The sequence below is a fragment of the Paramisgurnus dabryanus genome, chromosome 8 (assembly GCF_030506205.2).
Source record: "Paramisgurnus dabryanus chromosome 8, PD_genome_1.1, whole genome shotgun sequence".
Classification (NCBI taxonomy): domain Eukaryota; kingdom Metazoa; phylum Chordata; class Actinopteri; order Cypriniformes; family Cobitidae; genus Paramisgurnus; species Paramisgurnus dabryanus.
In genome coordinates, this window is record NC_133344.1 from 45,034,724 (window position 1) to 45,323,081 (window position 288,358).

The window sequence follows — 288,358 nt, forward strand, 5'->3', positions numbered from 1 at the left end:
AGGCTATTTAAGAGAACAAGAACAATGTAACCATGTATCAAAGAGAACGATGTAATCATGTATCAAAAAAGCATGATCACTGATTAGCTTACTTTACATTATCCCATAAATATTCATATAATGGCATGCATTACTAGATATACATAATGTAAGGGTGAATTAAACCTTTTTTATTTCCCACTTCTAATTCTGTTAATGAAGCAAAATATCTCATGTTATCTATATCTCAATAGGAACTCTACTTACTTAAAGAAACAGAGCTAAACACAATAAAAATATAGTTTTTTGGCTAAAAGTAATTTATTTAGAAGTAAATAGGTATTCATCTTTTTACAGAATTTAGGAACAGTGATTGATTTTCTCTTCTTCTTTTTGTTATTTAATTAACTTTAATGACAGACTTCAAGAGGTTAGGCTTACTATAAGACTGAATGAAATAAAATGTTTAAATTCGTTTACATTCTTACTATGATACTCACTAAGACTGTTTTGACATGTTTGAGCATTTGTCCATTTATAATCCATTACTCTTTATAAGCTCTTACTGTGCATGTGCACTACAGTTGGGTATTGATGCGATACACGTCATGTTTTCAAGTTCAAGGCAGCAGAATCTCATAATCATACAGCCTATAAAGATCACTTTAAAACACAGTGTTTGGATTTGTTGTAAAAACAGTACAAATAGAAAAATGAAAGGCCAATACTGTAGGTGAAAGAAGGACATTAAATTGAGGGTGGCACCCGGTGTGGCCAGTCAGATGTCAGGGGGGTCCTATGCAACCCTGGACACCCCTCTGGCTCCGCCACTACCCTTGCCCTAAACCTGGCAGAAACTAGCACTTACCACAGGTTATGCCATTACAGCTAGCACACTATAGGCAACTGTTACAGCAGTTAAATAATGCTAGCTAGGATATCTTACTAAATGTGACGCTATAAACACATATTGATTTCGCTTTTGATTGTCAATATTGAATAGAGCGCCACCTAGCTTTAGGGGATTTAGATTTAGGGGCTGAAGGGGGGGTTCACCCATGCAGGGCACATTAAAGACCAGAACCACCATTGCAAACAGCCACTGGAAAAATTAAAAGATCACTTCAGTTTTGTCTCTTTAATCATAATTTCTACATTCCAGTGTCTGTGAAATCCAACAAATAAATGCAAACAAAAACATTAATTTTATTAGGAATTTGGCAAAAATATTGCTGGTAATTAACAGAACACATACCTGTAAATAGTAAATTTAGAAAAAAATATCTTGTTGTGATTTCTATTTTTTTCACAGCTGTATTTAAAATCAATACATTACTATCTACTAAAATTTATTTCACAAAAAAATATATAACTAAATGAACACAAATTTGTGCATGATATGCTGTGCATTTGTGGATTGCTGCTTTCATTGTGGATTTTAATATACTTTCAAAACATGCTCACAAATTCAAAATAAGTGCATTCTACCCACTTCATTTACATTTATGCATTTGGCTTTTGACGCTTTTATCCAAAGCGGCTCACAGTGCATTACAAAGTATACATTTACTTTAAGCATGTGTGTTCTATGGGTTCAAACTCTCAAACTTTTGCGCTGCTAATGCAATGCTTTAGCATTGAGCTGTACAGGAGCACTGTATATGTTTTCTCAAGACAATCAAATATCTTCCACATTGTGCTGACCAAAGGTCTCACCTTTTTCATGTTACTAACCAGTGTGTTCATAGAACTGGTAATATCTATTTGTAAACTGAATTTTCTGAGAGCTTCAACTTGTATCACCGGATCCAATGTAAAGCAGAAACACTCACACTGTTTTTAATAATAGCTGTATTTGACCCTTCACCCACCCGATCAATCATAACACAACAATATAATGGCTGTTTCTCATATGAAAGGCTGCATCCTTCGGAGATCACATTTGTAGGCTGCATACCTCATAAAGACATTATATTAACAATTGTAAAGTTGACTATTATTCTTAGATAATCGTAATTTGTTGTAATATGCGTATGACCTGCAAATATAATGCTCAGTTAACTTAAATAAACCAGGCTTGATAACATATGCAGCCTACATATGTGACCTCAGGAGGATGCACCCTTCTTTTAGATAAATGGCTAGTGTGTCCCTGTTGCTGTTCACCATTCTGTCCAAAGACCAAACCACAGAGTAATGTTAAAGCCGTATTGCTTTAAAATGCTCTGGTTGTAATTGCAATATGGCTTGAGTAGACAGTTTCAGTAGCTATTTATCTAGTAATAATGGTGTTATTTAAGCTGGTTATGCTATTTCTGCTGAGACAGAACAAAACCATTAAATGTCAAAAAAATCTTTAAATCATTAAATGTTACCTGCCATTTGTTTGCATGAAATAGCAACATTTAACTTTAAAATGATATTCAAATGTAATCATATTATAGTAAAATTATGAAAATCATCTGTCCTCAAATCACAACTCCCTATTTAGATTCAAATATATGTTAAACTATAAAAGTATTTTATAGGACAAAATTCTACGTCAATAAAAAATTAAGAACAAGGTAGGTTAAATCATTTGCCGTTACATATGTCCAATATGTCCAATAAATGAATACTTGTGAAAATGTTTAATCATTCAATCTATTAACACTTTATTTCGATAGTCCACTTTAGACATTTTACTAATTATAAGTAACTTTGCAACTACTTACCAACTACCAATCTTCAGAGAATTAGTAGACTGTCTGCTTAATATCTACTAACACTTTATTGTGATGATATCTCAATAGACATTCAACTGTCTATAAGTATCTTTGCAGGTGCATGTCAACTTATTCCACTAACCAAAACCTCTTCCCTAACCCCAACCTTTACAATCTACTAATACACTAATGACAGTTATTTGACGTGTAATTGCAAATTATTGAAAGTTAGTTGACATGTAGTTGCAAAGTTATTTATAGTTATTAGAATGTCTAAAGTGGACTATCAAAATAAAGTGTAACCAAATAGATTGATTGATTTTTACCATATCCTTCATGTACTGTGTAACTCAGCCATTAAGGCTGACCGTTATACAACCTTATAGCAGGTGGCTGTTTTTTGTTAGCAGTTTTGGGAAAACTTTAGTGAAACAGTCCAGGTCATGCTTCCCCCAAAATCAAAATGAAACAAAAGTTAATAAAGCTGTTTTGGGTCCAAAATATATATATTTTTTCCAATGGAGCATCTTCAAGTGCATTCTCGTTACCATACACTGTAAAAATAATGCTGAATTAGGTTAAAACAACTAAGTCAACATAGTATTTTGAGTTTTGACTTAATAAATAAAGTCTAACAATTTCACCTTGTTTTTATGAGTAAATGTAACATAAACATATATGTTGATTTGACAAGAATTCTGAATTTCTTTACAGTGTAATGCACATTTTACTAACTTACAGTATGTGGTGATTCCCATTACTCTAATACAGTAATTTCTTATTTTAAAGCCTGTTGTGTTTAAAAAACAACAACATCTACCTATTTAATTTAAACTATATATTATATTGTTATTATTCACTTTACAGTGAAGGGAATGATATTTATTAATGCAATGGTTATCGTGTTTTAAGCAAGCTTCTATATCCTGGCATTCGGATAGTAGGCTAGACAACTAAGGACATAAATAGCTGAAACTGTTGCATAGTGTATAAAACCCTTGTACCTTTGCATGTGCAATGTAAATGTAAATGTTTTAATTTTTACAGTTAACACAGGTGTTTCAATTATAGTTTAGAGACTTCTTCATTAGTTTGTCTCTTTATTGTCAATCATCTTCGGGTTTTATTTTTCATTATGAATACATTCATATCTGTTAGTACTTAAAGATGTCCAAAAATTACGAAATTATTAGTAAACCCAGTGTCATATTGCTCAATTAAAATATCTTCTCTTTGTCATGGGTCGAAAACAAACCAGGCCACACCATCTACAAACAGATACCAGGTACCGTTCATTCTATTTGGAGAAAATTTCTCTCATTATCTTCTCTTTGTTTTGGACATGCTCAGCAGCTCAACAGATGAAACCACAAGATACGCAGTCACAAAAGGCTCCAAATGTGGAAAAAAGACAAGAGAAACCAACAGTTTCAATTTTCTAATCAAACCAGATGTGTGCCAACATAACTAAGGACTTTATTTACCAAATCTTTTTCCCTGTATTATCCACAAAAAAAGTGATCTCTTCATATATAGATATATATTATAACATAAGCTGTCATAATATATATTATAACATTATATAATCCTTTAGTGTCTCTTTTGGGATTTATTTTCTATTTTCAGGTGCCCATGCAGTCCTTAGAAAGCACAACATTCTGAGACGACTTGAAAATGTGGACGTGTGACTCCTCAGCTGGACTTAATGCGTTCCTCAATGTCCTCGGCGAAAATCGCCGACTGCACCTCATCAACAAAAGAGTCATGGATAAAGAATGTGACATCCTCCAGTAGAGCTGACCACACCCGCTTTTTAATACCATTTTTTCATAATTTTTTTCTATTTTTATATAATAATAATGACTATAGAATTATCCTTGATTTAAATTCAAAAGTAGTTCCTCTGTCAATTTAAATAAATAATTTTGGCAATCTTCGTAATAGTGATATTGAAAATAAAGAAATGATTACATAAAAAATCCAACTCAGTCAGAAAAGAGGGCAAGAGAGGAGGAAAGTGTAAAAAAAATTCAGAGATAGTGAGATAGAAAGAAAGATATACAGATGCAAAGAAAACTATTAATTTCTTTAACAATTCAAAATGTATGTACAGGACTCATCTTTCTCAGCAGGTCCTCACGTGTGTATTTGTGTGACAGTGCAATGTGGTCCGTAGCTATAGTCCTGTGTTATACCAGTGTGTACGACTTTGCGTAGGGGTTGTTGCTCTGTTTCAGGTGTCCTCTGGAGTCTAGCAGTGATTCCTGGGAGCTGCTGAGTTTGGCGGCCTGGGCCAGGTCGCCCGGCTCACGCTGTGGCAGTGTGGAGGAAGTTCCTGGTTGCCACTGCTGTACAGCCTCTCTGCTGGGGGGGCCGGAGGAAGAGAGGGCGGACGAGGGCGTCTCAGAGGGTGTCGGGGCCAGCAGGGCTGGCCTTTTCACTATTCGGCTCTTCTGTGGGTCCATACAAGTCTGGCCTGTGGCCTCTCGACCTGAAGGGGGCGCTCCCCGATTTAGCAGGAAGTCCATGCGTAAGTATGGTGGTAGATGGACTAGTTCACCTCCTACAAGACAGGCCCAGTTGTGTAAGTGTGAGCACTATTCAAACATGGAATTTGATTTTCAATTTTCTTAATTGCACTTTTTCGGTTCAGTATTACAGTTCAAGAGGTATACATTTATTTTTAACTTTCATTATTGAGTTTGGGTCTTAATAGTTCTTAGTTAGCTCTTACTGAATACCGTCTATATAGGCAGCAACATTCTAAGGCTGCGTCCTTATGACAGGTTGCAACGTAAATCTTTGTTGACTGTTTAAAGCTTTACTGAATTTGAGTAAAAATGTCTAAGTAGTCCTAAAACAACCAAGAAGGATTTGCGTGGCAGCAATAATGCAGAAGCGTGAGACAAACAGATATTTAAAGTGGTCATGCACTGTATTTATTCAGATATGCAAAAAAGTTACCCTGTCTGTGAAAACCTAAAGCCTTTTTTATTTACTTTTTTCTACATAAAACCTTCTACATCATGGAAAAAACATTCTTTGTCTTTGTATCTTTAATATTGAGTAAGGCCATGTCAAAAATTTAAATCAATGTAAAATCAAATTTGATTCTCCAAATCTCATAATTATTAGTTCAAGACACTTTACCCCAAACTTTGTAAAAAGGTATAATAGTTAAGAATTGTTCCATCTTTTGGTACAGCCTTTATCAGGTACAGATCATGTGCCTATGATCAGGGTTTGAAATTAACACCCGACAACCTACCAAATGTTGGTAAAATCAGCTGTGGCAGCAGTGGTGTAGTCTACGTGATACGCAGGACTACGCCGTATACCCACTAGAAATTGTCAATTGTCAAGGATTTCCGTATACCCACTAAAAATAGCGTGAGGATGCGTAACAGCATGGTTTTGTGACATTTCAAACTTTTAGTCATAATTTAGATGTGAAGCACTAACCATTTTCATGCTACACTTGCTACTTTAGCGGGTTTAAATGGATATACATAAGCTATATATTTGATGACTTCCTGCCGAACTGCGCGATCCGATCGGCGTATGAAATTAAATTACTACTATAGTGGCGGTAGAGTGACTGGGGCGCAGACTGCTGTGGCGCCACAAGAACCCACAAGCGAGTGACAACAAAGTAGCGCGAGAGCGATTCCAGTTATCACATGGAGAAATCTGCTTTGAATCGCTCTCGCGGTACTTTGACATCACCAAGAGGTCTGCTTAGTGCCAAATGAAGTCGAACCTACAGTCTAGCTGCTCACGCGACACTGTAAACAAACAGTCAGTGGAGAAGTGAACGAGAGTTATCCGGAGAGTTAACAACGCACATGTGAGTAAACAACATTTAAATCATCAGTCCAGTTTAATACTTTATCTGGAGGTAAGGTTTTAAGTGCAATAAAATAAGCCCGTTTATGTCCTGATGGTTTCAGCATGCTTGTGCTTCACAGTGTTAAACTTCCCTTCTCCGTGTTCATTTATATATCTACGTTCAGGATGTATATGATCTTAAACTTCTGTGAGGAAATTCATGTCTGCGTTGATGTTCAGTTCAGACTTGCAAATTAAATATCATTTTCTTCACTTGGTTTGGGTGTCTAATATTAGGCTACATGATGATCTTGTAATAATAATTAAGTAAAAGCCTATTTTCATTTTTAGACAATGCTTGTATTATATGCAAAAAATAAGCTTTTTATATCAATGACTATGCAAATTTAATTATTAGAATTTGCTGTATTAGAGTTAATTCATGGTCATTTTAAATGTGTATTAATTAAAAACATTTACACCATTAAATTACACATGGTAATGTTATCAATAGTTATGCATGTGTTAGCCACGGATTGAAGATTGTAAACAGTTTATTTAATTTTAATTAACAGTTGAGTAAGTTTTAGATGTTGATTAACACTAAACCAGTCTAAAAATCAGTCCAGTTTCCCCAGCTGTAAACCCATTGGCTGTTAAACTCTTTTTTTTCTTATAATAAACTGACATGTTGATAACACATTCAGTTTATGTGTTTATTAGTACACTTTCAGAATGCTCTGTTACATGAAGATCCATACTGTATGCATCTGTGAGTGTGGTGGTGCGTTGCGCTGGGACGAGTGAGCATAAGGGTGAGAGGGGAAAAATCAGAGTATACTCACTACAAAAATCTAGACTACACCACTGTGTGGCAGGTAATGTTGTCAAATCACTAGCCAATTATGCAGGTTACTTTTTATAATTATGTTCAATTGTTAATTTATTTGTAAAGCTAATGTGAGCCAAATCTCAACAGTTGTAGCGCATATACTTAAATTGTGAGTCATCATGGTATATAAATACAGCATTATTGCGCAGCATCTGCTTATCTGCATTTTACTTCCTGCTTTGCTACTGTTCGGACGCTTTTACTTGCGCTCTGTGCTTTGCGCTTTTGCTTTTTCACTTTTTACATCAGTTGATTCAACTACCAGCAGTTCAGCACAGTGCTCAAACTAAACAATTGGGCACTCACACTAAAACTACAAATCGGACCACTGTATGTTCTGCCGACCCTGCCAGAACATACAGCGGAGCTTCATCGTGGTCCTTCTCAACATAAAGCTGGTGAGTCCTGTGAACCTAATGTTTTTAAACAGGTCATAGTGAGCTCAGAGAAAACCTAAGTAATTGAGGACACAAACCATGGCATAAACAGGGTGCGAGACCCAAAAGTGCTCAAGACATTAGACTGTCACAAGTGTCACAAATTGCTGCATTAGCATCATCTACCCCAGATATGTAGATATTGGTATTCTACCACCCCCTGTACGGCTTGAAAATAGATTTGAAGCACTAATGAGTTTGGGTGAAGAATCCCCAAATGTTAATGGACACAGATCACATCAGCCAGTAGCTTACAGAGCTAACAGACACTCAATATCATACAGGGACCGGCGCTTCGCTCAGACAGCAGCCGAGCCAAGCACGCTGATAGTGGGTGACTCTATTATCAGAAACTTTGAAAGCAAGGCTACCCGTACATGAAACATAAGTCTGTCAGTCGGATTGTCATACATGTGGGAAAGAATGATATTCGGAAAGAGCCGTCTGAGCTCCTTAAGGGGGATTTCAATGAACTTTTTGAAACACTTGCAAGACTGAAAGTTCAATCTTTCATCAGTGGATTTTTCCCAGCCCGATGAACAAATATGTTTTCTCGACTACTAAGTTTAAATTCATGGCTGCAAAAAACCTGCACCATGAGAGGACTGAATTACATTGACAATTTTTTATATCTTCTGGAGTCAAAGGCAACTTTTTGACACAGATGGTATCCACCCAAACAAACTAGGTGCTAGGTTGCTTAAAGACAATATATTTTTCTCCATGCATCATCCATCAGCTGAGTGTGCCAGTCCACTACTGAATAGCGAAAATGACCACAGGATTTTACACCAGCACCTGGATGGACATTCAGATGACAAGGATAAAACTCTGCAGTCACAACAACTACTGTTCACAGACACAGCTCAGGCTGAGCCCTGCCCACCCAAACACCCAGTGCTTTAAGTGGGCCGGAACGCCCCGGTACTCAGTACCGCCACTTCTAAAAATAGCTCTTGAGCGTACCACCACCTCTCCGTGCGCCCAGAACGTGCTTTTAGCGTACCGGAACGCTCATTTGCACATCTGTATAAAAATCAGAGGTTTAATTTAATCCTTTGCTGCGCTGCGGCTTTTCAGAGCGCCCTTAATGTACACTTCCTAATTCATCCCACCGAGAGCAGAGACTACATTACCCATACACCCTTGCGTTTACAAGTTAAAAGCGCATGCGTCCGTCAGTCAGTGTCAACGTGCCCTGGAGAGGTGTTTGAAACGCGCAACCAGCTGCTCGGTTAAAATGAAAATACAATGAACACTTAATATGCCCTCCTTGTTTTAGACTCTAACTAGTAAAAGAACACAGTCTGAATCAGAGGACTCGCTGACATCCCACCAAGCCAGAATGATAGCTGCAGTTCAGACGCAAGCCTTGTAGGTACGTGATAATCTCCGCTGTCGCGGCTGTCAGTTTGGTTCCCCTCGACGCAACTTCGGATTTCCTCAGGCGATGTGCAGAAAACATTCTTGAAATTGTAATATACATTTAGTTTAATTGCTAAACTACAAGTGAACGAAATTTCAATGAATTTGAACGACGTACACAGTAGTTTTACCACACGCAAAATGGAAAACAATGGGACAAAATAAATGACTTTCGAGTTTCAAATGGCCAGTATTTTGTTATTCTTGAACCCATAGACATGGTCTTGGTGTCATTTTTAAAAAAAATTAAGCTCTTTCTATCTGAACAACTAGTTTTAGCATTTAACCATGCTGAAAATGTTAATCACATATCTACCTTTTGCACATTTTATTTATGTTCAAAAGCTCTACAGTAGCTCTTTCTAATGGTATTTTTTTCAAAATCCTTTTGCACATTTTATTTATGTTCAGTGGCTATTTCTAGCTCAAGCAAATCCACAAACTTATAAAAGGATTTATTATTTTTTACAAGGTCGTCTGTTGACTGCTGAATATAAAACTATATATATATATATATATATATATATATATATATATATATATATATATATATAGAGAGAGAGAGAGAGAGAGAGAGAGAGAGAGAGAGAGAGAGAGAGAGAGAGAGAGAGAGAGAGAGAGAGTACCGGCACCTCTTTTGGGCCACTTAAAGCACTGCAAACACCCAAGGACGTTTCTGTTGATAATGACGAGAGAAGGAATGATAACACTCCCTCCCAGCCTTCAGGAACACCAGAATTACAGCTGATGTCGTCACACTCTCTCTTTCTCTTTCTAACATCACCACTTCTCTGATTTTCAGAGAAAATGGAGAAACTGGTATTTGCTGGAACAAAGCTCTCCCACTCTATTGCTGCGAGTCACCAAATCCCCCCCTCCATCTGAGAGAGCACTCCAACCTCTGCCTCAACGTCAGGGATCACACCAGCCCTCATCTGCAAACAGCACTGGTAACTGATGTGTGTTGGGTTCCCGCTACGTCAGCAGTAGCAATTATAAATATTTTAAGAACAAGCGGGCGCCCGATGTCCCTTTAGCTTTCCCTATCTCTGTCCTGACATGTGATAGAAAGACGAAGGCCTTCTCCAGCCGCACAGCAATTCTATCTAATCTACTGCCTATTATACATCATTCTGAGATTGATACAGTGCCAAAACCAGTTACTGTTAAGTTAGCTTCTGAACATCCGTTCACTAAAGAACAAATCCTTTTTAGTTAATGATCTTATCACCACTAACAACCTGGACTTTATGTTTCTAAATGAAACCTGGTTAGATGACAGCTGCAGTGCTACAGTCCTCAATGAATCAGCCCCACCCAACTTTACTTTTATAAGTGTCTGTAGAGCTGTTAGAAGAGGTGGAGAAATACCTGCTTTATTCAAAGATGACTTTCAATTCAAGCAAGTGTTACTTGGTGATTACCAGTCTTTTGAATATTTGTGTATTGCTCTAAAAGGTAAACCACGGATTCTGTTTACAATTATTTATAGACCTCCCAAATACACCTCAGCATTTGTTGATGAATTCACAGAACTTTTATCAACAATTTCCTCTGAATTTGATTATTTTGTTATTGCTGGAGATTTTAATATTCATATAGACAATGCAGAAAACAATACTGCAATTGAACTGTTAAATGTTTTAAACACTTTTGATCTGACCCAGCACGTGCAAGGTCCTACACACAATCGGGGACACACTCTTGATCTGCTCATTAACAAGGGTCTAAACATTTCATCCACTGTAATCAAGGATGAAGCGCTATCTGACCATTTCTGTGTTTACTTTAATTTATTGATCTGTCCTGCCACTGATGCTAGATCTGTATATGTCAAAAAAAGGTTCATAAATGAGAACACCAGTGAGGCATTTATGAATGCTATATCAATGTTGCCAAACATATCGGCAGACTCTGTTGATGTTCTCCTTGAAAACTTTAACATAAAAGTTAAAGATGCCATTGATGGTATAGCTCCAGTAAAGGTCAGGGTGATCACTGGCAGACGTAAAGCACCCTGGAGAAACACAACAGCAGTACAGCGCATGAAAAGAGCATGCAGAAAAGCTGAACGTATGTGGCAGAAAACAAAACTTGAAGTACAGTACAGCATCTATAAGGACAGTCTTCGTGCTTTCAATGTAGAACTAGGCACAGCTAGACAGACCTTCTTTTCAAACATTATAAACAACAACATAAACAACACTCTTTGCTACTGTAGAGAGACTAACAAACCCTCCAAATCAAGTTCCTAGTGAAATGCTCTCAGACAACAAATGCAATGCGTTTGCAACCTTTTTCTCTGAGAAGATCAGTAATATCAGAATGGCGATCAATACGGCCTCAAATTGTACTGTGGTCAGTCAGATATCATTGCAACAACCTCAGAAATTAGTCATTCTCTCAGAATTTGACATAATTTATATAAAAACCTTGGAAGAAACAGTACAACATCTTAAAGCATCAACTTGCAGCCTTGACACGCTCCCCACATCTTTTCTCAAAAGGGTACTTAACTGCTTAGAAACTGACCTCTTAAAAATAGTAAACACCTCTCTGATCACAGGCACTTTTCCAGAGTCATTAAAAACAGCAGTTGTTAACCCTCTCCTAAAAAAGAGTAACCTAGACAAAACCATACTTAGCAACTACAGACCAATCTCAAATCTTCCATTTATAAGCAAGATCATTGAAAAGGTTTTTTTCAATCAGCTGAACAAATTCTTAAACTCAAATGGCTATCTAGACAATTTTCAATCTGGTTTCCGTCAGCATCACAGCACAGAGACAGTGCTCATAAAGATAATAAATGATATTCGCTTGAACTCTGATTCAGGTAAAATATCAGTGCTGGTGCTACTAGATCTTAGTGCTGCCTTTGACATAGTAGATCACACCATATAATTGAACTCCCACAGGGTTCAATTCTTGCACCGCTTCTGTTTAATTTGTATATGCTCCCACTTGGTCAAATAATGAAAAAGAACCAAATTGCTTACCACAGCTATGCAGATGACACCCAGACATACTTAGCCCTGTCACCCAATGACTTCAGCCCCATTGACTCTCTATGTAAATGCATTGATGAAATTAACTGTTGGATGCGTCAAAACTTCCTCCAGTTAAACAAAGACAAAACTGAAGTCATTGTATTTGGAAATAAATAACAAATGAAACTATCAAGGTTAATACTTACCTTGACTCTAGGGGTCTAAAGACACAAAATAAAGTCAGAAATCTTGGTGTAATTTTAGAGTCTGACCTTAATTTCAGTAGTCACGTGAAAGCGATAAGCAAATCAGCTTACTACCATCTCAGAAATATTGCCAGAATTAGAGTATTTGTCTCAAGACAGGACTAAGAGAAACTTGTTCATGCTTTCATCACAAGCAGGGTGGATTACTGCAATGGACTCCTTACTGGGATCCCCAAAAAGACCATTAGACAGCTGCAGCTCATACAAAACACTGCTGCCATAATTCTGACCAGAACCAAGAAATCTGAGCACATCACTCCAGTCCTCAGGTCCTTACACTGGCTTCCTGTCACATTTAGAATAGATTTTAAAGTATTGTTACTCGTTTATAAATCACTTCATGGCTTAGGACCCAAATACATGACAGATATGCTAACTGAATATAAACCTAACATATTACTCAGATCATTAGGATCCGGTCAGTTAGAAATACCAAGGGTTCACTCAAAACAAGGTGCGTCAGCATTTAGTTATTATGCCACCTCTAGCTGGAATCAGCTTCCAGAAGAGATCAGATGTGCTTCAACAGTAAACACTTTTAAATCTAAATTAAAAACACATCTGTTTAACTCTGCATTTACTGAATGAGCACTGTGCTGCTTCACACTGACTGCACTTTGAAAGGGGGTTCACTTTGGAATGGTAGTTCTGTCATCGTGTTCTCATCCTCGTGTTGTTCTGGGCCTGTGTGGGGTTTTTTTTCTGGTGGGCACGGGGGAGGATATTTTGGGAGGTGGTGGTGGGCGCGCAGCGGTAGGTGGCCGTGGACTTGCATGGTAGGAATAAAAAAAATATGATGGAACTTCTTACCATCATTTAACAAAATATCTTCTTAGTCATTTATCCAAATACTTACAAAATATTTTTTTCCCTACTATGGAGGTCTATGGTCGCTTGCTGCTGTGTGTTTGCCGTCATTTCTCGGGGTATCTTCTTCTGTGTTCGTCGGAGAAGGGGGATGCGTGCGGGTTTGGAGCGGCGTGGGGATGGGTGGATGGTGACAGAGTTTTTAATTTTGAAGTGAACTATCTTTAACTCAAGTCACTTTTACTCCTGTTTTATTCTTTTTAACTGTTTTTATTAAAATCACATTTATTTTCTTTAATTGTTATTTTAAATTCTCATGTATCTTTGTTTTTATTGTGATTTTATCGTGTATCTCTTATTTTTACATTTTCTTTTTTATATATTGTTTTCTCATTTATATGTAAAGCACTTTGAATGACCTCTGTGTATGAAATGTGCTATACAAATAAACGTGCCTTGCCTATCTGTGGCTTTCTTGAACACAATCTGCCACTACACAACAAAAACAGCGGCACGTTAGATTCAAGACTTGAACATAATAATGTGGTGATCTTTAGCAGGGGTTACCCCAGCGTAAAAGGAAAGACCTCAACTCTTAAATCTAATATCTTCTCTAATTGAAATTTCATTTGACAAGTTACTTGAGGTACAGTATTTGGCTCATTAAATAAGTGAATGCTGGGATATCATGACAGTAATTCGGGGCATACTACTGTCATAGGACATTCTGTAAATGAGGGGTACTGTATTACATGTGACTTGTTCCAATAAGGGATGTGTTTAGAGTTCATTTCACATTCAGCGGCCTTTCTTGTGACCATAAAGTCGATGTCAATGCAACGTGGGATGCCCGCTGCACTGGCATTATAAAACAGTGGCTGTGCTCTAATTGAGGCTTTTGTAAGTGCACACAGTGCCCAGACACATTCACAATGAGACAGTAACCCTAAACCTGTAACCCAAGATCAGTCTGGGCCTAAAATCAGCCCTTGGAGACCCAGACAGTGGCAATTTTAGACCTATTGATGCTAAACAAACACAGCAATGTGTCTGCACATCAGATTTCCAACCTACAGCCATCAATAAGGCACTCCCTGTTGGTCTAAAGTAAAAAAAAAATGATTGCAAAAATATAACATTTTCCATCATGATGTAAACAGTTCTTTTCAGAAGTACTTTCTAGTGCAAAGAATCATGTCTGCCCAATATTGATGTCACTGCACTGGCTGCCTGTTACATTTTGAATAAAATAAAAAGTTTGAAAATCATTAAATAAATAAGGCATTAGGTGATTTTCTCAGTACAGTGTATAAGCAAGCTCCTATCAGATTATATGCCTAGTTCGTGTTTATTGTGGTCAAAGGGGTCAACCAAACTAATTTCTCTTCTGGTTTTTGGGGATGTTTCTGGGTTATTACAGATTGGCCTCTTTCTTAATACTAATGTAAATGTAACTGTTCAACTACAATCTTATAGACATTTAAAGAGCCCCTATTACACTGACAAAATAATGTTATTTTGTGTATTTGGTGTAATGCAATGTGTTCACGTAGTTTATGGTTAAAAACACAAAATGTACATTATTGTTGCTCCTCTATGCCCCGCCTTTCTGAAACACGTAGATTCCTACAAAGCCAATTGTTCTGAAAAGCCTGGTGTGCTCAGATAGGCCAGCTATCCAGTGTGTTGTAATTGGCCGTATACCTCAAGTGTGTTCAGGAAATGTGACGCTCCTTACCATATATGGAAGATCAACTCCCAACCGGAGATAATATTGTCTTTACTACCTTATCAATAAGAGCCAAATCTGATTCAGAAAATGCAGGTGACCAAGCAGATCAATCAACTTGCCAGCACGGCTTGAGCAGAACGTAACAGATTGATTAGGTAAGGATACTAAAACAAACCATGTATGCATTTGTAATGGTACTGCAGAACTGACAAACAACAAAAGCTACTCTACACTGTTCAAAACACATGTCTGAATCATGGTTTAAATAGTCAGTAGCAAATAGCTCTAAATATAAAAACACAGACTTCTTCAAGGCTGTGAGTTAGAAGTGTGAATCATTTTAGCTAGTTATAAGCACATATTTCATGCAGCTATATTTATGTATTTGCTAAATCCTGTAACTTTCAGTCCTATTACAGTATCAAACTGCGTCCATTTTCCATAACATAAAAAAATACAAATTTTTAAGATTTAAAAAAATTCAAGTATTAATACTCTTAATAAAAATCCCATGTAACATTGATTTACAAATAAATTAGCCAAGGTTTTCCCCTTATTATTTACTTAGAAATATGCATTTCTACTGAACACAGCCCCTAAAAAATAAAACGCCTTTAAACAATGTGCTTACTTTAGCTGCTTTATAAAGTGCTCGGTTTCCATTTCAAACAACAAGGTTTATAAAACAGATTCTACGTTTGTTTTTTGAGTACATGTAAGCTATGCATCAATAACCTCTTCCCATTGGTGTTAGTCTTACCGGGTCTGTGTGCTTTAGGCACGGCCATATTCATGACCCGGCTGGCGTCCTGTGGTTTTGGTGGGGAAGCAGTGAATCTGCAGATGCCTGACTCTGATGGTGTGCTGGACGTCAGGCTGTCTGTGTAGTCATTGGTGCCGGCTGTCATCTGTTCGGATGACGTGTCTGAGATGAAGCACTCTGTGATCGTAAACTTAGCGTGTCGCAGCTGCTCCTCCATCTTGGCGTGTTCATAGGCTCGGGCTAACTCTTCGTATGTTGAAGAAGCGCTTTCTGTAGACACCATACTGCTGCGAGCACGGTCTGTGAGAACATTCATACATTTTAAATTCCATTGCTTTTCTCTATAGATGTGTGTTGGTTAAAATGAGAAGAAATTGTCAACACTACTCATTTTGCCCTAAATAAATAAAACCACAGCAGAAAGATTATTCAGTAATAACTAATAATAATAATAATGAAACAGACAGGATGACCTTTCAATGACCTGGAAGCACCATGGAAGCAGTCATGGTGCATCCAGGTCATTATAAGGTCATCCTGTCTGTTGACCTTAAAGGAGGGCATTCATATTATAATTTTAACAAGTTGCATATTTTTAAATGGACTTAGTTCTGCACTAGGGATAAAAGTTAAGTTTCTAAAATTGCTTTATGCAGTAGTAAATTACAGGAAACAAACACAACCTGCTCTTTCATGATATGACCCTCTGTTACATATATAACATGTTGGCAGTTACCCGTGTCCTGAGAGGGGCTGACGCTGTAGCTGTCGCTCTCTTTGTCCACAGAGCCTGTAGCGCGGGGTGTTGGTAGCCTCCAGTCAGTAGTGAGAGTATGTGATGAAACAGGAGGATGTGGACGGTTCAAAGTCCACTGGCTGGCATAGCGGCTGCGTGTGGCTGGACCTGCTTTAGCCGTACGGCGGGCAGTGGGGTCTAAGGAAAGAGATATAAACAGCTAATAAAAAATGACTGTTACCAGAACGATGCAGAAAAGTTATTTACAGCAAGCAATAGCCTTGATTTATTTATTTTTAATTTATTTTATTTTTTGGGTGTCTTTTAAATTTTCACAGACAGCCCAAATTCTGCCTTGTTTTAGCCTAGACGTCCCGGCTGTGTTTGGATGTCTATTAGCATTCTTTAAAACACAAAATTGCTTGCTGGGTTACATGACACATCACAAGTTGGATCTCCAACAAGAGCAGAATGATTTAATGATAAAGGCCACAGCTCGGACAGCCCTAAATGTTTTGTACAGCCACCTATAATATAACCTGCCAGATATACCTAAAACAATGCTTACAACAAGAAGATGTTCCCAATTCACATACTTACTTTCCAAATTTACTTCTAATCTAGATAAGTTCAGCTCTTACTTGTACCAGGTCTAGCGTCAGACACATCTACTAGTGGTCCGGTGGCTTGGGATAGAGACTGGTAGTGCACTGTGTGGGTGACAGTTGATGACTTCTGCTTTGAAGTTTCTCCAAAGTCATTGTCGGTCAACAACACTGTGGAGCGGTCATCTGAAAAAAACCCCAGAGGTGACTGGTTAAAACCAAAGACTGTAGATATTAAAAAAGACTTTTATCTACTTAATAACAATGCTTAAAGGGATAGTTTGTCCAAAAATGAAAATTCTGTCATAATTTTCTCACTCTCATGTTGTTACAAACCTGTATAAATGTAACTTTTCTAATGTACACAAAGGAAGCTATTTTGAGGAATGTTTGTAACCAAACCAACTATGGAAGTGAATGGGGCTCATGAACGGTTCCTTTGTGTTCATCAGATAAAAGAAATATACAGGTTTGTAACAACATACAGTACTGTAAGAGTGAGTAAATGATGACAGAATTGTATTTTTTGGGTGAATTATCCCTTTAAAGGTGCATTGTGTAACATATAAAAGAAAAACAATCTCATGACAGAAATGCAATATAATCTACATTATCAGTTGTGTATAAAGACCTCACAAAAGAACTGTATTGTTTTCATTACCTTAGAATGAGCCATTTTTATCTACATACACCACGGGTCCCCTTACTTAGAAGTTGCCATTTTGCACCACCATGTTTCTATAGTAGCCTTAAACTGATCAATTGTTTTATACAGCGCATTTTGTCACTAAATTGTCTCAGGCGCTGATATGTTTGTCCTATGGCAGCTATCAAAGTTTCACTATGCGTTTCAAAATGGAGTCGTGAGCTGTGGACTAAGCCATTGTTTACAATTCACAATCTTACCACTAGATGTCACAAAAAATCTACACACTGGACATTTAAGAAGGCTGGTCTAGAATCGTAAGTTCCCCCTTTAAGTATAATAAGCTAGTGGGGTCAGATGCAAAAGTTGGTAAACGCCACCTAAGATTTTGAGATATTGACCGAATGCACGTATTGTGTGTTCATCAAAAACTTTTGCTTAAAATCCGCTTTATCCCGGTCTCAGGCCATTCAAGAATACTGGTTTGTTGGTCGAGTCCATTAAAGGGACACTTCACTCATTTGCATTAAGCTTTGTATAGTTAGAACCCCAGACATGTTTTTGAATGGTCATGCATAATTTTCTCAGTTGCCGCTGAGACAGGAGAAATACAGATTTCAGTGTTGCACTTCCTTTATTTCAATGATGTAAAAATCATCATTTTGCATCATTGAAAGAAGGAAGTCCAATATCTTTGTTGAGGGAGTGAGACTGCAAACACCCCTTTTCTCGGTCAAATAGGCACCAAATTCTAAATGTATGTTACATTTCACCTACAAATATAACACACTTTCAATAAAGATTAATGTTTCTATGGGTGAAATGCTCCTTTAAGAGTCTGAGGAAAAAGCTAATTTACAACAATACATGTCAGACTGAGCTCTTCAAATGATTCTCTGAGAGAGGGGCTCTGTAAAAAGTGTTGTAAACTTAAAGCGATGTCCCCTTCCCGAAGCGCAAAAACGTAGTTTGGAATTTGTCCATGCTCTCTCTCGCCAGGCTTGGCTGTGCAGGGGCGATTCTAGGTTTTTAATATTAGGGGGCTTTTGTATTGGGAGCTGATTTAAATGTTTTTTTTTTTTTTGTTTTTTTTTTTTATAATTTGGTTAGATTTTTATACTAACCTTGATGCAATATTCCACTGTATTTAAAATAAGTGTATAACACCTGTGTGAATTTACTTTTGTGTACTTACTGCCTTTAATATATTCTGTGCATGACTACATTTTCTTCTAACACCACATCCACAAATGTTTCCATTGAATGAACATAATATGACCAAACATGATATGGTTTTAAAGGATGTTCTCAATGATTGTTAAGAACTGGAGATAAGTATAGATAGGAAAACATCTTGTATTGCTCCCACATCACAGTATATAAATGATTTTATAATATTGAACTACATAGATGCAGAAGTCATCTATCAGTTAGCATATTCCCATTTGATGTGTCCTCTTCGCCTTGACCAGAGTATTCTGTATGAACTTGAAAAGGTGCTAAAAAGCAGACTTAAAGATGGCATGGAGCTGAAGCCTGTAGCTTAGCTGGATGGGGCTAAGCCCTCCCAAAGCCTCCCCCTTGACACCGGGCCTGAGTTGCTATAAAAATTAATGTGGAAGTTGCCACCACTAATATGGTGGCACTGTTGACCCATGATCCAGCAGCCAATGCGCTGCCTAGTTATTTCTTTAATGTCTATGCTCTGTGCCTCCATAACAAAATGGGAGGGGGGGGGGGTAGGTGTGAAATACAGGAGAGCCCAGGGAAAAATGAGAGTGTTGAGGTATGATAAGGAGCTTACCGATTGTCTCCATAGTGTCCCTTTCCTCGATGAGTAGCTGAGCTCGTGGGATATCGATGTGCATCCTCAGAGTCTGCTGCTGTTTGTTCACTGTGTCCGGCGTACGGGCGTTTTTACTGGAGACACACACACACAAACAATACAAAAGGAATTACATTCATTGCAATGCATACTGACATTTACGGCAATATTATATTAGATATTTACCTCATTAGCATCTCTGCCAAGCTCTTCGCATCTGTTTAACAGTGAGAGAAACAGGAAAGACATGGATGGAAAATATTGCTTGAAAGAAACTTCTGTATATCACCAGCATCTCAGAGAAATCAGAGTTGAATTAAAGAACATCAGTTCACTAAATCTTATTCACATTTATTCATGAATGTCACCTGAAAGTGGCACTTTGCTGCTCATTGCAAAAGTCTGTCTTTAGTTATTATTCAATTTATTGAACATTTATTTTATATTTATATCACTGTAAATAAAAAAAATTGTATTTGCAGAAGGATATACTTGTTTACTGCGATGTATTAAATATTCAGAGGCTCCACACATAGTCATGGCTCCACACATTGGATGACAGCGCTTTACGTTGACATTACACTGCATTTAAAAAAAAGTATTATTGTTGTTCTGTGACAATGTGAGGGTCTGTAATATTAAAATAAACCCACCACATGCTTGAAAACATTGCAGTTTGAGTAACTGTTTTGTGAATGAACACCCCACTGTACTGTAAAAAATACTTTGCTGCCTTAAAGTCATTTCAACTTACTATTATTTATCTTGACTAGAGATGAGTTGTTATAACTACAGGTGAGTTGTTATAACTTATAAAATTAAGTTGACTTTTCTAAACTATATTTTATAAGTTGTGACAGCTCATCTCTGTTGACATGACTTGTAAATCTGAGTTGATTTAACAAAAAATTTTAAGGCAGCAAAGTATTTTTTACAGTGTGGGAATCTGACACTTTGTAACATTACTGCTTGCACTCTGAAAGCAAATATGTAAATCTAATTTATAAAGTGTTAAATGTAGTAACTTTAGAAGCTTGAGAAGATAATTCTTTACATTTATATAGCGCTTTTCTGCAGCACTCAACGCGATTTAAATATGAATGGGGGAATTTTCTCAACCACCACAAATGTGCAGCATTCACCTGGATGATGCGACAGCAGCCATATTGCACCAGAACGCCAACCACACACCAGCTTATTAGTAGAGAGGAGACAGTGATATAGCTAGGGATGGGTATCGTTAAGGTTTTAACGGTATTACTACTCTTACCGGTACTGCTTAACGGTCCGGTGCTTTAACGGTATTCTTATCGGTACTTTGGCCAATGTTAACATTTGATCACACACCTATGTTCACATGATTAAGTTAATTATGTGTCTGCATTTCATTATTACAAATTAATTTCTGGATATCATTTCTAAATATTATACATATATTTATTAATGCACCAGCGTGAAAGCTGCAGAAAAAATACTCTAAATAGGATATTTAGGCTAAATAGATGTTTACATGCTGATTTTTCTTTATTTGGGATTTTAAAAAGAAGTAGAAAATATGTTGAATGCATAACGTTCAGCATTTCTCCCAAAAGAAATCAACAGAATTTCAACGTAAGGTAAGCAAACCAATTAGGGAGATTGTACATTTATTTTAAATGACGTGAACAATGTTGATTCAACATGATTTTAGCATGCATGCCTGACGTTGATGCGGCAACCACCAGAGATGATGGTTGAATTTTGCAGGCTGCGACCTTCTAAGGACGTATTTTATGACCGATTGCGTCACAGCAGCGCGACTTGAGGCTGTGACTTGTGTTAATATTATTCTGTTTATGTTGCGTATTTCTAAGGTTGATTAATTTTATATACTGTTGAATAGTTTAATCTACATCAACGTGTCATATTTTCTAAAATAAATGAATATTTTTCTGATTCCATATTTATTTAAATAAGTCAGAAACGTCTCCGCTGTGTCCTGCTGACAGGCGTGGTGGGCGCGTGCAACAGGTGACGCAAATTATAGGTCCTCCGAGGGTTAGACTGTCTCATTTCAGTTCTCTTCGCTGACTTCTGAGGCTGCCACCTTGAAAGACAGAGTGCTCCCCTTTTAAGGTTGTATGCTTAGAAGGTCGCAGCCCTTGAATTGGGACACAGCTTCTTTCTGCACGTAATACACTTTTGAAAGATGCTTTGACAGATTGCTTGTGTTTCCACCCTTACATGCAAACATCTTGTTGCACTTACCTGTATGACAACGAGCGTTGTCTGCATCAACTCTAGTGAAGTATAACCACACTTTTGAATGTTTTGCTCTATCCGCCATCGTCACTCTTTGTATTAAGCGGTAGTTTTCGTGCTGTTATGCGTGTGCGTGCGCCGCTCTCGTTGTTGTGGTTGTGTTTGACAGACAGCCAGCCTCCGCGGCGCGCATGAGAGATCTCGCAGATCTCACAGACAAACGTCTTAATCGAAAATTAGAAATGTTTGGTGAGATAAAATGTGCACGAAAACATTATTAAGCAAGAATACATAGTACATTTATTTTTATTTTTTTCTCCAGGACCGAAAGCAGAACCAATAGCGTCAGATCTTACTGATACTACGGTCTTTCATAATTTAGCCCCGGGGCCAGTTTAATACCGGGTTTCGGTACCCATCCCTAGATATAGCCAATTAGTATGAGGGGATAATTGTTAGGCCAATGGGCAAGTTTGGACATCCCATGATTTCAAATGACCACAGAGAGGTTTAATGTCTCTTTCGAAGGACGGTGCTTTTTTGACAGTATACTGTAGTGTCCACATCACTCTACTGGGGTGTTAGGACCCACTCAAACCATAGGGTGAGCACCCCCTGCTGGTCTCACTAACACCTCTACCAGCAGCAACCTGTTTCCCAGGAGGTCTCCTATCCAAGTACTGACCAAGCTCAACCCTACTTAGCTTTAGTGGGCAAGATGTCTTGGGCTACAGGGTGATATGGCTGCAACTTTTAGATAAGCATAAAAGTTTAAAATCTTTTATTATGGACTGCTCACTTGCAAGGAACAAGTTTTTTTTTTGTGCATTTATTTAAAAGTTGGACCAAATAATATTATGGACTGTAATTAAAATACAATTAGCCTAAATCAAAGGCCTCAAGTTGTAAATGCAATCTCGACTCTCTTTTTCTCTCAGCCTTTCAATAAGTAGATATTGCCTTTCATCAAAGATTGAGGTCAATGATCCTCAGCTTTAAGAGGTTGCAAGCACTGGTGTAAGAGAAAATGTTAGCTATTCTAAAATTTTTTTTGCCTCACTGGACATTATGTCTATACATTATGTTGTGATAATAACATGCACCTCGCAATCTCTTGAGTCTCTGCTCTCTCCTTCTCCTCCTTAGCACCAGAAGAACGATGAAGACCATGGAAATAGCCACTAGAATGCAGATGATTGTCACCATCATCTTGAGTCCCTCCGTACCATGCCTGGTTTCCTGACTGGGGTCCACTGTCGTTGGCAATGGTGCAATCGTGGCTGGAGATAAAATAATGAGTAATAGAGGAACATTTGGGAAGTTTGGTTACTACAATTTAATATCAACTCACAGTTTGTTCCTAAATTATTGTGACAAAATTGGAAATGTCTAGTAAGTCTGTCTTTTAAAATTAAATTTGATGGTAGGTGGTGATACAAGAGTAATGACTCACTGCCGTCCAAGTTAAGAGTAGCAAACAGCACTCTTTTCTCCGCTGTTCCTGCGCTGTTGCCCACTCTCATTTGGAGCTCATACCAGGTTGCCTCCTGCAGGTCGTACAGGACATAGTTCTTGGTGAGGGAATCACGTTTTACCATGGTCCATTTCGTAGTGTCCACTGGTCGATACTCGAACGTGAAGGAGTCAATTGGACAGCCGCCGTTGTTCCAGCCAATCAGGTTGAGCTCCACACGAGAAGAGTTAATACTTGAGAAAAGCTCATGGTCTTTGGCAAACTGTGGCTCTGATCATGTAATAAAATGAGAGATAAGAAAATTACTTTAAGCATATATAAAAAAACATCAGGCTCTGATCATTGATTTACAAGTATGAAACCTAATATAGTACTATAAACAAAACAAACTGGACTACACATAATTTATGGGCCAAAAACATTGGTGACATCGTCTCCTGCTCAGGGATGTATACTGTACTACTTTTTCCATATTATGCACTCTGGATTTGAGAATGTGTCTCTGCCTAATAGCTCTTGCCACCTGCCAATGACAGCAAGTAGTAAATATAGGTTTTTACAAAAATGTGACAAACTATAGATCCTGTAGCTCAGTGGTAGAGAACTGCATGTGTGATGCAAAAGATTGTGGGTTTGATCCAAATGATGTTAAATGCATGTACAGTAAATGTTAAGTCAATTGGTTACTTTAAAGGGCCAAACCCATCTGTGTCCCACACCAGCTTTGTTATAAATGAAATTTACACTGCAAATAAACTTCACTAGTTTATTTCATGGTAAAGAGATGGAACCAGTAACTAACTAGCAGCCATTCACAACAACCCCATCAGTGTGTACAGTAGCATAATTAATACATTATGAAAAGAATAGAAAAGAGACAATTGGTAATTTATTAATTCTACCTTTGCCATGGGTTTTAGCCTCAATGATTTCACTGATGCGTCCAGGACCAACGGCATTCTGAGCTGTCAGGGTAAATTTGTACCATGTACCACACTTCAGATTCTCCAGACGGTAAGATCGCTCACTTGGGCTGATGGAATAACTGCCCCATTCTTCACTGTTATCCTCAGAGTACTGCAGAATGTAACCTTAACACAGGACACCACACAGCTTTGAAATATTTGAGTTTGAACAATCTAATATGGTAACAGACAAGCACTACATTTTAATTGCTGTTAATTAATATTGTTAATATTATTTAATTTACAGCTCTATGCTTTTACTCTATTAATATAATAATTACTGTAAAAGAAATAATTTATTTCTTATATTATGATTTCTAATATAGAAATTATAATTATATTACATAATAGTTTTTCACTATGAAAGAACAAACTCTGAGCAATATCATTTTCTTCTGACCCCTGTTTACTAGCCTGCAAGGGCAAAGTAATAATCTTGCTTGGTATAGTTGTAATGTTTGCCAGTATTTGAAGTCTGAATATGAGTGTGATCATATTTAGATTAATTTAATATAAGTAAATGTAAATATGATTGCATTCTAACCTCTGATAGAGCTTCCTCCATTGTCTCCAGGGATCCAGGACAGTGTAATGGAGGTGGTTGTGGTTTTGGTCACTGTAAGTCGTGGCTGGTCCGGAGGTACTGAAACATTTTAAGAGTAAACTCAAAAATTCTTCCTAAAAGAGCTATGTGCATCATTTGCACATTATAATGTGATTATTTGATCTCAAATGTACCTTGAACTTGAAGGTTTAGCATGATCTCATCTGAACCCCAGTTGTTACTGGCAACACAACTGTAGTACCCAGAATCCTCTGCTTTCACAGTACGAATAACAAAGCTACCATTGGTGTGAATACTGCGACGCCCATCAGCAGAAACTGGAGCAGGTGTACCATTACTGTGTGGAAATCACAATCATAGCAAAATACATATTCTTTAAACACAAGATTGGAAATGCATGTCTGGTTAACAATGGGTAAACTGCTAAAGCACCTTACATTTGGGTTAACTATTTTATCAAATAACATAAAACATACTTTCCCTTCAGCCACTTGATGGTAGGTGGGGGGTCTCCCACTGCTTTGCAGGGCAGGACAATGTCCCTCATCCAGGGTGTGGTCACAGTGCCACTGAATGTCAGGATTCGAGCAGGGGCTGTAGGAACAAAACAATGCTGTTAGGAATTTAACCCTCCTGAATCATTTTGTACTGTAAACAGTACAAGGTATGTATGAAGTGCCACAGGGATCAGGGTTAGGCCCTGTGCTTTTTTGAATGTATACTGTATGCTGCCATTGGGAGACATATTAAGGTTACATGGAATTAGTTCCCTTTCGACGGGAACTCCAATGCTTCGTTGTAATGTTCAGCTATATCATCTGAGTTACTATTTGGTAAAAATGGGGTCAGATTAACTGTGTGAGAATAAAATGATGTTAAAAAAATGACAAACCTTGTAAATGCTGCTTCTTTTAAAACATTTGCGGGTTTTAATGATGCACGTGTTTTACACAAATGTGAATGTGACCTGTTGTGTGCTGAAGTGTGTTTTAGAAAGGCTTTAAGATTCTGTAAGCTGGAGGAATTTTTGAAGGATGCCATGGCCACGCTGGAGAGAGAGGTGGGTGAATGTTTTAAACAGCGAGACAAGTAGTGGGCTAAGCAACTGGAACCAGCATCCAAGAAGCTGCAATCTCCCCTACATCAACTGCCAGCCCAGCACCACCCAGGATCTCTCCTGGTATTCCTCTTGCCAACAGTCCCACCACCTCGAGTACTTCACAAACACTCAACAGAGCAACTGACTGAGAATTCTGTGCCAGAGCATCAGCAGGGCCAGACAGACTTCAACTCCGAAACACATTCAGCAGCAGGTAGGTTGATTACGCCATGCTCCAGGAGCTGAACATCTCTCCACCCACATCCCAGACCAACAACATCAGTGTAAGCAGCCACCAAGGCCTTCTGTATCGTCAGATCCTAACCAGGGATGCCCAGTCTGGTATTGGATCTCACCTCTCTTTCATATTTCATAAGATTCCTCTGGCAAGCTAGTGCCAATGTGGGAGGGCCTAGCATGGACTATTTTTTACAAAGACATTTTAATGCACACGTACGAGAGGAGACCCAAAAGATGGACAATGCCTGACAGTACCCTGAAAGGACTGTCAGGTTTCTTCCCAAAGCTAAGGGTGGGGGGACTATGTGACACTGCCACACAAGACTCACGTTTTAGCCATGCAATATATATAGTTTGTGGTTTTATATATATTTGAGGCTCATGGCTGTGCCCCGCTTCGACTGACCGACCAAGATGTGCAGCGTTCATGGTCTTGGGGCTCGCCTTTATGTGTTGCTATCTCTGGCTTCAAAAGCCCATGCTACGGTTTCTTCCACCCGGAGAGAGACAAAACCCTTTATCCAGTTCTAGGAAGATGGACATCGTAATTGTTATTGTGAAAAAGACACACTCCTTCCCCACATTTTAGAAAGAACTGACATGTGAATAATGAGAAATAAAGCTTAATTCACAGCCTCAGTTTGCCATCTTCCCAAACAGAACTGTAGTTTATAATTTCTTTATTTTGGGTTTTATCCCTGTCTGCCCTAATTTCTTATGGGCAGGAATACATATGATATAGGTTTAATTCTGGGAAAGAGTATAAACAATAAGCTCTTAAGAGGGCCATCTGTGTGCGTTGTGGTCTAAAGAGGAGTGATTATGTCCCATTGGATAAAAAACAATCTGAGGAATGTAATTATTGCTTATAAACCATCTTTAAAGAAGCCTTTACAGCAAGTAGAGCTTTAAAGAGCAAACCTAAGGGGGACATATTTTTCCAGTTCTTTGAGTTGTAAGGACAGAATTTGTCTGTTGTCTCTAATAGTCATCAGGGAATCAATATGCAAACCCTGCTAGCTATGATGCTTCAGGATGCGCCAGCTTTTCAGTTTCTCCTCGGAAATGTTGTTGAACTATTTATATGTTTCAAAACACTGTAGTAAAATTAGTTTGACTGTCTCCTGTCATGTAGTTGCTTCAGGGCATCAAACTCAGTCCCAAATGTAATCAATATGCTTTAATACGCAAACCCTGCCATCTATGAGGCTTCAGGATGTGTAAGTTTATCTGTTTCTACCGAAAAAAGTTGAAGAACTGGTAATCTGTTTCAAAACACTGTAGTTACATTAGTATGACCTTTCTGCCATGCAGTTTCTTCAGGGCATGGAACACATGCACCTCACACCCCAAGCTAACCTTTGATTGCAATAGTGCAGTTTTTCCATGAAACTGCTAAACGTGACAATGTTGTTACACATGATAGAGAGATTCAGAGTGACATTATCCACCAAACTGGACCCTGCACAAGCTTGGGTGTTAGAGTAAGATGTGTTATCTCTGCTAGAGAAAAGGGCAGAATACAGTATGTTCCCCCCTCCAAGAGAGTTAGTCCGGGATCTACAGCCGACACTTCATATTTTCCAAGAAGAATGGTGGGCTGAGGTTCTTTTTAAAACTCAGACATCTTAACTGTTCTCTGAAAAAAAATGTCAGGTTTAGAATGCGAGTACTATTTTTTAGGACTGGTTTGTCACAAAAGGTATAAGGACACTTCCACATTTTTACCTTTATCTCAGGTTCACTTTTGGCAAAGCGTGCCAGCATTGAGTACTTCCATGCGACCTAATTTACTCTGCTGCAGATGCTGCAGTGGTGGCTCAAACGCAAAGGGTTTTCCCTGAGGGGCAACCTGTTTTAGATAATCAGGGTTACGCGCAGGTGCCTTCGTTCACTGAAAATATGAAAAAAGGTCAGGTTCCTGACCAAGGGCTTGACACTAAGGACACAATGTCACAGGGTATAATTTTGACAGATGTGTCCATCACTGGCTGGGAAGCGGTTGTGGAAGGCCGTATAACCAGGGGACTGTGAAAAGTGCAACATCTTCATAGGCACATATATTGTCTAGATATGTAAGCTGTACTTTAAGCATTAAAGTACTTCCTCACAGTTCTCGGAGACCGTTATGCTCTGGTGAGAAAAGACAGTTTGACAGTGTTCTTATATATAAGTCATTAGGAGGGTCTGTGTATATTGGTACATCAGATCCTTCTCTGGGTTCTCTGGCCTGGGGTGGCAGTGGCTCAGTGGTTCATGTAGGTTGTCAACAAACCGGAAGGTTGGTGGTTCAATCCCCGGACCAAGTGTCGAGGTGTCCTTGAGCAAGTCAACTAACCCCAGCTGCTCCCGACGAGCTGGATGGCACCTTGCATGGCTGACATCGCCGTCGGTGTATGAATGTGTGCGTGAATGGGTGAATGTGAGGCAAACTTGTAAAGCGCTTTGGATGGCCATAGGTCTGTTAAAAAGCCCTATATAAATGCAGTCCATTTACCATTTAAAAATTTTCCCTGGAATAATGTGGGACAGACATCCTGTTGAGACAAGGGTTGGAACCCAGAGAAAGAATATTCCACCCAGACGTGGTGGAGCAAATTTGGGAGGTAGACCTGTTTGCATCCCGAGAGACAACCCACTGAAAGGAAACCTTTCTTGGTTCCCTAAGAATGGTCACATATGTAATCAATATGTTTTCAATGTTACGGCAACACCACTTAAAGCAGTTACAGACAAAATCAGTATTGTATTATATCAGTATTTAAAAGTAAATTTATTTCACGCAAAATACAATATTGGCCGTGTTATTCTGTCATCTTTTCTCCCTTTTTTTCCCAAAATGCAATAAACGCCACTCCTCCTTTTCTGCAGAAAGCAATAAATCCGCTTAACAAATCACAGCCCAGCATTCCATGCACTGTAAACAACAATGGCGGCACTGAATACACATGGAATACTAGTTTTCCTCATCTTGTAATTCGTAACATACAAAAATAAACGTGTGATGGTTTTCTGTGTAAATTATTAGATGGTTTTTCATGTAATAATTTACACGAGATAATAATTTGTTCTCCTGACAGCATCACTCTCATGTTAACACACTGACCTCAGGGGATCTTATGAAAAACTTTCCATTATTTTACTTGAAGCCAACGAAAATCGAGCAGGACCAAAACATTTTACAGCTGATTGCTGTGAAAAAATTTCAGCGACAACGTCCCAACTGCCTTAATCCTTTGTGGCATAGATTCAACAAGGCACTGGAAACAGCCCTCAGAGATTTTGCTCCAGATTTACATGATAGCATCAAGCAGTTGCTGCAGATTTGTCGGCTGCACATCCATGATGCCACCACATCCCACAAAGGATCTCTATTGGATTGAGATTTGGTGACTGTGGAGGCCATTTGAGTACAGTGAACTCATTGTCATTTTCAAGAAACCAGTCTGAGATGATTCGGCTTTATGACATGACGCATTAACCGGCTGGAAGTAGCCATCAGAAGATGGGTACACTGTGGTCATAAAGGGATGGACATGGTCAGCAACAATACTCAGGTAGGCTGTGGCTTTGACATTTTGCTCAATTGGTACTAATGGGCCCAAAGTGTGCCAAGAAAATATCCCCCACACCATTACACCACCACCACCAGCCTAAATCGTTGATACAAGGCAGGATGGATCCATGCATTCATGTTGTTGACGCCAAATTCTGACCCTACCATTCGAACGTCGCAGAAGAAATCGAGACTCATCAGATTAGGCAACGTTTTTCCAATCTTCTTTTGGTGAGCCTGTGCGAATTGTAGCCTCAGTTTCCTGTTCTTAGCTGTCAGGAGTAGCACCCGGTGTGGTCTTCTGCTGATGTAGCCCATCTCTCTCAAGGTTCGACATGTTGTGTGTTCAGAGATGCTCTTCTGCATACCTCAGTTGTAATAAGTGGTTCTTTGAGTTACTGTTGCCTTTTTATCAGCTCGAACCAGTCTGGCCATTCTCCTCTGGCATCAACAAGGCATTTGCGCCCACAGAACTGCCGCTCAATGGATACTTTCTCTTTTTCGGACCATTCTCTGTAAACCCTACAGATAGTTGCGCGTGAAAATCCAAGTAGATCAGCAGTTTCTGAAATACTCAGACCAGCCCGTCTGGCACCAACAACCATGTCATGTTCAAAGTCACTTAAATCACCTTTCTTCCCCATTCTGACACTCGGTTTGAACTGCAGCAGATCGTCTTGACCATGTCTACATGCCTAAATGCATGTTGCTGCCATGTGATTGGCTGATTAGAAGTTTGCGTTAACGAGCAGTTGGACAGGTGTAACTAATAAAGTGGCTGGTGAGTGTGTATAAATAAATATTATAGTTCTGGTTAAAGGAGTTTGTTGCTAGAGTGCGGCACAGGCAGCCAAATTTACAAGCAAATATCTATCTTTCTAAATTAATCTTTATGTAAATTTCAAAGTTCTGTTTTTTGCTACTCATACCTTTAGCCTGGGGCTCTACAGTGATAATTTCACTGGTGTTCCCACGACCCGCAGCAGTCACGGCCACGACCCAGATGCTATACTGCCAGTTCTGGTTCAGGTTGGTCAAACGGCGGAAGTAAACATCAGGAGCAGCTTCAAACTCACTGATCACCTACAGTAAAAACAAATTAAAAGACGATCTTATAAAAGAAGCATAAACATCAAATCAGTTAAGGAACTTGTCAAAAAGTGATTTTGTACTAGCTAAACTTGCACAATATTTACACATTAACTTCATCATTTAACACAAAATGCAAGTTTCTACTTATTTAGAGCATTATAAAATGAGTTGCATGCCATGCCAACTTAACAAACTAGTTAAAAACTGCTGCTCAAAACTGAACAAAACAATAAAACATTTTAAAACGGTTACGACTGTAACCTCTGTTCCCTGATATAGATTCCTGAGATTGAGATGCTTGGAATTTTCTAAGTGATTTTTTTGTTCTATATGTATTAAGCTGTTTTATAATAATGCATGAGAAAGTAGTTATTAGCCACTCACTGAAAAAGCTGCCAATAGCTAGAACTTTCTGTCTATAGAATATAATATTATGTCTAATGCAATAACCTTTGTAGATAGCTGACAGTTACAGCACCTAAATAACAGAAACCACCTGTTAGTGAAGGATGTCTGTATTTGTGGTTGTGCCCTAGTTAAGAATCTGCAGCAGAGAAAGCTTCGCTTCTCCTCTGCACAGTGTTTTTACGCTATGTATGAGGAAGCCTATTGCGCAATATATAATTCTTCTTCAAGCCTTCAATTTGTCTTGTGTCAATCTATCAGGTTATTGCTGAATTACATCATGAAATGACACTTCGGGGAAGAACGCCACAGCATTTGCATATCTGAATAACTGTAAACTAGCCTGTCTTGTAGATGGCAATGTAAGGTAATCCACTGAGAAGTGAACGATTTGAAAACCCAAGTGCAGTTTAATTTAAAAGAAACAGACATAAACAAGAACTAAACTTGACATGAAAAAACAAAAGCATGGCATGGCCAGTCACCAAACAGAAGGACATCCAGATACAGTACAGTGGGAACATGAGGGCTATATATAGGAACAGGCAACCAATGGGAAAATGACACATAATACAAGGGAGCCAATAAGAACACACGAAACAAGAGACAACCATGGCAAAGACAATATCAAATAAAAGACATGAACGTGAGAACAAAAACTTTAAAATAAAAGACATGAACATGACAAGATAAGAACACATGACAAAACCCTTACAGCAACAAATACTGGGAGGTATAAAAGGGAGGAGTAAATAGCGCATTACAACTTATGGAAAAATGAAGCGAGAGCTAAAGACACAAGGAGTTATGGCAATGAGAACCAGCGTCTCAGGGAACAGAGGTTACAGTCATAACCGAGACGTTCCTTTTTCGAGGTAACTTAATGCTGCATCACTAAATGACACTTTGGGGACTGAACGGCCACTTTGCCATAAGGATTTGTGTCTGTCCTGCTGTAAAAAGTTTCATGCACAGATCAGGACATAAGAACCTGATTACCAGGTAAGAATGAGAGGTCCAAACTATAGTACCTCATAAAAGTATGCAGGGTGGATTTACCTATATTGATTGAAGGCCCCAGATAGAAGGGCCTGAGAAGATGCCATACTCCTAGTAGAATGTACCATGACAAGCAGAGATGAATACAATCTGCGCACCTCATAAGTTAGCAAAATAGATTCCACAATTATTTTACTGATGGTCTGCTTGGAGGCGCAATGAGCCTTGCTAACTCCAAAACAAAAGTTGATCAGATCTTCTCCACAGCGAAGACTTTCTCACATACTCTTCTAATGCCCTTTAAGGGCATAATAAGAGTAATGTTGTTGATCTGCTGACTCATGAGGGGGAGGATGAAAGGCATGAAAAATTAAGGTCCTGGCCACATGACTAGGAACCTTAGGTATACAACCCGGTCTTGGGTATAGAATAGCTTTCATTTTGCCTGCAGCAATCTTCAGACATGAAAGAGAAGCTGATAATGCATAATGGTCACCTACCCTCCTCAGAGAGGTGATGGCCAAAAGAAATGATAATAGAGCGACGGAAGTTTGTCTGTACAAAACTAAATAGATTCAAAGGGTGCCACAATCCCTTCTAAAAATACAGTAAAGCCCCATATCTGAACTCTCACTAGCAGCTTTTGGACTATCGGGCCTGTGCGAACCAGGGCTTCAAACGGGCCTCACGGAGCCAATAGCCCCCGACCTCCTGCTGTGTAGCCAAAATCAAGACGCGTTTGCATTGTCAGGCCAATAGCGCGGCAGCGCTTCAGAAAACCCCACCCTTAATACGCCTACCTGGATCTGTCACACAACTCCGCCTGTTTTACCTTGAGGAAGTCACTTCAATCTGACAGGAGACGGGAGTTAGATCGCATCATCATACCACAAACATAATGAAAATAACTGAGGCGGCTGTTTGCACGGCGAAAGCCAAGATGAGAAGATAGAGATTTTTGCTCTATCCGTGGTGTAACTCTTGAAGTTTATATTGGCTGCACAGGAGCGATCTCACGACAAGAAAATATCAGATCAATAAGCAGTAAACTTTACAAAGTAATTACACACAATGCGTTCATCTACCTAATGTGCATTAACTATATACACAATATTTTAAAGAACATAACACATAATGATCTTATTTTTTATGTTTAAAATACAGGTATGCACATGTTATTGTAAATATGTAACGTTAAGTTTGTAATTATAGTTCTATGGCGATGTAAACATACTTACACATTATAAGAGGTGTGATATCTTTAATCATGAAAATGTAAATAGTTGAGTATCACATGAAACACAAGGTAACTGTCTAATAGCTATTTCAATAATGTGTCAATCAATAAATACTTTTGTCTAAGAACTGCCTCGGATATCTAAATAGGACTGAAAATAAATTTACTTGCATTTCAAAAATCAAAATGTTTGAGAAATCATTTGAAAATTTGCTAGGATCAACTCTACACAATATACACAAGTATTTAAAAAGCTATGTTACAGTGGTTAAGTTAATGATGATTATTTTTACCATTTTTTTGTATCTTAGAATTTCTGTGTTTCATTAGGATGTGATCCTTATTAAGCAATAATAGTAAACTGACAAGCAGCCTTAGTAATAATAGCGCAGTACTTTATTTACATATGAAGTTTACGTCAGTGCACAAACAGGTGTATTTAAAGACATCTCCCTTCCGTCGGATTTCAAAATCCATGGCTTCTGTCGTATCATCATCATCATAATCATCTTTGTTTCATCTCCTGCTCTTGCATCTGTTGCTGTGTCATCTCTCATATACAAAATAAAAACTCTGGGATAATAAACTGAAAGCTCTGCATTTTTTCTGTAAAACGGAGACAAAAGAATAAAGCAGCACATCTCTGACGTTTTGTATAAACGGTTTGTAAATACACATACAGTATGCCCACATATAAAGTTTGCTACATTTATATAAGAGTTAAATTAATCTCCAAAATACCAGAAAGCATGGCTATTACTAATATAATAAAACCATGGTTACTTTTTCTAAGGGCTGACCAAAAAAATTCAACAGATATGACAATATACAAAAAACACAATAAACACCCATGTAAGACACTTATGCAATCGTTATTTGTATCGTATTTTAAGTGATTTGTATGCAAACGTTATGTAGCAAGTTAACTCATCGACTGATACCATCGTGACTCGAGTGATCTCTTCTTTAATACATGGATGATGAAACGTTGATCCAACACACATCTTTAATTTCTCAGCACTGTTGCACTTTAAACACTTTTTTCTGTGCCCGAAACTTTATAAACTTCTCCCGAACCGGTACCGGTGTGCGACGGATCCTTAGCATGACGAGTTCGGCGTTGTAACGCGTCTTTGTTTTTAAAGATGCAGATCATTTTCTTCAGTCCGAAGTAAAAACATAGCGGGCATCTTCCGTTAAACAGTAATTACTGGTGATCCCGATTATTTTTAAAGTTTTAAATCTGCAGTTTAATCTGCAGACAGATGAATGTGCATCTTGCCAGAGATTCAGATAAACTTTGACTTTTACCACTCCCCTAGCCCTGAGAAGCCTGCTGTGGCCCAAGGTATTCGGCGGGCCAGAAAAGCCATGCCTAAAGCCCCAACGAAGCACCAGCGAAGCACAATCATGCCCCGAAAGTGACAATGCAAACGCGACAGGCCTCGGCAGGCACTGGCACGCCCGCTTGAAGCCCGATAGTGCAAACACGGCTACTGAGAAGGCGGCCTCATCCTCAATGTACCACACAGGAAACGAATGACTAATGCCTAGCGTACACCAAAGGATTTTCACAGTCCCAGACTAAAGACCGGCAGTCTTTAGGAATCTAATGCTTTGTGTACACCTAAAGACTTTGAAAAGATTTAGAAAAGACTTTATAAGATTATCAGCTCACATCTAAAGACTTGGGTTCACAGTTTTTAGTCTCAGACTAAAGATTTTACAAACACTGAATCTTGTAGTGACACTATTTACAGGACTACAACAAGATTATTTTAGCTTTTTATCATCATGCTCAGCAGTAATTTAACAAAAATGTATGCACGTGTCCATTGTGCTTTCACACCAGCTGCGTTTTCAGCGCATACTGTGCAGTTTACAGTTTTTCTCAGTCGCTTTGGTACAATTCTCAGATCAGAATTGAAATTCTCAAAAGTACTTGTTCATTTCTCACATCATTGTGTCACTTGTGCACATCAAAAAAGCAGTTTCTTATTTCTTTGAACATGTACCAAATGCTTTGGTACATCCATGCAAATGATTATGTACAATTCTCTGCTTTTTCCTACATTATCGATTGCTTATGTCATGTTGATCAAAATGTATTATAATGGGTCTCTGTTGAATAGTCTTACCCCCCCACAACATTTAGGCATCAGTTCATAGTACAAGTCTTTACATGCAAAATTATTGAACAAGTTCTCATAATACAGTTCTCATAATTGTGCCGGTCAAACATATTTTTTTTTATAAATTTCTATTAGAAGTTTTTTCTAAATCTGTCCTGACTTGGTAAATTGCTCCCAGGTGAATCTTGACTTTCTCTAACAGACAGAAACGTCCCCAGCAAGCAAAAACTGAGATGTTGAAATGACGGCTAATTATAGACCCAATATAGTCCAGCTATGAGTAACCCACTTCTACCCTAAATAACCTTGAATTTGGTTACATGCCATTTTTGCCCAAATAACTTGAAGATGTATGATATTCCAACAGGTGTTCAAGGTGTTTGCTTTCAATTCTTTTACATGATCTAAAAGTATTTGTATTGTCTATTTTTTGGCTATGGTTAGATGTCTATTAGACTTTCACTGGCAGCCCAAATTAGCCTTGTAGCCAAACATGCTTGCTGGGTCAGGAGGTATAGGAAGGACTTCAGTGTAAGACAGCACTGCGTGTACAGTTTTCCCTAAAGATATTGTTCAATGTTCACATTTCTACTTTTTTTCTTTGGGCTATGCAGTGCTTTTCCTTTCTGTATGGCAATGACATGGTTTGTCAATGAATTACAGTACAAACAGTAAAAGCGTAAATGTAAATTTTGTTTAGTCTCTTGCAATCAAACTCCCACATAACTTACACTAAGGTGTAAATTACAATTTACAATACCTGTCGTCAAAACTTTAGCGATAGTTTACATCAGGAAATCACTTCAGAGTAAACTGTTATATTGACAACGTGACTAAACAATTTGACTGTCTTATCCATGCACAATGACACATTGACTTGTCATTCTGATGGCAATGACTTGTTCATTGACACAGATATTTGAGAGATGAATTTTGAGTAAGAGACTGGCTTTTGCAGGTTATCCATGGTGTTTTGCTACTTGTCCGAATTGTTTTGAGAAATGCACTTACTGTTTTGCAAATTGTGAGTATGATTGGAGAAATGTACCAAAGCGACTGAGAAAAACTGTAATAACAGTATAAAAATCTCAAGTTCACATTACTTTATTTTATATGCATTAATGAGCAAAACCTCTTCAAGACGGTTTTTGACGGTCAGTGTAATTTATATAGCTGTGATTTGTTTAACCCACATTGTTTTCGTGCTGTTCTGGTTCGTGTTATGACAGATATAGACACAATACACAATTATAGACATAAAAAGACCTTGGCACATTATTAAATCTGTTTCTCTTACGTTTTAAGATAAAATAAAAAAAATCACCCAGTGATTGACAGCATGAAGTAGTCGATCTTGTTTCCCGTCAAACGTTTGTAGCATAAGATTTAGATTTATTGATGTACGTTATGTGTTTCATTGAACAGTATTCAGCTATATGAGGACTCATTTGCCGGGCAGAGAGTGAATGACAGCGCAGTCTTCTGATGTTTTTAAATATTTCAATGCTTTCTTTTACATTGCTCAAAGTCATGACTGTTTGAAACACACATTTATGACATTTATGGCGTCACATGTATGACCGCACGCGTGCGGTGTACGTGCTTGTGCTTTAACTTGTTAACATGGGCGCCGAAAAAAACACGCGCCGCTTACGCGTTGCTCACGCTTGCGGTGTGAAGAATGTAAGCACATACCAGAAAACATTAGCACGTTATGCCATTCAATAGAGTGGTAGAGTTAGCATGTTAACACATACAGGCAATATCACTCCACTTTTTTCCTTTTCCACTGGTATGAATGGCAGTTTACATCAAAAAGACACGGCTGCTCTGCCCACTGCTCATCAATGCGCTCCTCTTTATCCACGGTCCATTTTCGCCTACTTCGCGCTCGTTGTGTTTCCACGTCCGTCGACATGTTTCTTTGTTGTGACTGATGGCTTCCTGTTTCCGGAGAACGAGTTTATTGGTTGTTGATTGTTTTACGTCATGAGACTACGCTGGGACTTGCGATAATATCAAACATGTTTGATATGAAAGACTAAAGAAAGACTGGCATAAATCGGGTCGCTGACTGCAGATTATCACCTCACAGTTAACGATCGAGACTACGGGAGCGCGCCGAGACTCCAGTTAGATTCCTAAAGACTGCCGGTCTTTAGTCTGGGACTGTGAAAATCCTTTGGTGTACGCTAGGCATAACTGGAGTCTCGGCGCGCTCCCGTAGTCTCGATCGTTAACTGTGAGGTGATAATCTGCAGTCGGCGACCCGATTTATGCCAGTCTTTCTTTAGTCTTTCATATCAAACATGTTTGATATTATCGCAAGTCCCAGCGTAGTCTCATGACGTAAAACAATCAACAACCAATAAACTCGTTCTCCGGAAACAGGAAGCCATCAGTCACAACAAAGAAACATGTCGACGGACGTGGAAACACAACGAGCGCGAAGTAGGCGAAAATGGACCGTGGATAAAGAGGAGCGCATTGATGAGCGGTGGGCAGAGCAGCCGTGTCTTTTTGATGTAAACTGCCATTCATACCACGAAAAAAGTGGAGCGATATTGCCTGTATGTGTTAACATGCTAACTCTACCACTCTATTGAATGGCATAACGTGCTAATGTTTTCTGGTATGTGCTTACATTCTTCACACCGCAAGCGTGAGCAACGCGTAAGCGGCGCGTGTTTTTTTCGGCGCCCATGTTAACAAGTTAAAGCACAAGCACGTACACCGCACGCGTGCGGTCATACATGTGACGCCATAAATGTCATAAATGTGTGTTTCAAACAGTCATGACTTTGAGCAATGTAAAAGAAAGCAATGAAATATTTAAAAACATCAGAAGACTGCGCTGTCATTCACTCTCTGCCCAGCAAATGAGTCCTCATATAGCTTAATACTGTTCAGAGAAACAGATAACGTACATCTATAAATCTAAATCTTATGCTTAAACTGTTGACGGGAAACACGATCGACTGCTTCATGCTGTCAATCACTGAGTGATTCTTTTTATTTTATCTTAAAACGTAAGAGAAACATATTTAATAATGTGCCAAGACCTTTTTATGTCTATAATTGTGTATTGTGTCTATATCTGTCATTACACAAACCAGAACAGCACGAAAACAATGTGGGTTAAACAAATCACAGCTATATAAATTACACTGACCGTCAAAAACCGTCTTGAAGAGGTTTTGCTCATTAATGCATATAAAATAAAGTAATGTGAACTTGAGATTTTTATACTGTTATTACAGTTTTTCTCAGTCGCTTTGGTACATTTCTCCAATCATACTCACAATTTGCAAAACAGTAAGTGCATTTCTCAAAACAGTTCGGACAAGTAGCAAAACACCATGGATAACCTGCAAAAGCCACTCTCTTACTCAAAATTCATCTCTCAAATATCTGTGTCAATGAACATGTCATTGCCATCAGAATGACAAGTCAATGTGTCATTGTGCATGGATAAGACAGTCAAATTGTTTAGTCACGTTGTCAATATAACAGTTTACTCTGAAGTGATGTTCTGATGTAAACTATCGCTAAAGTTTTGACGACAAGTATTGTAAATTGTAATTTACACCTTAGTGTAAGTTATGTGGGAGTTTGATTGCAAGAGACTAAACAAAATTTACATTTACGCTTTTACTGTTTGTACTGTAATTCATTGACAAACCATGTCATTGCCATACAGAAAGGAAAAGCACTGCATAGCCCAAAGAAAAAAAGTAGAAATGTGAACATTGAACAATATCTTTAGGGAAAACTGTACATGCAGTGCTGTCTTACACTGAAGTCCTTCCTATACCTCCTGACCCAGCAAGCATGTTTGGCTAACAAGGCTAAATTTGGGCTGCCAGTGAAAGTCTAATAGACATCTAACCATAGCCAAAAAATAGACAATACAAATACTTTTAGATCATGTAAAAGAATTGAAACACCTGTTGGAATATCATACATCTTCAAGTTATTTGGGCAAAAATGGCATGTAACCAAATTCAAGGTTCCCTTTCAGTCGGTCACTACGACGTCACGTCGTGACCGACGAATTGGGAACTCGCTTAGAGAGACCAATCTGCTTCGTATACTACTAAAACGCCAATGAACTTGGCATTGAGATATTTGCATAATGCTGGCGCCGCCCCGCCAGGTGCCTTTATAAGCAGCAGGTGCAAATAGGGAAATTAGCTTTTTCGCTTCGAAAGCCGGCTTTATCTGCTACTGAGAAGCTACTTTACTCTGTTGGGATTTGATTGCTGAAGTTGGTTGAACTAGCAGTATCACAGCGGACGCTTCGCTTATTCCACGGCTCTACATCTGTTTATTGTTTTGAGTTTAGTGTGTGCGTTGCCTTCCTGTGCGCTCATCAACTAAGCATCTGAGTGAATTTCCCTAAAAGAGTGATACGAGAGAGCTTTGTGCCTTGTTAAAGGCAGCCACTCTCTCGTATATGCGGAGATCAGCGTCCTTTTCAGGATAGCTTTTCGCCGTGCGATCTTGGATGCGAGAAGTATAAGGGTTCCAGTGACGGTCACGAGCGCTGTCTTCGTGCTCAGGCATCGAGCACTCCGGGGCTGCGTTCGTGGAGAGTTTCTGTTCTCTCTGTGAGAGCATAACCCTCTTGGATTGCGGAGACGACTGTCGTTTCTACGGGAACGCTGTCCGCGCCTTTGCAGTGCTGACGCCGCCATGGTGCGGCTGTCAAGCGCTCGCAGGGCGCCCTTCGCGTCACTACGCTGAGTAGGACGGAGGATGCGTCCTCCACCTACCGGCCTTCTCATCCTCAGCCGGTTGAGGCTCCGGTGGAGACTGCAGAGTCGTGTTCTACGATGTCTGCCGAATCCATTGGACCTCCTTCTGGTCCCGTCACTTCTGCAGCATCAGAGGGGTGTCCATTTTTCCTCCGAGGCAGAGTCGTTCCGGAGATGGCGGCCGTGCCCGCGAGCGGCGGAGACGGTAGAGTTGGAAAGGTTAACCCCTCTCCGCCCGAACCGTCCCGCCCACATGATTGGTACTTCGGAGCTGCTCGGGCCTCTCGGTCCTCTCCTCCTGTGCCTTTCTTTCCCGACGGCACGAAGAGCTGACGTGATTTGCGGCCGTCCGGCCGTTCAGCTTCACCCCTCACCTCCCTCACCAACGGAGCCGCTAAGGGCGGGGACCCCTTCAGTGGAGCGGGATGCGTTCCTGGAGGGACCACCCAACCCTTCCCTCCCGTGTTTGTAGACAGTCGTCCGGTCACGGACGCTGCCCATCAGGCATGCCGGAGAGGCGGCTTCGGCCCTGCACGCAATAACGTTGCTGCAGGCTCACAAGGATTAACGAGGGAGCCCGCGACCTTCAGTCGTGCGATGTCCACCAGTGGTTCAAGATCGCCACCTTTGGCTGTGTCTGGCTGACATGACGGACGCAGACGAGAACAACTTGAATGCTCCTGTCTCACAGACCGGCCTCTTCGGCGAGCCAGGGGAGTCGTACAGCTCCGCTGCGCAGACTGAGGCGATCTCCTAGGTCATGCCCCGGCGGAAGAGAGCTGCCCTTGGTCCACCACGCCGGCTCCTCAGTCTGCCTCTCGCCGTCGGCGTCCTGCGGCGACCACCTCCGTTCCCCTCCTCGGACCCCATCTCGGCAGCGCAGGGGAACCGGTCGTCAGCAGCTCGCCCGCCCGCTTAGCCGCTTCCCGTGAAATTCGGGAGTTTAAGTGGCCAGTGAAGGGCGACCCGGATTGGCAGAGGATCACTCTTCAGGAGATGGAGCTCCTTCCCCCGATAGAGGGTCGGGTGGAAAATCCTTGGTTTGCATATGTTCCACCGGCTGTTCGGCCGGTACCCACTTAACCACACATAAGAGTGCATTCCTCTTCCCTCTCTAGGTCTCCGGAGGATCGAGAGAGCCGTGAGCGGGTACACACCAGCTCCCCTACCTCTCCTCTATCGCCAGCGGGTGACCTGAGGAGTCCGAGCTCTCCGCTGAGGAGACCGGACCACCAGCACCCTCATCGGAGTCTGCGCTCTCCGTAGAGGAGACCAGATGACCGTTACCCTCAGCGGGCTCAGGTCAGTGTCACACACACATACTGTAGATGTTTATGCTGTCACAGCAGACGCACCGGCAGTCCCACCTGTCTCGCTTCGCTGCCCCACCGCGGGTACTTCGGCAGTGTCGTTATTTCTCCTCATACGGTGCCTGGGTGCTTGGCTTCAGTTCCCAGCCCGTTTCGTTGGGTTTTACGCACGATCCGCCTCGGTTACGAATCCGGCACTCCCCAAAATTCGGGCTTTCGTTTCACTGTGGTGAAAGCGTCCGATGCACATGTACTGCGTGCAAAGTTCGATATCCTGTTGGCGAAGGATGTTCGAGCCGGTCCCTCTTACCGAGATGATGATGGTGATAGGGTTTTTCCAGCCTTTATCTCATAGTACCCAAAATACGCGGCGGGTTACGATCGATTTGATTTACGCACCGGCTCTACGAAGGTGTTCTTTTTGGATGATAACGCCGAGCCTCGTATTTCAATATTCAGATCGGTTTGCAGCCTTAGACCTGTAAGACGTGTACTTTATGTGTCCATCTCCCCTCGCTTTAGACCGTTTTTTCGCTCTGCGTCGTGGGGTGGGCATATTAATACTGAGTACACCATTCGAGCTGTCTCTCTCTCTCCGTGTCTCCGTGTGCTAGTCACGGCATTAAAATATCAGAGAGAGAGCGTTGTTCGCATTCTGCTTTTATGTACGTCGACTTATAATAGCCCGTTCTTAGCAGACGTGCGCGAACACAGAGAGTTAATGCTTCGGCATCTCGCTCGTTTAAGTCTTCAGGTCGACTGGGAAAGAGCAACTTTGCCCCGTGCAGAGGATCCTTTTTCTCAGTATGGAAATAAGACTCGATCGACTAATTGGCGTGTTTTATAAGAGCGCGCAACCTAGTCAGTTCTGACTTGCCTCGGTTTAATTCGAGGGAAGTACGCGGTCCCTCTGAAACAATTTCAGAAGCTCCTGGACATATGACAGCATGCTGCGGCTGTGACATCCGCCCGAGCTGCTTCATATGAGACCGCTTCAGCGTTGGCTTACGATCGAGTCTCGAGGAGAGCGTGGCACACCGACATACACCGTGTAAACATTACACCTGCGTGTCATCTCAATTTTTCCCCGTGGTAGACCCGGCATTTCCGATAGAAGATGTGCCCCTGAGGGGTCTCCTGGCATTCTGTATATTGCAATGCCCTCAGCACGGGATGATCAGCCACGTATGACGGGCTTGCAGTCTCAGGGGTGTGCATAGCACCCCAACTGCCGCGAGCGGTGCGCTGTATATCTGGGACTTGTACGCTCCGCTATGGAGATGCGAGGGAAGGATGTATTAGCCGACACCAATAACATTGCGACTGTTGCGTTATTTACCGTTAAGGCGGTTTTGCGCTCTCGTCACCTGTCGCATCTCGCTCGTCATCTCCTCCTTTGGAGTCAGAAGCATCTGAGGTCCCTTCGTGCCATTTACATCCCGGGTTCGCTAATGCAGCGGCAGACGCGCTTCCCGAGCTGCGCCCCCGGCGAATGGCGACTCCACCTCCAGACGGTCCAGCTAATTTGGAAGAAGTTCGGTTGTGCGTAGATGGATATGTTTGCGTCGCCGGACGATACCCACTGTCGCCTATTTTATTCACTAACCGAGGGCAGCCTCGGCGTGGATGCGTTGGCACACAGCTGGCCGCGGGGGGTGCGTAAATACGCATTCCTTCCAGTGAGCTTTATTGCGCAGACACTGTGCAAAGTCAGGCAGGACGAGGAGAGCCTTTTTATTAGTCGCCCGTACTGGACTACCAGGAATTGGTTTTCAGAGTTAATGCTCCTCGCGACAGCCCCTCCCTGACGATTTCCCCTGAGGAAAGACTTTCTTTCTCAAGGAAGGGGCACATTATGGCACCCGCGCCCCGACCTGTGGGATTCCATGTATGGTCGTTGAGCGCGCGCAAGGTTTAGGTGATTTATCGCAAGCGGTATCTAACACCATCGACGCGGTTCGAGCACCGTCCACAAGACGGGCTCACGCGCTTAATGAAACCTTTTTCGTCACCCGGTGCTCTTCGCAAACGCGAGGACCCCAGAGAATGCCCATTAACATTGTGCTTTTATATCTTTAACATAGGTTAGATGGTAGGCTGTCCCTCCGCCATTAAAGTTGATATCGCCGCTATTTCTGCTTATCACTCACTTATCAACGGCAGATCAGTTGGCCAGCATGATCTAATTATTACATTTTAAGAGGCGCTCGCAGGCTAAACCCCTCGCGCCCTCCCTCTTTCGCCTGAGACCTGTCCATGGTGCTGAAGCCTTCAGGTCTCCCTTTTGAGCCTTTGCAGTCTACGAGTCTGATGTTTTTATCAATGAAAACTCTGACCCTGATAGCATTGGCCTCCATGAAAAGAGTAGGGGATTTACATGCATTCTCTGTTGACGATTCGTGCTTTAGTTTGGTCCTGCTGTCTCACTGAGACCCAGACCAGGCTACGTGCCCAAAGTTCCCACCACTCCCTTCAGAGATAAGGTGGTGAGCTTGCAAGCGCTGCCCCCGGAGGACGCAGACCCAACCATGGCTTTTGTTGTGCCCCGTACGCGCACTGCGACTCTACGTGGATCGCACGCAAAGCCTCTGGACCTCAGACCAGCTCTTTGTTTGTTATGGTGGCCAGCAGAAAGGGAAAGCTGTCACTAAGCAGAGGATGTCTCATTGGATAGTTGATACTATCGCCCTGGCTTATAATCTTCAGGGTATTCCTTGCCCCTTTAATTTGAGAGCGCACTCCACACGGAGCGTTGCCTCATCTTGGGCTTTAGCTCGTGGTTCCTCCCTAACAGACATCTGTAGAGCTGCTGGTTGGGCGACACCTAATACGTTCACTAGATTTTACAGTGTTCGTATCGAGCCTGTATCCTCTCGTGTTCTTTCCTCACCAGGGGGAGCACGGAGAGCAGTCTCGCAGGTCGGCTTGCAGCCTCCAACTGATGCTTCATAACTGTGTCAGTATGGAAGGCCTTCAGAACAAAAATGCGTAATGGTTTGAATTGTTCTTCCTCCGCTGCCTTGGCAGCCTTTGTTGCGGAGCATTGGCTGTCAGCCTTTCACTAGCTGTATCCTCGCGAACCTACGTGTCTGGCTCGGGCTCCACATTGTGTCCCACCGGGTTCCTTTGTGAGTATTTTTCCGTGGGGTTAATCCTACCAGCCCACGTTTCCCTTAGCAGAGCACTGCTTTGCTTACACAGCCACGGCTGTCTTTATTTCTCAACTACGGTTGACTTCGCCCACCATTAGCCCTTAAGACGGGCGGTGGCTTCCGCAGCGTTCCTATCCCGCTCAGGTAGGGCGCTTCCCAGTCGCTGGCACTTCTGTGGGGTTAAAGGAACATCTAGTGCCCGGCCTTCTGCCTTAAAACCTATCTCCTCCTCCTTAAGTGGAACCGGAGGGCTTTACGCAGACACTGGAAGAGGTCAGCCCCTAGTGGCGTTTTGGTAGGGATTCCCAATTCGTCGGTCACGACGTGACGTCGTAGTGACCGACTGAAAGGGAACGTCTCGGTTACGGATGTAACCCTCGTTCCCTGAAGGAGGGAACGGAGACGTCACGTCCCGTCGCCACAGGTGCTGCCACCTGCTGTTTATCGGCCGGTCTCATTTTCCCGGCTTTCTCAGCGAAAAGAAGCTAATTTCCCTATTTGCACCTGCTGCTTATAAAGGCACCTGGCGGGGCGGCGCCAGCATTATGCAAATATCTCAATGCCAAGTTCATTGGCGTTTTAGTAGTATACGAAGCAGATTGGTCTCTCTAAGCGAGTTCCCAATTCGTCGGTCACGACGTGACGTCTCCGTTCCCTCCTTCAGGGAACGAGGGTTACATCCGTAACCGAGACGTTATTTAGGGTAGAAGTGGGTTACTCATAGCTGGACTATATTGGGTCTATAATTAGCCGTCATTTCAACATCTCAGTTTTTGTTTGCTGGGGACGTTTCTGTCTGTTAGAGAAAGTCAAGATTCACCTGGGAGCAATTTACCAAGTCAGGACAGATTTAGAAAAAACTTCTAATAGAAATTTATAAAAAAATTTGTTTGACCGGCACAATTATGAAAACTGTATTATGAGAACTTGTTCAATAATTTTGCATGTAAAGACTTGTACTATGAACTGATGCCTAAATGTTGTGGGGGGTAAGACTATTCAACAGAGACCCATTATAATACATTTTGATCAACATGACATAAGCAATCGATAATGTAGGAAAAAGCAGAGAATTGTACATAATCATTTGCATGGATGTACCAAAGCATTTGCAACTTGTTCAAAGAAATAAGAAACTGCTTTTTTGATGTGCACAAGTGACACAATGATGTGAGAAATGAACAAGTACTTTTGAGAATTTCAATTCTGATCTGAGAATTGTACCAAAGCGACTGAGAAAAACTGTAAACTGCACAGTATGCGCTGCAAACGCAGCTGGTGTGAAAGCACAATGGAAACGCGCATACATTTTTGTTAAATCACTGCTGAGCATGATGATAAAAAGCTAAAATAATCTTGTTGTAGTCTTGTAAATAGTGTCACTACAAGATTCAGTGTTTGTAAAATCTTTAGTCTGAGACTAAAAACTGTGAACCCAAGTCTTTAGATGTGAGCTGATAATCTTATAAAGTCTTTTCTAAATCTTTTCAAAGTCTTTAGGTGTCCACAAAGCATAAGGGATGACCCCCTAAAGACCCAACAGTAAGAGGGGAGCGAAAAGCAGCCAAGGTTGCAGTATATGCTCTTAAAGTAGAGGGAGCAAAACCTGAGAAAAACTGAACTGAAAACTGAAGTGACTGGGCAGTTAACTGGCTCAATATGCCTTTCACTACATATGAAGTGAAACTCTCCACTTTGATGTATACAGGTTCCTGGTGGAGTCAGTATTTGTATCTGTATTTGTATTTGTAACAATCTCAAAATTATTTGTATCTGTATTTGTATTCGGATGGAACCGGAGGTGGGCGGGTCTTAAACCAGAAGTTTGTCATATTACATGAAAATGACATTTTAAATGAATTGTTGCTTCTATTATAATTATAACTTAAATAACTGTAAATATTTATTAAAACGCAATGCACAGACATGCAAGTATCTGCACTGACAGAATAGTTCAAAAACAACGGTTTTGACAAGAATTTACGAAAGCATAATAAGCATAACAACAAACTTGCTGAGCTCGTTATTATCCATGTCCATACAGCGTTTGCGCGAACAGAACGAATTGTTTAAAAAAAACTTTCTCATTAATCTTCATCTGAATTAATAAATAATCAGATATTCATTAAAAATTTCAAATAACAATATGCTCTCATATTCTAAAAAGTAGTTTTGACTTAGTTCAAAACAAGCAACATGATTTTAAACAATATGTAATTAGAAAGATTTAATTCAAATGTTTCAGTTGTTATTTACTTACTTTATTTTTATGTTAATTGCAATTCATGTTATAGTAATCTTCAGTTTAAATTTTGCTTTTAAAATGTTACATTTTCATATTTTTATCTATTTACTTATTTATTTTATATTCACCTAGATTGACAATGAAGCTTGCTTTAAGTTGAAGTAATTAAAAGATCATCTGTGACCGAAGTCACACGGAGACACTGAGTTATTAATGAATATTTTATTATCAAAGTTCAGCATTTTATTAAGGTTTTCTGGTCTTGTGTAATTAAATAAAAAAAATAAAAGGGTAATTTTTTACAGTTGGGTTAAAAGAAGTTTGATATTAGCAGCGTTTTTAAGATTTTAAACTAATTCCAAAACAGCTTGCGTTTCTAAATAATGGACACACAGAAAATGTAATTCATGTTATTTTGTAGATTGCACTCATTCACTTCACACACACATTATTCGTGCTTTAAGGGTTTTATAATTTAGCGCAGTTCCAGTAAACACGTGATTATGTTTGGGCGAATATTTTTTCTATTATTCAGATGAATTCGTTATTCGTTTTGAAGCCATTATCCGTGCCCTTCCGAATAACGTATTCGGCTTCGGGCACATCCCTAGTCTCAACAACCTCAGTTGAGATACACTGATTGACAAATTGATCCCCTATAGAGGCCAATCCAACAACTTCCATACTCCTGGAAATATGGCACTCCTGGCCCGTATCAGAATATGTGGAGGGACCTTCCATGGTTGACCTGCTAGGAGAGCTAGGAGGTCTGAAAACCAAACTTGGACCGTAAAAGATGGGGACATCGGTTCTCTAGAACCCCAGGAGCAGAAAAATTTGGGAAGAAGGTGTAAAGGCGTTGCCTCAGCCATGCCTTTACCATAGTGTCCAACCCCATCAGTGTCAGAGAGAATCAACATGGGCAAGTGGCTTGTCCCCTGAGACACAAATAGGTCCATCAGACCGTTTTTTACACACATTTGCTCCACCACTTCAGGGTGGAGTCTGCATTCCCCAGGCCTCAGCCCCTGCCTTGACAGAATGTCTGCTCTGACATTCTGGGCTCTTGGAATATGCATTGCCCGAGAGGCATAGAGACCACAGTTTCTTGTAGACAGGAAACAGATGCATTGCGCATAACCCTGAACATACATAACGGGTTTCCCCTCAGGGAGAACCTAATGCAATCCTAGACACTGTTTTCAGGAATGCATTGTCACCAAAATGTTCATTGTTCTTTGTTTGGAGGGTTAATTTGCTCCTTTGACCAGGGACGACATCTCACTACCGGAATGTCATTTCTATGACTTTTGAGACTGTATTAACACAATACAGTCATCTATACGGATCCCCTGAGGTCTCAGAGGAGCAAGGGCTGAATCCATACATTTTGTGAATGTGAGAAACCAAGGTTTATTCCATGTCATCAGGGAATAAAGGCATTAGCGTGTAACCCTGAGCATACATAACAGGTTTACCCTCTGGGAGAACCCTTATGCTGCATTTACACCAACCGCAGTAAGGGCGTGAAGCGCGAGTGATTTCAATGTTAAGTCAATGTGAAGACGCGTTGACGCGCGTCAGGAGGTCCCGCGGCGCGGAAGAGGCGTTCGGCGCGGCGCGGAAGACGCGTTTCCGCCTCTTTCGCGCGCGAAGCTCGGGCGAAAGGCGCAAATTGAGCGTTGTGTGCGGTACGCGCGGTAAGCGCGAATTGTGCTTTTTGTGCATCTTGCGGTTCACGCGAATTTGCGGCTGAAGCCCGAGTTGAAAAATTTGAACTTTGGCGGAATTTCGCGCCGCGTTAACCAATCAGGAGCCTGCTTGCTGCTGTGGTGGCAGCCCCGCCCGGAGTCACTCACTCAAGCAGTCACTCGAAGCTATATGACACAAGTTGTTATTTCTATAGTGGAGACAGGAATAAAAAGGACCTCGCTTGGAAGAGTGTCAGTAAGGACTTTGGGCAACTTGGTAAGTTGTAATACACGCTTCACTTTTGAGTCACGTGACGTTTATCTACCCGCGCCGTTTATTTTTCCCCATAGTAAGGTTACCCAATACAAAACTGGTAACTCTCTTGATAAATGCACAAGTAACATCAGTCATCTTGCAAACAGACACTCGCACAGCAGTTGCCCCTCCCACAAGAAGCGGATTTTGCTTCGGACGCGCGGCAAATGCTTGCTTTTTCCGCGCGTCTACTCCGCTCTACACGCGCGAATGCATCCAAATTGTTCAAGCGGCAAACCACGCGCGGTAGACGCGATTTTGACGCCCAAACCACGTTTGGTGTAAACTCAGCATTAGAGTCACCACTGAGAAGGTCTTATGTGCAGTAGGCTAAAAAGAATCAGGTTGGACGCTGCTGCCATTAGACCCAATATTTTCTAAAAATATTTTTGTGTGAAAGGGGCCTAATATGATCCTGGACACTCCTGTCAGGATTGACTGGTGCAAACAGGAAACAGATGTGCCTTCATTACCACAGTGATTCTTGGGAATTTGGATAAAACAGGTTTAAATTAAAAAAAAAAAGTTAGTTAAATTCAAAATCTGAAGGTATATCATTGTAGACCAAGGTCTTGGTTGCTCAGCAATTTACCAGTGCAACCTCCCCTCTTTGTATTTTTTTCATAAAATAGGCGTTTTTCCAGTTATTACTCATACAACGTTTACTTTAAGCCTAAATAGAAAAAGTAATGATTTTTTTTATTTAATAAACATATTTTTGTATTAATAGAGACTATTAATTTAATAACTCAACAGCACTGAAGAAACATATTGTAAGCATATTCATTTAAAACAAATAAAACTCCATCTGACGGTGGTGACATTAATCTGATGGTGGTGACAGTGGCCTCATTACAACATACAATTCCAAAATGTATACTACTCAAGTCAATAGCTTCTTGCTTAAACTTTATGTAAATATTTGGTCCAAAAAATAACAATCCTGAGCACTGTGATGAACAAATATCAAATCATAACTTCCTAAAATACATAAAACCTGACAGAAAAGACAGAAAACCTGACGGTGGTGACATCTGACGGTAGTGACAAAAACCTACTCTTTCACATGAAATAGATGAGTTGTTCACATTAGCCATCTTCTCTGTTGCTAGCTACTTCAGACCTATTCTTAAAAATGATACATTTATTTCATAATCTAATCTAATATTTTTTATACAAAGATGACGGTGTTGACATGTTATGGTTGTCACAGTTGCAGTGTCCAAAAATATGAACAAGTTTGAGAGAAAATAGCAAACATACAGGAGCTTGAGTGATCTTGAAGCATGCAATAGAGCTGAAGGTTTGAAAATGGGGTCCTCAGGAATGCAGTTGACCCTGTAGTTGTCTGATTTTATTGCTTTTTATAAATATCTGACGGTGGTGACGAATATGTGGGACACATTTTGAGCAATCACAAAATAATAGTAAATATTGTTCAAAACTCACTGTTTGTAGTTTTTAATACATATTACAAGGTACTCTTTCATGTGGTAAATATATTATTCAAATCAATTATTACTTTTGGCTTTTTTAATCTTTTTTAAAGTTGAAATGATTACTCTTAACTGAGGACAGCTGATTTTGTAGGCAATCCAGCATATAATCATTAAATTAATAAAAAATAAAAATAAACCTAAGAACCTTACATATGTGCAAAGGACCCCCTGATTATAACATTGATTATTTTTCTTCATGAAAATGTTATTAGTTTCCAACAGAATTAGCACTTTTCTTAGTGGGACATGTTTTTGCCAAAGTTTCAAGAATCATTGACCACTGAATCCCAAACCACCCTGAGAAACAATGTTCTTTGTCGGGGGGGGGGGGGGGTTTGATTGCTCTTTTATGGCTTTAAGATGAAACTCCAGATGTGTCATATGGCCAGGAATGATGCCGAACATCCATTTCGTCAGTGGCGGAGCCAGAGGGCTAATTGGGGTGAATTGGCAATTGCCACCCTAGACAAAGTCCTTGCCACCCCTGTTGCCACCCCGCTGAAAACATTACACTGTTTGATTTTTACGAACATTTCTCAAATCTCCCAGCAGACGTGAATGCGCTGCATGCGTGCTGTTGCTGCTGTTGCGTGCTGTTGCTGTTACACGAGAGCGACTTAACAGCAAACTCCTCCGTATGATTTCGCGAATCGCTCTCGCTGTACTTTGACGTAATCCAGCTGTCGATTCTTGCGGCGCCGCATGAAGTCGAACAAGCCTATTGGTTAAGCTGACACGCATCTCCTTCGTGCTCCAAAACATAACGCGGCAGCACACACAGGATCAATGAAGAGCGTTTTACTGGTATGTACGGCTTTTATTGGTATTAAATTAAATAAGTACTGTTTTAACGGCGAGTAAGGGAGATGTTGCACTGTAGTGCTTAGCATTAATACTTCAATGAGCCTTACTAGTCTTGTGAAACTGACTAATACTGTCACGCCTGCGTGAAGATGCTTAAAACAATAAAAACATGTCGTTAGCAAATGTTCAGCAACAATCACAGACATTAGGTAGGCTTATTCATATTGTCACGTGTAATGCAGCATATTGAACTTAATTAAACCACCGTGGACATAGTACAGGGATGTAAACAGCACACTTTTCGGTGCCTCACGCTTTTTTCACGCCAGTTTGGGTGACTTGGGTCTGAGAGGGTTGGATTATAATTTCACAAAGTCATCTGAAGCCATTCCATAGCTTAATGTGAGGGACAGAAGTCTATTTACATCATTAAATTAATGATTAAATTAAATAATCATTAAATTAATCCCTTCTCCCTTAATATAACATGTCTAGACGTCTTTAAGCAATTTTCCTTGTGTTGTCAAATAGGCTAGACCTCAATATTCAGATCTTCGTAATGTATTACTTTAGTATTTGTATTATTAGTATCGGTGTACTTATGGTAAATAAAAACAAGCAAATTGTTCCAAATTTTAATTTCTTCATGAGGTGTGTAACCAAGTTTTCCTTTAGGGACAGCAGAATGAAGAGAAAAAACAATACCAACTTCTTTCTAAAGAAGCAAAAGTCAGGTACAGATCAGGGCCAAACAGATCCCAGTTGTTCTATTTTTGCTATGTTCTATATTTGGAAAATAAACAACTTTAATTTAATCTATATACATTTTGTGGAAAATAATTTATTTTTAGTGTAATTGAACACTTTGTATGTTGACCCCCCAAAATAATACCTTGCCACCCCTGTTTTAAAAGTCTAGCTTCGCCACTGCATTTCGTGAGACTGAGCTAGCACCAGCCAGTCATCTAAGCGGATCCCCTGAAGTCTCAGTGGAGCAAGGGCTGAATCCATACGTTTTGTGAACGTGCGAGGGGAAAGAGCTATAGGCAGTTATATTATTGAATTATAAATATTATTTCCCTCAGAGCTCTCTGTGAGAACAGACGTTGTATGTTTCGAAGAAGGGGGGCGCACTTCAAAGCCCTTATAGACAGTAGGAATCTTAGATGTAGCCTTACGATTCGCGATAATAACTGATCTGAGGTCAGCTTATACTTGTATTTATTGCTCTGTGGGAGGGGGTCTCTCAAGATGCACGCACTATTATTTTTGTTGTTGTCAGCATGAGGAACTGGTTGCTTGGGCTGAACCTTACCTGCAGCCTTCTGAGAAAAGGCATGACAGGGATTAAATGTTTTGAAACTCTTGGAATCTATCCAGGACAGAGCAAATAAAACGGTAGAAAAAAAAGAAACACAGAGAATTTGGTTTTTATCTTTCTCTTTAATGCCTGAAAGATTTCACCATAAATGTCTCTCCGTGGCTAGCAGACATAGAACGACGATCGCTTTTGTCGTAGCATGGAGAGAGAGATCGGCAGACTGTCTCGTTTAATAAATCTGTGTCCACTGGCTCTCCCTTATTTATTTCCCCCAGTAAGTCAGTCTGGTATCCCTTACGGTATACTATAGTATGCAGGTATGCATCAGCCCGACCAGCCGCCTTCGCCCACTAAACTAGAAATGCGAGTGCAAACACGGGCAGAAAAATGGTCTTTCCCATGTTTTAACACTTAATTTGGCTATTCAATATTTGATTTCTCATATCCATGTGTGAATTGTGTATCTTCGTACAGACTAACAAAGTCTGACTCCTTTGGAGCTATAACATTGCATTGAGGTCCCGGTCGGGGCAGAAGAAACCACTGTGCAGGCTTCCAAACCCCTCCCGGGTGCAAAGGAACTAAACAGTGAGGTCTGAGAAAGGGCAGAAGCCATCTGCTCTTTTATGGCTGTCAAGGTGTCTACCTTGGTTGCTCCTGAGTGTTCCACCTGTTATGAAACGAGGGCAGGGAAACACACTTCCTGAACTGCTCGCTAGCCATTTAAACTATTTTTTTACTAGTTTTGACATACAATTTGACAGACAATATTAACACAGAGCGCTCACTGAATGACAGAAAGCTGTAATGCGCTGTTTGCGCCTCCCTTTTATACCTTCCGTTATCCGTTGCACTTGTGACTTCATCCCTAGCCGCCTATAAGACAGGCTAGTTTTACAGTTATTCAGATACGCGAATGCTGTGGCGTTTTCCCCCAAAGTGTCATTTCATGACGCAGCGTTAAGTTACATTGAAAGGGAACAGTAGCTCTATACCTACAACTATTTTGTAATTGTAAAAGCTACCATAATAACGATTTATATACAACATTTACAATTAAGCATTTGGCAGACAATGTTTTTATTCAAAGAGACATACAGTGCAATGGTATTAGGGAAATGTCACTAAAAAGTTTGGCACAATAGACTTTATTCTGGTATACAATATTGATAGACGTATTTTAATTTATTACAAGGCTTTTTAAATATTACATTTTGACTGGATAATTACAACAGTTTGAAGTTATTACGTGATGGAAAGGGGGCTGGTGCTTTTACAACAGGGATGATTTGTCATCATGTGAAATTATTGTGTCACTCTTATATGTGTGATTCTGTCTGTAATCATCTATTGTCAATATTATCAATTAGTAAACAATGTTATCTTATGTTTGGTTTAGAAGGAGATGAGTATGGTACTGTACTGTTCATTTTGAAGTGTCAATAGTCTTTAGTAGTTTGTTAATGAAGGCTTACCGTGGGGTAGGGGTTAGAACAGAAGACCGTGTATTTCCGGATGATTCCATTGAGTTTGAGTGGAGGCAGCCAGGAAACGAACACCACGGAGCTGCTAGATGCAGCCGCCTTAACTCCAGCAGGAGGGCCAGGAACTGGAACATTAAGAATATTAATATTAATTTAAATACAATTAAAGGCAAACTTTAAGTTCTGTTGCTTTTGTTGATACTGGATGCCCCGTCGCAATCTGTCATTGTTCTGAGAATAAGTATTCACACTCCACACCCAATGCCATTGGTTGACCAAGAAGTCAATTTTTAAGGTGCATAACACATGACATTGTGTTGCATATTTAATTCAATGTGTGCATTTATGTATTATCTATAGTTAATTATTAAGTTATAATTGTTATTGGAGCTCTGAGAGCAATGGCGTTACAGTAACACTCATCTAGAAGCCAACATACAAAATGGCTTACATAGTTGTTGTTACAGCACTGCACCTTTTTGTTGGGAGAGAATTCTAGGATGAAGACTCCTGGCTGGGTGGAGTTACTTAACACAGTCTCACCCCATGTCGTTTATTTGACGACACTTGACCATTCGTCATATGTTGACGCGAAGGGTATACCTTTCGCGTCATTTTTTGACGAACTGGGGACTTCAATACTATTACGTCCGTTGCATTCTCTTTCCTATTTTCTTACCATTTTCGCGTCGGTTTAGGGTTAGATTACGCAAAATTAAACAGTCAACGCAAAATTAAACAGTTGTCACCTGGCGTTGGGGTTAGAGTTAGGTACGCAAAATGAAACAGTTGTCACCTGGCGTTGGGGTTAGAGTTAGGTTTGGGTAGGGATGTCATCATGGGCGTAGATTTAGGGTGGGACGCTAGGGACATGTCCCTACCAATATTCAGGGAAGACTGAATTGTCCCTAGCAATAATTTCGACCAAGCAATTAATCTGTATTTATATATAACCACTGATGTCCGTCTTATTCTTGTGTTTTGTATTTTTTACTTATTATATTTTTCTTCATGAATCATTTAAATGAGATTAGAAATCTTTTGCAATCCCATTCTGTAAAAATAGCGCTCTATGTGGTACACAAACGGTTAACAGCTTTCGTTCTCTGCAATGCCCGCCTCCGTAACTCACATCGCTAATATAATTGGATTTGCATTTCTTTAGTCCCGCCTCTCTAAATCACATTGCTAATATGATTGGATTAGCATTTCTTGAGTCCGCCTCTCTAACGCACATCACTTTATGCTGGGCTTGTATTTACTTGCTACGTGTGATAGGATGGTTTCACTTTGTACAACGCGCCAAAGTTCACTCAAGACGCGCGTGATTATTCGGGCGACAGGTAAGTGAGGAAGAAAGTATTATTATACCCACTGTAACTGTTTCATGCACAAAAAAAGTGGTGTCACAATGATTTAAGGACAGTGTTTTCACCAATACACGACAATCCCATGTTAACCTGAGGAGTTGTAAACTTGTGTCAACCTTTTATAAATGGGGTGGCAAGGTTATTTAGGGTGTCCCTAATCCATGAAAGAAAATAACCCCAACATGGTAAAAACATGAATTCATGTCATGATTGCTGAATACTTTACATTACTGCACTGTGGTCATTACTTGCACAGATGTACATAATGCAAGGTTGCATTTTATACTTAAACTATTTCTTTCACACTGATTAACTGTCTGTAAATGAAAAGAAGATTGAACTACAGAAACGTTAATAAACGTTGTTCAGGAAACAGCATGATATATATACCTACTTCAACACTGGGTTTTTTCTGGCAAAATTAAATTAAGAATTTAATATTAATTGCATATTCTTCAATGTTATAAAGTAAATATGGATTCATATATGTTACAATGTGATTTTCTTTTTTTTGACAAAGACTTAAACAGTTACTGTTTATTAGGCTCTAGTTTTTGCAATGCGACCATTTTATTTATGTCCCCACCAATGCCAGAATCAAACCTACGCCCTTGGATGTCATTATGTAAATCTAACCCTTAACCGACGCGGAAATGGTAAGAAAATAGGAAAGAGAATGCAACGGACGTAACAGTATTGAAGTCCCCAGTTTGTCAAAAAATGACGCGAAAGGTATACCCTTCGCGTCAACATATGACGAATGGTCAAGTGTTGTCAAATATTGACGACATGGGGTGAGACTGGGTTGAGTTACTCTATGGGCAATGGTTATAAATTATGAATCTTCTTACTGTAGTTGAAAGGTGGTGATAACTAGTGTAGTCAGAGGGAATCTCACCATCCTCTTTGGTACGTGTATAGATCTGCTCGCTGCGGACTCCATCTCCAGCCCGGGTAAAAGCCAGGACCTGGATGCTGTAGTTGGTGTACTTCTCCAGGTGTTCCAGATCTAATGAAGGCTTGGTGGTGGTGATGTTTCTTATCTCTCCCAGCTCTGAAACACACACACACACACACACAAAATATAGGGAATTATATAAAAAATCTAAAGATCTACTGGAAAAAATCACACAGGTAAGAAGAATTTTTAAAGAGATCCCTGTAATATATGTGTAAATAACCATTTCTCCAGTCAAGAGTGTAATTACATGTGTTGTTACAGTGGACTTACATATAAAGTATCTACATGTATGTATGCACTTGGCCACTATAAGTGAGGATTTGGGGCAGATGAACCCAAGCGCAGACAGGGATGAACAATACAAGACTTTATTAAATGAAAACAGGGAAAAACAAAACCCAAGAGGGGGCAAAACAAGGCATGATGTACACAACACTAAACTGACACTAAACTAGACAAAAAACAAATATGAACTTAAAATTAACAATAACAGACTAGACTAGAAATATACTGGACTAACAACTTATAGGAAGATGTACAATGGGCACAGACACAAGTCATGGACACAATATAACAAAACGAACGTGCGTGCACAAAACAGCAAACACAAGGACTTTAAATAGGGATCAAATAATGAGGATGACAGGTGAAAACAATAATTAGAAATGAGGATCACAAGGGAGCGGGGTAAAAGAGACAAGACAAGGAAAACACGTGGCTGGATAAAAACATTTAAGGCCACGTGTTTCCACACAAAACATGGTACTGTCAGAACCCTGCCACAAAGACCTGATATACTTCAAGACAAGATTCTGACAGGATCCTGACACAATATTCATTTTTGTGAGCACTTTATTTTACAGTCCTGTAGTTCTGTATGTACTATGTACTTACACTAGTAATTACAATAACTGTGCAATAGCTAATAATCAGCCCTGAACCTAACCCTCAACATCCCCAACCTTAAGTCCCTTTAGTTGTCTTATATTAGTCAGTGCTTTGTAGGGTTGGTACACTAAGTGCACATAATGTCAAATAAAATGCAACCAATTGTTCTTATATAAGTAAATAGTGGTTTAAAACACTTTCTTGCCTTTTTAAAATCAAAGAATCTGCACTATTTAGAGTTCACAAAACAAATAATATAATGTATGGCAGTAAGCATATTAAAACCATTGTATAAGGTTAGAATTTTCTTGCTTCTTTTGATATACACCAAATGTTCAGGGATATTCTGCATTTATGCTGGAATAAAATGGATCATCAGGTTTTACACAAACCTTTGGAGTAAATGGTACATCAAGTGTATGCTATAATTTCTGTGTGACATTGGAAAACACCAAAGACTATTGGTGTGTTGCATGGAGAGTGTAGTGTTGCCTGCCTCCATCAGGAAGATTGGCCCAGTAAATGACGCGATATCCTAGCAGCATCCCATTCAGTGCCTCTTTTGGGAGTGCAGACCAGGACAGAGAGATGGTCTCTGGGGTGGTTGCTGTCGTCACAACATTCTCAGGTGGGCGACTGGGCACTGCGAGAGATCACAGGACAGACACATGCAAATGATCCAAAGTATATATGTAATATAACGTATGGAATACGGAACTTACACAAAAATGGAAAGCTAAATAGTGATAGTAATTCATAAACTAATAACTTAAGAGGAATGTATACCTGTAGCTACAAGCAATTCACTTTCTTTCAAATGCTTTCTTTACTTTGCCTTTCTTTACAATCCATAATACTATCTTTAACCATATTGTACACTGCAAAACTTTATGTACTAGTGTAAATTTACATAAAAATACTGGCAGATAAATCACTAGGCACATACTCTAATTTTACATGACTACTTAAGTAAACCATTTGTACCTGTTATTATGATACCGTAAATGTGGTTCACATTAGTAGTCATGAAAAATGACCAAATAGAGTAGCCTACAGTTATGTCACAAAACTTAATAATAGTTAACTGTGATGTAGACATGTAAAATACTGTTAGAAATGTGACCCTGCCCAAGTTTTTAAGTTGCTTTGGTTCTTAGATATGGCTCAGGTCTTTCCTAAGTTTGTTCTATTGAAAAATATCTTATACACACTATTCAAAAAATGTAACAAGTCCTTAACATTTTGGTTTGTTCAAATCCCTGAAAGTATTAGTAACAGTAAAAATATGAGCAATACTAATGCTTGCTTTAGCAAAGAGCACTAGTAAAGCACACTAACCATCCTCTAGCGTGGTGATGGTGATCTCCTCTGAGGTGGGACCCATTCCTGCTCGGTTGGCGGCTTGCACCCGCACCTCATATTGGGTGTACTTCTTTAGGTTATCCAGTGTTATGGTTTCCATGTCTCCTGTGGTGTCCACGTTAATGGTGTTGTACTGGGGGCTGCCCCCTGTCCCAAACTCCCGATAGCACACTTGGTAGCTTCGGATTAAACCATTCTGCAGATGTTTATGGGGGGGCTGGAAATGAAATAGAATAGATGAAAATGATGTGTGAATTGTGAAACAAAGTCCATACTTCTGAGGTTGCAAAATGGGAGTTTATGCTAGTATTGGAACTACAACATCATAAACTCTTGTCATCAGATGTTGTGATATTTACTTTCTGGTTGCATACTGCATAACATTACCTCCATATTTATTCACTTATTTAAATCATTATAAATGTTCAAACATTTAAAACTACAGTGGAAGTGTCACTTTTACTTGCTATTTTTTCTTGGTTGGTCAATATTATAAAACTCTTGTTTTTATGAAGTGTAAGGAATTGGCAAAATAAACTGAACAAAACACAATCATAATCACTTTAATACACTCTCAGTAAAAATGGTCAAAAATGGCCCCTAAATGTCACTGTGACAGTACCCTTCAAAAAGGTCCTAATATTTGTATACATTTGTATACAGTACCAGTACTGTATGTACCTTTAATGGCGCTTTTCCATTGCATAGTACCCCACGGTTTAGTTTAGTTTGGGTCGGGTCAGCTTACTTTTGGGAGCTTTACCATTGGGTGCAGTACGTAGTACCCAATACTTTTTTCGTACCACCTCGGTTGGGGTTCCAAGCGACCCGAGCTGATACCAAACGTGACGCGAAAACACTGTAGGTCACTGATTGGTCTGAGAGAATTGTCATTACAGCGTCATCACATGTAGATTAGCTTTACCTGTGCTAGGCTAGCTTGCGCTGTCTCGAGCAAAAATGTTGTCATCTGTGCTCTGCTATAAGTTCCCAAACTCACAAAAAACCTCCACAGATTGAGAATCAGGGACACATAACTTGCAGTTTGTGGCGGCACATTCGCGACGAGCACGTCAGCATGATATATGCTTAACTTCAATGAGGGTCAGCTGAGCGCCGTCGACTGACGCTGCGGTGTTTGAACAGAAACTGTCATGTGAGACTGAGGTAACGTTAGTGAAAAACGCGATGTGCAAACATCTATTTGTGGTGGCCAATTTTAATTTTGCGGCGGACCGATAAAAAAATAAATGAATGGGTACAATAACGCTCTCACTTGTATGATGTCGCAGCAGTATGCAACGCAAATATAACGACACGCCTATAATCCCTCCCACTGCGAAGTGATACCAAACTCGATGGAAAAGCTAACCACGCCAAAGTGAGGTGAGCTGACCCGACCCAAACTAAACTAAACTGTGGGGTACTATGCAATGGAAAAGCACCATAAGATACTCATACAAACTCTTAAGGGCAGAAGTGTACTTTTTAAAAGGGTACCACCCAAGTGACAGCTGAGTACATTTTTGGTCATTTTTCTGACAGTGTATTCACTAGCACAATTTAGTACAATTAAAAGCAATTCTCCATGATCAAAACAAGTTAGTATTAGTGGCATAAGACCTTTTGACTCATCCCTCTATTTTTGTTCATTAAAAAAAATTTAAATCCTGGAAAGGCACTAAATTGTGCACTGAACATTAAAACTGGTCAGTGTATGGTTATATTTATTCTTAACTAGTATCGTTTTAACCAAAGCCAAAAGTTTTGGCTCCCCTCCAGATTTCTTATGTTTTTGCATATTTGGCACAATTTAATGTTTCAGATTTAAATATTAGTCAAAGACAACACAAGTCAACACAACATGCATTTTTTAAATAAAGATTTTTATTATTATGGAAAAACAAAATTCAAAACTACATGGACCTGTGTGAAAAAGTGTTTGGCCACTAAACCTAAGAACTGGTTGGGCCACCCTAAGCAGCAACAACTGCAAACAAGTGTTTGTGATAACTTGCAATGAGTCTGTTACAGCGCTGTGGAGGAATTTTGGCCCACTCGTCTTTGCAGAATTGTTGTAATTCAGCCACATTGGAGGTTTTTTTAAAGATGAATTGCCTTTTAAAGGTCAATAGGATTGAGGTCAGGACTTTGACTAGGCCACTTCAAACTCTTCATTAAGTTTTTCTTCAGCCATTCAGAGGTGGACTTGCTTGTGTGTTTTGGATCATTGTCCTGCTGCAGAACCCAAGTTTGCTTTAGCTTGAGGTCATGAACAGATGACCAGACATTTTCCTACAGGATTTTTTGGTAGACAGCAGAATTCATGTTTCCATTTATCACAGCAAGTCATCCAAGTCCTGAAGCAGGAAAACAGCCCCAGACCAACACACCAGAACCATATTTACTGTTGGTATGATGTTCTTTTTCTAAAATGCTGTGTTACTTTTACATCAGGCGCAATCGGACACACACCTTCCAACTTTTGTCTCATCATTTCAGAGATTATTTTTCCAAAAACCTTGAGGATTATCAATAAGTTTTCTGGCAAAACTGAGACAAGCCTTTATTTCTTTTTGCTCACCAGCGGTTTTCCTCTGTGAACTCATTTTTGTCAAGTCTCATTCTTATGGTGGAGTCATGAACAATGAATTAACTGAGGCAAGTGAGGCCTACAGTTCTTTGGATGTTGTTGTGGGTTTTTTTGTGACCTTTTGGATGAGTTGTCGCTGCGCTTTTGGGGTAATTTGGGGCCGTTCACTTCTGGGAAGGTTCTCTACTGTTCCATGTTTTCGCCATATGTGGACAATGGCTCTACCAAAGCTTTAGAAATGGCTTTATAACCTTTTTCAGACTAATAGATCTTTGGATCTCAGCATGATGGCTACCTTTTGAGGATCTTTTGGTCTACTTCACTTTGTCAGGCAAGTCCTATTTAAGTGATTTCTTGATTGCGAAAAGGTGTGGCAGTAATCAGGCCTTGGTGTGGCTAGAGAAATTGAACTAATGTGTGTTAAAAAACAATTTATTTATGTATTATGTATACATATACAGTGTTGGGGAAAGTTACTTTTAAAAGTAATGCATTACAATATTAAGTTACTCCCCAAAAAAGTAACTAATTGCGTTACTTAGTTACTTTCTTTGGAAAGTGATGCTTACGTTACTTTTAAGTTACTTTTGCGTTACTTTTTCGTACTTGGCTGAGGCTTGATCTCTTTCAGGCCTTGCAGATGTTTTTTATGATCGCAAAAATGGCCTGTCATCTCCGCTTCTGCCTCAAACTGTTCCCGCTCAGGCGTGTGTAATTCTACGTTAATATGTTCAGTATAATTCAGTACATTATTTTATTTTTAAATTGAATTAATTAAACTGAAAAGTAACTCGCATTACTTTTTTTTAAAAGTAACAAAAATATTAATGTTTACATTTATAAAGTAATGCGTTACTTTACTCGTTACTTCAGAAAAGTAATATTATTACGTAATGCACATTACTTGTAATGTGTTACCCCCAACACTGTACATATACATATGTATTATGTATATAAAACATAATAAAGTTATAGTTTTAAAGTATAGTTAAAGTTTTAACCAACCTGATCTCACAAATTTCTGTGGTATAGTCACGGAATATTTTACTCATTTATTTGTGTCATTGTCACGGATCTCCGCATTTTTTCTGTGTCTGTACCATAGACTTTCTTTTCCGTCTTAGTTTCACGTATTGGTTACTCAATTGTTTTTCCTATTTCTAAACCATTTTCGCTTTGGTTTGGGGTTAGATTTGGGGTTTGGGTTAGGATGTCACTTCAACTATTGGTTTCCAGATTTATAAACATCTGTCGCCTGACGTTAGGGTTAGAGTTGGGTTTGGGTTAGGATGTGATTTTATGTAACAGAAAGTCGTTCTAACCCCAAACCCAAGCAACAATGGTAAGAAAATAGGAAAAACAATTCAGTAACCAATACGTGAACTGACACAGAAAAGAAAGTCTGTGGTACGGACACAGAAAAATGCAGAGATCCGTGACAATGACACAGAAAAATTAGAAAAATATTTGGTGACTATAACATAGAAATTTGTGAGATCAGGCTGGTTTTAACAGGGGGCAAGCACTTTTTCACACAGGGCCATGTAGTTTTGGATTTTTTTCCCCTTAATAATAAAAACCCTTATTTAAAAATTGCACGCTGTGTTGACTTGTGTTATCTTTGACTAATATTTAAATTTGTTTGGTGATCTGAAACATTAAAGTGTGACAAATATGCAAAAGCATAAGAAATCTGGAGGCGGGCCAACCCTTTTTCACACCACTGTATATGCTTACCTCCCTACACAAAAGAGTACAGAACATGTCAAATCTTAAAGCAGCTTTAGTAAAGATCACACAAGGTGACACTACTACAGTGGACTCACCAGAATTGGACAGTAGACAATAAGAAAAACATTGCTGTAAAAATGTGTATGAATTCTTAAGAATGTTGTAAATAACATGAATGCATGTAATTCATCATACTTGTACCAATGGCTATTACTTGCAGTGTTTATTTTTTTCAACTAAATCATGAGTCAAAATTATTTTCCAATTTAGCTTAATTTGTACTGAATCATGAATATTTATTTCGAAAACACAATATCTACCATGAATAGTATGTAAATTGAGATGCTGCTATGAACAAAACTCCATTATACCTTCCATGTGACTTTAATGCTCTGGGATGAGATTGCTTCCAGCTGCACATCCTGAGGAGCGCCATCAGGTGCTGAAAGATCACATGCAGATTGAACAGTAAATAGAGTGAGCCACTAGGTGGAGGCACAGATAATAAAATGTCTGATGCTACCACAGTACAAAGAAATGTTTAAACTGTTCACACTTACGTGCTTCGTCTGTTGTGATGGTGAGCTCATTGCTAGGCCTGCTTTCTCCAATCTGATTTTTGGCAAACATGCGAATATTGTAAGTGGATGCAGGATGGAGTTCAATGATGGTAGCCTGGTTCAGCTGAGGTGATACGTCTTTGGTCATTTGAGATGAGGCCCATGGTGCTATGGACAGAGAAAAGACACACAGTTTCTTATTAATAAGCGTGGATGTGAATTATGTTCATTTTGCCACAGTAAAGAGTTGTTGTTAGATACACACTACTGGAAATGATAAGTATGATACTAATATTCAATACATATTTAAATAGCTTATACAAATTGTTATATGACAATAACAATATTAATATTAATCATGAGTCATGAGATGCAAAACCCTCTGACATGTGTGTCTGACAAGTTTTCTTGTAAATGAGCATTGTTTAACAGACCCTTAGGTTCGGTAATTTCACTTAAATAGCCCGTAAAACAAAAGTCATTAGTCAGTGATTGAAATGCCTTATTTTCACAAATGACACTTTAGTTAAGTAATTGGTATAACAAATTATTTCGCTGCGAAACCCTCCAACTCAAAAAAAAAAAAAAAACGCTTTGCACAAGACATGGTAAATATAAATATAAATGCACATGTAAATGTAAATATATTGGTATTTATTAGTACACCAATTTCAGAAAGCAATAAGGCATTCTATACATGCAATATTATTCAGGCCCTATTTTTTAAACAACACCATTATATTACTTTTCTAAAACAATAAACAATCCTTGTCTTTAGGAAGAGATATTTAAAAAAATATATTTGCAAATATCCAACCTGATTTGTTCTTATAGTTGATGTCATATCCTGTAATAGGGCTGTTGCCATCAAAACCCATTGTCCAGCGAAGGGCAATGGTCCGATCCTTTACCTCTCGGATCTCAACCTCAGGAGGGTCTGGACGATCTTTGGAGGAATGTTTGTAGGGTGAACGACAACATACAGTTTAACACATTTTCTCGCCAAAAAATAAAACACAAAAGAATTTACCTTGTACTATCAACTGAATGATTCCCTTATCTTCACCATAGGAGTTGATCGCAATGCAGGAGAAAAATCCAGAATCTTCTCTGACTGTATGTAAGATCTGTGAAGGCACAGAAAATAAAAAATAAAAACTTTTCAATCAGGAAGTGTAAAAGAGAAGGGAAAGTTTCTGATGACAATAATTAATTCTGATGAATTATGGATGGAAAACCATTGTCCAATGAAAAAAACACACATTTATATTTTATTAATGTCTATAGTACTTATCGTTGATGATTATTGATGTTGATTCTTGGTTGAGGAAAAGGATAATGCTAATATAAAGTTTACTGAGTATCAAATGTCCTTTCAAAGAATCACCAGCCACCATATGCTCCTAAACACTTTGGTCTACAAGTAAAAATTCCCATAATCCAAGTTATTATGTGTTGCAGAAGTCTCAGTCTCAGCACTGAAAGAATTTCCAAATCACTGCATGAGTATATTGGTAGTTTTAAAACCACTATCAAAAAGTATTTCTAAAATATAATACATGGTTGAGTACTGTATTAGCATGCTAACAACTACACCACATAGGACAGACGCTCAAACTGATTTTGCCAAGTGAGAGATGTCCTCAGGGCAACATATTGTCTGGTCGAAACTTTACTTCCAGTTATTGTTTGTTTAATGGTCTGACTAGTTGCTAAACTGAACTCTTGAACAAATGCCTAGTTGAAAATAACAAATGTTTTGATTTCCTAGGTAATCTACAGTATCCAGTACGAAAATTAACCATGGTTTTACTACAGTTAAAACCAAAAAACCATGGTTACTGTAGTAAAACCATGGTAACCACAAAATAACCATGGTTTGTATAACCATGGTTCCCTTTCAATACGGTTCACTTCGCATTGCGTCAGTTTGCTGACGCTATGGGGGAAACTCCTGTTTACTCCGTGATTGAAGCCTATTGGTTAACGTCTGTAGAAAATACAGACCAATGACGTTTGAGCCCGCGCGGGGCGTGGCACACGTCCCTATATAAGCCGGTGAAATACGTCAAGAGCTCATTACTTTTCTCCTTCAGCGCGAACCTTCTCGCTGCTCCGAAGAAGAAGCCCTTACTCGCCGTCGATCCAAGCACTGCAGCGGACTACAACACACCAGCGTGTTCCCCTGCCGCTTTCCGGTGAGCCTAAAAGAGTTATCTAAAAGAGCAGAAGCGCGTTGAGATAATGTCGCTTCGGCATTGCGGCTCCTGCCGAGCCCCTTTGCCTGTGGAGGATTTCCACAAGGAGTGCGTCATCTGTCTGGGTCCTGCCCACGCCGAGGCCGTACTCACCGAGGCGGGCTGCGCCCACTGCGAGCTCCTTCCCATCGCGGTGCTGCGCTCCCGCCTCGAGATCTTTAAACGGAAGGCTTCCCGTGCTCTCCCGCCTAAACAGCAGCGGAGCCGTGAAGCTGGAAGACGCTCTGAGACCGAGTCCACGCCGGCTCATCCCCCGCGTGCTCTGTCTCCCCGCCGTCATCCTGTCACCTTCGCCCATGAGGACCTACGCCCCCTGCCGAGTGCTAGCGGCATGGTTTCCTTTGGGTCCGGTGACAACTTGGAAATGATGTCATCCTCTGAGGAGTTAGAGGATTGGGCGGCTTCGGATGACGACGCCCACACGGCCGCCGCTGAAGAACCAACCGAGTCGCGTCCTCACGACTCTGAGCTCATCCGCATCTTGACGCAAGCTACAGCGGAGCTCAATATCAAGTGGTCACCGCCGTCAGAGCCTCAACTCAGCCGGTTGGACGAGTGGTTTCTGCAACCCGGGCGCCGTCAATCATCCCGCCAACGGCAGGCGCCGTTTTTTCCTGAGGTTCACCAAGAGCTCACCAAATCTTGGTGTGCTCCCCACTCCACCCGAGCTCAGAGCGCCGTCTCCCACGTCCTCTCCGTAGTGGATGGCGCCGACGAACACGGCTACTCCAAAATGCCGCCGCTCGAGGAAACTGTCGCCGCCCATCTCTGCCCGTCTTCAGCCGGCGGATGGAGGGCGAAGATGAACCATCCATCAAAGCCCTGTCGCCTAACATCAACCCTGGCGTCGAAATCCTATGCCGCCGACGGCCACGCTGCATCCGCTCTCCATACGATGGCGGTGCTGCAGGTATACCAGGCAAAACTCCTCCGTGACATGGACGAGGCAGGTCCGGACCCGTCGACCTTTAAAGACCTGCGCAGCGCGACTGATCTGGCCCTTCGCGCCACCAAAGTCGCCACTCAGGCTGTAGGAAGAGCCATGGCCAGCCTGGTTGTTCTGGAGAGACATCTGTGGCTGAACTTGACGGAGATCAAGGACACGGATCGGGTTGCCCTTCTTGACTCGCCCGTGTCACCGTCAGGGCTCTTCGGCTCTGCTGTGGAGGGGTTCACCCAGCGCTTCACTGAGGCACAGAAATCGTCGCAGGCTATGCGGCATTTTCTACCGAAACGATCTGCCTCAGCGTCTGAGACCGGCCGCCCAAAACCGCCGCCAGCTCAACGCCCTAAGCCAGCACCAGCTCAGCCCCAGCAGAGAGCTGAACCGGAGGTCAAGCACCAGCGTCCTGCACGACCAGCTGGCCCGCCTCGACGCCGCGGTCCCCGTCCTCGGATCACGCTGGACCCGACGCCGGCGCCGCCTCCCTGAAGAGAGTCTGAGGAGGAAAAGAGGCTCTGGTCCCGCTTCGGCCGGCCCGCCCTCGAAAGTTCTGCGTGTTTCAGTCCCCTCGGGCGCTGGACACACCCTCGCTGTAACAGCGAAACACAAATTTTTACCTTTTCACAAAAAGAGCAAATTTCCTCCTCTGTACACACACACACACACACACACGGCTTAACGTCCATAAGCATATCGACACTCGCCGTCAAACTTCACGTTTGGCAATCCACCCCCGGTATGCCGGGCTGGATTCTAAACGTAATCCAACACGGTTATTCACTTCAATTCGCTCGGAGACCACCCCGGTTTCGCGGCGTTCTCTACACCACTGTCCCAGACGATCGTATGCAGATCCTCAGGGAAGAGGTGCGTTCTTTATTACTAAAAGACGCGATAGAGACGGTCCCGGCGGATCAAAGCGAATCAGGCTTTTACAGTCTTTATTTTCTCGTTCCAAAGAAAGACGGCGGCCTCAGACCGATATTGGATCTACGCGTTTTGAATCGCGCTCTTGCCAAACGGCCGTTCAAAATGCTTACAGCCAGACGAATCATGGCGTTAATTCGACCGGGCGATTGGTTCATATCAGTGGATCTGAAAGACGCTTACTTTCACATTCCGATAGCGCCACGTCACAGGCCGTTCCTAAGATTCGCGTTCGACGGGACAGCATACCAGTACAAAGTTCTGCCCTTCGGATTATCTCTGGCACCACGCACATTTACCAAATGTGCGGATGCGGCTCTCGCCCCTCTCAGACAGAGCGGCATCCGCATATTGAATTACCTCGACGATTGGCTTATTCTAGCACAGTCAGAGAGGGAAATTACTGCGCACAAGACCGTTGTACTCCAGCATTTGGAGAATTTAGGGTTCAAAATCAACCTCCAGAAGAGTTTGCTCACCCCCACACAGCGAATCGCGTTCTTAGGCATGACGCTCGACTCATTAAAGATGCGGGCATGGCTTACACAGGAACGCGCGCTCACGGTCAGACGCGAGGCGGCATCGTTCAAAGCGGGTTCACATCTCCCTCTCAGACGATTCCAAAAAATGCTGGGTCTGATGGCAGCAGCATCCCCACTAATACCGTTGGGAATGCTGTTCATGAGATCGCTTCAGTTTTGGTTGAAAGCGAAAGTTCCGCCCCGTGCTTGGTTGTCGGGCCGCTTATTAATCAAAATCACGTACAGCTGCGTGAAAGCGCTTTCGATATGGACATCCCCTCACCTTTTCCTCTCGGGCACGGAGCTCGGCTCCGTGAGCAGGAGGAAAGTGGTGACCACGGATGCGTCTGCGACGGGTTGGGGCGCTCACTGCGACGGCGAACTCGCCTTCGGTGCGTGGAACAACCAGTTGTCTCAGCTACATATCAACCACCTCGAGATGTGGGCGGTTATCTTAGCGCTACGACACTTTCGACCGAAACTCCAACATCAACACGTTCTAGTGCGGTCGGACAGTATGACGGTGGTTTCGTTCATAAACCACCAAGGAGGGCTGAGATCTCGCTCCCTATCCAGGCTGGCGAAACGGCTTTTATTATGGGCTCACGCGAACGTACGTTCGTTAAAAGCGACTCACGTACCGGGTGTAGCCAATACGGGTGCAGACATTCTCTCGCGCAACGGTCCGCCGCCGGGAGAATGGAGACTGCATCCTCAGACGGTCGAGAGAATATGGACCGTCTTCGGCCGGGCGGAGATCGATCTGTTTGCATCCGACGAGAACGCGCATTGCCCGATCTTCTTCTCGAGACATCACGATGCCCTGTCGCAGACATGGCCGGCGTGTCTTCTATATGCTTTTCCTCCGGTGGCTCTGTTACCACAGGTCCTTCAGAGGATAAGAGAGACGAAATGCGCGATAATTCTGGTCGCCCCGTTTTGGCACAATCAACCGTGGCTCCCCGACCTATGGCAGCTGAAAACATCAGCACCATGGCCAGTACCGCTGAGGAAAGACCTCCTATCTCAGGCGAGAGGGACGATATGGCATCCACAGCCGGAGCTATGGAATCTACACGTTTGGTTTCTGAACGGCAATCATCACGCCTTTCAGGACGAGTGTTAAATACTCTAACTGAAGCTAGGGCCCCATCTACCAGGCGCCTTTACGCTCAAAAGTGGTCTATTTTTTCTGACTGGTGCACGACGAAAAACTCAAACACCTGTGAAGTGGAGCATATTCTCTCCTTTCTGCAGGAAATGCTGGACAGCGGTCGCGCGCCCTCGACGCTTAAAGTGTATGTGGCGGCGATAACGGCGAATCACGCCCTTATCGCCGGTCGCACCGTGGGAAAACATGATCTCATCATTAAATTCCTCAGAGGCGCTCGCAGACTACACCCACCGCGACCTAACACGGTCCCGTCTTGGGATCTGTCCACGGTCCTGAAAGCGCTGCGCGGTCCCCCTTTCGAGCCCCTCGAGCAGGCTGACCTGCGCGCTCTCTCGTTTAAAACCGCTCTCCTCCTAGCGTTGGCATCGGTTAAACGAGTGGGCGATTTGCACGCGTTTTCAATTGACCCGTCGTGTCTGGAATTCGGTCCTAACGATAGCAAAGTGATCCTTAGACCGAGAGCGGGATACATTCCTAAAGTTTTGACCACGCCATTTAGAGTTCAGGTGGTTTCACTTCTCGCCCTTCCGACGGCGGACGGCGAACAAACCCCGAACACGCTCTGCCCCGTCAGAGCGTTAAGAATATACACGGACCGTTCTGCCTCATACCGCAAGTCAGATCAGCTGTTCGTAAGCTTCGCACAACATTCCTTAGGTATGCCGCTCACTAAACAGAGGCTATCTAAATGGATCGTCGAAGCCATTGCTTTGGCTTACGCCTCCCTGAATGAACATTGTCCAGTTGGTTTAAAAGCTCACTCCACGAGGGGTATGGCTTCATCTTGGGCTTGGTCTACGGGGATTTCTATCGTTGACATTTGTAACGCGGCCGGCTGGTCCTCGCCGTCTACGTTTGTCAGATTTTATAGCCTGGATGTCCCTGCCTTACAAGCACAGGTCTTATCGGCTTAATGATTCACGCGACTGCATTTCTGTATGCCTTCACGGTGCGTTGCTAGCTCACCGTCATGGCTACCTATTAATAAATCATGCACAGCTCGCGGCGCGCTCAGGGAACCCGCCGTCTCGTGCTCTATTGTATATGCATCATGGTGCGTTTAGAAACTTCACTGTATGCGTATTACTGTCTCATATATGGTGCTTACACTTGCGCTCGCTAGAGCTATGTATATGCTGGGTTAGGGCCACATGCAGTGTCTCTCCGGTAAGGGCACCTCAGTCCGTTGTGTATGCACGGCGGGATGGGATTACGTTCCCCCATAGCGTCAGCAAACTGACGCAATGCGAAGTGAACCGTATTGAAAGGGAACGCTTAGGTTACTCACGTAACCCCGGTTCCCTGAAATAACGGGAACGAGCATTGCGTCGCTGGCCGTGCTACAAACGTCTACGCAGCGAGTGTTATTCGGCTGCGCGCTTCAGTCGAATAATAATGAGCTCTTGACGTATTTCACCGGCTTATATAGGGATGTGTGCCACGGGATGTGGGACCCACTCACACTACAGACCCATTACAGATCAGTGGGTGGGACTTACGAAAATATACAAACTCAGACGAAAAAAAACGATCAGCTGCCATCTTTACGTTAAGCTAAGCTAACAGACCTTGTGGAGCAAGCCAGACTTTATGTTACAATAATAAGGTAATCAAAATGATATAAAAGAGGCTGATTTCGCAAGCATGATGCTCTAATCTGCTGTTCATGGAACCTTTATGAGCCACAATACAGCAAAGAGCAGAGGCAGATGGAGGAACAGAAGCCCGAGGTGTAGGCCGGAGCCTGGGCTTTGGCTGCGTAGAGGAGCCCTGTGGAGGACGCAACCTTCGGCCTCTGCTGCATAGAGAAGCCCGGACTGGGTAAAGCTGGGACGGACTAGTAGTGGCTGTACTCTCGTTGTGTGCTTTCTGTATAACATTTGTTAACGTTTGTTTGGTGAATGGCCCCGGGCAAGAAGAGGTACTTTGCGCGCGTTTATTTCACAGACATGTTTTGGCTTATGAGCCAGCGCATCTGTGGAGTATACATATTGTGCGGTAGACCCATTTGTGTGCAGGATGCGACTCTCTCAGGTAGTTCTATAAGCAGGAGAATGTTACATTGCAAAGTGGTCAGGCTTATGTCTTGTTTTTATTCTACAAGATGAATAAGATGTTTGATTTATAATCATTAGATTATTTTCACTTACCCTGCTGTGCATGAACAAAGCTGTTCCTCAATTTTGACATTTTCAAAGTTTCCAATTTGAATGGTCAGCATATGATGCGGCTGCTGCTCGTGCTGGGACCTAACATTATAGGCTTTAGTTTTAACTTTGATTAAATTATTTTCTAATCGGTTGCATATTATGTCGTGGATATCTGCACCCTCGAATGCATACTGCAGTCCCCTTTATCTTGCCCTCTCAGATATTTCACCTGTTTGCCAAAAATTACAAATTATCTCCATGGGAAGATCTGACACCGGTGCAAACATACTGTAATAGACTTGCCAGATGCGAAAGCTTGTCAGGCATAGCAACAGTAACCGGGGGGGGGGGGGGGGGGGGCTTAGGGCAGGGTCAAATTAATTTCGTAAAAACACAACACATTCCTCCTCCTTTAAAATTCAAAGTAGTACAGAAGATAAAGATTGTGTCAATTGCTACAATATTTTATAAATATTTTGGAACTTTAAAAATCTAAGCAAGCATGCATAATTCAGAAGAATTTTATTTTACTACCTAGGGAAAGAGGGTACACTACCTCTATTCCTGGACATAACCCTGGGGATTATTCTGCTCCATTGTTGTGGGTTTGTCCCTATCTAGAGTGTCAGTCTATTTGGAGGTCGCTGTTTTCTTTTAGGATATTACACGACTATAGATATATCCACAGTTACAATCTCTTTTACAAGGGTTTGCTTGAATGGGACACTCACTGACTTTAACCGGACTAGGCAGAGTCTTAGTCTCTGCATTCTCAGAATTGGGTGTAGAATTCTCAGACATATGATGGTATTCTGGAGCAATTTCCAGGTAAGAATCAATTGTCACTTGTTCTCCTTAATTGGCACCTGCAATTGCAGCTAGTAAGTGGTCTACATGCCTTCTCCAGATAAGATGACTCTGCGCAAGTTCCACAAGACACTGGGCATGTTTGTGCGATCACTATTGCTACTAGCCATTTGACACCCTTCCCATAGTTACGAGCTAACACTCTGTCTCCCGGTTTGAAACAATGATGTTTTGCTTTTAGCCTTTTAGCCAATACTCAACAGAAGATAAGAAAAACTCACACTTTTCCTTCCAGACCTTCAGTCCAAAATTCTGCAGTCTCTGTAAGGTAGCTTCTAAATTACTCAAAAGCTCTTGCTCATCCTTTCCGATGATCAGCAAATCATTAAGGTAACACTGCACCCTGGTCAGCCCACTGAGAATACATCCCCTTTTGGGTTATGATGGTAAAGAGTTGTTGTGAATTTGGGTCAACATGCATCTGTAAGTAGCATTCAGGAGAGCAGTGGATGTTTACGATGTTGGCGTTGGTGCACCAGTTGTTGTGCAAATATATACAGCCCATCTCCCTAGGTCTTAGTGAATGTCTATGTTTCTGTCCCAGTGAAATGCTATACGTCTAGCTAGCTTCATAGTGGCGTCAGGTATGAGCGGGTTTAGCCAAGTCTCTGTTAAAGGACAAGTTCGGTATTTTAGACTTAAAGCCCTGTTTTCAGATTGTTTATGGTGAAATAGAATGGTTTTGACTGAAATTTCGACATTTGCGGCTGCCCTGAGAATTTCCGCGTGTTTGTGTTTTCACACCTCTACAATGGGTTAATGGTGCACTGGAACAATCCTTCCTAAAATGCTTTAAACTTTCGTTTACAAAGACGTGAAAATCACCGAGTGGTCAAGGGTGTTCACTGATATGCTCACACAAAAATCGCTGCAAAAGATGCTTTCCAACAGCTGTTTTAGCATTCGTTGTAAACTTGTGGACCTATTTTTCCAAACGCCTCACACCCGTACATTCTTCCACTTAGAGCTTGAATAATAGACACTCCAGCCCAGGTGGTGGCGCTAATCCGCCATTGCCAATTGCAAGAATAGAAACAAAGTTCCCGGCGCGGAGTAATACCGTACCTCACAGGACATCTAATACAAGTCAATGGAGTTGGACAAAAACTACGATAAAACCTGTTGGAATGCGTATTTTGCAGCGATTTTTGTGTGAGCATACCAGTGAACACCCCTGACCACTCGGTGAGTTTCACGTCTTTGTAAACGAAAGTTTAATGCATTTTAGGAAGGATTGTTCCAGTGCACCATTAAACCCATTGTAGAGGTGTGAGGTGAAACACAAACACGGGGAAATTCTCAGGTCCGCCGCAAATGTCGAAATTTCAGTCAAAACCATTCTATTTCACCATAAACAATCTGAAAATAGGGCTTTAAGTCTAAAATACCGAACTTGTCCTTTAACAGTAGGATGCAGCAGTCTTTTATTGTGTTGTTCATGGCAATTTGAAGTTGTAATTCATCCCTTTTGTTGGCAAGTGATTTGGTATTGGTGAGAAATGCAAAAGGAAAAAGTGATTCGTGGGGCTGTTCCTTTAGCCTAGCTAAGCCTAGCTTGGTCTCCTCCACCTCTGTCGCTTGCTAGGGCCGATAACAATCCATGGAGAGCCTGGTGTCCTCCTGGTTATCTCCTCCAAATGTAAGAATATAAACATTCAACAACACAAACGAGAAGCACTGAACAGGAGAGCTTAGAGGCGCTGCATCAGTGTGCGCTGCCATTTTGAGCAAATAAATTGCCCTTTTGTCTGTACACAAGAGATCGGTCAGACCAACCTTGTTAAGTACAGCATCATTACAACTGATGATGTACCAGTAAGTGTACCTGGTTAATAAAACAAGTCTGGGTTGTGTTACTTTAACAGACTTTATTACATTTTCCATGATTAAGGAGCAGCAGTAAGAAGAAAAGCCTCCTAACATCTTCCCAGTGTTTGAGGTGAATGCCCTTGTGCATTTCTACCAAAAGAGGCGCTACATCTGTCAAATGGTAATGTAGGTGTCCTAAAATGAGCTCAAGGAGGACAGAAACCTCCCACAGAGCAGAAGGGCAAAAACTTGATCTTGATTATCAACATGAATATGGACGGATAGCCCAGGAGATCTTTAATGAAATATCTGCCACTTTAGACTAGTACAACAAGGGTATTGAGAACATGGTTGTTGATGATTCAAATAAAAGCGCATTATGAAATATTCAAACTTGTATGAATGCTCTTATATGTATATTTAAGTTTTAATAGGTTTTACATGTTTTCTTAGACATTTTACTCCATTTTATTTATTTGGCTATTTTATGTGTGTGTCTTTTATTTTCGGCTATTTTATGCCTGTGTGCTTGTCATGTAAGGGGTTACATGACAGAAATGGAAACTTACTATAAAAGAAAGCTGCAGGAACACATGTTTGCTTTAGCTGGAGTGTGGAGTTTCTTTCATTCACTTTCCATTCCAGATGCTTTTGTATAACACTTTTCTTGCATTCTATATACACAATGGACATTTTGCACTTTGGACTTTTAATGCACTTGGACTTTTAACATTGTTTTAATTTCACTCCGTAACTCAGCCGATAAGGCAACATAGAATAATACATTAAAAATCTCAACATAGTTCTTAACATAATTTCTCAATCTGGATTTTTTAGCATTGTAGGTAGCATGAGAAGAAGACCATGCTTCCTTTAAACCGGTTATGGCTAGAAATAAAATCTTGTAAAATCTTACTGGCTGAGTGCTGTTTTCATCCTAATCCAACCCCCAAACCTAACCCTTAACCCAACATCTTGCGAGATTTGGCCTGTACCTGTATCCCCTCTAGCCAGAACCCTTCAAACCAAACACAACTTTTCCACTACTACCTCACCTGGGCTTAAGTTACAGGAGGTGAGCATCTTAAAGCCCCTAGAGGATGGTAGAAAAACTACAACCTTTAATAAGCCTATATAACAGGACTATTGAGTGTTATGAAGTTAAGCTGTAATAATTGTATACAGTATACAGTTGCATTATATTAATGTAATTTGCATTATTCTAAAGCAAAAGGCATTTTGTCATTTGAATCTTTCATTTCTCAAAATTATTTGACATTGAAACTTTAATGTTTTTCCATTTATTCTTCCTACTTTAATACAGAAACCACTTTTCAGTATCATATTTCTCATGTAAACTATATATTTAACTGCAAATTATTAAAGGTGCCAAAGAATGCATTGAAATAATATGTTAAATTGTTCTCTGATATCTACATAAAATGATCCAGAGACATTGTACATTGTGTCAATTTACAACCCTAGGATTTGGCTTTAGAATGAAATGGTCTATTATTACCTTATTTGAAATGGTCATGAATAATAATGTTGAGCTCTGCTCTGATAGGCTGTTTCTCAGAGCAGCTCCTTCAGTAGCTCTGTGTGTGTAAACAGATCTTATGTTTGAGTCTGTATCAGATGAAGAAACAGAATTTGAGCAAAAATCAATTGTTTGTTGATAGAAGTTTCTCAGTTGTAAGTTTGTGTTTTTTTCAAAACGTAACTGTAACCTCAATAGCTTACTTTAGCTTAGCATTAACTAGCATAGTGCTAACTCAGCGCTCACAGGTCCAATGTTTTTATTTCATTTTCACTTCTGTACTTAGTCTGAGATATCTCCCCTTATAACTGTTTTGCTCCAGATCCAAAACGGCCGGCCCAATCATTGAAGAGGGCGGGATGAGAGCCATGACGTAGACGCTAAGCACCAGATGTAAGATTGTAATTTACAGCGGACATGGAGACACAGAATGCTATTCGTTCTGTTGTGGAGAATATTCCCGGCATTTGCTAACTGAAGCCCGAACAAGAAGTGTGTTTGTAAAACATTTTGAATGGAGATGATGTTGTTGCCCTGCTCTCGACAGGTTTTTGGGGGAAGTTAACTTAATCAACTATTACGGATTGTCAAAGAGAAACTGGCAAGGCCGGCAAGGTGATAGTTGTGATTGTGTCCCCCTGGGTTGCTCTCATGGAGGATCAGGTTAAAGAGGCAGCAAAACTCGATCTGTGTGCTGCACAGCTTGGCGTGCACAATGATCGGGAAATCATGGAGAGGAATTTCACAGTTAATGGTGGAGGACGCTTGGGCAATCATTCTTTGGTGATGTTCCTGTTTAACCAAAAAAATAAGGTAGGAAGATTTAATTTACATTTTGGTTAGGGTTGTCTGGTGGAAAAGTTTGAGGGAAGTGAGGGGGGTTCCTCCACTTAGGGTGTACTCACACTATCCAAACCAAACCGCGCTCGGGCACGTTTGACCCCCAAAGCCTGGATCATTTGACTAGTGTGATCGCTCTGTACCGTACCGAGTTAGATGCGTCTGAGCTGGCGCATAACACGCATCATAACCAAAGGTTATGCGATTGGCTAACGTTTACACAAATGATTTTAAACTTCAGACAAATCCCCCTCCCACGAGAAGCTAAACGCTTATCAATTACGCCCAGCCAGACTCTTTCAATGAAGCGAAGCAAAATAGCAGAAGATGGTATTACCAGGCTAGTACATCTCCATTGTAACTTCACAATTAGTGTTATTTTAAGATTGGCCTGTTTTCCATCAGTCTTTTGCATGCACAAGGTTTATATTAAACAGAGGAAACCCTTATTATTCATCTAGGTATAGGTAAATACATTTTTTACATTCTAAGGCAGTTTTAAAGTTATATATAGTAAGCTGCAATTGCCATTTTATGTTGACAAACACAAGTTATTGAATCCAGTGTTATTTTTTTGACAGGAAATCATGGCCCACACACACCTACTGTACTTCTAGTCCATGGAAAAATCTAAATGTGTTTTGGAAATGCATTCCCAGTTTAGATGGAAATGAGTGGCATGTTATCTCACCTGCAGGGTGGATATGACCTCATCACCCACTTCTTTCACATTCACCACGTAGCGACTCGTGTCTGGGTTGATGATATGAGATTCCTTTTCCCAGCGAACCTTGATGGGCTTCTCACCATGAGCAGTGCAGCTCATTTCAGTCATGTGACCCTGTTCTGCCCGTGTGGTGTTAGGGTAAGATGTGATCATGGCAGGGACTGAAAAGGGAGACAAAGAGATGCATACATTGAATGGGTAGTGTTCACAACACAAACATCATTGGTTCGATCCACAAGGAACACATACTAAAACAGTTCAGACTGAAAGTGCAGACACTAAAGAACTATATACTCCCAGTAATCGGCAGGACTGCTCCACATTGTAACAAAGTAAGTGGTGTTAATGTAAAGTTGTTTACATTTTGCAGAGCAATGTAACTTGCTGCATTAATATGGCATTACATTTATAATAGCCTTGGAACACAACTCCTTCCATTAACTGGAACTACCTGCTGTATGCATAATGGAATACAAACATTTTTAGGTAGAATTTTCAGAAAAACAAATGTATTTTTACATATCACGTTACCATAAAATTGAAGACACCGGATGTAAGACTGTGGGTACTGTACCAGCCTTAGCATGCTTTAATTTAAATGCAGCCCAGGTCTGAGAGTGATATGATGGAGAGAGTCGGAGTCAGGGCTGTAAAAGTTTAACTCTCATCTCTTATTCACTCTCAAGTCTTTGCAGCCATGCCGCATGAGAGAATCCTGATTTATTTTGTATGACAACTATGAATTTTAAATACAGCACATTAAAGAACAAATTCTGCTCCAATTGTCTGTAAATAACCTTGAAAAGAGTTTTTATTTAGGGTGATAACCTCCAAAAACCTGAGAAGAATTTGAACACTGATGCACAGTTGTAATAATATGGGTGGACAAATCACAACTCGCATGGGGTTTTGTTTTGGCAAAATAGGAGTTTTTGTTTTGATAAGCCGCATCATTCAAAAATGCGTCATTAAAGATGCAATTTGTATTATCTGCGCCGCTAGATGGCGCCAGATCAAATCAATAACAATGACGTAGATTAATGTTGCTCTGAAGCAGCGTGGACTGATGGGATTTATTGTCTTTAACTCAAACGCTGATGGCCATCAATCAGACGGGAACTAGAAATCATGTTACACATGAGGTAAAGTAATCAAGTTTTATAAATGTTGTGTTTGATGACATCGTTTTTTTTTCATTATGTAAGGTTTCATGTAATGTTCAAAACGCAATTGTTAGTCATAGATGTTACAGTATTAGTCCAATACGATGGTTTGTTAACACAGCACAGAATTAAAGGAGTCATATTATAGGGCTAAAAAGCACATTACTTTGTGGTAATGTAGGCAGCTCGTGCATGAGAATTGACGTCATCCGTAGCAACGAAGACTCACTCTTAGTTTAGGAGTAATCATTTTTCCTTACTAAAAGTAGGTCTGAAAGGCATTGTGAATAACTTTTAAGAGAAAACTCCTAGCTAAAATCTTTTAGTGCGATTTAGGAGTACTCTTAGTGATAAGATAAAATGCTTTGTGAATACGGCCCCAGATGAACAAACTAACCATAAAAAACACAACAGACGCTATTACTTCCACATTTGTCCACGACACTGTTGTCATGTGGTTTTTACATCAGTAAAGGCGGTAACAAAGGGTAACATAGATATTAACGTCATTTACAAGCGACTGCACTGCCCCGTGTCACTGTTTAGGGCAGACATTTTCTCATAATTTACAAGTAGTTGAAAACATTATAGATATTGTTAGTAATCAGCTGGACAAAATATATAACACCGGACTAGTGGTTTTTGGAAATTTTACTGCAAATATCTTACAAATTGTATCTTTAAGACGAAATAACATATATAAGTCTCAGTAGACTATACGTTGTGTTTATTTAGAAAATTATTTCACAAAATCCAACTAGCGTGAAGTTCGCATACTCGTCATTAAACATTACTGAATCCATTGAATTACATAAATACAGCAGCAGCATATGGCGGACTCTCGCGGCTGTAGACGGTAATGTTGTCTCTTGCCTCATAAATGTCAAAATTAATTCATACTGACTTACAAGGCGCACCTGACTATAAGACACAGCACAAACCAAGTTATGAAAAAAACACAGCTTATAGACCGAAAAATATGGTAAACAGAGGTGTAAAAGTTTTTTGAATACTGTATCTGTACTTTATTAGAGAGTCTTACTTGGAGTCTTACTTTTACTCCACTACATTTCAATAAATTTACGTTTCTAATAAATACAGTTGAATACTGTAAATGAAAATGATTTAATGAGAAAACTAATAACAGCAAGCTACTGTTCAGTCTTACGGGATAATACAGTATTTTTGGGTCTGGTCAGGCATGTCAGACATGTGACGAACTTATCTGCAACAACGCATATTAACAGTCAAATATATTTAACTACACTGTTTTTTGGCATTTTATTATACGAGAAGGAAGCAGAATTAAAGACGATCGATCCATTTTCACTCCCATTGTGACCCAGCCAGCACCGAGACGGACGGCGAATTCACATGTTTTTTTTTACTCTTCGTCTGTATATCGAGGTAAGCACAAACTGAACAAAGTCTGTCTTTCTAAGTGAAATAATTGAAAAATGTTATATATATATTTGCTTATTTTTGAACCATTACTAAAAACAATGTATTAGATTTTTACCTATTTGGGGCTGATCATCAGCAGCATGTTAATTTGTATTTAACTTATGTTAATTTGCAATCTAATTAAATGTCTGACTGACGTGTGATGTTAATTAATTGATATTTTTTAAAACCTTCATGAGGGATTGGGCTCTGTTTCACCATTTGTTTAAGGGTTTATTGAAATGTGCACATTAAATTATGACACTACTTAACTGTTTTACGTAATTTTATTCCTTGAGAGAGTACACTTGAAAAATACTTGAGTATTATGTACACCTCTATGTGAAAGATCTTTATTCAGAATGCTGTCATTCAGATTTCTAATGAGATATATTTGTGGATATATTTTTGAAGTTGAAGTCACATTGCTTTGAGGTACATATTATCGCTTAATTAAAAAATCTGTGAAAACATTGAATAGGATTTTTACTTTGTTTCACCCCTATCACAGCATTTTATTGAACTATGCACTTCTTGCGATGTCGTAGAAGACAATAAAATTTACAATAAAAAAAGAATAAGAACGAGAGTCCTCCTTTCTTTGAAAATTCACCTTACATGGCCAAAGGAGTGAGTATAATCTCATTGAAAGTGTTGCAGTCAGCAGCAGAGGGGCTTCAGGCGAGAGGGGCTCTGAATGGTATTCCCATAACAGCTTAGTTGATGTATATTTTTAATATCCAGCAATATTACAGGCTTCTGTAATAAAGAGAGAGAGGGAAGCGCTGATGGCAGCTATAACTGCACATCAAACAGAATCTCCCTTTATTCATTTCAGCAGCCATAGAACATCACCTACCTATTATTAAACAAACCAGGGAAAACCACAGGGAGAAGAGAGTTTTATATTCACAACAGTGCTCAAGTAAATGTTGTCTTTTCACAAATACACAACACAGACGGTTGTCATTCTATGAAACAGACGCTTTTCCATTCTGAAAGAATACTTTTGTAACTACATTTTGTGTAGGGTTATGTAAGCTTTTAACATGCTTTAAATGGATTTTTACCTAAAAATATAATGTTGTCATTATTTATTTCTCCAGGTTGTTCGAAAACTATGTGGGGGGGGGTTACCAGACAGAGATTCTGGACCTTCTTTTGATAGACCCAACCCACCCAGGCAACAATGTTGGTTAGTAGAGATGCCCATTACTGCTGATTGGCTACAAGTATGTTTTGGTACTTGACCCGACACCCTTTTCCAAAAGGTTTTTAAGAAATTGTGCACTCCGCCTTTAAGCCAAAACTAGTCCTAATTAGGATATAATAAGTAATTTTTAAAAACATAATTTATAAATAAACACTATCTTGAGACACAACACTCGCACTGATATATTTTAAGATACCTAAGAGCAAGTTGTTTTCGATCAAGACAAAACTAACATTTAAGTTAGTCTAGGACTAGGCTTGAGCCCTATCTCGGAAACCGCCCCTATGAGTTTCTTTCTTCTGTTGAACACAAAAGTAAAGTTGATAAGTAATGGTAACCACACAGTTGATGATTTTTCAAGTCAAAGGGGTACAGTCAACTGCGTGCTTGCAATCATTTATTAACATAGTTTGTTTTAACAGATTGTCAAAACTCATACAGGTTTAGAACAACATAAGAAGAGTAAATAATGAAATTATATTTATTTTTGGGTGAACTATAACTTTAATATAACTATGCCCACAGAAATGTAGCAGTGTGAACATTTAACCAACCAGCTGGACAATATATAGATTAATGTTTACAGTGCAATGTTGAGAACAGAACAGAGTCCTGTTCTAATTGTTAATTTTTTCTTCAATTTTCAATATTCAATTGTTTTCTTAAAAGACTCGTGACATTTTAATTGTGCCCTCTGAAAATAAGGAAAGTGATGCTTTGATTCTGTGATTTACTAGCTAGTAAATTGTAACAAGGTTGATGCATAACCTGGCAACAGCGATTTGTTACTTACAACAACAGTCAGTTTAACCCAAGCAAGTAATTTTGGATAATATCCGTCCAAACATAGGCCAGACGTCTAGACAAAACAAGGCAAAATTTTGGCTGTCAGTGAAAATTTTATAGACGTCTAACCATAGCCCAAAAATAGATATAACGTAATCCAAATTACACAATGGAATATCATACATCTCACAAGCAAGTTTATCTTGGCTAGAAATTGATTACTCATAGCCGGACTATAAAGGATCTATATTGAATCTAGATGGTTAAATGATGGCCATTGCTTGCTTGAATAGCTACTATTGCTGCATAATTGAACAAGGAATGAGTGAAGTCAAAAATTTTAATAACCCACAGACACAGAGTGACTAAGAGAGGAAATGATGGGTTGATAAAATACATACCCCCCCACACAAACAATAGATTAGTCAGACCATGCCGCATATGTAGCCTTTAATGCCTTTTATTGTCAGTTTAACGAAGCATATACCAGCAGTTTAGTGATATGTGAGGGTTAAAAAGCATGAAATATGATCGCCTGTGCAGCAGATACTCATTATGGAGACTGAACAGTCAATGCCCTGTGAGCCAAAAATAGGGCAATTTTATACAGTATAAATAACAGTAAAACCGACTACACTGTAATCACAGATCATTGCAAGTCTTCCAGTGCACACACAGCAAGTAAGCATTGAAATTCTTGTCAATTTGCACCAGTATTTATGGCTGGGTGGGTATCAAACTATGATAACTCCATTTGTGTTTTCCACTTGATGGCCATGTTGAATATGATTAGTGTGTGCAGCTTTTATTCCATACAAATGCTGAAGCTACAGCAGCAACTCTGGGTGTACATAATCCATTTCAGCCCTCATTTTATCACCAGTACGGGGGCACCCTGGGAAACTGGGGCACGTCGTCATGTTGCCACGCCTGAGTGGGCCATCTAGCCCCCCAACACACAATCATACTCATCCAGCCTTATGTGTGCAGCCAATAGAGTAGAATGAGATATATTCTCTGAGCTGGGAGGGGCAATAAAAGTGTGCGTGTGTGTGTGTGTGTGTCTGAGTTTGTGTGGTTGGTGGAGTGCAGCAGGCTGCCATGCTGAAGCAATTCCCCCTTTTTCTTGCACAATTGGTCACAGTCTGAGCATGTGCTCTCTGATACTGAAGGCGATAGAGTGTCTCCAAACAAATACAAGAAGCAAGAAGACAATATAAAGAAAATAAGATGCAAGCAAACAAACATAAACATGAAATGTGCATGAAATACTTTCAGTTCTTCATAACCGCCACTACTTAAACACAGTGATTTTAACTTTCACTATTCAACATCAATAATCAGTTTCAGAAATGTATATAAATAATGTTTTTACAATGACTTTGCACACACTGGGCTCTATCTTACACCCGGCACAATGCAGCGCAAGTGTCTTTTGCTAGTTTCCACCCTGCGCAATTATAATTTTCACGTTTAGGGCCATGTTGTATAAATAGCAAATGCATTTGCGCCCCTTTTGCACCCATGGGCGTTCTGGACTGAAAACGAGGTGTGTTCCGACGCATTGCGGGCGTGTTGCTATTTTGAGACAACTAAAATAGACTACGCCATTGACCAACAAAAACCTGGTCTAAAGTCTAAAGTCAATGGCGCAATATGTTTTTTTTTATTTAAAAAGCGCATTAGTAATATGCGCCTATAAACGGGACGACAACGCGGGTTTGCTTATCACATACATAAAGATTGAATGTAAAAGATTATTATTGAGTCTCTTGGACATAAATGAGGACTAATTATGAGACGTTAGAAGGCACAAAGAGCTGCTTCACCTGCAGCCTGGTAAGAAAATAAATGCTTTGCTTTAAACGTAGATCTATTTTTAAACGCTTTTTTTAAATGCTACCTCACAGATTTATTGTATATGATGACTCTGTACCTGTGGATATGATGAGATGAGAAACATTTTTAAGTAATGCTTAAAAAAACCTCATGACGCTGTCCAAGTGCTGAAACGTGCAGAGAGCCGTTTGTAAATTCTTTATCTCATGTATGTTACAAATAAAGTATTTTTAGAGTACAAACCTTATCTTACATACTTGTAAATTATTTTTTGATGATATTGGATAGCCATACATTTAAAGCAATTAAAAGCCTGCTTTTTTACTTCCATGACTAAAAGAAAACAGGTTTTAAATGTTTTAATAAAAAAAATACAATTTCAATACAAGTGAAAAACAACACAATTATTTAACATTAATCTTAAACTGGGGATCTTCTTCCTCCGCTTAGTTTTTCAGTTTACAAAGTCCTTCATCTAAATAGGAATTAGACATAGCGCAAGCGCAACCGGCTTTTAAAGGGGATGAGAGCTGAGACTCTCATTGGTTAATTGCATGTTACGCCCAAAATACTCCCATTACTCATAAAAAAAGGACCAACCCTTTTCGACCATGCGCTCGGTGCACAAAGCATTTTTCCCGTCGTTAAATTAGCAAAAGTGGATTCGGACACGCCCATTTAGACGTTGCGCTGTGTGCTTTAGACAATGCGCTTAGATCGTTAAAATAGGGCCCACTGTCTTCCGAATTCTGGGTAATTAAAAAAATATATATATTTTTTTTGTTTTATGAGGAGGAAAAATGCTTGATGTTTTTTAGCCAAACAAGAGATTTTTTTGAAAAAGTAATTCAAATAATCATCTTTTCATCTGCTCTATACTTAAAATGCTGATTGTATATGCTGGGATATATTGCATAAGGTCTCTAGTTCTTGAGTTTTTGAAGCTTTTATTGTGTTTACAGTGTGCAATACAACATGTGTTTATGTGTCTATAGCGCTGTTTTCACTGTCCTAAAAACAGTCTGATGTCTTCCTTGTTCTATGAAGTCCCTCCTTCAGAAATACGAAATGAGTTCTGATTGTGTAGCTTGTCTAGTGTGTTGTGATTCGATAGCAGCTTAGCTTGCCGTTAGCTTAGCTTGCGACTGACGTATTCCTGTGGGCGGAGTTTAGTCAAAAAACGGTTCTTGTGATGTCATTAAAGCAGGAAGTAGAGGGCTTTAGTCTAAACCACCGTTCGCTGTAGGCTTTGAAAGGCGAAAATTGTTAATGAAAATATATTGCCTGGCAGTGAACTTTGAGCTTTATCATTTTACAGGTATTAATACTATTATAGCAACATTACACACTAACTAGGGTTTAAAAAATGGAATCAGAAAGAACGTGACCTTTAATTTAGAATAAAAGCAGATTTCTTTTCTATGTGTGTTGTGTCATGCCTACATTTCAGCACACACAAATTGCTCTGCAGATAATCATTGTTACTGACTGATGATATTTCCTGCATAGTCTATTTTAATCTTTTATCCTGTTTGTTTAAATTCCCCATACAAATTACAAAATGAAATTGTATGCAAACTAAACGTTAAAATGTGCTGTTATAACAACATTGTGTGTATCTTTATCATCTCTTGAGTTTCCTTTATTTTATTTTAAATAAAATCCAGATACATGGTGATATTTAGACTAAAGAGAACTGACATAATATGAACACGGGTGGTATTGCTTTGCTGGATTTCTCTGTTCCATGGCAGAATGGACATAAATGCTGTGTGGGTTTAATGGAGGGGATGTAAGTCTGCCTGCTCAACAAATAAACAGTTCACCAAGTAGCACAATACTGTACACACAGCAGTCAACAGGGCAGAAAACTGCCCTCAGGCTCACACAGACCCCCCCCCACACACACATAAGCTTAAGCACAAGAACAAGCTGAAGGAAGATACAGTAAGGAATGGGTCATACAGTACACAAAGCTGTAATGAACAATCCAATACATCACATTATTTAAGTTATCTAAAAACATAACATTTGCAGTACATACTCCAGTTTGACAGCGTCTTACTTTTAACAGTGAGGTACATGCTCTTGCTGATGTCGGCTCCCACGTCATTGCTGACCTTACACAAATAAAATCCAGAATCTTCTTCCAGAACGTGTTTTATGAGCAAAGAGCCCCTCTCAAGGAGCTGAATACGAGAACCTGAGTTCAAGACGATGGGCTGAAACTGAGGTACACCAGCACCTATAAAGAAAGATAGCACAGGAAACAGATGAACATATCAGCATAACATGATTAAAACAACATGACTGTAAATTGCTTTATGTAATCTTGGACATTTGAGTATCCATAAGCATTACTGGACCTAATATGGTAAATATTATTTCAGATTATGCTGTGTTTACACTTAATGCTTGCATTATAGGATTTATAAAGGGGAAGTCTGATGTCTGGATTAGGATTAGAGGATACTGTAGGATTGAATCAAATCAAATAAAACCATAATAAGGCAGGCAATTTAATCTGCCAAAACTACAGTCTGAGCAAACAAAAATAACTATATTAAAAACCCCTGCCTTTTAGTGCTTAAAAAAAGATAAAAACGATCCAGCAATATGTTCTTGTTTATGTTAGATCTTAAGCAAAATGTTACATTCTGCTTATTCTCGGGTACAGCTAAAAGAATACAGAAACACATGAGGTGATTGTCATGACAACTGAAAAATGTATGTGGTTGTGATTTTTATAAACTTTTTGACTAGTTACAGTATAAGGCCTTGTGTCCACAAAAGCATTTTTTTACTGAAGTCAGTGCATTTTGTTTTAGTTGTTTCCAATTTAAGTTTTTTTTAAATACCGGGAGCTGACGAGGCAATGAGTGTTTCGCACTAAGTGCTCAATGCTTTTTTTAATGGTCACAGAGAGATAAAAAATTGTCAATGTCACTTTTCATTTTCACTTTGAAATGGTATAACTTGATTTGAAAACCTATCATATCTGGCACTGGCGGATGGTCACAACCATTGCCTGACGTGCTAAGGGTTGGCACAAACGGAGGCGACGCTCGTGGAAGTGTCATGTACCATCTGCTGGAACATGACCATCTCAATCTTACATCGAAACTTCACTACCTCAAGAGGGGTGAAGTTCCCTTCCACTAAGGGGCAAGCTGCATTAGGCTTGGGGCACCCTGACCTGAAGATTACAGTGAGGGCTTCCCCGGCTGGGCATCAGCCCACGGAGGCCTCTTACTCCTCAAGGCTGCAGCCAGCTATCTTCGGTCGCACTGTCTCTATATCCTTCGGGTCTCCCGTGGATGAACGGATGTCAGCCCGCGTTTTCCCTGGCAAGGCCCTCTGCCGTCAGGAAAACGCTAAGGGGTTATTCCATACTGTATTGTTCATTCCACTTATGGACCTCCTAAAAAAGGGCATTGATGCCGCAGCATTGCCCTTACCGTGTGTTATGCGTTATTAACCACCCAGCAAAATTTTAATGATGAAAAAATCTAGGAAAAATAGACAGGATTCTCTGCTCTTAAACGCTGGGGTCGTGTCCGCTGTCGGAGCTGAAACCATAATCCCCCTCCATTCCCTTCATAGTCTGCTTTAACCTTTTTGAGAGAAATTAAGTCTGTATCATATTTGTCTGCTTCATGGATCTTCGATGAAATAGCACTGTTTTACCTTTACAATCATACTTCACAATACTGATTGAAAAAAAAATAGGTACTTTGCCTTTAAATGACATAAGTTCAAAAAATAAAAACAGAATCATCATCATAATTATTATATTAATATATTTATATCTTTCGTAACCATTAAAAATAATAAGGTTTACAACATAATAAATAGGTCAAATATCTAGATGATGTATAATTATCTCTTACCAGAAAAAATTAGGTTTAATGTTTAGCTTTTTTATGTTTTTGCTTTAATGTTATGGCAATGTACAACTAAAAAGAACATACAATTATACATTTTGTAAATCCTAAAATACCTTTAGAGTGGTTCCACACTATAGTGGGGATTGGGTTTCCCTTTGCTGAACAATTCAGTATTACTGATTTCCCATATATGCCATCCTGGTCTCTTGGCTGCACTTCGAAATGCGGTGGAACTGGGTTAAAACAATCATATTAAAACATGCATAAGATATCTTTCAATATACTGTTTATAATGGATCAGAGTCCATTAGAAACATGTTGGTATGAATAAGCCTAGTCTGGAATTTTAGACAGGCACATATAGAGCATTGAAAGACTGTTTATGGGGGTACCAAATGGTTTCAAGGATGTGACTATAAAACATTTAACTAAATAGCCTGTAAAACTGTAAGAAAATTATTGAATTTGATCTTGAACCTTTAACAATGAGCTGGATACTGTGCTCGACGGCTGCTGCTTCATTGCGGGCAATGCAGGTGTAACTGCCATTATGAATTTCTGACAGGTTTGAAATGCGTAATGAGCTCGTAAAATCTATGTTGTCGATGGTGACACCTAAGCTGGCATTGATTGGCCGTCCATCTTTGTGCCAGGTAATAGACATGGGCAGGTCACCGGATATCACCACACAGGGGATAAAGACACGCTGACCAATAGAAGCGCTCTGTGAGTCGGAGTGCTGAATCAGAGGGGGCACTAAGAGAAGAAAAGATTACAGAACAGAGGAAAAGATGAATCACCAGACATTGACAGAAGGAGTCAGATTTTATTTTATAAACCCCCGGATTCATAGACAAGGCTTAAGGCTAGTCTTAGACTTAAACACAAGTTTGAACCATCTCAACTGAGAATAACATCTTAATTTAGCTAAGGCATAGTCCTGGTTTCAGCTAAGCCTTGTCTATAAACCAGGCCAAAATACATTTATTACTTAGGTAGTGTAGCTATAAGAGTAAATTGCTCTCAATAGAATTAGGAACTTATATCACACTAAATTGATCCTGTATACATTAGTTTGGTTACAGAGCACTGTGTTAGCAGCGTTAAGGTCATGGATTTGAACCAAGGAAACACACAAACTGCTAAAATGTACACCTTGTAATGCACTGTAAGTCTCTTTAAAGGGTATATTTTGTGAAAATATTCTAATTTTCCAGCTCCCCTTGAGTTAAACATTTGATTTTTACCGTTTTGGAATCCATTCAGCCGTTCTCTGAGTCTGGCACTACCACTTTTAGCATAGCTTAGCATAATCCATTGAATCTGATTAGACCATTTAGCATCATGCTCAAAAATAACCAAAGAGTTTTGATGTTTTTCCTAGTTATAACTTGACTCTTCTGTAGTTACACTGTGTACTAAGAGTGACAAAAAGATGTGATTTTCTAGGCAAATATGACTAGAAACTATACTCTCATTCTGGTGTAATAATCAAGGACTTTGCTGCTGTAACATGGCTGCAGGAGGCGCAATGATATCACGCAGTGCCTGAAAATAGTCCCCTGCTATTGAAAGTTACTATGGAACTCCTCCCTTCCGTCATCTAATTGGTCTGATTCCTCTTTCGCAAAAACTTCTTGGTTGGTAAAGTGCGCGAAGCCTGCTGCAGTGCGGGCTTGGCTGAAGAACGCATCAAGGGTGCAAAGGGGGCTCTGATGAGCACACTTTGGAGTGTAAAAGTTACAGATTGTACACATTACGGACTAGTAGACTTAGCGAGGCTACAAGACCGAAAAGTCCACATGAAGTGCACCATTTGAGACGGGGCCTAAGGGGACTATTTTTAGCTGCTGCATGATATCATTGGGCCTCCTGCAGCCATGTTACATCAACAAAGTCCTTGATTATTACGCCAGAATCAGATTCAATCAGTGTATTAAATAATAAGTCAAGACCAACACAATCTCATGGAAATTCATATGGATTTAACGAGATGACTTATTCGTACATTTTTGTACAATTTGCTTTCATCTCTGTGACAATGGGGTTTGTGGCGTCATTAGGGAAGGATTTTCACTTTTATTTTCTTATAATCATACTTTCTTGTACAATTCACTTTGTATGAATTAGCCAACTCGCAAAATATGTACAGTGTATCCCATTGCCCCCCCAAAGAAAATGTTTAACATAAAACATTCTAAAACTAAAAAAAATAATTAAATTAAACAAAACACATTTAATTATACAACGTATTGCAGTTCTTTAGTAGCCTTATTTTTCGGAAGTTTAAATACACAGAATTTATGATACATGAATGTATTTTATAAATATAATTCCTTACATTTTTACATTTATATAGCGCTTTTCTCAGTACTCAAAGCGCTTTACATAAGAACGGGGGAATCTCCTCAACCACAACCAATGTGCAGCATCCACCTGGATGATGCGACGGCAGCCATATTGCGCCAGAACGCTCACCACACACCAGCTTATGCTTATAATATGGCAATATCCCGCGGCCCCTAGTTTGAGAACCACTGATAAAGATGACCCAAAAATATGATAATTTATATACATACTTTTGACACCATAGTAACTGTCCTAAATGAATTACTGGCTAAGCCTGAAATAACTACTGAGCAAATGTTATTTGATTAATACAATTTTGTGAAGAAATACTACACTATAGCACGAGATGAGAGGTTAGCGACTTAACAAACAGCTCAGAACACAATCAGTATAAAGTAGCAGACAGACCATATGTGATCAAACATGTACAATTATAATTGTCGTTTGCAATAATAAGGCCCCATTCGGCCTTCGTAACAAGTTATTACAGCTCCAAATCTAGAGATTTAACAGAGAACGAGGCATAATGTGAACTAATGAGGGAAGAAACAGTAAAAAGAATGACGAAAAAAAGAAGACTATAAAAGGGTTCTTTCGTCTCCTAGTAAATTCAGCATAATGTGATCTCTGGGGACTTCACAACCGCAGTGCGAGTCAGCCTGTCGCATTTGAGAATCAATGAGTTAAAATAACATTGAAATAAAGCAGTACTTCAGCGCTTATTTAATTCACAACAAAATGGGGATAATGGACTCCAGGGATTCCCTCCGCACGCTTCAGAATTTTAAGCATGAATGGAGCAAATTAGCAAACTCAATCACATCAGGGTTTTTTATGACTCTCAACTCACTAAAGCAGAAGCTTGCTTTATTATTACATAACGACAGGATAAAATATTTGCTTTCTAACCAGTTAACTGCAAAAACATACATTTAGCATTTTATGGTTTGTAGGAGCTAAGTCTTTGTTTATGTCATGTTGGAGTTATGGTAATTAGTGCTGTTTATACAAATGAAGTGAGCGCCAGAACATGTCATTTCAGAATTTGTAACTTAATTTAATTTAATTTGGCATTGTATTGATGCAGCTTTACAATAAATGCAGGCGAATAAAAAAGGAGTTACTTCTGTATTGGGTGGTAATCATGACATACTACTATACTGTCACATACCTTTCACTGTTACATGGACACTCCTGTGAATTTGTTTATGTGGATCTACCAGCACATAGCAAGTGTACTCTCCTTCGTCTGAGTTTTGCACATTGGACAGCTTCAGTGTGCCGTTATTCTCAAAGGCACGTTGGCGATGGTTAAATGGGAGCAGATTGGAATCTTTATACCACTTAATAGAGTAGTAAGGGTAACCAATGACACGACAGTGAATGTACGAGTCCCTCCCAGCAATGGCAGTGACATTTTTCATTGGTCGAATACTGGCAGGACCTGTAATGAGAAATAGAGGTCAGTATACACATTTTTTTTTTTAGATCAAATGATAGACCTATGAAGTGATTGTCAAATGTATCATATGTCACACACTGCTCTATATATAGTGAGCTTCACAACGACTTCACTGAAGACAAAACATAACCCTGACAGAACCAAAATACTGCGACCAAAGCTGTGACCAATCATTAAAAGTAGGACTAGTGTCTTTATTTGGCTTTCTGTCTATCTCCATAACTATTGCAAAGTTCTCCTGCAGTTTGTGATCTGATGATATAATACTTTGCAAATAAGTGTCTGACTTGTGACCAGACCAAACAACAGTAGACACAACAAAGGTCATCAGCATATATCTCTCTTAGGCTTGCCTTGAGAGGTACCATCCCTCAAAAGTGCACTCATGTGCTGCTTGCATGACAATCTCTAATTCATCTGTTGGAAAGGTCCCTATTGGAAGGATATCAAAATCTAGGTATCAAGTCAAAGTCCAAGCAGGACAACATACTAGTGGCTTTTTTACAGTATGTAAAATATCAAGGGAGTAACCTGAGCAATGCTTTGGTTAAGAACATGGCCTTCTTGCAATCAGCAGACATTATGGGGATAATAAGCATTACAGGAGACCTTATTTCCAAAGGTTGTCTGCCACAAAAAAAGTGGTAGTTGATTCCCCAATAAATGACTTGCCTTTGGATCGTTCAAATATTGCACTCTGGACGGGATTCAGGCAACAGGGCACTAGCTGATTGTCATTATCTGGCCCGACTGCCATATCGCTGTTTGATGTATTACAGAGATCAGACCTCCTGTCCCAAGCAAGAGACATACAACCTCAGCACAGAATTTTCATTTTTAGGACAACTATCCCTTTAAGAAAATTCTAAGCTTCATCCCTTCATTCCTCTTCACTTCTAGAGGTACAGTTTGGGTACTATTTGGCCTAATGTCTAATAAAGCCTTAATGATTTTTGTGGAGCAGACTCATACGTTAGTTGCACAGAATAGTTTTATGTGTGCTTTGGAAAGAAAATAATGGGCAGGCCTCTCTCCAATCAACTTGTGTTTCATTCTTGTGGTTGCCAACTAGTTATCAAATATACAACTTGTCCAGGGACCTTATAAAGCATGCATACGCTCAGATTCGATTGTAGAGTGTGCGTGCGCAAAAATCCACAGCAATGTTCGTATTTTTAAAAATGCTCTTTGTAGTCGAAAGGCCACGTCAGTATCTGAGCAGATGTACTCACTTTTGCTTGTCGGATTGCTGCAGGTTTTTGGGTAATATAAGCCATTTTTGCTGCTCGAAAAACAGGTGAAACATTGACAGGTGCTTTTTCATATGTCTATGACATTAATTCTGCATCATTTAAAGGTGGATATCTGAAACGGTTTAGCTGTGCACAGTTTTATTAAGATTATTTGCAATTTATAGATTTCACATCTAAAAGTGTATGTACGTTCTTTCTATGTATCACACATATGTTTTTGAGAAATGTTTGTAAGATCAAATTTAGGAAAATCTACCCAGCTTTTTAAAAATGAGGCTCCAAAGGTCAACGGATTGCTCTACTTGAACTAGCTAAAAAGGTGCTTTAAAAATTTTCTTAAAGCTTTGAATTAAATGAAATAGTAGTTGTGCTGCTTTCATTCTTTACATGCTATCGGAAATTTGCTAATTCCCACCTTTGAAGTTGTGATTACGAGCTTGTTGTGTTTGGGTGCTTTGTTGTTGAAAAAAAAAATGGAGGACGCCAGGTTCATACTTGTGTGCATCTTGGGAAAATGTTATTCGTGTATATGTACATATATGTACTGCTTTAGCGTCAAGACAACAAAGCAGTTTCGGATAAAAACTAATAAAGCATACCTGCCACTGCAGAAACTGTTCTCCCATCTGCATTTTTTTTTTTAAGTTCGAGGCCTGCCCCTCTCAGGAATTTGGGTAATGAAATTAGTTCCGAACTTTCCAGAGGTAAACCCAACACAGCACATGAAGGAAGCATAAACTCTTTCCCTGCCACTGACGAGTTATCTCGTCAATTAAGAGAAAACATTTGCATTAAAACGTGTTCCTGATGAGTTTTTATGGTTATCTGTAATACCGCAATTATCCACTAGATTACCCAATTTATAAAAAAACTGAAGCAAAAAATGATTTACTTATTTTAAAATCTGTGAATGCTTTGATAATCATTCTGAATCTGATTTCAAAATTCCTTCACAAAAATGCAAATTTGTATTTTTTAAGAAAAATAAAATGTTTAAGAGTTTATAAGCAGAGAAAACAATATAGATAGGATGAAACATTTTTTCCCATTTTGTTTGTTTGTTTATTGTTTGTTTGAAAGCAGAGGGTCTGTTCTTTCATTTGATATATTTGTATGTTTGTATATTTTTTGAATATCCTGGAAGGCATTTTGTGAAACTTATGTGAAAATCACAAAAAAATGCTGGCAGGGCAATGGCTGGCAGAGAATGAGTTAAGGTATGTCATAATATCATATATTTCTCATTAGAGTAACTGCAGAGTAACAATATCTCATATAATCCATTAACTCTTGAGGCTGACTGTGATTTGAGGTGAAGCGAGCAATTATGGCTGCCGGCAATGCAACAAAGTTAAGCAGAGTTGTCTTCAAATGTGCTCCATCATCTCAGTAGCTCTCGCTGAAATGGCACATAACCACTTTAAAAGTACACAACCACCCTGATGCCATTTTTGGCCATGGGCAGTTTTGGGCACAGAAGTTTTTGAGCTCATAACCTGACTCACGTGACTTGGCGGCATTCCCACTCTGTCACTCTGAAGATGGAGGAAAAAGAAGTTCACAGTGAAGAAGCCAAGTCACTTTACTATTTGTCTGTACAATCTGACTGCAATATCAGGAACTGATCACATGACCTCCACTGCTTACCCTAATTTTTGATACCACCAACAGTCAATATTACTAATCAATTCTTCCACTAAATAAAATCTTTCTACATGTACTGCATACACACAACAAAACAACAATCAGAAGCATTTACACAGAAATGATTGTGAGTGGTAATCATGTGGTGTTGGTGTGTTTTTGAGGAGCTGATCTGACAAGCACCTCTTACGTTTATTCGAGCCTGGTAGGAGACAGATCCGGCCGAGTTGTTGCAGGTGCAGCGGTAGACGCCACCATCGCTGACCTGTGTGTGGGACACATTCAGGTAGCTGAGCACATTCCCTTCGGTGGTGATGATGCGATCCATGCGGTGGCTGCTGTCCTTGATGACAGGGTCATCGTCCAGGGTCCATGTGACAGTGGGAAGGGGCGTTCCTTTCACGTGACAAACCAAAGAGATGGGCTCGTTCGGGCTCACAACCTTCTCACTGAATGCAGAGAGAATCTTTGGCGTCCCATCTGAAATTTGGAAAATAGCGATATTTAAGGAATTATGTGTTATTTATCTTGTTTTTAAAGAACAGAAGTACTTTAATATTGTTATTTTGGATATTGATACATCTAGACAAAAATTGAAAATTTACACTAATATCATTTATTGTATTCTATTGTATTTGTATTACATTTTTTCATGTTTAAGTTTCCATGTAAAGCTGCTTTGCAACATTGTTAAAAGGGCTATATAAGCAAATTTGAATTGAATTTAACTGTATTGTGGTAACAGCAAGTTTATGTATGCAGAATATCATTTTAGAGCTACAGCAGAGGAAGATTTTAAATTAATCAAAGCTTAAATCAGTGGTCTTCACTCTTTTTTTCATAAAAGCCACACTGATAGGACAATACTAGAGCCACTTTTACGGCAAAGTATCAAAAGTTACATCCATTCATAAATAGCATGTCTGCTTATCAATCTGTCGTCCCTGAACACGCAATATGCAATGCAATAAATAGAATAGGGGGTGGGGGGACATTTTTTTGATTTACCAGTCAAATTTGTAACTGAGACAAGATGATTTCCCTTAATGAGAAAAACAAGATTACTGTCACATTTGTGTATGGAGGACGAGGAATATCCAAATATATAAACTTGAATAATACAAAACAAATAAACAGGCAACTGGCACAGAGAAAATGGGTGCGCGGGGGAAAAACTACTTTTTCCTGTATTTTTTTCAAGCTGTCAAAAGACGATCTCCCGCAAATTATTGAAAATGTATCATGTTTTCCATAGAGTTTTTGATGAACGAGTGTTTCCGTGGCATGTAAGTAATTTTTTTCATCATATGTTTTTGTCGGTTTCTAAGTTGGGTGTGTAAGATACCAAAACCAATGTTATGTCATATTAATCAGTGTCTTGTTGACTAACACATAGCATCATTTTTAAAAATGTCTGCAGCTCTTAGCAAGTTTTTTGGTGGGCTTGAAAATATTTTGACCCAGCGGGGTTAATTGTAACACAGTGTTAACTAACCCCTCAGCACTAACGATATGAAAACCGCTAACGTTACCGTAACTCTTGCCGTTGTTTTAAATAGGCTACACACAAATGATTGCTGGCGCCAACAAAATAAATGTGCCTGTCTTATCAAAAATTGGGTGTCAAAATGTATTTTTGATCATATCTTTAATATTAATTGAATAAGGTCACATCAAAGATTGAAATCATAAAAAAATGAATGGCTAAAATCAGACTTTGATGCTCATTATCTCAGAATTAGATTTTTGAAACTGTAGTATGATTATTACAGACTGGGTCACATATAAACAAATTTTTTTGTCATAATTGTTCTCACATTTTTAGACATTTGTATCCATTTATAATTGAACTATTGTTAGAAAAGGGCCGGATGAATGAATACAGTGTGGATACCTGTCTATTATAGACAGATATATAAACAATATCCACTACAAGCATATAGACAAAATAGTATTAAAATATTTGCCTGCAAACATAATTTTTAGCAAGTGTTACAACTAACCCCCTGCCTGTTACAATTAACCCCACCTTTGGGCACTTATGTCCCATATGGTGTATTTGTCCAAGAATGGTAAGTAGTAGAAACAAACTTAAAATGTTAATTTGTAGCAGAGATGTGTGTGTTGCTTGTGTAAAAATATAATGAATCAAACTCAAATATTTTTCGAATTAATGAGCCAAAACCAAAAAGCGTCGTCTACTCATATAACATTAACAAGATTGGACCAGACAAACGCAGGCGTATAAATACAAGGACTTAAGAGTAACTAAACAAAAAAACAGGTGAGGACGATGAACACACTGTGACAATTACCTTAATTTGCATTGGGTTTTGTTATATTTTTATACTATGACACTTAGCAAAAAACAGCTGTGCTTTAAGGCTTGGAGAATCTTTACACTCTGATCATCCATGCATTTTTAAATGCATTCTAGATGATCAATATCCTCTTCATACATTTCTGTGGCTATAAGACACAGTTGCCCATATTTTCTGCTGTAGTGCATAGTGATACTGATCTAACGCATGCACAGTAACACAATTGTCTATTGCACTGAACAATAATAAAGCTAGATTAAAGCAAATTGAAATTATATGAGAGGTCACATGCAATCACATACATATACTGTATGCAAGCATTCACCACACTTGCCAAGGGCCGGTAACACTCATAAATATTTGTTAGCAGCCATAAAATCAATATTTCCAGATTCATTTAATTAATTTTTTTTTCATTAGAAATATACATAGAGTACTAAGATGGACTCACCCTCTAAAATGACCTGTACTAAATCTTGGGTGGACATCTTGCCATTTCGGGCAAAGCACTGATAAGCACCACCATCACTCTTGGCCATTCCCTCCATCACCAGGTTTTCATTGCTGATGCCCGTGATGCGCACGTTTATACCGGGATAAATCTTCTCACTATTTCTGTACCAGGTGATGTCATATTCATCAGAGCCAGTCACACTGCAGAAGAGAGACACTTGGCTACCCACGCTGCCTCTCACTTTTCGCGGGCTAACCACTGCTTTCAGAGGCTCTGGAAAAGAATAAAACAAACACATCAATACACCACTCAAGAATTGTCTAAACTCTAATGTATGTGTACACACTTTAGTTTATATAGTTTACAATATACTGCAGATAATAGTTCATTGTACCAGGACCTCAGTGTATTGTGATGAACCTTTATTGTTTCTTATTTTACATGTGGTCATTTACATATTAGTGTCTTAAAGGTATCAAAACCTCAGGATCATAAAGAAAAAGTTTGGGTTACGCTTAATTTTGATGGTCCCTATTTCATATTTAGTTGACTAAAAGTAACACTGCAAGTACTGTACAAACTTAGAGTATTAGTTAAGTGTTAATAGACTGTTAGAGGTAGGGTTAAGATACTGTAGGGCTAGGTTTGGTAAAATGAGAATTTGATCTAGGATTTTTTTTTCTAGAAGTTACAAGCAGACAGATAAATTAAAACAGTGCTCATTTTACAGATACAGATTTTTATCATTCATTACTGTCAATTTTGTAAGTCGCCACTACGCTTCCTGTAAACAACAAGTTCTTGACATATATCAACCGAGCATGATCGATTCTGACTGTGAAGACATCAAACGCTTCTGCACCATAGTCACACAAGCATGAAGTGAATAATATACATCAATGATGTTCAGTATTATCAGCTTTGTAACATTGAATGATCCCACAACAAAATAGGGAAAAATAAGTTCCTCCAGTGCTTCTAGTGGACACTTCAATAAAAGGATGCAGCGATACAGTACTGTATGTATCTGGAGCAATGGATTTCAGGTTATGCAGAAATATAGGCAGGGGTACATAATTCCAATTTAGCCTGGGTAGCAACAACAGTTGACGTGATGGTACAATGTTTCTTATAGTCAACAGAATGGTAAAGGGGACCATCAAAATAAAATGATACAAAAAACCTTGACTGACATTAGCAACACAAATTAAATGTAAACATGAACTTACGTTTGACCACCAATCGTCCGACTACTTTGGCATTCCCGAAGCTGTTCCACACCTCACACACATAACTGCCTGCATCACTGGGTCGTGTGGCCTCGATAAGAAGACCTAACACACTCTGATGGTAGCGACTGTCAGATTCTAAGGGGCTGTTGTCCCTCAGCCAGCGGTACCTGGGTGGGGGGTGACCGGATGCTTTACAAGGGAGATCCACCCGATGACCCACCATAACCTCCCTCCGTTCAAATCCATCCAGAATTACTGGTGCAGAGTCCACAGGTTCTGAAAGAGAATGAGAAAAGTGGTCAGAGTTTTATTCATAACTGGTGTTGCTTTTAACTCTTCCCCACCAGCGTTTTTTTAAGTTGCCAGTTAGCACCGGCATTTTCACCAAAGTTCAATGTCTTCCAGAAATAAGGGTTCTTCAAAAATAAAGCCTGGGTGCCAGCCGGATTTAGCCCTGCCCATAACATTTGATGACGGGAAGTTCAGTCTGGAGTTTCTCCATTGTGGCGCTACTATGCTCGAACAAAAACTGTTCCGACCAAACAAATTGTTAGGGCGGCCTTTATACGGTGATGGAGAGTAAATTGCTTGACCGCTCATTACTAGGAGGCTCCTATTGACTGTTACTGTAGCTAGCATCTGCTGACCAACCATAACGTTATTTTTAAAACTACTCCTTCCAGCGTGCATGCAGTTGAGTTCAATTGACAACAAGTAAGCGTCGCTTAACATATTCACACACTCCGTTGCTCTGATTGGTTGTAGGTCTATCCAATAGAGTGCAGATGCAATTTTTGTCCTGGTTCGGTGAATCACGCCCCAATAGTCACAGCCCAATGAAGCGGTATCAGACTCAAATTCTGACTAGAATTTTGAGTATGACAACATCATGTTATCAAAAATACCACATTTTGAGCAAAAGCTGAGATTAGGGATGCATATCAATTAATCGCGATTAATCGTTAGCAGAATAAAAGTTTTTGTTTACATCATATATGTGTGTGTACTGTATATAATAACTTTGTATAGTTAAATGCACACACATGCATGTATATATTTAAGCAATGTTTACATGTGTATATACATTTGTATATTTATGTATAATTTATATTATATATAAATATAAATACTTAATATATAAATATTTTTTTTTCTTAAAATTATACATGCATGTGTGCATATTTATATATACATAATTATTATACACAGTTCACACACATATATGATGTAAACAAAAACTTTTATTCTGCTATAGATTAATCGCGATTAATTGATATGCATCCCTAGCTGAGATAATTGCATTTTTGTCAAGGACTTTGGATTTTAGATTTTTTTCTGACAAAATAAATGACTGAAATATCACATCCATAATGCTAGAATTGCTTGTTTATGTTAACATACAGCAACGTAGCAATAAAACTCTTAGCAATATCTCTTGATGAAGTTTGTGTTGTTGAAACCTCCCATGACCAGTGATGCTAAACATCAAGGGCCGGATTCATGAAAACATTCTTAAGACAAAAAGTAAGAAAGTTCTTAAGATAAATTATAAGAAGTTCGTAAGAATGTTCCTAAGTACAATTCTCAAACATTTCTTAAGAAGTTCTAAATTTTTTTCTTAAGAACATGTTACATTTTTGTCTTAAGAATAAAATGACAAGCTTTGAAATGAATTATGCTACCCTGCTAATGAGATAACAATACACTTATCCATTAATCTTTTCACTACCTTGCGATCATTAACGCGATACAAACGAGTGATGCATTAAGACCATAAAAGATGTTATTTCGCGGTTGTAACAGAGGCTTGTATTAAGGCGGTGCAGTGAGAAAATATCATTCCCTAATGTCCCAATCGGTCCGTCATGTGGGTTGAGCACTCTGGGTGTGCCTGCTTCACTCTCCATGCCCGCATCTTAATCTCCCGTGCTCATGCATCAAGAGACGGATGCAGAGGGTGCCCAGGGTTTCGGAGGGCTCGACTTGCATGACGAAGTGATTACCGGTCCCCCTCCCGTTTAGAGCGACTTTTAGCTGTTAAGTCATTTCACAATGAATGTATTATGGTGGAAGTTAAATATTTGCTAATATTATCAGTAATACTTATTTGTGTTTTATGACATATTACTGAGTAAGCCATTATATGAATGTGACATTTTTCTTTAAACTATCTATGTGAAGTAAACTGATTAAATTGCAATTTCAGACTACACAATACAACATGTCACAATCAAATTAACTTATAAGACATCTTACATTTTAAGATTTAAGACAACTGTAAGGTTATCCTAACTTTAAGATGTTATTTAAGACAGTTTTTTTTCGAGAATTGGAATTCTTCTTAAGAACATACCTAATGAAAAAAAATAAGAACTTTCTTAAGAAGCTTTTTTGAGAATACAAAATATTCTAAACTTGAATTTAAGGTAAAAATGGCAGTTAAGAAGATTTTTCTTCTTAAGAATGTTTTGTGAATCTGGCCCCTGATCACCTATAGCATGAGTAAATAACTGCAAAACACTGAACAAGTGAATAGTATCTCTGCATTTACAATCAGCTGGTGGTAGTTGTAGCCTAGAGGAGAGTGGGGCTTGTAACTCAAGAGTTACTGGTTTGAATATCACAGCCGGTGGGTTGTGACTGTGGTACCCTTGAGCAAGGCACCTTACCCTAATTGCTCCCTGGGTGCTGTGATAGCTGCCCCCTGCTGTGTGTGTGTGTGCGCGCGCACACGTGCGTGTGTGTGTGTTCACTACTCAATGGGATAGGTTGAATACAGAGGTCACATTTGACAAGCTTGTCACTTTCAGCTCCATAAATATTGGAACAGATGCACATTTTGTGTTATTTTGACTGTTTATACCAATATTTATTCCAGTTACAGTTATATAATGAATATTGGCACATTGTAAGAGAGGATAATGCGATCATCCACCATTGTTATCTTATATGGACGTCCAGGATATCTTTGTTGCTGAGCTCACCAGTGTGTTTTACTACTTTTAAAAAAAAAAAAACATGGTTACTGTAGTAAAACCATGGTAACCACAAAATTACCATGGTTTTGACAACCATGTTTTTCAAAAACCATGGTTAGTGTAAAACCATGGTTTTGCTCGTAGTAATCAATACACAAAAAAAACATGGTTACAACACTTTTACCACAATAAAACCATGGTTAATTTTCTTAAGGGAAGTTGTGGGTTCAGAGCCACAGCTTCCAAATGTAGATGCCACACTTAAAATCTACTCCAGACCTTTCACATCCCATATTTATGAGAAAAATATTTAATAAATAGACAATTCCTGTCCAAAAAAATAGCTTTTAGGTTTACTTCTTGGCCTCTTCAAAAAGGTGAAGTTACATATGAATGTAATTCCTAAACCTTTCATCCAATCTGGTTGTGACCATCTAAGTAAAGCTGAGAGTGTGCATTTTGAGGCCAATACTATATATGGCCACATTATAATATAACTGCAACTGGAATAAATGTTGGTAAAAAGCTAAAATAACACAAAATGTGCCTCTGTTCCAATATTTATGGAGCTGACTGTACAATAATAATAAAAAAAGATTTTATCCAAAAGGGAAATATGGTGGATTTAAGCTGAAAACTATCTGCACAAGTGTTCTCTGGGATCCAGGGACTTTTTAACTGCTAATGCAATGCTCCATCAGCTAAAGAGACATCTAACATTGACCTTCTTGTAATTTTTTTAAGGATATAGTGTAAACACACTGGAAGGAATGACAGTACATAATGTTTATGTACTGGAATTGTGTATATTTCTAAAAAAAAAAAAAAACACACACACAACTAAATATCTACATAGGAAAGCATTTATAGATCTGCATTTGAAAGGTTTTTCGGAAATGTGTCAAATAATTTAGAAAAAATTAAATCATTTATTTTGCGTAACAATGTCCTGTATCTACAGTATACTTACAATATGGTATGGTCACTCATTCCATATTGTTTAATGATTTTGTATTTAAATGAACATCATAAAGTTAACAATGATAATATAACAATATGATTTTAATAAAATTCTGCAGTCCTGCAACCAGGGCCGGATTAACCATACGGGCAACTGGGCAATTGCCCAGGGGCCCAAGACCTCCAAAGGGCCCAGGGCAGCAAGGGCACGAGCAAAATACTGTATCTGGTAATCTCCCGCTGGCTGCTTTATATTAAACAAACTGTCAACACGGGCTTTACGCTCAATGCGCTGCAAAGAGAGACGCTGCGCTGCCTAACGTGAGTTGAGAGCGGTTGAGTCTCATGCGGACTGACCAATGAAGAGAGGGCCTCAGGTTAAGACCCTCTCCTCATTGGTCAGTCCGCATGAGGTGGGTCAAAGTTTCGCAGAGCATTACGTGACGCAAGGCGTTGGTACAACAGAAAAAAACGAGACACGGAGAAGTTAAGTGGGAGCGCGAAGCGGAAATTAAAAAAGGAAAATGTCATCAGAAACGCAGAAAATGTAAAGTATAAACAGTGGTGTAGTCTACGTGATACGCAGGTATCTGCGCGATCCGATCGTCGTATGAAATCAAATAACTATAGCGGCGCGAAAGTGACTGGGGAGCAGAGAACCCATGGGAGAGTGACAGCTAGTAGCGCGAGAGCGATTCCAGTTATCACATGGAGAAATCTGCTTTGAATCGCTCTCGCGGTACTTTGACATCACCAAGAGGTCTGCTTAGCGCCAAATGAAGTCGAACCTGCAGACAGACAGTGTAGCTGCTCACATGACATTGTAAACAAACAGACACAGACCATGTGGAGAAATGAACGAGAAGTGCACAACATAAAATCCGGAGAGTACAACGCACATGTGAGTAAACAACATCTAAATCATCAATCCATTATCTGGAGGTAAGGCTCCAATAAAATAAAATAAGCCGGTGTTTAAGTCCTGATGTTTTTTAGCTGCCTTCCAGCATGTTTGCTTGTGCTTCACAGTGTCAAACTTCCCTTCCCTGTGTTCATTTATATATCTACGTTCAAGATGTAGCCTATGTGATCTTAAACTTCTGTGAGGAAAATCATGTCTGCGTTGATGTTCAGTTCAGACTTGCAAATTAAAGATCATTTTCTTCACTATGGTTTGGGTGTCTAATATTATGCTATATGATGGTTTTGTAATAATAATTAAGTAAAAGCCTATTTTCATTTTTAGACAATGCTTGTATATGCAAAAAATAAGTTTTTTATATCAATGACTATTCAAATTAGAGTTTATCCATGGTCCTCTTAAATGTGTATTAATTAAAAAGTTCTGTTAAGTGAGCTTCCGTCAACGTCGAGGGCAACTCAGCTAAGTCAGCCAGGACTTTTCTACACCGCCAGCTTACGTTTACAGCCCGGAGATTATACAGATGCTGATGTGTTTAGTTTTCATAGCATCATATGTGAGTGAATGTCTTTGATAGGGGACATAGTAGTGCATTTGTATGAGCATTTACATATTTTTAATCAAAATACACCTGATGACAGTTAGAATTTGAAGTATTGAGTATATGTACTGTATAATACAGTAATATATTCTGTATATGATCTCATTATGGTGATCCTGGGGTCGTGATGATGGGGCCCTTGAATATTGTTGCCCAGGGTATAACAAAGTGTTAATCTGGCCCTGCCTGCAACTATCCACTGATTTATGAGTGAGGACATCAATGTAAAGGTTCCTTACCTGATAAAAGTAGTCGGGCACTGTTGCTCTGTCTGGTCTCCCCTGTGTATCGATGCCGCGTGGTACAGCGATAAATATTCACCGCATCCTCTGACTGCACATCCAGAATATACAAGGCCCCCGTGGATGTAATGAGATATCTTGATCCTGGGAAAGAGACACATAAAACGAAACAAAAATGAGAGTTATTTTCTATCCACAATTAACTCCGGTACCATTTTCCATACTAGTAAATTCCAAAAAAAAAATACAGATGTATGTAAAACATTTATTTCTTTCGTCAGATGAGAGAATGCACATGTGATGTCTCTTTGAAGTCAGCTCTGGCAGACCCGAGGGAACAAAGTATTGAACTATTGGACGTGACTGCTTTGCAACTGAGCCTATCACTCAGTCAGCCGCCCCAAGCTCAAAACAGAAAAAGCGTTTCAACGTTACAATTATGATGATAAGTTCTTACAGTCTCATTCATTTATTATTTTTAAGATTATATTGCTTACAGTAAACTGAGTCTGTATAAATGAACAGAAATGATTGTGATGCAAAAGGCTGAGAAAAGAGAGAGATAGGCAGTCAGAAAAAGGAAAGAGAGAGAGAGAGAGAGAGAGAGAGACAACGTCTGCAGGTTTTGCAAGAATTGACCTAGTTAGACATGAGAGTCCAGAATTTGATACCCTGGAGGGGGTTATAGTACCTAGTTTACATGCAGTCGTGAGAGACCTGCTACCGGCAATGCAAATAGACAATGCACGCTGTTGTTACATTAACAATAATGTTTTAGGTAACTTGGAGAACACCAACATTGTACAGGGTTACACCTACATCTGTTAATTGTACATTTGTGTTTAATATGTATATTTGTTTCTTGTGTATAGTCTGTACCCTGTCTATACTGTTTATACAGTATTAAAGTCTATTATCAATTGTACTGTGTGCACTGTGTGTTTTATAACACTGTTTCATCTTAACTTAATTCATCGAGTGGGGTCAATAATGTACCTATAAAGTATCTCTCAGAAGAATATTTTATACTTTTGTATTATTAATCTCATTTCCTAAATGAGATTCATCTCATAAATCGTCCAAATAAGAAATGGCTTGGAATAGGAAGACCATTTTAATTCGGACGATTTATAGGACAAATCTTGATTAGTAATGAAATTCCCGGCATGTTCATACGTATTTTAAGAGTTGGCTAATTTGTATGAATTTGTTTGAAGTGAATCGTACAAAAGTGTTCCATTATTAGAAGAAAAAAAACCCATGAAAATAATGAAACCCCACCCCTAACCCAACATCACAGGGGCAAAAGCAAATCGTACAAAAACATACAAACTGCCATGAGATTATGTTGGAACTGGCTTTAGGAAACATTTTACAAAATAATTGGCACCGTGCACTCTTTTTTTTAGAATGGTGCACTTATTTCATAATAAGAGACTATGATTCACACTCATGACTTTACATCAGGGGGACAAAACACAAAACATATGGAGCGCTTCACGGATATTGGAATCTTTTTGCAAGTCGACACTTATCAAATAGTGAACCTCAAAAGAAGATTGTCTTAGTTGACCATCTAATAACATGATAACTGATGTCTTGTGCTGATGCTTCACACGGGTGACACAAGGTCGGGCAACATGTTCCTAGCTAATCAATGCTAAATCCAGGCCCCAGACTGCCTGTTCCTCAAGGGATGAGAGCATTAATCTGGGATGATTAAGGTCAGAGTTCCTGTTTAAACTTGGATTTCTTAACCAGCTCACCACATCCTCATGCCACACAGCACTCATGGTCGTAATATATCATAAGCACTGAAGTGTCACAAGGACATTAAATGACTATGCATGTGATTCATAGCCGTTTTGAGTTGTCATAAACACATCCTGGACATATTTTACTTTCAAAGTGATCTATAAAGAAAAAAACAAATAACATTCTCACACTCTGAAAAATGTTGGACAAACACAACTGTTGGGTTAAAAATAAACCATGCTTAATCTGAAACAAGGAAATGTACCAAAGAAACAGAGAAAAATGGCATTTGCATTAACCACAATTGGTTTAACCATTTTTTCTCTCTCATCATCTCATTCGTCTTCACTCATGGCTCTTTGCTCTTTATCCAATGCCCCTCTCCAATTCTTAGCATGAATAATTCAATTACAGTGCAGCCCCAGTAGTGCATCAACACAGAACACAGTAACCTTTACCATTCACAACCATGTCCAATATTGGTCAGGAATGCCACTGAAAAACATCCAAGACATCCTGCGTATATAAATGAACAACAACTATGCTTATGAACCTTGGTGCCATGCGCATGCCTACATCTTCAAACATTTTTCTGTGTGTTTCATAACTCTGTGTGAGTTGCGTTTGTGCCTATGTCATTCAACCAAACAGGGAGGCTCTCATATTTCCTCAATAAATTATTAATATTGTTGCAAACCATGGAAATTGGTAATTTATATTTTAAAAGGTTAAATACATTGTGTATGATGTGCCATATAAAATAATCATACATGTTGAGAAAACCTAAAACTGTATTCTCTGTGCATGAATTACTCCAGAAATGTAACCCTTTGGACTTTATTAATTAATGTGTCGTGGTGTTATTGTGCACTATTTCTCAGCAGAAGAAACATTGTTTATGTTGGTGATATTTCTGTAAAATGTAATGAATTATTGGCACCACTTTAATTTTCCTTTTCTGCTAGGGTAGCCTACTGGTATTTGTACAGTAAATCTAACACATTCTTTCCTCACTGTAAGTCTTCCGGTAATCTACCTTTATAAAGTAGTAAAGGTAGATTTTTAAAAAAAAAAGGTTTAAAAGAAAGTCTTATGGCCAGAATATGTCAAGATGTTCAAAGGGTGAACTTGACCTTCCTCTAAAACCATTTTCAATGTGGCTGCTTGTAGTGTGTCAGGAAAAAATAAACCTTGAAAAAAGATGAAAAATACATTGGAATAGTTTGTATAACCTTATTTACAAATTTCAATAAAAACATCAAAATTCAGAAAATATAGCTCTTATGATGTTTTCATTGATGTTATTGGTGGAAGTGTGCACGCTCAAAAGGAGAGAAACAGCAATCATGACCCAATTACGGCGCTTGCTTAACTAGAGCAATTAACACATTTATATCAAATGAGTTCAATTAGTTAACCGGGTCCTCTTAAACACGCAAAGAGAAAAAAAGGACATTTTGTTGCGGAGGGGCGTAACACAGGATTGTGGGCCCTATGCACAGATACTGTGCATGGGCCCCTATATTTCACTATTTTTTTAATGATAATAAAATAAATAGTAATTAGATATTACTTGTTTTATTACTATACACAGGAAAAATGTTTCATTGATTTAGAAACCACTTGTGAATTACTGCCTTACAGCATTGAGGTTGTATATCATGTATAGAATAGAATAATAGAATCAAATCTGTAATGAAATGTGTTGTTGCTAAACTAACACACCTTCTGTGTTATTATTCATTGTGCCGCCCACCACGGTCCTGCAACATTATATCAGACATGTCTTGTCTGCAAGTGTTCATTTTTCACAAAATAGAGTAACGCAAGTTATGAACTCATTTAAATTTCAGTAATTGTAACTGCGTTACTTGATACTTCTAAAAATACTTCGTTACATGCTCATTACCGCTAAAAGTAGTGAAATTACATTAACGGAATTACTTTGTAACCTGTTACTCCCATCACAGTTTTTAACACAACTTGTGTTGCCCTTAATTTTTTTTAACATGAAATAACACGTTAAATGAGCCACACAACGTGTAAAAAATTAACACATCATTTTTTACAGTGTACTTACTCATGTAACTACTCATGTAACAGTCTTTCAATAGGGAAAACATGGAAGTGTTTGGTGGCTTCTAAATTCATCCCTGTTTAGATCCTGAGAAATGAATGGTGCTAGGCTAAATGCTAACACATTCACAATGCACTGTACAAAGATTAGGTTTACGAATTGAAAAAATATAGGTATGTATTAATTTGTCTAAGTTGAGGTGAGAACATTTTTATTGAAAAACTGGAAGTTAAAAAAAAAACAAACAGAGGTAAGCTAAAGTAACTCATAAAAGTCTGCTCTCGACTTTGGCAGTTGGCAGAGAAAGTGCAAAATTTAAAGCTCATGTTACATTTACAGATTCTGCATGCATGGGAATAGATACAAGAGTATGGCTTTAGATAGATTTGACTAGCTTTTTGAATGACTAGAGGTACTATACGCTGACGTTTTCGACATTTATTGATGTCTATATTATAAAATCTTAAAAAGATGGCGAAAACTGACTTAATTTTATATGTAGACTTAAGCAAGCTTAACTTTGCCATCCTATTCTGTTGTATCATTAAGCAATGTCTCCTTTCCAACCACTTTCCAGAAGATTAGCCCTCCTTTCCTTTTCAACACTTGATAATTATCATAAGCAAAACATTAGATTTTCATAAGATGAAACAGGGTCTGCAACGACCAAAACAAAACAGATTCCTGCGTCATGGCATATAGTCGTGGAGTGATATTATTGTAGATGATGTGTGACATTAACCAAAGGTCACTTTGCAGATAAACAGCTGTGGAAATGCAGCTTTCCCCTGGGCCTAAAACATTATAGTTGCTTAATTCCAAAACCTGGCGAGCCAGGGCCGTCACCAGATTATACAGGATGGGGAGGGCACACTTTTAATGATCTATAAAGACAGGAATTCACAAAAAAACCACAATAATAAAATGAATGTAAAATAGACAAAGATCCATATAACAACATAACACCAAACCACATGATTGTCCAGCCTACAGCTAAACCAAAACCCATTTGCCTTATGCCTATAAGCTTTGTAAACATAATTCTACAATTCCACCCACAGCACAATAATAAAAACAATGCATACCAGATATAAAAATATGTATGTCTGTACATACAAAAGTTTACTTACTATTATTATAGATAAAGGTGGTGGGTCTCGTAGTGAAGGGGGGCACGTTGTGTCATCTTGGTGACAGGCCTGTGGTGAGCTGTCTTGCAGGCTAAGCACCTGTATAGTCCCTTTAGGCAAAATTATTCTTGGTAATGCCAAAGTCCCATTAAAGAAACTCTCCCTACTGGGCGGCCATATTTGCATTGCCTTGAAGCAGCAATTTCAATCCCACAGGACCAATTCATATCTTCTTGATATGAATTTTACTGTCTACGTAAATGTCTTATAAAAACAATATCATAACGTTAGCTTTCTTCATGTTGTATGGCTTACTGAGACAGCCTGAGATCATTTGGAGCGCTCACATAATGCCATTCTGCACTGGAAGGTGAGACCTAAAACAATCATTTCAATGCATTTATACATATTTGCCTAAAATAAAAAAGGTGCTCCAACAGTAAATATTCGCAATTATGTAATAATGATGACAGGCCTAGTCAAAAACAAGTAATATGTTATGAATGTTGCCAAATTCTACTACATTTCTCTGCTCCCTGTGATATCTTTCACTCTTAGTAGGCCAAAAGCTGGTGAAAGCTGCTATTTGGTCCATGCTTTGCACAGGCCACGTGGTCGCACAATGCCTAATTTCAACCTCAATTTCCTCTCAAATGAATGGAGGCCCACCCCCGTGCTCTCTGCCTGCCTTTTAATTGGCCTACGTTAGATTCGCACCATTAAACCACCGCTGTTAATACAGAGCACCCATTGGTCTTTTTTCTCTCATCCGTTTGCTTTGGCAGAACCCCAGACCTCTTTATCGCTCATTTCCACATGGCATTTTCTATGAATATTCAACACTTTAGCTCTGTGATTCTTAATGCACTGACATTTCCGTCTTGACATCTCACAAACGCATATGCAATAGCGATGTTTGATTGGAGCGCTTTCATTTGAGATTTCACTTACTCAGATTACACTGATATTTAAGCTATGCATAAACAGTTTATTACAGTACAGCTAGTACAGTATATAAACAACTGAATCAATTACAACACAGTCTCGTGGTAATTGTACATATTTTACTAGATGCCTTATTCGTAAAAAAAGTAAGACCACATTAGTATGTTTTTGTGCGATGTGCTATTGCCCCTGTAGCATTGGGTTTAGGGGAGGATTAGGGGTGGGGTATTATTATTTGTCTTTATTTATTTGAATTTTAAATATGTTAAAAATGCTGTGAGATCATTGTGATTAATTATTAAAATGATCATTAAATGAAAATAGATTTCAAAACCTGTTTTTCCTCTGCAAGGTCACGGGGTGGCTGTAAATATTAAAAATTTTAAACAAATAATTATGAATAAAAATCTGCTAAATATACACATTTTAAAATTTAAAGCACAATCATAGAAAATCTGAAATAATTCTATTGATTATTTTTACTAAATTGAATTAATATTACAAAATTGAAAAGAGAAATAATGCAGGAGAGAAACCCATGTGCTAAGATTGAAAAACATATAATTACTCGCTATACCATACTATTCCGAACAGCATGACCATTGAAATTGGCAAGTATCACCCTCTGCTGTGCAAGGCCTTTGAAATACTTCACATAAAATTCACAATGCCCAACACCCCCTAGAGCATGTTGTTCACGATGAAAGACTTCGAAACTGTCCGCAGTCCCTGAATCTCTTGCATAAAACAGCGTGAATACTCCAGCCGTTCCCCACAACATACGTTTGTTCTTTCTTCTGTCAATCTAAACCTTAGACACACACACACACACAATATCTTCAGTCAGTATCATGTTTTATTGAGACGTTATCTTGGCAATGTGTACTTCCTCTGAAATCTAGCTTGTTAGTGCTTAATTACCACCAGAAGGATCAATTATGTGCAATCTGTGTTCATTTCTATGCCATTACCTCACCAAATCTGAATCGAGTTGATGTAAAAGCACAGACAAGACATACGGTGATCTCTTTGTGATAGCTGTGCATGCTAGCATTGCTCATAAGGCCAGAACCACAGCTCTTTAAATCCAGGTCTCATCAACATCCCTCAGTGAAAGATGATGTAATATTTTGTCAGGTTTGAACAAAGAGAATCCAAGCACCAACAGCGGGCTTTAACAAAAATTGTCTTTATTAACAAGAATACAACAACAGAGAAACAAGGCCAAAAACCGAGGAGTCCAGGCACAGCTGACAGGACTAGAAACCAAAACTAAACTATGAGAGGGTAAAACAAAAATTAGCAAAACCACAAAAAATAAATAAATGAGGGTATTAAATGATAATGGAATAATTAACAAAGAAACAAGAGGGAGGGGGCAAATCATGAGACAAGACACAAAACACAGCTACACAAAGCACATGGTACCGGCAGGAAGACATCAGGGGCCATGTGCCCACAACCAGGCAAGCGCAAGAGCATGAGTCCAGATCCAGACCCCAAACATTATCCTGTCACAAGAGACTACACTGTCGACCTTTTCTGTAGCTTTCAGTCACTGTGTTGGTTTCCTAAGGTTCTGTTTTGTACCTTCACAGGTATACAAAACATAACACAATGTTGTAACATTTTAAGCACACAGCTGACGGTACCCACTGGATTCCATGGTACAGTTTTTGTTTTTCCTACTATTAAATTCAGTGGGTACGTCAGCTCCCTGCTTACCATCAGGGTGCGATTTGCTGGGGGGACGGGGGGAATTATCCCCCCTCTGGTATTTATATCCTTGCCTCTGATGAATTATTTTTTATTCCTGGGTGGAGACACAATTTAACCCCCAACCCCCTCATGATTAATAGTCATCATATAAACACAGCCTAAAATAAAAATTATTTCATAAGTAGAAATGCAATAGTGCAAACTGTAACATCAGGAATGATATTACTGTCCAGACCAATCACACAAAAATACATAACTATAGTCCCATAATTTTTTATTCTTTTTCATGATACTGTCACAAAAATCCGTGTTTTTTCGTGATTGTATCACGAATTTCTGTTTATTTGTCATTGTCACGTATTGGTTACTCAACTGTTTTTCATATTTTCTTACCATTTTCGCTTCGGTTTAGGGTTAGATTTACATAAAATGTACCCAAACCTAACTTTAACCCTAACGCCAGGCGACAATGGTTTAAAATTTAAACATTTACAAAAATTAATCTGAAAAAATAGTATAAACCAATTCTTAAAGTGACATTCTAATGCAAACACCAAATCTAACCTTAAACTGAAGCAAAAATCATTTAAAAATAGGAAAAAGCAGTTGAGTAACCAAAACGTGACAATGACGCATAAACAGAAATTCGTGATACGATCAAGAAAAAACGGGGAAGTTTGTGACAGTATCACGAAAAAGAATCAAAAACATAATTTTACATAAAAGTACATAATTTTGTGAGACTGGGTAGCACTGTCAGGCCTTCCGCTCCTGTGACAATAGGTGACAGCGCTTCTGTCATGATCCTTTTTGTAATATATGCCCGGATTTTCTAAATGTCCCAAGCACCAATAGTCTATTTCAGAGTGAAAACAGTCAAAATAATAATAATAATAATAATAATAATAAATATAAGCATTAAGGATAAGACAGCAGAAACTATTGGCATTAATTGGGATGACACAGGAAAGCAAAAAAGAGGTCAGAAATCCATCATCAAACAGACTATTTTCTTCATCTGACATCTTCTTTAAGTAGGCATATATAGTTTTAATATTGTTATATTGAGAGTACATTGTGCATTGCATTTTTTCTATTAAATATTATGATTATGTGTTTTTGCATGTCTGGTGCAAAGCATAAAGAAGGAGTGCATTCTGGCATGGAAAGTTCAGATTCCGTAACTGTTTTATTATGTTTTTGTAACTGAAGCCAGCTAGTCAGTGAGAGCTGTGCAGTAAAAGTAAACCTGTGCTCTAATAACAGATGTCCAAGCCTTTAGCATCCTTGTCAGGGCGTCCTTACTCTCATGCCAAACCAGAATGGTTAAAATCTCAGTCAGGACCGGTGCAAGCAGGACTGGTTACATTTCTGTACTTATTTTATTTCAACAGTTCCAAGAAATAGCTAAATACACTGAATAATCGATATAATAAAATATTAAAATAAAACATCCCCCCCTCTGAATTTTTACATATTGCACCCTGCTCATAATCATTTATAAAAACCTTATACAGGTATAGAACAACATTAAGGTGGGTAAATGATGACATAATTCACATTTTTGAGAGAACTATCCCCTTAAGGCCGGCAGCTCATTTCCCACCTTGCATGTTGTTGAGATGAGATGATCAGACATTCTGTTAACCAATTTTCACCACTTAGACTAATTTATAACATGTCATACAAAGGCTTACTTCAATTCTTGTATAAAAATGGAAAATGACTCTAGCCTTATGTTTTAAAAGACATTTATTCTTTACTGCCTTAGGCTGATCTAATTACAATCTTGCCTCCAGCTACTTGGTGTGATGTGACTGTGCTTTTTAACAGTGAATATCTCCCCTGCATGCACTTATGCAAATCCCAGCAGAGCTCAAACTCATGCGCAGATAGAAGATGGAAAAGCTCAGACGAACATCTGTCTGGACCAGAATCCTGTGTCTATCCTGAACACCACCACCTTGCTCTGCTCTTGGCTGACTGGGACAACTCTTAGTGGCAGAAGCACAGTTATATACATTTATCAAACAAAATTAGCTCTGTTTAATCTTTCATAGGCTTCGCGCTGTGCAATCTCTGTTTGTGCAATGGTGCCATGAATTAAACACAGCCATCAAAACCTAATTTAGCACCATTTAGAGACAGAATTGGTCCAAAACAAACAGGACTTAAACCGTGGGATTATAGCCTCTACCCATGGGCGTTGCACACACGCTGCGAATGACAGCTTTAATATTTAATATTTACTGTTTAATATTGGCTGTATCTATTACTGTGTGTAATGGTGACTTATTGCTCGGGGTTGTACAGCAAACATTTCATATGACTGAGGTGGGTGGCAAACGGAAGAATCAACAACAAACGTTGAAGTCAGCGCTGGAGATGTATTGTGTGTTCTTATGAGAAAACACTTTTGTACACATGTGTGCACTGAGCACTTTTCACAATGGAGCAACAGGAAAAGATGTGCATCTTATGTGTCCTTCATGAATGTGATACAGTAATTCCACACTGAAGCTTAAGAAAATTAATGCTATGTTAAATATCTACACCAAAAATGAAACACAATTGGTAGCACAGGTTTCTTTTTCTGTCAGTGGGTGCTCGGCACAACGTCACGCAACGATAAGGTTGCTTAGCAATGGCAGATGCTACGGGAGCAAACAAAGAAGAAGAAAAGTGGTGCAGTCGCGTTTCCACGCGGTTTTAAATGCGTAATGTGAACCGCTTCTTATTCAGCTTATTCATCAAAGCATTGTAGATATTACAACCCATGAGATCCACCAATCAGAGAGGCTCTGCGATTTCAAAAGCGTTTTTGATTCCACTGAATTGAGGATATCTGGTGGGTACTGCTCGGCCATTTTAGTGGGTGCTCGAGCCTCGGAGCAACTACAGGATCGACGCCTATTTGGTAGTCTATTTGGTCCATTAGGGAAAGTATAAGAGACTAATTCAATGTTATCTATCTCCATGTTTTGAAACTGAATAAGATATGCCATTGTTTGCTATATCAACCATTTCAGCTGACCAATTCCTGTCAGTCGCAGTCAGAAAACCAAGACATTTGCCATGTTTCTAAGTGCAACATGGAACAACATTCATATCCATTTTACTATGTAATGTGATTTCTTTTCTATTATTATCCATTAGGAATTCATTGGATTACCAAAGTGGGACTTCCATACCAAAGTGGAGCCAGACCTGAATGTCTACATTTAGTAAAATGTGACTGAAACAAATCTGTTATCCACTTTTGAGGGGATTTTTGATCAGAATGTAGAGGATAAAACTCAAGTTAAACTCTGAATTTTTTTTTTTAAATTATTTTAATGTTATTTGATGTTATGTTATTTTTAATGTTACATACTGTATCTGTAATGACTATTGCATTAATGTTACTAAGTAGTGACCTAAATGGCTTTTGGCTATTGTTTAACAGTTCCTGTAATGATAGAACACACATTTCATCAATTTATTATTAGATTTAAAGAACACCTATTATCCGATTCACGATTTTACATTTCTTTTGGTTTGTAAGTGTGTATTAGTTCATGTTAACAATCTGCAAAAGGTACAAACCCCAAAGTAAATGATGACATGAGTTATCGTCTCCAACGTAAATCTATTATCTTGGACTACAACAAACACACGGATTGTAGGCAACTTGGCCTGTTGACATGACAGTCATTATCATAGTTCTGCCTGATTCTGACTTACTGCTTATAAGTAGCCTATGTTTTCAAGTTTACTACTGACTATTTAAACCATGACTTAAACACGAGTTTTGTGCAGTGCAGAGTAGAGCTTGTTGTTTGTCGTTTCTACAATTACAAATGCAGACCTGGTTTTAATGTTTTAGCATCCTTACCTTACCTACCTGTTATGTTCTGTTCACGTGCTTGTAAAGTTGATCGATCAGCTTGGTCATTTGCATTTTCTGGATCAGTTTCGACTCGTATTGAGAGAGAAGTAAAGATGATATTAACTCCTGTCAGTATTGCATTGGGACCTCATCTTCTAAATACGGTAAGGAGCATCACATTTCCGGCTGATGTCAGAGGTGTTCAGGCCAATCACAACGTTCTGGTTAGCTGGCCAATCGGAGGACACTGCGCTTTTCAGAACGATGAGCTTTGTACAAAATCATTGCGTTTTAGGGAGGAGGGGCATAGAGAAGCAACAATAATATATGGTATGTGGAAAATAATGTGTTTTTGACCCACAAACCATGCAAACACATTGTATTACAGCAAATACACCACATAACATTGTTTTAGCAATGTAATAGGTGCTCTTTTAACAATATAATTTAATATTATGTTTAATGTACATTATACATTAGTCTCTTTGAAATTGTTATTGTTACGTACGTGCACATGCCACTCCCATCATGTATGAATACACATTCAGACAGTTACATGTATTTGTTTTTGGAAGGTGGATTTATATAGCAAAAGTGCCATACAAAAAAGTGACTGGGGCAAATTTATTGCCCACATAGTCAAAATAATGTGTTGATGTAAAAATGAAGCTTTATATTAAGTTATTATATTATAATGAATGTTTTCAAACTTTTCTTTCATTTGGAATAACTTATGCTGAAGAATCCTACAGAATGAGACCAAGATTGTGTCAGTTGTTTGTTGACTTAAAAATTAACTTTTGTTGAAAGAAAATGTATTTCTTTGCCACACACTGACGTGTAGTGAATAATTTGCGAGTTAATTATGTAAGAGCAGTATAAAGTGTGGCTGGAGGGGCAGTCTGATCTCAACCAGAGGCTTCGACCTTTACACCAAAAATCAGAGGTTATTACCTCTTTTAAGCAATGCCATGTTGAATATGCACTCAAAGTGACTCATGCGAAACTAAACTACATCTGTGATTAATTATTTATTTATTTATAAAAATAAAAGGCTAGTTCACTTAGACCTGCAGCACACAAGGTTATACCATACTCATTGCAAGAAATGTTAGGTAATAGCTCTTCAACATATTTTTCAGCACATTGACAAGGTTGTCCTAGTTGTACTGTCTGTTCATTTTCTTCACAAAAAAAAGACAGGATACTCTCTTTAAGCACAAAAGTTACAGATAAGTAAATCTAATAGAATTTTACAATTGAGTCATGCATGCATTTGTATTAAACATTTTGCAAAATATAGTGCAAAAATGATTTTGAATGCTTTGATAAAAGTTACCAAAACTCTCTTTCCAATTTGCCAAATGTCCGAACTTGCACTAATAGATCCAGTGTTGCTGTTTCACAAGGGTTGGGGCAACGCTAAAAGCACCACATGGGTGAATTCACAAAATAGTTGTTAATAATGTTTATACAAAAAAATTGTTGCACATCGTATTTCAGTCCAAATCACTGCATCTTATTAAAGTCAATAGCTTTATTATCAGTGCAAACCTGCCTTTTTTTCTATTTGAGAAATGTTTGCTTTATTCAAAAAACTTTTTGTGAGACATATTTAAACATCTTAAAATAAAATCAAGGGGGAAGATAAATAATCTTATAATTTAGCATATATCCCAATGTGTGACGAAGATAAATGCACTTTCTGTATAACAAAGGGTTGAAAGAAGTAGGTCTACTGCATCCTTCACAATCTAGCGTTCAAAATCTGCAAACTTTGAATTAAGTCATGTAAACTGTGCGAAAGACTTCGTAGGCAATGTTTTTATGCTGTCAGATGTTTTGCATACCTCTACATTCTTTGCAGTCCTTTAGTGAACGGCATGATATTTTGCGGTATGTTAAAGACGGTACAAAGCAATTCCCAGGGCATTAGGTTTTCTCACACCAGAAGACGATTTCCTTCTCACCGCAAGTAGCACGTATTCACTTAACAATTCTAATAGGGTGATTTCCACCATTAAAATCCTATTTAGCAGCGGAAAGGGAGGTTAGCTCACGTGATACATTCCTCGCAGATTTGAGATTGTCTGCACACATGCAGAAACGAGACACTTCAAGCTTTGCACGCTGCTTAATTTGATCTACTTGAGATTGCGACTTCCTACACTTGGTGTAATTAACGTCTGATGTGACTAATTAAGTTGACGGTGAGAAAAGAGGGGTAAAAACGGTAGAGAGTTCTAAGCCCCAGTCTCGGTTCGTGTTCAGCGTAGAAGATGGCAAGGATTGTAAATATTGTCCCCATTGACTGATTACACTGAACTGCTTGTCGTGGGGTCTTCATTAGTACTCTAAAGAGAGCCACTGATGAGAGTCTGTCTGATGCAGAAAGATGCTCAACCAGTATGCGGTATTAATCTCGAAATGCAATATGTTGTATTTTCCACAATATTACTGGCTCAGCCCACATACCCACTAAGAATAAAACTAGACTTAGGGTAATACCGTACATTATTTTCAAAGGGGAACTGTGTCATTTTTCCAAATACCTTTACCGTATTGGATTGGTCTTACTGAAATTTAGACCAAACTTGCGAGAATCAGGTATTGTGGTTTTATTTTCTAAAATAATTTTAAGTACAAATAATTCCTACCTAATACATAAGTAGGAATTTTTAACACGTGAGGTCCCAGTTCTGTATCCTTGACCAGCCGATGAATCACATCAGAAACAGACATCAGCTATCCTTCTTTTCCAAAATATGTGCCAAGAACATGATAGATATTGCCTGTACGAAAACTGGTAATAGCAGTGCAGACAAGCCAAATGCCATGTAAAGTGCCTTTCATTAATGCTAAGGTAATTGACAATGCATATCGATTAAACGCATCCTAAACCGCTGACACTAAATCAAGGAGAGGAAAGCTATAGTCACCCCTCACAAGATCTGAGATTGATGTTTTAAGTTGATTAAGCCCCTGTGGGGTTTGTTGCCTTAACGTACCTGATATAATCTTTTAGCAAAAGTTTATATTAAAGTAACAGTATGTAGGATTTTGGCCATAACTGGTATTGCAATCACAAAACTTGTGGTTAAAACTGGTACTGCAATCACACAACTGGTGGCCAATACACAAAATGACAACATAAACATCAGTTGAGGGCTGCAACTCCACTTTTTAAATGACAATATCCTGGCCGGACCACTGTTGTCAGTGATATAAGTACTTGGAATGAAAATGATTTCTTAGGGCCCTATTTTAACGATCTGAAACGCAAGTGCGAAGCGCAAAGCGCAAGTGACTTTGTGGGCGGATCTTGGGTGCTGTTGCTATTTTCCCGGCGGGAGAAATAACTCTTGCGCCCGGCGCAAATCAATAAGGGGTTGGTCTGAAGTAGGTTTATTATTCGTAGGTGTGGTTTGGGCGTAACGTCAAATAAACCAATCAGAACGCTATCCAACATTCCCTTTAAACGCAAGTGCGCAAGTTCCATGGCAGGTTGCTATTGTTATGACGGATTTATCAGGCGCACGCCAGGAGCGGTTTTACAGCCGAGGAGGGTGACGTTCTTGTAAGAGCAGTCAAAGACAGAGAAGAAATCAGCGTCGGTTAAGCAGGCGTGGGAGGAAATAGCCACAATTGTCTCATCAGTTGGCATCCCCAGGACGTTGCGCCGCAAGCGCTACAATGATGTCAGGAGACGGGGGAATCCCAAGCTTGCCAGCATAAATCAGCCACGCCGTGTAACGGGAGGTGGATCTGCCTCTACATAGACGCCAGCAGAGGACATCGCTGCATCCACCTTCACCGCTGAAAGCCAAGAAAAGCAAGCAGTCCAACCCCAAAGTACACTTACAAATCAAGTTCACATCCATTAAGGTTTCTTATGAAAACATTTTAATTATTAGTTACATGAAATAAACGTAATACAGCCATACAACAAACTTATGAAAATATTTTAATCGTTATTTGCATGATAATTTTTTAACGCAACCACACAAAATAAATAAAAACTATTACCACAATGCTCACCACAATGTTTTTCCTTATCTCATGTGTAAATATTTTTTATTGTAACAATTTATGATTTGCAAAAATAACTGTTGCATCTGTGTAGATTAGATAAGCAAAGTGTGTGCGCGTTGTGCCCGCTATACATTATGGTCAAGCATGCGCCCTTAAAGGGGCAATCAGTAGGATCTACCCCCATCTAGTGGTGGAATTGTATTTTGCATTTAAACAAACGGTGCTTACTAGCTCCTCCATTTTCCAAATGCGTGTTGCAACTACGCTAGCCATTATGTAATCGCTGATCTCCTTGTCCGTTGCAGCTGGTTCACGTGATCTGAATGAAAACGCGTTGTGGAAACGCGTTGGTGGGCAAGTGCTTTTTGTCCCTCTCTGCTATTATAGTTTATCAATACGGCGGAACGATATGGATGCCTCCTTGGACTTACCCGTTCAATGTAAGTAAAGAGAAGAAATTCTAAGCTTACAAAGAAAAGTCAGATCACTGGCAGAGGTCATTTGACACAAACAAGGACATATTTATGAATAAAGACATTGATTTTGATTAATAAAACACTTAAAATCCTACTTATTGCCCCTTTAAAATAGCATAATGAACAACGCACAACGCGCCACTGACTTTTTTCTGGTCAGTGGCGCAATTGTTTTTTGAAACTGCAAAATAGCATCAGGGATGGTTTGCGCAGGAACACGCCTCCTTTTTTGCGCTGAACCGCCCAGGGAGCGCAAGTTCATTCCCTAGTTTGCCAACGTGCGTCGGTGGAGGGAAAAACCCGCTGTGCGCCGGTGCAAAATACGAATGATACATGCGTCACTGACAAAGTCAGTTGCGCTGGGTGCAAGATAGGGCCCTTAATGTCTAGTGACATATCAGGGCCATTTTAAAAATTTCTTACATACTGTTCTTTTAAGCATTCACATTTGGAGATAGTGTTGCATTGTCATTATGCATTGCTATGTGGTTGCTGGGTCATTGCTATGGTGCTCTGGTTGCTTATTGGCCAAAAATATTAATCACAGATGTGTACCAATCTTTAAAAATGTGCAAATAATAAAATGCAGCTAACCATGTTTATTTAGGGTTATATATTTTTATAATAAATACAACAACATATGTTGGCTTACTGTACCAATCTTTGAAAAGGAAGAAGAAAATGGTTCCTATATTTTTCCATCATCCAATCAAATTCCACAGCATTTATAGAGAGTTTTCCATCCTCCAAGACACCGAACAGCCCTCTAAAGCATGCAAACAGGACATGAACATGAACACACAGCTGCCTGAGTCAAGGGAGGAGCTCTCTGTGTTCCTGGATGAATAACAACCTCAAGACGCCAGGTGCCATGTCTCACACTCTTGCTTTTCTGCTCAATTTCTCTCTCCCCTTACTCAACATGCTTCCTTTTTTGCATCTCCTGTTTTTGCTTTTGAAAGAAGGCACCATTCACTGACAGCAACACTTACCGCACACTGGAAATATGTGACAGAGACCCAGAGAATGCTCACAAAACACATATATGGCATGACTTCAATAAAGCGTGTTCTTTTCGTGCTAACACTCCAATACTTCCCCTCTCCTCTCTTACGCCCGTGTTGCATTCACCTCATTAGGTGTGCCTGGAGAGAGGAGGTGAGGCGGTTACTGTGACAACCGAAGAGCTAAGCTTGTCTGCGGCAGACTCTGAGAGTGTGATGTGTCAGCTGTGTGACTTTCACTGAAGTGTATTCTGTATATATCAGACGAATAAGGCAATGGAAGGGAGCAACAAAGATGTCACAGTCTCAGCCATCAGTCCCGTGTACTTAAATGCACATCCTGGTACATGCACATTTAGAGGATGAAATAAACATTTTTTTTGCAAAAATATAGAAAGTTTCATATGAGTTTTATATCATATACCTATTGTATAGTATGTGAAAACCTTATACCTGTTTTATGTTGTGTGTGTTTGTGTTGATGTCTTTTGGCTATGACAGAGAGGAATGTCTTCATGACCCAGTGAAAAAGGTCAGGTTTAACCTAGGGAAAAACAGAAGGACAGAGTGGACGTCTCAGCAGTGGGAGTGAAACAAAGATGTCGCCCCCTACATTGTGAATGACCTTCACGCTGTGTCAACACTATTGCTGTGTCCCTATTCGAAAGCTGGATCCTTTCAAGGATGTGGACTTCAACATTTGGATTTGTTCTTTGAAGGATGCAGCCTCCCTCCGAAGTCACCTAAGCAAACTGAAATGAGACAGTCTACCATATGGTGGAACCATAGTTGGGTCAACTCTGTTCCCGTCTGTCAGCAGGTGTTTCTGAATTTTATGTGCACATGCTCAATGAGTAATCATTTATTCAGGGGTTAAACCTAAGTTGAGATAGATTGTTTATAACCAGCCTCATAAAATAGACAATTATTTGTGTATACAATCTAAACCCCTTAAAGTTTTGTCTTGTCTTGGTATCAACAAACTCTGGTCTTGGTCTTCACTTGGTCTAGGTTTAGGTGGTCTTGACACTTTTCTAAAATTTAACGCTATCGCTTGGCCCTACCATTTTCATGGTGTAGTTATATTTCTATTTTGTGTCAGCAGAGTTTATTGAGACTAGGCTGGGTCAAGGGAGTGCTGTTTAAATGTATCAAAAATCTTAAACTGAAATGTCCTTTTCAAGACTAATTACGGTCAAACAGTACGACAGTCTGCAGAGACGGGCAGAAGGGCTCAGAGGCAAACAGAAGTGGGAAAGAGGGTAGATTTAGGATGAGAGTGACGTGAAGATAGATACAAGAACTTCCTTTAATGCTGTGTGCCAATCAGACCATAATCTCTGCAGTTGTTGACTAGCATCAGCACAAAAGGTGGAGATCGACACCAGCCCATATGGTGCAGATTCTGTAACATACACACAGCTGTGGCTGTACGTAACCGGCAGACATTAAGTTCTCTCCAGATTGAATGAGATGTAATCAGATTAAGTAGCAGCTGCCACAGACGGCCCTTGTTGCCGTGCTTTATGAGCCTTCCCGTACATGTGTACACACACTCTGAGCAGCCAGACAAACGTCGGCGCAACGCTTTCTTAATGTTCTAGAGTGCCATTAACATACATTACAGGCTGTCAATGGTAAGGTGAAATGCGGTCATCGGCGATGGATGATCTCTCTGACAGTATTTATGCGTTATCTCTTCTGGCAGCACTAACCTGCCACATACTGGAACTGTAAGTAGGCTCTGCTGAATGGCGTAAGGTCCTAATCACTTCCCATAAGAGGAAAGGGAAAGATACATAAGGCATCGAGTTATGCTTTGATTATTCCAGTGGCCTTATGTTGAAAGCACACCCCGTAAATCAGCCATGTGCAATGCAACGTATAGACGCGTGCACTAAAACACATTAAACCATAACTAAGTTGCATTTACGCATGCACGCTATGCTACCATGCACAAGTTAATATATTGCAACCAACTTTAAAAAAAGAAATGGTGCTCCATGTAAAGCACCGTTTATACTGACAAAGACAATGTATTATCAATGACACCACCAAATTAGTGACCTTTAGCGAAAAATATCGTTGACGTGAGAAAGACCTTAGTCAGTGGGTCACAGTTGTAAGCGAGCACCTCCTGACGTCAATGCAGAGGGATTTCCTCTCTGAGCAAAGACTGTCACGTAGTTTATGATGCTAACAGCTGTGAGCGTGTTAGCCTGCTAGGGCAGATATTCCCTCGCCATCACTTGAGCGAAAATACACTCCTGCATTATGCAAGAGATAAAAATGAGCGCTGAGACTGGCTCTGATCATCGATGGCAAATCGGGGAATCAGATGGCAGGGAGAAGCAGGCAAAGCTTTCATCCTCAATTGAAGTCACTTTGCGCGTGGGATCGCTCCCTTTGTACCGACACTCTGTTGTTTGATAGCAGAGAAGCGCCAGTAGCTTGCAGGGAGGTTGGGGGTGGCTGTTCCAACAAACAGTGTGGCATATGGTTCCCTCCATTTTGGCGATGACAAGTGACAAGTTAACAGAGCAGTCGGCTGTGGGTATATGCAAGAAGGAGGGGTGGAAAACCGTAAGAGACGAGGGGTGTGCTGCGCTAACTGCTCTCATTTGTTCATACCCTCGGGCGCTACAGTACTCCTTCTTTAAGTAGATGAATTAGTAACAGGGTCCTCTGTTCAGCAATGATAAATACATTAGACAAATATTGCAATAGCTTAGTAGTGGCATAGCTCAAAATGCAATGTCAACAGTTGCCTCTGGGTAACCGCTCCCATTTTTTATTCAATTACAATCAAGGGATGAAAAACACAGCTAAATCAGGGTTCCACGTTCTGCTGTTAATTGACATCATCCCACGGGACCTCAGTTGCCCCCTGAGATCCATCTCCTTAAGCGGGATCTTGGAAAACAAACCCAGGCTTAGCAAAGATCTACACTACGACCTGCTCTGCTCGTCTGCTCTTCTGTCTTATGTCTCAAGCAGAACGTATTACATCTGGAAACTGCATATGTTAGATATTTCTAAGATCTGTAAAGATATCACTAGATCTAAAAAAGACAGCATGACTTTTACCAGACTTTTAAAGAGCACCTATTTCATTGCTAAAAACAACATTATTTTGGGTATTCGGTATAATACAATGTGTTCGCATGGTTTATGGTTAAAAAACACATTATTTTCCACATACCGTTTGGTAGCTCCAGATATTCTGCCGATCTGAAATAGACTTTTTGTACAAAACTCATAGATTTAAAAAAAGCGCTGTTTCCATGATTGGCCAGCTAATCGTTGTGATTGGTCTGAATACCTCTGAGGTCAGCCGGAAATGTGACGCTCTTTACCATGTTTGAAATATTCTCTCACAATGCAATGCTGACAGGAGTTAACTTACAGTTAAGCGCATTGAAAAGAAGGAGGGGAAGTGCTGCTGTCACATTTTAGACTAAAACAAACTTTAAAAATAGTCCACTGATATTTACTCACTAAGCCACAATGTAACGATGCCACTACATTATAGTGCATGGGGCTATTATTGTACCTTGCAGCTATATTTTCATTTTGTTTACCTTATGTGTCTACTACCTGTACTAATACTTATATAGTGTACAGCTGCTTTGACACAATGCAAAATTGTGAAATAAATTTGATTTGAATTTGAGATGCATTTAAAATGACACTTGGTTTGATGTTTTGTTTTTGATATTTTGTATGATAAAATATCTTTAAGTGTGACTGCAGTACTCACTTTTTTGTTAGGCCAATTTAAGTTAATGTATTAATAAGATATTGGAAAGAAGTCAACACAAATACCCTAAACAACACTACAAACAACAGTTTTAAATCGGTCTATTTTTATAACCTAATGCTATTGCTTTTTTGTTTATTTATGATAAAAAGTTTGTTAAAATCATAGTGGCGGTTTCCCAGACAGGGTTTAGTTTTAGCAAGGACTGGGTTTTAGACATTTACAAGCATTTTAGTCTGGACTAGATTTAAGCCCTGTCCGGGAAGCCGCCCCATAGTGTCTTGTAATGACACACTGAGAAATCCAGTCTAAAGGCCGTTCACTCCAAAGATTATGGAAACATTTTAACATTAAGCATATAAAATTTGAACACAATTTCTAAATTTAAGACAATAGTGGAGTCGACACACCAACAAACATGATAAAGATATATGGTTGCTGTGATTTCACAAAGTAAAATGTGATCCTGGATAAAAAATTTCAATGTTTTAATCAAATATACCCCATACCCTTAACTCAAACCCTAACCATTTTTAACCCTGAAATAAGTGTGAAATAATAGTTTGAGGAGTATTTCTTAAAAGCCCCTAACCCCATCCTAAACCTAAATCTAACATACATACTAGTCCTAATCCTGCAATCTGATTGGTTAATGAAAATGTTGATCCAGGACCAACAATGGTGTTGATCCAGGATCACATCCTACTCGGAGAAATCACGTTCACCAAAAGGATATTGAGCAGGGTTCCTCAAATCTTACCCTGGAGGGCCGGAGCACTACAGAGTTTAGCTCCAACCCTGATCAAACACATCCGAGCAAGCTAATCAAGGTCTTCATGATCACTAGAAAATTACAGGTGGGTAAATTTAATTAGGGATGGAGTTAAACTCTGCAGTGCTCTGGACCTCCAGGGTAAGATTTGAAGAACCCTGATATAGAGGAACTCTTTCAGACCAAACACTTTTAGAACAATTTTGAGAGGTAAAGATAAAATATAGATGGTCAACCAGAATCCATTTGAATTAAAAGAGAAATGTAAAATGCAGCACACTACTTTAAAATAAGCATGACACTAATGTAGTTATCTTTATAGTTATCAGTCATACTGCAAACAGGCCTTGCATCTATACACACAGTGCAATATGAAGAAATGGAACTGATGGGGAATTAGCATCATCTTACAGACTTCAGCTTATTTGCACCGTACTGAAACATCAGAGATGAGAATTGAGTTGAGATGCAATTCAAAGGTAAAAGCTTCTCTCCACCTTAGCCATAAATTAGGCCTGATTGTTTCTCCAGGGAAGAGGTTTGGCGAGAGTGTGTATGTGCTATTGTGTGCGTTTGTGTGTGTGTGTGTGTGTGTGTGTGTGTGTGTGTGTCTGTGGGGGTGGGGTGCTAAGGAGAAAAAGAGAAAGACAGAGAGGGAGATGAAAAAAGCGACCATTATAATTTCTGCACAGCGTGCTTTCCATACTGATTGCTGACACATTGTAACAGGCGATGTGGCTAATGGGGGGACTATTTTTAGCACTTCAAATATAAAGCGATAAAGAGGGGGAGAGAGAGGGAGAAAAATCTCATTCACAATCATGTCTACAATACTGAAGCGCTAAGGGAGGAAGCAAATGTTATGGGCAACCAAGCAACTAATAGGGTTGAACCCCAGCACTCGCAATAATACGACCACTTATTAGATCCCAATTAGGCATAAAAAGCCACACTTGCCGCTGTTTACTGATGCAAATCAGGTGGCAAAGGATATCTTTATCCCTTAAGATTGTATCTTAATAATCGTAATTTATCTAAATAAAAAGATGGGCAGATGATGACATGAACTAAGCTTGTGAGCACCGATGAGATCTTAAATGGTTATGGAACATTTGAGAAGATGAGGACACAGACGGTGTCAATTTAATGAGTCATTTACGGTACTATATCCAACAAAGTCTTACTGTAAACAGTTTAAGCCATTTTTATTCAATTGCTATATGTGGCATGATGGTGTAACTCTTTATAAGGATGGTACTGTATCACAGGCTACATACTTTAACTATGTTACCGGAGTCTGAGAGAGTTTTGTTTAAGTCTCAAATATAAACACGGTCCAACCTTCTGTTGTTGTTGAGGAACCTATGAACTTAACACAAGTTATCATCTCCAACGTAAATCTCTTTTCTTGTACTACAACAAACACATGGATTGTAGGCAACAGTTTACTTCCTGGGATTGGTGATGTAGACAAGACCGACATTATCATAATTCCTACCGCTTGGGCTCACAGCCTGTCAGCATTGCAGTGTGAGTGAATCTTTCAAACACGGTAAGGATTGTCACATTTTCGGCTGATGTCAGAGGTATTCAGGCAAATCACAATGTACAGATTAGCTGGCCAATCAGGGAAACAGAGCTTTCAAATCTGTGCGTTTCAGGAAGACACGCATATCTGGAGCTACAAAAATGTGAGGTATGTGAAAAATTATGTGTTTTTAAACCATACACTACGCGAACACATTGTATTACACCAAATACACAAAATAAAGTTGTTTCTTAGCAATGAAATGGGTGCTCTTTAAAAGTGAGAAGTTGACATGACATTTGATCCCAATTAATCTGGGAAAACCTTCCTCAGTATGTATATCAAGCCACTAGATCACAAGGTCAGCAAAAAGAGCACCAGATATTAGGTCCCACCATCCCAATACAAAAAATAAAGAGTGCTTGGACTTGAATTCTCATTATTCCTATACCTTAACCCTTACAGAAATTAACCATGGTTTTATGGTGGTAAAAGTGTAGTAACCATGTTTTTTTGGAGTATTGATTACTATCAGCAAAACCATGTTTTTACTACACTAACCAGTTTTGGAAAACCATGATTGTTAAAACCATGGTTACTTTGTGGTTATCATGGTTTATTTTTTACTGTAGTAAAACATGGTTAATTTTCATAAGGGAAATGCCTAGGTATACTTTACTTTTTATGTGAAAGCGAGGGTCAGATTACAGTGCACACCACCAGATTTTTGTAACCACGTATACTTTTTATGCACAGGTGCATACAGGAGAAGTATGTAGGCCAGGAGAGATATTCCAGTTTGTCAAAATGCGCATGCGTCGGATGCCTGTGTATGTGTACGAGTCAAAAAAAGGATATTTCGTAAGGCTGTGTGGGTGCCCTTTGCGTACATGTAAAAAGCAAAGTATACTTATTACTTGGATTGAAATAGCTTACATATATCCAAAGGAATTGTTTGCCTATGTTTCTAGGAACACAAATACTTTCCAGGACAGTGAATATTTGTTGTCCTTCTTGGCTCTTTGTATGCTAACATAAGCAAAAATTGAAACAAATTGCATTTCGTGACTTTTTGATAACAATGCCACAATCAGGCACAAAGCGATGTGACACAATCAAAACTTCTTGGAGCACAAAAATGATCAAACAATCAATTTGATAGAGATTTCAAAATGTCTTCAGTGAAGTGTTTATTGCATGAAACCAATCTAACTAGTTTCGAGAAACCACAAAAATACTAAATTAAGTCCCTTTACAGATTTTCCATCAAAACAGTGCCAAACTAAACATTTGTTGTCTTTGTCGGGCCAATCGTTGAATGCAGAATCAAAGTTTATATCCAAATAATATCAGTCAGGTCAGGTGTGGCTACAATGCCTGGACAGGTGTAATCCACACATACGTAAGCAACCTTATTAGCTATGACCCAGCCCAGTGTCCAGACGTGGACATGTACCATAGCTATACCCATTAGGTGTGGGGTATATGCGGGTTAGCCGGTCCTGTCATTAGAGCAACAGGCTGCCTCTCTTTAATGGGCCAATTGTGTAACCTGATAAAGGGCAATCCATCTGCGGTCCCGAGTCAACTCTGACATGGTTTCCAAGGAAACGGCACCCACAGGAGTGGGCGGGAGACCTTGAAGGGGGAAATATTATTCTGCTGCAATGTCTGAAAATAACCAGAGGAGGAGGGGTGAAGAAGAAGAAGGGGATGGAGGAGACACAGAGAGGAGGAGTGACACATGAACACGCCACCGTCTGAGGGGTTAACTCTAATCAGACGTGACAAACGCCTTGCCCAGGACTGAGTAACAATGCCGTGCAGCGAAATGGCATGTCTGACCGCAATCCATGCGGTTGAGATACCTAAAGAGCAAATATCGCTGTAATAACTGCTGAGATGTGCAATTAAGTGATCATATGAGATAATTACATCTCTGTTCCAGCACTTGCTTGCTACGAAGACTAAAATAACTGTTATTATTTATCTACCTAATTTTTTTTTTAAACGCCAGTTAATGGTGACCACAACTTTCAAGTTGTGAAACGAACAATCCATAGATTTATTTCAAATGATTTGTATTATATTAAAAGCCAAACAGCTATGATACTGTTGGTACTATGAAGCACAAGTTTGGAATGACATGAGACATGAGATGCTCTTTCATAGTGACATTAAATCTAACATTAAATGTGGATAGCATAGCCAAAGATGCTTTACGGATGTCGTGCCACTAGGCAGCCATGTTTGCAACGCCTCTGAGCAGTTATTATGTTGGCTTGAAAAAGCCAATATATTGTTATTGCTATTAAACTTATTATTATTAGTGGTGCTTGCATTTATGCAAGGCATCACTATTACTATTGCTCATACTTATTATATCTTTATTTATTTATTCTTATATCTGGACACTTTTTCGGCGCGTAACTCGTCCCACACGGTTTGTCGTAGACCAATGAAACAGGGCTCAAAACGACCGGCTTATTGAGGACACGTCTGTTATGACTTTTATAAGGGATCGGGTGCAGGATTTCCGAAAGGGGGGCGAAAAACCACCCGAAAAATCCCATTGACTTAACATTGGGCCCAACTTTGACAACTCATAGCTCCGCTCGAGGATTTTGTAGAAACATGTGGGTTATAACATTTGAAGAGGGTGGTAGACTCTGTAAGAACATACATGACATTGGGGTGTAAGTTGTACCCCTGGGGTGTAAGAGGCCCCCGAAATTTCCCATTGACTTATAATGGGGCAGGGAACACGCCCATATAAGGGAAAAAAACTGTTCCAGATGGGATATCTTTGCTTTACAGTGTCGTAGAGATAAGTGGGTGGGCTCATTTTACTCGGGCATCCAATCAGTCTCTCAGGATCATCCCAGAGCTATTAAGCCACGCCCCTAGCAACAATTTTGGGCACCCTAGCAACATCTCCCATAGACTGCCATTATAAAATGCCCAGATGGATACCTTTGCACCAGAGTGTCATAGAGACATAGGGGTGGGCTCATTTTACTCAGGCATCCAATCAGTCTCTCAGGATCCTTACATAGGTATTAAGCCACGCCCCTAGCAACCACTTTTGAGCACCCTAGCAACACAAAATTCAAACAGTTATATCTCGGCATCAGAACATCGTAGAGACACGGGGGTTGGACCGTTTGACTCGTGACTCAGAGTGTAATCACTATGGGATGCCAAATTTTTCCCTAGCAACCAAATACAGTACCCTAGCAACAGAGTAAACAAAGCCTTATATCTCCGCAATAGAACATCATAGAGACACGGGGGTTGGACCGTTTGACTCATGACTTAGAGTGTAATCACTATGGGATGCCAATTTTTTCCCTAGCAACCAAATACAGTACCCTAGCAACAGAGTAAACAAAGCCTTATATCTCAACATCAGAACATCGTAGAGACACGGGGGTTGGACCGTTTGACTCGTGACTCAGTGTGTAATCACTAGTGGATGCCAATTTTTTCCCTAGCAACCAAATACAGTACCTTAGCAACAGAGTAAACAAAGCCTTATATCTTAGCATCAGAACATTGTAGAGACACGGGGGTTGGACCGTTTGACTCGTGACTCAGTGTGTAATCACTATGGGATGCCAATTTTTTCCCTAGCAACCAAATACAGTACCTTAGCAACAGAGTAAACAAAGCCTTATATCTCCGCATCAGAACATCGTAGAGACACGGGGGTTGGACCGTTTGACTCGTGACTCGGAGGGTAATCACTAGTGGATGCCATTTTTTTCCCTAGCAACCAAATACAGTACCCTAGCAACAGAGTAAACAAAGCCTTATATCTCCGCATCAGAACATCGTAGAGACACGGGGGTTGGACCGCTTGACTCGTGACTCGGAGGGTAATCACTAGTGGATGCCATTTTTTTCCCTAGCAACCAAATACAGTACCCTAGCAACAGAGTAAACAAAGCCTTATATCTCCGCATCAGAACATCGTAGAGACACGGGGTTTGGACCGTTTGACTCGTGACTCGGAGGGTAATCACTAGTGGATGCCATTTTTTTTCCCTAGCAACCAAATACAGTACCCTAGCAACAGAGTAAACAAAGCCTTATATCTCCGCATCAGAACATCGTAGAGACACGGGGGTTGGATCGTTTGACTCGTGACTCGGAGGGTAATCACTAGTGGATGCCATTTTTTTCCTTAGCAACCAAATACAGTACCCTAGCAACAGAGTAAACAAAGCCTTATATCTCCGCATCAGAACATCGTAGAGACACGGGGGTTGGACCGTTTGACTCATGACTCGGAGGGTAATCACTAGTGGATGCCATTTTTTCCCTAGCAACCAAATACAGTACCCTAGCAACAGAGTAAACAAACCCTTATATCTCCGCATCAGAACATCGTAGAGACACGGGGTTTGGACCGTTTGACTCGTGACTCGGAGTGTAATCACTAGTGGATGCCAATTTTCTCCCTAGCAACCAAATACATTACCCTAGCAACAGAGTAAACAAAGCCTTTTATCTCCACATCAGAACATCGCAGAGACACGGGGGTTGGACCGTTTGACTCATGACTTAGAGTGTAATCACTATGGGATGCCAATTTTTTCCCTAGCAACCAAATACAGTACCCTAGCAACAGAGTAAACAAAGGCTTATATCTCCGCATCAGAACATCGTAGAGACACGGGGGTTGGACCGTTTGACTCGTGACTCAGAGTGTAATCACTATGGGATGCCAATTTTTTCCCTAGCAACCAAATACAGTACCCTAGCAACAGAGTAAACAAAGCCTTATATCTCAACATCAGAACATCGTAGAGACACGGGGGTTGGACCGTTTGACTCGTGACTCAGTGTGTAATCACTATGGGATGTAATTTTTTCCCTAGCAACCAAATACAGTACCCTAGCAACAGAGTAAACAAAGCCTTATATCTTAGCATCAGAACATTGTAGAGACACGGGGGTTGGACCGTTTGACTCGTGACTCAGTGTGTAATCACTATGGGATGCCAATTTTTTCCCTAGCAACCAAATACAGTACCTTAGCAACAGAGTAAACAAAGCCTTATATCTCCGCATCAGAACATCGTAGAGACACGGGGGTTGGACCGTTTGACTCGTGACTCGGAGGGTAATCACTAGTGGATGCCATTTTTTTCCCTAGCAACCAAATACAGTACCCTAGCAACAGAGTAAACAAAGCCTTATATCTCCGCATCAGAACATCGTAGAGACACGGGGGTTGGACCGTTTGACTCGTGACTCGGAGGGTAATCACTAGTGGATGCCATTTTTTTCCCTAGCAACCAAATACAGTACCCTAGCAACAGAGTAAACAAAGGCTTATATCTCCGCATCAGAACATCGTAGAGACACGGGGGTTGGACCGTTTGACTCGTGACTCAGAGTGTAATCACTATGGGATGCCAATTTTTTCCCTAGCAACCAAATACAGTACCCTAGCAACAGAGTAAACAAAGCCTTATATCTCAACATCAGAACATCGTAGAGACACGGGGGTTGGACCGTTTGACTCGTGACTCAGTGTGTAATCACTATGGGATGTAATTTTTTCCCTAGCAACCAAATACAGTACCCTAGCAACAGAGTAAACAAAGCCTTATATCTTAGCATCAGAACATTGTAGAGACACGGGGGTTGGACCGTTTGACTCGTGACTCAGTGTGTAATCACTATGGGATGCCAATTTTTTCCCTAGCAACCAAATACAGTACCTTAGCAACAGAGTAAACAAAGCCTTATATCTCCGCATCAGAACATCGTAGAGACACGGGGGTTGGACCGTTTGACTCGTGACTCGGAGGATAATCACTAGTGGATGCCATTTTTTTCCCTAGCAACCAAATACAGTACCCTAGCAACAGAGTAAACAAAGCCTTATATCTCCGCATCAGAACATCGTAGAGACATGGGGGTTGGACCGTTTGACTCGTGACTCGGAGGGTAATCACTAGTGGATGCCATTTTTTTCCCTAGCAACCAAATACAGTACCCTAGCAACAGAGTAAACAAAGCCTTATATCTCCGCATCAGAACATCGTAGAGACACGGGGTTTGGACCGTTTGACTCGTGACTCGGAGGGTAATCACTAGTGGATGCCATTTTTTTCCCTAGCAACCAAATACAGTACCCTAGCAACAGAGTAAACAAAGCCTTATATCTCCGCATCAGAACATCGTAGAGACACGGGGGTTGGATCGTTTGACTCGTGACTCGGAGGGTAATCACTAGTGGATGCCATTTTTTCCCTAGCAACCAAATACAGTACCCTAGCAACAGAGTAAACAAAGCCTTATATCTCCGCATCAGAACATCGTAGAGACACGGGGGTTGGACCGTTTGACTCATGACTCGGAGGGTAATCACTAGTGGATGCCATTTTTTCCCTAGCAACCAAATACAGTACCCTAGCAACAGAGTAAACAAACCCTTATATCTCCGCATCAGAACATCGTAGAGACACGGGGTTTGGACCGTTTGACTCGTGACTCGGAGTGTAATCACTAGTGGATGCCAATTTTCTCCCTAGCAACCAAATACATTACCCTAGCAACAGAGTAAACAAAGCCTTTTATCTCCACATCAGAACATCGCAGAGACACGGGGGTTGGACCGTTTGACTCGTATCTCGGAGTGTAATCACTAGTGGATGCCAATTTTTTCCCTAGCAACCAAATACAGTACCCTAGCAACAGAGTAAACAAAGCCTTATATCTCTGCATCAGAACATCGTAGAGACACGGGGGTTGGACCGTTTTACTTTTGTCTTGGAGTATAATCATAAATTGTCCCCTGAAATTTGCCACGGCAAGCACCACTCACATTTTCTTCAGGAAATGTACCTATCTAGTTATTATTATTATTATTCTTTTTCTCCCCCCAAAATTATTAACACTAACTCGTCCTAGGGCTTTCAAGCTACATGCACCAAATTTTCCACAGACCTTCAGACTGGTCTGACTTAGTGTGCTATATCTTTTCTAACTGATGGGACCTTCCGAATTCCTAAACGGGGGTCTCGAACACCCCAAAATTTCCATTGACTTAACATTGAGACAAACTTTGACGGGTCATAGCTGTGAGTGAGAAACTTGTAGAAACTTGTGGCATACCACATTTAAGGTGGCTGACAGGCTCTGTAAGAACATACATCACAATGGGGTGTAAGCTATACCCCTGGGGTGTAAGAGGCCCCCAAAATTTCCCATTGACTTATAATGGGGCAGGGAACATGCCCATATAAGGGAATAAAAGCGTCCCAGATGGAATATCTTTACTTTAGAGTGTCGTAGAGACATGGGGGTAGGCTCATCTTACTCAGTCATCCAATCAGTCTCTTAGGATCGCCCCAAAGCTATTTAGCCACGCCCCTAGCAACAATTTTGGGTACCCTAGCAACATCTCCCATAGACTACCATTATAAAAAGCCCAGATGGATATCTTTACACCAGAGTGTCATAGAGACATAGGGGTGGGCTCATTTTACTCAGGCATCCAATCAGTCTTAATAGGATTCTTATTGAGGCATTAAGCCACGCCCCTAGCAACCAAATTTGAGCACCCTAGCAACATAATAAACAAAGCCTTATATCTCTTGGTCTGAACATCATAGAGACATGGGGGTTGGGTCTTTGGGTCATGTTAGCTTCAAGCTAGCTCCATGCTAAGTCATACTAGCTTCATGCTAGTTTCATGCTAGCTTTATGCTAATTTCATAATAAATCTTGTTAACTTCTTGCTAAATCATGCTAACTTCATGTTAAATCTTGTTAGCTGCACGCTAAATAGTGTTAGCGTTATGCTAATCATGTTAGCATCATGCTAATCATGCTAGCTTCACGTTAAATCATGCTAGCTTCATGCTAATCATGCTAACCTCATGCTTACTTCATGCTAATCATGCTAGCCTCATGCTACCTTCATGCTAATCATATTAACATCATGCTAGCTTCATGCTAATCATGCTAGAATCATGCTAGCTTCATGCTAATCATGCTAGAATCATGCTAGCTTCATGCTAATCATGCTAGAATCATGCTAGTTTCATGTTAGCATCATGCTAGCTTCATGCTAATCATGTAAGCAACATGCTAGCTTCATGCTAATCATGGTACCATCATGCTAACTTCATGCTAGCTTCATGCTAATCATGCTAGCATCATGCTAGCTTCATGTTAATCATGCTAACATCATGCTAGCTTTATGCTTATCATGTTAGCATCATGCTAGCTTCATGCTAATCATGCTAGCATCATGTTAGCTTCATGCTAATTATGCTAGCTTCATGCTAATCATGCTAGCATCATGCTAATCATGCTAGCATCATGCTAGCTTCATGCTAATCATGCTAGCATCATGTTAGCTTCATGCTAATCATGTTAGCTTAATCATGCTAGCATCATGCTAGCTTCATGTTAATCATGCTAGCATCATGCTAGCTTCATGCTAATCATTCTAACATCATGCTAACTTCATGCTAATCATGCTAGCAACATGCTAGCTTTATGCTAATCATGCTACCATCATGCTAATCATGCTAGCAACATGCTAGCTTCATGCTAATAATGCTACCATCATGCTAACTTCATGCTAGCTTCATGCTAATCATGCTAGCTTCATGCTAATCATGCTAGCTTCATGCTAATCATGCTAGCATCATGCTAATCATGCTAGAATCATGCTAGCTTCATGCTAATCATGTTAGCATCATGCTAGCTTCATGATAATCATGCTAGCATCATGCTAGCTTCATGCTAATCATGCTAACATCATGCTAACTTCATGCTAGCTTCATGCTAACATCATGGTAGCATCATGCTAATCATGCTAGCTTCATGCTAATCATGTTAGCATCATGCTAGCTTCATGCTAATCATGCTAACATCATGCTAGCTTCATGCTAATCATGCTAACTTCATGCTAATCATGCTAGCATCATGCTAGCTTCATGCTAATCATGCTAGCATCATGCTAGCTTCATGTTAATCATGCTAGCATCATGCTAATCATCCTAGCTTCATGTTTATCATGTTGGCATCATGATAAATCATGCTAAATCATGCTACCTTCATACCTAAACATACCAACAGCCAGATAGCCTACTAAACTAAACTTCTGTCAAACCGTTTTAAACGTTCAGGCTACGCTTTTTCAAGCCAACGTAAAGTTTGTCTTCAAACTTTAATATCTAGTTTCAGTCTTGCAATACTAAAGTCTACAACCTACTTGAATGGGGAAAGACCGATATTTCAAAAATCGCATGCTAAAATCCAAATTAAACAACATATTTCTGACCAGCAATTAAACTTTACAGTACCAAAGCTTTTGGTCCTTAAGATTGCACTAAAACACATTAACTTGAAGTTGCTTTAGCTACTGCAATTGTACACGTGTTGGCTGATCGAGAAAATTGTCAGTCATTATCCATTGATGATTGGTTCTTTTACCTGGAAGGCGGGACTTCCGTCTCCAGTGCGTCCATATTGAGCGTTGCATTGTCCCCTATTCATAGTAATAGCAGTGCCTAATCTTGTTATACTTCCAGCTATGGGTGTCGGAAGCAAAACAAAATGTGTCCAAACATTTACTGGAGTAGATGCCATTTTTTGTCTTCTGCTACCTTTTAATGAAACAATTGCTTTTAGAGCCTAAAACCTTTGCATTCCTTGTTGTGTCGCGGGGGACAGTCGGCGAAACAGTTGAAAAAAATTGAGTTTATTTCATATGGACTCTAAATTGATGTAAGTGAAATGGATTTGAGGAAGCATCAGGGTGTTAAGTCAAGGCTGTAGCTGAAATGCTGAAAGGAGTTGAATTTATTAGGGCATTCTTCTGGATTTTACTGACGGCGCTCATACAAGTGAGCATGTGCTAAATTAGAGAAAAAGTGAGTAGGTCTAATATCATTGGTCTTAAGAAGTGGGTGGGTCTTGTCCCACTCAGATATAATGGCTCCAACACCCATGTTTTTGGCATAACTCTGAAAATGTACCCTTTTGGGTTTTATTTCAGATTCATTTCTTATGATAATTGTTGTTTTAATTTTTATGTCGATAATCAGAGAATCAGAAAAAAATAAAAATAAAACAGATTAACAATATATGAAATCAATATATATATTTATCAAAAAAACAACAATCTGTATGTGTTGTGTGCTATATGTTTGACTTTAGTACCAAGTGCTTTAGTGCAGGCATGTTCAATGTGTTGTCAGAACATTACACAAAACCCACATAAAAACATTTGGACCAGTGGTGATGGTCCTCGGCACAGATGCAGCCTCAAGTGTTGATGGCGAGTGGCCTGCACACTGCAGTAGTCCTGCTCAGATTGAGCATAGCAACAGACCTGCCCTCCCTATAAAAATAGGATGGGTCTCAGTGAGACTGCTCAAACACAGAGGTTACAGCGCACACTTCTCTTCATTGATTATGCGCCACAGCCCTGGAGTGAGCAGCTTACAAGACACATCTCCACATCGCTTTCTCTCTCTCTCTCTCTCTTTCTCTCTCTCTCTCTTTCTCCATTCACATCATGGTTTGCCTGTCATTTCCCCTTTTATGCTTTAAACATTTGGGCCATTTTCTCTCTACATGCACATAAATATTTCAAGATGGATTGTCTTCTTTTGCCATATTTTACATTGTTCCTCCATTACTTTTTGAATTAAATGTTAATATAGCAGTCTATTGAAGAGGCCAAAAATAAAATGACAAAAGACACACTGCTAAACCACATACGGTACTGTATATTGTGTCCACCTATAATGAAGACATGGATCACAAAACAACTATACTGGGGGGCATGGTTACAATTGTATCTTCAAATGTAAGCAGTGGCCTTTAAAACCTTATTTGTTAATTTTTAACACCATTACAGCATCTTTGGCTATATTCATGGCGAGAACCAGTTAATCTATATACAAGTTGCAGGTCAATTTGGCATCTATAAATCACCGCCTGCTTTTGTACTGTGATAGGAAACCAAAGCACCTGGAGCAATCCCACAATGACAAAAGGGAAAACATGCAAACTCCACATAGAAAGACCAACTAACCCAGCTGAGGCTTAAACCGGGAACCTTCTTGCTGTAAGGCAGCAGTGGTACCCACTGAACCAGCACTTATAGGGCTCTATCTTACACCCGGCGCAATGCAGCGCAATGCGCAACGCAAGTGTCTTTTGCTAGTTTCCACCCTGCGCATTTATCATTTTCACGCTTAGCGCCACGTTGTTTAAATAGCAAATGCATTTGAGCCCCCTTTTGCGCCCATGGGCGTTCTGGACTGAAATCGAGGTGTGTTCAGGCGCATTGTTGGCGCGTTGCTATTTTGAGGCAACTAAAATAGACTACGCCATTGACCAACAAAAACCTGGTCTAAAGTCTAAAGGCGCAATATGTTTTTTTGTTATTTAAAGAGCGCATTAGTAATATGCGCTTATAAACAGAACGAATAGCAGGTTTGCTTATCATAAACATGAATGCGCAGCAGCACAAAAACGCTTTTAAATATGAAAGATTAAAGGATTGAATGTAAAAGATTATTATTGAGTCTCTTTGACATAAATGATGACCGATTATGAAACGTTAGAAGGCACAAAGAGCTGCTTCACCTGTAGCCGGGTAAGTAAATAAATGCTTTGCTTTAAACAAATGCATCTGTTTTTAAATGTTTTTTTTTTTTTTAAAAGGTACCTCACGGATTTATTGTATATGATGACTCTGTACCTGTGGATATGGTGAGAAGAGAAACATTTGTAAGTAATGCTTAAAAAAACTTAATGCTTTTCGCACGTTTGTAAATTCTTTATCTCCTGTTTGTTACAAATAAAGTATTTTTAGAGTACAAACATTTTCTTACATACAATAATTGTAAATTATTTTTTGATGATATTTGATAGCCATACATTTAAAGCAATTAAAAGCTTGCTTTTTTACTTTCATAATCCAAGAAAACAGTTTTAAAGGTTTTAATAAAAAAAATTACAATTTCAATACAAGTGAAAAACAACACAATTATTTAACATTAATCTTAAACTGGGGATCTTCTTCCTCCGCTTAGTTTTTCAGTTTACAAAGTCCGTCATCTAAATATGGATTCGATATAGCGCCGGCGCAACTGGCTTTTAAAGAGGATGAAAGCTGAGACTCTCATTAGTTCTCATTACTCATAAAAAAATAGGACCAACCATTTTCGACCATGCGCTCGGTGCACAAAGCATTTTTCCCGTCGTTAAATTAGCAAAAGTGGATTCGGACACGCCCATTTAGACATTGCGCTGTGCGCTTTAGACAATGCGCTTAGATCATTAAAATAGGGCCCATAGTGTTAGTAAAACATTTTTTCATGTCTGAATACAAGATCAACATAATTATGATAATAAATCACGTCAGGCACGTGCACAGATAGGGCTCAACCTGTGCAGAACACATGCCCTTTTTGTCCTTACACTCCGAAGTGACCTTTTTTGGAGGTGTTTTATTATTTGTTTTAATATACAAATTAATGCTATTGTTAAACATTTACCTCTGTCTGTGTGTTTTACAAATATATTTATCAAGTAAAATTATTAAAAAACTAAATCTTTTTTGATCTGCTCAAACTGTCTGTCAAACCTCTTAACTCCGCCCCCGAGTGCAGCGAGCTGAAGTTCCAGTCAGAGCAGCTGAACGTCTTGCAACGGTAAATAAATATCTTGTTGTTTGAGTACAATGCTGTCTCATTACGAAAGAAACACTAGTATGTATATAACGGCGCATGTTTTATAAATTTGAGCAGAGCCGATTAACCATAGACGGGATTGGTCGAGTAGGCAATCAGGGGGTACTAAGGGCTCCAAACTGCGACCAAATTGAGTTTTTGACAAAGCGCGAGCCGTTTTTAAACAAGTGTTCACCCATGTGAAGGGCACCCGTGACAACAATACGGAATGCACGGTCGGGTTTTTACCGCTTTTTTTGCATGACGCGTCTCAATCGTTAAACTAAAGTCAACACATCTCACGCGAGAAGACGCGCCCGCGTGGGTAAATGTCTAGCCTAACGTTACATTAACACCAAAAACATATCAGATTAGAAAGGTGTTAGACATCAGATGCCCAGTTGGGAAAACTGGATAGAGACGAAAAACGTGTAAAGGATACAAGTATGTGCATTATATTGCCCTGTCACTCATTACAGTATGCAATCTGGATATAACTTATTGTATATGCATGTATCTTATGCCTTGAATTAGTCAAGGGAGTTATTATTATTTGGTTCATAACTTTTTATTCTGAAATCAACTGCATAGAGTTAAGTCTATTTAGTATTTAGTATATTTTTCAGTAATGCAGTTATTTGCACCTTCAAAAGACCAAGGTTCCTGGTCCTCAGCACAATTTTTGCCAGGTAGGCAGATACATGTTGAATATGCTAATGGTATGGCTAAAGTGTAGTATAATCTCCTATTTTGATCTTTAATCTCCTATTTCCCCCACTTCTCAATCACATATCAATCACATAAACATGTTAACCAAATAATAAAAATTAGCTTATAAAACCAAACAGAATACCTTTTTTTTTCAAACATATTATTATTAAACTTTATGTATGTAAGCAGAGGAAAAAATTAAAATTTATATATTCTACAATTAAATAAGAGCGAGTACACAAGAGCAGTTCACAAACACATGACTACAAATAGGCCTAATACAGACAAACACCCAGGATGTAAATTGTTAAAGCCAATTCACAAGGGCAGATATCCTTTGCACTGTATAATGCCAAGCTATCATAAAATGTAATTTTTCATTCATTAATAGTGATTTTTTCAATCATTAATAGTGAATAAATATAAAGCTTTTAAGATGATTATTATGTGATATTTATTTGGAGGGTGTGCCCTTTTTCAGTTTCAGCACATGCCCCTCAAAAGGTCTGTGCACGGCCCTGAATCACGTAATCGTATGGAGAATTATCTGAGATATTTATATATAAGTAAAAAGAAGTTGAACTGATTAAGTCTCCAGAGTACAACTGGTCCATTAAAATTGTGGGTCAATAGACCACATCTGCAGCTACTACACAACTGGTTTGTTTATCCTCTATTTTTTGATTGTATGCATGTATTAATTGGTTTATGTTTTGGTGATATTTAAGAAAAACTCAGATTACGGATTAGGCAAGATTATGCAAAAGGGGTCTGCACATGCACGCTTATTGTACTCATATCTTTGTCCTCTCAATGATATTCATGCAAATTCCCACAGTGCCATATCTTTGCTCACAGCTGGCAACTTGAACTAAAGGATTATGCAAGCAGCTTCAACAAGCAAATAGATTTCACCCACTTCATAAGTATAACTAGTTATGCTCTTCTTAATCGGTCTCCAAGGCATTTACAAAACACATTTTTATAAGTTTGCTTTTGCTTGTTTTAATGGAGTACTTTACACAAGTGCTGGGGGTGTTTTAGTAAAATAGCTGCTGTAGTAAAAACAACAATGAGAATTGTTTAAATGGTTTAAATGTTATCCTGCAACATCTCAAATCCCACACACATGCAGAGGCGATTCTAGGGTCTATGGGGGCCCCAAGCAGAAAATTCCCTGTGTGCAAGAAGTGTACAATATTCTATACAATGACCTTTGCTTAAGCCACTATTCTACAGTGCAATAGTTACTGCGAAAGATACATATAATCCTCATCATACCTAAAATTATTAACATGTTTGGATGCATAAATGGCATAACATGTTTGGAAATAATGACAGCAGAGAAATATTTTCTACATTATACAATGATAGCAATGATTAGTGACTTATTTTTACAAGAATATTTTAAGAAACCAGCCATTTTATGACTGCTACTAAATAATCTCAGTCATAGTTACTGCTAACTGTTATGTAAGTTAGTGTCCTAGAGTTAAATATTAGTAAACTTAATATTAATTTCATATCTGAAAATACAGAACAGTATAACACATACATCTGTTGATTTTCTCAGCAACAATGCAATTCTACAGACTTGACAAAAGGTTTTCCTGAGATTTGTTTGATAATGTTTGAGACCTGACAGGGTGAGGATGTAGTTTGTCTTACCTCCCTTAATGAACTCATCATCTCTCATTTCTTCTTCCCTTTCCCTGCTTTGCACAAAACATTTCTGATGTATATCTACAGAAACCAATAATGATCGAGTCAAAATAAAATTAGCGTTGTTATTTAGAAACTTCCTTTAGTCTCGTCATGTTTTCATAAGCTAACTCACTCGCGTGGCGTCTTTTGAATGCGGTAGTGCGCGAATGAACGCAAAGACGCGCGCGGACATGAATATGTGCGTGTACGCGTCATTGCTACTGCTTTGTCGCTTTTACAAGCGTAAATTGGGTAACTACATTGCATATAGATCCGTTTTTGCCGCGATTGTCTTTGTAAAGGATTGCACTAGTTAACTGTTAAAATTTAAACTTGAGATTTACACCAGAAGATTTACACTTGGGCACGTGCATGACTGGAGCTGGACCGGGCACATTAAACCACATGTGGGTACAGAGGGCTGCTCACTTTAGCGCCTTTTATATGCGGTTAAATTGTTTTAAATCACTTGAGTGTTAGCACCTTCAAGCCTTTGAAATACGTGCCAATGATAAACTTTTCCTATTTAAATTTGCGTATTAATCTGGCAATCACATGCGAGCCAAACCGTGGGTTGTGATCCATACGGATCAACTGCGACATCACGACTGAACGAAACAACGTCACCCATTCGCAACGTTCATTTCGAAACTGGCAAGTTATCCACCTGGGTTGGATTTTGACTGGGGTAAGCCAATGTCAATCAACATTCCATCCAATCGGAATTTTGATATGCAGTCATGTTGTTCATCTACCGGGTGTAGCTGGCCATCCGAGAAACAAACTCGGGGGCCCTCTAGTGGCTCGGGGCTCCAAGCAGTTGCCTGCCTTGCCTGTTGACAAGGTGCGCCTCTGCACACATGTATTGTTTTTAAGCAAGAAATAATATATGCATGAGATATTATGGCAGGATTGCTTTTTGTTTTCTTTTGTTTACATGTAAAAAATTCTATTGCATGTCCAAAAGCAATCCATCACTAGGTAAAGATTGTCACTAGAGATTGTGCCGGATCTGAAATGTTTAACATCACTGTAAAAATGAAGATACAGGAAGCAAGTGGAAGTGACATTAGTGTGCACAAAGACTGGAATAGATCTGACCCAATAACCTACCAATTAAAAGGAATTAGTCCTAATAGCTATCAGCACAGAGCTACAGTATGAAGAGAACACTGGGAGGCTTTAAAGCCACATCGACAGCGTGACTTAGCAAGGGTTGTAATTTACTGTTTTTAGAGTTCTAATGTTATTTTCTAATCATGTAAATGCACCATGGCAAAAAAAATATTATGTGAGCCAAAAGTTCCTACAGAGCTCTGGTCTATGGTTTTGATAATACAATACATGTTTTTCTAGGTACCGTGATAAAGACATTCTTTTTTCCAAGACTTTAATGCTCCATGCGAACATTAAGAATCATTAGTAACCATATAATAATAATAATTTGAAATAACAAATACGAGGAAAAACAAATACTATGGAAGTCAATTGGTACCATAAAATGTGTGCTTATCGTAATTTATTAAAAATATCTTATAAATTTAAAAAAACTAATTTTAGATTTAAAACAACATGAGGGTGAGTAAATTATGACAAACATTTTTGGAGGATGAACTATCCATTTAAGAAAAAAAATATATATATATATAATAGTTAACATTACTGTACTATGATATTGCATGGATTTTTGTAGGCAAATGGAGGGATCAGCAATTCACTTTTTAATTTACTGAATTTAATTCATTAATCTGAATGTACATGTATATGTATGATTTCAGCTAAATACTCCGGAAGGAATACAGGCTGGTATAAGTAGGTAAAATAATAATAGAAACATTTATCTTAATTATAAGTAACAATTGAATAACAATTTAACAGTGTATAAAACAAGCAACTGTTTCAAAGAAACATGATTTTAGACATTAAATATGCTAGTAACCCAATTATAGAATTATGTGTAACACGTTACAACAAGGTTGTATTTGTTAACATTAGTAAAGGCACTCACATGAACTAACAATGAGCAATATAATTTTTTAGCATTTATTAATCTTTCTTAATGCCAGTGTAGGGGTTCACTGCCTTCTTATTTTAAAATGTAGGCCTATTAGTAAATGCTGAAATTAACATAGACTAAGATTTTAAAATGCTGGTGAAGTATTGTTTATTGTTGGTTCGTGCTAGCTAATACATTAACCAATGTCAACAAATACAATCTTACTGCAAAATGTTACAGAAATATTATGTATGCGAGAAGTCGATAGGAAAAAATACACAATATTGTGACAGGTCGTTTAAAATTATTATTTCATAATGCTACAGTAAAATTATTTTTCACAGTGCAACAATTCAAAGGTAATTTCCATTGATAATTAAATCTAAAAATAAAGGGATATAAAATCTTTAAAGCCAGAATTTTAATTCAATTAAAAACAACCCTTTTTAAAAGAATCACAATGTATTTTAATGTAATTTTATGTGAAATTATCATCAGAACCAATGTTTGTCATCTTAAAAAGGCCTTTTGCTCTTGAATTACCTGTAACCTTGTCCTTACATAACCACTAATGTTAAATACTTGGTTTGTATTTTGGAGAATGTGTGTGATTTTGATGTGCGAAGAGTGTAAGATACTGAGTGTTGACTCTAGCTTTGAGAAACAGACAACAATTACATTTGCCCTGGGAGGATGGAGAAACCTGACCATGTTGCCATGGCAACACAAGTACAGCAGAAACTAACAGGAAAATCGATTCCACATTTTTCCTCTCTCTCTCGTTCTCTCTCTCTCTCTCTCTCTCTCTGTTTATCGTTTCAACACAGATGCAATAGAATTCTCATTCACTTGCAATCGCAATACAGTAATTGATCATTTAAATACAACATATTTATCATGGATTCAGGTGATAAGCAAATGCAGCATCAAAAGACATTGTGAATGGCAGACATCACACCCATGCTACATTAAGACGGAAGCGTACGTCATCAAGAGTCAAAGGTCAGCCTGCCACCTCATGACATCAGCACAGCTTAACAGAGACAGAGAAAAAAATCCTCTGTAGATACGTGTTGAATCAATCTAACTTCATTTTGCACTAATGGAAGTGATAAGGGTCACACCAAGTAGAGTAGAAATTACTGGTTAATTTAACAACTGTCCAGTTTTCCTTTCTACGGTGTACCATGTAGCCTACTGCTACCCTCAAACATCATCCTGGTACCAGTAAATATTTGATACATTCAGCAACATAATATCATAATGTATTACCATCTAAGACTATTACTGTATTGTGATAACAACAGACCCATATTTTGTTGGGTAAGATGGGTCTGCAGGAACCAGAAGACTTGATGGTTACCATGGTAAATAAGGAATAGAATGGGAGGTCAAAGCAGACAGCTGAGAGTTATGACTGAGAAAATAGCTGTTTTCACCATGCAGACGGCAGTAAAAGAGATCTCACATATTAAACTCATCTATATAGAAATTTTAATATATTTATATATACAGCTGGGGAAAAAAATAAGAGATCACTCAGTTTTGCCTTTAATCATCGTTTCTGTGTGTACATGTTCAATCTAGTGTCTGTTGAACAAAAGCAAACCTCAGGAGTGACATAAAGTCACCCAATAGCAATGAAAAAGACTGAGCGCATGCCAAGACGCATTAAAAATGTGATTAAAAATCAGCGTTATTCCATCAAATATTCATTAAATTGTTCTTAAAATACATCAAAACATTTGCATTGTGTTGTTTAAAAATGTTTAGACCCGCATTTTGAGAAACATTTCTGGTGTGAATAAAGCCCAAAAAATAAATACATGTATATACTGGTACTGTACAAAGAAACCTAGTGAAACCTAAGAATTATTTCTTTACGTTTTGTTGACAGAGGTGTCTCAATGCATTAACTGTATTAATCTTATTTAAGACATGTATCAATGTTTCTTTTGTTTAACTTACAGTAAAGAAAAACCCTAACTTTATCTGTAGTTGTGCAGTATGTACCATCCACAGTATATCATCACAGACACAAACACCACAATTTTGACTGGAAAGGTGGTGACAATAATGATTTTACATTAGTTTTGCTGGCTTTGATCCCCACGATTCAAAAATAAATCATAAACTATGACCACCTCCACAAGATACGGCAACAAGATTCAGCACAAACAACTCCTTTGTCCGACAGCGCTTTGTTCAGCTGAGTGCCTTTTTGAACATTGTGCTTTTATTACGCTCCTTTCAAAGATGCGATTGAAGCATCTCTGAATTAAAGCGACTCTGCCCTTCAGAGTCAATAAATGCACCTTTATAACTGAACATATGGAAGACCTCAACCACGGTCCAAAACACCTGCCACCACCCTCCTCTAGCCATGGGGGTGACAGACCCTATTTGAGGGTACCTGAGGTGAAAACATGGCCAAATCTACAGGCGTTTATAAACTAAAATTAATTGGTTGTTCTGCCCGTAATTAGCTCACGCCACACTTATTACTAATCTGCCATTTGGAGCGTTGCCATTTTATGCCCTGGCCGGGGTCCAGTGTTTCAGCGTGCCGTAATCCATAAGCTCGAGAAAGGTCCCGTTCTGGGGAGCAGAGCCAAATGATTGCATAGCATCAGATGCTAACGAAGCCATCAGCGCTTATTAAAGATTAAGTCTCGCTTAGTCCCTGGCGGGCCACGCAGACCATTCGGTAATCATACTCATCCTAAACAGCTTAATCGCTACCATATTGCTCTTATTTAGCAGTGAACAGTGCTGTAAGAGGCCCTAATCCAGGGGGATCTCATTCGTACACTGTATAAAATGTCTGTTACAGCATTACTGGCAGCTGGTTGCCAGTAACTTACTGTAGATTTAAATTGATGTTATGTACTGGCAACAGTTTGCTTAAAGTTAAATGAACATGAAATATTAACAAGTCTTTATCTTTACAAAATAAAACTAAAATAACACCCTGTTGCAAAGCATTCAGAATGCTTTGCATGAGGCTGCTATTTTAGTTTTATTCTGTAAAGACAAAGACTTGTTAATGTTGTTAATGTTTATTAAATAATAATTATAATATAATTTGTTACATTTAAATAGCACTTTTCAGTAGCACTTAAAGGCTCTCTAAGCGAATCTGCGAGACGTTAGTTATTGTTGACGTTTGAACTGTTTTCAAACAGACGGAGCGTAGCTAACTCCTCCCCCTCCCTTCCGTGCCTTCATGAACGCGCCCAAACCCCACCCCCAAATCCTTTTTGTCGTTTATCGGCTGGAATACTTTGTTTTGTTTTGTGATGCTAGGTTTGGCCACAATGTTAATTTTGCCGTTTGTGAAGCCTGGGCTGTCTACAGAGATCGCGTTTTTGTTTGATCAGCGGACAGGCAGCAAGCAGATAGTGAGGAGATGTTTCGGTATATGTAACAAAAAATGTTTTATGGTCTAAAACGCTTCAATTCGCTTAGAGCGCCTTTAAAGCGTTTTACATATGAAAGGGGGATTCTCCTCAACCACCACAAATGAGCAGCATACACCTGGATGATGCGACGGCAGCCATATTGCACCACCATATTTAACCTTGAACATACTGTCGTCAGTAAATAGCATACATTTAAATCTACAGTAAGTTACTGGCAAACACCTGCATAACTACAGCAGAATTTTTTACTGTGTATTCTTAAGTATTAATTCGTAAAGTGAACTCATTTGCAGTTTTATACATTTGGATAGATGATTAAATATACACTCTCAGAAAAAAGATACAAACCCTGTCACAGGGGGCGGTACCTTTTCAAAAGGTACACTCTTGTATTTAAAGGGTGCATACCTATTGGTACTGTACCTCGAAGGTACATATCTGCACCCATATACTACATACTGTATAAAGGTACCACCCTAGTGACAGATTTGTACCTTTTTTGAAAACATACAATATAAATATAAAAAAAAAACATTTAAAAAAAAACATTATCCCAATTAGTTCCTCTGTAGTAAAATGAGCCAACAACCTAAACCATGGTTTTGAGACAACCAGAACTTTTAAAAAACAGCTAAAGGCTTATCATTTTAAAATAAAAAATACTTGCTTTCCACTTTTACTGCATATGTATTAATTTAGCTGGCACTAAAAACTAAGCCTTGAACTACGTTTACTGACTCTCACAACAAATGCTTGTGAGTTGTGATGTTACTTCATTTGTAAGTCACTTAGATAAAAGCGTCTGCTAAATTAATAGATGTTAATGTAATTCTATTTATTTTTTCAGCTGACCACTGAACTGCAAGCACAGGACTGTAGTGAATCACAGGAAGCGATTAAACATCTACTGCCTTCAAAACCTGCTAGATCTCAGTATGCATCATTAAAAGGAACAGTTCACTGAAAATAAAAATGCTGTCATCATTTCCTCACCCTCAAGTTGTTCCAAACCTGTATGAGTTTCTTTGCTCTGCTTAATACAGGGGAATTCATTTTTAAGAAGGCTGTTATTCTTTTATTCCACCTTCATATAATTACAGACAAGGCAGTATGATCTTCCTGTAAAAATGCTTTGAAACAATGTGTAGTCGCTGTACTGTATATAAACTTTACATGTATGTTTTCGGCAGACACTTTTATCCAAAGGTGACTTACAGTGCATTTCAAGATATATATTTGTTATCAGTATGTGTGTTCCCTGAGTTTGAAACCCATGACCTTTTGCACTGCTAATTCAATCCACTACCACTGAACTACAGTATGCTGAGCAAAACTAGACTTGAAATAAATGTAATGACGTAAAGGTTATAATTTACTTTTATGTTTTATATTGTTGATTTTAAATGTTACCATTATAAATAAAATCAACTTCTGCATTCCATTAAAGTCGAGTGTTTATTATAAACAGTAATTTGTTATTTAAAAAAAACATATGCCCTCATAAACTTAAATTCAATCTGAAAATGTACTTATGGTGATCCTTCTCTTAGTATGTCAGCTAAACGGCTCGGGCTGGGCATCTGTTAACCCCAACTGTCAGTCTTATATTACTTCATTATTGTGAGCAGTAGGGATGTGCCCGAAGCCGAATACGTTATTCGGAAGGGCACGGATAATGGCTTCAAAACGAATAACGAATTCATCCGAATAATAGAAAAAATATTCGGCCAAACATAATCACGTGTTTACTGGAACTGTGCTAAATTATAAAACCCTTAAAGCACGAATAATATGTGTGTGAAGTGAATGAGTGCAATCTATAAAATGACCATCATTTAGAAACGCAAGCTGTTTTGGAATTAGTTTAAAATCTTAAAAACGCTGCTAATATCAAACTTCTTTTAACCCAACTGTAAAAAAATTACCCTTTTATTTGACCAGAAAACCTTGATAAAATGCTGAACTCTGATAATAAAATATTTGTTAATAACTCCGTGTCTCCATATGACTTCGGTCACAGATGATCTTTTAATTACTTCAAGTAAAAGCAAGCTTCATTGTCAATTTAGGTGAATATAAAATAAATAAGTACATAGATAAAAATATGAAAATGTAACATTTTAAAAGCAAAATTTTAACTGAAGATTACTATAACATGAATTGCAATTAACATAAAAATAAAGTAAGTAAATAACAACTGAAACATTTGAATTAAATCTTTCTAATTACATATTGTTTAAAATCTTGTTGCTTGTTTTGAACCAAGTCAAAACTGATTTTTAAATAAGAGAGCATATTGTTATTTGAAATTTTTAACTAATATCTGATTATTTATTAATTTAGATGAAGATTAATGAGAAAGTTTTTTTTAAACAATTCGTTCCGTTCGCGCAAACGCTGAATGGACATGGATAATAACGAGCTCAGCAAGTTTGTTGTTATGCTTATTATGCTTTCGTAAATTCTTGTCAAAACCGTTGTTTTTGAACAAGGCTTTGAACCGGTTCACGGAACGAAAACCAGAAACTTTTGATGTTTTGCATGGAACAGAGACAAAACCAGAAACTTTCAAAAAATATATGTTCCGGAACAGAAACGTTTATTTAAAATAATGGTAACCGGTTAATACCGTTATTTTTTTTGTTCTTTGACAATATTTCTGTCTAATATAACTCTGTGAAGTTCACTTCCGGTCGTCGTTGACTCATCTGAGAAATGAGAAGCTTGCCACCAGCAAGTAGCCTACTCAAGCCCAAGTCTCTAATGCTCAATCATAAGAGGTAAGCATTGTAGGCTACCAAGTTTCTCAAGATGTTTGTTTTTTTAATACTAATTAGTGGTGTAACGGATCGCAGTTGATACATGATCCATACAGATCATGACCCACAGTTCAGCTCGCATGCGATTTGTGGATTGATATGCAAATTTAATTAGGGTGAAAGTTGATCATTTGCACGTTTCAAAGGATTGCAAATGTTTTAAACAATTTAAAAAGGCGCTAAAGTGAACAATTTCTTTAGGCACAGACGCACCTTTGGTTGAATGTGTCCGGTCCAACTCCAATCAAACGTAATTATCACTATTCCCTTCAAAGATCAGAACTCTTGATGTGTAAACTTGAGAGAGAGTTGCACTACTATGTAAAATACATTTGTTGTTTAAAGCACAGAACACAACGTAAGTTTCACTTTATGTGGAACTACTGTTTATGCTGCATCTTCTTCCCTAAGCGCCGTTTGGAATTCTTCCTCTGTATGTGTGTGCGCGTGTTTAAGTGCACTCAACAAATGTAGGCATGTCGGAATTATAGTTATGACGCTTATATAATGTAGCCTTTTTTAATGTTTGGTGACATTAGATAGAGACTTAAGCAAAATTATGCAGACTAATAATTTAAGTTTAATGTCCTAAGGATCAGCCTATTTATTTGTATACCCCACAGCTGACATGGAACGTTATTAACCGGTTCAGGAACTGTTCTAACTGGTTTAGGAACGTCAATTTTAGGGTTGAACCGAAAAATCTTAGCCGTTTCTCAATGTCAAGGGAGGATCCTCGGAAGCTAGAATTTCGAGGATGCTACGTCATCGAAGTCCGTCGAAGGACTGTTCCAATGTCGAGGATCCTCGAAATTTCAACCAAGGACTGAGTCCTTCGTTTGAGAAATATCCCATATACAGGAAAGGATGCAAATTTGTATCCTTCGCGCTCTTCACGCGCTGAAATCACACCTTTCAATCACGCAATGATGTAATGACGTGCACTTGCTAGCCTGTTCCATTTAACGTGTTCTCCGAATGCTTAAAAGGAGCCTCGCCTAGCCTCTGAAGGAAGTGACTTTTAAGGACTAGTCTTGCCAAGGAAGTATCCTTGACATTGAGAAACGGCTACTGTTTCTGTTCGTAACGAACCAATTGGGAAAAAATTCTGGTTCAAAGCCCTGTTTTTGAACTATTCTGTCAGTGCACATACTTGCGTGTCTGTGCATTGCGTTTCGGATCTGTCAGTCAGCGCAAGTCTCGTCGATCTTAATAACTTTTTAACATAAATTTGTCTCGAACTTTATCTCTCTTAATAACTCTTTAAACATCAAGCAAGTCCTGCATTTTATTTTCAAATTCCTGCATGTTGTTAAACCGAAACCAAGATGTCAGACATGACACGCATCTTAGGTTCATCATTTCACTCTCAGAAAACTTACAAATAACGATCATTTTAGATCAGGGGTGTCAAACTCATTTTAGGCTGTGGGCCGGATGGTAAATAACGCCATGAAGTGCGGGCCGGATAATCTTTTTTAAACCTTAGTGTGCTGATAATTGTGTTAAAATTAACTTAACAAACCAATTAATTAGTTTGTTTAGCAAGAAAACCAGAGAAACACACAGCTCTGTGAAAACTACATTTCATAAGGTCACACTCATACTGTATATTATACACACAAATTTACATCTGAACAAAACCCACTGGCCTTATAGGTTGAAAAGCTTTAATTTAACTTCTTTTGCCTTAATGCCAAAATTATTTATAAACCATTCACTTTTCTTTGGAATATATTTGTAATGAGAACAGTCATTTAGAAAATGCTAGATGGGGCAGTGGCCCAAACCAAAAATGGGACTATGGGGGGTGGTACTATTATTATGGTTTTAATAAAGTATTATAAATATTATGTATTATATTACTAGCATCAACTTAGACAAGTGATTATAATGGGAAATATAATAAGAATTAAAGTGTGACAATCTGCTAAATATTCAATATGATTTACCTGCTGGCTTGATGGAGCTTTGAATCCATATTTGCAATGTTGAACTGCTGCTAAAAGCCTCTCTTTCCGTTCTCTGTCGTTATTTTGTGAAGGCATTGGTGTTTTTTGTATTTTTTGTCTACAAAGTGTGCCAACAACAGCAAATTTAGTGTTTATATTAACTTAGATCTGATCGGGAACATTAAATCGATTAGACAAGCATTGTAACGTAAATAAGAATGTGGATATTTTGGTTTTGTTAGCTTGCTAAGTTGTTAGCACTTTTAGAACACTCGGCAAATCATTACCGAAAGAAATACATAAACATACTTACAAATTACTAATTCTGCGGTTTAACAACTGATATAATGTAATGAATCTACCTGTTAATGCAACGAACTTCGGAAACTGTCGTCTTCGCTCTCCAGGCAGAGAGTGGACACAGAGATGCTGCGGAGCGGGCGAGAAAACACGAAGTGGATCACCGGAATCAGTGGATCTTTAGCGGAGCGGTAACAATAAAACGGCAAGTTTTTTGGGCACCGTGTTTAGTCTATGTTCCGCGTTTTGCTGCTTTCCGCAAGTCTCTCATATTAAAAACGAACTAGACACCCGCCTAAAAGGGTTTTTAAAATATGTATTTAATATTTAATAATACTGTATAAATCATCACGCGGGCCGGATTGGACACCTTTGCGGGCCGTATCCGGCCCGCGGGCCGCATGTTTGACACCCCTGTTTTAGATGTTAAATTACTATTTGAATCACTAGAAGAGGGATTAATGTAGGCTATTTATTTTTTCTGAAAACTCATTTAGACAGAATGGGTCACATATGTAACTGTGCTGAAAGACACAATAAACGCTTAAAGGTGATGTACAGTCAACGCGCTCTCAAGTTCAACGCACATAGGCACAAGCTGTAGGCTTTGAAAATGAGAAGTTTGTTCTCCATGCCTATTATTAATGAGAATTAAGTTATTTGACTTTTTGATAAAAATTTTGTAATTTTATTTTTAATAAATATTTACAGTTATTTAAGTTATAATTATAATAGAAGCAAAAATATGACAAACTTCTGGTTTAAAACCCGCCCACTTCCGGTTCCATCCGAATACAAATACAGATACAAATAATTTTGAGATTGTTACAAATACAAATACAGATACAAATACTGACTCCGCTGCACACCCCTAGTGAGCAGGATTCAAAACTTAGGCGGGACAACATCCTTACCATGTACTTATTGCGAAGAAGAGCAATTAGAAGACATTATATAAGAAACAGGTGCGCTTTGGTTTTAAATTGCATTGACGTGCTCACCAGAATTCATCACCAAAGAGCTATCATGTATGTTCATGGTTAAAAAAGCAATAGGATAGCCCGTTCGTTGGTCCGTTGGGTCGGATTGCTTTCCCACTTGTTCCGGACCGCTCCAGAGTGCGTTCGAAATGGGGCAAGACCACCTCGTTCAGGCAGGTTTGGAGCGGTTGTTTTGGTGTGAATCTGCGCGCGATTGCCGTGTTCACATATGCCTAAACGATCTGAACCAAGAGAGATAATGCACCAGGTTCCGAAACAAAGGCTCAGGTCTAAAAACACCCTACAGTAAGTAGGATTAGGATGAAAACAACGGTCCTGGCTTGATGGGACACAATATGGCCTAAATAGACCCCGTAAGATGTTGGGTCTAGGGTTAGGTTTGGGGTAGGATTAGGATAAAAAATGCACTGATCTGGTGAGATTTTACTACATTTCGCCATTTGCTTTATTGTTTTGACATCCTGCATGGATCTGTGGGATTTGAACAAAGTCAAGTTACGCCCCTGCTTTAAGTTATACCCCGTCCTGTCACATCTTGTCTTGCAGTCTGCAGAGCCATCTTAAAAATAGTGACTGCTTTGAAATAGACTGCTCAAACACCAAAAACCTAAACTTGTGGAATACATAGCACTGTTTTAAAACTGGTACAGAGTATGTATGATCTTACACCAATCATTAATAATCAATACAGTACTATCAACTAAAGCCAGGTTAACATTTAAATGTTTTGCCTAAGTTAGTACATTTGTATATCCCTGATTTTGTTATATCGCTTATATACAATGTCTATTTTGAATGTTTATGTTTTGAAATCAAAACTGCCAAAAACCATGACAGCTCGGTTGTTAAACAGAAGTTTATGAAGTAAACACCAAATCACTGTTTAGTCTTTTTAGAAAAATAGCTACAACTAGTTGTACTTCAGCTTGCTGGGAGAAAATAAATGACATGCTTCACCTTCATTCTGTCTCTAGTTTAGACGTTCTTTTTATCACGCCACAGTATGTGGACTATAAGAGGAGAATGATGTCCACTGTTCATGTAAACAAAAACCTACCACCCAACCATTTTAATAAAAACCACACCCTTAAAGGAGACATCAGAAAACCAATACCCCTCTCTCTCTTTCTCTCTACCCCTCTCTATTCCCTAAACGTTCACCAGCACTCATGCAGCAAATGCACAAATGCATCCTTCAGCTTATGCTCCCATAATTCTCAGTGGCAGCCGTGTGATTAATGTACATAGCTATTGATTTTGTCGGTCCTTTTTCTCTCCTCTACACTATACCCTTCTTTCTTTTTCCTTCTATCGTCTCTCTCTCTCTCTCTCTCTCTCTCTCTCTCTCTCTCTCTCTCTCTCTCTCTCTCTCTCTCTCTCTCTCTCTCTTTGACATATTATGTGTGATGAAAGCAGGGTTCTTTAAAAGGATATGCCATAGAATTGCACACCATTTTTACACCAATGAGAGTTTAAATACCGCAAAGGCAAATACAGCTACAAAAATACATTATCTGATCAACACAAGGAAATGACAGATAGGAATATTTTAAAAAAATTGATCTGTTATTTAGCTTTTTACAGATCTTGTCATGTAATACATTCTATCAGTATTTATGTGCTTGTCTGGTGCTGTAGACATGGTTATCATGTTTTGCCGTGACCCAATTTACTTACAACACTCCTAAGTGAAGAACAAATTCAAGAAGGGCCAGTGAAATAGATACAGACAAAACTATAGATACACTGGATAGTAATATCTGTTTATGAAAATATTTCAATTTGGTCATGTTTTTTTTCAGGTAAATGCACAAAAAAATAAGTATGATTTTTTTACTCCACTTAGCTACAGTATATCAGAAAATATTTTGGCAGGGGCTATTTACCCTAAGTGCAAATACTATTTATGCTATTTATAAGTGACAGCGTGAGCATATAAGCATTGTGCAGTAAGTGAAAATAAGTTTAATTTATTAAATAAAATTTGCATCTAAACTATTTGCATCTCTGTATTTTTGTAGATTTACAGGATGAAATAATTTACATAAAGTGTTAACGGTTATATTAATTAAAATTATTAAATCGATGCTGCATTATTAGGAGAATAAAAACCCTCCCTACTGTACATCAACCCTTACAAAAAAAAAAAACTTTTATACTTAATAAAAACTGATTATGAACTTTATTTTAAATTTTCAATCATTTTCTTCATTTTCATTGAAAAAAGGGAGAAAAGCGAGGTCGTCCAAATGCGAATTCAAACCAGCGACATCAGTTAAAAAGTCAGGTCAATGCACAATATACGTTTTAATGCCTGCAAAACTAAAGCCAACAAGACATTGGTGGGCAGAGCTAGTCTAAACAGCATTTGTCAACGAGAGATGCACTTAGTGTAAATAGACACTCTGAAATATTTAATATAGCTAAAAACTTCGTTAGTATAGATTAAGTCTATGAAAGACATTAACAAAGGTCAGATCACATGTAAGCTGCTTGTGGTAACACCTGCACACTTTCACCTGGGTGTTTTGCTCAGTTCAAGGTTGTTGTAACGTTCTTTACAACATGTAGGTGTTTTTGGTAAAGTTACACACCTCAGTAAGTTGTGTAAACATAAAAATATAGTACTGATTTTTACTCCTTCAAAATAAAGTACATTTGTTGCGTTAAAGAAATTATGGTAATTTTACTTGTGTTAAGTTGCATAATCACAGTTATCTAATGAAGTAGACTTGCCATTAAAATAAGAAATATTTCATTATAAATGAAAAATGATTAGTAAGTAAGTAAGTAAGTAAGTAAAATTTATTTCTATAGCACATTTCATAGATAAAAATCACAAAGTGCTTCGCATCAAAAGAAGAATACACAACATTTATAAAAACATTAAAACATCTAAAACAGCAGGAGTACGCAACAACAGATGTACACATTAAACCAGCCTAAACAACCCTACAGACTAGTAAAAGCCTCTTTAAAAAGAAGGGTTTTCAACTGAGTTTTAAAAGTTTCTACACAGTTCAAACAGCGAATGCAAGGAGGCAAGGGGTTCCAAAACCTAGGTGCCACAGCTTGAAACAAACGGTCCCCTCTTGTTTTAAAATAAGTACGGGGGGCAACTAGATATCTCTGATCTGTTGATCTCAAACTACGTGAGGATAAACTCAGCTGTAACAGGTCAGTGATGTAAAGGGGGGCCTGTCCTTGTAGGGCTCTAAAAGTTAGAACCAAAATTTTGAAATGTATTCTGAATTGCACTGGCAGCCAATGGAGTGCAGCTAAAACAGGAGTGATATGAGCCCTTTTACTAGTATGGGTTAAAAGCCTAGCAGCAGAATTCTGGACTGTCTGAAGACGTACCCAGGATCTTCTTATTAAGGCAAATAAAAAGACTATTACAATAGTCTAATCGAGACGAAATACATTATTACATTATTGTTCGCTTAGAACATTTTGTTGGTCTAAGAAGAGCTTTAAATTGGTTTAATTCATACTTTAAAAATATAAGTTTTTCAATCAAGAATGGTGAACATTACTGGAGTAAAGTTTTTTGCCCTGTTGGGTTCCCCAGGGCTCTATTTTGGCTTCTGTTCTCTCTTTATACTCCCCCTTTGTTCTGTTTTGAAAAAACATGGTTTGTCATTTCACTGTTATAACTGTTATAACACCCAGGTTTATTTGACTGTCAGATGCAATTTTGTTGGTCTTGAGTCTCTTATGGCATGTTTTTCGGATATGAGGGCTTGGCTTTCACAAAAAAATCTTTGAAAATAGAACGAAAATGATTGTTTTTAGTTCTTCTGAGTCTTAAAATTCCCAGAAACTGGATTTGGGTGAGATGTCCTTGTTCTCGAAACCATGCATGGGTAAAAAACCTGTGTTTTATTTTTGATGATGACTTAAAGTTGGATGGTTAAATAAATAAATTTGTCAAAGCTTGCTTTTTTCAGCAGCATCTGCTTTCTAAAGCAAAGCCTTTTCTTTCATTTAAAGACTTGAAAAAGTAATATAATTTTTTTCATCTAGGCTGGACTACTGCAACTCACTTTATTTTGGGACAAGGCAGACAGCACATTCCCGCTTTTGCATGTAGTTTAAAATGTTGTGCCTCATCTCTTGAGTGGGGTTATAAAGAGGGAGCATACAGAATCACTCATATTTTATGCTCATTACAATGGCTGCCTTTATGTTTTAGAGTGGATTTAAAAGTTTTGCTCCTTGTTTACAAATCTCTAAATGGTTTGGCCATTTATCAACCCACCAGATCCCTTCGGTCTTCCAACCAGGCTCTATTGTTTACTCCTAAGTCAAGGTTTAAGTGTAGTGGAGATTGTGCTTTCTGTATTGCTGTCCCAAGGCTTTGGAACGGCTTACCACTTTCCGTAAAACAAGCTTCTTTTCTGATTTCTGATTCAGTCTAGATAAAAGACATTTTTATTCTTTAAAGCATATGACTGACAGGATATTTGTACTGTTTTTGTATACTATATATGTATAACTTGATAACTTGCTAGAAAGCACATTGGGCAACATATGTTGTAATTAATGTGCTATATAAATAAATTGTCATTCTCATAACCTAAATCAGGCTGAAATGTTTGCTTGCACATAAGATATTGTCAATAAAAAAAAAATTACTGTTATTTAATATTTTTATAAAAGGAACAAACCTCACAGTACAACTTTTAATATAAATCTTCAAAAAAAAATTATATTTGACCCAACTTTGGGCTAGAATAATTCGTATTTTTAGAAGTCTATCAGGTTCACATGCAGTGCATTCTTTTACCATCTCCAAACGTATAATACATTGCCATTCTCATTCTTTTAGCCAGATGAAAATTTGCTCAGCCCTACAGAGGTCAATTTGAACAGAAATATGGATACAGAAAGACGTGAGGTGGGTTAACAGCACAATATGAAGTGAAAAGGGTTTCAGCACAGATGTCCGCACTGCATACTGCATAGTACATTTTCCGTACACACAAAGAGAAGGTGGAGCAAAGACAGACAGAGAGAGAGAGAGATAGAGAGTGCAGCTTATATTTATCACTATTCTCTAGCCTACGAGCTTGGATTTTACCATCTCCAACTTAATCTGAAGGCTTGAGAGAGATGAAAGGAGTGTGGGTTTGTTGTAATGAGAATGATGTATCTGCAGACTCCCAGCAACAGCTCCAGTCTCTGTCTCTGGGCCCAGCTGCATTCACTCAAACATGGCGCTGGTTTTCAACATGTCTGACCGACCCTCAGCTCTTGATATGGTCTATATGCAGCAGCAGAGCCCCAGAGGATTCGGGCATTGATATTCCTATTTCTTTTCATGCACTTTTTACTAGCAGCTTTACAGCTCTACTGACTGAATATTGATGTAGTGATGTGGAATGTATTTTTACTGTCATTTTATTCTAATATCACATATTTTTGCCTGGCTTCGTTTACTATGTTGATTTGAATAGATATGCAAGCATCAATTTTACTATTAATGCATCTATGCATTATAACAAACCCCTTAAACGAATTTCTACATAAAATCTGCAATCTTAATATTTTCTGAGTAAGGTCATGTCAAAGATTGAATGTAAAATCAATGAGTGAAATCAAACTTTGAAGACTTTAGCATGGATTACAGGGTCACAAATGCTACAATTTTATGTACCTTACCGTTATTGTTTGTGTAATAAACATAAATCATGCCTTAAAAGGTAACTTATTTGCTTAAAATAAAAAATGTTTTTTGCAGGGTCTGGCTCCATTGTGGTATGAAACACCCACTTTTCCTGGCTTAAGTAAACAATTCCCAGATTTTACATTGTGTTTGCTTTGGTTTAAACAATGAGATATTGGTGTACTGCGACTACACTGATTAGCTAGTTAGCATCTTAATGTGCTAATCCATGATGGCACCTTAAAAGATTAACTTGCAGTGGTGTTTCAATTTTAAATGTAAACCTTCACTATTTACAGCAAAGCCCTATTAGAAACAGACCATTAAATAAGCAAAGCGCACATAGCTGTGATTTTCCCTCTAACTGTGCTGGGAGGGAAAGGGAATTGAGTTTAATGGTTTGAGAAATGTCAGTGAATGTCAGCCATAAGAGAGAGACACTTTCCCAGCAATAAGGCAAAATGTAATGAGAGAAGCCAGAGGCAAAGCACAGTGAAAATGACACAGTGCCTGAAGTTTAGCACTAGAGCAACAAGCAGGTTATTGTAATTGTTGTTAAAGGAGCTCTCAGTTTCTGATCAAGCTATTCAAGTGGTTCATATAATAAAAAAAGCATAATGAAGACAAAAATGTCTTGGGAACACTTTTTATACAGTGTTTTTGTTATGTTACATGAGTAAATTATGCAACTTACAAATAACCGTAAAACCTACCCTAAACCTTACGGTATACTGTCGGGTATAAAAAGGTACAAAAGCTGTCAGTGGGACAGTAACCCTTAAAAAGATACTAACATTAGGTACCTCTGAGGTACTAATATTCACCCTTTGGGAACAAAAGTGTAGTTTCTAAAAGGGTACCGCCCCAGTAACATGATCTCAGGAATTTCCGTGGAATAGTCACAGAATTTTTTGCTAATTTTTCTGTGGCATTCTCATGGATCTCTGCATTTCTTTTCCGTGGCATTCTCAACTGTTTGTGTTTACTCAACTGTTTTGTCCTATTTTCTTACCATTGTCGGTTTAGGGCACTTCTGGTTTACAATACCTCCGAGTTGTCCTAGACGTGATGCGACGCTGAGCTGTTCGGCAGGTGTGCAACCCCCTTAACCCCAACGCCAGGCGACAATTGTTTAAAGTTGAGAAAATATAAAAGAATAAATCAGAAAATAGTATCAACCAATAATTAAAGTGACATACTAACGCAAACACCAAATCTAACCCTAAACCGAAGCGACAATGGTTTGAAAATAGGAAAAAGCAGTTTAGTAACCAATCCGTGAGAATGGGGCCATGGAAAAATGCGGAGATCCGTGAGAATGCCACTGAAAAATTAGTGTATATTTTATTTGGGATTGCATATGCATGATGTCAATTAATATTACTCAGTACTTATTTGTGTAATTACACTGTCATTGGGACACCTTAAAGTTTAACCCATTTGTTTCCTTGCAATACTGTACCTAGAAGAATCTTACACCTGACAGCAGTAATATGTATTTTATAAGTAAACAGGCATAATTATGATTTTACATTTTAATTGTTTCAACTGTTTGTAGCGTCCAAATTTCTGATTGCCTCCAAATCTGGATCAAATGGGTGAACAAACAAACAAACGGCCTGTGTATAGATCCGGTGACCAAAGAAAAATGGTCCTCAATATTCAGCAGCCAAATCACTGAAATGCACACAGTCTGCAAGGTGCATTAGGACCTGTTCTGTGCCTCCAACGTTCAAAGAAGACAGGCTCCCAAACAAACACACACACACGTGGTGCTTTCACCTGCGTAGCCTTTCATCTCTTTATTAGAGCTGTCAATTGTTTATCAAAAGCAGGGAGGGGATGGATGCACGACCATGAATTTGAAAGCGCATGCAGAAAGGTCCGTTTTAAAATGCATGACAGGTTAATAGTAAGTTAGAGTATCATTAGACCCCCCCCCCCCCCCGCCCTTCATTCACATTTAAAACAGGTCCTCGCTTCAAATGACTAGGGAGCAGTCTCTATTTTGAGAGGTAATTCATATTGTAATTATATTTTCAATCACAGTTCATTAATTAAGACAAGTCTCACTCTGTAATCATGCATTTCATCTTCTCTGTGATTTGCAGGACAATCTGCAGCGGTAGGAAGAATTATAGGGTCAAAGAAGCTTGCACGTCCACTTCCAACATGGATTTGTGCTAAGTAGACAGAGATCGAACTGTCTTTGTCACTCGGATCTGATGTACAGTATTTTCCAGTATGTTTCATTCCTGATTTGCAGTTCTTCAGAATGGAAAATATAACTAAATGCTGTTGATCCTAACATTTATTGAGTTATATATTTCTTATAGAACTAGCCTTCCAAAAAAATGCATAGCTTGGATTTTATTGTATTGTATGTTTTTAATGCAAATAATTGATGCTAGGCGTCACTATTCACTAGATGAACTTGGAACTCTACTATATATTAATCTCCTAAGGTGGCTATGGTGGTCTAAGACAACATAGGGACAAAACGCACTATATAAAGCAGTTTGTCCATTTAGGGCTACTGTAAAAACATGGCGGTGTAAAATGGCAACTTCCATTGTAAGGGGACACGCGTTTATGTAGATAGAAATAGCTTATTCTGAGGTAATAAAAACATATCAGTTCATTATTTAAGGTCATTATACACCACTGAAAACATAATTATGTATATGATATTGCATTTCTGTCAAAAGATTATTTCTTAAATTTACAAACAGCACCTTTAAAAGGTCTTGAAACTCGGCTGTTTCAGCTCCGGTCTACTTTAATGGGCACATGATATAATAGGCTATCTGGTTTAGTGTAACAAATATTAACTCTTTCGCCACTATTGACGAGTTATCTCGTCAATTAAGAGAAAACCCTCCCCTGAATGACGAGTATTTCCGGCTTTCCGCAATACTTATCCACCCTTACACAACTTATTAAACCCGGAAGTATTGCCCTATGGCAAGCAGCTGCATGTCCGTGGGTGTTTTAAAGAAAGAGTTAAAGGAACAGTATGTAAGAAATGTATATCAACCCACACAACAGGAGACTCCTATGCAGATCCGCGTTCAAGTCGCCAAATCCACGTGACTGTCACATTCGTTTTGGAGCCGTGCAGAGGATCAGCTCCGCCTCTGGCAGCGTCGTAAATTCTACTGTCAAACAGCGGATCCTGAACGGACCCATGTCGGATCCTCGGACGCGCCTTTACTGAACGGTTAAACGATGCACACCTGTCAATCGAGACTTTCTTTGCTGGGACATGGCTGAGCTGAACCCTCTTTTGAGTAAGTATTGATATAATTGTGGCAGTAAACATTGTTTTTTAATCATCCTGTATTCTAATGATTGGAATGACGTTGATATTAGGAAAACTTTAGCATGTTCACTCGTGGATAATGGTTTAGCCCTAGCTGTGCATTATTAAGTTTACATGTTGGCAATTTTGGTGTAGTGTATCTGCCATCTTCTTTATAATGAAAATTAATCTTTGGCAATTTTATCATTGTTTGACTCGTTCAGACTCACGGTCACACTGCAAGATACCATGTGACCTAATCATTGACTAAATGAATGCAGGTGTCAGAGCGACTGTGTGGTTGGTAAAGACAATCTTCTCGTCTGTTATTTTGAGCGTCTGTTAACAGGGTGATTTAACCAGAGGTGTGTAACGAATTCCATTTAAAGTTTTGGGTAACTAGTACTTTTAAAGTGACTTTTAAGGATACATTTACTCAAGTACATTTCTAGTGAAAAAACTGTACTTTTACTTAATTCGGTGGCGTTCCTATGATAAGCATACTTGACTTTGGATGCTACCATAAACATCTGTCTGTTTGATTACAGGTGCTGTGTTCAACCTGGCAACATATCAAGCAACGAGGAGACGTGTAATGGGAGAAATGATTAAATAATTAAAAAAAAATTTTGAACAACTTGTCTTTCTCCAATTATTCGTTTTCAGATGTTTTAGCTGTGCATAGTGCAGCATTTCATTGAAGTTGTAGCCTAATAGATCAAGTATTTTATGTTTGCATTGACCTGGGCCTATAAAGCACTAAATTAGGTTTTGACCACAAAAATAATATTTTTTAACAAAAACAGAATACGCTATAACCTATAACTGGCCATAAATGTAAATGGTAATTTTATATTTCCATTGAGTAGTAATTACTTTTGTACATTAAATTGATATCGTTTAGTGAAACTTTTCTGTTAGGCCTATTTACAATATTGTATGTTAAAAATACAAGGCAATGCAGATTTAAGGTTCTATATTGACTATATATACTGCCTTCACGAGCAAGGTCAAAGGCCACCTGCCTCTTGAAGCTTTCTGGAGCAAAATCATAGTTGATGGCAAACCAGACGCACACAGATAAACCGAGCCTGTACTCTTATTTGCATGCTTATATTATGCTCTAAAAGTGTGTACAGTTTTTGTTATGGAAAAGTATTGACATTTGAGTGCATTAAAGGAGATGCTAAATCTAATTTCAACAACTACTTAGTACTGGTAGGGCAAATCTAGCCCTGACAGCATTGTGAGGAAAATCATCCAATGTATTTATACTTTTTCACCACTGAAACACCTGCAACCCATGGGCGCCTCTCTCAATTATGTGTTCTTACAGTGTGTAGGGTCAAGGCACACTCACATTTTACTTTACAGAACCATATTCGAACCTGATTGCCCGAATTATTATGAATAATTAAGCAAAACGTCTTCTTATTGGATAAGAACATGTCCGTCAAATGTCCGTTAAACACATGAACTTGCCTTCAAAGTTTGTATTTAAAATAGGGCTGTAGTATAATAGATAATCCAAACAGCGCCGTTGAAAACGTGACGTCCTTTATAGATGTCACTTATCGCTCGCTCGTTCCTCCATAATCCAATGACTTCATGGAAAATATTGATAGACAAAATATGTAGCCAATTATATAAAGAATTCAATAATCTCTGTGTAAATTATGTGTTTAACTTCATGCTGCGCTGCAAGAACTGACAAAGAGATGACGTCAAAGTACCGCGAGAGTGAGTCCAAATTAAACTACTCAGTAAGATTTCTTGAAGAGCTCTCGCGGTACTTTGACGTCATTCGACTGCGGCGCTGCATAAAGTCAGTACGAGGCGTCTGACTGTTATCCGTTCCGCCCCTCAGCTTCTTTTATTTTTCTTTTGTTTTGTGCGCCCGAGCTTTGTTTACAGTCTGGGGAGACGCACAATTTTTAAATTTGAAAAAAAAGTAGCAAACATGTCTGAGGCACAGGTCAGCCGCGTCACTACAGTCACGTGACTTCCCGCGGTTCACGCTCGAGCCGGAAGGGAAGACAATGCTGAATAAAGTCGTAATTCTTGCTATTTTTGGACCAAACTGTATTTTCGATGCTTCAACACATTCAAGCTGACCCACTGATGTCACATGGACTACTTTGATGATGATTTTTTTATTACCTTTCTGGACATGGAAACCTTACATAGATTTTCAATGGAGGAGACACAAAGCTCTCGGACTAAATCTAACGTTAAAACATCTTAAACTGTGTTCCGAAGATGAACGGAGGTCTTCCGAGTTTAGAACGACATATGGGTGAGTCATTAATGATATTATTTTCATTTTTGTGCGAACTATCCCTATTCAGGAGCAACGAATGTTCCCTTTGGGGGCGGAGGCGAAAACACAAGCTTATACAGTATGTAAATATACACAGACAATGACGCCCCCCCCGTTGCACGCTAGAATCTCCGGAAAAACAAGCCGATTTCAACCGAAAAATGTACGTTTTTAAATATACAAAACTGCTATCTCAAACATGGAGAGGCTGCTTCGTGATCTCAACTAACAGATTCTGCAATAAAACGAAAATCACAAATGTTGAAAAAAAAACTTTGTTTCTCATTTTCTCAAAACTTGTGCTGCCGACTTGTGTCACTGGTTTCCGTGACGGGTCACATATGTACTGCAGTACATCGCCACTTCAAAACTTGTGACCTCCACACAATGTAGATTTTTAAACCTGGAAGATGAAACTAGAACAAAAAGCTGAAATGTACTACTTTTCTCCTATTGTTAAAACGAACAGATGGTAACATTTTCTACTATGATGAACAACACAACCATTCCACTTAACATCATGACCCGTTAAAGTAAAAATAAATATAAAATCATAAATGAATCTTTATTTGACCCCTTAACCAAAAACAGAAAGCAATGAAGTACCCCAAACCTCAAAAAAATTACACTAAAGTGAAACCCTGTGCCTTGAAAAGGGAAACCCCTAGCACATTCTTAGTGATGTGGAAAGCGATTCACAATGCTTTGATTGTTAAAGTCTTTGGAGTAAGAATGTGTGCTAGGATTAAATCAAGATTCAGAATTCTGAGAAATATTAATTCAGAATAGAATATTACTGGTACTCTAAGTGAATTCACGCGATTTAGATCATAAAAATTTTTTGTTACATACAGCAAATATCTCCTCACTATCTGCTTGCTGCCTGTCTGCTGATCAAACTGTAAAAAACTCTACAAACTTCAATATAAACACAGTGGCCAAACCTAGCACCACAAAACAAAACAAAGTGTTCCAGCCAATAAACGACAAGAAGGATTTGGGGGTGAAGGTTGGGCGCCTTCATGAAAGCACGGAAGGGAGGGGGAGGGGGATGAGTTGGCTCTGCTCTGTTTGTTTGAAAACAGTTCAAACATCAACAAGAATTGACGTCTCGCAGCTTCGCTTAGAGCGCCTTTAGTTCGTGCATCATTTTTAAATTAAGTTTTGACCAATTATTCAGTTATTTCATTTTGTTAATTTTAAAGACATAAAATGCTGTCATTTCCTCCACATAGTTACTTACAGTATAATGTAAGATGTGGTGGAATTCTGATATGTGGTTGCGTTAAGTAATTGAATACGGTTGGGATTCTCACTGTAGGATAATGTCAAAAGAAAAAAAAAAATAGTGAGTGTAAAAAGCAGCCCATCCTCACCCCATGGCGTCAATATTTGACGCCACTTGACCATGCGTCAATATGTTACGCGGAGGGTATACCCTTCGCGTCATTTTTTGACGAACTGGGGACTTCAATACTATTGAGTCCGTTGCATTCTCTTTCCTATTTTCGTACCATTTTCTTACCATTTTCGCGTCGGTTTAGGGTTAGATTTACATAATGACATCCCTACCCAAACCTATCCCTAACCCCAATGTCAGGCGACAACTGTTTAATTTCGCGTACCTAATAGTATTGAAGTCCCCAGTTCGTCAAAAAATGACGCGAAGGGTATACCCTCCGCGTAACATATTGACGCATGGTCAAGTGGCGTCAAATATTGACGCAATGGGATGAGGATGTGTTACAAAAAGGGCTATAAGTGCTATAATTGAATAACACCCAATTACATATTTGCAACACAAATTCAGGGAAATGACACAAAAATGCTGCTAGGAAAGGAAAGATGAGTCAAAAGACTTGCACAATGGGTACTGATGCACAATGTACTGAACTGCAGTGTACAATGAACCTGTGGTAGAACGATGTGTCCCAGTAAAAACTAAAAGTAAAATAAATGTGCCATAATATTTTTTAGGACTATATTTGTATATTGTATAAATATTGTTTGATCTATTTAGGACTGCAATATACAACCCATTTTATATTTCTGATTAAAACATGCACAACATTCTTCTGTATTTTGTCTTACTTCCCAGTAAAGGAATTTCTAAATATTCCTGAAACAAAGATAGCAATATTATTTATAAAATATATATATATATATATATATATATATATATATATACACAATTTGCCAGTGGTGTTAGGAAAGTAAACCAAATGTTTATACTTTAACTCATGAAATCTTAAAAATTTTACAAGAAAAAAATTACAAGAAAAATACAGTGTTTGGAACAGACTAGAATATGAGTATGCATTTATTACAAACATATTACTTGTAAAGACAAGTTTTGAGCAGAAACATATATTATTGTATATTTTTATTGCCTTTCAAGCCAAATGATCAATTAAGGAATAATTGATGATGACGGGCTGTTAAATTATAAGAAAATAATGCACACCCAATGTGGTAATGCAGCATGACACAAAGTGGAGTACCGTTACACCGTGGGTGTGCATTATTTCCGAATAATTCAAAGGACCGGAGTCAATTATTCCGCTTATACCACAGTTACCAAAAACATTGCTCTGGTGGTTATTTTTTAAACATTTGACAAGTTAGGTGTGCGGTTTACAGAAAAATAATCAACCCCCATGGAGCATTTCTCAACCAATCAGAACCAAGAACATACGAATGTGCTTATACAAACGCCACAAATTAGCCACCTCATCAAATACGTACAAACTGCCATGAAACTGCATCCTGGAAACATTAATTGTGGCCTGTTCTTATAGAAAAACATGAAACTAACATGAACAAAAACTGTCACAACCAACCTTACTGAAGTGCTTGCGAAAAATTTAAAACCTTTTGGATCTGTTTTCATCACATTGACCAAACCGAAAAAACTAAGTATCTAGCCAAATCTTGTCGATTAAAAAAACCAAGTATTTAATAAAAATGCAGCAGCATCGAAATCTCATTGTAAATTTCATAACGCCCACAAAGACTGTCTGCAAGAGTAAACAAGTCTTCTGTTCATGCCAGAGATCTTTTGAGGTCCTTCATCATTAAATATTTAGCAAGGGATGAGCGTTAGATAGGTCTAATGCCTCTGACATTTCGCACATGTTTTGATATTGGCATGTGCTGTGACCACATCAGACAAACTGGTAATTCATTTTCATCAATTGCAGATCCATTCATAAAGACGACATGAGCACAGGTATGATGAATATTATGCATAGTACTCTATATTTCACCAACTACATTTACCAATTACGACTGGACTGTTACCATGGAAATGTCGTCAGCTGGTAATAACTGGTGATGTACATTGATTGCTGAGAGAATGGATTTTTCAAAGCTCAATAAAGGCACTGGAACAAGATGTTGCCGTCTGTCATGGTCAGATTCTTTGCTGATGCGAGGTGTATCTAAGCGCTCTTAAACCTGTGAATTTATTCGTTTACACTTAACAGTGTTTTAAACACAATCTACACATAAACTTGAGTTTGAAGCAATCTAGACAGAGGATCAGGGAGATGATAGATAAAACAAAACATTATAAAGCACTCAACAATTTTAATATAGCCAAGGTTGATCAATGTTAACGTGTTAACACACCACTACAGTATGTGCCAGTGCTGGGAGATGGTGCTCCGAGTTCAATTTTAAAAAGTGAAAAGCATTTGGCTGCAAGGGTTCAAGGGCAGTTTGTAAATATGAGGCATTCCTAATAGAGAGTGACAGAGCTTCACAAGTCTTTCTCTGGGTACACGCAACATTTTCCCTGCTTAAATATCACCACCAAATCCAAATATATCCAAAAAACTTCCAAAAAGCAACAGAAGCTGAGAGACAAGTGTGAGCCCTACCTGAGACAAGTGAGACTGTGTCTTTTTCCCACGATACAACACTGACGTACTCCTCTACTGAGGCCGGGATAATGCACTTGAAGACGGCCGTATTCCCTCGCATGACTCTCTGATCAGCCACACGTACTGTGTACGGCTCCCGGAATACTGCAGTGTAAGGAAAACTTGGTTAGGAATAGGATTGTGTTTCCATTTTTTCTTTAACATTCACATTTTACAATATGAAATATTTTAAAACATATTTTATAAAAAAAAAAATGCTATTTAAATAAAGTAAAAAATACTTTATTGTAAAAGGCCAATGAAATTCTGTAATTTATCTTTAACCAAAACTTGAGGGCCATTAAGTGGTTGATGCAGGTGCCTTTAAAACAGAAGAAAACTGACAGTGCACATTGGCCCAGAAAAAAACTGACCTAAATTCCAACATTGTCTTTTCTTCACATGACCGGCCTGAGCAAAAATTCATTAATATTTCACAGTTTTTCATCTGTCTATCATACAGCTGTCACAGCAATAAATTTCTAAGCACACTTTCACAAACTGTGTCGTATCAACATAAAACCTCAATAAAGATTGCTTTGTGTGGGTAACAGAAGTCCTCTTTATTTACTTAAAATAATACATGACATTAAAGCTGCCAAATTACCTTAAATTTTTTATGGCACCTCAAAGTATTTGATGTCATTAAAAATAAATCACCATTGGTTCTCACATGTGTCGTAACCATAACTTTTGTCATTGTGCAAAACAATGATATGATTTCAAAACACTTGGAACATGCAATTTGGACTATAATATTTTTTGACATATTCACTATGTCATAACTTAAGGGTAAGCAAAGGACATTTAAATTTTCTGTTAAACTCTCCCTTTAAGTTGCATGTTCTGTATGAAATGACTGACCGGCTTTAATGTGGAGATCTTGACTCCTGATCTTTCCTGAAGGGTTTTCAGCTGTGCAGTAGTATGTATTGTCATTGATTAGGTTACTAAAGCTGGACGGCAGGAAGCCGTAGATTTGCAGCGTGCCATTGGGGTGCACATGGCGGATGCCCGGGACATCGTAGATCTCCTCCCCAGCGGCGAGGTACCAGCGCAGCGTGGCGGGGGGCACGGCCGCGGCAGGACACGGCACCAGTGCCCCTGTGGTGCTGGAGAACACTACCTCTTGCAAAGATGCATTGACAAAATATAAGCTGGAACGTAGATCTTCACCGAAAACTGTAGGGGATAGATAAAACCCAAGTTAGTGAATAAGCATGCTAATATAGACAAGTAGTTATTAATTCAAGTTCAGCCATGTCAATCTAGAAGTGTTGTGATTCAGACAATCATTTTGCACAACAGTGTGCCAGCAGTCACCCGCCTCCCCCCCAGCTCCACTTGTCTAGATTTGTTTATGGGATATTGAGCCTAACATTGCAGCAGAATCAGTATGTGTGTATTAGCATTTGAAAGTCTTCAACAGGAGCACCATAAGCAAGATCACAATCAAGTCATTTAAATCTGAGTACTAGATCAGTTTGGTGAATTAGATCCACCACTTTGTTGAAAATATATAACACAAAAGAACAATTTGTTCATGAATCAAAAACTGAAACTTTTCTCAACTTGCAAGGGAGAAATGGTGAATATGAAGATATCTGGTGAATAATGGCTTAAATTAAAGTCTGTGCTTCTTACCAGATTTAGTACTCATTCACATTTATTATATAGCAAAAATGGCCATGATTTTTGTAAAAAAATCACCTGTTCTTTGAAAAAGGCAGTTATCCAGGTTTGGAAAAACATAAGTGCGAATTATTCATTACTGTTCCTTGAAAGGATGTGTGTAAAATTTCTTTATGGTAAAATAGTGTTTGCTATCCTCTTCTGGTTGATTTTTCTCAAATGTGACCACAAAACCGAATACTCCACTTAAAAATCCAGATAATTTACTCACCCCCATGTCATCCAAAATGTTGATGTCTTTCTTTGTTTATTTGAGAAGAAATTAATTATTTTTATGAAACCGGGCATAAGGGTCTTGTCTAGCAAAACGATTGTCATTTTTGGGAAGAAAAATATTTTTTTTTTTTTAAACCACAGCATCTCGTCTTGCACAAGCCATGTGATGCGCCAGCGCAACCTTTCGTAAAGCGTCAGCACTTAAAGTAATCTTTTAAGTCGCATGGGTACATTTGTAGCAATAGCCAACAATACAAAATGATAGATTTTGACCCAGTATTGGACAGAACACGTGCTGGGTTAAAAATGACCCAATGTTGGTGTTTTGCAACCTATAATAACCTAGCAGTTGAGTTTAAACAACCAAGCATTGGGTCAATTTTAACCCAGCGGTGTGTTCTGTCCAATATTTACCCATTATGGGTCAAAAATAACCCAGCCATTTTTAGAATGAAAGAAATCCTGTCTGACCTTCAATTAACTTATGTCTGATATTCTTCTCATCTCTATCCGAGCTACAATCTTTGTTTGGCAGTAAATGGCTCACCAGTGACAGCTGGCAACGTTTTCCCTCGGGACGAAACATTTTAGCACTTCATAAATTTCTAACAAGGTTTCAAATCACAGCAGTTTCAACCTTTTCTGAGGTTCAGTGCCTTTTACTTACAAAGCAGAAGGTGCTCACAGAGGAAGCGACATATTCATAAACACATGCGCGCCCACACGTTCAGATATGTCAGTAGCATCCGCGCTTGATAAACAAACACAAATAAACAAACAAACAAAACCCACGAACAACCGCTCCTAATGGTGATAATCTTTACTGTGGCAATCTGAGACATATGGTATCATTCATCAAGTGGCACACTGAAGCAACCATCTGTTAAAATATCATGTTTTGCCAGCGAGAGGCTTGGCGAAGCATTCGCTCTGATATTAAAGAGTGTTCACACGTTCTGCCATTTATGCAATAAGAATTTTCTCTCTCGCTCCAAAAGGAATGACAGTGTCTTTCTGCTAACTAACACACGATTCAACACATTCAACATTAATCACTTGGCACTTGATGAATTCTTGGGGGTATGTTGGTTTAACGGCAAACGCTCTGTAAGTGTGGCCTCCGGCACTGGAATTAGGAGCTGCTGATCTGTAAGATCAATTTAAATTTCATGTGTGTCCACCGAAAATTAATAGATTATTATAATACATCAGGATTTTTACTAAACCCCACAGAAATCTGTGTTGTCTGAAATGTTTTTAACCCTTTATTATATCAGTGACGAGGACAGAAATTTTAACCTGAGTAGACCTCAATGTCTACTCTCAAATTACATATAGTAGTCGTGTATAAACAGATTACGTTGAGTTTTTTGAGTCATGGATCGGATCAGCAAAAAAAAAGGGAAATAAGGAAGAAAAAGAAAATAAGAAACAAATCAAGAAATTATAAGCATATGAAAATAGAAAAGAACAAAGTTACAAATAAAGTATAACAGTAGTATTTAGGAACAGAAATATAATTAAATGAATAATAACACTTCTTCAGTCTTCTTTCTATACTGTGGTATTACGAGATAATTTAGCGTGTATGTGTCCTGTCGAGGGCATAGAGATTCTATGTCTGCATGCTTTTTTGTGTGTGTTTGAAACTTATAAATGTGTGTCCATTTGAGTACTATATGTTTGAGCATCTGTGCTCACAGAAAACAGCTCACTTTAACATCTCCTTGTACTCAAATTGTTTAAAATGTCTTGAATGTTAACATTTCCAAGGTCTAGAAACACATGCAAATGATAAACTTTATATATACTGAAAATATTTATTTATTTCTGAATGATGCGTGTTTGAGTGATTATTATTAATGAAATTATTATAATTATTGGTGATTTCCTCTGCTTTTCCACAAACATATTTTGTGCCCCTTCTGACTGGGTGCACCAGCCATCAATCTGAGTGGGCCAATGCCACCCTGGCCCTTATAAAGCCTCGCCACTGTACTATATACACACTGTAAATAATGTATTATGAGTTGATGCCATAAAGCTTGTATATTTCAGATATTAATTTGTTTTATGAGACAGCCCAACCTATTCAGGGTGTACTGTACCCTACCTGTGCCCCAAAATCTTGAATTAGGTTCCAGGATAAAAGGAATCGGGGAATAGATCGATGGATAAATGAAGACAACGCAAGCGTTTGAGCTTCTTGGACTGAAATCGTAGCCCTTTTCAAGGTTTGTCAGTTTTTTTCTTGAGAAACACATCAAAACACAATCTAAAACAAAACACCACATCAGATTCTTCTTGAAAAGGCTAGATGTTACTTTAACAAAACAATAGCACTTTGATCTCAACAACCCAGAGGAAAAATCCAAATTGTCTTCATTTTTTTAGGAGACGGACCGTAAGGACAAAAAAGTGACAGTGTTCAATAATGTATTGTGTACATTCATTATTAACTAAGCTTTTTCACTCTCTTCTGGTAAAGCTTTGGAAGAAAACCACACTCTATTCAATATTAAACTCTCTCTCTCTCTCTCTCTCTCTCTCTCTCTCTCTCTCTCTCTCTCTCTATCTATCTATCTATCTATCTAAAGATCCAAATGTCAAAGCCATCTGGTCTTTCTTTTCTTTGGACTTGGAAAAATGTTGTGATTGGGATAGCAGTTGACTCTAATGCACTGGCCTTGCGTTGCCTGTAGGCCTTTAATACTGTGTCACCTGAGGCGTGGATTTCACCTGACAGCTGACAAGAGCAGCTAACACCAAGCCAAGGTGACTTTAGTGGGGCGTTTGAAAAGAGAAACGCACACACATGCTGCTAGCATGAAAAACTTCACATAATTAGCTGTGCACATGTGTGCACATCCGCAAGGTAGTTGAGACAAAAATATAGTGAATAAGCAAAAATTAAAGGGGACATTTCACTTTTTAATGATGTTAAATAAATATTTGGTGTCCCCAGGGTACATAAATATGTGCCGTTCTAGCTCAAAATACCATACAGTTAAAATTGCCACTTTGTAGGTATTTGCCGTTTTGGATGTGTCCCTTTAAAGGGGACATTCTATGAAAATCAGACTTTTTCCATGTTTAAGTGCTATAATCGGGTCCCCAGTGCTTCTACCAACCCAGAAAACATGAAAAATAGCAACCCTGTAACTTTGTTTTAGTAAGGCTCTCTCTGCAAGCATGTGAATATATAGGTCATTCGGATTTCGCTCCCCCCATGACATAGGTAGGGGATCTTATTATAATGATACCTCCCCTTCATCTGCGCTATCCAACCATGAACGGCCTCGCGATAGACAGAGAGAAAGAATGACTGACAGCACGACGCGTTTGTATTCCCTCAAACACAAACAGGAGCCTATAATCTTATAAATTGTATTTTTAATAATTTTTCTAAAAATTGAATTAACGATCTAAATGATTAACGTTACCTTAGTGCAAGAGAGAGAGCGAGTGAGAGAGAGTAAAAGTAAACTACTGAGTGCTTGTGGAAGTGGATTTTATTGTAACATGCTGAAAATCATTGTGCCTGTTTAAAACACTGGCAGCCTGACACCTAAAAGTCTTTATTTTTATTTCACAATGTTCCCCATCTGCTGATAAACATGTATTTAGTATGCATAAAACAGATGATTGACTTTTTAAACTTGTTCAAATATATAATGCTGAACATCTCTTACTAACTTTTTCCATGAGAGAATGCAATGCCTTGTCTACAGCGCGAGCGCTTGAGACTCCGCCCACCTGAGCAGCTCATTTGGATTTAAAGGGATACACACAAAAGTGGTGCATTTTTGCTCAGACCCATAAAGTTCCTATTTTAACATGCCACAATAAATTACCTATATGGTATTTTGAGTTAAAACTTCACATATGTACTCTGGGGACATCAAAGATTTATTTAATATCTTAAAAACGTCTTGTGGAATGTCCCCTTTAAATGCAAATGAGCTGATCTCTGCACTTAATAGCATAGTGCAGATTAAGGGACAATAATATAATTAGATGATCCCCTTCTGACATTACAAGGGGAGCCAAATTTTAATGGCCCATTTTTTTCACATGCTTGCAGAGAATGGTTTCCCAAAACTAAGTTACTGGGTTGATCTTTTTCACATTTTCTAGGTTGATAAAAGGACCCAATTATTGCAAAAGAAAGTCAGATTTTCATGCTATTTCCCCTTTAATATATCACTTCCGGTTCACTAGTGCTCCTGCTCATTCAGTCTTAAAGGAACAGTATGTAAGAAATTTATATCAATAAATCATAAAATGGCCCTGATATGTCACTAGACATTAAGAAATCATTTTCATTTCAAATACTTATATCACTGACAACAGTGGTCTGGCCAGGATATTGTCATTTAAAAAGTGGAGTTGCAGCCCTCAACTGATGTTTATGTTGTCATGTTGTGTATTGTGTGATTGCAGTACCAGTTTTAGCCACAAGTTTTGTGATTGCAATACCAGTTTGGGCCAAAATCCTACATACTGTTACTTTAATAATTAATGGGAAACGAACTTGGCGTGTCTTGTCCTCGAAGGGAGCTCTGAACCTGACCTCTGAACCGTTAGAGAGAGCAAACCTGAGACCGGTAAAAAATAACACAGATAAGCGCAGCTTGCAGTTCTGTAGGAAATAAATCACTGTGCATCCTAGATACAGAAGTAAAAGTTATTAGAAAACACACAAGTCAGGTCAAATGTTTTTATTATGTTAATGGTTTGATTTTAATTGCTTGTGTCACTTAATCAGTAAAGGTCAGATTACAGTAATTCCCATACATTATGTCGTTAAATTACCAGCCAACTAGAGTACTTACTTTATTAACTCATCAAAGCCTATTTTATTTGCAATTGGGGGTTGCCGAGTTCATTTTGGGCCCTGTATATAAATACAGTATTTGGATTTCAAAAACACGTCATACTGTATAATAACAAAGAAAATGTTTTTACCTCGTATGTGAAAACCCATGTTAAGAACATTGTGTGAAAATACAAACTTAAATGCTCCTAATCTCTTCATTAGATGACCTGGTTTTTACAGGAAGGGTTACAAATAAGCATGTATTTAATTATAAAACACATTACATACAGGAATGCTCACTTTCGAATGCACAGTCAATCACACAAGACAGCATTTATCATGTTCAACAGTTTAATCGTCCATCACAGACAGCATTCAGGAGCACTGATGCATTTGATCTGAGCAAAGGTGCAATCAATGCTGATGAGCCAAACACTAACAATGCAAATGCACAAATGAATCCATGCCTGCACCATTCACACTTGCCGATAACAAAAGCATGATTCTCACCAGCTGGATTTATTGAAACAAAATTTGGTTCCTTCAAGTAAAGTTACTCACTAATAAAATAACATCTGACAGTATCATGATATTACTTTATTCCAAAACTTATGGAGCTGATTTTCTGTCTCTTGCCTTCAGTACATAAACATCCAGCTTCAAATGCAGACATCCTTACTAAACTTATCCTTAAAAATTTGAAACGCTAAAGACCCTTTTACTGTGTGTACACAATGATGACGTGGCATTTAGGCAACGTAAGTATGGCAAAAAATCAGAAGTAAAGCAACACCGACAGAGAAAGTTATTTTAAAAAGCTGATTTATCAACTTTTCAACACAGCTACCAGATCCGTGTACTATAGTGGAGTGGATAGAAGACGTTAGCAGATGGCCAAAAATAAAGTTGCCAGATACATATATACGTATATTATTTCAGTGCAACCAAGCGCAACAACCAGACATTTTGATGCTGGGAAACCGTTAATATCTTTCTGAGTTGCTAACACATTAGAACCAATGGGGAATAACAACACCTCTGTTGCCAAAAAGCGCGCACAGGCTATTTGATCATTTGAGCTTTAAAAAGGGTCTATACATATGTATTTCATTGTGCCACTATTGATTTTAACAGGGTTTGGTATTTGCATGCTACCACATTTATGATACAATGTATCAAAAATACATAACACACATAAATATTGAGTAAAATAGTCTAATAACTTTCTAATAAAGTTGTACTCTGTGTTTCTATTACAGTTTATTAAAATCTTTCTGTCAAAACATAATAAAGTAATATAATATAATACTGAATAAGGTAAACCTGACCATACGTCGTAGTTAAATACCAACTTACACTGTACAAAAAAAAAATGAATGCAATGTAAAGCCAAAACTATACAGTCATGTCGGTGAGCTGGGACTTGACTGCTTATACTGCACATCTGAAATAAACACGTGAGACACCCGAATACAGATGTGTGGCTGTTTGGCTGTTTAACAAAAAATAAAAAAATATCCTTAAATAATGCCTGACTGCATAACAGCAAAGTAGGTGCAGGCAGACACAGACAAAAAAAAGATGAGCAAGCGCACAGGGAGAGCAAAAACACTGAGTTTAGGGCAATCGGTTTGTAGCTCTGCTTCAACTTTGTGAAACCATCATGAGGAGCGACTAAAATCTTGACATGTCACCTCTTGTTCCCCCTGTACACTGTGTGATAAACGGTGATTAAGCTGATATTCGGCCCAACTAAATAAAACTCGTATGTCTCAAAAATGGACTTAAATTTGAACGTAACAGTGTATGTCTGGCTTTAAAGGTGCAATTTGTAAAATATTTGCAGTAAAATGTCCAAAAACCACTAGGCCAGTGTTATATATTTTGTCCAGCTGATTACTATCAATATCTGTAATGTTTTCAACTACTTATAAATTGTGAGAAAATTGCCATTCAAAACATTGACACGGGGCAGTGCAGTCTCCTATCAATGACGTTAATATCCATGTGACCCTTTGTCACCGCCTTTACTGATGTAAAACCACATGACAACAGTGGTCGAGTTCAAAAAAATAAAATGGCGGCCAAGGAAGCGACTGGAGCACCAATTTAGTGTAAATAAATTTATATTTTCACTTTTTACACATTTTAATTGCATTTCTAGCGAGAAATTAGTATAGTAGTTTTCAAATATGTGATAAGTTATCACAAAGGCCTCTCTGTTTATATTCTGTTTATATTGCCTTTGCTGCCTTCATGCCTCCGAAGTCATGGCCTCACGAGGCAAGTCTTTCGGACGCAGCCAGTGTCGTGTACAAATGCGGAACTATGCGTTAGCGCCTTTCGGGCTACGAACTTGCTTATGGACTTATGGATTACTCTTTACCGTCTGCCGCTGGTTGTGTCAGCAAAGACAGCTCCCGTAAACGTACGGGCCAACCAAACATCCCAAGAAGAGTTTGGAATAAAACGAGAGAAAGAATGAGGATCAATTTGGTGTTGCATTATCTGGATGGAGAGAGCTTCGCAACAACATTTAACTAGACATAGATTCTGATCCTGCTTGTGTTTTACGCGATGGGTGAGTTGTTTTGATTCGTAACCCTTCAAAAAACGTATGCCATTAAATTGATCACAACATTAGTGTGTACACTGTAGTCAGCGCGTCTTCCCGCAGATGATATGCACATCAAGAGGTATTGTACAGCAATATAAATGGTCATTTTAAGACACTTCACAATAAGATTTGTACTGTCAATAGTACATTATGTGAAAAATCATTGTAGATTGTAAATTGAAAATTTCATTCTGTGCTGTGTTAACCATCGAATTTGGACTAATACTGTGATATCTATGACTAACAATTTCGTTTTGAACATAACATATAAACTTACATAATGAAATAAATGATGTCATTAAACGCAACATTTATAAGACTTGATTACCTTATCCGTCAACGTTATTTCTCGTCTGATTGATGGCCATCAGCGGCTGAGTTAAAGACTACAAATCCCATAATTCCACGCTGCTTCAGAGCGTCATTAAACAACATCATTTGATGTTATTGTGTTAAAAATAAATTAAAGATTGAAAGAAATGGTTAAAATCACATTTTGAGGCTTGTTATCTCAGGTTATGAGACTTTAGTCTGAATTTTGCAGACATGGTCACATATGTAATAACAGTGATGTTGTGAGTATTGCGTGCTCAGTCTACAGGCATGCACGAGTACTGGACAAACATAACAACAATGGTGCCTACAAGTCAAGTTGAAACCCCACTCTTTGGCCACTTAGTCAAGGGTTACAACAAACCTACTTCATCATCTGTCCTAACAAAGATGTTTGATGCTTTTGTCATTTTGATTGTTTGACGCATTGAGTTTATTTACAAAGTAACATTGCTGTCTACTGGCCTGGCATGCATAATTAAGAATGTTTAATCCTTTTTGCAAATCTGTGTAAATGCATACAGTATCTTTATGCTAACGCTGTCATGTGTACATGATATTTTTGAAAAATGCAAAGGAAAAATGTACGTTTTCACTAAAATAGGACCTGAAGAGACATCATTTTCAGAGGAGATGTGGGGGATGTAACCACTCAAATATTTAGTCAAGAAACATGGACACCATGGCCTTACTCATGCAACCCTGACTGATAGTAGTTTTTTTAAGCCAATGTTGTGCTTTGTTCCTGTACCAGTGCTTGTGCCAGGTCTGGTGATCTGGCATCACTGTCTGCCCTGTCACTGCTAAACAGGATCATGGGATATCTGCTCCACACTGACAGGTTCTGTCACAGGCCTGAGGTAATTAAGGCCGCACTCAGCACACAGCCTGGGGGTCTTCAGGTTCAGAGGGGGGGCGATGGGACGCGACAAGGTGCCGAAGGCAGCAACCGGGAACGGAGGACAAGGCAGGGGCGAGCGGGACAGAGATTTTGCCACTGTGAGTATGCACTTCTCTCCTACAACCCCCACAGGCTTTAGCACTCGCAGAACTTGCCAAATGACTGTCTCCCAATTTGCTTTCATGAATATTAAGCAGGACATGACAGACCAGAAAAAGCCCGCCGTCTGCTCGCCTGTGATATGTGCAGACAGATCGGCTCTCTGATGTCGGGAAAGGGTAAAGCGTGCGGAGTGCGGCCCCGCGGTGCGCCTCTGATTCCCGTTGTCATGTTTTAAATGAGCGAACGTGAGCGGCTCGTTAAGAAGCGACTTGGCAGCGGGCTGAGATCGCGGAACAGGAGTGCTGTTGACTTTAATGTCTGAATTTGCTCAGCTGATGGCATGAACAAGGCTGTTAGTCAGGCAATTTCAATCTAAGCACTATTTTAAAAACACCTGCTAAATCTATTAGGGCAAGCCGCTTTGCAAAAGTAAATCAAGATGATATTTATCAAACATACTGTCGGGTAGGATTTACAGAACTGACGTCTTTAATACCGCAACTAATTGCTAATTATGAAATTCATTAAACCTCTAGAATATTACTCATTCAAGCCATTTCTATTCCTTCTTGCCGTTAACAAATGACAGGCACAACTTTTTACATTTAAATTCATTTTGATAAGGGCTGAATATCAAAAACGAAAAGATTTTTAGATAGCAGCCCAATTAGCTAATGTCACATTGCATTAGTTTAAGCTACAACAAGTCTCAGGCTTAGATGACATGGTTACAGATCGCCAATGGTCCCTTTCACTTCATTTTACTAAAAGGCAAAAAAAAAGGCTGATACAAGAAGCATTTATAATGAAGAAATAGTCAATAAATTTGGTTTTGAGTGTTTTAGATTAATGACAATAAATATTAATACCATATTCTTACTTTGCTGTATGATCCAGATCAAAGTCTACACCGGTCTATTATTGTAAAAAAATATATAATAAACTCACTGCTAATTAACAGCAAGAACCCAATTTAATTTAAGTCTCAACAAACAGTACCTTTACAAAAAAGTAAAATAATCCAACATAATATCATGCCAGTTTGTTTGTATTTTGCAAAATTCCTCATTTGAATAAATGTGTACATCCCAGTTCGTATGTTTTGCTTTTACCCCTGTGAAGTTGGGGTTAAGGGTGGGATATTATTGTCCTCTTTTTCTAATAATCATTTTGTATAATTCACTTCAGTCGAAATTAGCAAACTCGTAAAATAAAATGAGATAAGTTTGGATAACCAGATTAAGGTACAATGTAATTTGCATGCTACTTTGAAGGCATGGTTGCATAATAATGGACAATAATTATGGTACACTATCCAAAGATCTGATTTTGGTTCATTTTTGACAGTGTAAGTCCTGATGCGAAATATATAATTTGTGTAAGTGGAAGGACCAAAAGACAAGTTTGTGAATGCTCCCCTTGTATGCGATTGGTCAGATACAAGTCAGTGCAGCTTCAAACCCAGTGCATCACTGCATATTAACACAAAGTATTTTGACATTGAAAAATGAATTCATCTTTGTTCAGTGTTATTTATGTTATGTGCATGCAGGTTATGTTAGCTGATTAAGATGGTTTTAGCTCATTTGACTTCTTATCTTGGCCTTCTCTAAATAAGCGTCTGTTAGTGAACAGCGGCAGAGGGAATTAGGAATTAGGGGACACAAAAGCGCTTCAGTGAGAAGTCAAAACACCTCTGTTAACATATACAGAGAAGGCTTTATCTCAGAGCTCAAAGGAAAGACTATCAGACCGGTGTCCAGAGCGGCCGTCCTGCCTCGACTGTTTATAATGATGCAGAGCATCTTCACAAACAAGCATCCTGTCTTCATTAGACCCGACGCAAGATTCAACAAGAACCCTCATTGTGGTCAGCGCAACTCCGGATAGCTGCGTTTTTCCCCTCCTTGGCACGTAAAACTGTTCTGGGTTCAGTTAAAGACTTCCTCTGTGTGGTCTTTATCATGGTGCAGGTGTCTGTTTCAATGGCATCTGCACACATCCGTCTATTTGAGCTTGCAGGCTAATGCCTAGCTTGGTTAGCCAATAGTCTGTATCTCAGTACACCTGTTCATTACTGAAGCTCCATATAAGACAACATCTTAGTATTTATACAACACAGATCTATCATGAAATTATAATGATAAATGTCTAATGGCATCTTTTATCTGTGCAACAGCAGTAGATGAAAAGATATGGATTCAAACACAGATTCAAAAGACCAAAACAGGAATGAAGAGCTGATGGTTAAGTGGATATGTAGCGTATATAATTATATTATAAAATTGTGTGTAACCTAACTTACTGTGGGTTCACCCAGCCACGTTTGAGGCGTCAAATTCGCATTTACCGCGTCTAGTTTGCCTCTTGAACATTTTGAGTTTTCTTCGCTTCTTTCACGCGTGAAAGCCGCGCTAGAAATTCTAGTCATTGAGACATTCACACGGAAATTTGCGTCATGGGAGGGGCTTCTGCGACTCCGCTTGCTTCATGTAATCACGTCACTACTAGAGCAAGCTCCTGATTGGTTAACGCAGCGCGTTCTTCCGCCAAAGTTACATTTTTTCAACTCGTTTCCCGCTGCAACACTCAATTCACGCCATCCGGGCGAACTAGACGAGCGAATGAGGCGAAATCGCATCTACTGTGACGTGCTAATGCTGCATTTACACCAACCGCGGTATAGGCGTGAAGCGCGAGTGATTTTTAATGTCAATGTGAAGATGCGTTGACGCGCGTCAGGAGGTCCCGCTGCGCGGAAGAGGCGTTCGGCGCGGAAGACGCGTTTCCGCCTCATTCGCGCGTGAAGCTCGCGCGAAAGGCGCGAATTGAGCGTTGTGCGCGGTACTCGCGAATTGTGCTTTTGTGCATTTTGCGGTTCACGCAAATTCAGGAGCCTGCCTGCTGTTGTGCTGGCAGCCCCTCCCGGAGTCACTCACTCAACCAAGGCTTGATATTGTCCGTGCGCAGTCACCCAGAGCTATACGACACAAGTTCTTATTTCTATAGAGGAGACAGGAATAAAAAGGACCTCGCTTGGAAGAGTGTCAGTAAGGACTTTGGGCAACCTGGTAAGTTGTAATACACACTTCACTTTTGAGTCACGTGACGTTTATCGACCCGCGCTGTTTATTTCCCCCCTATAGTAAGGTTACCAAATACAAACTGGTAACTCTCTCAATAAATGCACAGTCAACATCAGTCATCCTACAAACAGACAACCGCCCCTCCCACAAGAAGCGGAGTTTGCCTCTGACGCGCGTCAAATGCTTGCTTTTTCCGCGCGTCTACTCCGCTCTACACGTGCGAATGCATCCAAATTGTTCAAGCGGCAAACCACGCGCGGTAGAGGCGATTTTGACGCCCAAAACGCGTTTGGTGTAAACTCAGCGTAAGAGCCTCATTTCGCGCCGCAAGACCTCCAGACGCGCGTCAACAAGTCTTTACATTGATTTAACATTGAAATCACTCACGCTTGACGGCTGGTCTGAACGCAGCATTAGACATTTAAAGGCAACTGCCCAGTTAGACAGGAAAAGGAGTCCAACTGACACATAAAGCAAACAATGATTGTTCGTTTTCAGTATATGTGTTATTTAAGGACTAGATTTTATTTGCCATTTGTTGGTCAACAAATATGCAGGAAATTAGCTTAGGTTGGCATAAATTCTGTTAATATAGCTTTTATTTAATTGTCCAGCTATCTTAAAGGAATAGTTCACCAGAAAAAAAGGACATTTTTATTTATCTGTAAGTGGTTCCAAACTTTCTTTGTTCTGCCGAATACAAAGGAAGATATTTAAAAAAAAATTGTAACCAAGCAGATTAGAGGCACCGCTGACTTCCAACATAGAAAAAATTTATATTTTAAAAGTGAATAGTGCCCCAGATCTGTTTGGTTATTAGCTTTTATAATTTCTTAATTTTTGTTGAGCAGAGCAAATAAATTTATACATGTTTGTAACTTACACTGAAAACATTATTCATTCAATTTACTCAATTTTGATTGCAAGTGGTTGCAATAAATTTATTTCAGCTACATTTAAACAAAAGTTAATTTAAAATTATTGTTTTCTATTTTTTAAAATGTAGCTTAAATTTAAATGTATTGCAACCACTTACCTTAAAAAATGTAAGTTAAATGATTTAATCAATTTTTTCAGTGTACATGATATCAGAATGAAATTTTTCAGTGAACTATGCCTTTAAAAAGTCACAGTTTCAGTTTTGTATTTGTGTTGTGCACTTAATGATGTTGCTATAATTTCTTTATTCCTGAGTATGATGCTGTTCATGGTATTATTGCAAATTCCTTATGTAATGTCAATATCCTGCCCTTACAGGATATAATTTTTTCTTCTTTCAAGTGCCATTATGTAAAATGAAAAGCAGAGATGCACCGATATAAATAAATTTCCACCAATACCAGTAGTCGTTTATTCAGACTGATATCTGCCGATACGGATCGTTTAGTGGTTATATTAACTTGCATTAACTAAATTCTGAATATTATATTTTTTATACATTATTTATTCATAACAATTAATATTGGACAATAACTAGTGATGTTTCTTTACATTTTCTATACACAGAGCTCAAATTCATTGCATTTTCCTGTTCTCTTTTGATTGATACAGTTATCAACCATGTTTATCAGCTGTTTTTAAAGTATCTGCCAATAGTGTAAAAATTGCTTTTATCGACTGATACCAATTATTGGCCAATATACCAACGCATTTCGATTGAAAAGGCGTGTGTCGATGGTAAAATTATGTTTTTTATTTATTATTATTCTTGATTACATGTTTGATAGTCAATGAAAAAGTATATAGCATTTCATTAGATTATAACATCAGGTTGTTCAGGGCTAGCTAAAAATTAGAGCAGGTGTGTTGGAGTAGGGTTGGAACTAAAATATGCAGGACGGGTGCACTCCAGGAAATACATGGACTCCCATGCATTATAACCTATGTTATATGTATAATAAGTACAATAAAACGTGCCATAAGACAACTATTATATATACTATACTATACTATACTATTATATATTTAATAATGTCTCAGTTTTTCTGTGTTTTCTCCGTCATCTTTCTGGTAAAGGTGCTTTGAAGCAATGAAACATTGTAAAAAAGCGCTATACAAATAAATGTAACTTAAAATGTGACAAAATGCAGAAAAATTGTAAATAGCATTACAGCAAAGATTTTTGCATTTGATATCAACCAGTGAACAGAAGCAGAGTGGGCCATGGTCAAACTGTCAAACACTTTATGGATTATACTGTGCATTTTGTCTGTGATAGTTACGTTAAAATCATTAACACAGTCAAGTCTTTACACTGAAGCAAGCGGATATCAAGTTTACATTGTGCAAATGGTTTAAGTGAGTACTCTATGCATACAGAAAATGTACATACAATATAACTACATAATGCACAAACAAGATTTAGTATGACACTAGGGGTGCGTTCACACGACAAAATTTCGGGAGTGACAAGAGTATTTACTTACAGGTGTGAGTCTGGAAGTGTCCTGTTCACACAGCAAATTAAAGACACAAATAGAACACTGCCTGTAAGAACGAGCAACCGACCTTATACCCGTATGCTAGTTACACGCCGCGCCTGTAACCATAGTGATGAATGAATGGGGCTAGGCTAAATGCTAACACATTCATAACACGCTGTACAGTGCACGCATTGAAAAAAGATAGGTATGTATTAATTCATCTAGGTTGAGGTAATAACATAGTTTAATATGGCAAAAGAGTAGACTATTCCTTTAAGGACTCAAATACGGGTTTGACAACCGTATTATGGTGTGAACGCAGCCTAAGTTTTTTTTTTCTCGGAAAAATGCCTGTATGTGGTACCAACAAATAACTTATCTGCTATGACTTGTGTAATTTATACATTGCAATTGCATCCTTATAGGAGTGTTAATCCCAGTTTTGCAGTAAATCTACAACACAATCGATAATAAAATGTCTTTCATAAGAATCTTTGTCTGAAAGCTTTAGTCTAGCAGGCCCATGGCATTGCAGGGTGCGGATAGCACAGTTTTATGGTTCTCAGTGCTTCCTCTTGAAATACTTCAATCTTTATAGTCATAATAATGATTAAAAATACCTAAATACAATCAAATTCTGCTTTTTTCTCTACTTCATTAGCTTATCATGAACTTTAAGCATGGAATTGATCCTGGACATCATCAATGCTAGCAACTGCAAAAGAAAGGTTTCTCTGTGTAATGTTTAACAGAAATGCTTTACCTTTCAAATGTTTTTTACCAAATTTTTAAATGTCAAAATACCCCAAAGATCTATATAAAACATACAGTATAGTCATTTTTATAAGACTCAGACATTGCTAGATGGTTTACTAAGAAACAACAAGTGTTTCTAAATGGGCATTGTTTTTTTTCTAAATGCACTTTTGACATCTTTTTGATGTATGCCAGAGTGCTGTAATGTTTTCTGAAAGTGGATGCTACCACCCCCTCCCATCCATCTCTCCTGACTGTTTCTCTTTCCATTTGATGTGTCACGTTTTTATTTCTTCATGTGCGCTAGCAAGGTGACAGGAGACCACTGCTCCTCACAAGCAGCCAGCCAAGCAGACACAAATATATTCAGAGCATTTAGTACCCTGGATTAATCGAATTATAATTTAATCATCTGATCAAACAGCAATTAGCATAATCACTTGTGGGGAACAGCTGATAGAGAGAGAGAGAGAGAGAGAGAGAGAGAGAGTAACAGATAATAAACCTCAGGCAACTGCCGCTCTACTGAGACATTTAACTGCTAAAACACACATCAAACAGCAACATCTTTATGTTTTCTGGAGTCGAGACAGCTGTTATGAGCTGAAGGACAGCGGTGGGTTTTGAATGCAGCAATTTAGAGGAAAAATCTTGCTCAAAGGTGCATTCAATTGTTTGAATGTTTAAGCAACCAATAAAATGCACAGCATAATGTCTATACACTATTTTTAAAAAAGCATGTTAACTATTGCTTTCACCAAAATACAACCATCACAATTAAGACAACAGCTTTTGACACTAAAGAGTCTTCATCTTTAATCTTAGATTTTTAGATCTTTTACTATGGTAGCATTTCATACGAGAAAACATGAATATTCTTTCTGTCCCAGGTGTGGTCTTGTCTTTCTAATAGTAATACCTAAACAACAATATTTAACATACTGTTCGGTGGGCTTATATCATCTGTCAGAAGTGATTAAATGCTTATGGGGGATGCAACTCATGAATGGCATTGAATGAGTCCATGAAAATGATGAAACAAAATTTTGCTTTCCTGCATTGTGGCTGAGTTACGTGCATAAACTGTACACACACTTCCATATACACGCACACACACAATGTTATGCATAGCAGATTATGTACCTGGCTAATATGTCAGTGCTCTGAAATAGGAGCCACCAACTTAGGTCTTACATATTTCAGTCTATGGCATGTTAAAAATATATCCCAATGTTGAGAAATCAAGTTCTGGTCATTTGTTACCCTGTCTTAGCCTATAGATATACCACAGCCTACATTGCATATTCTCCCTTGATGGTATGATGATATTTTCCAGAAGACATCAGTGACAGACGATCCATTTGAATGATAGATAATGTATTAAGTTCTCTACATCCATTTACATCCATTTAGCATAATTAAAAGGATTATAATTATAACAATATTAAATTTTAAAATACATTGGAAATAATGTCTATTATTTTGCGCAAAAGTATGTGTTGGTCAAAGAGAAGTGAATTTTTTTGGCTATATCAAGGTTATGTCTAATCCATGAAAACAAGAAAAATATCTTATACTGTGTTGTATATATTATATTTGCTTTCACTCAAAGGCTTTTTTAAAATTTTAGAGATTTTTGAATAATCAGCATTACACAGATTTTGCGCTATAATTTGCATTATAAAACACTTTTACTGTACCCTTAAATATGCATGTTAAGCTGCCTCCAGCTATATTAAATTGTTATTATTTTATGAATTAATAATAAATTATGTAAAAGTCACAATAAAATACATTTATACCAACTAAATAAAATGCAGTAAATTTGCAGTAATACCATTTCTTTGTGTTGTCCTTTAAGTGACCTCTAAACATGTTCATCCTCTAAAGAACTCACTATATGGCACAGCAGCCCTATCACAATTAAAATTTATTTTTGATATTTTCAAACCAAACTTTATTTTAAGAATAATTATATTTTATTGCATTTAACGTTATTTAGTTTACAATCCTTCTTTTATCAAGTGAATACAACCTGCATGATTCCACGGAAAGTGTAATATTTATACTGCATTATTCGTGATGAAGATGGTGGGAGGTTTGACTAATTCAAAGTCTTATCTATGTGACCGTCTGCGGCTAAACCGTAGATGTCATGTAAGCAAAAACATAAAATGCTTGAATTGCATTAAAAATCTCTAAACAACAGAACTACACTAAACGAAGAAAAATGCAATTGATTGAATTGATATTATTGAAATAATACAGTGGATTCCTATGACTGTATTTGTACTGGGAGTTAAATCTTTAAATAGGTAATAGAGGATTGGAGGGCACAGGTCTTTGAGGACTATCTAACAAACTTGAACAGATGGGCTCCTAATCAGCACAGTGCCTTAATTGCCCCCAATAGATTAGCTCCCAGCAAACACACAGCTCTCACGGCCAAATTTACTCAAATCATTTCTTCGGTTTCTCCTTAGACTTTTCAAGAAATCCCAGCCTAACCTGGAATAAAGTCATTACTGTGTATCATATCTTTTTAATTACTTTACTGGTATAATTATTTTATGACAGTAATCTCCAATCACAACATAATATGTTTTTATTTAGCCGGATGAGATTATAATCCGACTGCATGTGTATTTTTGACAACGAGTTGCAAATTATAATATTTGAGCCGGAGATCTGAGGCATGCAGATCTGTTTTGTCAATGTGCAAATTTTTTCTTTGCTTATGATTAGATTATAGTACATCTGCAATTTCGAATGCACAGTTTGCACAACATTCAACTGCTGCTTTTATCACTACAGCAAAAAAAGAGCAATATTAAATAAAGCTTTCTAATGAAAAAAAAATATTTATATAAATGTGAACCAGCAAAATTGTGTAGTTTTTTAAACTGTGTAAATAAAACATAACCAATTGATTGTTGTGGAAAAACACATTGTTTTAACACAACCTACGCTGAGTAAAAACAGATGAAATGCCAACATTTGCATTCAAACCAATTAGATACCCATTCAGACCATTTGCTGTATGTCAGGGGTCATAGATTCATACAACGGCCTTATTTCATAATACGAGTAACTAAAGCTCTCATATTAGGGGTTTCCATAATGACAGGCCAAGCAGCACATCTTCTAGATCTTGATTTTTTTTAATGCTCTTTGAGATTATAAAGCACTTCTGATGGGAAGCTTGTTTACCATCATAGAACACCAAGTAACACGCACAAAATATTGTATTAGTAATGTTCTTAACTTTCCCAAATAAGCACATTATTAACGGCTAATTCAAGAAGAAATCATTAGTTTTTAAACATCACTGCACACTTCTCAGATACAGTACGTGTAGTTTTATGCAAACACACAGATTGAAATCTTGTGAGTGTCTCATTTGACTGTCTGCTCAGCTGGGCCACTGATGGTGACTGATGAGTTCTCACTGTTCTCTTATGAGTTTCAGCTGAGGCAGTGCGGCGCAATTTAAATTCAAAGTTATTACAAAATACATCTCAATATTTTTTATTTCATATTTGCCCCAGGTGAGAAATACCTCCGAGTACTCAATGTGCTGTGCTTAAACAGCAAAAGCAGTGGTCTATTTATCTCCGTCCTCCGAAAAGCAGGATTATTTTCTGTTGTTTTCCGAGGGTGAGCTTTCGTAACAACCTCACCGCCTCAAAATGACTGCCATTCGAAGCATCACATTGAGGACTCGTACCAGCATTTGCTCAAAAGCCATTCCTTTTTCCTTTCAAATACGGCTCTCTTTTTCTCCTTCAACGTCGTGCAGTAAAATTCCTTTCAACATTATCAGCCAGTCTGCAATATTTCGTGTAGATCTGTCTATTTTCCTGCCTTCCTTCATTCTGTTTTTCTCTTTCCTTCATGCCCCCCCTCCCCTTACGTACACACCCTTCCATGTTTTCACCTACTGACCATCTCTTTACCATTGCTGAATCATACCTTTAATCATTTGTAAAATGATACACTATTTAACAAAGGTGAAAAATCATGCTTATGCACAATCAGTCTAAAAAAACATAAATATGGATTTAAATTTCTCGCTGCACATACATGCAACCACGCATGCGCAGTCCCTTAAGCACACACACACACAGCTTTTAAGGCGTTGTGTAGTATTTTTTTGCTCTTGCCTTGCATTTTTCTTATTGCCACCATTTTTACTGTTTTGAATTTTTTACATAACTTACAATATTACATAAATTTGTTTTCTGCAAGCCATTTAAATGCAACTCACCTTTGAAAACTCTAAGCAAGCCATACATTTATTCAAATATAAAAAAATGTATGACCCATTTGAAAATGATGATATATAAAAATAATTAAATTATGTGAAAGAAATTGCTGTTGCCTTTTTTTCTCACTGCAATCCACCCACTGTGAGGGGGTCACGTGCACAACAGGGGTATCTCAGAAAAATGACTGAACGAAATAACTTAATTTAGCAGAAATGTATACATTTCTCAACTATATATAGGTATACTGGAGGATGCAAATTATTAGAGTAATATATGAAATCAATAAACAATATCTGTCCACTTATATTTAATTGATTTGACATTGAACTTTTGCATATAAACCAGTTATTGATGTCCACAATTAAATTACATTAACTTGATATAAAATAATCCAAAAGAAAAGCGAGGGCGCAACACACACAAACACTAACTGTATAAAATGCGTCAGTTATTGTGGATTTACGCAAAAAAAAGCAGACTGTAAGCAATAAAATAAGAAATGCAAAATCAAACTTTGAAAATATTTAGATGACTAGCTTCACTTTTGGTGTTATAAACCAGAGGTCACATTCATTAATATCTCCCCATGCGTAAAACAAACGACCTGTGCAGTGTACCTGCTGGAGGCCCTCGTATGCACACGGATCATTATATGAAGCTTACAGTGCCTATTTGACATAATCGGTGTCATAACGTGACTAATAAGGCGATTAAATAAATGATTAAAATGAGGGAAACTCTCCCAGCATAGGTGACCGCCCGTGACACCATTAAAAATTAATTTGCATACAGCTCATTGCATTCACAGGACACCGTTTACTAAACGTCCAAGTTTGAAATTAGTGGACTAATTAAAAAAATGAAGACTAACCATTCAGGATGCTCTGGGAAAAGAGAAATGCCAATATCCACATGCCCCGCTCCTTTCAATCTTCAAGCTAGATTTTCCTCTTTTCACTCCACACACTTTGCCCGCTGCTTTTTCCTGATCCCCGACTCAGAATGCCAACGACTGGCTTAAAACAAAAAGCAGTCCGGATTTCCTGTGCAAATGACTTGAAAGTATCTCCACCGTGCGTATTATCTGTGCGCTTTTGCGCCCGCTCGTTGCGCATGAAGGATTTACGGGTGTTTCTGGTGCGATTGTCTTGGTTAAAGCGTGGATGCTATCCGGATGCTGCTGTGCTTCAGGGGGGATGCTGGATGCAGGTGCGATGCTGAGTCAGGAGCGTCTTTCATCGGAGCAAGTGGCGATCCGGTGGAAAAATAAAACTTTCAAACCAAAAACAATGGTACAGTACAAACGTGTCATTTAAACCAAGGGTAACCGAGTAGTTTCAGAAAAAGAAGGGAAAGGAACTAAGCAGGGAAGAGTAAATCATAGATGTTTAATTAGAAGTGGGGATGGAAAGAAAGTCCGGAGAAGCTGAAGCGGCAGGAATTAAGGTGAGAGCCCACAGTCAGACCATCTTCATGAGCACCTCTCGCCGTCCAGCAGGCTGCAAGCAGGCGCATCTTCCTCCTGCGTGGCGCTTTAATCGCATTGGTTCGTGTGCTGCTAACCCTCTCTGCCTCAGAGCATTAGAAAATAACCCTCTCTCTCTCTCTCTCTCTCTCTCTCTCTCTCTCTCTCTCTCTCTCTCTCTCTCTCTCTCTCTCTTTCTCTCTCTCCTATCTCTCCCCTACCTTCAAAGCCTGACTGCCTTAAAGGAGCAGAGACGATCCTCACATGGCTGATGAGTATGGACACACCTTTTCCAGGTGCGTGATTATTAAAAGCATCGAAATCCTTCTCAATGTGGACCTTAGATTCCATGAAATCAAAGTGTCTATTAGCTTTAAGGCCACCTAAATGCCATATTTATAGATAATTCAGAGTGAAAAGTGCCAAATAATAGTAGATAAATTTTCATATTTTTAGCATTTGGTTTATTTTTTTCAAAATGGTCCATTCAGAAAAGAATTAACCTGTAAGAAAATAAAAGTATTATGTGTTATATTTTAATAAATAGTAAACTCAATAAACTGTCAGTACAATATTGATCAAGTTAATTTAAGTTAAATAGGTTGAACTGGCTGTACAAAGCCAATAGACTAAATACATATGTTCAAAACTTTATTGTGTCAGACCTTTTAAAAGTGATGACATCTTAAATTCATTATTTAAAAGTTGAAATGTCAAAAGGGTTTAAAACAGAAAAAGTTAAAGTCAGTACAAATAGTTTATATAAAATAGAAAAGGTCTCATAAAGAGGTCTTTAAAAGCCTAAAAAAGAAACCCTCTCTCTTATGGATAACATTACTCATGGGAGTACAGCATCAGCTGTGCCCCCAAACAACATTTCTCTTCTGTGTCTTTTCATTAACAATACACCTTTAATGACACATATCCATGAAAAATGCATGGCATTGTAAGATACCAAATTCAAGCTTAACTGAACTGCACAACCATTTAGAAAACATCTGATGTTGAATGCACTGTCAGAAAAAAAGGTTTAAAATTGTACTTTTTCTGTCACTGGGGTGGTACCCTCAAAGGTTCAGTTTTGTACCTTTTAAGGGTATACAACACATTGAAATGTTGTTCCTTTTGGGGTACAATATTATACCTTAAGGACCTATTGTGTACCTTTTAAGGACCAATTTTGTACCAAATAAATGTTAGTGGTACAAAACATTTAACTGTACCCTTAAAGGTACAAAATAGGTGCTTAAGGTATAATATTGTACCCCAAAAGGTACAACATTTCAATGTGTTGTATACCCATAAAAGATACAAAACTGAACGTTTGAGGGTACCACCCCAGTGACAGAAAAGGTAAAATTGTAAACCTTTTTTTCTGACAGTGTGGCATAAAAAAAGTAACTGTTTTCTGCTTTTTCTATTGCAGTTATCTGTATCTTAATAACAAATACAATCTTTAAGTACAATACATTTCTATTTTCTATTGACATAAGTCATACATGGACAGGAAATGGTTATTTAATTAATTTGTATATAAAAATAATCATTGGGCTTCTTTAAAATTTTACAGAAATATTGTATTTATAATAATTTTATGATATTATAATCCATGATAATCATTTAGGCCCCATTAATGCAGATATACAGAATTTCTTCAAGGTACAAAGAACTTGCTCCTACCGTCCAATCACATTTGCATTTCTCTTTTAGTATTATTGGATCTTAGTGCTGCTTTGGAAGAAATGTTATATAAATCACAGGTCAAATGTGATTTCTGATGATTCAGCCTTGCTGTGATACACTGTAAAAAAATTCCGTAAAAATTTCAATGTTATTGCAGCTGGGTTGCCGGTAATTTACCGTAGATTTACATTTATGTTATTTACTGGCAAGAGTTTGTTCAAAGTTAAATAAATTTTAAATATTAACAAGTCTTTATCTTTACAGAATAAAACTATACAATAACAGCCTCATGCAAAGCATTCTGGGAACCAGAAATCATCATCAACCTTTTTCTGTTTTTTGCTTCAGAATTTGTTTTTCCAGAATGTTTTGCTTGATGCTGTTTTTTTAGTTTTACTCTGTAAAGACAAAGACTTGTAAATGTTTAATGTTCATTTAACTTTGAACAAACACTTGCCAGTAAATAACATAAATGTAAATCTACGGTAAATTACCGGCAACCCAGCTGCAGTTTCTACGGAATTTTTTTACAGTGTATCTGAAAATGCCATTTGTTGATATCAAAGTCTAGTAGTTAGTCATTTAACATCAGCTTAAGTTTGTCCAGATGCTCAACATTTGCTGCAGTTCAACATCAGCTTCAGTTCACGCAGATGCTCAGCATCAGCTCCGGTTCAGCTAAATACTCAGCATAAGTTCAGCCAGATGCTCAATATCAGGTCCGCTTCAGCCAGATGCTCAGCCTCAGCTTAGGTTTAGACGGATTCTCAGCTTAACCTAAGGTCCAACTAGATACTCAATATCAGTTGAAGTTATGCCCCAGAGGCTTAGCCTCAGCTTTGGTTCAGCCAGGTGCTCAACATTTTCTGTGGTTAAGCAGATGCTTAATATCAGGTCCGGTTCAGACAAATGCTCAGCCTCAGTTTTCGTTCAGCCAGATGCTCAGCCTCATCTCCGGTTAAGCCAGATGCTCAGCCTCATCTCCGGTTTAGCCATATCCTCAGCCTCATCTCCGGTTCAGCCAGATGCTCAGCCTCGGCCTTCGTTCAGCTAGATACTCAGCCTCATCTCCGGTTTAGCCAGATGCTCAGCCTCATCTCCGGTTAAGCCAGATGCTCAGCCTCATCTTCGGTTTAGCCAGATGCTCAGCCTCATCTCCGGTTTAGCCAGATACTCAGCCTCAGCTTTCATTTAGCTAGATGCTCAGCCTTGTCCTTGTTTCAGCCAGATGCTCAGCTTCAGCTTTGGTTCAGCCAGATGCTCAGCCTCAGCTTTGGTTCGGCTAGATGCTTAGCCTCATCTCGGGTTAAGCCAGATGCACAGCCTCATCTCCGGTTTAGCCAGATGCTCAGCCTCATCTCCGGTTTAGCCAGATGCTCCGCCTCAGCTTTCGTTCAGCTAGATGTTCAGCCTCATCTCCGGTTTAGCCAGATGCTCCGCCTCAGCTTTTGTTCAGCTGGATGCTCAGCATCATCTCCGGTTTAGCTAGATGCTCAGCCTCATCTCCGGTTAAGCCAGAGGCTCAGCCTCATCTCCGGTTAAGCCAGAGGCTCAGCCTCATCTCCGGTTTAGCCAGATGCTCAGCCTCATCTCCGGTTAAGCCAGAGGCTCAGCCTCATCTCCAGTTTAGCCAGATGCTCAGCCTCATCTCCAGTTAAGCCAGATGCTCAGCCTCATCTCCGAGTTAGCCAGATCCTCAGCCTCACCTCCGGTTTAGCCAGATGCTCAGCCTCATCTCTGGTTCAGCCAGATACTCAGCCTCACCTCCGGTTAAGCCATATGCTCAGCCTCATCTCCAGTTTATCCAGATGCTTAGCCTCATCTCCGGTTTAGCCAGATGCTCAGCCTCATCTCCGGTTTAGCCAGATGCTTCGCCTCAGCTTTTGTTCAGCTGGATGCTCAGCCTCATCTCCGGTTTAGCTAGATGCTCAGCCTCATCTCCGGGTTAAGCCAGATGCACAGCCTCATCTCCGGTTTAGCCAGATGCTCAGCCTCATCTCCGGTTTAGCCAGATGCTCCGCCTCAGCTTTCGTTCAGCTAGATGCTCAGCCTCATCTCCGGTTTAGCCAGATGCTCCGCCTCAGCTTTTGTTCAGCTGGATGCTCAGCCTCATCTCCGGTTTAGCTAGATGCTCAGCCTCATCTCCGGTTAAGCCAGAGGCTCAGCCTCATTTCCGGTTTAGCCAGATGCTCAGCCTCATCTCCGGTTAAGCCAGAGGCTCAGCCTCATCTCCAGTTTAGCCAGATGCTCAGCCTCATCTCCAGTTAAGCCAGATGCTAAGCCTTATCTCAGAGTTAGCCAGATCCTCAGCCTCACCTCCGGTTTAGCCAGATGCTCAGCCTCATCTCTGGTTCAGCCAGATGCTTAGCCTCACCTCCGGTTAAGCCATATGCTCAGCCTCATATCTGGTTAATCCATATGCTCAGCCTCATCTCTGGTTTAGCCAGATGCTCAGCCTCATCTCCAGTTAAGCCAGATGCTCAGCCTCATCTCCAGTTTATCCAGATGCTTAGCCTCATCTCCGGTTTAGCCAGATGCTCAGCCTCATCTCCGGTTAAGCCATATGCTCAGCCTCATCTCCGGTTTAGCAGGATGCTCAGCCTCATCTCCGGTTTAGCCAGATGCTCAGCCTCAGCTTTAGTTCAGCTAGATGCTCAGCCTCATCTCCGGTTTAGCCAGATGCTCAGCCTCATCTCCAGTTTAGCAAGATGCTCAGCCTGATCTCTGGTTTAGCCAGATGCTCCGCCTCAGCTTTCGTTCAGCTAGATGCTCAGCCTCATCTCCGGTTTAGCCAGATGCTCCATCTCAGCTTTTGTTCAGCTAGATGCTCAGCCTCATCTCCGGTTAAGCCATATGCTCAGCCTCATCTCCGGTTTAGCAGGATGCTCAGCCTCATCTCCGGTTTAGCCAGATGCTCAGCCTCAGCTTTAGTTCAGCTAGATGCTCAGCCTCATCTCCGGTTTAGCCAGATGCTCAGCCTCATCTCCAGTTTAGCAAGATGCTCAGCCTGATCTCCGGTTTAGCCAGATTCTCAGCCAAATCTCCAGTTTAAGCAGATGCTCCACCTCAGCTTTTGTTCAGCTAGATGCTCAGCCTCATCTCCGGTTTAGCCAGATGCTAAGCCTCATCTCCGGTTTAGTCAGATGCTCAGCCTCATCTCTGGTTTAGCCAGATGCTCCGCCTCAGCTTTCGTTCAGCTAGATGCTCAGCCTCATCTCCGGTTTAGCCAGATGCTCCATCTCTGCTTTTGTTCAGCTAGATGCTCAGCCTCATCTCCGGTTTAGCCAGATGCTCAGCCTCATCTCCGGTTTAGTCAGATGCTCAGCCTCATCTCTGGTTTAGCCAGATGCTCCGCCTCAGCTTTCGTTCAGCTAGATGCTCAGCCTCATCTCCGGTTTAGCCAGATGCTCAGCCTCAGCTTTCATTCAGCTGGATGCTCAGCCTCATCTCTGGTTTAGCCAGATGCTCAACCTCATCTTCGGTTTAGCCAGATGCAAAGCCTCATCTTCGGTTTAGCCAGATGCTCCGCCTCAGCTTTCATTCAACTGGATGCTCAGCCTCATCTCCGGTTTAGCCAGATGCTCAGCCTCATCTTCGGTTTAGCCAGATGCGAAGCCTCATCTTTGGTTTAGCCAGATGCGAAGCCTCATCTTCGGTTTAGCCAGATGCGAAGCCTCATCTTCGGTTTAGCCAGATGCTCCGCCTCAGCTTTCGTTCAGCTAGATGCTCAGCCTCATCTCCGGTTTAGCCAGATGCTCAGCCTCAGCTTTCATTCAGCGAGATGCTCAGCCTCGTCCTTGGTTCAGCCAGAGATGCTCAGCCTCAGCTTTGGTTCAGCCAGATGCTCAGCCTCAGCTTTGGTTCAGCTTAATGCTCAGCCTAATCTCCGGTTTAGCCAGATGCTCAGCCTCAGCTTTCGTTCAGCCAGATGCTCAGCCTCATCTCCGGTTAAGCCAGATGCTCCGCCTCAGCTTTAGTACAGCTAGATGCTCTGCCTCATCTCCGGTTTAGCCAGATGCTCAGCCTCATCTCCGGTTTAGGCAGATGCTCAGCCTCATCCCCGGTTTAGCCATCCAAGTACTGGTTTAGCCAGATGCTCCGCCTCAGCTTTCGTTCAGCTAGATGCTCAGCCTCATCTCCGGTTTAGCCAGATGCTCAACTAGTGTTGCTTTCGTCAACGAAAAGTATGACGAAATATAGTCGTCAACGAACCTTTTTCACGTGACGAAAACGAGACGAGACGTAACGAAAATGCTGGTCATGTGACGATGACTATAATAAAATGTATAATGCAATATTGTTGACGAAAAAAAACGAGACTAAAAGTGGTTTACAAAATAAAAACTAAGCTAAAATGTCTCTTCATTTTCGTTGACCAAAACGAGACGAGACGAAATGTTATAACGTTATTTCGTCTTTTACCCGTCTCAGCATCTCCGCGCCCCCACCACCTGACTGCAGGTGATCGCCTGTGTTGTTGGCGCTGCGTAGATCAGTCAAAACATGAAAGTACCGCGAGAGTGAGTAGAAAACATGCGGAGCAGTCTGCTCTCGCGATGCTTTGATATCATACGCCTCCATTTGCACGTTAATGGGCATTTCAAACAGTGTACGCGGCAACCGCGAGACATGCGGAAAGCGGAGAAACGGGGGCGGTTACAGAGGTGAAGTGGAGTTGGTCCACAAGCCTTGCTCGTGCACCTAAGATCCTATCCCTTTTACGGACACGACTCTTCATGGCAGTCGCTGTTGAAGATAAACACATTTCCACTAAATGCTGCACAAAACGCTTCCACTGCATGAGAGAAGCTGTAGCCACGCGGCGATTCCGACCGGGAAGATGCAGCATTCTGGCTCCAAATGTAAAAGAAAAGTCCAAAATAAATCCCGTGCATCACTTTCAGGTCAGTTCAACAAGCCTGTTGAAATCTATAGCTTTGATTGCTGACACCACCAGTATAACAATGTACAAATTTATATCATGTAACAGTTGTTTAAATGACATTGTGCTGCGTTGCGTTTTGAAACATTGTAAATATATCTATGCTAAAGACATTCGTTGTTTTGTATATGCTTAATAACTACACTTATTTATTATTTAAATAAACAAAACATACTTCGCTGAATACTTGAGTATTAAATCAATCAAACACCTGTACTGTTGAGAACATAACCATACATACCAACTTTGCTTTTCTTAATAGACATCTGCTGTTTTCTTAAAGCTGACTTTTAATTTACTTACAAGAAAAACATTTAGTAATTCTCCAAAATTGCTTGGATTTATACTGACATTTAAGATCAGCTTTGTCACATTAGATTAAGCCAAAGTCCATTAGGTACACTGGTGGTAACGTACAGATGCAGAAATATAAACTATAATAATATATAATTACATATGTATGATTGTAGTTTGTGCTGCTTTCAAAATACAATTATAAATGTTAACAGTAGCATATTTCTATTCTCACACATACTATAGTTGTGTGTGACCCATTTGACCTTGTGTGTGTGTGTGTGTGTGTGTGTGTGTGTGTGTGTGTGTGTGTGTGTGTGTGTGTGTGTTTGCTTAGACTACTTTTGTTTTGATTATGTAGACTTTTATGTAGACTCTTACGAACAGTCAAGTCACTCACTCAGAGGATAGTAAAATAAGTATCTATTCAAATCAGAGCATCTTCCATGTCTGGAATGGATGTATTCTTGGGTCTATAAGGTAACAATAATATAACTTTTGTTTGAAATGGGATTTGGCTAAAAGAAAATATTGTTTTGTCTATAATACTATTAGGTCATTATACTATATGGGTTAAATAGAATTGCATTACTAAAAAGAGACTAAATACAATTTCACTGACTAAAACTAGACTAAAATGTCATCAGTTTTCGTCGACTAAAACTAGACTAAAATAGTAATGGATAAGTCTGACTAAAATAAGACTAAAATGGCAAGAATTTTAGTCGACTAAAACTTGACTAGACTAAAAAGAGTATGACGTGACTAAAACTAATAAAAACTAAAATGACAGCTTGACACAAAGACTAGACTAAAACTAAAATGAAAACAGGCTGCCAAAAACAACACTATGCTCAACCTCATCTTCGGTTTAGCCAGATGCGAAGCCTCATCTTCGGTTTAGCCAGATGCTCCGCCTCAGCTTTCGTTCAGCTGGATGCTCAGCCTCATCTCCGGTTTAGCCAGATGTTCAGCCTCATCTTCGGTTTAGCCAGATGCTCAGCCTCATCTCCGGTTTAGCCAGATGCTCAGCCTCAGCTTTCATTCAGCTAGATGCTCAGCCTCGTCCTTGGTTCAGCCAGAGATGCTCAGCCTCAGCTTTGGTTCAGCCAGATGCTCAGCCTCAGCTTTGGTTCAGCTTAATGAAACACAATTAATACCCAGTATTAAGTATATGCAAATATTCATCCATAATTATTACTAATTAATAGATGCTAAAATGTAGAAATAACATAATCCTTTGTTTAATGCACGAATAATAATAATAATAATAATTTGTTACATTTATATAGTGCTTTTTCTGCAGACCTCAATGCGCTTTACACATGAATGGGGGAATCTCCTTAACCACCACCAATGTGCAGCATCCACCTGGATGATGCGACGGCAGCCATATTGCGGCAGAACGCCCACCACACACCAGCTTATTAGTGGAGAGGAGACTGAGTGATATCACCAATTAGTATATGGGATGATTAGTAGGCCAATGGGCAAGTTTGGCCAGGATACCAGGGGACACCCCTACTCTTTTTTCAAATGACATCCTGGGATTTTTAATAACCACAGAGAGTCAGGACCTCAGTTTAACATCTCATCCGAAAGACGGTGCTTTTTAACAGTATAGTGTCCCCGTCACTATACTGGGGTGTTAGGACCCACTCAAACCATAGGGTGAGCACCCCCTGCTGGTCTCAGTAAAACCTCTACCAGCAACAACCTGGTTTTCCCAGGTGGTCTCCCATCCAAGTACTGACCAGGCTCAACCCTGCTTAGCTTCTGTGGGCAAGCTGTCTTGGGCTACAGGGTGAAATGGCTGCTCTAGCATGTATTTTTATAAACCGGCTTTGTAACAATTCACACTGTGAAATGCATTTTACAAAAATACTGACAATGTAGGGAACGTGTTTCATGTCATAATTCAGAACAATATACATCCTCAGTATTCACAACTTTAACATTCATTCACATAAATCAATGGTAAGTGTAAATGAAACATCCTTTAATGCATGTTAATATATTATATCTATTTTAAGTATCTAATACTTTCATATCATATCAATTTTAGCATAGATGTAAACAATTATTAATACATAAACAAAGTAATTAATTATATTACTGCATTAACTATATTCATTTTAAATACATTAACATTAAAGGTTTAAAACAAAATAAGTTATTCCAGAAAAATCCACAAAGTCTATATTCCCTACTTTTGACACATTTATTTGATTAGCATGTTAGTGAAAATAATTATGAATCAATTAAAAAAATTCTAATTATTTTAGACTTCATAACTATATAACTAGGTTATATTTAATTTAACATGATGAATAAATGTAAAAGCAAATATTTGCATCTCTAATAGTAATACAGCAATACTGTTAATCTGGTATTACTGTTGTGCACTACTTTTACACATATCACTGTATCATAACTTTACTTCTTTATTATAATAAACCTTGTCATTACACACAAACACACACACACAGCACAGGTTTCGAGTCAGCCAATCATTTCCAGCGAGGACGTCCCCTCTGTTTTGACAACTCCACTGAGGTCCAGTGTTCCCTTTCAACCAAACACACACTGGGCTATCAGTGGCCAAAATGTCAGACTTCCAGACACCCTGTAGTGGATCAGGTTCCCCTTTCACTACACTATCCATTAGCCAACAATAGATTCACCTACAGAAACGACATATGATCTCTTTTGTTACATTAAACAATGCCGGCGATCAAGACATGAGGCGCGTGTTGCAGACCAAATATAACAACATAGAAAGTGACCCTCTAGGTGTGCAGTATCATCACTAATTCACAAGTTATATCCACATGATCAGAAATCGTATCAAATCATTCAACAAAGGTGTGCACGTCGCCAGTATAAATGTTAAGGGATTAGAACATAAAAATTTTGGTAGGTTTTAGAACATAAAAAGTTGGTAGGTTTTCACTCTGCTAAAGACTCAAAAGATTCATAATGCTGCATCAGAATCAACCACTCCAAAGTCACACTGATTTTCACATTTGTTTGATCAAACAGGCAATTTCCAGTAATATCATATTAAATATCATATTTAGAAAATTTATAATGAATAATTAGAAATTTTGACTGCTTTTGTGAGAAAAAAAACTTGACATTGTTACTATCGACTGTCATTTTGTTAAGAGCTATATAAATAGTCTGTTGTGTTTCACAGAAATAACAGCATACATTAGGGTCACTAACAAGAAAAATTTTATATTTGTGTGAATCATTTCTCTAAGTCTTGCAGAGATGACCTTTAGGACAGGAACAGATTGACTGGAGCTGACAGGACATTATTGAGCTCAAAGTCCGTTAACGTCTCCTATGATAAGATCACTGAATTGAAGTCTCTCTAAAACACTTTGTCCTTTCATAAATAGGGTATCGAGTCATTATAATTCATAAAAAAATAACAATTTTTTATTTGAAGGTGATATGCAACATTTCTGTATAGGAACACCAAACAAATTGGGAATAAATATACACTTATACATTTTAATCAAATATGTTTTTAGTTTATTTTTATGGTTGATATTGTGATCTGGGTGGTTGCTAGGCAGTTTACTTGTCCAAGTGAAAAAAACTGAATCCACACACCTTAAGGAAATCTAACTATACTGTAAATGCGTCCCAAATCTCATACACTCTAAAAATGTCTGGGTTATTTTTGAACCATAATGGGTAAATATTGGACAGAAAACATCGCTGGGTTAAAACTGGCCCAACCGATGGGTTATTATACTCCATGGTTGCATAACATCAACCCAACATTGGTTCATTTTTTACCAGGGTAATTTTTAACCCAGCAGGTGTATTGTCTAATTTTTACCCATTATGGGTCAAAAATAACCCAGCCATTTTAGAGTGTATGCCCCATTTTATGTCATTTTGTAGTATAAATAGGGTGAGTAGCATGTTCACATTGAAAACTCCGAAGAAGTGCACTTCAACCAAAACACGAAGTGTGTAATGCTGGACACTTCACATACTGTATAAAGTTTTCTTGTTTGTCATTTGGCAGATTTCTGAAAGGAGCGGATCATAATGTATGTGTCACGACTGGAACACAGGGAAATCAGGGAGCAGGACACAAATGCAGAGTTCGGGATAATAAATAACATTTAATGATAACAAGAAACAAAACACGAGGAGTAAAACAACAAACAGGTAAGTCAAACAGGAACAGACAGGGAATTAATGACAAAGACAATGATCCAGCAACAGGTAATACAAAAGACTGGGTATATATACACAAGTGAAGATGAGGCACAGCTGGTGAAAATGAGGCAGGTAATCAACAAATGAGAGTCCAGGTGACAACAATCAGTAAACATGCAAACACACACAGAACACAGTTTGACAACCGTGACATAACCCCCTCCTCAAAGAGTGGCTTCCAGACACCACCCAAACATAAACAAAAGTCTGGGAGGGTGAGTCTGGTGGGAGGGACGGAGGGCTAGGAGACCACGGCAGAGCCGGCGGAAGCCGGCAGGGCAGGAAGCCGGAATGAAGCCGGCAGGGCAGGCAGCCGGAATGAAGCCGGCAGGGCAGGAAGCCGGAATGAAGCAGGCAAAAACTGGAGCGGGCATCTCGGGGCCGATCCAGATGACTCGACCCTCCTGGGAACCGACGAGGATCCGATCAACCCGGGGGTCGACTCCCACCATCTCGGGGAAATGGGTTCAAACACGGTAGCGACCACCCCGGGGAAATAATCAAGCGTGGTGTCCGTTGAGAACCCTGAATCGAGCACGGCGGTGGACCTCCCAGGAACCAGACCAGACGACTCCTTCAGCAGGGGAGCTAACTGGACCGATTCATCCCTCGCAGGAACAGGCTTGTGTGTCGTGGCAACCACCCCGGGGAATGAATCGGGCGTGTTGACCGCTAGCTTGAGCCCGTCCTGGAGTTCCAAGCGATCCCTCTCGATCAGCTCCAAGGGACATCGGGACTTCGAAGCTCGCAGATCCCGATGTCCACTACTCCCCCTCGAAGAAATTTCAGGGGAAGCTCTCCTCCTGGAACTCGCTGCATCCTTTAATGGCTGGATCATTCTGTCACGACTGGAACACAGGGAAATCAGGGAGCAGGACACAAATGCAGAGTTCGGGATAATAAATAACATTTAATGATAACAAGAAACAAAACACGAGGAGTAAAACAACAAACAGGTAAGTCAAACAGGAACAGACAGGGAATTAATGACAAAGACAATGATCCAGCAACAGGTAATACAAAAGACTGGGTATATATACACAAGTGAAGATGAGGCACAGCTGGTGAAAATGAGGCAGGTAATCAACAAATGAGAGTCCAGGTGACAACAATCAGTAAACATGCAAACACACACAGAACACAGTTTGACAACCGTGACAGTATGTACAAATGAAAATCACTCTAAGCTTCCACCATACCTTTCAAATAACATCCCTGTTTACAATTTATTTTAAACACAACATTTGTGTAATTGGTCAAAAAACATTAGAGCTAATTTAATTTCCCTAATGTCGAACATGTGAAACGATCTTGTAGTGCCATAGTGCAAGATTTGATAGGACATTGTTTTAGCAAATAATGCCATTTATCTTTTTAGATTAAACTTTTTATAGATGAAAGGTCAATGCATAGATGCAATCGAGTATGAAATTAAATTAAATAGAAATCGAACTTTTAAATGAACTTCCCTCTTAAGACAACGTTATTTGCAACACTGTTTGTCCTCCAGTAACACAGTATAGTGGACATCTCATGAGAATATTAGTGTATCGGTATTACAGTACTTTGTACACTGTATTGTACAGTGCATTATTTACATATGTAACATTAATATGGTAATAATCAACACAATCTAATTGCAATTAGTAGGTGTTTTATGAGGTGGCTAACTTGTATTAATGTGTACAAACACTTGTGTACGTTTTTGTACAATTTGCTTTTGCCCCTGTAATATATAATAATTGTACGTTTTTGTACAGTTTGCTATCATGCATAATTACATGCAACTAACCCTAAACCAATGTTGTAAACCATTATTACTTGATAATTAAATGTATAATTCCTCTGTAACAAGGACACCTTAAAATAAAGTGTTACCCATTATTATTGTTTACGTTCTTGTTTTTAGACTATTAGTAGTTAAATGAACCAGCCAGACAATTACCATAAAATGTAAAATTATGCTTTTCAGGTTCTTCCCTGATGTGACCTGCCACATTGAAAAAGGCATCACACACTAGTGGCAGGAACCAAACGTGCACCCCCCCCAAAAAACACACACACACACACACACATCTCCCGCAGGCCATGCAGCACTGCTCTATGACACGATAGCCCCACCCTTTCACTGCATCCGCTGCTCGTCTGCCATTGGCTGGCCGTAAGGCATGGAGTAGAATATATGTGGCCAACCTTGAAGTACTAAAATAGGGCACTGTGAGGGTGAGAATGCTAGAATGAGGGGAGGAAAGAGGGGAAAATTTTGAGGGAGTGGTAAGAAGGCGGGTGGGGCGACGACACCAGAATTGTGCTGTGTGCTTTTCTTTTTTGGCAGAGAGCACACTTTAGCAAGCATTACACAGGGTTATAAATCGATTCTGGCAAATATGATTTTGAAATATGAGAATATACTTTTATTCAGTGAGATTATTTTAATTAATTGAATATCACAGATGTGCACACTGGACACATTACTGGGTGTCTGAAGCCACATTTATCAACATTTACTTTCAGTCTTTTTAAAATGTCAGCGTCACATCAGTATTCAATAGAAAAAAACCTAAGAAAAACTTGCATGTGTCTAAAACGTATTTAAAACGACAACCCATGAGGGATTGCTTAATGGGTTTCAGACATCCAATGCATTCAACAGAGTTTTAGATACAGTTTAGCCATATAAACGTATTTATTCCTTGTGAAAACGTCTGAATTGCATGTAGAGGATTGTGGGGATATTAAAGCATGAAAGCATCTATACTGTTTAGAAAACAGGAACCTATGCAAAAATTATATGTGAACGTGCCCTGATGCTCTCCTATATTTGTATGGTTCCTGGACAGAGCCATTATTTTTAATATTATTACAGTGGATATTGATACAAGTGAATGCTATAGCTGTAATTGTTTTGCTATTTGTGTATGACAATTACAATATAAGACCTGAAACTATGTCAGTCATCTCGTGAAGTGTAAAAAAGATGAGTCTAATAACGATCTTGAATTTGACTGCTCAGCTTCACAACTCAATCCAATACCGGGTTGGAGTGTTGCCTAGTAACGATGGCACACAACTGACCTTATCTTGTGCGGTCATAAAAATGTATGAAGTCCCCCCTATTTTCTTTCCTCGGTTCTCTATTCCCCGCTCTCCATGCACAATCACTCGCACGCAGCCAAGGGCAAAGCACACTATGCATTTTCTTATTCCCTTCTACAGCACTGCTGCTGTGTGTGTGTGTGTGTGTGTGTGTGTGTGTGTGTTTGTGCGCGCTTTGCCTGGGAGCTCCTTGTTTCATTACAGTGTTGTTATCTGAACCAGAACACTGTCTCACAACTCACACCGGGTAGGAGGGAAGCAGATCACATGGTTTAAATTTAACACACACACACACACAAACACATGCATACACACACTCATGTGTCTATATAGGAGAGAAAGCAAAATGTCTGAAAGGGAGAGGGCTTGTAGAAGAGGCTGTACCTTTATTGGATTGGCCTTGACAGTGATAATTTCAGCAGAATCCATTCTGCCTCCGAGGGGGTTGGGGGGGCTCAGACACCACCGTTCAATAACACCTAACACTTTTTCCCATCATCTACCACGCTGGGGCTACAATGCAATTCTCCTGCGTGTGTTGCCGCATTGTGACCATTTCTGGGCGATATGATTGTCTCTAAAGACCAAATGAATTTACTACCCTAAATCTGAGGACAGTGGCTTTAGGGGATACTGAAGGATATTTACTGGTGTTTGTTCAGGCAATGGTATTAGCCATACTCAACATTAGGATTTGAACAAACCCCTGTAACCATCAAATTGTGTGACATGTTGGAAGTAGACTGCTATTTGTGTTTATTCTACTGGTCTTATGATTTAAATAAATGTATGCTAAAACTACAACTATCTTATAAAAAACAATAATAACCAATTCACCTCAGCATTTGCACAGCAGTGCTCATGCCACCCACTACATCCTAAAACCATGCTGGCATGTTTTGTGCGGGTAAACATCAATTACTGTTTCTGCAGAAAATGTAAAAATCTGTCAATTTAACTTGCCGTAACTGCAGTAAAAGATAATCACATTAGCGTCAATTAATTCTGTGCCAACTGCAAATCAACACCAAGATTCCTCTTTCATAAGGACTTAACCCATAGATTTGACCAACCTGAAATTGTACAAAGTAAATCATAAAAAATATGTATGATTAAAAAAGAAATAATAATATCCAACCCCTAACCCTGGCCAATGTCACAGGGCAAAAGCAAATCATATAAATTTGTTTTCATGAATGTAAAATATGTATGAGATGTGTTTGATTTTAAAAAGTAAACGTATTTTCTCCACATCCCACTACAAAGCCGCACCGCACCCTGCCATAGACTATGCATCAGTTATCATTTATTTCTGCACGTTGTCTGCGTCGACATGCAGACCACTAGTAGGCAGTGTTGGGTGGCATGGTACTAGTGTAACAACCAGTATCAAGGCAAATGCCGAAAAAGCAGCGTCTTGTGTATGTTGTTGAAGTATCAGCAGTAATGGTGGCAAATAGACAGTCACAGTGACTTTTGACGCTATATATTGCAGATTTCTGTAGGAGGTGTTCTAGCATGACCAATTAACTACGTCCAACACCGTTCACTCGAGGTATAAATTGGGCTTAAGATAGTTCACCCAAAAATCAAAATTCTTTCATAATTTACTCACACTCATGTTGTTACAATTCTGTATAAATTCCTATTTTCTGATGAACACAAAGGAAGATATTTTGACTCATGTTTGTAATAAAACTGATCGAGAGCCCCATTCACTTCCGTAGTAAAAAATAATAATATGGAAGTGAATGGGGCTCATGATTGGTAACAAACATTCTTTAAAATATCTTCCTTTGTGTTCATTAGAAAAAAATAAATTTATACAGGTTTGTAACAACATGAGAGTGAGTAATTAATGACAGAATTTTCGATTTTGGGTGAACTATCCCTTTAAATGCACAATTCTGTTTTTATTTTCATCACAATTTAAATGTGTAAAGTATCCACTGAGAGTTGAGCGTAATGAGAATCCAAGTGCAGTTTAATAGAACACAACCAATAACAAAAATAAATACAAGGCATGAAATGACATGGCATGGTAGAGAATTCACTTCAGTCGAACATAAATATACAAACAAAACTTGACAAAGGACAATGGGAACATGAGGGTTATATATACAGACAAGGAACCAATCAGAACATGACACATCAGGAAACAGGGAAACAAGAGACAAACATGCCAATAATCACTTTCAAAATAAAAGACATGAACATGAAACATGGAACTTCATAATAAAAGACATGAACATGACTTAACACAAGACAAAAACCTTACATAACCCCCCCTCTACAGTTGATTCCAGGCACCCACTAAACAACAAAGTACAAAACCTTATTACAAATCCATGGCTGGGTGGGTGGGCTTCAGGAACGTGAAGCAGTGTGGGCTTTGACTGTGGAGCAATGACGCTCCTGGGCCATAGAGCAATGGCAATCCTGGGTGGTGGAGCAATGGCGGTCCTGGGCCGTGGAGCAATGGCGGGCCTGGGCCATTGAGCAACTGTGGTACTATGGTACTATGGTACTATGGTACTATGGTACTCCTCATCCACTGTTCCTGCAGTGAAAGGAAAGCCACTCAACATCAAGGCATGGTCAATATATTTCACTAGAGTCCAGTGTGAGGTATAACTTGACTGACATATCAGGGAATAGGAAAACAAGGGACAAACATCAATTGACAAATGATCAATTTCAAAATTAAAGACATGAACATGAAACTTCATATCAAAATACATGAACATGACGTAACACAAAACAAAACCCTTCAAATGCAGCTTGAATCAGACACTAACCTGAACGGAATTTAAGGAAGATTTATAGTCGTGCGTAGGCGTAGGCTATCCGTAGCTCTGCGTAGCCTGACGCGCACCTCACAAAATTTCTAACAGCGCGTTGGCTCTACGCGGACCGCAAGCGCTGTGATTGGTCCGCCAGAACCCCTCCCGTCAGGTAAAAAACTGCGTCAAAGGTATTTCCGTTTGAGACAGTGAAAACAAAGATTAGCCAAGTTGAGGAGTGATTTAACTCAAACTGCAACATAAGTCGCTGTTTATTTACTTCCATCATTGCTGGTCTTCTCAAATTATACACAACAAGTTGCTATTTCTTCTTCGTTTGTGGGTTAACTTGCTTAGCTTTTTCTTCTGTGACAACTTCTGCTGCTACTGTGGTTACACGCGTGATTACTGCCAACCAGCGGTTTCGCATGTGTTTGCACGTCGACGCGGAACCTACGCACGACTATAAATCGCCCTTTATTCCTAAACTGACCAGCATACACAAAACATTCAAACCTGGCTATTCATGAGAAGTAAAAATATATACAGCATATATGTGAGTAATGCAACTAAAGTTGATATGCAGTAGAGTTTAGTGTCAAGTAGCACATGGATTAATTATGAGGGTGAAGGGAGAGCAAAATGTTAATGTTATCTAGTTTAAAGGCACAATATGAAGCTTTATGACACTATGATTGAGAGAGGAACAATGGGAGATATGTCGCTTTTACCGTATGGAATTTAAGACACGGGTATTTTTTGAATGGCCATCAATGAATTTATAATGATGTAGTAATGGAACAGAACCTTGATTTTTATCTTATAACTTTTCCTCACAGCAGGCATTAATTATGTTAAGTCATATTTAATCGGTGTAAATATTATGTTTTCCACATATCAACGTGGTCCAGATCAGTGAATTTCATAACCAACGTAACATTTGCTGTTTGCAGAATCACAAAAATACTGCAGTGCAAGTAAGCTTAGTAATGTGGTGTCTGTGCGATTTTAACTTTTAATGGCTGCCTCAGGCTCTGAAAACATTTCTCCTCGATGTCCTCTACTTCTTTCTCAAACAAGCCGGTGATAAACACACCTAGCAGTCACATCACAGAAGGTATTTGTGATGCCAAGTGCGGAAAGGCTTCGGCCCCGGGGGGCACCGTGAGGCAGCGAGGGTGGCAGCAAGACTTCACCGCTCGACCACCCGCTGTCCTGGGAGCATCTGCGGCGCAGTGTGGCGTACGAGCGTCTGTCGGGGCGCAGATGGCGGGCGAGGGTGATACCTCAGAGATGGCAAGCAGACGATGCCCCTTAAGAGAACAAGCTGGCAGGTAAAGGGACGGTGAGCTTAACCCTGCCAGCTGAGTGGGTCATCGGACAGAATACATGGCTGTGCGGACGTTTACACACCGCTACAAACATGGAGCTCTTAACACAGTTCTCCAGTATTAACACTTTCTTAAATGTTTCTTCTAAACATCCTAATAACATACAAGCATATAAACGAAGCTTTGTTGACACGCAGCGTGTAGCTATAAAGTAATGTTGGTGTTTAAATCATTTAGTCTTACAACAATTTGATTAGAAATGAGTTCAGGATTTGTTATGTTAAATATTTATTAAACTCAGGCTTAACTTAATCAATGTTTACACCTTTTAAATCAAGATTATTAAAATAATCAGTAGCATTAGAAATACACAGTCAGCTGTTTATAAGTATAAAAAGCCCAATTTATACTTCTGTGTCGAGTGTATGGCATAGCCTATGCCCTACACCGTAGCCTGACGTGTCCTCCTCAAAAATGTAACAACGCATCAGTTCTCTGCAGACAGCAAGTGCTGTGATTGGTCTGCTAGAACCCATTCCTCAGGTTAAAAAAAAAAACTGCGATATGCATATCTTAGGGTGGCCATTCGTGCCAGTTTCGCCGGACACGTCCCGGCCATGATTTCGGGTGTGTTTTCCGGAAGTCGCATTGGCTCTCACATTTCAGTTAAAAATACATTAGAAAAGTAAGATTTATTTCTTTTAAGACATACAATCATTGTAGTTTCATTCTTACCTTGAAATGTAACAGTTGCTTTTCTGAAATAGAACCCGAAATATTAAACCTTAATGACGTATGCGGTCGACCAACGTGATTTACGGAGAATGCACCCGAAATCCTGTCCGGGACGTGTCCGGGGAAACTGGCACAAATGGCCACCCTAGCATATTTGTGTCGGATTTCATCATATGATTTACTAAAAACAAAGATGGACCAAGTTTAGAAGGAATATTTTACGACCAAAAGTCACAATCTATTTGCCGGCATCACTGTTGATGCTTCTCAAGCCATGTACACAACAAGATGCTGCTTCTTCTGCTTTTGCCTTACTGTGTACACCAGCAACACGACAACAACACTGCCTACTAGAGGTCTGCATGGCGATGTGGACAACAACACAGAAGTATAAATAAAAACTGACCTTACAGCTTGGTGGATATGGTATAGGTCCGACACAGAACTATAAATCAGGCTTAATACAATCGGAGATGTATTGTGGGTTAATATGTAAGTGGTGGTTAATTATTGCTCTAAGTGCAGTGCACAATACATTATAGTCCTATACATAGAGTTCGGATGTGCAGTGTAAAGGTGGTTCAAATCTGAGCATTCAGCAGTATGAAAAAGCTGTCCCTCGGTCGACCCGTGCAGACACAGGGTGGCAAGGTGGAAATGAGCTTTGGAAAGACCATGTGGGCAGCCCCTCCTTCCTCCTGCTTTAATACCCGATTGTCCAGCTCTTCCTCCCTGTCTATACTTACACAATAGCCAGCATCACCATACGAGATACCAACAGATGCACAGTGTCTAAGACAAGCATTATGGACTTAAAGATGCTTGAGTAATTCGGCCTGCACAGGTTGTGGAGATTATAGCATTGAATAGCAGGTCCGGGCCTGGGCTCGGTTCACAAATGTATTATGTACAACAGGTGGTTGGTTTCTGGATGGACATACTGTAGCATGACAGGGCTACTATGAGAGGAAACGTGTTGTTAATAAACATTGTAGATGTTGCAAGAGACTTAACTTCACATTGTTAAAAAATAATGTTTAACACCAACATAATGTCACAAAATGTTGTTGTTCAATCTTTAGTCAGTAATTTATTTTAAAATTTCATTTATATAAAAAATTCTGGTCATTATTTATTATTTACAAAGAATTGTGGTGACTGAAATACACAAAACATAAAGCTAGAAAAACATCTCTCCACACTGAGGTGTTTGATGGGCTAACAATAGCAGTGGTTCTGTGGAAGATAGGTGTTGTCTCAAGGTAAACGGCGAACAGTGTGTTTAGCTCCGACTGGTTCTTCTTCTTGCCTCTCAAGTTTTCTTCCAATCAGGTTCGCGGGAAGATTAGAAAGCAATGTTCCAGTAAAGGCGATTTGGAGAGTAAACTGTGAGTCTGCTCACTCAGATAATCTTCCTCATTTACTGCACAGCTTGTTAGGAGGGGGCTCATGCAGGGAAGTGGTATACCATGCCCTCTTTTGACTATCAGTGGTACTGCAAAACAAAGGCCAAAGTTAAAGGGATAGTACACACAACAGAAGATACTGTATGCTGATAAATAATAGTAAGCACACAGTCAATGGTATCCAGTATTTGTACTACTATGGAGATCAATGGGTCCCCTCAACTGTGTGGTTACATCATTTATCAACATATCTTATTTTGTGTTCAACATAAGGAAGAAACTCATACAGGTTTAGAACAACATGAGGGTGAATGATGACTTTTTATTTTTGGGTGAACTTTCACCCAACTTTTCTTCAAGTAAAAGAACTTTTCTGCAAGTAGTCTGGCAAAGAGGCCATTCAAGCCCATTTCTAATGCAGAGAAATTGCAGAACCAATCAGAAACGTTGGGGCAGGCTTTACGCGATGACGACAGCGCAGTAGCAATGGTAAAGCAGATTTTGTACATTACACAGATGGATGGCGCTGTGAAACATCACTCATTCGAATCAGGTATCGCGTCTGTTTTCGTTAAAACCCGAGAAAAAACAACACTCGAAGCCTTCATATCTAAAAAAGGTGTTATCGCTGTCTTACCGACTGGATTCGGCAAAAGTCTGATATACCAGCTTGCAACTTTGGTGGCTAAATCAATGGGTCTTAGCGAGAGCCCTCTGGTAGTGGTGCATACATCATCCCCTTCATCACTCAGGGGTGCGTTTCCCGAAAGCATCGTTAGCCAACTACTGTCGCAAGTTTTGTCGTTATTGACAAAGTTCAACGATTTGGTGTTTACATTCGCAGCTGCATCGCAAACTTGTGTGGTTTGAACGACAGCTCTTTACTTGTCGTTAGAAGTGTCGTTCCTTGTTATTATAATATGTAGACTTACGTTGATCATGCTTTTGAACAAAATAAGCAAAAAAAACATGTAGTTCATTCTATATCCATCATTCTAAAAGGGAACTTGCGCATGAATTAAATATCTTGAAAGTAAACAACAGATATCTAAATCACAATAACAAAATCAGTCTTCCGATGCAATATATGTTATTTACAGCAATAATCTGACATTAAATCAATTTGTTTTTGAAGATGTTTTTGACATCAAATGATGTATAATGTAGGTTTATAGTCTATAATGGTTGCTATAAAAAGTCACACTTAAGGATGCATTGTATTACATTAGAAAATATTTAACCAACTGACTGTGTAAATAAACTGACTGTGTAAAAATTTTATGGCATTTGTTTAGGAAAACTGGTTTCAGACAGGCTTCACCAGAACATGTCATGTCTAACAATTATTCTAACAAAAATAAGTTCAAATTGTTCTGGATAAAAACGCTGTTTTACACCTGCCAGGTCAGTAGCCACACAGATGCCACACGATGTCTGACCTACATATGTACATGATATTACCATTCTCACAAATAAGCATTTTTGTAGATTACATTAGCCCTTACTATTATGGGTAGTTAAATCTGCTCAGACTAAACCTATTCACACAGCACGAAAAGTCCCATAAAATTGCCATTTAGCCTTCTGTGTGAATGCCCAGGAACACGTCCTGTAATTGTTTCTAGGATCATTACTGTAAAGGGGGCCCAGTACATTGAGAAACACGTCCTGTGCGAACAAAAGGCAGAAACCATGCCATAAGTGGCGTGTCGTAGTGAGGACATGTGTGTCATCGCAATAAGAAGTTATCGTTCAGCTCTTTGACATCGAGGTTTTAAATGCAGATCAACATTCATGGGGAGAAATGTCTGCAAACTGGAATGAAGCAGAGATCAGGGAGCTCCTCGCTGTTCGTGCTGATGCTGTGATTGATCGGTAGCATATAACATATACACTCCTCTGTATGATTTCTCGATTCGCTCTCGCTGTGCTTTTATATCATCCACCTGTCGTTTCTTGCAGCGCCTCATGATGTTAAAGAAGCCTAGATGAACAGCATTCAAATATCTGCAGCCTACCCACTTTGAGTGACGCTGAAAGCGGCTATCACGTCCTTTTCCTGCTTAGCAAAAGTGGGATGCAAAGATAGTTCAGCGCATGATGCAGGTATTTTAAAATAATGCATTTAAAAAATAATCTTAGCTTTGTTCCGTTTATCAACGTCATTTCAGGACAGATCAAACTTGCGGACTGTTACCTGTGGCACGTGGCTAGCGAGCTCAGTGTCGTATTTGTAAACAATGGCGGGTTATGACTTCATATCCATGGTACGTATTTTGTTGTTTTCACATCTGTGGCAAACGCTGAAGGTCGCGAAGTTGCTCGTGAACAAACAACATTGCGTTAGGCGGCGTCAAACTGAACCTGCATTTCCACATTAGGCTTCATGGAGAATGTGCTAAGGACGTCGGCAGTTTGGCAAATACATGGTAAGCTGTTTTGAACAACTTTGTTAAAGAAATGTGGATGTTATCTTCAGGTGTGCTCGACTTTTAAGCAGCATTTTTGTGGAAACGTACGTAAACAGTGCGGGGGTAAATGCGTCATCTGTATAAAAACGTTCTGATTGGCCCGAAGCTATCAGCACGGTCTGACGTTGTCCGTTCTAAATGCCGGTAATCCTATATTTTTCGTTCACACATAGCACTTACCGGTAAATTACTGGTAATCTTACAACCTGTCTTCCTGGTAAATTGGGAGCACTGACCTGTTTACTGCAATTTACCAGGAAATTACCAGTAAAGACTGTATGTGTGAAAGAGACTAATGTACTGTATGACTAAACAACAACATTACACTAAAATTGAAAAAGTGAATTTGCATAATAGGACCCTTTTAAAAGGTTTAAATTTTTAGTTAGTACTGCGTCTTGTAAATCAGTAATTCTCAAACATTTTTAGCATAGGCAAACCCCTAACTTATGTACAGTAGAGCGCGACCCTTGGTGCCCAGGCTATAAAGAAAATGAACTACACAAAAAACAAAACTTAGAAAATTAATTGAACCAAATATTAAATTATATAACACTGAAATGCTTTATTTCACTAATGTTTGATTACACAGATATGACGATAAATACATCATGAAATACTGTTAACCCCGTAGTAGACAGGAAAGTGGAAAACCACAGATTTAGTTTATTACACCATCACTGACTGGGCATTTTCAGATAAGTTTTAATGTTCAAGCAATGTATATTTTTATTTTTTGGTCTTTTCGGAACATAGATGTATCTAAAACGACTCTGTAATAAAACAACGTGAGCTGCACAGCTGGCGTCATAGGCGCGTTGTCAACTCGAGACGCGCCCCGTGTAGGGAGATAAGCAAGTAACACAGTCAATCCAGCAGTCTCGCTCCCTCTCTCGCGCCTCCTGCTCCCGTTAAACACTGGGATGTTTAAATAAGCTCGTCACATCCGCCACAACTTATTTCAGGAAGTTTTCAGCTCTGATAGTTACATTTTACTTCATATTTCTGCGGGCGGCTTTTGTCTGCTTAAACCCTTAGCAATAATCAGAATGGATTTGATGTTATCAACGTCAGACTTCAGCACTGAGAAGCACAGCTGAGTAAAGTTGTTTGGTAAACTGGAAGTTTGACGAGATGTGGTTCTTTGGACTTCTGCTGGCCTCTCTCTCCGTTCGGACGTCACACGCAGTGTTTAAAATACCATTAAAGATATATGCGGGGCATTTTAACTCGTCTGTGCAGCTGGACCTCAGGCCTTCACAGAGTAAAAGCACGTCAGATGAAGGACTGTCTCTGGCATCCGATCCATCCGGCAATGTTAACTTTCTGGACATGATCAATAATTTAAAAGGGGACTCTGGTCGGGGTTATTATATGCAGTTGGTCATTGGAAGTCCAGGACAGACGGTATGTCATTTTCTTAATGTCAACAGTTTCAAAAGCTTTTCTTTTACGCATGCATTACTATTATTAGTTAAAAATTGTATTGCTTTTATCTTTAAGATATTTTTTATCATATTATATATTTAAATGCAGTGGACTTTTGACAAAATATCAAAGCAAGCAGCTTTATCAATGTAACGTTTAATCAATGTAAACTCTTTAGCATTTTTCGCCATGTGTTCAAAGCAGCTGTACAGAAGACTTTTTAGGTACAGTAATCTTTATGTCAAAAATATTAAAAATATCTTTCCATTAAAAACAATAGACACATGCATCAAAAAAATGTATTAAACAAAAGATAAAGACCAAAAAGTTTTTTGGACATTATTTAACTTAAAATAAAACATGCCCTATTGTTCTGATACTTTGCTTATCAGATCTGACAGCCACTAAAATCACCTCAGCTAAAGGTTAAAATGTGTGTTAAAATAGTTCAGAAAGTTTATTTAGTTTTAAGGAAAGCAAAATCATTGCAGATGTCACTCAGTTTAATATTTAATGAGCCATTTAACCATCTAATCTTAAATTTCCAATACATTTTGAGGTGTTAAAATGGTTTCCACAATGTTTGCCCTCCACAGGCTTTGTCAAAACCTCCTGATTTTATATCAGCTGGTATTGTGCTTTAAAATCACCCAGCACATCAACGGATGGGTTGGCTGATCTCAGAGCAGTGTTCCGGGCATTAAGAGCGTATCAGTTCAGTCAGCATGTGATGTGAAAGGCTCTATAAAAATGCCTTGGGCACAGAAGGGAGACCAAAGATCCCTTGATCTCTGCTGAAAATATGTAAGAGCCAACTCACATGGGTTCACATGACATTGGGCCCCTGGATGAGAGCAGCTGATACAGATTAGGGCCTAATGGATGTATGGGTCTACTTGTCTGTACAGGATATATGGTCAGTTTGTCCTGCTGTTCAACTGCACTGTCCCCTTATCAATTTCAATTCAATTCAATTCAAAATCTCAAACAGTTTTGCTTGAAGTGGTGGATAATGTTTTAAGGAGTAGTCCACTTTAAAGATGGGGCCCATTGACTTACCATAGTATTTTTTTCCTACGATGAAAAGTCAATGGACCCCATCTTTAAAGTGGACTCCTCCTTTAACCCACACCGTAGGTTTTATGTGCGGAGACAGTAGTAGATATGAACTAGGATGTACACTCACCTAAAGGATTATTAGGAACACCATACTAATACTGTGTTTAATTCTTAATTCTACGTGGCATTGATTCAACAAGGTGCTGAAAGCATTCTTTAGAAATGTTGGCCCATATTGATAGGATAGCCTCTTGCAGTTGATGGAGATTTGTGGGATGCACATCCAGGGCACGAAGCTCCAGTTCCACCACATCCCAAAGATGCTCTATTGGGTTGAGATCTGGTGACTGTGGGGGCCATTTTAGTACAGTGAACTGATTGTCATGTTCAAGAAACCAATTTGAAATGATTCGAGCTTTGTGACATGGTGCATTATCCTGCTGGAAGTAGCCATCCTATTTGTAGTGGAGATGAGTGGAACCCGGTGGGGTCTTCAGCTGTTGTAGTCCATCCGCCTCAAGGTTGTGCGTGTTGTGGCTTCACAAATGCTTTGCTGCATACCTCGGTTATTTCAGTTAAAGTTGCTCTTCTATCAGCTTGAATCAGTCGGCCCATTCTCCTCTGACCTCTAGCATCAACAAGGCATTTTCACCCACAGGACTGCCACATACTGGATGCTTTTCCCTTTTACACCATTCTTTGTAAACCCTAGAAATGGTTGTGCGTGAAAATCCCAGTAACCGAGCAGATTGTGAAATACTCAGACTGGCCCGTCTGGCACCAACAACTGTGCCACGCTCAAAATTGCTTAAATCACCTTTCTTTCCCATTCTGACATTCAGTTTGGAGTTCAGAGATTGTCTTGACCAGGACCACACCCCTAAATGCATTGAAGCAACTGCTAGGTTATTGGTTGATTAGAAAATTGCATCATGAGAAATTTAAAAGGTGTTCCTAATAATCCTTTAGGTGAGTGTATATCAGATAGTTCCTGTTATTTCTGCACAAGATACATTCTTACTTTAAATTCAATGCTTTTATGGGACACTTGATGCCAATTTGTCAATAGTGTCATTCTGCTGTCAAGTATGTTTGCTCAATGGGCACTGTACTGAATAATTGACCTTTGTGCCAGGTATGCAATAACCTGCATACTGTAGATAAGTGGTTCTCAACTCCAGTCCTCGGCCCCCCCTCCCAGAACATTTTAGATGTCTCCATATATAAAACACCGGATTCAGTTCATCAGCTTGTAAGTGTGTTAATCAAGGAAGAAGTTTCAAACATTCTGGAAGGAGTCTGATGAGTGGAATCAGGTCTTTCATATCAGGAGATATCTAAAACATTCTGGGAGGGGGGGCATAAGGACTGGACTTGAGAACCACAAGGGGCGGATTTACCGGGGTGGCAGTGCCAGCGCTGGTATCCTAATATATATAATATATACCCGAGTAGGCTCTTTTAGCCAGAAAGGCAATGTAGTTTTTCTCTGCGTGTGTTTGGCGGTGGGAGACACATATCTGATGATGATTTGTGTGTGTGTCTTAGAGGGGGTGGGATCCGAGTCGCACAAACCCGCAACAACAGAGCAATGGCAAGTACAACAAGCTCAAAACAAAGGTAGCGGACGCAAACACAAAGTATAAAAAGCACAAACGTTACTTTTCCATCGTTGAGGTGAAAGGCAAGAATGTTTATGAACGTGCAATTATGCCCATGAAGAAAGTGTCTCTTCACGTCTGTAGCAAGTAATTCTGATGTAATAAAGCACCTCACATCATCACGTGCTGCCAAATAATTAGTGGTTTCTCTTTAGTGTCTTAAAGTGATTAAGTTGAGCATCACATCAGCAAATCAGAGTACTGAATACGGTCATATTTTACAGATAAATGTTGCATCAGGATAAAAATACAAAAATTAAACTGTTGATTGTTTAATATTGCCTGAGGTAGTTGGTTAGTTAAAACAACTGAACTGCAGGTTTGTGTAAGCAGTAAATATCTTTTAAGCAGTTCTTTCTAGAGTTAGCCCGTCTTGTTAGTGCAGCAATCAAAATATTCCATACGTTCACGCCCGCCGACAGGGGGGGACAAACGGGTCTGTTGTCCCGGGCCCAGGGTGAGGGGGGCCCAGAACTGGAACCTATGGAATAATTGTTAAAAAATAAAGAAAATATTTGATTCATTTGATTTGAAGTTCAGTACTCTCAAAATGTCCGGTCAGACTCAGCACAAGTCCGGTGCTCAGAAAATAAAATAAAAGAAGAAAATATAGGCCTTATAGAGGAAAATAGAATTCCTAATTCTCCCCATTAGGAATCTGTGACCGCAGATATAGTCACTGCATCGCGTGTGTTTAGAAGTCTGTGCTGTTTGCTGTGAGGTTTTTATGAGAGAAAGCACAAACTATTTAATATTTAATATGTCAAACTTGAATTTGAAATAAAACTTACCGCGGAGAAGATAATGAAATCTCTATCATCTGCTAAGTGACGCGACAATTATTTATTATTTCAAATCCGTTTACAAGATAAATATACATTGTGTTGTTAAACAGATGAAATTATCTTGCTATATACGCTACATTCATTATGAGAAGCTTTTTCTTTTTACTGTTACACTGTAGACAGTAATATATGTATTTTATATAAAACTCTATGGTCGTGACAGCACATTGTCCATTATCTGTTGGTTCATGTTGGTCCAGTTTAATTCAGGGTAATCCTTTAATAAAATGTAATTATAAAATATGTTATTGTTTTGTAATATTCACAGCGCACATTCTCTCCGATCGTTTTAAAACATTTTTAATTATTCTGCAAAATTCTGCATAGATTTTGCAAAAGAAATCCGCAGAAATAGCAAAAAATAACTCCTTACACAGATTCCTTCGAAGCTGTACTACTCTTGCAGCAATTAAAGCAGTTCAGATTTGTTTTAAATGGCAAAATAGTTATATTTCTTTTTTTATTTACATTTTAGAGTATTTTGTTTGTTAAAGTTTTTTTATTATAACCAACAAGCGGTTATAGCAGCCGACAGTAAGTTTGATGAATTTAACTCTCAAATCAACACTTCACTTGTCTATAAGGCTACAAGAACAACTATATAAAATATATATTTTCAGCATATCACAGTGTGAGTTTAAACGTTTATTATCTACTATTTTTTAAAAGCGGAGGCAGATTGCTCTGCTGCTCGCAGCTGCAACGGGTGCAGAAATAAAAAAATGAAAAGGGCTATAGCTACAAAACGAAACGAAATAAACATGAAACCGAATAAACATGCAACCTGCCTTATCTTACAACTTCGCTATGCATATTATAGATTATGTCTTGGATGCTGTTTGCATAGATTATGCGCAGTATCCAAGGTTTTAATTTAGTCCTCTATTAATATTTTTTCCCGGTGCGCTGAAGGTCCTGCTGTTAAATACGCAACAGCTGCATTGTAAATGTGTGGCTGGCTGTGCTTATAGCGGACTCGTGCTATAGGTTAAAAGTCTTACTACGTTTGTTTTGCAATCATCGTCTGTCAAAAGGTTATTTTAATTAAATTGAAAAATATAAAAAGATGGAGAAGCCTATAAGCCCGAGGTCCGCCCGCGTATCAGCTGTGACGTTAAAATTGACCGAAACCCGACCTGAGGGGTGTAAAAAGGTCGGGTCGGGCTTGGGCTGAAATGCAGGGCTCTACCCTCAGTCGCATTCATTGAGAAAAATGTAATGAATGCTCATCATGAAAGCTCTTTACAAATTAATATCCCTCTGGGCTTTTGGTTCAAAGGCGTGCATGTTTGGAGAAATATTGATTGAGTTACATGTTTACTTCAAATTTCTAAAGAGAGGAGTAATATTTATTCAATTTTTAGTCCAAACACGGCATAATAATAGCTGAAGTTGTTTTACTGATATTTCCAATAATCTGTTCATAATTCATACGTGATTATATGATATTTTGTGTCAGTATACAGTGTCAGTACACTGAAAAAAATTATTAATTGAATTTAATCATTTTTTTAAGGTAAGTGGTTGCAATCAATTTATTTAAGCTATAAACAAAAGTTTTATATTTTATTTTACTTTACTGATCTTTTTTTGTTTAAATGTAGCTTAAATAAATTGATTAAATTCAATTCATATTTTTTTCAGTGTACTACATTTAAAGGTGCAGTGTGTAAATTTTAGAAGCATCTAGAGGTGAGGTTGCAAATTGCAACTAACGGCTCAATACACTGCTCACCCCTCGCTTTTGAAACACATAGAGAAGCTACAGTAGCCGTCACCGGTAAAACATGTCATCGTCAGAGACAACTTAGTAAAAAAAGTTTGTCTGTTAAAGGTTTCTGTAGAAACATGGTGGCACAAAATGGTGACCTCCACGTAAGGGGACCCTCTGTGTATGTAGATAAAAACGTCTCATTCTAATGTAATAAAAACATAATGGTTCATTATAAAAAGGTCTTTATACACCCCTGATAATATAGTTTTGTTTATTATTTTGCATTTCTGTCAAGAGATCCTTCTAAAAATTACACACTGCACCTTTAACTAAATGTTTTATACAATGTATAATATGCAATATTCGTGGGTCCTGAATCTGATAATGCCAAATGTCTTGTTACCAGTAAAAAGTAAGGGGTGGGGGGCCCTCTAAGATTATCTTGTCCCAGGCCCAGGCAAGACTGTCAGCTGGCCTGCATACGTGCATATGAAATCACTCGTTATGATATAGTCTAATGTTTTTATTTGTCTTCATTAAGGAGACAAAACTATTCAGTGTTGTGTATTTTTAGAAAGCTTGAAAGACAACTTAATGCTGCATTTTCCAGGATATTAAGAAAATAAAGGCTGATATCCATTTTTTAACCAAAAAGAATAGAAAAATCTAATATTATGGAATAATAAAACAGAAAAATATGTTGTGGAAGGGAGAGGAGTAGATGAAGTCATGAAAGAAAGAAACATAAAAATGGATGGCAAAGAGCTAAAAAGAAGTGAAAAGACAGAAATCCATCATGAAGTGAGTGAAAGGATTAAAGAAGAGGGTTATGAGAGAAAGAGATGTGTGCCTTTCAAATAAGTTTTACATTAATATAAACTAGGCAAACCTATTTTATTTATATAACAACCTTGCTCATCATGGTTACAGTCAGTGTTTTTAGATATTGGTAAGCTGTATTAACTTAGTATTAAGACAAAGGGTGCTACAGTAGAAATGCTAAAGGTAGCTGCTTGGGTACTTATAGGAACATTTGTTGTTGCGTTTTTATGTTATCAAAATTTGAGGTCCAGTGTATACACCGAATATAGTATATACAGTATATAATTTCTTGAATCAACGACAACCATGCAAGGATGCTTACTTCATTGCCACCCCTCGTAGTTCTCATGCCACCCCCTTGCCACCCCATAAATCATTTTCTAGATCCGCCCCTGTGAGGAGTGTACTGATGCCTTTCCGCGGTTAAAACAACATTCCTTCTTATGGTCATTCATGTTTATTTGATGCTATAAATTAACTAGAAGGAAAAGATGATTTCAAAGGTGAGACTTTGTTTAATATGTTTAATCTCAAAAGTAACCGAAAAGTAACCTGGTTTGTCCTGTATGTCAGCGCGTTGTCAGTGTCTGTTCTGCTCCGCTCTGTATTTTTTTTTGCGTGTAACACAGACTGTTAACAATTGTTTTAAATAGTATTTAAAAATTCTTTATGATAAAATTTTTTTTTAAAAATATTTTAATAACACGGTTTTGGCGGTTATAGAGTTCTAATGACGGTGTTCAACTATAACCATCGGTCTCACGGTTATATAATGACGTCATACCCCTACACTGTCAGAAATAAAGGTACAAAACTGTACCCTTTCTGTCACTGGGGCTGTTCCCTAAGTTTACGTTTGGTACCTTTACAGGAGTACGAAACAGAATACAAGTTTTGGTAGATTACCGTACCTTAATGACCTACATTGTTAGAAAAAAGTCAAATTGTGTACCCTAGCTGTCAGTGGGGCAGGACCCTTTAAAAAGGTAATTGTATGGACCATTAGGTACAGATATGTAAATTTTTGGTACCAATATGTACCTTTGAGATACTAATATGTATTTTTGAGGTACTAATAAGCTCTCTTTTGTCCCAGTATGCACCTCTGAGGTACTAAAATGAAATCCCTAGGTGCAAAGCTGTACTTTTAGAAAGGGTACAGCCCCAGTGACAGAAAAGGTACAGTTTTGTACCTTTATTTCTGAGAGTGTAGTGACCTGTTTAAAGTCCAGCACTTTCCACAGTGTCTGAAGTTTGCTTATTATTTCTCTCTCCAGAAACCACTCGTGCATTTTTGGAGCGTCTTACGGCACTGTTTCGGCTTCTTGTTCACACAGAGGGTTTTCAGGGTAACTTAGTAGGTCCTCTTTCCGGGAGCGATCCCAGAAATTTACGGGACATGTTTGCCTTCTGACAGAGGTTTGTCTAGCAATTTTACGGGTATTTTCTGGGACAAAAGTGCTGTGTGAATGAGGTTTTAGTTAGACATAAGCTGTGTCCCGTTTTAAAGGCTGCATCCTTCGAAGGCTGCATTCCAAGAGCAATATTATAAAAAGGCTTATTTTAAGGCAGCCTTAAAATGCGTCCTTCTTTCCTCAAGCTGCAAATTTATGGATCCATCACAGCTTAGGCTATTTCAAGATTCATTGCATTTTTAAATGAAAGTGTGTATTTTGCAGTGAAAATGTCCTTGTCACTGTTTTAGTATTACAAATGAAGCTTTGTTTGTTTGTTGCATTTACTTTTGTAGATTTTGAAGGTTGGTTAATTTGATATACTGTTGGTTAGTAACATATCATATGTTCTAAAATAAAATAGATTATTTATTTTTAGAAGAAATGTTTTTCTTGTTCCATATTTACTTTCAAAGTCCCCATGAAATAAAAAAATGACAATTCGCTCATTAAAATCAATTTATCAGTGTGGATCTTAATCAAAAAATCTTTAATCAAAATTTGAAAATTTACTTCTGTGGCTATCCTTTTCTGATTACATCAGCTAGACAGCTTGGGCTGGACATTAGTTAACTCTGCCCCCTCCCTCTGACTTTTCTATATCTAATTATCCACAGTAGAAAACAATACGGAAGTTGATCCCAGCTACCTACTGACTTCCTAAAAATATTTTAGAAAATATGATATGTTGTAGATTAAACCAACCAACAGTACCTATGTCAAATTAACTAACCTTCAAAATCTACAAAAGTGAATGCAACAAACAAAAAAAGCTTAATTTCTAATACTAAAACAGTAACAAGGACATTTTTTCACTGCAAAATACGCAGTGTTTACAGGGTTCACCTAATACGCAATTGCACGTGACGTCACTGCTTTCGTCAGGGATTTCAAAAACATCAAAGGTGTGTGTTTAAGACCCCCAAGATGCTATTGTTGTATAACCGAGTGGCCAAAATGCATAGAAAAGTCCATTTATAGATTTAAATGTTGTTGTGCCGATGGCTCCTAAGTCTAATTGCCTAGAAATGCTCAACTTATTGCACTGCATGATTTGGTGAGGGACCAGTTACACACAAATACTTGCCATTAAGTAATTGTTTAAATGCCTTGCCCTAATTTTGACCAGTATTATTAGTAATGCTTGCCTTAGCAAGCACCACAAATGAATTGATACAGTCATTACAGTTTTCTTATATATAAAGAAACTTTCATCCCTACTTTTTTGTTTGTTTTTAGGTAATGAAACTTCATTATAAGTGATTATAAATGCACCACATGATGCCTCTTTAAAACTATTATGTAATTTGCAATGCAATAGATTATCATTTTTGCTCTCTCATCTCATTGCAAATAAATGACTGAGGTGAATAGCGAGAGGCCACAATCCTCTTCGCATCCTCTGTGAATATGTAATTAAGAGTACTCATGTTAATTGAGGCGCTCTTTCGAAACGAGCCACTAATTGTAGAATCGGTCGCGTGTGCGGAGGCGTAGGACTGGAGTGGCTCACATCTGCTAATTGATACAAACAGGTAGCAGATGCGTTCCCAGTGACAGAGCAGCTGCCAATTAGCTAAGCCACCTCGATGGGCCGATTAGAGCCTGCTTCAACGGTAAAGGTGCCATGGGAATGAGGAGATGAGGGGTACGAAAAGGCGAGCTACAGGAAGCAAGATTCTTGGAACAAATGGGAATTTGTGTGTGCCAGGGTCCTGTTGTGGACCGGCATTATGTTTATTGGCAAGTAGTCACAAAACATGGCTGGATTTGTAGTGCCAAGAGCATTGCTAAAATAAGCTGTGGTGTTTTATGTACCTTCCACAATTATTTTTCAATGGTGCCTTACATATAGCCTGACAGACTTGCTCAAGGTTTTGAGAATCTAGGGTTTGTGTCTTCAGTGTTTGAAATTAAAGTATTACTCCACTTTCATAAACAAATATAAATTATTCTACTATATGATCTTTTCTGTACACTTTGTAAACTGGTTTTAGAGCCCCCCTAACCTAAAGAATGCACTTTTAAATGTGTTTCTAACAGAAAATGAGTCGCCAGTGTGTGTGCAGAAACATCCTGTTATTATACAAATCCATCTATTCTGCAGGAGTCACACAAATGAGGCTGTTGGGGATCCCCTATCAATGTGATGTCACATTGATTACAGCCCACCCATAACCGCTCACAGACTGCACCTATAAGCGCATAGTTCAACCTTCTGCCAGAGACACATGTTTTGATGTAGTCCAAAGCACATGTGTAAGTGCTCTACCCCCTACTTTGCATAAGGTGAGGGGAACAGAATATTTGTGACCAGTCACGGAAAGTAGTGACACAAGTCGGATCTGGGGCATTTTGAGTTATTCAAAGATTCTGAAAGTTTCTAAGCTTTCCAACGATGTGTAACACATGGAAATCTGATAAGATTTGGAGAAGTTGTGGCCATTTGAATATAACACATTCAAGAAAGAGAATGCCGAGAAATTTGAGAAAGAAGAGTTGGCACTTTTCCCTGGCTGGAGAGACAATAGGGCTCATTTACATCTCATTTAGCTAAGCCATACCCCCTGTAAAGCCGTTTTGAGTTACAGATGTTCTAGCATCATATGTAGTATTTTATGACAGAAGTCCGGAAAATAAACAGAACTTTTTGAAAAATAAACAGAACTTTTTACCTTTGAGGGGATCACAAGTCGAATCCAGTCTTCAAATGTGTGAATAATCCAATTACCATGTTTGTACACAAATGCGTATAATCCGTGAAATATATATACCGGTATGCAGGGTTCTAAATTAACACCCGCCAACCCGCCAAATGCGGGTTAAAATTCATTTTGGCGGGTGTTAATAAAAACTTACTAGCCAGTTTGGCCGGTGATGCATGAGGCATTGCATGCAAGATACATAAAGCTTCGTTCTCGGTCATTTATCCCTTTGGCAGGACATTTCCCATGAACACTGTGCCGTAATACGTGATGATGTTTATACGCCAATTGGCTGCGCAGTTTGCAGGGAACCAGCGCGAGAAACCATGGAGAACGAACGGGCAGAGCAGGGAGGATAGACTAAAAGACAGCGGTGTCGCCACACCCCTTTACTGGGGCAGGTGATCCAGTGTAAATCTTTTGTGCCCATGTGTAAATCTCAAGTTTAAATTTTAGCAGTTAACTAGTGTATTCCTTAACAAAGAAAATAGCGGCAAAAACAGATCTATATGCAATGTAGTTAACCAATTTACGCTTGTAAAGCGACGAAGCAGTCGCACGGACGTGTGCATGCATGTATCCATGTCCACGCGCGTCTTTGCGTTCCTCCGCGCGCGCAACTGCATCCAAAAGGGGACGCCACGCGAATGAGTAATTATGAAAACATGACGAGAAGTAAGTTTCTAAATCATAATGCTAATCTTATTTTTACTCGATCATTATTGGCTTCTGTAGATGGACATCAGAAATGTTTTTTGCAAAGCAGGGAAAGGGAAGCAGAAAGGAAAGATGATGAGATTAAGGGAGGTAAGACAAACTACATCCTCACTCTGTCAGGTCTCAAACATTAGAGGAAAAATCTCAGGAAAACCTTTTGTCAAGTCTATAGGATTGCATTGTTGCTGAGAAAATCCACAGATGTATGTGATATACTGTTCTGTATTTGCAGATATGAAATTAATATTTAGTTTACTAATATTTAACTCTAGGACACTAACTTGCATAACAGTTAGCAGTAACTGTGATTTAGATTATTTAGTATAGCAGTCATAAAATGACTGGTTTCTTAAAATATTCTTGTAAAAATAAGTTATTAATCATTGCTATCATTGTATAATGTAGAAAATATTTCTCTGCTGTCATTATTACCAAACATTTTCTGCCATGTATGCCTCCAAACATGTTAATAATGTTAGGTATGATGAAGATAATACTTAAATATTTTTAAATACATATTAATCTTTCACAGTAACTGTTGCACTGTAGAATAGTGGGTTAAGCAAAGGACATTGTATACTTGCACACAGCAGGCTTTCAAAAAAAGTCAGCAAAAAATGGGGGGCATGTGCCCCAGTAAAGCTTTATGTCTATCGACAGAGAAATGAAGAAATCTTATGTTTCATCACAAAAATGTTGTCATGTTTTGTCAGGATTGTCTCGTGCACGCGAAAGAAAAAAAACAAATCATTGTTGCATTCAGTGGCACTCATAATTTCTCTTATTTTCACCGGAAAAAATTTGGCTAGTGGAAATGCTGATTGGCTGGTAACTTTAGAAAGTTACCAGCCACTTTGGCTGGTGGTCAAAAAAGTTAATTTAGAACCCTGCCGGTATGTATATATGTGTGTGTATATTGTTTACATCAGATTTCGCATGACCGTCTCGAATATAATTGTTTCGTAATAGAATAGAATATACAGGGTTTCCCGCAGCATATTTCAGTTAAGGCGGCCCGCCTAAGCTTGGAAACCCTACCGCCTTAACTAACTTGTCCAAAAAAAAAAAAAATCGCAGCAACAAAAGGCCGTCAAGTTTATCTCAGAGAATAGCGCGTACGCGCATTACACCGCATGCGGGGACGCGCGCCACACGGCCGAAATGAGAAAGACCTGGTCAGGACCGTCACTGTCTGGAGGATAACTAGCCAGTTGATAAAACATCTCGGAGAATAGCGCTAACGTGCTTCACACCATGAGCGTGCACGCGCACCACACGGCCGAAATGAGTAGACTTGCTACGTCATGTCTGGAGGATAGCCAGTTGATAAAACACGTGTCCATGAGAACTGTAAGTGGACTTATGTGTTGGGGTTATTTAAGCCTGTTTTTGTATTAGTCTATAGTTCTTCTAATTTTAAAGTAAGTTAGCTGGTGATTTTGTTGTTTGAGCAACCTGCTAGCTAGGTTTCATGTGCCTGTTGATTAGATATAATTGTTGAGCGCTCTTGCTCACTTTATTCATGTGCATTATTTACATGCTACAGTTACACTCCTTTAAGATAATGTAATTAATAGTGGGAAATAATCTGTTTTTAACATTTTTGCTCTATCTATCATCATTTGCCAAACGATCTACAACATCTGCTTTAGTTTGTGTTTATTAACCCTTTAGTTTCACTTCATAACGCAGCTATTACCATTAGAGGTATCTGTTAAAAACATTAAAATTCATTAATAATCTAGTATGTGTTCATTTTTTGTCATAGTTTCTTCAAAATTAAGTTTTATTTGAGTGTTTTAAAAATAAATATTTTATTTATTTATTTCATTAAAATATTTTAATCATGACGCATACGCCCCTTTGATTGCCCCGCCCACCCGCCCAACCCTACCACCTTGACTAACAAATTTTCTGCGGGAAACCCTGATATACAATCTGAGGACTACTTACATCGTAACATGTAAGGGTATATGAGATTACACTCTGGTACGTTCCGTTAAACACATGAACCCGCCTTCAAAGTTTGTATTTAAAATAGGGAGGTAGTATAATAGATAATCCAAACAGCACCGTCGAAAACGTGATGTCCTTTAGAGATGTTACCAACAGCTCGCTCGTTCCTCCATCAGCCAATGACTTCATGGAAAATATTGATAGACAAAACATGTAGCCAATTAAATAAAGAGTTCACACTGTTATTTGTTCCGCCCCAGCTTCTTTTATTTTCTTTTGTTTTGTGCGCCCGAGCTTCGTTTACAGTCTGTGGAGATGTACGCTATAAGTTTGAAAAGAAAAACTTGGCAAACATGTCTGAGGAACAGGGCAGCCTACAGTCACGTGACTTTATGCTCGAGCCGGAAGAGAAGACAATGCTGAATAAAGTCGTAATTCTTGCTATTTTTGGACCAAACTGTATTTTTGATGCTTCAACACATTCAAGCTGACCCACTGAGGTCACATGGACTACTTTGATGATGTTTTTATTACCTTTCTGGACATGGAAACCGTACATAGATTTTCAATGAAGGGGACAGAAAGCTCTCGGATTAAATCTAATGTGAGTTTAGAACGACATATGGCTGAGTCATTAATGACATTATTTTAATTTTTGGGCAAACTATCCTTATTTAGTAGTCACGCTGTTCCCTTTGGGGGTGGAGGCGAAAACACAAGCTTATACAGTATGTAAATATACACAGACAATGCTGCACGCTAGAATCTCCGGAAAAACAAGCCTATTTCAACCGCAAAATGTACGCTTTTAAATATACAAAAACTGCTATCGCAAACATGGAGAGGCTTCTTCGTGATCTCAACTAACAGATTCTGCAATAAAACGAAAATCACTAATTTTGAAAAAAAAAAAAAACTTTGTTTCTCATTTTCTCGAAACTTGTGCTGCCGACTTGTGTCACTGGTTTCCGTGACGGGTCACATTTCTTTGCATTTAAGGAAACACACACAAAACAGTGCATTTTTCATTGCAGCCCCAAATGGCCATGTTCAACATACTATAGTGAAAGATCTTTGGTATATTTTGAGCTGAAATTTAACACAATCTGGGGATCCCAGAGACTATTTTTATACTGCTGAAAACACCTAGGTTAGGGGCCCTTTAAGATTCATATTCTAAGCTGTTGTCTTTGTAGCTATAGCTGTTTCCCAGGACAGTACTTACACATGCTAGGAATGAGGAACTCTGCACAATGATATTAAAGCATGTGTATTCAGAAAGGATTGCAGTAAAAGAAGATTAAATATCTTCCACACCTTTGTTGAATACACACAGATGCTAGTCAAGTGTTCTGAATGGGATACCATCATACTGCTTTTTATTTCCGCAGTACAAAGTATACTTGATATACATAACTAATATACCCTGGTGAGCTACTATTGTGACAGTGTAGTATTCACAATATTTGACCCATTATTTCATCAGATTGTATGAAGTTAAGTCAAAGGCTAAGAATGAAAGCTTAACATGTCCTGCATTCTTATTTACTATTTAGCATTTTTTATTAAATTTTGTAAAACAATGAAATGATAAAAAGGTTATGTAAATAAATTGGTGACATACCTTTTTAATGCACTTCAATGTCATATATTTGCAAAAATTATTACCGTGTTTTATCACAAACATATTGTTTTGGTGCTATTTCTCTCTGTGTGCTGTTTCGACTGGCTAACGTCATTGTGTAGGAAAACAGTACAAACACTGTTTGTCTACAGATTTATGAAATGGCTGTCTACAGTACATCTGTTTGGCAGTTCATTTTATGTGAGAGGAGACAAACTCTGTCATGTAAACACTTTCATATACTCTACCTGGTCAAGATGTGACAACAAACTTGTAAAAAGGTTTTTTTTACACCTGGTCACCTCATGCGTTTTCTTTTATCGTATAGCTATCTGATCGTAAAAAGACCAAGTGTAAATGCCTCGAAACGCTGTTCGAATTAGCCTTTTAACTAGTAAGGTTGAAACATTTATTATTGTATAGTGTGTACTATAATGTTTTTTTCATACTATTTAAAGAGAAGGCAGTAGTGATGCACCGATGTATCGGCCGCCGATATTTATCGGCCGATTTTTGATGAATTTGAAACCATCGGCATATCGGCAATAGCAAGAGAAAGGCCGATACCGATTGTTTATTGTTTATAACTGCATAAAGAAATCCATTATATGTAAAAAAAAATTAGTTAATGTTGTTAATAAAATAAATGCTGAATAGCAAAAACCACCTTTGAAGGTTCCCTAGAAGGCAGTGTGTAGAATGTTAGTACTACACTGTGAACGTTGTCTTTCTGACTTCCTCTCTTTCCTGAATTAGAGATAGAAATCATTACTTAATAACAACTCTAGATTTGCCGTAATGTTTAATTTAAACAGGGCATTAAATGCGTTTCTGGGTTTAAGTGTTTAACTGCTTTTAAATGAAGCTGTTAGGATCAGTGCAGCGGAGCAGATCTGTGTGTATATTATGAGGCTGTTAACGATGAGGAATGCTCATAATGGCCTCTTTGGCAACTGGGTGAGATGGCACAGCTCTGTTATCTCATTAGTTCCCCCTCGTTGAACCGGCGTTCCGACAACATTATTCCACCCGCTGCGGTCGCACACGCCTCCCGATCACAAACATATGTGTGAAGAAGCTGGGGAGAGCCAGCAGTTTAATGGGACAAAGGTTTGACAATTTATTAGAAACAACATAATATTTTGTTGCACTGCACTTATTTTCGTCAATCAAAAAATATTTCGAATGTTTCAACTTGTATTTGAACCTAACCTTTATAAGGATTTTTATATGGTATGAAATATGAGTCCATACATATTTAAATTTATTTATATATTTATTCCAAATCACCTGTCTATGGAATACATTTAAGAATAAACAGTAGAGACAAAAAAGCAGTACTTAGAAATAAGGAAAATAAGAAAAACTCTGTATTTTTAGTTTGTAAAATGTGAGTATTGTAACATTCTCTGTTTTCTGTCTTTACAGCTGAACATCCTTGTTGATACTGGAAGCAGCAACTTTGCTGTAGCATCAGCAGCACATCCCTTCATAACACACTACTTTAACAGAGACCTGTAAGATCACTTCCCTACATAACACTACTCATTTTAGAAGGATCTCTTGACAGAAATGCACAATAATATACAAAACTATATAATCAGGGGTGTATAAAGACTTTTCATAATGAACCTTTATGTTTTTATTACCTAAGAATGAGACGTTTTTATCTACAAACCAAGGGTCCCCTTACATGGAAGTCGCCATTTTGTGCCACCATTTTTCTACAGAAGCCCTTAACGGACAAACTTTTTTACTAAGTTGTCTCCGAAGATGACATATTTGTCCGGTGGCGGCTATCGTAGCTTCTCTATGCATTTCAAAAGCAAGGGGTGAGCAGTGAACTGAGCCATTGGTTGCAATTCGCAACCTCACCACTAGATGCCGCTAAAATTTACACACTGCACCTTTAAGCCCTTTTGTTTTAATGAACGGTTTTAACAAAAGGTGATTCATTCATATAATATAGGAGACTAAAATAGTAAAAAGGAGATTGGAAGGGTTTCATATGAATATTAAATATTATTATAACACTATACTTTGCTTTTAACTGTAAATGAACACATTAGCTGATATGTTGTATTTAAATAATGTTTTAATTAATTGTAATTTTCTTTAACTCTTTCCCAGCCAGCATTTTTTTTAAGTTGCTATCCAGCACCAGCATTTTTTTATGATTTCTCACAAAAGCTTAATGCCTTCCAGAAACTTTTTTCTTTAAATATATAAACATATTTTGTATATAATGCAAGAACAGACCCTCTGCTTTAAAAAATAAATAAAAAAAGTGTTTTCATATTGTTCAATCTTTAAACAGTTTAAAAAAAATCTTAAATATCAGGTGACGTCTTGTTTTAAAAAAGCACGTCACTGGAAAATAAGTCATCAATCACAAAATATAGTGAGCCAGTGTCCTTACCAGTGCCTGCACAGAATATACAGATTTATGACCTAGGGTGCTGGACCTGATTAAGACGATAGACGAGCCAATCACACCCAGTTTGCCAATTGGTATCAAAACTTTGGCTTTTCTTCTCCTGGTCTCCTTGCTTGTTTGGGGTAACTTTTCTTTTACATTGTGGTTAGTAACGCCCAGCTAAGGCTGTGTCTGAAAGCTTTACATCGAAATTAACATTTGAACATAATTTATAAAAAGTAACTTGCCAAATTGGCTAGTGATATGTTGGTGGATGATCATTTCAAACCCTGGCTGTAACTTATGATTAGTTTGATCACTGATGAAGATCCAGGAATCTGATATTTTCGGTGTTAAAAATAGACCTGCTGGTAAGTGAGCAATAGCAGTGTAAACAAAATGACTAATGATGAGGCAATAGTAATTGGTTCAAATAAAGTATCAAAACAAGTTTGCATCCCCTTCAACATCTGCAAAATGTTAGTATTTAACAAAAAATAAAAGGGATCACACAGATTGCATTTTGTTTTTAATTTATTACTGTCTTAAGCTTTATCACATAACAGATTCCAGACGTCACAACACAAAATAATAACTGCATTTACAAAAATAACCAAAGTTTACATCCCCTTGTTTCCTACCGTATAGTGTTAACTGGTTAATCAACAACTGTTTTTATGTTTTGTGATTGTTGTTTATAAGCCTCTCGTTTAATTTCATCCATTAAACTGCCCACTGGTCTTCAGAAAAAGTCCTGCACATTTCAGCATCTTATTTTCTCATACACAACTATAACAAAATATACAAACATTGATGCTCAAGAAAGCAACACAATACATTAATAGGGATGGCCAAAACTTTGGAAAAGGATGATCAGTGTAAATTGCTTTTTGTATCGGCCCTTCAAAGGCCAAAAAAATCTATTTTGGCCAATATTTAGATATAATGAAAATGAACAAGGACTATTAAACATTCAAATGTTGACAGCCCCAGTCCTTCTTTAATTTCATTAAATGGAAAATGTGAGTCTGAATAATTCTTTAGAAATTTGCCTTTTGCTTTTCATATGAGACTTAGTGAATGATGATTTTAATTTAGTTTATTAGTGATGAGTTTATGTGACTTTATCTTGGTTTCTTTAGATCCAGCACATATGAAAGCACTGGGAGGTCTGTTGCTGTTAAATACACACAGGGGGAATGGGAGGGGGAATTGGGAACCGACCTGATCACCATTCCTGAAGGACCCAGTGGCACCATCATCATCAACATAGCTGCAATCCTCGCCTCAGAAGACTTCTTCTTGCCAGGGATCAATTGGCAGGGAATTCTGGGACTTGCGTATCCTCCTCTTGCTCGGGTTTGTGCCATGATATCCTAGGTGTTTTAGTTGAAAGAAGTGTATCTGATGTGTAGTAGAAGGAGGTGTAACTGTTTGATTTAGCATAGCAAATGTTGTCAATGAAACGTTGTGTGACAAAGGTGTGGCTCATACTATAAACATCAGTTGGGATAGTGACTTTAAAGGGGAAAGAGAATGAAAAAACATTTTTACCTTGTCTTTGTTGAATAATGGTAGTCTACCCACATTCATGAACATACATGCTATACATGCTAAACATCTCAGTCTCAGAAATTCCTCTTTTAGAAATGTCAGCCAGAAAACAGCCCAATCTGAAAAACTGATGCTTATGACATCAGAGGCATTTCACTGCCCCTCCACTTTAAAATAATTGGCTACATTTTTTGAGTGGCAGCAAAGTCAGCCAATCAGTAATGAGATTGCAAGTTAAGCCAGTAGGGGGAGCCAAATAGGTGGAAAACCACTTGTTTAAAATCCCCCACTCTAATAGAGCTATCTGAGAGAGGTTTTTAAGAAGCTTCTAAGGCATTACAGACCCAAACAAATTTTTTTTATCTACATGTCACATCCCAGAACAAGGATAAATACCCCGTTCAATCATTCTATGTCACCTTTAACTGTGTCCAAAATGATCAATGAAATGAAGGGAATGTATTTGTTGCAGATATGCTATTATTTAAGAAAGTATTTACTTTCTGATCGCAGGCCGTATCATCAGTGCTTGAAGTGGAAAAAAGTTTCGGTACTCACTTGTGCACTGTTGACATAGATATTAGTGATTATAAAACCCATAGCGGTGGAATTCCGGACATGGCTTTCCTAGTGCCAGACTAAAATGCATGTTTAAGCTGCTTATATTTTTAAAAGATTTTCACTGATGTATATTAACATATAACAGTGCCATTTTTGTGTCAAGATGCACACCAGTATTGTTTGTTGTAAGTTGTGTATGTAAAAACTACTTAAATGTGCCAAAATAAGGCCTAGTCATGGATTAATCTAAACCCTGTCTGAAAAACTATGTCAAACTGGTTTCCCGGACAGGGATTATCTAAAAACAGGAATAGGCCTTAGTTTAATTATGAAATATAACTAGTTTTAACAAACATGCCTTACTAAAAACATTACTTGTGTGCATTTTGAGGCAAAACAAAGGGCACTGATGTATTTTGATATGTCAGTGCAAGTTGTTTTCAGTTTGGACAGCTCTTACATTTATTTTAGTCTAGGACTAGTCTAATCCCCCACCCCATAGGGGCGGTTTCCCAGAAAGGGCTTATCGTATTCCAAGACTAAAATGCATGTTTGATCTGCTTTCATTTAAACACACCTTGTCCTGACTAATTTTAACATATATCTATGACATTGTTTTGTCTGAAGATGCACACCTGTAGTGTTTTTTTGTAAGGTTTGTTTGTAAAAACTTCTTTAATGACCTAATATAAGGCCTAGTCCTGGATTAACCTAAAACCTGTCAGGGAAACTCTCCCCTGAGTGGTGGTTTCCCAGATAGGGAATAAACCTTGTCCTAAATGCATGTTTGAGTTTCCTTGACTCAAACCAGCTTGTTCGGGCATATTTTACGATATGTCAGTGTCATTGTTTTGTCTTGAAGTGCACACACGAGTAATGATTTTGCAAGAAATACTTAAATGTACCAATACAACTAAGGCCTAGTCCTGGCCTAATCTAAACCCTGTCTGTTAAACCACCCCTATAGCTTCAGGTTCAAACTGTATTGATTATTACAGAATGTCAAATGATGTAATTTAATTTCTAATGAGATGATATTTCCTCTTTCCCCATCTCAGCCCGACCCCTCAGTTGAGCCCTTCTTCAACTCTGTTGTGCTTCAGACTGGCATTCCAGATGTGTTTTCTCTTCAGATGTGTGGAGCAGGAATCCCTGCCAGCAATACAGCAGCTGACCCAGCCGGCGGCAGCCTGGTGTGTATCAAACCTGTTAGCCTTGCACTGATCTACAATATACACCTATTATGATCTAGAACAAGAGAACTGGTGTACAATTAACACAAATAATGATTTACAGCCTGGGATTGTGATCTACCCACAAATGCACAGGATGTAATACAGTATAGACCTATCATCTGACAATGTAATGGTAAAATCATAAACCGCCCCCCTTCAGAAAATATAATCATAAGGGGTCACAAAGGATACGTGTAGGTATAAATGCCTCGCCGAATCAATTGTGATCAGGTAACTCAAGTTTGATTTAAATAACAGGTGTAAACAGAGCCAATGAAAGTGAGAAAATGAATTCTGATGCTGTAGATAGTCAGGCTCCCCACTCTTTTAAATCAGATCATTTTAAAGCTCTTAAGGAGATGAGATCTCAGCGCTGCTCAAGAAACATCATAGCTTAGTGCAAGTCTGTGTCTCACACCTACTGCACCTCCTATAGGACATTGTGTCTCATTAGTGAGAAGTTAATTGAGGTAAAGAGAGCCCTCTACTGCTGACACGGTCTGTAACCAATACTGAACTGCTGGGGGAGGAGATGCTGCTTCACCCCACTGAGAGGAGCAGATGGAAAGTGAAGTGGAGAGGAGTGTGTCCTGTCACCTTTGCTTAACAATGTCTGAACCATTGGTGAAATATTTAACTAGACTCTTGGATGTTGTTTGCCACAGTTAGAGCACCGGATCTTAATTGTTGAGTTTTGATATTTCTTTAGCATGAATATTTAATTATATGTCAGGGAAGCTACTTTTAAACTTATAATTAAATCCAAAAAAGACTCAAAATAGAGGGGTTTTCATGACATATTTGCTCAAAACTTTTGGGATATTTTCTAGATACGACTGCAACATGATGGCGCTTCCATTAACTGATGATACTTAATGACATTTTTCCTCTAACAAGAAGTCATTCCAAAATCGGATTGTTTTCCATTGCAATATTTTGCGAGTGTGAAAAGTTTTTTTTTGTGAGTGTAAAAACGTTTTGCAAAATTGGCAAATTTGTTTCCATTTGGCCCATTTTCAATTTGCAGTTTTAGTTTGTGCAACTAGAGATACTGTTCACTAATCTCTCTGTAAGGTTACTAGTTGAAGGGACATTCCACTTTTTTTGAAAATATGTTAAACATTTGATTTCTACCATTTTGGAATCCATTCAGCTGATCTCCGGGTCTGACGTTTGCACTTTTAGCATAGCTTAGCACAATACATTGAATCTGATTAGACCATTAGCATTGCGCTAAAAAATAAGCAAAGAGTTTTGATATTTTTCCTATTTAAAACTTGACTCTTCTGTAGAAAATAAAAAGTTGTGATTTTCAAGGCAGATATGGCTGGGAACTATACTCTCAAACTGGTGTAATAATCAAGGACTTTGCTGCTGTAACATGGCTGCAGGAGGCGTAGTGATATTAAGCACTGTGTGAAAATAGTCCCCTTTGTTACTTTCCAAAATGGTAAGATTCAAATGTTTAACTTTAGGGGAGATGGAAAATTAGCATATTTTCAAAAAAAGTGGAATGTCACTTTACGCAAATTGCACCAGCCAAACAGACAGGATAAACTGTAAAGAGCTCTAAGTGTTATTGCTTAAGTTTGTTTTTCTGTAAAAAGTGCAATAGAATATGACAAGAAAACATGTTGGAATATGTTGTTCTTTATTAAAGGGGTCATAGCGTGACTTTTTTCATGTTTAAGTGCTACATTTGGGTCCCCAGTTCTGCTATTAACCTAGAAAATGTGAAAAGATCAACCCTGTAACTTTCTTTTGCTAAACCATTCTCTGCAAGCATGTGAAAAAAATATGTTGTTCAGATGTTGCCTGTTTTGTGATGTAGGTAGCAAGTCTAATAACAATAATACCACCCCTTAATCTGCATTATCCAACCACATCATTGCCATTTAGTGCAGACGGAAAGAGAGAGAAAATTATTCACAGCACAATTGAGTTTCAATTATAACAAACCACCATCTGTCAGGAAATCGGGGAACACAAAACACGAACCCAGATGCGGACGTAAACAAAAAGGGAATTTATTATAAAACAGGGGAAAAACCAGGAAAACAAAACCCACGAGGGGGCAAAACAAGACAAGGGAAGACAACACTAAACTAACACTAAACTTAACAAAAACTAACAATGACTTTCAACACATTAAACAGATCAATACTTAAATAAATACAAAACTTACTGGAACCGACAGGGCAAGAAACAAGCATGGGACAAGGCATGAAACAAGACGAACGTGCACTGGACAACAAACACAAGGACTCTTAAATAGGGAGAAAGTAAATTACATACAGCTGAAAATAATCACGAGTAAGGGATCGGGGAAAAAGTGACGAGACCCGGGAAATGCGTGGTCGAAATAAACCAATACTACAACCACACACTTCCCACATAGAACATATGTACTGTCAGAACCCTGCCATGCTAAACTAGACTAAAATACCAACAGGATCCGGCAGGATTCTGACAGTACGCCCCCCTCCAAAAGGCGGCTACTAGACGCCTTCGAAGGGGGAACACTAAACACGGGACAAGACGGACTGCATACATGACATGAACCATGAAAACATAACAAATAACATTAGGGGCAAACAAGACATAACAATGACTGGATTGGGATGGGACAATAAAAATAATAAACAAGGGAGGGGGGGGTGGGGGAACACAAAAGTTCATAGGGGGTGGTCCAGGGTGGGAGGGTGGGGAAAGAGTCTGGGTGGACTTCGGGAGAGTCCAGGGATGACCATGGCCAAAAATGGCAAAGTCTGGCTGGGGTGGCGCTGACTGCGCCCACGGCTGGGGTTGCGCTGGCTGCGCCCACGGCTGGGGTTGCGCTGGCTGCGCCCACGGCTGGGGTTGCGCTGGCTGCGCCCACGGCTGGGGTTGCGCGGGCGGCGCCCACGGCTGGGGTTGCGCGGGCGGCGCACACGGCTGGGGTTGCGCGGGCGGCGCACACGGCTGGGGTTGCGCGGGCGGCGCACACGGCTGGGGTTGCGCGGGCGGCGCACAAGGCTGGGGTTGCGCTGGCTGCGCACATGGCTGGGGCTGCGCTGGCGGCGCACATGGCTGGGGCTGCGCTGGCGTCTGCGTCGAAGCCTCTGGGCGTTCTGGACGCTCTAGCGGCTGCGTCGACGGCTCTGGGCGCTCTGGACGCTCTGGCGGCTGCGTCGACGGCTCTGGGCGCTCTGGACGCTCTGGCGGCTGCGTCGACGGCTCTGGGCGCTCTGGACGCTCTGGCGGCTGCGTCGACGGCTCTGGGCGCTCTAGACGCTCTGGCCGCTCTGGTGGCTGGGTAAGATCCCCCTTCCTCCTGTTCTTCCTTCGAGGTCGCGGAGCAGATAGAGGATGTGGTGGTGCTCTTAAGTCGGAGGAGGACCCCCCAGACGAAGACTCCCAGGAGATCCTCCTCTCACGCTTCCCTCGAAGGGACGGAGGCGGGGAGCGGCTCTCTGGAGCCAGAGGAGAGAGTTCAGGGTCGCCGAACCCCCACATCCCGACGGTCCTTCCCTCCCGGATGGGCGGGAGTCGATGGGGTTCGGCGGTTCGGGTCGGGTTCCACCTGACGTTGGCTACGGGTCCGCATACGAGCGGGTCATAAGACTCGTAACCCGACTCGTATGCGGGGCGGCAACCCTTTCCCCGTCTCGCCAGGCGAGTACCGGTGTACATGTCCGCTGGGTTCTTTTCTGGCACGTTCGTTCTGTCAGGAAATCGGGGAACACAAAACACGAACCCAGATGCGGACGTAAACAAAAAGGGAATTAATTATAAAACAGGGGAAAAACCAGGAAAACAAAACCCACGAGGGGGCAAAACAAGACAAGGGAAGACAACACTAAACTAACACTAAACTTAACAAAAACTAACAATGACTTTCAACACATTAAACAGATCAATACTTAAATAAATACAAAACTTACTGGAACCGACAGGGCAAGAAACAAGCATGGGACAAGGCATGAAACAAGACGAACGTGCACTGGACAACAAACACAAGGACTCTTAAATAGGGAGAAAGTAAATTACATACAGCTGAAAATAATCACGAGTAAGGGATCGGGGAAAAAGTGACGAGACCCGGGAAATGCGTGGTCGAAATAAACCAATACTACAACCACACACTTCCCACATAGAACATATGTACTGTCAGAACCCTGCCATGCTAAACTAGACTAAAATACCAACAGGATCCGGCAGGATTCTGACACCATCATTGTGATCAGTGTCTGTATTTCATCAGCTCATTTGCATTTTAAAGGACACACACAAAAATGGCATGTTAAAATTGCCAGTTTGTAAGTGCAAGCAAAAATATGTTAAAATAAACTATCTGTGGGATATTTTGAGCTAAAACTTCACATATGTACTCTGGGGACACCAAATACTTATTTAACATCTTAAAAAAGTCATAATATGACCCCTTTAAAAAAGCTTGTGCGTAAAAACATCTGAACTGCTGCTGCACTGCTGATTTTTTACCACTAGTAACAATATTTGGTTAATTCAGTCTGCATTTAAATATATTTGTGTACATGTGGAACAGATTTATTTCATTTAAAACAAAGTGAACAACAGTTTAAATTGACACTTCTTACTATATAGAAAATGTTTGTTTCTTTGTTCTTTGTTTCAGATCATGGGAGGGGTTGAGCCAACCCTGCACCGGGGTTCAGTTTGGTACACCCGTGTCATAGAGGAGTGGTACTACCAAGTGGAAGTTTTGAAGCTGGAAATTAATGACCAAAACTTAAATCTAGACTGCAAAGAGGTATAAAAGACAAACCAAAGCATATTCTCCTTTATATAGGAACTCTACTATACATGTGCTACACAATAAACCCAATCCAGATGAGAAAATCTAAGCGTGTAGCTCATCCTTTTAGATAACAAAACACAATGGTTATTGATCTTGTTAAAACTGTAAATCTGGTGAATGGAATCGCTCCAAGGATTCGTTAAATTGAAGATGGCTAGTAGAGAAACTACAGCTTTCAATAAGATACACGAAAAAGATAAGCATGTAGTAATGTTGTTTATAAATCCTTAAAAGAGGAGCAGGTGTTGCAGGTAATGCAGTTGGATGAGGCCTTGACCAATTGTCTCTCGTTTTTTTTTCTTGCAGTACAACTCGGATAAAGCTATTGTAGATAGTGGGACGACTCTACTTCGACTGCCTGAAAATGTTTTTAGTGCTGTGGTGGAGGCCATTATGAAAGCATCAATGGTATGACCTTCTTAATTACACATTATTAAGCTCTGATATACAGGCTTGGTGCATGCAATAACAGTTATAATACATACATGGGCATAAAAGTTGGGCGGGGACAATAAACATAACATTTCAGCCGTTTTTGAAGGGGATACAAATAATACAGCCAAAATGTGCACTTGTTAAGGATATGTGTACACAGAGAAACTTTAAGAAGAAGGATAATGGCATAGTAGGCTTTCCTCTTTGTTCAACGAAAAGCTGACTAAATTAACCAAAATATTCTTCTTCAAAACCATTTATTTATAGTGTTTTTGAAGTTATTTACAGTACAATCAAGCCACCAAAATTGTATTAACAGACTGTATTAACTACATAATGATATATTGATAATAAATGTGGAATGCGAGGAATGAGAGACACATCAATTATTTAAAAAATACTCTTTATTGAACAATCAAACATGACAACCTGTTTTAATACAGTGATTCTATACTAGTACGCCTCGGAGCTCCATCTGGTGGGCCACGTAGGCAGTGGGAGACTATTGACATATGATTTTTGACATTATTTATTTCTTCAATTGACAAATCTTCTGATTTTCGCATCAAATTGTTCTTTTGAACTCGTATTTGTATTTGAATAAAAACACTATTTTAAAGCACTATTCAGGCAGGGTTAGTTTTATTAGGGGTTTATGGGTGGAGTAATGCAACTTTACCACAAGACGTCTGTTATATTGATGGCCAATTCGCAAGGGATTAGAAATCTCAGTAAAAAATTCAGAAGTGGAAGGGGTAACTCGATTACGCAGTGCTTCACCTCCATCGCTGTCAGGTGCACATTATGTTGCTTCCTTATATCAGAAGGTAAAAGGCAGAAGTCGCCGTATTCTTTACTGGCATTGAGCATTCGGACAGGACTAAAATCACTAAGAATCTCTGATAAAAATTACTTTACCCCACCTCTCTATGTAAAACTAATCCTGTCCGAAAAGGGCTTAAAATGCATGATCTAATTCTGAATATGTACAAGTAGAAATCACTTTTAATTCATTTGCTATTTTATAACCGTTTTAGTTTTGCCTTAATGTATTGTGACAATGTAAATGTGACCATTTCAATCAAATTACAAAAAAGCGAGTCAGGAGTGACATAAGGTGTAATTAAAATATAAGCATTGCGTTAATAAAAAATTAATTTGAACTTGTTTTCTTTGCAGTATGCAAGATCTGAATATCCTTTTTTTTTGACGGCTTTATTTGTTTTCAATTTTCTGTTATTCTGCGTTTATACTATCATATTTGGTAAGGTGGTCTTTGGAATGTTTTAAAGCAGTGGTCTTCTTTATTTTTTAATGAGAGCCACACTGATAGGTCAGGGTCAATAGGAGAGCCGCCTTTACGGCAAAGTATCAAAAGTATCAGTATCAATCTGTTGCAATGCAATAAATATGAGGGCGAATCATTCTTTATCATTTACCCGTCAAATTTGTAACTGAGACAAGATGATTTTAATGATAAGCATTCTTATAATATGCAATGCAGTGCCCTCTGAACCACTAGGGGGCCACGTTTCTCTTATTTTCATGAGGTGCTGCACAGAACGATTGGAAAAGTTTGAGAACCCCTAGTTTACAACAAAACCAATATCAACACATTGAAAAAGGGCATAATAGGTGCTCTTTAAGCAACTGGGCATAAACATGCATTGACCATGACCACATGAGCTAAACTTATCTGATCATACTCATCTCATTACATTTGTCTCATTACAAGTTTTACTTTGAAACCCTGTCTTTTTGACTAGATTGAGAACTTCTCAACTGGATTCTTTGATGGTACCAAGCTGGCATGCTGGGCAAAAGGAGAATCACCTTGGAGATTTTTTCCTAAAATCTCAATCTACCTCAGAGCAATGAACACCAGCCAGTCCTTTCGCATCACCATTCTCCCACAGGTAAGGATCAGCCAATATAGATCCACATAAGAAACCTAGATATAAACACAGAACTTCCATATTAGAGGACACTGGGTCACCCACTAAATTGTCCTTCACTGATGGCTGTGGTCTTAAAGGCGTAATTCACCCCCAAATTTGAAATGTTTCATCATTTACTCAACCCTATCTTTATCCTGACTTTATAGTGTGTGTTACTGTTAAGGCCCAAGTATACTTTGTTTTTACGCGTACAAGAGCATACTCACACATAGGGCTGTCACGATTAGCTGACCGTTAATTGTCTAATAAATTGTGACGATTACTTGCCTGTTTATGGCTTTGCTGATTATCACGATTAATTGCCTGTTTTTTGTTCATTGACATTTAATTCTCATAATTTTTTTCTTTGTTCATGGAATAATTTTCACACATTGTAGTGATTATTTAAATTAAATATTTTGCAAGGTTTATCTGGCAGTTTATATGAATACACATAAAACATATTTAAAAGTAATTATTTAATGAAAATATCTAAAAAAAAAAACTGACAATTCTTCATAAGAGATAAACACAATAAAGTGTCTGAAAAAAAGCAATCAAAATAAATGGACTATATCGGAATAGGCCTTAAATAGTAGCCAAACATTTCTGTAGTGGCTGCAAAAAAATAATTTCCTACAGATCCTTAAGAATAGCATCATTCACTTCCCTAAATTTGGAATTGCTGTTTTGGAAATGTATGTTTTACCTGGCAGTTCATACTGCTTATCAAAGTTTTGCAGCATTTCTTTAAATGCTGTTTTTTCCACTGTATTGATTGGCTTTGCAATGTACGGGTTTACACTGTCGGTTAAGGAGCGCCATCTGATACTGTCTCATTAATCAGAGATGTATAAAGTACTAGTGTCACGATTCGCTCACACAAAAAGTAAGATCCAAAAGCAGTTTATTAGGGGTGATCCAAAATCATAATCCGTGCAGGCAAAAGGTCAAAATCCATAGAAACAATCCAGAACATAAATACAAACACATACACAGAAGGCGATGTAACTACAACAAGGAATCCACAACACAGACTGAACAGACAGGGCTTAAATACACAGACACTAACAAGGTGAGTGGAAACAGCTGAGTGCAATGAAAACAATGATCAATGATGACAGACAGGATTATGGGATATGCAGTTCATGGCACATGTGACAGTGAAGACAAGAGACATCTGGTGGCTAACTCGGGGAACAACACAAATACATAATACAAACACAGAACACAGTTTGACACTGTGACAGTACCCCCCTCTAACGGAGTGGCTTCCAGACACTCCCAACGACAAAACACAAAAGTTCAGGTGGGTGGAGGAACGGAGGTGGACCTGGGGGAGGGATGGAGGGTCTAGAACCCAGGGCGGGTCCGGCAGAGCAGGAGGCCAGGGCGGGTCCGGCAGAGCAGGAGGCCAGGGCGGGTCCGGCAGAGCAGGAGGCCAGGGCGGGTCCGGCAGAGCAGGAGGCCAGGGCGGAGCCGCGGGCGGAGGCTGAAGCCAGGGCGGAGCCGCGGGCGGAGGCTGGAGCCAGGGCGGAGCCGCGGGCGGAGGCTGGAGCCAGGGCGGAGCCGCGGGCGGAGGCTGGAGCCAGGGCGGAGCCGCGGGCGGAGGCTGGAGCCAGGGCGGAGCCGCGGGCGGAGGCTGGAGCCAGGGCGGAGCCGCGGGCGGAGGCAGGGACCAAAACAGGGCAGGAAACCTGGGCGGAGCCGGCTGGACCGGAACCCAGGGTGGTACTGGTGGTGTCAGGAACCTGGGTAGAGGGAGACAATAGAAAGAGGCCCTCTGGGCCAGGTTAAATAGGGCAGAGAGCTCGAAACTAGCCATCTTGGACCAGGCAGTGAGAGCAGGGAGCTTGGGAACCGCCATCGTAAGACAGGCATAAAGTTCAATACTGGCCATAGTCTTAGTGACAATAAAAAGTCTCTGGCTCTTCGGGGTGACCGCCCTAACTGGCCAACGAGACACAGGGGGCTCAGATGACTCACTCGGCTCAGATGACTCACTCGGCTCAGATGACTCACTCGGCTCAGATGACTCACTCGGCTCAGATGACTCACTCGGCTCAGATGACTCACTCGGCTCAGATGACTCACTCGGCTCAGATGACTCACTCGGCTCAGATGACTCACTCGGCTCAGATGACTCACTCGGCCTCACGTCGTGCTGAACAAAAAAACAGAAGACAGACCACCCGCACCACAGAGCCATGGCAAACACGGAAAGCACTGAGTCAAAAGAACATACCTCAGGTGCCTCTCTGAGCACAGGTGCGGGTATGAGGATGGCTCTCCTGAGAGCAGGTGACTGTGAGACCGTGGCCATATGGAAAGTAAAGGTATCACTGTGGCGGTCTCAAAAGTAGGTGTAGGCCTTGTGACGGCCATCTTGGGAACAGCTGCTGGCTTGGTGGCGGCCATCTTGAGAACGGGTGCCGGCATAGACACCGCCCTGTCGAAAACAGTCCCTTCCCCAATCGTGACTCTCCGATAAACAGGTGCGGGCATAGTAGTGGCAGTCTCAAAAACAGGTGCCGCCCTGCAGACAGCCACCTTAGGAACAGCTGCTGGCTTGGTGGCGGCCGTCTCTTCCGGCCCCGCCGGTGTGACAGTGTCATCCCACTGGCTACGATGCTCTAAGTAACGAGTGAACCCCCAGAAATCCAGAATCTCCAGTCCGTTCATTTCCCACCTAGGTAAAGGGTCATCCAGGCAGGTATTAAACAGGTCCTTAAGTGCTGCATCGTTATAACCTAGGCCGCGAGACAAGGTCCAAAAACTTTGGGCCAGACCACCCACCGGCTGACCCTGCTGGCGTAGGGCCCTTATGTTACTTATCCGCCCCACTCTCTCTCTAGCAGTAGCGGGCGGACTGATCCGGATCCCCAATCCGCTGGATCTTTTCATGGTGGATTCCTTCTGTCACGATTCGCTCACACAAAAAGTAAGATCCAAAAGCAGTTTATTAGGGGTGATCCAAAATCATAATCCGTGCAGGCAAAAGGTCAAAATCCATAGAAACAATCCAGAACATAAATACAAACACATACACAGAAGGCGATGTAACTACAACAAGGAATCCACAACACAGACTGAACAGACAGGGCTTAAATACACAGACACTAACAAGGTGAGTGGAAACAGCTGAGTGCAATGAAAACAATGATCAATGATGACAGACAGGATTATGGGATATGCAGTTCATGGCACATGTGACAGTGAAGACAAGAGACATCTGGTGGCTAACTCGGGGAACAACACAAATACATAATACAAACACAGAACACAGTTTGACACTGTGACAACTAGGGCCCCAGACTTGAGTAAAAGTACAAGTGCTCTATCAAAAAAGTGACTTGAGTAGAAGTTGAAGTGCTCTTTAAGCACAGCACTTAAGTGGAAGTACTAAAGTATTTAAAAAAAAAACTTGTAAGTACTGCAAGTTGATTATTTTAAAATATACTACTAAATTACTGAAAGTAAAAATACAAGTATTGTGTACTGAAGTTATTAAAGAAAACAGTCAAAAGTTTGAATATAATATTGTTTATATTATTTCAAATGTTTAAGCTGAAGGACACTCACAATTCCTTTGGCTGTAACAGCAGTACAAGGACAGGAATGTTCAGATTAATTCAGATTAATTTAACTGATATGGCGATAGAGAATTCAGTATTAATGAAATATTAGTCGATTTAACGGTAATAGGTAAATGTACAAGTGTTTTTCAATGTATTTAGGTTTCCGTCTTTCGCACACACTCGCCCTTTCTTGCCCTTTCTCGCACATTCTCTCTCTCTCTCTCTCTCTCTCTCTCACGCGCGCGCAAACTCTGTCTCTCTGCTTTGGCTCTCTCTTCGCTTCACATCCACAACCGCGGCTCATATTTGTGAGTAAGTGAAAGGGAGGAAGGGATCCTCTGGCAGTGATAATGTCTGTTTGGAATGATTCGTAACATTTTTATAACGAGTGTAGTGAGTAACGACGCAGCACATAAAAAAGTAATCTGAGTAAAAGTATTAAACTCATCGAAAATATTTACTGAAGTAAAAGTTAAAGTAGGAGAAAAAAAACAATACTTCAGTAGAGTACAGATACGGCCTTTTAGTACTTAAGTACAGTAGCTCCTCCCTGTGTTTTTAGAGAGATGTGCAATCATTGTGGTGATCTGAAATCATCGCGATGAGGTCAAACAATCGCGATGAGACGATTATTTAATCATTGTGACAGCCCTACTCGCAAATTATTTTGAACTTTATATGAATCATACGCGTACACAGGCAAACAAATTGCAATACCTTACATACTACAAAAAACCTTTATGCGCAAAGGTTACAAAAACCCGGTGGTGCATATACAGTATGCATGTATGATTCTGATGACAAAATTTACAGCATGCACACTGTACAATGACCCTCGTGCACACACAAAAAGTGAATTTTACCAGGTCTTTAGTTACTAAATGACATGCTAGGGCCTGGGTACACTTTTTACGTGTACACGAGGGTCAGCACAAAGTGCGAGTTATGGAAATTTCGTCATCAAAATAGTACATGTGTACTGTATGCACACTGCATGTACTTTGTTGAACGCCTTTGTACGTGTATGAAACAAATTGCAGTATACTTTGCGAGGCTGTGTGTTCAACTTCAGATTATCAGTGAACAATGACTGACTAACACAAAGCTATTGTGTGACTTCAGCAGATTCAAAATAAGAGCAGACAAGACGTATGGACAATTTATGCATGGGTTCAAATAACATATAGTACTATAGGACAAACCATCATTTGTGATTCCCTTTATTTCATGTTAAGCAAGCATTAAATGGATTTATAATTCCTATATTACATCAATTTAAATGCAGTATAACACATTGTGCTATATTGTAAAGTACATTTTATTTACTGTATTGTGTTTAAAAAAAATAAAGTAAAAGATCTAGAATCAAACCTGTGACCTTCGGGTTACACATTAGACTAGCTAACCATTAGGCCCCAACTGCCGCATGATTTATTTTGTTAATAAAATGAAGATGATGTACTTTTCTCACAAAATGTTGCCTCTGCAGCTGTACGTGCAGCCAGTCACAGATATCGGTGGTACATTGGACTGTTTCCGTTTCGGGATCTCCCCTTCAACCAACGGCTTGGTCATTGGAGCCACTGTGATGGAGGGTTTTTACGTCATCTTTGATCGCGAACAAAAGAGAGTGGGCTTTGCTGTTAGCACCTGTGCAGGTAAAAGGATTCTACCTGTATATGCGGCTATTTAATAACCTTAATCCTTTATTAGTAACAGCACAGCTGTGTATGTAGTATATTTGCAAATTCAACCCTAAATGTGTTGTCCCTAAAAGTTTAAATTGTGCTAAAGAAACACTTGTTGGTCCGTATGTGCAAAGGTTACCATATTTCTCCCTAAAAACATAGCAAATCTGAAGCCTTTTTGAAGCCATTTAAAAACCCTACGGTGATGTCACAGTTAAACAACAAATGTAAAACAACTGTCAAACTGTTTCATGGGTTCTTTATGTATATAAAGTACAGCATGGCTTGCAATTGATTCTCTTTAAAGGTCTGCCCAGTTCTTCCAGGCCACAGATATCCATCATCTATAAAAACAAAATAGGTTTTGACCATAACGGTCTTCATTATGGTTTATTTGTAATGACCTCTCCTCATCTCCCTCCAACAGAAAACAGCGGTGTACCACTGTCTGAGATCGCTGGGCCTTTCCTGGCTGAGAGCGTGACGTCAGACTGCACAAGTGGTGTGTCTATCAGAGAGCCGGTGATGTGGGTGTTAGCGTATACTCTGATGGGAACATGTGCCCTGGTGCTGGTCATACTAATCATACTGCTTATAGTACCCTGTCGAGGGCACAGAGATGGCGAAATCACGGACGAGTCGTCGCTTGTGCGCCATCGCATCAAGTGACGTCAGGAGTCTGAAGAGACCTTAGGAAAAATACCAGTGGTAAATATACTGCACTGAAGCCTGGAGGAGATCACAAATGCCTGATTTGGAAATCAGATTATTATTTGATTTAGACTTTTTAGAAAGGACAAGAACTGAACTACTGAAAGATGAAGAAATCAGGAGTATGCATTTCACCTAATCGTTTTCTCTTTTAAAAAAATATTACATTGAAATATAAACAAATATATATCTGGTGTTGAACGTGAGTATAGAGTGCAAAAGACATCCTAATATAGATGTTTCTTTTTTCTTAAATAATTTTGATTTTGTTAATAAAACTACTGATAATCGGCTAAAGGTTTGCTCTCTCAGGTGCCTTTTACAATGGGCCCAAAAAAGTATCAGTGCCCGGTTGCATGAAACTCCTTAAGTGAGGGTTTCCCTGAGGGAGAAAAAATCCCTGAGGTAAGGGATTTATTTAAGAGCGTTGCAACAAAGGTCTTAACTGTCACCCTTACCTAAGTGTTGATACTAAGTATTTTACGATAGTCTCTGCCAAAACACGGCAGCGGAGAAGCAGTTGCTACGGTTACAAAATCTCACAGCGTAAACAAATCAACGCACGCAGCTCAACAGACGGCGAATTTGTGTACAATGAAACATCGCAAATAACAGACTGTAAAGTGCCGCATGCATGAATACTCAAAGTAATTCAAACTGGAAACACTTTATTTTGACGGACGATCAAACCGCCATTCTTCTGATAAATGCGCATCACTTTTCTCTAGGGATTATTTCGATTGTTAGAAATGCGCGTTTGTGCTTCATTTTCTTAAAAAAAAACATAAAATCAGCCATCGCGTGTGACGTTAAGGGACCTGTTTTAGTCCCTTAAGTTTTTAAGGGAAAATGGGACTTAAGGACTTTGTAGCAACGCATAGCAGAACTTAAGGTAATACTTTAGCATTCAAGGGTAAATACTTATTGACAGCCTTAAGGTTCACTTAAGGGTTTTTCTTGCAACCCATTTTTTATTAAGGGTACCCTTAACCTTATATTTAAGGGATTTCTTAGCTTAAGGACTTTCATGCAACCGGGCACTGGACTTTAAAAGAAACATTTTCTCTAAAATTATAATGTCATGACTTTTTATCTGCAGGACACTGCATAGACTTGGTTTAAACATTGGGGGGGGGGGGTTTAAAGTGTCAATTGCAAATGTTTTTATTTATCATTGTATAAATTGGAGTGATTGTAATTCCAAGTTCAGATTTTATTTAAAACTGAACTGTCCCTGCTCCTGGCAGAACACCAAATTAATTTATAAATTATTTATGGTTGGTTAATACTATTCAATTCATTAATAAAGCACCCGAAATAATCTGCAAAAGGTGTGGGTGTCTTGCTGATCATTTTCCAATTGAACCAATGGTTTTAGTGAAAAGCAGTGTAATATCTAGCAGGTTTACAGTCAAATGCAATAGTGTGGTAAGACACAAAGATAATTAAAGACTGTCCACTTGTTAAGTCATGACGTAAGGCAGTGGTGACCAACCCTGTTCCTGGAGATCTTCTGTCCTGCAGAGTTCAGCTCCAACCCCAATCAAACACACCTGAACCAAGCATTTCAGGGCTTCCTTAAAATTAGAGCCAGGTGTGTTGAAGCTGAGGTTGGAATTAAAATATGGAATACTGGCTGTTTCTTAATGTCAAGGATACTTCCTTGGCAGGACTGGTCTTTCCAAGTCACTTCCTTCAGAGTCTAGGTGAGGCTCCTCTTTAGAATTTGGGGAACACGTAAATGGAACAGGCTACCAAGTGCAGGTCATTACGTCAATTAAAAGGTGCTTTCAGCGCTGCCCGGATAGGATTGTGGGTTATTTCAGAGCGTGAAGGATACACATATGCATCCTTTCCTGTATATGGGATATTTTTTGAACGAAGGACTCAGTCCTTGGTTGCAATTCCGAGGATCCTCGACATTGGAACCGTCCTTCGACGGATGTCGATGACGTAGCATCCTTGAAATTCTGGCTTTTGAGGATCCTTCCTTGACATTGAGAAACAGCCCCCGTTTCTGGTTCAACTCATTTCAATAGAGGGTATTATTTAACAAGCATTTTATGAGCACTATTCATATTACACATTAAAGTAAACATTTTATAAACTCGCAGTGTACACTGCCATCTCCAGGCTCACTGAATCACCAACAGCATATATATGTCTATGAGTCCATGTCTTTGTCATCGTGGATTTTGTTATGGAGATAAAAATTAAGATCGGGTGGTTTTGCACTGTTATTTCCAGACATGGGGACTTGTGACTTGGTGACTTGGACTCGAGTCACTATTTTTGTGACTTGTGACTTGACTTGACAAAAAATAAAATACTCGGGACTTGACTTGACTTGAGACACGATGACTTGAATGACTTGAGTGTTAATCACATCATGTTTTCAGTTTGAATATAAACTATATAAATAATTTTAAGTTTTTAGTTGACCCAGCTGGAGCGCAGGCTGAGAATGGCGTTGTCATGACTGAATCACAACATTATCATCAGTCATGCCCTCTTGTACGCACACGCACACCACGCCCACTTAGATCAGATATCAACATGTCAGCCGGAGGGGTACTGAGGGTCATGCTTTCGGCTTCAACAAGATGGCAAAAGACGAACAGTGCGTTGCAAGACATGCAACATTAAAATCACGGGCAGCCAGACGACAGCCTCAAAGCGGTACAAGACTTGCCTACTTTTTCTAAGTTTGCCACCTGAACACACACTGAGAAAAATTACTTGATTCTACAATGTTAGGGGCGGTTCAAATGTCGTGTCTTTTGCGCGGTCAAGTTCGTTATTTCAAATGTAGGCGCGCGAACAGAAGAGACGCGCACGCGATGCGACGCGCTTGTTTTTTCTGGCCGCATGTTTGTGAGAGAGAGAGAGAGAGAGAGGAGAAATGTAACAAAGTTTAATGTTGTACGTAAACTGTGTTTGAGAGAGAGGAAGGTTTTCAGAGAGGAGTCTGTTGGATGTTAAGCTGTTCTTTGTTTTATGGACTCAATGTTAAAAAATTTCAAACATTTCAAACATGGTTGGCAGAAGTGAAAAATAAATAATTTATGAAGTAACTATTTTGTTTGATTCCATGATGTATTTTACTGAACATGAGTATTTACAATGCAAATCCAAATTATTGTAATTTACTGATAGTTACTTTCTGTATATCTTGTCCTTTCACTTTATTAAGATCAGATTCTGCAAGTAAAATTACAATAACAAGGTGACTTGACTTGGACTTGACTTGACCTACTACAGGACTTGACTTGACTTGGACTTGACTTGACCTACTACAGGACTTGACTTGACTTGACATAGCCTGTGACTCGACTTGACTTGACTTGCCCAAGAAATAACATACTTGGGACTAGGGGTGACCCCGAATAGTCGAAGATTCGATGCATCGATAGGAGAAGCCTGATTCGACTACCAATCTCATAGTCGAATCGTCGCAGATGTGTTATGAAATGAGGATCATTTAATTTTGGCCGTATGGGTGCACACATTATCTGATTTCACATATAACAGCTTTCTCACAATATATTAATATACTGCATAATATGATAATGCTGCAAATAATATGTGAAGTAGCAGCTTTCAATAAATATTTTTAAAATGCGTTAATAAATCCAACAACCCCTGTGACCGGACTTCACGTCCATAAGAGGTCTCTATGTTATTAAAGCCTTGCCTCTTTGTTTCGACATTTAAAAGACAAAGCTGGCAAATTAAACTATGTCTTTCGTTCTTTTAATAATTTCTATATTTTATTTTATTTATAAATCACTTTGGGTTATCTGATTTAACTATTTGGCTTGTGTTTTGTTTCCGTGCACTTGAGGCATTTTGCACATTTGTTCTGCACTTTGTTACTTCTGACCTTATTTTATAAAAAAAAATGTATTTATTATAAACGTAAATTCCGATCTAATTTAAGTATGTAAATTTTGGATAGCTTTTCGTTGTATCGATGTTGCGCTATTGCGTGCTGGCCATGCTTGCGCATGTAATTTAGCCGAACGGTTAGGTGCTCTGCGTCTCATATTTAGGAGTTCATCAAACTAAACATTAAAAAACTGATGTTTTTCGACGAGTATAAGTTTTTAAAATGTATTTAAAACATATATTGTCTATCTTAAAGTTAAACTACAAAACAGGTAAGCCGTTTTTTTTATTTCGGAGATGAAACGGAAACTAGTATCTGCACCGAACCTATTTCTGCCTGACACGAATGTCTTTCTTGTGATTTAATATTATGGTCAGTCGGTGTTCACTTTCAAATTATAGCAAAGAGATTCCTGAAATAAATAATATCATCCGGTCTTTCTGTATCTAAAGTGAATACAGAGATGATCAAAGTCAAAGCAAGCAAGCAGGTATTTCTGTGCTAAATAATAACGCGTAGTGTCTATATAATCATTAATTTCAGTGTTTTTCTTGTTATAAATTAACGTTTAATGAATTGTAAATAAAGATTAGTTTTTATCATTTACAGTCACAATCACAAATTATTTGTCATTTCTCATTTGTCGGGTTTTTTTGGTCATGACTGCTTTGACGCGCTATCTCCAAATTAAATAAAAACACGTAATTGTAGCCGGAGTTTCCAAAGCAGGATTACCTTTGTTATTTTTTTAGGTTTAGTTATCAAAATGTATTTTTGTGTGATGTTCTGTAGATCGTGGCTTTAAAATGTTATGAGGAATAATTAAACAAATGTTGCCTTACATTTTACCTTAAAATATATATATATAAATGCATCGTCAGTTTTGTCTTCGTTTATTACTTGAAAGACAGTTTTGGTCACTTTATCAGACAGTTGTTTATGTGTGCTGTTTGTGAAAGAAAATAAAAGTTACCAATTTGTACCTGGTCTGGCCCCCTCCCAACCCATGCATACAAACATAGATGATTCGACTATCGGTCGACTATGGAAAGATTCGAAAATTCTGATTCGAATATGTAAATCCTTAGTCGAGGACACCCCTACTTGGGACTTACTTGAGACTTGAAGGTTCAGACTTGAGACTTACTTGAGACTTGCACATGTGTGACTTGGTCCCATCTCTGGTTATTTCCTTGTGGCATTTCAGATCGGTTGGACACGGAAGCGATGCATGACCTCATACTAACAAGTGGATTATTTTTTAACATATTTCACTAATGTTTGATCACCTTAAAAGTGTCTCCATTTTTAACTACATCTGTTGTTTTATCATTTACATCTAATCTAAGCTTATTTTGTAATATTTTGGATGTGTTTGTGCAGTCTTTAAAATAAATGTAAGTTGATTAAACCCTATTTAAAAAAACATTTTATTTGTCCTAATACCCTTTGGGGTAACCGCGATGCAATCCCTACCCACTTACCCTAACCCCAACCGTCACAACTAAGTGCCTGACCATAACCCTTACCCTAACCCCATTCATAACCCAATTCTAACCCTTAACCCAAGCCTTAACCCTCAAACAGCCCTTTAAAGGTGTGCAAAAAAGTGAAGACTGGTCAAAATCACTCACTTCTCTCTGTCCTCACTCTGATGGTTCTCACAAAGATAGCTGTACAAGTACACACACGCACAACTGTTAAATCAAAAATGAAACTGATATAGAAATAAATAGTCAAAGAGCTTAAGTTCTTATCACAAACTGGCGCTCTTTCTGAATATGCTCATATATTCAGTCCAGGAAGTATTTTAGATTGCTATTAAATACCAGCTTTGTTGGTTGCCACCAGATGGCGTAGTTACAACATCACAACAGGACAAGTATGGGATGCTAAGCAGTCAATATGCAGCGTCCAAAATACTTGCCGCTTATATGGTAAGATGAACTATTTAGGTGTCAACTATTTTTGGCTTTTTTATAGGAGAGTAAAGTATAGACGAGAATAGGGGGTGGGACATGGAATTGGGGCATAACACAGGCTGGTCTCAAAGCTAGGTTCCTAGCCTAAAAGTCCAAAAATTGTGTATGTGAGAGAATTTTTTCCGAGACTGTTTCACATTTTATTTACAGTCAGGGTCTGAATATATAGATGATTATATTTAACCCTATTAGACCGCTAATGTCAGCGGCGACACACTTTACAAAGCTCTATTCATTTGACCATCCGTAACTCTTCAAATTTGCGCTATCAAAAAAATTTGACTTGCTCTTTAAAGTAGACACTTTTTCGCAATATATGGTTTTTATTACGGTAATTTCTTGTTTTCTGGAGAGCTGAAGGGGCAGATCTGAACAGTAGAGCCCATTGGGTTAAAGTGCAGCAGATTAGACTGAAGGGAGTTAAAACGACTGGAGCACTGACAAGCTAGGCAATATCGCATATATTATCACTTTATAAGTTTACCCAAAGTGTTACATTAATTGCTAAAACATTAAACACTACATCCAAAGAGGATTTTTCACAATGGGATCTGGGAACAATGTGAATGCTGCACCCGCGGCTGTAGTCAATCTACTTCATTTTACCCTAAACTATACAGTAAACTGTAAAACCTTAATTATATAAACAGATGCCAATGTCATTTTAAATGACTAATAAGTCATTTAGAGAAAACAAATTTTGTGACCTCATAGCTGGCTACGGCCACGCTCTTATTCACCTTATTTTTCACGACAACAAGGGCGGCGCCATTGCGCTCATTTTGTCAATGTACTTCCGGCTGCATAAAGATGATGAGCAGCTGAGGCAGTGGCTGAAGGCGTTAAACTTAAAAAGCTCACTCAAGCGCCCTTATGTTTGTTTCTTACCAATTTTAATGGATGGGAAGCTGACTGAGTAACACTCTTATCCCGAGTAATGGTTCGGCTACGATGTTCCGGTAACTTGGAGCCACGCCGGGTGTGGAAAAGGCGGTCAGTTTCAGGTAAGCTAACTTAGCTAATTATGTGCTTGTTCGCCTAACGTTAGATTTGTGAAGTCCGTTCTACGAATACACTTTCAAATTATTTACTCTTTACACTAATGAATGTAGAAGTGATACATCTGAGCATCTTACTATAAAATTTGCAGATGACACAGCAATAGTGGGGCTAATACAGAATAATGATGAGACCAACTATAGGGCCTGGGTGGACCGATTCGTAGATTGTTGTAGGTCCAGCTGTCTTCTTCTAAATATAAACAAAACAAAGGAAATAATAATAGATTACAGAACTGGGAGCCAGTCTCACCAGTGTTTGAGACTAAATGGAGAGGAAGTTGCGATAGTAACTGAGCATAAGTACTTAGGCACAATACTGTAGTAGACAATAAGCTGAAATGGAACAGTAATATTGACACCATCTATAAAAAGGGGATGCAAAGGCTGCATTTCATGAGGAGGTTGAGACAATTTAGAGTGGATAGAGAAATTATGCTGCTTTTCTACCATTCATTTGTGGAGAGCACGCTACTTTTTTGTTGTGTAGCCTGGTATTTCTCCTTGTCTGTAATTAACAAAAACAGACTGAGGAAGATAGTTAATTTGGCCAGTAAGGTTACAGGAACAGAATTAGAAAGCATGGCTAGTACCTGTGCAAGAAGGGTGTTGAAGAAAGGTCAAGCAATACATAAAGATGAGTCACATCCCCTTCATCAGGCATATGAGATGTTGCCATCAAGAAGGAGATTTAGGCAATCTTATTTTCAAACAAATCGAGCTAGTAAGTCTTTTATACCAACTAGCATTGTATTGATGAATAAGGAGGGGTACCTGGAGGACAGCACTTTACACTAGCACTTTCTCCCTTGTGGGACTATCATGGTATGCACAATTGCACTTTGTCCTAGTTATGTAGTGGGGTTCTCTTGTCCTGATGTTTTGTACATGAGTGAGGGGTTGTTGGGGCGAGGGGAACTTTTTTGTATATTTTGTTTTGTGTTTGTTCTGTTATTTGTCTAATTGTTATTATGTATAGATGTATCAGGCATGCTTTATGGTGCAGAACAAGTTTCCGAAAGGATAAATAAATAAATCTCATCTCACTTAAGATCAATAACGTAAGTTAATAAAATGCAACTATTTTGAATGATTTTCATTGCCCACCTATATTTTTATATTTACGATAGTACAACGAGATATTATGGTACATTAGATTCTTACAGTAGCTCACGTGATTCCTACAAGTTACTGAGATTTCGGATGCTAGGAGGTCAGTTAATTTCTCATTCAGATATTGATAATGACCTATTAAACGACATATTATTTAACACTGAAGTTAGAGGTTGTGTGTATAACTTTACTGTCTCTTTTTAATGCATCTCTCTCACACACTGTTCTGTTTAGGTATGAGTGCCATTTATATATTAATTCTCATGATGCAAGTTTATTTTAAATGTTAACATAAAAATGTTTATGGTTATATTATTTTCACAGATGCATTGATGTGTAGTGATGCAGTGGACAACTGAGGATGATACAATCAACGTGTTCCTAAACTGTGATGCAGAAACACAATGGGAGGATCCATACGTCTCTGACCACAACTACACTTTAAAATCACAACCATTATCACAATAATATATAAATGGCACTCATACCTAAAAATCAACCTGAAGCAACCTACATCTGATATGGGAAAACTATGGTGCTGTTTTCCGGACAGGGCTTATCCTGGTCCCAGGCTAAAATGCATATTTGAGCTGCCTACAACATATATTATATGAGTGTCATTGTTTTGTCACAAGATGTGTCTTGTTTTTTTGTAGGGTTTGTTTGTAAAAACTAAAATGTCCTAGTATAATTAAGGCCTAGTCCTGTAAACCCTGTCCGAGAAACTGCTCCAATGTCAGCTTTACACAGGGATGATATTGCATTCAGTTGCCAAGCACTTTACCAGTACATACACCAACAGCTTCCAGATAAACACTTGGGATTAGCTTCTGATGACTCTGATAAAGCTGCACCATATTGCAGGGTGGTCTTGCTGAAAAGTTAGCTGTTTCTTAATCCATAGTTATTTTTATAAACCTTTACAATGTGACCTGATGTTGTAAAGTTACATTAAACCTTCATATGTGATCAGATGTTACCTGGCTGTCATACAGTTATATTACAGTTTTTTACGATTGCTTACACACTATAATACATTTTTTCCCACAATAAGCTAAACCTAACACTCAAGGAGCCAAACACAAGGCTAGATTTGCACAACTGTAAGCACATTGTCTGCTTCACACTATTTGCAAAACATCACACGCTGTGATTTGCAAAACACTAAACACACTTGTATACATTAGACACAGAAGTCTATCAGGATGTCACTTCCTTGCAATTCCAAAGCACTGACTGTCAAATGACCACACTTATGAGCCAATCTGTAACACAGCCATCAGGTTCACAAACACACTATTGCTAAATTGTAGACACACCAATCAGGTTTAAGCACTATAAAAATGCAGCAGGTCCTGCATGAATGTATATTTATATTGATGAGACAGGGTTCAAAATCACAAAACCAAGAAGGAGAGGCAGAAATATCGTTGGCCACCGGGCTATAATCAATGTCCCAGGGCAACGTGGGGGTAACATCGCCCTTCGCACTGGGGTTCTCCTCCATCATGCCAAAATGGGTCCTTAGAACACACCTCACATTCTCAATTCTACCAATTAAACCACATTGAAACAGCAGGTATGAAATGCACCAGATACATTACACTGTCATCTGGGACAATGTGTCATTCCACCCCTCTGCTTTGGTCTAGAACTGGTTTCAACACCATCCACAGTTGACAGCAGGGGCGTTTGTGTTGAAAAGTGGTGGGGACAAAAAATCAGATGAAAAAACATTACAGCAGGACGGGAAAAATATTGAATAACAACGCATCAAAAATGGGCATAGTGTAGGCTGGTCAACAACAGAAAAATACTAAGCATAAAATCCTCAACAATGTCGACTGCACATGTAACTGCAACACCAGCTCAACCGAACAGTGCCAAAGCACCATACTGTAGAAAACAGCAGCACGTTAAGTCAATGATTACAATGAAATTCATTACATATGTAAAAGAAAACACACTATATGCACACAACGCAACATATGTGACCCTGGACCACAAAACGTACACTGCAAAAATTATTTTCAAGAAAAAATGTTCTTTGTATTTTTGCCTTGTTTTCAGTAAAAATATCTAAAAATTCTTAAATTAAGATGCTTTTTCTTGGAAAATAAGAAAATAAGTCTAGTTTTTAAACGAAAAATACCAAATTTAAGTGATTTTGTGCATAAAACAAGCAAAAAAAATCTGCCAATGCAGATTTTTTAAATTTGATATTTTTGGTCTAAAAACTAGATTTTTGCACATCAAGAAAAAGCATCTTAATTTAAGAATTTTTAGATATTTAACTAAGAAATTTTTTCTTGAAAATCTGACTTTCTTACTTAGTATTTTGTCTTGTTTTCAGTAGAAATATCTAAAAATAAGAGCAAAATGACTTAAGAAAATAAGTCTAGTTTCTAGACAAAAACTATACAATTTAAGTGAATTTGTGCTTAAAACAAGCAAAAATATCTGCCAATGGGGTGAGAAAATTTTGCTTAAATTAAGTGTTTAAGAAAAAAGAAATCTTATTTTTAGATTTTTTTGTCACCCCATTGGCAGATATTTTAGTTTTAAGGACAAATTCACTTAAATTGTATATTTTTTTGTCTAAAAACTATACTTATTTTCTTTATGTCATTTTGCTCATCAAGAAAAAGCATCTTGATTTAAGAATGTTTAGATATTTTTACTGAAAACAAGACAAAAATACTAAGTAAGAAAGTCATTTTTGCAGTGTAAGTCGCACAGGTATTGATTGATTTTTCAGAAAATTTTAACCAAATGCTTTCGAAAAGTGGTGGGGACAAAATCAGCCATTTCAAAAAGTGGTGGGGACATGTCCCCAGCGTCCCCAGTGTAAATGACACCTATGGTTGACAGCACTATACCATCCACCATACTCTCCGTTTCTAAACCCTATCGAAGAGTTTTTCTCTCCATTTTGGTGGAAGGTAAAGGGGACATATTATGAAAATCTGACTTTTTCCATGTTTAACTGCTATAATTGTGTCCCCAGCAGTGTTCGAATTATGTCAAAGCTTGTGGGGGTCCCCTAGCTAAGCCCCACCCCCCGGCCAAGCTCCACCCCCCTCATTATAGGGTCGCTGTGATTTCACAACGTAAGATGTGATCGTCCTTGATCAACAATAATCTGATCCTGGTTTTAATCAAAGAAACCCCAAATTACCCTTAACTCAAACTCTAAAAAAAGTTTACCCTTCAAATTAGTGTGAAACACTGGCAAGGGCAGAACTTTTAAACAGAATAGGGGTGAAATAGGGTGGACTCATTCTTAAATTACATAATTTTACTATATAGTAGTGGTTAAATGGATGATTACATTGCGTTTTTTGAGTCATAGATTGAATAATTTTCGAATCAGCAAAACTGGAAATTATGAGCATATAAAAATAGAAATGAACAAAGTTACAAATAAAGCAAGATCTAACAGTAGTATTTAGGTACATAAATAGAATCAAATGAATAATAACACTGTCTTCTTCACTGAATAAATTACATATAATTAATCTTTTTAAAGATACATAATTTTAAAGATAGTTATCATGCCACCAGGTTGAAGGTTGCTGTCCCCAGCACTCACAGCAGCCCCATTCACTTAATTTGCGGGTGGTATACGTCCCCACCGCTTTATGACCAAGTTGATTGTGCCCCAACTTCCGACCACGAAGTAATTCTTGCGTTCATAATCATAATTAGGGTCCATATTCATTTAAAACGCATGTACATCGCATGACGCGCCGCCGCCTTCTGCTTTTCAAAGCGGTCGCCTGTGAACACGAGTTTTGTTTTAGACGCGTCTATTTGAGTGCACTTGTTGCACGTTTAGATTTAAAATAAACTTGAGCGCAACTTGATACCTTGATAAAAGGTAAATGTAAATGTAAAAAAAGGTAAAAATCTACCGGTAAGTTATATATGTAACGATGATTAATCTATTAATAGTTATTCTTCATCTATTTCATGCAAACGCTAGGGGAAAAAATATAGGGGAAAACATGTGTTCCTTTTCAACAGTTGATAACTTGATAGAAAGTAAATGTCGTATTCTTTATATCTACCGGTAAGTTATATATGTAACAATGATTAATCTATTAATAGTTATTCTTCATCTATTTCATGCAAAACGCTAGGGGAAAAAATAGAGGGGAAAACATTTGATCCTTTTCAGCAGTTTTTGAATAAGTTTAATTGAATAATATAAAATACCTAGGGCTGCATGATTATGGCAAAATCATAACTGTTTTTAGACTATTTTCATTGAATTGGAAACGATATTTTTGGAAAATATATTAATTGCAAGGCTGCAAAGAATAGTCATAGACATGAAACTCCAGGGCTGAAAATGAGTCCCACTTCGGCCCTGCATGTTACATTTTTCCAAGGTTTAAAAAAACACATGCAAAAGATACTTTCTACAAATAATTATTTATTTCTGAAAGATGCGTAGTTGAACAATAGGCTAAGTATTAAAGAGACTATTATTTATTATCATTTAAGCGTGATTTCTTCTGCTTTCCTAATCAAATATTTTGTGTGACTGGGTTGACCAGCCGTCAGTCTGAGTGGATATAGCTTTGCCACTGTTATGAAATAATTGTTTGAGAAGATTTAAAAAAAAAACCTTAAACCTAAAGATTACTAAAGATTCTTACGGCAACTGAGGTAAAAAAATACTCCACATGCAGATATTGACATTAACTCGTCTGTCAATTCCTCCAGAAAAACAGCATGAGGCGCACTTGCGAGTTTCCTTATTTCGGACAGAAGTCATTTGAATTATTTTATTGCGAAATTGGGACAAATAATGGACAGTATTGCTTTGTGACACGCACAAAGAGGATTTTTAATTTATTTAGTATTTTAATTTTAATAAAAACCAGGGTACCCCCCTAATTTATATTTTTGTGCTTTATGGGGGGGTCCCTTAAGGCTTATAGGAGGTCAGGGACCCCCCCAGACCCCCTTTAATTCGAACACTGGTCCCCAGTGCTTCTATCAACCTAGAAAATGTGAAAAAGATCAACCCAGTATTTTAGTTTTGGTAAACCATTATTTGCAAGCATGTGAAAAAATAGGTCATTGTAATTTGGCTCTTATTGTGATGTCAGAATAAGGTAATACCGCCCCCTTTATCTGCACTATCCAACCACAGCACTGTCATTTAGTTCAAAAAGAAGAGAGAAGTAAGAAGGACTTGACAGCACAATTGAGTTTCAATTACAACAACCACCATCATTGTGATCAGTGTTTGCACTTCAGCCGCTCATTTGCATTTTAAATGACACACCCAAAACGGCACACTTTTGCTCGGACCTAGATTAAGACTTAGTTTACATCTTTAAAAAAATCTCATAATATGTCCCCTTTAAGATTTCCAGGCTGAGATACCCCTCATTCAGGCCGTGGAGGATACCTGTGACCAAGTTGACACTGTAGCTGTGCAATGATGGATTCAAGATGGTTCTTCTCGCGTTGCTTGCTAATGAGGATATTGCTTGTGATGTTAATGAAATTCTCTGGCCAGATCCAGCTAGGCGAAAAGATAACGTATATATCCCTGCTGAAAAAACAGCATAGACCAGCATCATTCCCATGCTGGTTTGGTGCTGGTTTAGCTAGTGGTCACCAGCATTCCAGCACCAAAACACATCATATGCTGGTCTTGCTGGTATGACCAGAATGGGATGCTGATGCTGGTAGGCTGATGACCACCAGCACCAAACACATCATATGCTGTTATTGCTGGTATGCTGGTTTTTCCAGCAGGGATGAACGTAGTATTTTCTTTACAATATTGTCAGTTTTTTTCTGATTATTTGTTATGGTTGTTGTTGTTATTTACTGTAATTATAACCTGTACTGGATACAGTATTTTATCTTTGTCTGTTGTTTGCTGAGCTAACAGTGTTATGCACACTACTGTAGTAGCATGACAACTGGGACAAGTTTGGTTGTGTTTTCCATGTTGATTGATTTGTTGATATGGAGAGAAATCAACTATATTTTCCTCTGCAATATTGGTCTTGTGTAGTGTTTGGTAAACTATTGTATAGTTGGAATACTTCATTTGCAGTACTCTAATCAATAAGAATTAGACTTGCTAAAAGTGTTAGCAACAGCAGTGTGTAACTGGTTCAAAAAGATTGAAGTCTAATGAAATGTGTGTGTTTCTTATGGTAACAAAATATTGTTTTTATAAAGTCGTGTATAGTTTTAACAAAAGTGTTCCATTTTGCAAATGATCTTAAGTGTTGCTACTTTGGTGTAGGGTTGTGTTAATTGTGTGTAGTGTTTTGACAAACCAGGCCCTGTTTTCAAAATTGTGCTTAAGCAGTCGTAAAAAACTGTAAACCTTTACAATGTGATCTGTTGTGCAGTTATATTAAACCTTTACTATGTGATTAGATGTTACCTGCCATGCAGTTATATTACACCTTTACTATGTGATCTGTTGTGCAGTTATATTAAACCTTTACAATGTGATCAGATGCTGTGCAGTTATATTAAACATTTAAAATGTAATCAGATGTCAGGAATTTCTTAAACCATATGTGAGTTCTGTAGATTCCATTTAAAAGGATTTAAGTCTCCTGATTTGAAGGAATAAGTGTTGGCAAGTTTGCAAATGAATTCTATCATGGTACATTACAAATGAAAACGAATTGGTGAGTTATTGGACTGGCTGGGATGCACATTTACTTAAAAAAAGACGAAATCACTGTGTAACAGTACATGACACACTGTGTAAATATTGGTAGGCATAAGTACTTAAAATCATTTTTAATGCTGCTTTATCAACTCCTTCTGACAGGACGAGGTAGTTAAATATGTCCTATAGGTTACCTGCTGCGGCCACAGCCCCTTCATATCGTCTACCCACGTTACGACTGATGGGACATTATGAGACTATCCGACTGTTGTATGTAAGTTTTCTGTAGGGATGGCTGATGCGAAACAGTCGTTCCGAAGCTTTGCAAGATTCCGAAGTGTTTCATCAGGTGTGGTCTGCCGAATCAGCGTTTGATTGGCACGGTCGGGAACAGAACACACAATCGCACATCTGTATAAAAGTTAAATAAACGCATATTGACCTTGTGGGTTTTTGTGAGAGGAGTTTGACTTTGAGATAGTGGATTTTTGGTGATGTAGTGACATACGATTTGATTAGTTATAGGCAATTTAGGCTTACATTTAAATTTACACAACACATTGACTGATAGGCTAGAGACAGACAGAGTATACATATAGTGATACATTAATAGATACATAGCTATAAATATGTATAGACAGCTTGATTAATAGATAGATACATATATAGATAGATTATAGATACATATACATAGATTATAGATACATGGATAGATTCATTTAGATAGATAGATGATTTGGATAGATAGTAGGGATGGGCACGAGTACTCGATTGCTCGAGTACTGGAACGTGGCATCGATGATCGATCATGAAAACGATGATCATGAGGATTTATTTATTGTGGATATGGCGGCATTTGGATGTCTGGTTAGCATTACAAGCGTATGTGGTAGTAAAGAGTGGGTCTGGAGATGCGTGTTTGACGTCGTGTCGAGCTACGCAGACCGATGTATGACATCATTACCGTGCGTTATTAAAAAACAAACAGATAAATCTACGCGACCACACCGCAGCGCAGCAACCCGCCGATACGCGCAATGCGCTGCAGCCAGCTGATCCCATGAAGCCGGCCACAACTCACATCACTGAGGCACTATGGTTTAAAAGGATGCCGTGATTTTCGGAAATACAGTCAGTCAGGTGCAAAATGTACAGCACCGTCAAAAGTTCAATGGGTTATCATCTCATATTTAAAGCAACACTAAAGAGTTATTGCTCTTTGCTCCCCCTACAGGTTAGACGCGTAATTGTTCATTAGCACTGTCGTAAATACTGCAGCTCTGATTGGATTGTAGGTCTGCCGTAAAGCAAGTTTTTGTAGTTTTCACTCTAACTACAGGACCACTACCCGACGGTTGGAAACTTCTTTAGTGCGGTTTTGGCCGATAGAGGGCTGCAAAGCGAATGTGAAAGTGCCATTCACCCTGTTTTGAGTGGATGAACCACTGAAACTTTTTTGGTAAAGTTATTTTAAGGTAAAAAAAAAACTCTTTGGTGTTGCTTTAAACATCAAATGTCAAGAGATACCAGAGCCATATGAGCATTAACATTACATCTTGACTGAGGTAAGAGGGCGACACGACACAGCTAAACGCTAAAATGATAGCAAAACAAAGCTGCTTAATGTTATGAAGCTTGAGCTTTGACTGGACGTGTTTAAAAGTGCACTGTTTATGATGCACATCCACCAAGGAAGTTAAACTTTCTTTTTTTTTTAGATAACTTAGTTAAAAACTTAGTTGAAGTCTTGCATTTTATGCAGATAGATGCACGTCGTACATTTATGTTGTATAAAGACTTAACTCTTTCACCGCCAGCGTTTTTAAAAAAAGTTGCCAGCCAGCGCCAGCGTTTTTCATGATTTTCACCAAAGTTTAATGCCTTACAGAAAATGTTCTTCTTTAAATAAATAAACATACAATATACCAAATGAAAGAACAGACCCTCTGCTTTCAAACAAAAAAAACCGTTTCATCCTACCTTTAGTGGTTCTTTTGCAATCAGCTTTTGAATATGGGTAGGTTTTTGCAAAAAACACCATATTTTGAGCAAAAAGCAATAATAATTCCATTTTTGTGACGGACTTTTCATAGAGAACCCATCCAGAGCGATCTTTAAAACAGACACGGACATGCAGCAGCTTGCCATAGGGCAATACTTCCGGTTTTAAAAAGTTGCGGAAGGGCGCCACCTGGTGGATAATAGCGGTATTGCGGAAAGACGGAAAATCTCGTCATTGGCGGGGAAGCGTTTTCTCTTAATTGACGAGATATCTCGTCAATGGCGGGGAAAGAGTTAATATTATGCAGAGTGCGTCATATAGAAAGCGCTTCGTTTTGTTTTTATTAACCCTTTAGTTTCACTTCATCACGTAGCTTTTACTATTAGAAGTTTCTGTTAAAAACATTTAATTAATTAGGAATCTAGTATGTGTTCATTGTTCTTTCATAGTTTCTTCGAAATTAAGTTTTATTTGAGTGTTTTTAATAAAAATATTTTCATTTTCAGCATGACGCCCCTTTGATTGCCCCGCCCCTTTGATTGCCCCGCCCCCAGTTAATCGAGTACTCGTTCTTCAGACCTATGGATTAATCGAAATGAAAAAAATGACATAAATGCACATCCCTAATAGATAGATAGATAAAATGGAGGCTCCCCAGAAGAGATGCTGTACATCTGTGGTGTGGGAGCATTTCCATTTAGAAACCCCAAATAAAGTGAGATGTGTGTATTGTGATCGGTATCTAGCCTACTGCAACAATACACCATCCATGATGTGCCATTTGAGGAGCACTCATCCTGCCATTTTGCAGGGTGCAGAGGATGGCATTCCCACTGTACATAGGCCTGCTATTGACACTGCTGGGCCATCTAAGCAAGGTATGCATTGTTTGAAATATATTTATAATTGAAATATAATTACAACATTTTAGGACACTGTTTAAAGTCCATAGCCCTATGCCCTACAACCAAAATGTCCCAATCACAACTACCAATCATGTTAAAAATAGCTTCAATGTGAATATAATTTAATATTGTGTGAATATACATTTTATAGGTCTACATACCTGTATGAGTACCCAATATACTGCCAGTGACGACATCATTTTGGTTGTCCTATTTGTTGTAGTTCTACATTCTATTGCATTTTCTCTGCACACTGAGCATAAATATTCATAACATAACTTTGTTTAGAAAGGTTTCCAAATAATGAACCAGTACGCTATACTTTTAATAGATGTGCACTAATTGAAGCTGTATGTTTCCAATGTATTTGTCTGAAAGTATGTTTTATCTTCTCTTTTAAAAGTCAGACACAGGGAATTAGATGAGGCTCTTCTAAACATGGTGGTGAAGGATCTGCAGCCCTTCACCATCGTGGAGGATGAGGGATTCAAGGTATTTGTGAACAAGCTTCATCAATATCAACACCAGTAGAAACACAGGACAGTTTATGGGAACTTTTTGATACTCGTATCCATCAAACCCAGATGATACACAATGCTACAGCTGATGCTACAGTGGAAGTGAAAAAATACAGTAGAAGTAGGCTAAGTCCTTCCAAAGCAGAGAAATTAATATTTTTGAATAAATATCTCTAAAAAGTGAGACATTGTGGCTTGATTTCTTTTATTAATATTCATTTTTCATGACCAAAATAACATTATGCACAGTGAGGAGCCTATAGGTTGCAAGCTTCACATATTAGAAAAAATCAATAATAAAGAACGACACATTTTTAATGGCTCGTGAAGGTTGTTTCAGATCAACACCTGCAAGTGACCACTAGGTGTCAAAGAAGTGACTACTTAAACCTTATGGGATTTGAAACTTGATCTCCCATATGGGAGAATTAGTGCTCAAACCCCTAGACTACAGAGGATGTTTTGGAACTGGGAAAGATTTGATTTGATCATAGACCGTGCGTACTCTCAAATCCATTCCAACGCTCGGATTTATAAAACTCGTCTTTGACGTGGAAAAGTACTTACCTCCACTTCAGGTTCTGACTTGACGTACGCACATTTCCTTGTGGCAACATTGCAGTATTGCAGATAGGCATAGGCTATTCGAAACTTTTTGTTTTGTACCTTTTTTGGTCAACATACAGAAACCATTTTTTATTTGTTCTGGAGTTATCCTTATTAAAAAAAAAAGTTAAATTTGTGCTCTTTTTTTAGAATTCATATCTTGTTTTTTTCTCTTATGATATCTCATTACATAAGGAATATTATTTGATTAATGTGTGACTTTTGTTGGCAAAGTTTAATATACATAAATGTAAATATGGTGATTATAAACCATTATTCCGCATTTTCTATGAGAAGTTAAGCAATACCTAAATTCTATTTATAATCTGATAAACAAGAAAGCTGCTAAATGTATTAATGTTTGTCATTTCCATGTTTTTATTAAATTATTTCATCCCCTGGCTAATGTAAAAAAAGTGTTGAATATGTTTGATAAAAAAATAAATTAATATTCAAAACTTTTACAGCGTCAACACCATCTGTATTAGAGCTTAGATCGGGCCCAAAAAACCATAATCGAAGCCCCTGCACGTTGTGTCCGAGCCCGGCCCAACCGACACATTACCGACAATGTTTTACAGTTTTTTTTCAGTCGCTAACAAGCATTTGTCCAATCAGTTGTCACATTTTCAAAACTCTAAACACAATTAGCACAGCATCGGTCTTTTGTGGCCATACCATTCATTTCATGTCGTTTTCACACAATATGCAGTCAGTAAACACATTTCCACAATGCTTACATTTTCTTAACAGACAAGCTATACCTCCCACCAAAATTATGGATTGTTTTTGTAGTATTTACAAATGCTTACACACAACATCCCACAATAGCAAAAACAATATTCCAAACCATAGATACAGTATAAAAAGCTTTATATTGGGTAAATTGGGCCAACCACAGCTGATTCCAGTCTGGCTTAGGTTATTTTTTCTATTACATTGATACTTATACAGTAAAAGGAGGACTTTGAGGAGTGATGTTTTTGAAAACAGAAACAGACAAACACTGTAATGTCTGGACGAGGAAGCATAAAAGCAAGGGGCACATGAAGAAGAGCAGGCCCAGTGAGAGGTGCAGTGAGAGATGCAGGTGCAGAGAGAGGTGAAGTGAGAGATGCAGTGAGAGGAGCAGGGCCAGGAAGAAGAGCAGACCCAAGGAGAGGGCAATGTAGAGGTGTAAGAATGCATGGTGGTGGCATTCCAAGGGCTGCAAGAACAGTAGTCAGTGATGAAATTCGCTGATTTCAGTAAGAGGGGCTGGTGAAAGAGTGCATCCCAATTTTAGGAGGTTGCCTCCATTATACGCATCTTTCAACAAACCAACAGGTAAGTATTGCATTTTACATCTATTGTTTCTATTCTCACTTGACATGTCAATAAGGTCATACAGTAATGCATATGTAAAAAAATTTGTCCCTCTAAAGAATGCAACGTCTTCAACCCTCTGGGGGAAGAGGAAAGCTCCTCAAAAATTATCAAGATCAATACTGTAAAACTTTTTCTGTTCTATCATATTGTGTTTCTACTTTACCTCCTGTAGTGAAGAGTAAGGGGAAAAACTGCTGTTTACTGAAATGCTTTTGAATGTGAACATTGCTGTACATGTGGACACACAGTTCCCAACCAAGACATTTAGCATTAAAACGGTGGATTGCATGTTTTGCATGCAAATACCTGTAAAACTGAAACATAAAAGTCTATGCAGTTTTTGTAATGTAAACAATAGCCAGTAATTTGAAACCTGGTGTACTTTAATTGATTGCATGTACCTTGTGAAGTGAAAAGATGTGTTATTCTTTGAAAGAATAATTTTAATTTTGAGTCAGATTTCCAGTGTTTTGGTAAAGGTATTGGGCTCTATCTTACACCCGGCGCAATGCAGTGCAATGCGCGACTTGAGTGTCTTTCGCTATATTCCACCCTAATTTTCACGTTAAGCGCCGCGTTGTTTAAATAGCAAATGCATTTGCGCCCCCTTTTGCGCCCATGGGTGTTCTGGTCTGAAAATGAGGTGTGTTCAGGCGCATTTTGAGGCAACTAAAATAGACTACGCCATTGACCAACAAAAACCTGGTCTAAAGTCTAAAGTCAATGGCGCAATGTGTTTTATGTTATTTAAAGAGCGCATTAGTAATATGCGCCTATAAACGGGAGGACAACGCGGATTTGCTTATCACAAAGTACATGAATGCGCAGCAGCACAAAAATGCTTTTAAATATGAAAGATTAAAGGATTGAATGTAAAAGATTATTATTGAGTCTCTTGGACATAAATGAGGACTAATTATGAGACGTTAGAAGGCGCAAAGAGCTGCTTCACCTGCAGCCTGGTAAGTAAATAAATGCTTTGCTTTAAACAAATGCATCTGTTTTTAAATGTTTTTTTTTAATGCTACCTCACGGATTTATTGTAGATCAATCTGTACCTGCGGATATGGTGAGATGAGAAACATTTTTAAGTAATGCTTAAAAAAACTCTTTGGTAAAAAAAAACGCTGTCCAAAGTGCTGAAACGTGAGGTGAGCCGTTTGTAAATTCTTTATCTCCTGTAAGGATTTTTAGAGTACAAACCTTATCTTACATACTTGTAAATAATTTTTTTATGATATTTGATAGCCATACATTTAAAGCAATTACAAGCCTGCTTTTTTACTTCCATGACTAAAAGAAAACGGGTTTTAAAGGTTTTAATAAAAAAATAACAATTTCAATACAAGTGAAAAACAACACAATTATTTAACATTAATCTTAAACTGAGGATCTTCTTCCTCCGCTTAGTTTTTCAGTTTACAAAGTTCGTCATCTAAATAGGGATTAGACATAGCGCCAGCGCAACTTGCTTTTAAAGGGGATGAGAGCTGAGACTCTCATTGGTTTACTGCACGTTACGCCGAAAATACTCCCATTACAATAGGACCAACCCTTTTCGACCATGCGCTCGGTGCACAACCATTTTTCCCGTCGTTAAATTAGCAAAAGTGGATTTGGACACGCCCATTTAGACGTTGCGCTTTGCGCTTTAGACAATGCGCTTAGATCGTTAAAATAGGGCCCATTATGTGTAGAAAAAGATTTGTTCTATTTTGAAATGAAGAGTTAGTATCTATTTAACAAAATGTGTTTTTGAGAAGAAAATTATGCATTTGGCCAATTGTGTTTTGTAGGTGGAAAACTGTGTTAAAGGAATAGTCTACTCATTTTCAATATTAAAATATGTTATTACCTTAACTAAGAACTGTTGAATCATCCCTCTATCATCTGTGTGTGTGCACGTAAGCGCTGGAGCGCGCTGCGGCGCTACGATAGCATTTAGCTTAGCCCGATTCATTCAATGCTGCCATTTAGAGATAAAGTTAGAAGTGACCAAACACATCAACGTTTTTCCTATTTAAGACGAGTAGTTATACGAGCAAGTTTGGTGGTACAAAATAAAACGTAGCGCTTTTCTAAGCGGATTTAAAAGAGGAACTATATTTTATGGCGTAATAGCACTTTTGGGAGTACTTCGACTCGCCTGAAAAGTCCGCTCCCCTTCTCACTCTCATAATGGGAGAGGGAGGGTGTTACTGCGCCAAGTCGAAGTACTCCCAAAAGTGCTATTACGCCATAAAATATAGTTACTCTTTTAAATCCGCTTAGAAAAGCGCTATGTTTTATTTTGTACCACCAAACTTGCTCGTATAACTACTCGTCTTAAATAGGAAAAACGTTGATGTGTTTGGTCACTTCTAACTTTATCTCTAAATGGTACCATTGAATGAATGGGGCTAAGCTAAATGCTATCGTAGCGTCGCAGCGCGCTCCAGCGCTTACGTGCACGCACAGAGATGATAGAGGGATGATTCAACAGTTCTTAGTTAAGGTAATAACATATTTTAATATTGAAAATGAGTAGACTATTCCTTTAAGTGTTTAGAAAAATTATCTGAAGTATGGGTAAGCGCTTGTTAGCGATTGAAAAAAAAAATGTAAACTGGATTATGAAAGTTGCACTTTGGGTGAGACTTGTGAAAGTCTCAAAGGGTGGAATGAAGAAGATTTTTAAATTCAGAACTATATCTTTGGTGAACATGGTATTCACATTCAAATGTGTTTTGCAAGTATGTATGTCTCATGCTTGTAAGTTGAAGACTAGAAGTCTTTAAGACTGCAATGTATGCAGGGTTTAAAATATGGGTAACTGAGAGCAGAGCTAAAAATGCATAGGCTGACATTTGCAAGGAATGAAGTCACAACACCTGTCAAACATAAAAACATGCTAAAAACAACTACATGGGAGGAGTTTAAGCTTTTAGAGAGCTGTATATTGGGTTTAATTATGAATAAGACTCTTTAGTTGCTTGGCCACCAACTCGGCCTTATTGTTGTAAGCAATAAAGTCATCTTTTGGCAATGGAAATTATTTTTCCTAATCACTAAAAAATCAACAACAAATTGAACCTGGGGCTCCCATATGGGAGAATTAGTGCTCTAACTATCAGATCTAAAGAAGATTTGTTTGCTTCTTTCAAAACCCAAAAGAGTGTTGGCATCTTCTGTAATATTTGCTAATTTTATGTTGAGGTATCTTTCTTAAATTTGATCTCAAATGTTTAGCAGAAACCTTAAGCCCACATCAGCTATGAAAACTGCTTTAGGAGGCATAGGACCAGTGATTAAATTAACAACCTACTGGCTTTGGAAAGGCAAAAGTGAATTGTAGGCTAGAAGCTGCAAACAAACTCTATTAGAGATAAAGAAGTGACTAATTGTCAATGGAGAAGTCCACATGAGCTTTGTTGGAATTGAACCTGGGTCTCCCATATGGGAGAACTAGTGCTCTAACCCCTAGACTACAGAGGATGTGTTGAAGCCAGGCTGCCAAAATCTGGGTCTGTGTATTGCTGCCTATGTTCAAACTGTTGGCTAGCTGGTACAGTCAGTGTCAAACCCACAAATACATGAAAACTATCAGATTTAAAGAAGATTTGTTTGCAACTTTCAAAACCCAAAGACACTGTTGGCATCCGCTGTATTATTTACTAATTGGATGTCCAAGACTTTTTCTTTAATTGAAACTTACATTGATAAATTTAGCTTGAAAGCTCTTATTGTTATGTCCAGTACTCCATCTTAAACTTGATCTCAAATGTCCAGCAAAAACCTTAAGCCCACATCCGCTATGAAGACTTCTAGGATACATAAGAACATTAATAAAATGAACACCCTACTGGGTTTGGAAACGCTATCGGAGATAAAGAAGTGACTATTTGTCAATAGAGAAGTCCACTTGAGCCTTGTTGGAATTGAATCTGGGTCTCCCATAGTTCTGTGTATTCCTGCCTATGTACAAACTGTTGGCTGGCTGGTAAAAAAGACACTGTTGGCATCTGCTGTATTATTTGCTTATTTTATGTCCAGGAACCTTTCTTAAATTTGATCTCAAATGTCCAGCAAAAATCTTAAGCCCACATCAGCTATGAAGACTGCTTCAGGAGACATAGGAACAGTAATAAAATGAACAACCTACTGGCTTTGGAAAAGTAAAAGTGACTTTTCAGGCTAGAAGCTGCCCACAAACTCTATCAGAGATAAAGAAGTTACTACTTGTCAAGGGAGAAGGCCACTTGAGCCTTGTTGGAATTAAACCTGGGTCTTCCATACGAGAGAACTAATGGTGTAACCCCTAGACTACACAGGACGTGTTGAAGCCAGGTTGCCAAAATCTGGTTCTGTGTATTGCTGCCTAGGTTCAAAGTGTTGGCTGGCTGGTACAGTCAGAGTCAAACCCACAAATACATGAAATCTATCAGATCTAAAGAAGATTTGTTTGCTTCTTTCAAATCCCAAAGACACTGTTGGCATCTGCTGTATTATTTGCTTATTTTATGTCCAGGAATCTTTCTTAAATTTGATCTCAAATGTCCAGCAAAAACCTTAAGCCCACATCAGCTATGAAGACTGCTTCAGGAGACATAGGAACAGTAATAAAATGAACAACCTACTGGCTTTGGAAAATTAAAAGTGAATTTGCAAGATAGAAGCTGCACACAAACTCTATCAGAGATAAAGAAGTGACTACTTGTCAATGGAGAAGGCCACTTGAGCCTTGTTGGAATTTAACCTGGGTTTCTCATGCCTTTGTTCAAACTGTTGGATGGCTGGTACAGTCAGACTAAAACCCACAAATACATAGAAACTATCAGATCTAAAGAAGATATGTTTGCTTCTTTCAAAACCCAAAGACACTGTTTGCATCTGCTGTATTATTTGCTAATTTTATGTCCACGAATCTTTCTTAAATTTGATCTAAAATTTCCAGCAAAAACCTTAAGCCCACATCAGCTATGAAGACTGCTTCAGGAGACATAGGAACAGTACTAAAATGAACAACCTACTGGCTTTGGAAATTTTTATTTTTTTTATTTTTTATTTAGTTAATTTAATATGGACATAGCAATAGACATTGGACGAACCAGATGCATTGTATAAAGTGTTATAGCACGTGTGCTAATTTTCAACACCTGTCCATAGGAGGCTTTTACATCTAAAAAACAAACTAAAACCACAGTATACTAAACAAACACAGTTACACATGAGAACAACTTTGGCCCGTTTTAAGCCACTGTTTTAGGCTCTCTGATAAAGAGGTTAATATCGGTCTGCAGTTTAAATCCAGTGGGGAGAGAGTTCCATAGTGTAGCCCCTCTAAAGGAGAAGCTAGATTGTCCAAAAGATGTTCTTAGCTTCGGGAGCACACAATCCCCACTAGCTGAGGCTCTGGTGGAGGGTCTAAGAGAACCCTGACGCCTCTCCATGAGGCCCGAAAACAGTGGTGACACACAATTGTTCAAACATTTAAAAGTCAATTTCAAAACACTAAAATTTATAAAATTTTCAAAAGTAAAAAGCTTGTGTTTTTGTATGATATCACACTGATGCCATCTCATAGTTTTTTTATCAAATATCTTAATTGCCTGTTTATAAAGAGAGGTGACTGGTTTTAGAGTGGACGCTGATGTTTGTGACCATGTCGTAATACAGTATGACAAATGCGAAAAAACCATAGCATGCATAAACAATAAAGCCACGTGATGTGACAAATGCCCTCTAATAAAACGAAAACAATTCAAGTTTGATTTCACTTTCTTGCAAACATGGTTTACTTGACTTTGAAACTTCAAGTGTTTGTCCAAAATAATTCCCAAATATTTAGTTTCATGAACCTCTTGAATGGGTTCTTGGTCTAAATCAGGGGAAGGCAACGTCGGTCCTGGAGTGCCGACGTCCTGCAGAGTTTACCTCCAACTCTAATCAAGCACACCTGAAAAACTAATCAAGGTCTAAAGAGTCACCTGAAAACTACAGGCAGGTGAGATTTTATCAGGGTTGGAGGTAAAATCTGCAGGACATCGGCACTCCAGGACCGACGTTGCCTACCCCTGGTCTAAATGAACCTCAAAGATGCTGTCAGGGGACCTCCGGTTGATCGAAAAACACATTGAAAAAGTTTTCTGTACGTTTAAAGTTAAATGAGACAGCTGAAGCCATCTTGAGATGTTATGTAGTGCCTGTGTTAACTGCTGCCCAGCCAGTGCAGTTGTTTTTGCTGACACATGGATAACTGTGTCGTCAGCATAAAGCTGGCAATTTACACCCTGACAGCAATCTGGAAGATCATTTATATACATTGAAAACAACAGTGGTCCTAAAACTGACCCTTGAGGCACTCCTAAGTCATTTAGACTCAAGTTGGATTTAACGGTCCTACTTTCACACATTGTTCTCTACCCTCCAGGTATGACTTAAACCATGAGAGAGCTGCAGGTGAAAGTTGGAAATGTTGTAATTTCTGTAATAAAATACAGTGGTCCACTGTGTCGAAGTCCTTCTTTAGATCTAAAAACACAGCGCCTACGACATTCCCTTTATCCAGTGAACCTTTAATCTGTTCTAGCAAGAAGCAATTCGCTGTTTCTGTACTGTGTTTTTGTCTGAACCCAAACTGCTGGGCATGCAACAATTTGTTATTTTCAAGATGTTCTATTAATTGTTCCGCCACAATTTTTTCCAGCACTTTAGAAACAACAGGGAGAATGGAAATAGGCCTATAATTACAGGCTTGATCTTTATCGCCTGACTTATAAATTGGAGTTATAATAGCAGTCTTCCAGCTCTGAGGAAAAGTATTTGTCTGTATTGACTGGTTTACAAGATAAGTAATGGGGATCGAGCAAACTGCTTAGATGTTTTTTAATTAGAGAAACATTGAGATTATGTATGTCTCTTGATGTAGAATTTTTCATTTTGACAACAATTTTTCCTTACTTTGTCACACGAAACTTCTCTGATTTGTAAGAGATCTGTACTACTAGGCTGAACTTTATTCTCATGAGGTAATTTGCCCTTGAAAGGTTTAGCTAGATCGTAAACTGATTCGACAAAGTATTTGTTTAGCTCATTTGCAATTAACTGGTTATCAGTAACATAATTATCATAAATTTTAAGGCAATCTATAATTTGAAGGTTTTTCCTATTAGAATTTGTCAACTTATTTATATGTTGCCATAGTTTAGAGCTGCTTCCATTTGCATCTTCTATCATTTTTATAAAATATTTTGTTTTTGCTTTACGCAGCTCACTTATGACTTTGTTCCTGAGACCAGTGAAGATTTGATGGTCAATATTATTCCTAGATTTTAAGGACTTTTTAAGTGCAAGGTCACGTTTTTTAGCCATTAGCCAAATGTCGTGGTTAAACCATGGTAGAGAATACTTACTTGTTTTTTTTGTCCAGGTTTTTGTATACATATTTATTACATCAATTAGTTTAGTGACAAATTTGGATGCACTCACATTTAAATCCGTCTCAGCGATAATACTATTCCAATTAATTTGATTTAGCTCATTTTCGAAATAATTTATTTTTGATTTGGGAATTCTTGTTGTTTTCATTTTATTCTCTGCTTTATTATGATTAATAAAACGCTTTTTAGTTAACTTTCTAACAGCTAATGTCATGTTATGGTCACTAAGCCCTGTGATCAGATTATAAGTTTTAGTTATTCTTTCTGGTCTATTTACAAAAATCAAATCAATCAATGTTTCGCTGTGTTTAGTAATTCTTGTAGGTTTGTTTATCATTTGCTTATATTTGAACTTATCCATCAATGATTTCAGCTTTGTTCTGCTGTTATTTTTCTCCTGCCAATTTATATTGAAATCGCCCATTATTATACATTCTGTACAATTATCAATATTCAACAGGAGACTCTTAAGATCTTCATCGAAATTTGCTCTATGTGAAGGTGTATTATAAATGACGATTAATTTAAATTGCATTGTTGCAGACAGAATTACATTTAGCCCCAGGCATTCCAATGTCGAGTCAATGTTAACTATCTCACACTTAAATGTATCTTTGATGTATAATGGCACCCCCACCCCTCCCTTTGTCCCTATCTCTCCTGTAACACTTAAAGCCAGGTATGTTGATTAGGTCTGTAGGAACGGATGGATACAGCCAGCTTTCAGTCACACACATGTAATCCAGGTTGGAATCAGTTAACAATCTTTTAATTTGATCTATTTTTGGTAAGATACTCCTTATATTAATGTGTCCTCCCAAAATCCCCTTTGGTTTTGTTTGGGGATTCCAAATAATCTGGGCATGATTTACAGTTTGAAAGATCTTCAGCTCTTTCTGCTTGAGCGCTGCCCGATTTGGATTTTTGGACCTTGTATGTTGCCGTCGTTGTTTACATTCGTTATCTGTTGTAATGCATGGGCCGTGTAGATCAAGACTCACCGCGGTGTCCGAATCCAAATTACAGACAACGATGCTCTGAGACTCTGTTGCTGGTACTGGATAAAAATGAATTTGCAGGCTAGAAGCTGCCCACAAACTTTATCAGAGATAAAGAAGTGACTACTTGTCAATGGAGAAGGCCACTTGAGCCTTGTTGGAATTGAACCTGGGTCTCCCATATGCGAGAACTAGTGCTCTAACCCCTAGACTACAGCAGATGTGTTAAAGCCAGGCTGCCAAAATCTGGTTCGGTCTATTGCTGCCTATGTACAAACTGTTGGCTGGCTGGTAAAGTCAGAGTAAAACCCACAAATACATGAAAACTATCAGATCTAAAGAATATTTGTTTGCTTCCTTCAAAACACACTGTTGGCATATCCTGTATTATTTGCTAAATGGATGTCCAGGACTCTTTCTTAAATTTAAACTTACATGAATACATTTTGCTTGAAAGCTCTAAATGTTATGTCCAGTACTCTATCTTAAATTTGATCTCAAATGTCCAGAAGAAACCTTAAGCCCACATCAGCTATGAAGACTGCTTTAGGAGACATTGGACCAGTGATTAAATTAACAACCTACTGGCTTTGGAAAAGTAAAAGTGAATTTGCAGGCTAGAAGCTACCCACAAACTCTATCAGAAATAAAGAATTGACTACTTGTCAATGGAGAAGGCCACTTGAGCCTTGTTGGAATTTAACCTGGGTTTCTCATGCCTATGTTCAAACTGTTGGATGGCTGGTACAGTCAGAGTAAAACCCACAAATACATAGAAACTATCAGATCTAAAGAAGATTTGTTTGCTTCTTTCAAAACCCAAAGACACTGTTTGCATCTGCTGTATTATTTGCTAATTTTATGTCCAGGAATCTTTTTTAAATTTGATCTAAAATGTCCAGCAAAAACCTTAAGCCCACATCAGCTATGAAGACTGCTTCAGGAGACATAGGAACAGTACTAAAATGAACAACCTACTGGCTTTGGAAAATTAAAAGGGAATTTGCAGGCTAGAAGCTGCCCACAAACTCTATCAGAGAAAAAGAAGTGACTACTTGTCAATGGAGAAGGCCACTTGAGCCTTGTTGGATTTGAACCTGGGTCTACCATATGGGACGACTAGTGCTATAACCCCTAGACTACAGCGGATGTGTTGAAGCCAGGCTGCCAAAATCTGGTTCTGTGTATTGCTGCCTATGTACAAACCGTTGGCTGGCTGGTAAAGTCAGAGTCAAACCCACAAATACATGAAAACTATCAGATCTATAGAATATTTGTTTGCTTCCTTCAAAACCCAAAGACACTGTTGGCATATCCTGTATTATTTGCTAAATGGATGTCCAGGACTCTTTCTTAAATTTAAACTTACATGAATACATTTTGCTTGAAAGCTCTAAATGTTATGTCCAGTACTCTATCTTAAATTTGATCTAAAATGTCCAGCAAAAACCTTAAGCCCACATCAGCTATGAAGACTGCTTCAGGAGACATAGGAACAGTACTAAAATGAACAACCTACTGGCTTCGGAAAATTAAAGTGAATTTGCAGGCTAGAAGCTGCCCACAAACTCTATCAGAGATAAAGAATTGACTACTTGTCAATGGAGAAGGCCATTTGAGCCTTGTTGGAATTGAACCTGGGTCTCCCACATGGGAGAACTAGTGCTCTAACCCCTAGACTACAGAGGATGTGTTGAAGCCAGGTTGCCAAAATCTGGTTCTGTGTATTGCTGCCTATGTTCAAACTGTTGGATGGCTGGTACAGTCAGAGTAAAACCCACAAATACATAGAAACTATCAGATCTAAAGAAGATTTGTTTGCTTCTTTCAAAACCCAAAGACACTGTTTGCATTTGCTGTATTATTTGCTAATTTTATGGCCAGGAATCTTTCTTAAATTTGATCTAAAATGTCCAGCAAAAACCTTAAGCCCACATCAGCTATGAAGACTGCTTCAGGAGACAAGGAAACAAGATGGCGCCTGTGTGTTGGGCACGCCGTCTGTCGCTCTCATGTGTGTGCGTTTGGTTGTCTGCCTTATTTTTAAACTGCTACGCGCTTTTAACCTATGATCGCCAAACACTGCTGGATATCCGCAACTCTGTTGCTAAATCTCTGACCATCCAAAACACTTCTGAGTTGGACTGCCTTTTCAACTCTACCCATGAGTCCATCAAACCAGCTCTACCTGATTGTGTGTGCCGATGGCCTCCTAACATCATCCGGAGGAAACGCAGGAGGAAACGGGGCATCCGCGGTGGCTACGTCGTGAAGCTAAAATCTTATCTGCGGGCGAACCTTCACGTGAATCCTTCCTACGAACCAGCGTATGGCGGCTATACGCTCCAGCGCTCGCTGGGGATGTCATACAGGTGCCTTCGTTTCATTTTACCCTCGCATCCAAACCCGGATCACCACCGTGCGTGTTGTGCTGGTATGCACCGAATTGGTCTCGGCTCCTGGGGTCGAGGTGTTAAACACAACAATTTGCGCGAGCTGGAAAGAGCGTCCTCCTCACCTGTTATCACCTGAATCTTTTTTAAATTTGATCTAAAATGTCTAGCAAAAACCTTAAGCCCACATCAGCTATGAAGACTGCTTCAGGAGACATAGGAACAGTACTAAAATGAACAACCTACTGGCTTTGGAAAATTAAAAGGGAATTTGCAGGCTAGAAGCTGCCCACATACTCTATCAGAGAAAAAGAAGTGACTATTTGTCAATGGAGAAGGCCACTTGAGCCTTGTTGGATTTGAACCTGGGTCTACCATATGGGTCGACTAGTGCTATAACCCCTAGACTACAGCGGATGTGTTGAAGCCAGGCTGCCAAAATCTGGTTCTGTGTATTGCTGCCTATGTACAAACTGTTGGCTGGCTGGTAAAGTCAGAGTCAAACCCACAAATACATGAAAACTATCAGATCTATAGAATATTTGTTTGCCTCCTTCAAAACCCAAAGACACTGTTGGCATATGCTGTATTATTTGCTAAATGGATGTCCAGGACTCTTTCTTAAATTTAAACTTACATGAATACATTTTGCTTGAAAGCTCTAAATGTTATGTCCAGTACTCCATCTTAAATTTGATCTTAAATGTCTAGCAGAAACCTTAAGCCCACATCAGCTATGAAGACTGCTTTAGGAGACATAGGACCAGTGATTAAATTAACAACCTACTGGCTTTGGAAACGTAAAAGTGAACTTGCAGGCTAGAAGCTGCCCACAAACTCTATCAGAGATAAAGAATTGACTACTTGTCAATGGAGAAGGCCACTTGAACCTTGTTGGAATTGAACCCGGGTCTCCCATATGGGAGAACTAGTGCTCTAACCCCTAGACTACAGCGGATGTGTTGAAGCCAGGCTGCCAAAACCTGGTTCTGTATATTGCTGCCTATGTACAAACTGTTGGCTGGCTGATAAAGTCAGAGTCAAACCCACAAATACATGAAAACTATCAGATCTAAAGAAAATTTGTTTGCTTCCTTCAAAACCCAAAGACACTGTTGGCATATCCTGTATTATTTGCTAAATGGATGTCCAGGACTCTTTCTTAATTTTAAACTTACATGAATACATTTTGCTTGAAAGCTCTAAATGTTATGTCCAGTCCAGTGCTCTATCTTAAATTTGATCTTAAATGTCTAGCAGAAACCTTAAGCCCACATCAGCTATGAAGACTGCTTTAGGAGACATAGGACCAGTGATTAAATTAACAACCTACTGGCTTTGGAAACGTAAAAGTGAACTTGCAGGCTAGAAGCTGCCCACAAACTCTATCAGAGATAAAGAATTGACTACTTGTCAATGGAGAAGGCCACTTGAGCCTTGTTGGAATTGAACCTAGGTCTCCCATATGGGAGAACTAGTGCTCTAACCCCTAGACTACAGAGGATGTGTTGAAGCCAGGTTGCCAAAATCTGGTTCTGTGTATTGCTGCCTATGTTCAAACTGTTGGATGGCTGGTACAGTCAGAGTAAAACCCACAAATACATAGAAACTATCAGATCTAAAGAAGAGTTGTTTGCTTCTTTCAAAACGCAAAGACACTGTTTGCATCTGCTGTATTACTTGCTAATTTTATGGCCAGGAATCTTTCTTAAATTTGATCTAAAATGTCCAGCAAAACCTTAAGCCCACATCAGCTATGAAGACTGCTTCAGGAGACATAGGAACAGTGATAAAATGAACAACCTACTGGCTTTGGAAAATTAAAAGTGAATTTGCAGGCTAGAAGCTGCCCACAAACTCTATCAGAGATAAAGAAGTGACTACTTGTCAATGGAGAAGGCCACTTGAGCCTTGTTGGAATTTAACCTGGGTCTCCCATAAGGGAGAACTAGTGCTCTAACCCCTAGACTACAGCAGATGTGTTGAAACCAGGCTGCCAAAATCTGGTTCGGTCTATTGCTGCCTATGTACAAACTGTTGGCTGGCTGGTAAAGTTAGAGTCAAACCCACAAATACATAAAAACTATCAGATCTATAGAATATTTGTTTGCTTCCTTAAAAACCCAAAGACACTGTTGGCATATGCTGTATTATTTGCTAAATGGATGTCCAGGACTCTTTCTTAAATTTAAACTTACATGAATACATTTTGCTTGAAAGCTCTAAATGTTATGTCCAGTACTCTATCTTAAATTTAATCTCAAATGTCCAGAAGAAACCTTAAGCCCACATCAGCTATGAAGACTGCTTTAGGAGACATTGGACCAGTGATTAAATTAACAACCTACTGGCTTTGGAAAAGTAAAAGTGAATTTGGAGGCTAGAAGCTGCCCACAAACTCTATCAGAGATAAAGAAGTGACTACTTGTCAATGGAGAAGGCCGCTTGAGCCTTGTTGGAATTGAACCTGGGTCTCCCATATGGGAGAACTAGTGCTCTAACCCCTAGACTACAGCAGATGTGTTGAAGCCAGGCTGCCAAAATCTGGTTCGGTCTATTGCTGCCTATGTACAAACTGTTGGCTGGCTGGTAAAGTCAGAGTTAATCCCACAAATACATGAAAACTATCAGATCTAAAGAATATTTGTTTGCTTCCTTCAAAACCCAAAGACACTGTTGGCATATCCTGTATTATTTGCTAAATGGATGTCCAGGACTCTTTCTTAAATTTAAACTTACATGAATACATTTTGCTTGAAAGCTCTAAATGTTATGTCCAGTACTCTATCTTAAATTTAATCTCAAATGTCCAGCAGAAACCTTAAGCCCACATCAGCTATGAAGACTGCTTCAGGAGACATAGGAACAGTGATAAAATGAAAAACCTACTGGCTTTGGAAAATTAAAAGGGAATTTGCAGGCTAGAAGCTGCCCACAAACTCTATCAGAGAAAAAGAAGTGACTACTTGTCAATGGAGAAGGCCACTTGAGCCTTGTTGGATTTGAACCTTGGTCTACCATATGGGAGAACTAGTGCTCTAACCTCTAGACTACAGCGGATGTGTTGAAGTCAGGCTGCCAAAATCTGGTTCTGTGTATTGCTGCCTATGTACAGACTGTTGGCTGGCTGGTAAAGTCAGAGTCAAACCCACAAATACATGAAAACTATCAGATCTATAGAATATTTGTTTGCTTCCTTCAAAACCCAAAGACACTGTTGGCATATGCTGTATTATTTGCTAAATGGATGTCCAGGACTCTTTCTTAAATTTAAACTTACATGAATACATTTTGCTTGAAAGCTCTAAATGTTATGTCCAGTACTCTATCTTAAATTTGATCTTAAATGTCTAGCAGAAACCTTAAGCCCACATCAGCTATGAAGACTGCTTTAGGAGACATAGGACCAGTGATTAAATTAACAACCTACTGGCTTTGGAAACGTAAAAGTGAACTTGCAGGCTAGAAGCTGCCCACAAACTCTATCAGAGATAAAGAATTGACTACTTGTCAATGGAGAAGGCCACTTGAGCCTTGTTGGAATTGAACCTGGGTCTCCCATATGGGAGAACTAGTGCTCTAACCGCTAGACTACAGAGAATGTGTTGAAGCCAGGTTGCCAAAATCAGGTTCTGTGTATTGCTGCCTATGTTCAAACTGTTGGATGGCTGGTACAGTCAGAGTAAAACCCACAAATACATAGAAACTATCAGATCTAAAGAAGAGTTGTTTGCTTCTTTCAAAACCCAAAGACACTGTTTGCATCTGCTGTATTATTTGCTAATTTTATGGCCAGAAATCTTTCTTAAATTTGATCTAAAATGTCCAGCAAAAACCTTAAGCCCACATCAGCTATGAAGACTGCTTCAGGAGACATAGGAACAGTACTAAAATGAACAACCTACTGGCTTCGGAAAATTAAAGTGAATTTGCAGGCTAGAAGCTGCCCACAAACTCTATCAGAGATAAAGAAGTGACTACTTGTTAATGGAGAAGGCCACTTGAACCTTGTTGGAATTGAACCCGGGTCTCCCATATGGGAGAACTGGTGGTCTAACCCCTAGACTACAGCGGATGTGTTGAAGCCAGGCTGCCAAAATCTGGTTCTGTATATTGCTGCCTATGTACAAACTGTTGGCTGGCTGATAAAGTCAGAGTCAAACCCACAAATACATGAAAACTATCAGATCTAAAGAAAATTTGTTTGCTTCCTTCAAAACCCAAAGACACTGTTGGCATATCCTGTATTATTTGCTAAATGGATGTCCAGGACTCTTTCTTAATTTTAAACTTACATGAATACATTTTGCTTGAAAGCTCTAAATGTTATGTCCAGTCCAGTGCTCTATCTTAAATTTGATCTTAAATGTCTAGCAGAAACCTTAAGCCCACATCAGCTATGAAGACTGCTTTAGGAGACATAGGACCAGTGATTAAATTAACAACCTACTGGCTTTGGAAACGTAAAAGTGAACTTGCAGGCTAGAAGCTGCCCACAAACTCTATCAGAGATAAAGAATTGACTACTTGTCAATGGAGAAGGCCACTTGAGCCTTGTTGGAATTGAACCTGGGTCTCCCATATGGGAGAACTAGTGCTCTAACCCCTAGACTACAGAGGATGTGTTGTAGCCAGGTTGCCAAAATCTGGTTCTGTGTATTGCTGCCTATGTTCAAACTGTTGGATGGCTGGTACAGTCAGAGTAAAACCCACAAATACATAGAAACTATCAGATCTAAAGAAGAGTTGTTTGCTTCTTTCAAAACGCAAAGACACTGTTTGCATCTGCTGTATTACTTGCTAATTTTATGGCCAGGAATCTTTCTTAAATTTGATCTAAAATGTCCAGCAAAACCTTAAGCCCACATCAGCTATGAAGACTGCTTCAGGAGACATAGGAACAGTGATAAAATGAACAACCTACTGGCTTTGGAAAATTAAAAGTGAATTTGCAGGCTAGAAGCTGCCCACAAACTCTATCAGAGATAAAGAAGTGACTACTTGTCAATGGAGAAGGCCACTTGAGCCTTGTTGGAATTTAACCTGGGTCTCCCATATGGGAGAACTAGTGCTCTAACCCCTAGACTACAGCAGATGTGTTGAAACCAGGCTGCCAAAATCTGGTTCGGTCTATTGCTGCCTATGTACAAACTGTTGGCTGGCTGGTAAAGTTAGAGTCAAACCCACAAATACATAAAAACTATCAGATCTATAGAATATTTGTTTGCTTCCTTAAAAACCCAAAGACACTGTTGGCATATGCTGTATTATTTGCTAAATGGATGTCCAGGACTCTTTCTTAAATTTAAACTTACATGAATACATTTTGCTTGAAAGCTCTAAATGTTATGTCCAGTACTCTATCTTAAATTTGATCTTAAATGTCTAGCAGAAACCTTAAGCCCACATCAGCTATGAAGACTGCTTTAGGAGACATAGGACCAGTGATTAAATTAACAACCTACTGGCTTTGGAAAATTAAAAGTGAATTTGCAGGCTAGAAGCTGCCCACAAACTCTATCAGAGATAAAGAATTGACTACTTGTCAATGGAGAAGGCCACTTGAGCCTTGTTGGAATTGAACCTGGGTCTCCCATATGGGAGAACTAGTGCTCTAACCGCTAGACTACAGAGAATGTGTTGAAGCCAGGTTGCCAAAATCTGGTTCTGTGTATTGCTGCCTATGTTCAAACTGTTTGATGGCTGGTACAGTCAGAGTAAAACCCACAAATACATAGAAACTATCAGATCTAAAGAAGAGTTGTTTGCTTCTTTCAAAACCCAAAGACACTGTTTGCATCTGCTGTATTATTTGCTAATTTTATGGCCAGAAATCTTTCTTAAATTTGATCTAAAATGTCCAGCAAAAACCTTAAGCCCACATCAGCTATGAAGACTGCTTCAGGAGACATAGGAACAGTACTAAAATGAACAACCTACTGGCTTCGGAAAATTAAAGTGAATTTGCAGGCTAGAAGCTGCCCACAAACTCTATCAGAGATAAAGAAGTGACTACTTGTTAATGGAGAAGGCCACTTGAACCTTGTTGGAATTGAACCCGGGTCTCCCATATGGGAGAACTAGTGCTCTAACCCCTAGACTACAGCAGATGTGTTGAAGCCAGGCTGCCAAAATCTGGTTCTGTATATTGCTGCCTATGTACAAACTGTTGGCTGGCTGATAAAGTCAGAGTCAAACCCACAAATACATGAAAACTATCAGATCTAAAGAAAATTTGTTTGCTTCCTTCAAAACCCAAAGACACTGTTGGCATATCCTGTATTATTTGCTAAATGGATGTCCAGGACTCTTTCTTAATTTTAAACTTACATGAATACATTTTGCTTGAAAGCTCTAAATGTTATGTCCAGTCCAGTGCTCTATCTTAAATTTGATCTTAAATGTCTAGCAGAAACCTTAAGCCCACATCAGCTATGAAGACTGCTTTAGGAGACATAGGACCAGTGATTAAATTAACAACCTACTGGCTTTGGAAACGTAAAAGTGAACTTGCAGGCTAGAAGCTGCCCACAAACTCTATCAGAGATAAAGAATTGACTACTTGTCAATGGAGAAGGCCACTTGAGCCTTGTTGGAATTGAACCTGGGTCTCCCATATGGGAGAACTAGTGCTCTAACCCCTAGACTACAGAGGATGTGTTGAAGCCAGGTTGCCAAAATCTGGTTCTGTGTATTGCTGCCTATGTTCAAACTGTTGGATGGCTGGTACAGTCAGAGTAAAACCCACAAATACATAGAAACTATCAGATCTAAAGAAGAGTTGTTTGCTTCTTTCAAAACGCAAAGACACTGTTTGCATCTGCTGTATTACTTGCTAATTTTATGGCCAGGAATCTTTCTTAAATTTGATCTAAAATGTCCAGCAAAACCTTAAGCCCACATCAGCTATGAAGACTGCTTCAGGAGACATAGGAACAGTGATAAAATGAACAACCTACTGGCTTTGGAAAATTAAAAGTGAATTTGCAGGCTAGAAGCTGCCCACAAACTCTATCAGAGATAAAGAAGTGACTACTTGTCAATGGAGAAGGCCACTTGAGCCTTGTTGGAATTTAACCTGGGTCTCCCATATGGGAGAACTAGTGCTCTAACCCCTAGACTACAGCAGATGTGTTGAAACCAGGCTGCCAAAATCTGGTTCGGTCTATTGCTGCCTATGTACAAACTGTTGGCTGGCTGGTAAAGTTAGAGTCAAACCCACAAATACATAAAAACTATCAGATCTATAGAATATTTGTTTGCTTCCTTAAAAACCCAAAGACACTGTTGGCATATGCTGTATTATTTGCTAAATGGATGTCCAGGACTCTTTCTTAAATTTAAACTTACATGAATACATTTTGCTTGAAAGCTCTAAATGTTATGTCCAGTACTCTATCTTAAATTTAATCTCAAATGTCCAGAAGAAACCTTAAGCCCACATCAGCTATGAAGACTGCTTTAGGAGACATTGGACCAGTGATTAAATTAACAACCTACTGGCTTCGGAAAAGTAAAAGTGAATTTGGAGGCTAGAAGCTGCCCACAAACTCTATCAGAGATAAAGAAGTGACTACTTGTCAATGGAGAAGGCCGCTTGAGCCTTGTTGGAATTGAACCTGCGTCTCCCATATGGGAGAACTAGTGCTCTAACCCCTAGACTACAGCAGATGTGTTGATGTCAGGCTGCCAAAATCTGGTTCTGTGTATTGCTGCCTATGTACAGACTGTTGGCTGGCTGGTAAAGTCAGAGTCAAACCCACAAATACATG

The 288,358-nt window shown here is 38.9% G+C and overlaps 2 protein-coding genes across 3 annotated transcripts; one reads left to right on the forward strand and one right to left on the reverse strand.

The window, feature by feature from the left end:
* Positions 1-2,956: 2,956 nt before the first annotated feature.
* Positions 2,957-191,868, reverse strand: dscamb (Down syndrome cell adhesion molecule b). 2 transcript variants are annotated; one of them, XM_073815642.1, is made up of 33 exons: positions 191,177-191,868; positions 169,957-170,274; positions 169,051-169,197; positions 104,188-104,334; positions 98,485-98,763; positions 97,253-97,528; positions 94,664-94,960; positions 91,293-91,565; positions 88,250-88,528; positions 87,886-88,005; positions 85,951-86,130; positions 77,406-77,602; positions 64,716-64,812; positions 64,503-64,631; positions 63,686-63,853; positions 63,497-63,567; positions 58,778-59,018; positions 57,936-58,082; positions 56,489-56,644; positions 54,212-54,345; positions 30,706-30,859; positions 25,358-25,475; positions 25,055-25,218; positions 24,861-24,959; positions 24,254-24,442; positions 23,331-23,621; positions 22,981-23,157; positions 19,823-19,853; positions 19,616-19,731; positions 17,208-17,351; positions 16,561-16,758; positions 15,822-16,124; positions 2,957-5,247 (listed from the first exon to the last, which is right to left on the reverse strand). In XM_073815642.1, the coding sequence occupies exons 1-33, from the start codon at positions 191,217-191,219 to the stop codon at positions 4,874-4,876; spliced, it is 6,057 nt and encodes a 2,018-aa protein (XP_073671743.1). In that variant the 5' UTR covers positions 191,220-191,868; the 3' UTR covers positions 2,957-4,873. The 2 variants fall into 2 exon arrangements, with proteins under 2 accessions (XP_073671743.1, XP_065137948.1); XM_065281876.2 differs by having other exon boundaries at positions 2,958-5,247; positions 17,202-17,351.
* A 23,748-nt stretch (positions 191,869-215,616) lies between these two features.
* bace2 (beta-secretase 2) lies at positions 215,617-251,957 on the forward strand. Its single transcript, XM_065281875.2, has 9 exons — positions 215,617-216,163; positions 232,170-232,258; positions 234,300-234,516; positions 236,331-236,465; positions 241,144-241,278; positions 241,633-241,734; positions 243,528-243,677; positions 248,766-248,934; positions 249,392-251,957. The coding sequence occupies exons 1-9, from the start codon at positions 215,891-215,893 to the stop codon at positions 249,631-249,633; spliced, it is 1,512 nt and encodes a 503-aa protein (XP_065137947.1). The 5' UTR covers positions 215,617-215,890; the 3' UTR covers positions 249,634-251,957.
* Positions 251,958-288,358: the final 36,401 nt, after the last annotated feature.

Excerpts from the sequence above, each read along its gene's own strand:
- bace2 (XM_065281875.2), top strand. The coding sequence starts at position 215,891 with ATGTGGTTCTTTGGACTTCTGCTGGCCTCTCTCTCCGTTCGGACGTCA. Across the intron at positions 232,259-234,299 it reads CACTACTTTAACAGAGACCT|ATCCAGCACATATGAAAGCA; the intron begins GTAAGATCACTT and ends TGGTTTCTTTAG. Across the intron at positions 243,678-248,765 it reads GCATCACCATTCTCCCACAG|CTGTACGTGCAGCCAGTCAC; the intron begins GTAAGGATCAGC and ends TTGCCTCTGCAG.
- dscamb (XM_065281876.2), bottom strand. The coding sequence starts at position 191,219 with ATGTGGATATTGGCATTTCTCTTTTCCCAGAGCATCCTGAATG. Across the intron at positions 104,335-169,050 it reads CACAGTCTCACTTGTCTCAG|GATCAAGATATCTCATTACA; the intron begins GTAGGGCTCACA and ends TCTCTTTCCCAG. Across the intron at positions 16,759-17,201 it reads TGACGCTAGACCTGGTACAA|ACCCCACTGCCCGCCGTACG; the intron begins GTAAGAGCTGAA and ends CTCTTTCCTTAG.